At 54.5% G+C, this 280442-nt stretch overlaps 5 protein-coding genes across 12 annotated transcripts; 4 read left to right on the plus strand and 1 right to left on the minus strand.

The window, feature by feature from the left end:
• Window positions 1–7092: 7092 nt before the first annotated feature.
• PRKAG2 (protein kinase AMP-activated non-catalytic subunit gamma 2) lies at window positions 7093–174327 on the plus strand (the record flags this gene model as incomplete). Of its 6 annotated transcripts, none has more annotated exons than XM_081147785.1 (16): window positions 7093–7697; window positions 54655–54726; window positions 56490–56766; window positions 110186–110403; window positions 129309–129375; window positions 148211–148314; window positions 157265–157346; window positions 158353–158411; window positions 160425–160470; window positions 162305–162359; window positions 163321–163447; window positions 166558–166723; window positions 167279–167316; window positions 168406–168552; window positions 170123–170216; window positions 173166–174327. In XM_081147785.1, 16 exons carry the CDS (start codon window positions 7584–7586, stop codon window positions 173195–173197), a joined length of 1698 nt encoding a protein of 565 aa, XP_081003911.1. In that variant the 3' UTR covers window positions 173198–174327. The 6 variants fall into 6 exon arrangements, with proteins under 6 accessions (XP_081003911.1, XP_081003910.1, XP_081003913.1 ...); XM_081147784.1 differs by having other exon boundaries at window positions 7100–7697; window positions 148208–148314; XM_081147787.1 differs by lacking the exon at window positions 7093–7697 and adding an exon at window positions 37795–38213.
• A 5630-nt stretch (window positions 174328–179957) lies between these two features.
• Window positions 179958–213606, plus strand: RHEB (Ras homolog, mTORC1 binding). Its single transcript, XM_081147790.1, has 8 exons — window positions 179958–180197; window positions 198048–198119; window positions 202921–202988; window positions 208696–208778; window positions 209290–209346; window positions 209450–209497; window positions 210336–210417; window positions 213099–213606. The coding sequence occupies exons 1-8, from the start codon at window positions 180146–180148 to the stop codon at window positions 213189–213191; spliced, it is 555 nt and encodes a 184-aa protein (XP_081003916.1). The 5' UTR covers window positions 179958–180145; the 3' UTR covers window positions 213192–213606.
• Window positions 213607–220775: 7169 nt separating this feature from the next.
• On the plus strand, window positions 220776–221941 carry CRYGN (crystallin gamma N; the record flags this gene model as incomplete). Its single annotated transcript, XM_081147704.1, is given in 3 exon segments — window positions 220776–220802; window positions 221619–221829; window positions 221832–221941. Coding segments are annotated over 3 exon segments (348 nt in total).
• Window positions 221942–233614: 11673 nt separating this feature from the next.
• Window positions 233615–247372, plus strand: WDR86 (WD repeat domain 86). Of its 3 annotated transcripts, none has more exons than XM_081146939.1 (7): window positions 233615–233801; window positions 234617–234900; window positions 238891–239032; window positions 241793–242213; window positions 243411–243546; window positions 246401–246504; window positions 246816–247082. In XM_081146939.1, exons 2-7 carry the CDS (start codon window positions 234738–234740, stop codon window positions 246987–246989), a joined length of 1140 nt encoding a protein of 379 aa, XP_081003065.1. In that variant the 5' UTR covers window positions 233615–233801; window positions 234617–234737; the 3' UTR covers window positions 246990–247082. The 3 variants fall into 3 exon arrangements, with proteins under 3 accessions (XP_081003065.1, XP_081003064.1, XP_081003066.1); XM_081146938.1 differs by lacking the exon at window positions 233615–233801 and adding an exon at window positions 234235–234418 and having other exon boundaries at window positions 243389–243546; window positions 246816–247372; XM_081146940.1 differs by lacking the exon at window positions 233615–233801 and adding an exon at window positions 234238–234418.
• Window positions 247373–249927: 2555 nt separating this feature from the next.
• On the minus strand, window positions 249928–266838 carry NUB1 (negative regulator of ubiquitin like proteins 1; the record flags this gene model as incomplete). The annotated part of the gene is given in 16 exon segments (XM_081147911.1): window positions 249928–251242; window positions 251412–251586; window positions 252134–252226; window positions 252645–252791; window positions 254115–254267; window positions 255230–255337; window positions 255942–256128; window positions 256245–256351; window positions 257812–257900; window positions 258260–258442; window positions 259129–259199; window positions 260175–260233; window positions 260356–260523; window positions 263267–263384; window positions 266769–266790; window positions 266793–266838. Coding segments are annotated over 16 exon segments (1905 nt in total). The 3' UTR covers window positions 249928–251063.
• Between the last annotated feature and the right edge of the window lie 13604 nt (window positions 266839–280442).

Raw genomic sequence — 280442 nt, forward strand, 5'->3', positions numbered from 1 at the left:
TCTCTCCTCAAGCCTCCCACATCTCGGGGCACCGTTTCCTAGTCACGAGGAAAGAGCCCCCCATGCCCCCTGTCCGCGCCTGCATGTGCCCCCCCCATCCCACGATGGGCTGTCCCCACGTCTCATGTCAGGCTGGCCACTCCGCTGGCACATCTCGCCCCTCCTGCCGACGTTACCGCCCAAGGCCTCGGTGCCAGACGCACACAGAGCGGAGGCCGTGCCGAGGGACACGGGTCTTACTGGGAGCGGTCAGAATGACATCACGCTCCAGCTGTATCTGTTCCCGCTGATCAAATGACATCAGGCTCTTAAAACCTGCGAAGATAAAGACTTGGAGCCGACGATCCCACGGAGATGCGGACTCTCCTCGAAGCTCCACTGGAAACAGCTTTGCTCCCTGTATGTGCCCTGACCGCAAGGTTTAGGGACCCGGGTGAACCCCGGAGTCGCAGCCAGTGCTGCGGACCAGCCGGGAGCCCACACCGCCTCCCTGCCCTACACGCGGGCGCCTTTGGTTGCCCAGAGAATCGCCGGCATCCATCCCCATAAGAGGCTGGGGGTCCCTGGAGTCCACAGGAAGACGCTCCCTTGGGCGAGTCAAAGATCAACGCACTTTGTAATTGTTTTATTTTTTCACCTAGAGGGTTAAAAGCCACCATGAGCGGGGCTGGGGAAAACAGGGCTAGGCCTTTAGCACAGTGGTGCTACGGGGAGGGCGGGTGTTGCAATGCTCTGAACCGGCCTTACGCAAAGGCCCATGCGCAGAGCTGTGCTCAGAACATCTCTCTCCCCCGAGGCCTCACGCAACTCTGAGGAGTTATATTTAGGAACATTTTACGAGATACCTTTTGGCCCACGTGGCACAAGGAGGGTCGTGAAGCGCCGCTGTGTCCTTGAGGGCCTCCCTGGAGGTCCAGAGTCCTTGACCCGAGTCTCCTGTGGGGCCGTCTGTGTACCAAACGGCATTTGCTGATTAGGGTGTAAAGGGTGAAGGTACAAGGACAGGGACAGACGCCAGCAAGGCCGTGCACACGTCGAACTCTGGGTGCGGCTGGGCCCCTCCGGGCGGGAGGCAGCTTCTCTGAGAGCCGGGAGCCGATGGGGCCTCGGCAAGGCGGCTGGAGGTCAGCAGGTCTAAGTCTGTACGCACCTGAGGACCCCAGGTGCGGCCTGCGCTCTGCGCTCCTAATGCTGCCATCGCGGGGCATCCTCAATAGACGTCTTTCCGGAGGCCTGGTGAGGAGCCGTAGCTGGCATCCTGGAGGCCAGGTCTAGGGAAGTTGTGCTCGGGTGTGTGCTGCACCACGTGAATTGTGGGGCCGGTGTAATTACCAAAGTGATTTTGTTTGTTTGGGAAATTATCACAATCAACTTGTATTATTTATTATTATTATTTTTAATCCTCCCCCAAGGGTATTTGTTCCATTGCTTTTTAGAGAGAGCGGAAGAGAGAGAGAGAGAGAAATGTTGATGTGAGGGAGACAAATCGATTGGTTGCCTCCCACACTCACCCTGACTGGGGCCGGGGATCCAGCCTGCAACCCAGGTACATGCCCTTGGCTGGAATCGAACCCGGGACCCTTCAGTCCGTGGGCCGACGCTCTAACCACTGAGCCAAACCAGCCAGGGCTTATTACTATTATTATTTTTATTGATCTCAGGTTGAGGAAGGGAGAGGGAGAGAGAGAGAAACATCAATGACGAGAATCATTGATCGGCTGCCCCCTGCATGCCCCTTGCTGGGGATCGAGCCCGTAACCCGGGCCTGTGCCCTGACCGGGGATCGAACTGTGGTCTCCTGGTTCACGGGGTTGACGCTGAACCGCTGAGCCACGCCGGCCGGGCAACTTGCATTATTTAATCATGTCCCAAATATACGGGGGAGCAAGAGGTCAGCAGTGAGTCCCGAGTCCTGTTGGGGCCGCGGTGGTGTTAGAAATGCCCCGGGTTCACCTGTGTGCTTAGAAACGCGTGGAGGGCCCACACACGCAGGCCTTCAGGTGAAAGTCCGCACCTTAGGGGGCCTGAACCCCTAACCGGAGGGGGGGTGATGCCAGATCACCAGGACAAAGGTCACACGGGAGGCTGTCAATCATGCAGGCTGCTGTCGGCAGAACCGGAGGCTGTCGCGGTGACTAGGGAGTTACCTTCAGTCAAGGGAGGGGGCATATTGCTGGGGTTGCCTCTTTTGTTCGGCAAACAGACACCCCCCTCGCCCCCACGGCACAGCGTCCTGTGGTCCCACGCGTCCTGCCTGCCGAGTCTGTCACTCTGCAGACCAGCTGGGTGTGCGTTGAGCACAGAGCTGGTCAACACACTGGGCTGTCCTCTAGAGAAAAGATGTCAACAGCAGGCCTGTCCCTTGGGAGGTTATTGCCAGAGTTACCTTTTCCTTAATCCAGAGCACTTCTTGGAGGCCATGACCAGGACGCCTACGGTTAACAGGCGTTACGGGTAAGGAACAGTCTGAAACACAGACAGGGGAGGTGGCTGGCGCGGTCCCCCAGAAAATCCAAAGGGACCTGGGGGAGAACTGTTAAGACCGCGCTGTCCCCGCCGGTGCCCTCCCCGCCGGTCCTGACCGCCTGCCTCTGCGTCTCCCCTGGGATCGATGGTACTCATTCCGTGTGCACCGGGGAGCAAACGCCCCACGAGGTTACACAACCCATGCCCAACTTAGAGGAAAATAAAAACTGGAATGTGACTCTTAGTCCTGGTTTTCACGATTAGATAACACTCCCTTTGCTTGGCAACCAGGCATCCAGCGCGCTAGCCAAGCGTCGGCTGAGCCCTCAGTCCAGACTCTCATTGTTTCATTTTTCCAAGAGCTGCTTTTTGCACAGAACTCAGTCGCTCGTTTCCTGACCGTGCAGATCGTTGCTCTCCCCCAGCTCCATGTCACAGGCAGGGACCAAGGCAGCCAGGATGCTGAATAATTTGTCCAAGGTCACCCTAAAGGAGTTTCCTAAACAGTGTTGTTAGCCTTGTGCAAAGCTTGTACGGATGGGGGGGAGGGACCCATTTTAAAATGTCTTTCCAGGGGGTGCAGTGAATTAAGATCAATGGACAGAAGTTAAATGGATATTAATAAACTCTAACAGCTGGGTCTCAGTTTTCCCCATCTGTAAAATGTGCATGGTAGCTCTCTTAGGGGATTTGCATAGAAATTAGGTAAGATAATTCATATAAATGACCTAATATGATGCCTGGCATTTCATCACTGTCAGTGTAGACAAACAATGCCCCAAATGGAATCATCTTTCTCTGAGAAGCACCATCCCAAACCACCCCTGGTGGAGGCCGGGGAATCTTTGGTTTGCTTGTGTGTTTTAAATTTTCAACTCACAGACTTTTTAAAGTTCAGTACAGAAGGGATTACTAGCCCTGGCCAGTGTTGCTCAGTGGTTCGAGCGTCGGCCAGCACACTGAGGGGCTGCGGGTTCGATTCCCGGTCGAGGGCGCACGCCTGGGGTGCAGGTTCAATTCCCGGCCCTGGTCAGGGCGCATGCAGGAGGCAACCACTTGATGTGTCTCTCTCACATCGATGTTTCTCTCTCTCTCTCTCCCTCTCCCCGCCTCCCTCTAAAAATCAATGGAAAAAAACATCCTCCGATTAGGATTAACAACAACAGCAAAAAAAGCAATAAAATGAACGAAGACATACTAAATAGAACCAGGACAAAACACATCCCCCATTACACGGGCCTTGGAAATTAAAGGCCATCTCACTCCTCTTACAGACAGGAAAACAAAGTGACTTGCTCACGGTCCCACGGCAGGCTGGTGGCAGTGCCAGGGTGGGACTCAAGTCACACTTCTAAAGTATGCCAGCTGGCTCCCAGGACGGCCCACAGTCCCGGCCCACCTGCGTTCCTCACCCTCCCAGAGCCGCACACCAGGGCGAGGCAAGTGAGGCACCGGCCCTGGGTGTGAATTTAAGGGAGGGCCAGAAATCTCAGGCATCAAGATAAGCACTATCTGATAGGCAAGGTTTTGCCGTAATAAATAATTATCGAAATCTCAGCGGCGTAGCCCAACCCAGGTCCAACGCCACGTGAGTTGCCCTGCACGCTCTCACCGAATGCCACGCGGGACACGTGGCCTCCGAGACTGTGGCGGCGGAGCAGGGCCAGGTGAGGAGACATGCGGGTTCTTCACGGCGCCGCCCAGAAGCAATAACGCGCTGAGTCTACTTACATCCCAGTCGCCGGAATTAATTGTTTATTCCTATCGGCCAGGGCACTGGGAAACGGAGGGGGTCACGTAGATATCTGGCGACCACTAAGAGCCTCTGCTTTATTCTTGGGGGGAAAACAAATATTTGCATATTAACTTTACACTCCCCCAAATCAGATTTTTATTTTTTTTCATAAAAACAGGATCAGTAACAATGTTGAGCTGAGCAATACGGGAGCCTGAGGCAAGAGTCAAAATCAGTAATGCTGTCTTTATCTGACACTCAGACATTCGTCCCGCGTAGATTTTATTGCATTATTTTTTGAGAAGGAAGTCGCAGGTCAGGGCGCTCTTTAACAATGGTGGGGGTGATTGCTACTGGCTAAAATAGCAGTGGGGGGGCCCGGCCGGGCGTGGCTCAGCGGTTAAGTGTGGACCTAGGATCCAGGCGATGGGGGTTCAGTTCCCGGTCAGGGCACATGCCCGGGTTGCGGCCTCGATCTCCAGTCGGGGGCGTGCAGGAGGCAGCCGATCAATGACTCTCATCCTTGATGTTTCTATCTCCCTCCTTCTCCCTTCCTCTCTCTGAAATCAGTAAAGATATATTTAAAAAAAAAAAAAAGCAGTGTGGGCCTCAAGGTGGAGGTGAGGGTGGGGTTCAGAGGGAACCCCCAAAGCAAGACAATCACTGTGCCCCTCCCTTGTAAGACTCCACTGATTGGGAAGATATATGATCCGTGTGTTCATTTCTTTCAGAAAGAAAAAAAAAGAAAAAGGCTGGTCAGCGTCCTTGGGCAACATGTATAAGCAACACCCACATTTCAGAAATATAGGTTATCTCAGAAATACACGCACACATACTTGGAATAATGATAAATAGGCAGTGTTTATTAAAATACCTCTCGTTTCCAAAATTGAGCTGTCAGCTGTTAAAGGGTGATATGTTTTTTTGGGGGGGGAGGACATCCTGTATTAACAGGTGGAAACAAACAAACAGAAAGACTTAAAATGCAGGCAATTTGGAGAAAGGTTTTGGCTTAGGGTTCCCAGGCACTAAAACCAGCACCCCAACATAATACACTCAGAGAACAGGCCAGTTTATTACCGAATGCTCGGGCATGTGGACACCAGCCGGCGGACCAAAGTCCATATTCTAACAGCCCATCGCCCAGGACCCAGGACCCACAGGCCCCAGCCGGGCCCCAGGCCAAGCGCTTTGTAGGGGAAATAATAGGGTGGCTTCCTCTGGATGCCCCCGGGGTGGGGTGGGGGGACCCCCTTCCTGAATTCCTGCATCTTTCCCCCTCCCCCCTTTCAAAACCAGTTCTCATCACGCGGAGTGAGTTGCACACCCCGGCTCCTGGTCTCCGGGACTCAAGCGCAATGGATGGAACTGGAACGGGGGCCTGGGGAGCCGTCTTGAGTGGGGCGGGCAGGGTGGGCTCTGCCCCCCTTTCCACCCCGCGGCACGGCTGGGGGCCAGCCCCCCTCTCCTCCTGCCAGGGTTTCCAGCATCTAATGGGATCACGGGGGATCCAGCTCCCTCCACGCGGCCAGCAGTCAGAAAAAAAACAAAAAACAAAACCCAAAAGCAAGACCCCCCCCCCCCGCAGCTGTGGCCCCGCGCAGCCCCCACCCCCGGCTCCGAGCCCCCGCCGTCCAGGCCGCGCCCGCCTCCCAGCCCCGCCTCCTTCTGGGCCCCAGGGGGGCAGCGGGAGGGGCCCCCACACACCTGAGGCCGCCCCGGGAGCCGAGGGGCCGCGCAGACTGCAGGGGCCTCCACGCGGGACGAGGGGACCTGAGCTGGAAGGGGGGGCGGGACCGATGGCTGACACAGGGGTGCTCCTGGCTGCGTGGGAGGCGCCACCTAAAGGGGTCCCTGGAGCGGCCTAACCCTCCTCCTCCCCCGAGGACACTCTGCGGACCATCCCCTCACCGGCCCCCCGCGCGTTCCCAAAGCGACCTGTGCCGCGTTTTCTCCGGGTGGCCTCCCCGCGTTACTGATTACGGGGCGCAGCGGGCTGACGTCAGCACTCAGGGCGCTCGAGTGACTTTGGGGGCCACGGCCCAGCGCTCACCCTACCTCCAGCCGGCGCCAAGGTCGCAGCGTCCTGGGGGGCCGCCCGCCACCCCAGGGGACACCCCCCCCCCGGCCCTGGCCCAACGGCGGGGCGGTGGCTCGCCAAGCCCGCGGCGGCACGCGGAGGCCTCTCCGCACCCACTTCTCGCCGCAGTCTGGGGCACCCCGCGTTTCCCGGGGCCCCGGGTGGCGGCGCGGCACCGGGACACTCACCGCGGATCCGCCGCGCAGCTCCTGGCGAGCCCGAGAGAGCGCGCGGGGCGGGGCGGGGCGGGGCGGGCCGTGGAAAGCCGCAGCCCCCGGCCACCCCCGCAGCGCCCCGCGACCCCCGCAGCCCACGCGCGCCTGCGGTCGGCCGCCTGCAGCGCGGCGCGCAGCCCGTGCGGGTCAGTGCGCATCGCCCCGAAAGCCAGCGCTTCCGCCGCGGCCGGGTCTGCGGGGCGCGTGGCGCGTGGGCGCGTTTCAGGGGCTCCGGCGCGCACAGAGACGCGAGGGACCGCGCCCCACGGGTCAGGGAGCGGCCGGAGCCGGCCCCGCGCCGCCGCGGCCGCAGGAGGGGGACCCCCGCCCGCCCGGCACGCGCCCGGCCCCCTGCGCGCACTTCCTGTTGGGCGCGTGTGGCCTCCGCCGCCTCCCGCCCGCGTCCGCGCCGCCCCCTCCGTCCCCGGGACCGCGGCGGGTGGTGGGATGGGGGGGACAGGGGGCGGGGTCCCCGTCCCCGCGGGGCCGCGCCCGCCGGGCTGCACCTTGTGCTCGCAGCGAGCCCGCGCCCCACGCGAGGAGCCGCGTGGCGCCGCCTCCCCGCCCCCCCTCCTCCCTCCCCCCGCCCAGCGCCGGGAGGCCGCCCCGTTCCGGGCTCTGCTGGCGGCCTCGGCGTGGGGCCCCCATCCCCGCACCCCGCTGGCGGGCACGGCGTCTCCCTGCGCCTGGGCGCGCGCCAGGAGGCCGGCTCCCGGCCCGGGCTCCCCGCACCTGCCCCGGCACCGCCTCTGGGGATCAGGGAGGGGAGGAGCCCAGCGGGTGGAAATGTCGCTTCGCTTTGCAAAAGGAAGGAAACTTTGCCACCCAGCTGGAGACGTCTGCCACGCGTGACCCGGAGGGAGACCAGACCCGGGACAGCCTGTGGCTTTGATTTGGCATCTGACGGGCCCGTAGGAGGAAGAGGAACCGAGCTCGGCGCTCACGCCGCCCGGTCGTCCCCTCCCGGGGCGCGGGCGGCCGCCGGGGTACCTGCTGCAGCCCGCGGTCCCGCGCGCGGGTCCCCACGCGGAAGGAGGGGACCGCGTTCCAGGCGCGAGTCACCCGGAATTAACTTCTGGTTAAAGTTATGGGAAGCGCGGCCATGGACACTAAGAAGAAGAGAGATGTCTCCAGCCCCGGCGGGGGCAGCGGCAGGAAAAACCCCAACCAGAAGAGGCTGTCGCTGCGAGTGCTCATCCCGGTGAGTCCCCGCGCCGCGCCCCGGGTCCCCGCCCCCGCGCGGCCGCCCGCCCGGCGCCGAGGCGGTTAACGCGGGGCGCCCCGCGCGCGCGCCGTGCGTGCCCCTCCTGCCCCTTGGGGCGGCCGGCGGGGAGCGTGGAGGCGCAGGGCCCCCGAGCCCCGCGCCCCGGCTCCATCGCTCTCCCCACCCGCCTGCGCCCGGGCTGGGCGTTGTCCCTCCCGGTGCAGGGTGCGGGGTGGGGGGGCGGGGGGCGGTGCGTAGTGTTGTTTTGCTGGAAAAGCACCGTGTGGACTACGCTCCGGGAGGTGGAGCCGCGCGGCCGCCGGGGACAGAGGGGAGGGGCAGTGGGTGGGGACAGCGGAGGAGGGGGTGGCTGTGTAGCCGCGCCCGCACGCGGACCTCTTTTCTCCCCCATTTCCCTCTGGGTGTCTCTGGGCCTGGGGCGGGGGCCTTCTCTGCGGCCGTTCCCTTTGCCAGCCCTTCCCCCCCCCCCCCCCAGTACATTTTGGACGTTTGGGAGGTTCCCGGATCCCTAAAAGCGTGCACTTCAGCCCCAACCACGTGGGCAGCCTGGCCCCGGACTTTGGCGACATCGATCGGTCTGCGGCTTGACTTTGTCCAGCTGGAGGGAAGGCGGTTGGGGTGTGTGCCCCGCCCTGCCCCGCCCCCCAGGAGGTTTGCCTGCCCAGGTAGCCTGTGGCCACTGGTCCTTCCCCCGACCCCCGAAGCCCTCCCTGGCCTCCCCGGAGGGGACCCAGGGGTGGGATGTGCCGGGCAATCCATATCTTCACCCAAGGAAACCCCCAACTGGGCCACATCCCTGGCCTCCACCAACCAAGAAAATGTTTGTTCACAGACACACGCACACACACACACACATGCACACACGCATAAGGCTCCAGGGAGAATGTGACTTTGTTTTCTCCGGAGTGACCTGTCCTGGGCACAGGGTGAGAGTGCGCCCCGACCTGCCTCTGACGTCTCCTTAACGACAGCGACAGGGTGGGGCTGGGGCGAGGGGGGCGGCTGGCCATCCACTTTCCCAGGCCAACCCCCCTTAGGCACGTCCCCCCGTTTGTTGAGCACAGCCCCTCCTTTCCCATCCCTGTGTGCCTAAGGCTTGGATGAGGGAAGGTAGAGTCCAGGGGCGGTGACCCCAGACATTGGAGGGGGGCCTGGGGAGCAGCTTGAAGTTGAGGCGCTGCGGTGGCCAGCCCTCCCTGGCAGGGGGACGCTCCCAGAGCAGGAGGCTGGACCCCAACTAGGCAGACATAAGCCTTCCTTTGAATGAACGTTCTACCTGAAAATGAAACGTCGTGTTTACATTTGAACCGCATTTGTAAATGGAAAGTTAGACATTAGTGCTACAAACCTCCCCCAGGTGTCATCCAGTGTCAAGCTGAGGTGTTCATTCTTGGCCTACTTCACAGGGGTGTTTGGGTGAAATAATTCACCGGGAAGCTCGCACCACTTCCAAGGGCTGTGTAAACGTATGGCCGTCGGACCTACCTCCCAGCACTGGACCTGAGCCGGGGCGGGGGGAGGAGAACGGACGCTGTCCAGCGTCCAGGCCGCGTTGCGTTGAGGCTGCCGGGAGCCCTGTCCCAGGTGCGGCGTGGAGCGTGTGTGGGGGGCACTGGCAGGTGCTGGTGGCACCGGTACAGGGCAGGACCCAGACCCGGGAAAGGACTGAGAGGCTAGACCGTGACCGTGGAAAAGCCACCATGTAGTTGGGATACTCTGACCGCCCTTCCTGCCACGGGCAATGACTTCGGCTGCTTTAGACGGTATTCTTGACTCGAGCCGGCCCCGACCTAAAGTACTGTCCACTCAGTTATTCCGTGACACATGTCCAGGGCTCTGGTGGGGTGAGATTCAGGGGTGAGCGAGGGTGTTCTGTCTCCACCCTCACGGGGCCTGCATTTGCTGGTAGGACCACGGGGGTCCTGATACTTGTGCTGGGCTAGGTGAGAGTTACCGTCTCACTGGGAAAATAAGACAGGTGCTAGCAGGTGACCCAAGGGCATAAGATGACAGGTGCAGGGGAGAGAGAGGTGACAGACATCAGACCCAGAGATGGTGGGCAGGCGAGACATGAGAGACGCCAGGGGCTACTCCTGGCAGGGGAACAGCTCAAGCCCCTCCCATGGACTCGGGGGTTGGCTGACTGCTTCTGGGTACAGTGAGGAGCCCCTTCTCGTGGAGGAAAGGGTTTCAGATTCAGAGAAGTCAGAAAGGGCCTGAGGCCAGATCAAGGAGGGCCTTGAAGTGGGGTTGCCGGGTTTAGCAAATAAAAATGCAAAGTGCCCAGTTAAATTAGAATTTTGGATACACAACAAACAACTTTTCAGTAGATGAATGATCTGTGCACCATTTGGGATCAACTTATACTAGAAAGCCTGTCCAGCCCTAGCTGGGTTTGCTCAGTGGTTAGAGCACTGACCCGCAGACTGAAGGGTGCTGGGTTTGATTTGGCCAAAGGGCATGTACCTCGGTTGCAGGTTCTGTCCCCAGTCCGTTTGGGGCACGTGCAGGAGGCAACGCATCGATGTGTGTCTCTCACATAGATGCTTCTCTGTCTGTTTCTCTCTCCCTTCCACTCTTTCTAAAAAGCATTGGAAAAAATATCCTTGGGTGAGGGTAATAATAATAATATAAATAAATAAAATTTAAAAATATATACTCCTGTCCATTGCTAACTGACATCCTGCTTTACCTGGGCATCCTGCAGCCCCACCTGGAAGGCAGCCCGGGGTGAGGACTTTCTCCCGCGGGGGCCGAGGAGCTGTGGCGTCGCTGCGGATGCCCGTCTCGTGGGGCCATGGCCCACCCGGAGCCCACTGCGGCCTTGCTGGACAGCTCCACGCCACGCCACGGCCTCTCCCTGAGTCTTTCTGGGTCCGGGTCCTGAAGGGCGCCTCCTGGGTGGTGCAGGCTGGGCTGGGCCTGCTGGGGTCGGGGTTATGCTCTAAGGGGTGGCCCTCAGCCAAGGAGGGATGCAGGTGCTCCGTGGGAGGCCCAGAGGGTCCCCGCAGGCACAGCCCGGTTGCCCGCTGTGACGGTCCGGTCTGGTGTCCTTGCTGGCTTGTCCGGCTTCCCTGCTCACTTCCCCCAGCCCCTGGGATAAATTAATGAACCTTAGACGTCTTGTTGCCTGTTTTGGGGGGAATCTTAACTAAGAAGCAATTAAAGGTGATAAATAACGTGCTTTACGAGAGTGAGCCTGATAGCAGCGTGCAAAGTGGAGACGTGGAAGGAGGGGCGGGTGTCAGGTAAACGGAGGCAAACGTTCCCGTAAACATCAGAGATAAGGCTCTGAGGGGCTGAATGACAGTGAGGACAGGAGGGACCAAGTAGAGGGGGGGTGTGAGATGTTAGAAGGAAGTCTGGGTGAGCCGCAGAGTCTGGCGGGGGGACGGGAATCGGGTTGACCTTGGGTTTGACATTGGGTTTCAGGGTATTTGGTAGAAGGAGCCGGTTCTGGGTGGGAAATGATGAGCTCAGTCGCAGCCACGGTGGACTGGAGCTGACAGCAGCGAATTGAAGGGGAGTCACCTCCGCTTCCTCAGTCCCCGGCGCCAGGTGACCGCTGGGGCCCAGAGAATGCCGTTTCCAAGGGCGTTTGGGGTTCTCAGGAGTGGCTCCTGAAGGGCAGTGTGGCTTTGGCAGTCCCGTGGGTGGCGTCATCTGGTCACGTCCAGTGGCACTCCTAGTGGCCAGGCCTTCCGGGGCCTCCAGTGTCCAAGCAGCTTGTCCCTTCACTGAATTGGATTGAGTCCCTTTTGGACACAGTCGGCCTCAGCCTGCACCCTCCTGTCCCACGCACGAACACGGGCATGGCCTGAGGGGTTGGAGGGGCATCCCCGCCGACCTCCCACCCGGGCCCTGACTGTCTTTCACCATCTCACCCTGCCTCCTACGGGCAGAGACACCAGGAGGGAGGAGTTCATTTCAGGAGATGCCCTCAGGCCTACGGGTTATAATGGGTAATGGAGACCTGGAATCGCTAAGTAAAGTAATTCATAGGTTAAATTCGATTGATGGGAGAAGGGCCCTCGGCCTAATGGGAGACGTAGCCTGTGCTTGATTCTAGCCTCTGTCGTAGGCCGTTTGGATCACCTTTCGGGGGAAATCCTCTGGGACCTTGTCAGGGGAAAGAGAAGATGCGAGAGAGAGAGGAGAGGCAGGGGGAAGGCTGAGCGCAGATTTTTGGGGGGCCATGGTGGGCCTTTAAAAGTAGCAAGGTGGCCCAGCCAGCGTGGCTCAGTGGTTGAGCTTCGAACCAGGGCCAGGGCGCAGGCCTGGGGTGCAGGCTCCACCCCCCCGTAGGGGGCGTGCAGGAGGCAGCCAGTCAGTGACCCTCATCATTGATGTTTCTGCCTCTCTCTCCTTCTCTGAAATCAATAAAGACATATTTAAAAAATAAAATAAAAAAGTAGCAAGGTTGGTGCGGCGTTTAGGGAGCCCGGGTGCGCGGAGCTGGCGCCTTGCCTCAGCTCCCCTCCCTGCGCCTTCGTTGCTCACGTAAAGTAGGGACAGTAATGAGGTGGACGGGAGGGCTTTGGAAAATAACTCATTAGGAGCCTGGCTGTGCGTGGCATCCGGCCAGGAACCTGCAGGAGAAGCTGTTGCTGGGAACAGATCTGCTGGTGTCTCCCTTTCCGTCCGAGGAAAAGCTGCTTCCCTGTGGATGCTGAACTCCACGTATCGCAGACGTATTTTAATTGACGGCCCGCGGCCTGCCTGGCGTGGGTCCTTGGAGCTGTGTGCAAGCCAGTGACAGGGCAGGTGACAACGGGGGAAGAGAGGGAGGGCTTCAGAGAGAAGGGACCCACCCAGGAGCCTGTGGGGGGACGGAGCCCGTGGCCCAGTATTTTCTGCTGACATTATTATGGCACATGTCCCCGGGCCTCTTGGGAGGGGCGCTGGAGAAATCCTTCACAGTCGCTGGAGACAGACTAAAAATAGAGCAAGGACAGCTGGCTGGTCACAGAAGGTTGTGGAGATGAGGCCGGGCGTGGGTGGGCCTGTGCCAAGTGATGCCTGTGGTGCGTCCAGAGGGAAGCCTCACGCATTCTGCATTGGTGACGGGCCTTTGACCCGCGGCCTCCCTCCAACCGCATCTGCTAGAGCAGGGGGTGTGGCCCGGAGGTGGGTGGCAACGGGACCTGCCCTTCCATTCCCAAGGCTGGGGGACCAAGTGCCCATCCCACCACCCACCCAGACACCCTGGGCTGAGGCCTCTGGCAAGGGAAATGGGACCCCGTGCAGCACAGGGAGTGGGCCAGGTTTGACCTTGGCCTTGCCCTTGGTCGGTGTGTACCACCTTGGCGAGATTTGTTGGGTTAGGGTTTAGGGCAGTATTTTTCCAACTGTGGTTCCTGGACCGGCGTAAGCAGAACCATGTTTAAAATAGAAAAACCCCAGGTCTCAGCCCGGACCTCCTGAGTCAGAATCTCTGAGGAGAGGAGCCTGTGGTTCTGTGTTTCTACAAGTTCTGCAGGTGATCGGTTCTTAAGCCTGCGGGGTTTAAAAACAATTGGTTTCCAGCTTCCGTAGTGTAATACTGATCTGTTTCTTCTGCCCCCATGAGTCTTTCCCTCCCTCCCCCCCTCCCTCCCTCCCTCCCTCCCCTCCTTCCTTTCTTTTTTCCCCTGTCTATCCATCCATCTACCTATGTATCTACCTGTCTGTCCATCCGTCCATCCATCCATCCACCCACCCACCCGCCCACCTATGTATCTACCTGTCTGTCCATCCGTCCACCCACCCACCCGCCCACCTATGTGTCTACTTGTCTGTCCACCCATCTACCTGCCTGTCATCTGTACTTTATTAGCTGTCAGTGAGAAGAGATCTCCTCCACTAGTGCTGTTCAGCCTGGGTAGGATAGCTCTTGCTTTTGAGTAAAGGCAGACCCCCAGATCCGCCCCAGCCAGAGAGCCCAGGGTGGCCAGTCTGCCCATCCACACTGGAATATTTCTGGATTTGGCATCTCCGTGGCTTAGTGCGTCTCGGGTGCCCTGAGCATAGGCTCTTACAGGGCCCAGAGTATGATATCAGGACCTTCAGCAGTCAGGCTACTCGGTGTTGGAGCCCCCAGCGCTGTCCCGTGGCTCCAGGGCGCATACTCGAGGCCGGGGTGCCCCCCCACAGCTCGCAGGGGGTGCCCGTGGCCAGCAGGAGAGGAGAGCGGGCTCCCATTGCCCGCTGGCTGAATGCCGCTTAAGCAGAGCCCGGCGCTGGGCCTCTGGAAGGACTGGGCAGGCGGAGAATGGGATTAGGAAGACTCTACCCCGCGGGGCCGACTCCGAATACTGCATAGTGGTCGAGTGATAAATGCAGCTATTGACAGTCTGGATGATTCTCTCGCCAAAGGACGTCTCTCGAACGAAGAAACAGACGGCAGCGGCAGCCCAGTGTGGTTTGTGGGTTCGGCCTTGCGTCTTGCACACGTCACCAACTCGTCGGGGTTCCCGGTGCTTGGCAGGTCTCTCCCTCCGCTTGTTTTCTCTGAGCCGGCCTCGCCCAGCGGCGCCTGGGACACTGTCTCCTATTGCTGTGGCCACCCGGAGTTGCACGTGGACCTTGCTCAACACAAGGTGGGCCAAAGAAAGAGCCCGCCGGGAGCGCTTTTCCCTTGTCAGGGCCGTCTCGCCTGCCCCGGTGGCTCCGCGCCCGCCCAGACCGCCCCCCCCCCCCCCCCCCGGCCTTCTAGACCCGCCTGCACCCTCCGGAGCCATGACAGACGTGCCCTTAAACGGTGCAGCTTCTTGCCTGTTTGCTTTCTTTTACTTTTCCTGTTTTGATGGACTCAGCTCGCTGCCAGTGACGGCCTGTTCCTGGGCACCGTGGCGCTTCTGTGGTCACCGAGCAGGCTGCAGGCACTCTCCTGGGTTGGGTTAGGATCCGGTCCCTTTCCCCCGTTCACCTCCATCCACCCTCCCTGGGACCCGGAGCCCTGAGTGTGGGCGCTGGTGAAATGCCCGCGTCTCCCACTTCTTGCAGGATGGTGGCCCCAGCCGATAACCCAGGACACAGAATCACATGTCAAAATGTCATCAGCATCTTTTATTTATTTACTTGTTCATCTTCACCTGAGGATATTTTTTTCCCCCATTGATTTTTAGAGAGAGTGGAAGGGAGGGAGGGGGAGAGAGAGAGAAACATCGATGTGAGAGAGACACGTCAATTGGTTGCCTCCCGTACTCGGCCCCCCGACCAGGGCCTGGGACCGACCTGCATCCCAGGTACGTGCCCTTGACCGGGAATCTAACACGTGACCCTTCGGTGCGTGGGTTGACTCTCTAACCACTGAGCAGGGCTGTCAGCATCTTTTAAAATGTGGAACAAACAGCCCGGCTGGCGCGGCTCAGTGGTCGAGCGTTGACCCACGAGCCAGGAGGTCACAGTTCGAGTCCCGGTCAGGGCACAGGCCCGGGTTGTGGGCTCGATCCCCAGCAGGGGGCGTGCAGGAGGCAGCCAATCAACGACTCTCATCATTGATGTTTCTGTCTCTCTCTTCAATCAATGAAAACATATTTTTTAAAATGTGGAGCACACAAAAGCCAATGAAGTGAGTGGCCCAGTTGAAGCAGAGCCTTCCATTTGCTTGGCTCATTCGCCGTGGCCTCATGGAAAGACGGCAGAGGAACCGTGCGGGAGTGAGGCTGCGGCCCTGCGTTGGCCGCAGGGAATCCTTGGAGACTGTGCAGCTGGACCGGAGGAAACGGTGGCCCCCCACCGGCCGTGCTCCCCCCTGTAGAAGAACTCGCCTCCCCTGCCATTGCTCCGGCCCTGCACTGGAACAGTTAACCCACATCTCTCATCGCTCCTGTCCTACGCGCTTTGAAAATAATATGACCCCATCCTTTCCTTCCTGTGGACAGGAAGCCCTTCTCTGCCAACTCCTGCCTTGTCCCAGACCAATCAGATACCCTCCTGGCTTCTGCCAGGGCCTCTGTGTTTTGATATTCCCTGACCTGGCACAGGGTCGCTGAGGAGTGTTCAACAAAGACCAATTTGCTCCTGGGAACCCCGGGAGTCCAGCCTTTGATCCCCGAGGCAGAGGCCGGGAGCCCGCTGCGGGTAGCCCTGCGGCTCTGCCAGCCCCCGGTGGGAGTGGGAGTGCGGAGGGGACTCGCCCCCCCTGGTGCTGAGTGTGGCTCGGGGCACCGCTGAAGTGACCTCCACTTGTTCTGGGAAAGGCCGGGGCAGGAGAAAGGATGCAGCAGGGCCAGGGGAGAACTTTAGGAAGCGAGGCACCGCCCTGGCCTGTGTGCTAAGCGGTTAGAGCGTCAGCCTGCGCCCCATGGGGTGGCGGGTTCGATTCCCAGTCAAGGGCATGTACCCGGGTCACAGGTTCGATCCCCAGCCCCGGTTGGGGCACGTGCGGGAGGTGACTGATTGATGTGTCACTCACATCGATGTTTCTCTCTCTCCCTCCCTCCCTCCTTTCCACTTTCTCTAAAAGTCAATGGAAAAAAATATCCTTAGGTGAAGATGAACAAAAATTAAAATAGAAAGCGATGCACCGATTTCTCAGTCCGTAAAGAAATGGAGAGCTGGCCCTCGCCGGTTTGGCTCTGGTCAGAGCATCCACCCGCAGACTGAAGGGTCTGGGGTTCGATTCTGGTCAAGGGCACGTACCCGGGTTGCGGGCTCGATCCCTGGCCTGGTAGAGGCGCATATGGAAAGCAACCAACCGGTGTCTCTCATTTCTCTCTCTCCCTCTCCCCCTTCCTCCCACTCTCTCTGAAAAGCAATGGAAAAAATATCCTTGGGTGAAGATTTAAAAAAAAAAGTTTTTTTAAAAAGCACCCCAGAGAACTGTCTTCCTCCTCGAAACGTAGGCGCCGCTCAGTGGGTGTTCTGCTTATGGTGGCCGTGACTGATCAATATTAGTGATCATCCTATATCGCCTGGGATGGCACGGTTGTCAGCAGACTTAGCTAACGCTGACGGAGCACTTGCTGTGTGCCAGGCACCTGCGTTCACATCAGCCGTCTGCTCTATCTGTAAATAACCCTGTGAGGTGGCGTTGCTGTGGTCATCAGTGTGATCCTTACCGTGGAGGAACAGTGTCGGCTCTTCACGGCTCACGGCCATTCCAGCCCAGCCGCCAGCAAAACTCTGTTGTGTTTCGAAACCCTTAATTGGGTTTTTGATGGCTCCAATCGGCTCAGCCCCAGCCCCAGCCCCAGCCCAGCCCAGCCCCGCCCAGCCCCAGCCCAGCCCCAGCCCAGCCCCAGCCCAGCCCCAGCCCCAGCCCCAGCCCAGCCCCAGCCCAGCCCCAGCCCCAGGCTTTTGATGCCCTGTGACTGGTCCAGGCACCTGAGGATGGGAGCAGAACTGCTGGGTAGGCAGTTCCCACCCACAGGAGGGGCACACGGAGGGTGAAATATGTGGCCTGGCAAGCTGTTTGCCCTTGGGGATGACCAGGTCCAGTGCTTTGCCCTTGAGGTTGACCAGTTCTCTGGACTCTTTACTTGTTTGGTTTGTTTTTTTTTTAGATGAAGGTCATTAAAGGCTATTCTTTAATCTTTCATCTCAAAAGTACATAACTTACCTTCTATAATTTCACAGGCCTTAGTCTCTGATTCTTTATAATTTTTTGGTTTTTTAAATAACAATATTAGGATAAACACTGAACTAGGAATTGGAAAATCTCATGCTGGTGCTTTCTTACCGAGTTAGTGAACAGTTACCGAAAGCCTATTGTGTGCCCGGCACCGGGCAAAACTCAGAGGGTGTAACTGTGGCCGAGACTGGCATGGCCCCGGCCCTCACAAGGCTTAGAGTCTCCAGGGGGACCTTGGGCACGTGACACATATCACTTTTGCTGCTATCGAAACATCCCAAAGGTAGTTAAACAACAAACATTTATTCTTTCTCAAGTATATATGGAATATATAATAATTGATATATGACAATATCATACATGATAATTAATACGTTAATTACATTACTATGTAATTGTATTAATATGTAATATTAATGTGTAGTTATAACCTATTAATATATCATCATAATCTAGATTTGTAATCTATAAATACATAATTATAATCCATATTACTCAATGATAATATGATAATATATTAAGGTCACAAACACGTTAATCTGTTATGTAATTAATACTATTTAATAGTTAATATATTCTCTAATTCTATAATTAATATGTAGCAGTCTGTACTATTTGCAATATTTTTATATTTTTACATGCACACATATATATGAGGATGCTCTCTGAGGTCTCCAGCAAGCACCTGACTGTGGAAGCGGCGCCTTCCCAGGGACAGGTGGGCTCCCAGGGCCTGCGAGTGAGGGTGAGGGGCGAAGTGTGCGGACGCCCCGTGGAGCTGGTCCTCCCGCGCCGGGCATTCGATAGCCCCCGACCTGCACCGTCTCCCCCCGACGGTGAGTGTCCCAGGAGCCCTTTGGCCCTGGAGAGAGGCCAGAGTCAGAAAAGAGGTGACTTCCCTTCACTGCTCCTCTCTGCTTGTTCGGGTGTCCTTTGAGATTTCCGAAATGACCTTGGGCCACAGGTAACAGAATAGTCTCAGCTCAAAGGCAGGAAAATGCTGGGCCGCGGGGCCAAATGGGCCTAAGGGAGGCGCTCGGCCAGGCGGCCTCCCCGCCAGGTGCGGAGGCGGCCTGGAGCGCGGAGGCCGGACGGAGGCTGCTCCCGGGGCCACTTCGCGTGGGGACACAGCCCGAGAGGCTCGGCAGCCTGCCCGGGGTCCCATGTTTGGCCGGTGGCAAAGCGGGGAGGAAACCTCGGGGCTTCTCCTCGAGGAGTGTTGGGAGTGGGGGGCCCCCTCTGGCGCGGGCATCCGTGGTCTCAGGTGGGGGGAAGCTTGGCACAGCCGCCGCCCCCCCGGCCCTCTGCCAGGGGTACCCGCTCCCCCGCTCAGGCGGGAAGACGACTTCAAAGCACGTCTGTTTTCCGCCGGCTCAGAAGCCAGGCCCACGGGCGGCTTGGGAGCGTCCGGCCTTCTGCACGCAGAGCCAGGCTGCAGGCTTGCGCCGTCCGTCTGTCTCTCCTGCGTGCATCTCTCTCCTCCTCTGCACAGGGCGACGTCAGACTCCAAGCAGAGTTCTGCGGGCCTGCGGTTTACGATATAAAGCGACGAAAGTGAGGTGGACATATCTGGTCATAGTCCTAGTTTAATAATGAACGAAGGGCCCCGGGCAGTGCGGTCCAGCGGTTAGAGCGTCAGCCTGAGCACCGGAGGGTCCCGGGTTCAATGAGTTCCCGGTCAAGGGCAGGTACCTGGGTTGCAGGTTCGATCGCCGGCGCTGGTCAGGGCGTGTGGGCGAGGCAACCACGCGGTGTGTCTCTCTCACATCGATGTCTCTCTCTCTCTCTCTCTCTCCCTCCCTTCCACTCTCTCTAAAAAGCAATGGAAAAAATATCCTCGGGTGAGAATTAATAACAAAATAACCTGGGCCAATGATTCTGTGCCTGCAGTTTCGGCCCCTGAGCCGCGGGGGAAGGAAGGTGAGCCGGATGGGGCAGAGGGAGAGGGGGGACCCCGCAGTCACAGCAGAGGTCCCGCTGACCCCCTGGAACATTCCGGAGCCGGGGTGGCCCTTCCGAGTCGTCTCCCGAATTAGCCTGAACACCCCTCTGCCGACGGACGAGACGCACGCAGCTCCTCACGTCCCAGCCCCCAGGAGACCGCCTCCCCAGCGCCAACCGGATCATGGATGCTGACGCTGATAGCGAGCGAAGCAGAAGCCAGGCGGCCTCGTGGGAAGGAAGGGAAACGCGGGGCCTTCGGGAATCCAAGTGCTCAGTTCACTCTGTGAGCTGATTCCGAGAAACCCGAGCGGATCCATTATATGGGCAGATCTTGCGGGAGCCGCCGACGGCCGAGGGACAATTTTCAGGCAGACCGTGCGGTCCGTTGGGGCCACTTTTTTAGGAACGTTGTTGTGTTTGTTGCTTTTTACTCCTGCATCTCCTACCTGGGAAAGTTATTTCGGCTTTTTGCTTAGACTCATTGGCTGGTAAGAGCCTCACAGAGATGGCAGGAGATAGTAAAAATTTTTCTTTAAAAATATGTCTTTATTGATTTCAGAGAGAGGAAGGGAGAGGGAGAGAGAGCGAAACATCAATGATGAGAGTCATTGATGGGCTGCCTCCTGCCCGCCCCCTGCTGGTGGGGATCCAGCCCGCAACCCGGGCCTGTGTCCCGACCGGGAATTGAACCGTAACTTCTTGGTTCATGGGTCCAACGCTCAACCACGGAGCCACGCTGGCCGGGCAGGTGGGGATCTCGGCAGGCTCCAAGCCCCAGCTGTCTAGCAACTGACCCCCCCCCCCCGCACCAAACCACGGAGCCCTATAGCCCGAAGGACATGCGTGGAAGGGGCGAGGGTGTCTACCTCCAACCACTGGTCCGGGCTGATTACAGATCCTTACGTCTGAAGTCCAGCTGCTGATGGCTCTCCCTTGGGCACAGCCGCCTGGCGCCAGGCGGACCTCCCCCGCCTAGCTCTGTGTGCCTCGGGGGTCCATGTGGCAAGAGAAGGAAGGTCCCGAGTGTCACCAGGACCCTGACTCACCTTCACAGCCCTCCGTTCCCAGCAGACGTTCCTTAACAGCAGTGATCAGTCCTTGGCTAATGGGGAACTGACGGGCCTTATGAGTTTTTTTAATGCCCCTTTCCAAAAATTGTACTGGTTTGTCTTCAGATCCCTAACGGAATACCAGCTTATGCAGAAAGCCGAAATAAAAAGACAACCGCAAGCCAGTAGCTTCTCTTGTCATCCACTTTTCCTGTCCCTGCCCTGTATCTCTTCCCGTCCTTTGTTTCCTTACAGCTAGATTTCACCGAGCTTGAAAAACCTGCCTTCTGACCCAGTTCTGTTCCCCGTGGTTGCCACACAGGCCAGGAGGCCCTGGCAGGGCGAGTTCCCGTGGGGACGCTGTCCCTGGTGCTCGGGGCTGATCCACTCCTTTCTCAGACTATTATTAGGTCACCTCTGAGCGAAGTCGTGAAATACTCTGTTATCGGGCACTGTGCTCGGTGCTCGGCACCGCGACAGCCCCTTTCACATACTTTGCCATTTAACTCTTTTTATTTTTACATTTTTTTTGGTTAACCTTCACCTAAGGATATTTTTTCCATTGATTTTTAGAGCGAGTGGAAGGGAGAGGGGGGGGAGAGAAAGAGACAGAGAGAAACATGGATGTGAGAGAGACACATTGATTGGCTGCCTCCTGCACACGCCCCAACCAGGGCTGGGGGTCAAACCTAGACCCCAGGTATGTGCCCTTGACTGGAATTGAACCCTCCAGCCTGCGGTGTATGGGCCGACGCTCTAACCACTGAGCCACACCAGCCAGGGCTTGTCATTTAACTCTTGCCCCACTCTGCCTGGTTCCTATGATCGGCCCCACGTTTACAGTTGGGGAAACCGAGGCTCAGGCAGACTGAGTCTCTCACGAGGGGCCGGGCCCGCGTTTGAAGCAGGCGAGGTCGTCTCCCAAGTCCGTGCTCTTTCCCTGGCGAGATTCCTTCTCACTCTCCCCTCGAATCCGGATGGGGTGCTGGGACCGCCGCAGGACGGGTGTGGCCTGTCACCCACGTGTGCACCCCCGAGGACCCTTCATTGTAAAGACCCTGAGGATGATGGGGGGGGGGGCTTTGGGGACCTGGGTTTCCCCGCCTGCGGCGTCCCTAACCAGCCGAGCTCCTCGGCATCGCTGAGCCCAAGTCGCCTCATTCGTAAACGCGCAATGAGAATAGCTACCCGAGGGCTGGCAGGAGGCGGAAATGGCATCGGGCGAGGGGCCGGCATGTAGCAAACTTGAGCATGTAGCAAACTTGAGTGAGGCGTAATTACTAAAGTGTCAACGCCTTCCGTGCTTGGCTACAATGTTGCAGGAGCGCCGAGAGCAGGGGCGTAGGACGGGGCTGCGGCTCCAGGGTTGTCCTGCCGCCGTGCCCTCCCTGCAGTGCGTTTTCCCTTAGTGCCGCGTCCTCTGTAAGGAACACGGTGTGAGTTAGGCAGGCGGACCGGCAGGTCTCCTCGGTCCGTGGGGTGGGGGCGTGGAGCTGGGCTCCGTTCCCGGCCTCTTCTGCCCTCACTTTTCCCGCCCCTCCTCCCTCCCCCGTCCCTGCTGGCGCATCCCACGCGCACCTGATCCCCCGGCTGCCTCAGTCGGGGTGCGCGGTGGGCTGTGGAGGGCGGGGCGGGGTGTGGGCAGCAGGTGTGAGGACAGTGGGATGCAGACGGTGGGTGCGGACAGAGGGGTGTGCGTGGTGGGGTGGCTGGGATCCTGGAGCTCAGCCCCAGCCCTGGAGGAGCGGGGTCACGAGCGGCGCAGGGAAGCTGTCCCTGCCCGGAATCTGGGCCCCTGCGTGTCCCTGGCTCTGGGGGCTCCTGTGCTCTCATCTCTTTCTTGAGGCAGGTTTGGGAATCCGAGGAGGTGGCACAGAGGACAGGGACCCTGGTTCCTGGCGGTCCTCGTGGACTGAGTGCAAGGGAGCCAGGAGAGCCGCGTCTAGTCCCAGCTCAGCTGTGCAAACTGGGGCGGGGTCACCCAGCCCCGTGGCCTCATCTAGCAGGACTTTAAGGCCCCCTGAAATGTGAGGCGGTTGCCTTTCATCCCCTGGCAGAGGCCAGATCCCCCTGGCCCGACCCTTGCCGGGCTGGGGGCTACACAGTTATCACGCGGTTCTTCCTCCCAGGGGACCGGAATCTGTCTCCAGGTGTCCATGATGTGCCAGGCGACACCCACGGGTGCTCGAGGGGGGCTGCCCTTTGGTCTGGGGATCTGGGCCAGGCCTCCCATGGGGCCCCCGATGGAGTTGGTGACCACACCACCCAGGCCCCTGGGAGTACGTGCTGCTTAAGCACTAGAGGTTACATGCATGAGTGTGTGTGCATGTGTGTGTACACGTGTGTGTCTGTGCATGCGTGTGCATGTGCATGTATGTAGAGAGAGGGACTGAGAGAGAGAGAGAGAGAGACTAGGAAATGACAAATGCACTTGGTTCAGTTTTCTAGAATTTCCCTTCCTTTCCTCCCCTCCCCCTTCCCGGGTGGTGCATCCCACCATCAATTTTCTAGAATTTGCACCTTGAACCAAGCTCCTCGGAGGTTCGTTTTTCATGTGATCTGTAGAAAAGTGAGTGGCAGTGGCCGGGGGCCAGGAGGGCTCTTCCTTATGGTCCCAGCGGGCATCATGGTGATGTCGTGGGATGAAAAGCCAACCTGGGTAAAAACAAGTGGGTTTTGGCTTTGGGTTTGGGGCTCATCCCCGGTGTCCTCAGGCAGGCCACTGGCCTGGCGGGGAGGCCCCCGTTTCTGCGTCTGTGACGTGAGGGGGGCTGTGGTTTGGGGGCAAGAAGCGTCCGTCTCAGTTTGTCACATTCATTGTCCCTCTGCTTGCGTCCCGTTTCCTCAGCAGCAAAACGCAGCTGGTAATATTAGGTTAAACCGTAGGAAATACCCAGTATTTTCCCATTTTCTTAACCTAAAAAAAAAAAAAAAAAATTAATCTTACAGAATTCAACCTAAAGTCTGACCCATTCACCATATGAAATTGCCGAAATCATCCTATAAAAATGTATCTAAGAACAGCCACGTTTCAAAGATGCAAATTATTTTAAACAGCCACGTTTCAAAGATGCAAATTATTTTATTGTCAATCTGTGGGTTTGACCTCCCTCTGCTAAAAAAAAAAAAAAATTTAATAATCTTACAGAGTTCAACCTAAAGTCTGACCCATTCACCATATGAAATTGCCAAAATCATCCTATAAAAATGTATCTAAGAACAGCCACGTTTCAAAGATGCAAATTATTTTATTGTCAATCTGTGGGTTTGACCCCCCTCTGCTGAAACCAAGCGCCTCTTCCCTTCTCCCGACTCCTGCTCCTCAGTGAGCGACACTTACAGCCAGTGTGCTCTCGGCTGGTATTCGAGACCCGGGGCGGGGATGGGGGGGGCGGCCAGGCCTCACCTCTCCTTTTCGATCTCGCTCTCCATGGGGCTCGTTGAAGCTGCCTCTGCCGCCTCCTGCCCTCCAGCCAAGGGGAGCATAGGGGAGCCCCTCATCTGCGCAGAGACAGGGCACGGCCTCTGCTCCCCTTCTCGTCTGTGCCCCGGGGCAGCACGGGCTTGGCGGTGCCCTCAGGTCACAGGAGATGACAACACAGAGTAAGACATGCGGCCGGGTGGGGTGGAAACGTTCGCTCTGGTCCTCCTGGCCCGGGAGAGCCCCCAGGCCGTGTCCTCTAGGGCCCCGCAGGACGTCAGGGGTTAACGGTTCTCGGTTTGACAGTGAACGGCAGGAAACCAGAAGCCTGTCATTTTTGCTGGACAGGGGAATACAGACATTTCTCTGTGCACCGAGCCCCGGAGAGAAACCTAACGGTGTCAGAAAGCAGCGTGCCCACAGCGGAGCTCGGAGCCCGGGTCTCAGAGCCCAGGACTGAGGTTGCTGGAGCAGCTTCACTGGCCGAGGCGGGGACAGCAGGGCAGGGGTGGGGTGGGGTGGGGGTGGGGGTCCAACAGGTTCCAGAAAAGGGGAAGCTGCCGGTCAAAAGCAGAAGCGCCTTGTGCCAGAGGCCCCAACCCGAGGGCCTCACGGTGGTGGTGGTGGGGGGGGGGAGAAACTAGCTCTTAGCAAACTGCCCAAGGGCGGTGCAGGAGCCGGAAAACTCTCTCCAGCTCCGGAAAGCTGTGGGTTTGGCTTTTTGCAGGATGAGGCCCCAGCTATGGTCATAACCAGGCTGGACTCTGATATGCGCCAAGTTCCTTGGCTTTGTGTTTTTCAGTATTTCCTTACCGGGCCGTTAAAATCTGGTAGCCCTGGCTGGTGTGGCTCAGTCAGTTGGGCATCGCCCTGTGCACCAAAAGGTCGCCCGCTCGATGCCCGGTCAGGGCACACGCCCAGGTTGCAGGCTCAGTCCCCATAGGGGGCGTGCAGGAGGCACTGATTGAGGTCTCGCTCTCCCATAGGTGTTTTTCTCTTTCTCTCCCTCCCTCTCTCTCTAAAAATCAATAAAAATGAGGGGGGGGAATCTGGTGGATGAGAGTTGTCTCAGGAGGGAAGAAGTAAGCCACCAACTCGTTTTTCAGAGAAGACAGCGCTGAACAGAATTTGCTGGAGGGGACACTCACTTCTGGGGGAAGCAGGTGGGGGTCATGGCCTTGGGGGCTGAGAAGCTGGCCTGAGGTCGTAGGGTGCAGCTCACCGAGGCCCCCTGATTCTCTGCTCTCATACCCGGCTTCCAGTAAGACCGTCAGCAGCTGGGCGGGAGGGTCGGACCTCGGGCATCTTTCCTTTTCTCTTGGGCACCAAAGTAGACACGGGGTGAAACTCCTGGTTGACCTTCCCTCTGCGCTTGGCTGGCAGACGACCAGGCGAGGCTGATGGTGGGGAACAGTGGGGGCCGGTGGGTCTGAGGAGCTCGGGAAACCTAGGGGTCCTGGGATCCGACCGCCGAGTTCAAGTCCAGGCTCAGGCGCCTCCGCTGACCGAGCTCCGACTGGTCTACCTGGCCAGGCCGACTGCGCCTCTGAGCGTCCGTTTCCCACTGTTTCGGTTCCTCTGGGGTCAGGCACAGCACAAGTGACCTTTTGTCTTTCTTTCTAAGATGAAGTGATTTTGTGTTCGCGGATGAGTTCCTCTGCCGTTTTAATAATCAGGCAGATCTGATCCCTCCTTCCAGGAGAAAGTTTGGGAGGGGCAGTTTCAATGAAATACTCAGGGAACTCCCCAGGCAGGGGGTCTGGCTTGTCCCGGGCCTGCCTGGCTTACACCCATCGTCTCGGGGGAACAATTCAGAATAGGTAACGATCGCCAGGCCTGGACCATCTGTGGCACAGGTCCCGGTGCCTCTCCTGCCCACTCTGCAGCCACTGGCCGCCAGCACCCAGGCCCCCTTGGCCTGTGGGGACAGGGTTCTCAGCTCCGTGGGCACCGCCGCCTGGGGCCTGCCCCTGCCCTGCGGCCCAGCGGTGCCCCTCTCTGTGACAGCTACGCTCTCCTCTAGAAAATGACAGCCTGCTGGGGGACGGGGCAGGGACTCACTCAGCAATAGTGGAGGTGAGGGGCTGAATTGTGCCCCCCAGAATGTGTCCGAGTTTAACCCCCGGTAACGGGGATGGAATTGGCTAAGATGAGGTCATAGAACAGAGTGGACCCTGGTCTAATATGACTGCGTCCTTACAAGGAGAGACGCAGACGCAGACACAGGCCACGTGGGGACAGAGGCAGAGGCCACAGAGGTTCTGCCACAATTCCGGGGTGACCTGCACCCACCGGACGCTGGAAAAATGAGAGAGGCTCCTCCTTCCAGGTTTCAGACGGAGCCCTGCCGACGCCTTTATTTCGGACGTTTAGACTCCAGAACCAGGAGAGAATACATTTCTGTATTTGGCCCTGGCCAGTTTGGCTCAGGGTCCCGGGTTTGATTCCGGCCAAGGGCATGTGCCTCAGTTGCAGGCTCGATCCCCGGCCTGGTCCGGGCTGTGTGGGAGGCAACCAATGGATGTGTCTCTCTCACATCGATGTTTCTCTCTCTCTCTCCCCCTTCCACTCTCTCTGAAAAGCAATGAAAAAATATCCTCAAGTGAGGGTTAAAAAAATATATTTTTTTTCCCCTGTGGTTTGAAGCCACCCAGTTTGTGTTCTTTGTTACGGCAGCCGGGAAGCGAATATTACAGGTTTTGTGTGTGTGTGTTTGTTTGTTTTATTTTTACCCTCTGTCTTTTTGCCCTCCTGGCCTTCTAGACAGAGACAAATAGAGACAGGGAGAAACTGAGGCACAGAGAGCCTTGACCACAAACTTCCCCACCAGGCTCCTGGTATCCGGAGATCCCTGGGACTCTGGCCACAGCAGGGGCCACATGCAGGGACGCGGGTGGTTGCCAGCACTGCCTGAGTCTGTGTGGGAGAGAGCGGAGCACTGGGCAGCCAGGAGCTTTCTCCAGGAAACCTTCTCCCTGGGCAGCTGTGCCTCCGTCTCCGGGCCTGAGCGCGCCAGGGGGGCGGGGTGTGCCCGAGCCTGCTCCTTCCTCCAGCACGGCTACACCTCTCCTTCCCATCACAGCTCACAGACAGCTTCCTAAACAGTAATTAATTTTTATTCAGAGCTGTGCAGCCACTGCTGGGAAGAGGCCCGTGGGAGCAGGAAGCCTGGGCCAGGACCTGCCTGGGCCAGCTCCGTGCTCCACCAGCCCCACCCCCTTCCTTCCTCACCTGCCCCAGGATGGGCAGGTCCTCGCCGGCTGTGAAGGTCAAACCAGAAGATGTGTGCAAACTGAACTGGAACAGGCTCTTTAAAGCTATTAATTGTCTTTAATTTTGTTTTCTTTCGTGTTGAGATGGATCAGGAAATGTCAGGTGTTTGTCTGAGGTTGGATCTGACCAGTCAGTGCACAGATACTACCTTCCTCAGCCTGCCCTTTGCAGTTTGGTTCTACAGCCTGGGATGGGGCACAGGGTGAACCCCACACAGCCTGGTCTAAGGGCTGCTGGGCTGCAGGCACTGGGCTAGTGGCAAAGAGATAACAACTGTCTATAAAAGCAGCTGTGAGTTGTGATGCTTGCCAATGGCGGTGGTGTAAATACTCCTCCCACGGCAGTTGTCACTCAGTGGAGCTGGGAAGAGATGCTCCCAGTGCACTCCAGGAGCCTGCATGAGCCCCTTCCACGTGCCGGCATCACAGGGGTGCACCTCCTTGTCTCTTGACCTGGATCCCCAGAGGATGGAGGCGTGTAGAATACAGAGCCAGGAGGACATGCTCAGCTGGGAGCGGAGAGCAGGCCGGCCCAGCCCTCACGAAGCATGTGGGCACCTTGCCACTTGTGTTTACCAGATGGCCCTGTATCGCTCTGGAAGATAAAGGGATGTGAGTCTGCGAGGCCCCAGCGCGGGGATGGAGAGGGGAGGCACCAGTGTGGGGGCAAAGCCTGGCAGAGTGCTCCGCTGGGGCCTCAGGCTTCAGGCGCCCGTGGGAAGGAGCAGTTCCTAGACAGAGAGGCTGGGAGAAGCATCTGAGAGGCTGTGGTCCCTTGAGGATGTGGCTTGAAGAAAGGAACAGAGCTGATAATGGGAGGGAGAGTCACCTAACACCTACTAGCCTAATTCCCATCTTTACCTGTAGCTCCCCTCCCTTCCCCAGCCAGTTAACCACACCTCTCCCCTGGCCGGAGGGATGTTACCAGCAGCCCAGGGCCTCCCTTTGGGGACTTTGCCAAGAAGGAACGTTTCTGCCAGGCCTGCTCAGCTGCAGAGCGAGGCTGGTGTCTGGAGCGTGGTGCTGCTGTGTGCCCAGCGTGACACCTGAGGTACAAGGGCCCCCGCTCGGGGCTGCGGTCTTCCTGCACAGCGCCCGTGGTTTCACTGGGGAGTCCCGTATCCATTTCTCCCTCACAGGTGTCCCCGCAGGCACAGGCTCTGCACGGTCAGCCTCATCGGCAGCCTTTCACCCCCACGCCCACGTTGATTATAAGAGCCTTGGTGGTTTTGCTGAGAGCAATTGAATAAACAGGTGGGGACGCACAGTCATGTCACTAAAACACAGATCCCCTTGCAGACCACCTGGGTCCCATTCCCAGCTGTGAGCTCGGGTGGGCCTCCCTCACCTGTGACCTGCTTTATGAAACAGTTGTGGAAACATCCGAGGGCCACATTTGTTACATGTTCACATCCTAAGTGTAAATATGTAGCAAGTAGCACGTGCTATTTATTGAATCCTGGGGTGATCGTAAGACGATTCATAGCTCACTTAGCTACACACATACACGTATACACAAGTACACACATTTGCATATATGTACACACACACATACATGTGTGTACACATACACATATACATGTGTGCATTTGCACGTGGACTGAAATGTGGGATGCATAGGGTAACCCCAAATTCAACCATTCACACCTGCGCAATTTTTATCCCAAGTACTACTTTTTAACCCAAATCTATTCTTCGAAACATCCTAAGACTGGCAGATGTCAAAAACAGACGTGGCTCAGTAGGAACTGTAGAAGCAGATACAACACTGGGGGAGTCGTGTCCATCAGGGAGCCACCTGAACTCACCTCCGTGACCCAAGGGGCGGGGCTTCTCTCCAGAGCCTGCTGCCGGCCCTCTGACAGGATGACCACTGACTTCCTTGCTCTGGTGGCCACACACGTGGCTGTGGGAGAATCTGGCCCCAGGATGAAGGGACAGGGGCCCTGAGCAGTAGACTCTGGGGGTGCTGGGGGTTCCCAGGAGCAGGAGAGCTTGGGGCCCTGACATTGGGGTTTTGGAAGGACTCTGGCCTCTTAGGTGGGCCCTTGTTCCCACAGCAGTGATTTTTTGGCAAATGCCTCCGCCACCGCCTCCCGCCCTTGGTGTCTGGTCACTTGGCACCCTCCAGGGCGTGGGCACCTTGGGTCAGGACTCCTCCCCCGATGGGAGATGGGAAGAGGGTGAGTTCCCATCTGCTCCTAACCAGAGTGTCGGCTTCGGCCCAGATGTTTGAACGGGGTCCAGGTCTTCCTGACCTTGAGCCTGCCGACTCCCAGTGAGTTTATTTTGTGGGTTTGTTTGGCAATCAGTGGTCTCCAGCTCCAGTCCGAGCCTCCGTGGGAGGCCCGCCCCAGCGTGAATGGAGAGAGGCCGCGCGGTTCTCAATCTGAAGGAGAAAAGATGCAGAAACACGCTCGTTCTCTTTGGAAGCACCCCAGTAAGACAGCTCTTCAGCTCTGCTCCAGAAAGTAGTATTTTGGGGGCGACATGAGTTATTAAACTTTTGGGAAAACAGCAAGAGGGCCACGCATTCCAGAAACATAGCAGCAGCTACAGCCGTGTGATGGCTCGGCCTGTTCAAGGCCACAGACCCCGGGCCGGCCGGCCAGCGGCTCCCTTCGGAAACCACAGGCCAGGAGCACGGTGCTCAGAACATACGCAATCAAACACGGCCCTGCTGCTGGCTTCCGTCTGCTTTTAAAAAAAAATTTTTTTTTTTTAAATATATCTTTATTGATTTCAGAGAGAGGAAAGGAGAGGGAGAGAGAGAGAGAGAAACATCAATGATGAGAGAGTCATTGATCGAGCCCGCAACCCGGGCATGTGCCCTGACTGGGAATCGAACCCCGATCATCTGGATCCTAGGTCGACAGTTAACCGCTGAGCCACGCCCAGCCGGGCTGCTTTTAAAAAGTTTTTTAAGTAATGATATATTTTATTGAAAATAAGAAGAAAGAAGAAAACCACCACATCGAGCAACGATTAATGTAGGTTTTAATCACAATTAGAAATAAAATTTGAGTAAACAGTTATATGGTGCCTTGGATATTTGAACTATGTAAGTCATGTGCTATAAAATCGGATCTCTGATAGTAACCAGATAATATCTTTCCTGTTGCATTTCATTTAATTTATAATTTTTTTAAAAAGGTACGTTGCCGTTGAGCGTCAACCTAAGATCCAGGAGATCGTGGTCCGATTCCCGGTCAGGGCACAGGCCCGGGCTGCAGGCTCGATCCCCAGTTGGGGGGGTGCAGGAGGCAGCCGATCAATGACTCTCATCAATGATGTTTCTCTCTCTCCCTCTCTCTGAAATCAATACAGACATACTAAAAAAATAAAAATAAAAAAGGTAGGTGCCTAACAAAGCAGGTTATCTTTGTGCGCTTTTAATCACTCAGCCATTTGGCTTTATATGCCCACGTTACGACTTATTCCAAACATGCGGCTCATTGGTTCCGCCTGCGCGCTGCGCCTGTGCGTGGCCTGCGTGGAAACATGTAGGCGTTGCACACTTACCTCCCTGCACACGAGCCTGTGCCCCCTCGAAGGAACAGACACGTGTGTGTTCGCGTGAATGTGCAAACCCTGGCCCACGCGTGTGTACGTATTTTCCATGCCCGCCGCGTGGGCCCGTCGACCTGCACCCAGACTTGTAAACCGAGGTGGGGCCAGTTCAGCAGCCGCCTCAAGACCTTGGAGGCCGCCCCACCCGTGACCTGTTCTCTGTCGTGACGACACGCTCCCCCGGGATCCTTAGGATCAGGGAGTCACTGAAGAGGGAAATTGCAGCCATGGCCGGTGTGGCTCAATGGTTAGAGCGTTGGCCTGCGCACCGAAGGGTCACGGGTTCGGTTGCCGGTCAAGGGCACGTACCTGGGTTGCAGGCTCCATCCCTGGCCCCCGTCAGCGTGGAGGCAGCCAATCCATGTGTCTCTCACATCAGTGTTCCTCTCTCTCTCTCTCTAACATTGATGTTTCTCTCTCTCCCCCCCTCCACTCTCTCTAAAAATCAATGGAAAAAATATCCTCAGGTAAGGAGTAACCAAAAATAAAGGGAGGGAGGAGAAGAGGGAAATTGCACACGGAGCGCTGGAAGTGAGCTGTAGGCATGCTTCAGGGTAGCAGGGGCAGGCTGCCCTTCGTCTTTGCTCTTCCCCCAGCCCACCCCGCACCCCCTGCCGGTGGTTCATCACCCCGCGCTCCTGTGCATCCCCCTATTCTCGGGGTTCAGGGGCCATGCTCCCGGCTCTGCCCTGAAATCTCTCAACCACCCGGCAGTCGCTGTGCATTTACTCGGCACCTCCCACTCTCCCACTAACTAACTATTCACATTTGACATGAGGGGAACCTGATGCTCGGAGAGAGGGTGGGCGTCCAGCCTCCACAGGCCTCATTAGGGGGAAGCCAAGTCTCCCTCTTGAGCCCCCCCGCCCCCAATCGTGCAAGAATCCTCAGGCCCAGAGCTCCAGGGAGCACCCCACACAGCCCCCTCTGTTGTGGCTTTCTGGGCCACAGGGTGTCACCAGGGAGGGAGTCACCAGCCGGGTCCCTGTGGGGATCTCCCTGGAGGCCCAGCGACTCCCCCGTTCTCAGCGGCCTTGCAGGTGTGGCCCTTGGGGCTCAGCGCCCTGGGGGCCGGGACGGAGCCCTGCGGGGGTGCCTGTCAGACCACCGCCTTCCCTCCCTGGTGGTTACCAGGCAGGAGGCAGCAGGCCTTTCCGCGTTTCCCTGGTGGAAGGGAAACAGCGTGTGGGCGGAGGGCTCGGTTAACCACGAAGTGGGGTTAAAACGTAACACGTGAGCGAGGCGTGTCGAAGCGTCCCAAGTTGCAAACGCGGTTGTCTTACGCGCACCAGGTACCGAGTGCGAGACGCTGAGAGAAAAGTGCGGAGTGTCAGGCTCATCACTTTCTAGTTGGGGAAACTGAGGCCCCAAGGAGCAGGGGAGGCAGGGGACTTGGGCACAGGGCTGCGGACGGCTCCTGAGCTGCAGACCAGCAGGAGAATTCCCACCCGATGGCGTCTCCGGGCCGCACCGCCTGTCGCGTGTCGTCCGGTTTCGTGTTTCTTTATGCTGTGCTGTTCTTTCCCCTCCTTCGTCCCTTTATTTGGCTCATGGCTGGAAAAAAAATATCACTACATCTGTTTATTCTTTTTAAAAAAATATATGTTGCCCGGCCGGGCGTGGCTGAGCGGTTGAGCGTCGACCTAGGATCCAGGCGATCAGGGTTCGATTCCCGGTCAGGGCACATGCCCGGGTTGCGGGCTCGATCAATGACTCTCTCATCATTGATGTTTCTATCTCCCTCTCTCCCTCTCCTTTCCTCTCTCTGAAATCAATAGATATATTTAATTAAAAAAATAATAAAAAAATAAAGTATAAAAGATAGTTTAAAAAAAATATATGTTTTTATTGATTTTTTTAGAGAGAGAAAAAGGGAGAGGGAAAGAGAAACATCAATGATGAGAGTCATTGATCGGCAGCCTCCTGCACGCCCCCTGCTGGGGATCGAGCCCACAACCCGGGCCTGTGCCCTGATCGGGAAGCCAACTGTGACTTCTAGGTTCATAGGTCAACACTCAACCACTGAGCCACACCGGCCAGGGATGCATTTGTTTATTTTTTTTTTAATTATTTTTCTAGGTAGGTTTTTCCCCAGTGGTCACCAGGGGCTGGGGGCTAGGGGGTGGCATTTAAGCACATGTTCACTCCCGGAAGGTTAGGAAATGACCTGGTTAACATATTTGGCGGCTGCAAGTCTACAGGCCTGGTACCGGGAAAACTGTTTCCCGAAGACCAGGATGACGGCCTCAGGCTGCCCAGGCAGGTGGGCTCAAGGGGACAGACCGAGGCCAGAGGGCCGAGCCGGGCAGAGTTGCTGTGTTGCCCGAGCGCGGGGCCCTCTGCAGTCTAGGAAACGCCGCTTCTGGGGTTGTGCAATGTGGTGGCCCCGCTGACCCCCGCCCAGCTCGCCTTCCTCTCCCAGGGCTGGGTCTCCTGTGTCACCACAGTTGCTTCTAGAAATAGAGGAACCGCCTGGAGAGAGAGGGCAGGGAAGAGAAAATTCATTTTCTAGTGTTTCCTGGGGCTCGTGCCCTCCCCTGGGCCCGCAGGTATGCCCAGAGTCCCAGGCTCCGCAGCACCCCCGTTCCTACTCCTGCACTGCTCTCCTGAGTGTCTCTCTTCTCCCAAATCCACTCTGCCAGAGGAGCTCGCCATGCGCACCGTTAAGCGCCCTGTGGTTTTGTTTTGGGGGGTGGGGAACCAAGGGCTTGGGGTTCACATGAGCCCACACCCCTGCTCCCCTAGTCCAGAAAAATATTCCTCCTTGCCCAGGCCCCCTGGGGGGCGGGCGAGGGGGCGCGGAGACAGACCTTGGACCTTTCAAAGTCAGGCGGACAGGCCCATAAAGGAACTTTAGCTGGACATAGCGACTAATGATCATTAGCATCGTAAAGAGAAACCGGGAAGGTGTTAAAGCTCAAAAGCTCTCTGGCAGCTGAGGAGGTGGGATTGCCGGTCAGCCCTTGGGACCTTCTAAGCAATCGTTCCTCTTTCCCCCTCAACTTTACGGTCCCCCCTTTCCCAGCACGGCTTCTTATCTTTAAAAAATATTTACTTTATTTCTATGCATGTCCGTTCGATATGGGGTGTTTGTGTATAATTATTGACCACTGCTCTGCCTCTCTTCTGAGGCCCAGTAGATCTTTGGGGAAACTTTTGGGGTGCAGGTGACATGTGGCTGTCGGGGGCATCCCTGGGGTCTGTCGGCCACCCCTACGAGCTGCCAATTTTCTTTTTTTTGCACCCACAGAAAAGTAGCCTCGGTTTAAAAGGACGAGTGAAGACCCTTCTCTTTCGCTTCAGTGTTGTTATAGATGGCAGTCTGGAGGGAGAATCGCCCGGTACCCTGTGTGATCTGTGTTGGTTTCAATTAAATCGGGAAGGCTGGTGCGTGTTAAGCAGCAGCCTGGGCTCCTGCCACCTGGGTGGCCCAGAACCTTCTTCTCGGCGGTGCCTTTGAGGCGGTTTTAGGTCACAGACGGTCGGAACTGAAGCACCTGCTTGAGACTGGCCAGGCTCAGCCCCTCGGCACTCGGCTATGGGTGAGCCAAGCCTGGCGTGTGGCTTAAATGGAAGATTGAGTGCTCTGAGCCTTCTAGAGCCTTCCAGGGCCCTCATGGCCTGTCCAGGGACCAGAGTTCAAGGACCCTTCCAGCCAGCGCCAAGGCGGCCGCAGAAGGGGAGCATGGTGTTAAGGGAGCGGCCTGTCTTGTTTTTAATGACGATGTCGACTTCCCAAGTGCCAAACGCTTCCCGCTGGAGGTAGGGACACTGGCTTCCCAGAAGGCAGGCTCCTCCCTCTCTGTCCCAGGAGCTTTCTCCCCGATTGGCCTGTGAGCTCGGATGAGACATTCGGTGAGACCCCGGGCAGCATTCAGTACATCGCGCGCTCCACCGAGCCATGGGGCGGCCCTAAGGGTCAGCAGGATGGGTTTGTGCTGGATTCCTGGGATGCTGAGAACTGCAGCCCAGGTCTGTTACATGGGTGCAGGGGGTGGGGTCCCCTTTCACGCTTGTGTGACTTGTGCTTCTAGTCTCCTGTGTCACATGCACAGCCGAGGTGACACTGTGCCACAATTCCCAGGTCACCTGCAGTTCTTTGAAGTCACTGCCTGGTTGGCCGTGGTTCCCAAGACCACCACGCGGGGCTCCATCGGAGCGTAGTCGGCAACACTCCCATTGGGCCCCCCGGGTGCCGTCTGGTCCTTCCCCAGGGCTGCAGGGGGCTCTTTGTGCAAAACCTTACCCATTTCTCTGGTGCAGGTCGAGATAGCTTATGTCAACACCCAGCGCTAAAAATACACTAAAAAAATCAATTTCAGCCCTGCTGGCATGGCTCAGTGATTGATCGTTGACCCATGAACCAGGAGGTCAGGGTTCGATTCCCGGTCAGGGCCCAGGCCCAGGTTGCAGGCTCGATCCCCAATCGGGGGGCGTGCAGGAGGCGGCTGATCGGTGATTCTCTCTCATCACTGATGTTTCTCTCTCTCCCTCTCCTTTCCTCTCTCTGAAATCAATAAAAACTTAAAAAAGTCAATTCCAGGGCAGAGGTAGGGTAATCACCAGCAGATGCCAGGGAAGCTGATCGGAGGTGGAGGGGGCCCCGCGAGGACTCCGGGCCGCAGCTTTGTGCAAGCAGGAGAGGTCAGAAGGTCAGGTGGCCGAGGCCAGGCCCTCTGGGCGTGGTGTACGCCCTGCAGAGCCTGGGTGTGTCCCGTAGGTAGCACCGAGCTGGTGTTTTGGTGGTTGTCTCATTTTGGCTTTGCTTTGTCTTTCCTGGTCTGCCGAGAGTGCGGAGAGGAATGCGCTTGGAAAACAGTGTTTAGGAACATTAATTAATGTGCGTGGGAGGAGGGTGACTCAGAGGCACGCGCCTCAGGCAGGAATGTCCCCGAGACCTGCGAGTTAGGCCAGCAGTGGCCCGGCTTTCCTAACGTCTTTGATTCATAAGGGTTTCTCCTTCAAGTGGGCTGACCTTGCCCGGCTGGTGTGGCTCAGTGGTTACGCATCAGGGTTTAATTCCTAGTTTGGGCACATGCCCGGGTTTCAGGCTCAGTCCCCAGTCGGGGGCGTGCAGGAGGCAGCTGATCAATGACTCTCTCATCATTGATGTTTCTCTCTCTCCCTCTCCCTTTCCCTCTAAAAAAAATAAAAATTAAAAATAAAATCATTTTAGAATAGAAAAGAGGGCTTCTGCCCGCCACTCTCCAAAATGGGCGGGTGGAACAGCCCTGAGCCTGAAGATGAAGCGGGCCCGTGGGGAGCTTGGAGGCGAGAGTACACGCCGGTGAAACAATAGCCATATCTGTGGCCTGGAGCTTGCAGGCCGGAGCAGAGCTGTTCATGCTGCCGAGGCTCCGACGGGTGCTACCAGGCACCCGAGACGTGAGCTCGCGGGCGCTCAGCCCCGGGAAGCCGCTCTCACCCCCTGGCTCGTTTCCAGGCGCTGGTCCCCTCCTCGAGTCTGAGCCTCGGAGCGCTTTGGACGGTGCGGCCCATTGTCCTGGCGTCCCGGCCGATCCGCCCGCTCGTCTGTGTGCTTTGGAAGGAAGGGCACGTTACTAACACAAGCCCGGCTAAGCCAGCGAGGTGAGTGCCAGGGCCAGCCGGAGAAAATATTTTCCTTGGCCGGGTCTCTGGCGGATGCCCGCAGGAGCTGCCCGGGGGTGGCGCCCCCTCGCTCATCCCTAACCGGCGCCGCTCTCGGCTACGCCGTGAGTTGACGCCAGCGCTGGCCCTGGCTGTAGAGTCATCTCACAGGTCGCAGGCGGGTGCCTATTGTCGTCCAAATGCTTGCTTGTCTGACGTCCCTGCGACATGTACAGAGCAAGTGGTCTCACTCCGATTCTTGTCTCAAAGGAGCTACCAAGGCTCCGAGAAATGACGGAGCCGGGACTTGGGCCCAGGCTGTTGTCAGGGAACGTTCATGTTTAGGTCTGAGAGGACCCGGAGTTGCTTCAGGTGACACATGGCTCTTCGACAGCCAAGACAACGGCATTCCAGCTTAAGGTGACTTTCTCAGGCCATCAGCTGATCGGAGCCAGAACCTGGCGCCCAGAGAGACGTTGCCACCCTGCCCTGCCTCTGCTCCCTCCTGCCTCAGAATCAGCCTTTGGAGGGACAGGGACTGCCCCCCGACCCTTCAGTCCACGGGCCAGCGCTCTAACCACTGGGCAGCGCCGGCCAGGGCAGGTCACTCGGTGTCTTTGGAAGCAACTCCTCATTGCTAAAAAGACAGAGTTATTAGCCAGTTCTGTTTCGGGGTGGACGTCGCAGGATTCTGAAAGGGGACCCTCACCGTTGTCTCCTAACGACTCGAATCCGCTTTGTTCCCGGCCGGCTCGCACACCCCGTAGGGCAGGGTGTTAAGGGCTTACCCGGGATTCGTTTTAATCAGATGTGGTGAGACACCCAGACACTAGAATGCCTGTCCTAAGAAAGGAGCTCATTGTACTCACAGACCCCCAGAAACAGGCTCAGCAGGCCGCCGAAGGCCACACGGAGCAGCACCGGGGTGGGTCAGGAGGCAGGGTGACCAGGGGGAGATGCGTGCGGGGCCTTTCCTGTGGTTCCCTCGGGAAGGACCAGGTGCAGCTGGGTGAGCGGGCTCAGGACTGGCAAGTATGAAAAATTTCTGGGGTGGTCTGGGTGCAGGGACCACCCCTGGTTGTCCAGGATCAGCCCTGAGGTGATTAGGGCAGGGGGATCGCGGCCCAGGGAGTGAGAGCTGATGGAGGAGGTGAGGGGCGTGGGCTCTAGGTCGGCCGGTTTGCACATGGGGGGGGGTCCCAGGTGAGCACTTGACTCTCTCCAGGGACTGGCTGACCCTGGGAGGGGTGGGCAGTCCCTCCAGAGTCCTCAGGGCCCCGGATGCCAGAGCTTCAGAGTTACAGGGGATAGGACATGTCGCCTTCCAGATGTTTATAGGTTGTCCAGGTGGGGTTGGGGGACCAGGTTTCAAATGGAGATTTCACTCGCAGAACCTCTTGGAAGGACCTTAGCCACCATCCTTGGCAGAGAGAGAACTTCTTTCTCTCTAGGCCGAGGTCAGGGAGCTGCAGGGAGTGTCCGGGTTTCCTCCAAAGCTAACCGGCCTTTGCCCGACGGGACCTGGGGACAGCGCAGGGGGCTGTGCCGCCGGAGGGCCTGGAGCCCAGATGCCAGCAGCTGCCCCCTCACCCTCCTCTCCTGCCTTCCCTCGCCTCACTGCCTGTCTTTTTAAAAGACCGGGCTCGGCCCTCCCTCCTGCAGACCTGCCTGTGGAGTAAGGAGGTGCCTCCCGGCAGCCGGCCGCAGATGGTAATGACAGAGCGCGGCCCATCCACGGGCGCTCCTGCCGGGGCTCTGCCTGCCTAGGAGCCCTCGCTCGCCCCAGCCGGCGGGACCGTCGCCCGCGCGCTCAGGCCAGCTCCTGCTGTCTGCCCGCCGGCCGCGTGTCGCTCGGCTCCGGGAGCTGGGAACGTGCCCAGCCTGGTCCCCATCTGTTGCAGACGGAGCAGCGGCGGCCGGGAGAGCAGCTGAGCCCCAGCGTTGGCTGGGCCGACGGCCGGACGGGCCCCGCCGGGGCTCATGGGCCTCGGAGCTCGGCGGCGGGGTCCTGGGCGCTGGGAGCGCTGTCTCGCGGGGGGCACGCGGCCCCGCACTGCCGCTGAGCGCCTGGGAGAGGACCGCTCGGGCTGAGTAAGCAGACCCTCCGAGCTGGGTGTCGCGTGCGTGGGGACTGGCGCCCGCCCGTGTGCGCGCGTGAGGCGTTTTCCTGTCCGTGGCTCTGTCCCCTCCGTGGGCGCGACCGGTGATGGCGGCTTGCCGTGTGGGCCTGCGGGGGCCACTTATTCGATGAAGCACCCCCAGAGGCGCCGCGTGTTCCCTTGCTGCCTCGGAGCCCTGGTTTTCTCCTTACGTAACTTTTCCTGGTGGCTCACGGAGCGTGACTGGGGAAGGCGCGGGTGTGCGTGCGTGTGTGCCCGCGTCCGTGGGCGTGCTCGCCTCTGCTCCCGCTCCCAGTCCTGTCCCTCCTTCCCCGCCAGCTGCAGGAGGGGGCGGGGGGGCCGGGGCTGCAGCTCCTGCAGGTGGGGTGGCCCCACCCCGAGACCCCGGCGTCAGGCCCCCTCGCGGAGTCTTAGCGGAGGCGACGGGCTCTGCCTTTCCCCTCCCGGCCCGAGTCGTGGTGTATGAAACGGGACCCGAACGAAAAGCACTGGGATCATGGAGGAGCCTTGGGACCTGGCCCGTGCTGTCCCCTGGGAGGCTCCTGACCACACCCAGGAGTCCGCCGGCCTCCTGCCGGAGCAGGGCCAGCTCTAGGAAGCGTACTTGCTGCTTTTATGGGGATGCACTGAAGAAATGGGGGGGGCCAAGGGTGGGAGATGGCCTCGCGTGGGAGCCGCCACTTGTCTGTCCTCGGGCGGGCGGAGACCAGCAGCCCGAACTCTTGACGAGCCTGGACAGGGCTGGACTCAGACAGCGGGCTCTGCCTCGCCCCCGCCGACACGGAGCAAGCCACGTAGTCTTGGTTTTGGGGGGGTTGCCCTCCAATCCCTTTCATAAGCCGGAGGCTAAGTGAGGGGAACTGGGGCTTGGAGTCCTTGATAGCTGGTGTTTGAGTCCTGGTGATTGGAGGCACCCAGGGGTGGGGATTATAATGGAAGAGAGGCTTGATTTTTGTGCTTCTGAACTTCCCCCCCAGGGGGCAGCTGGAGGAAAGGGGGCATTGGACAACGCGAGGCTCGTGGCCGTAGAGGGTCAAGCACCAGACTGTGGCAGCCGGGGACCTGGAGCTGCTGGGAGAGGGCTCCTCAGGGGCGGGGGCTCCACAGGCCATCCCCCTGCACCTTGGGACAGCGGGACATGGTCAGAATGGTGCCGCCAGGAGCCTTATGCCTGAGGGCAGGGGGACCCCACAACACACGTGGAGGGGACTTTCAGTGCTGTTAGGGGGACTGGGTCAGAGAAGTGTGGGCGCAGAGGGGAGGGCGGTGGAGGGTTGAGCCCACAAATCTTCCTCAGAAACTGAACCAGGGCCCATGGGCTCCGTGGGCTCCGTGGGCTCCGTGGGCTCCGTGGATTCCGTGGACTGTGGGCTCCGTGGGCTCCGTGGGCCCCATGGGCTCCGGGCCAGGCTGCCTTCTTATCAGAACAGCCCGGCTCGCGCACTGACCCTCGAGGCAGGTAACACGGCCACTTAGGTCCGGGGCTTCTCGCCTTTCCGGCTGCTTCCCCAGTTTGCATGGTCAGTCCCGAGGGCCAGGTACATCTAAAGTGGGGTTTTTGAGTTTGTTTGTTTGTTTTTGTTTGTTTAGCCCAACATTAGGCCCATGAGACAGGTGCAAACTCCTTTTTATAGAAGAGGAAACCAAAGATTTAATTCTTTCAGCAAAGATCATTGATAATCTAGGCTATTGAAGGCCGGTCATGTTCCTGCCTCCCCTGCGGTCCCAGGGCTGCAGTGGGACGAAGCGAGGGGTGGGGAGGAGGGCGGGGCAGGCTGAGGGCCGTGGGGTGGGCCCCAGGACGGCATTAAAACCAAGTCTTTACTGCAACAGACTCTTGAGTCCCGTGTGCCGGGCACTGGCCGTTCCAAGGTTAGTAAGACGCTTGGTCTTGACCTCAACGCCCGATGCTGCTGGGTAGCCGGGGCCCCCCCGCCGTGGAGGTGCTAATGTGGGGTCCCTGTGCCCGCTCAGCTGTTAACTAGTGGAATCCTTCTTGGGTTTTCACCAACCCTGTTGCTGCTCCACTTCTTGCCCACCCCTTCCCGTGTTCCCTCGCGCTCGGCCCGTGGGCTCATGTACCTTTGTTCCGTGTACTGTTCTCTGTCCGGTTATGTTCAGTTAGTTCCTGTCCATTGATTCCGTTGGTAGCTCCCTGTGGGCGGCCAGCGGGGTTTTCGTTTCTTAGGATTTGTCTCCAGATCCCCTCTTAGGACGCCGCCAGCCGTTGGTGTTTCGGTAAATGTTTACTGATGTATGAGGCAGCATGTCTGACATTTTCATGGACATTCACTATTTTCATGCCCGTGACAACCCTGGGGGGGGGGCTCATTTTACACACGAGGAGCTGGAGGCTCTGAGAACTTGAATCATTGACTGAGGCTGCGCAGACAGGAAATGGCAGACGGGGGTCCAGTCTCGCGCCCTGAGTTTCAGTCGCCTGCCCCCCCCCCCACTGCACCCTTCGGACAAGTGACGAACCTCTGGCGGTGGACACTGGCACCCCCCCGGCCCACAGTCTCAGCACCCCGACACCTGGGGTGGACAGACAGTGTGCACCCGTGGACTCTGCGGGCTCCCCAGCAAACCTGCGTCTGCCTGGGAGAAACCTCTCCCATGAGCACGGCTTAAACCTTAGAGCCCTAAAGTGGTTTAATGACAGACTACAGGGCCCTGACCTCAATTACTAAAATCTGAGTTATGAGAAGAGTGTAAGCCCGTCGCCTGGAAGCCCAGGTGCCCAGGAAGCCTGCGACATCCCCCCCTCGAGCCTCAGAGACCCTCTGCCCTGGGCGTGGGTGTTGGACTTGAGTTTGAGTCTCTGTCTTACTCACTACTGTGCGGGGACCACGGGCAAATTGTGTCATCTTTCTGAGCCTGGTTTTTTTTTCTCCTAAAGATGCAGCGATAACAGTGAGGCCTCACAGGGTTGGGGTGGAGACCAGTGGACCAAGGGCCAGGTCCCGGCACATAATAGATGCTCAGTAAAAGGCCCGTCCCTTTAGGCGAGCGGTCAGTTGGTGGGGCGCCCCCGGGGGAGCCCAGGAGAATGCCTCTCACAGCTGTGCTGGACTCGGCTGTTTTCTGATGGGATCCCCTGGGTCTTAGTACTTTGATTATTTGCTGGGAAATCGAGGCAGGAGGGCTTGGGCTTCTGTGGGGTTCACAGAGTTCCGTTGCCGCTCTCGCCCGCCGGTTTTCTCTCTGTCCTTGGTGACAGTCAAGCCACCCCCTCCCCCGCCCACCTGTCGTCGCAGTCCCTTTCCCGATCGCCTTTGGCACCCTTCACCCCGAGACAGGGCGTGGGGGGGGGGGGCGGGAGGGAGTAGAGGAAAAGCAGAGCCGGCCTCGGGTTCTGTTTTGATTTCACTTTGCGGTGGCATTGCGCGGTTTAATGTCTGCCTTGAAGGGAGCCTCCATCTGCCCGGTAGTAACGGCTCCAGCTCCTCAGTCACCGCGAGGCAGAGCTGCTCCGTGCGGATTCAGTGCATCAGGGAGCAGGCCCCGCCTCCGAGGCCCCACGGCCTGGGGGGCTGCCGCCGTGGTGGGGGCCCGGCCCAGGCGGCCACGCTGGGGGAGCACATTCTCTCCCTGCTGGTCTCCCTTCAGGGGGCGCGGGGCCGCCGTGGTCTGGAGCTGCTCACGCAGGGTTGCACGGCGCCTTGGAGAGGGAACCAGGTGCGGGTCAGGCGTGGAGCCCGGGCACATGCCACGCCAGGCCCCGGAGACTTTGTGAGCCTTTTGTTTCCTTGTAGCCCGAACAGCTCCTGTGTTTTGACCTTGCAGTCAGACTCGCTGCTTGGTTTGCAGGCTGAGTGGGCTGAGTCACGTTTCCATGACGGTGGGGGGGGGGGGGTGTAAAAGTGGGGCTGATGCTGGTGAGCATTTGGGGTGTCCCGAGGCCTCCAAGGGGAAGGGTGACCTGTGTTCGGGAAAAGGTCAGGAGGAAACAGCACGTGACACTCGCTTAGTGTGGGGACAGGTGCTCAGCCCTCCGATGACCAGGACCAACGAGCGGGATCTTCCATGAACCATATTGGGCATGAGATGTCCTTTCTCAGGAAGGAAAAAGGTGACAGAACATGCAGGATAATGGATCAGGGCGAAGGCTTCTTTGGGTGAGGGTGACAGCGGCCCTGGGACACCGCCCTGCAGCTCCGGGGCGGCTGAGGTTGAGACCCTGGTCCCACGTGCTGCTTGTCCACGTTGGGAGACGCATGAGGACATCGTTAGAAATATTTTCGCCCGGAAGGATCGGGCCCAGTCGGGGTGGCTCAGCAGCTGGGCATCGACCTGTGAACCGGGAGGTCGAGGTTCGATTCCCAGGCAGGGCGCAGGCCCGTTTGCAGGCCCGGTCACCAGTAGGGGGCGGGCAGGAGGCGGCCCACTGATGATGCTTCTCTCTCATCGATGTGTCTCACTCTCTCTCCCTCTCTCTGAAATAAAAACATTTTAAAAAAAAAAAATCAAGCTAACTATACCCCTTCCCACCAGCCTGGGCAGGAAATCTGTGTTTCTACAAAGGCTGGTTTTCTGGATAACGCCCCCCTCACCCCCCAGAAGGGGTACCAGGCGGCTCAGCAGCCAGGTGAGCTTCCCTACTTCAGGGTCAGGAGTGAGCTGGATGTGTCCTTGGGGGAGCATCTGCTTTTTTGGGGGGAGCAGAAATAAGATGCTTCGGTGATGAGAGGAAAGAAGAAGCTTCCGGGGCCAGATGCTGGGGAGCCTGGCACAGCCCCGCGCAGCCCCCTCCAGCCCCGGGCAGGGCAGCACCCCTCCGTATAGGGGAGGCTGGTGACACTCCTGCCACTAGTGCCAGGGCTTCCTGGTGACCCCGCTGCTGGTACTGGGCTGTCATGAGGCTGGAAGGGGTGGAGCGTGGGGGGGGGGGCTGTGCTGGAGATTCTTCTGTTTTGGACAGATTTCTGCTCAGGTTCACAGAGCCCTCTGCCCCCTGGAGGGATTTGTCCTTCATGTTAGGCCAAGACCCCAGCCAGGTGTCTACCCAGAACCGCCAGGCCTGGCTCGGAGCTGGCGGCAGGCATCTGTCACCACCCACTCGCTCTGAGTCATCCCACACTTATCTGCTCGAATCACAGAGCCTTGAAATCCAACACAGACCCAGGGGGACACTTGGAAAGGAGGGTGGGTCCTGGGCCAGGCGGAGGGACACGTTCCAATCAGGCCTGGGGGTGGGGAAAGGGGCTTTGAGTACCTGGCTTGGGGGCCTGGGAACCCCTTTGTTCTTGGTCCCTTGGGATAGTGTCAGGACGCCCCCCCACCCCAGGCCTTGCCAGACCCCTGGTGATCTCACTAGTGGCCACCTTGTGGCTGTCCCCAGGAAGACGTCTCCTCCTCCAGGCTGCCTGGAGAGAGGGCCCTGGGGAGTCACGGGGCTGCAATGCAAACGTTGTCTATTCTTCATGTTTCTGGGGTACGGTCCCCGAGGGGCCATGGCTGCTCAAGGGCAAAGCGGTTATGATTCCTGACGGACGTTGTCACATGGCCTCCTCGGGACGGGACCTGTGGGGTTGGCTCTCTTTCTTCTCCAGGGACCTCCCCGGGGACGTGCTGGTCTCCCAGGTCCGAGTAGAACGGGTCTTTGGGGAATGTCAGCCCCACGGTGGTCCTCGAAGGTCAGAGTCCACTCACTCTGGGTGCAAGGACCTGAGACCTGGAGCCTCATGTTTTGCGAGTTGGGGGAGGTGTCCCCAGGACCTTGTAGGTGCAAAGGGCAGAGGTATGTGGTCTGGAGGCTTCCAGGACACGTGTGATCAAGAATGGGGAAGAAAGGGCTGGAGGTACCAGGGGATGGACAATCCCCAGGGTCCCCTGGCTCTAGGAATGTCCCCCCAGGAACTGGCCCCGAACCTTCTGGGCTTTTTCAGCAAAAAAATAAAGGTCCCAGAGGAAGTAGATGAGAAATGCTGAGGTCTGACTGGCTCAGGGAGAAGTTTCCCCCTGGCCTCATCCTGGCCCAAAGGGAGGCACGTGGCCTGGGCCACGTCCTGCCCACGAGGACATCTCAGTGCCCAGGGCCTCCTGAGAGGGGATGGCTTCTAACCCAGTTCCTAGGGTGTGAGAAACAGGCCTTTATTTTCCCTGCCTGGGAAAACAACCCCTGCGTCTTGTACCTGACTCCCCGCCGTGGCAGCCGCTGGTCTAGAAGTTTCTGCTGTCCTGGCTCTGGCCTCACGTGCACCATGTTTCTCCCCTCCCCTCCTTATATAACGAGCCCCCCTTTCCCCAGAATGGAATGGATTTGTTGGCGGTTAAAAAACAAACAACAAAAGCCTAGCAGATTCCTCGTTTGGAGTCGTTAGTGCCGTGGTTTGTGGATTTGTGTCCCCACTGACCGTGGGTGTGTCCACTGCTCCAGACAGGCCGAAGCTGCCAGGGGCCTGCGGTTGGCACCTGCTTCCACCTGGAGCAAGGAGGCCGCAGCCCTGGGTCCAGGGCCCACACCGGCCACTGGGCCTGGGCTCTCAGGCCTCCCGGGGCCGCCTGCCGCCCCCGCGAGCTGCACTGGCCCGGAGACCTCCTGCCTGAAGGCCGGGCCTCAGGTAAGGTCCCCGCGGCTCAGGGCCCTGAGTCTGGGCTTCGGCGGTGCACCGCTCCTCTGCCTTCTGGAAGGACTCAGAGCCGTGGACATGGGATAAGTGGCTGCTCCAGCTCCTGTCCCCAGGGGGACCACGGGTCACCACAGGTCTCTCGGGGGGGCTTTGGGCAGGCCCTGCAGCCACATTGCAGGCTCCTGGTGCATCCCTGCTCTCCCCTCGTGGGGCTGCCCGAACTTGCCCGGCGTGGCCCTCGGCGGGCCCTGCCCTGGAAAGAAGGGGAAATGAACAGGTGCCGTCTCACAAATGACAAAGAAGGGAGATTTGGACCAAGAGCTTTGCTGTTTGGAGGAAAGATGCAAAGACGCCAACTAGAACAGCCTCGTATATTAAGTGTGAGTGACATTCAGCGTACCCAGCACCGCCGGCCTGTGCCGGGGTCCACCTGCACTGGGGCTCTGTAAGACAGTGGTCATCTTATGTCATAGAAACGTGCACTAGAGAGTTGAAACCGGCTAGAAAGAGCACTGTGGGAGAGAAGCTGCGAGAAGCAGCAAGACCAGGATTGGGTCCGGCTGGGTGGTGACTCTACCACGTGGCTCTGACCAGCTCGCTCGAATCTCCCTGGACATCCGTTAACCCCAGTCACACACACACCCCCCCCCCGGAATAGAAGGGGGTTGATTTGGAAGATTTCTGAGCTCTTCCCACCGTAACATCCGGTGGCTGCATTATTTCCCTGGGTTTGGGTGTCAGGAGACCAAGGGGCTGCAGCTGGCCTGGGTCAGGGGGGTCCAGGTGCTGACAGACACCACTCTGCAGGGCCCTGGGGGGGTGATCCCCCCCCACCCCATGCCCAGGGTGTAACTGCTGGTAGCCCCGGGGCTGCTGAGATTGGCCGGGACAGCAGTGCCCAGAGGACCAGGGAGGGACAGGTGGGGTGGGGTGACCAGGGGGGAGGTAAGGAGTTGCCCACCTCCCCATGACGGTGCAGAGACGGGACTCTCTCTCTCCATTTCCTGCCTATTTCTGGGCACGAAGTACAAAGAGGGGTCAGAGGGCTCCCGCCAGGCCAGAGGGAAACAGATGGGGCTCATCACTGTCCCCTCTCGGGACATCTGGAGGGACAGATGTCAGCTCACCTCAGGTCACCTGCACCGCTGCAAAGCCCACCCGGGGCAGCACTGTCCCGACAGGTACGTCCTTTTATTCCACGTCCACATGCGTGGGCGCGCGTCACCCAAACAAAAACTTCACGACACCCCGAGAGGCACCCTTATTTTACTCTAATTCATACTTTTTTGGGGCTGCGTCACCCACTCAGTCATGATCCACTGGTGGGTGGGGGCTGTTTGTTCAAAACACGGTTGGCCCAGCGCGTCTGGGGCAGCCAGCTCGCTGAGGGACGAACGCGCCTGGGCGGCAGGTGATGGCTCTGCTCTTTGTGACGCGTTGTTGGCTCAGCCCCGGCACGATTTCAGAGCCCTGGTGTCGCTGCTTCCTCTGAACTCCGTGTATTCCTCAGCCTATCCTGTCTGTGCTGGGACAGAGCAGGGCGGGGGGGGGGTCAGCAGGTACGGATGGAAGGCCCGTCCGGCACCTGTTAGGAAGAATCTTCCCATATATGGTTTTATAAACATGGACACTGGATATTCTGAAATTCTGAGCCGAAAGCTGTTGTGGGCTTCGGCTCCCGGGCCCAGTCCCGAGCCAGCCGGGGTAGGCGGATAGGAGCCGGACGAGGCCTCCAAGCCCTGACTCACGCAAGAGCCTCCTGCATGGGGGAGGGTGTGTCTCGGAGCCCTGTGGCCTTATGAACGCGTCCCCTGGGTGCCAATGTAATCTTCATTTGTGGGTTCCCTTCTGCAGTTTGTCTTCAAACACAGACCAAAACCACTTGATCCCCCCCGCCCCCCGTGGTGCCCACGCTGCCTGCGGGGCTCCAGGCAGGGCAGACAGGGAGGCCGGCTATCAGGGGGGGGCCTCAGGTCTGACCCAGGGCCACTGGGTTCGTGGGACAGACCCACAGAGGGGCCAGTCCCAAGGCTACCACAGTCTCGTTGGCGGTTTGGCATTTTCTTTCCCAGTAAATAAACCCTCTCCGGAGACACAGAGCTGGTCTTTTCAGGCCCCGTCGTAACGTAAGGTTTGTCTCAGCAAAACCACAGAGCGTCAGAGCTGCAAACAGCCCGAGGGAGGAAGGGCCGGCCCCCGTCTCAAGGATGGCCCGTGTTCAGCCTGTCCTTGCCTTCAGAGGCCGGAGTGACCGAGATACCCAGCGTCAATGCCATTCTCTTATCGCTGGGCCTCGCTCTTTGCCGCACTCAGACCCATCCCCAGTTATTCATACATCAGGACGAGTGAGCTCGTTAGCACCTTTCCCAGGATCAGTGTTGTTCAGGGACAGACAGTCTGTCATTTGAGTGCCGCCATGTGCCCGGGACTGTGGAGGAGCCAGTCACTCCGGTGAGTGGGACAGGGCCTGGCCGGCGTGCCGAGGGGAAGGGCGCTTACTTCCAACTCAGCCCATGGATGTCTGGCGGAAACGCACGCGCTTACCCCGTGAGTGATGTCACGGTGACGTCACAGTGACCGCCCCGGGTTCCCAGGTGAGGCTGTGGGACTTCTCTACACCTGCTGTCCTCCGTGCCTAGTGTCCTTCCGCGGCGGTGAAAATGGGCCTGTTGGGGCTGTGTCCTGTTTTTCCCCAAGTGCCGGGATGGGCTGCCTTCCTCACTCCCGTCGCTGTCCTCTCGTCCAGCTGTTTGCTTTGGGGGTTTCTCACGGCCCTTGGCAGAGTGAAGGGCCTGTTCTGTGTACAGAGACCCCCCCTGGTGACCGAGTGGGCCCACTCACCTTCTTGGGGACAGCCTCCCGGCCTCCCACCTGAGGTCAGCACCCACTGGCTCTGGGTGAGGGGTCCAGGGTTCTACCAGTCAGGGCTCACCCGAGAAACAGAACCGAGAGAAGAGAGATCACCCATATATAGCCTTAATATACGGGCATTAATATGAATATACATGTTATAGACCCTAAGCACCCATACATTAATACCAATGTGCAATAATATATGTATAGGGCGTCCCCAAAAATGTATGCACACTTTTAACAGCTGATAGCTCAATTTTGAAAATGAAATGTATTTTAATGAACTGCCTTTATAATTCTTCAGGGTGTGTGTATACATTTTTGGGGAACCCCCTATATATATATATATTACGTATACTTTAGACATATGTATCTTAATGTGTGTGTGACTACAAGTTAATGTAGTAAGTATACATAGCATATAATTAGTGTATAAATACATTGTTATATAATGTGTCTATATATTGAGGGATTTAAGTGACAAGTCCTCACTGATGGGACAGGCCAGCGGTGGACACTCAGGCGGGAGTCGGTGCTGGCTTCTGGCGTGGGATTCTCCTTCTTTGGGAAAGCTCCCTTTTCGCCGTGAGGCCCGCAGCCGATTGGGGGAACCCCTGCACCTTATGGGGGGCCGTCCGCTTTACTGAAGGGCAGTGAGCACAGACCCTGACCTCACCTACAGATGCCGGCACCGCGGCCTCTGGGGTTGGGCTCGGTTAAAGTGCGGGTGCCGCGGCCGGGCCAAGGGGAACAGGACTTAACCGTCACAGACTCGATGGCGGCTCCGGTCAGGGGCGCCCAGAGCTCCCTCGTCTGTAACGTCTCCCTCCTCCCATCACCGACATGGGCCTGACTCCCACCTGCCGTGGGAGCTGGACAGACACCTGTGGGTGGCCTGTGGGGGGGTGGCTGCCGCAGACGGTGCAGGGTGGCTCCCGCCTGTGTCTTCTGGGGCCTCCCCAGGTACTTGCCTCGCTCCTGGCTGGGAGCTGACCCAGTCCCCTGTCGCCTCCACCCGACTCCCTTCCCGCAGGAGGAACTGGGGCTGGAAGAAGACAGGGCGCTGGGTAGAATCCGGTTCCTAAGCTTCGCGGTTAGCAGGGGCTGGGCTTAGCCTGCCTGAGGCAGTCGCCTTAAGGGGTCGCTTTGGGGGCCTGAGCGAGGACGGGATTTAGAGAGAGCCCCCCACGGCGACCTTCTGAGGTTTCCTTTAGCTCTGGTCGAGCCCAGGCTGCCCACAGGCGGGGCAGGCCCAGCTGCCCCTTCACAGGGAGACAGTGGCGTCTCCAGAGCAGCCGTCTCTCCGGAATAGCCGTGCTCGGGCCGTGAGTCACCCTGCCTCCCGCCGGGGAGGGGATGGAGGCCGCTCTGAGTCTCAGGAGGCAGCTCACGTCCCTGCAGAACCTTTCCAGCCAAATTTCAGCCGGAGTCGGTTGACCCGGGACTCAGGGCAGTGCCCTGGGTGACACCCCGTGTCCCCCTCCACAGCCTTGATTTTGGCGAGCGTGTCCTTGACGGTGGCCTTCACGACCCCTGCGGTGCGAGGACCCTCACTGTGGAGGGGCCTCGGTGTGTATCAGCCGGCCTGGTTTTCACGACCCTCCACCCTACGGCACCGTGGGCCCATTTAGCAGATTGGAAACCTGAGGCCCTTGGATGCTAAGGTGACTTGTTGCGCGCAGGAGAGCGGAGGGGACAGTGGAGGCCTCTGGACCTCTCTGGTCTAGGAATTCTGTGGCTACTTGGTTCTGAGAGAAGAGCTTACTGTCCATTTGGAGCCAGCCCAGCCCCCTAGTGAGGGTCAGGGATAGTGACGGGACAGGGGAGGGCCGGTTGCATGGCCCAGGGCTTCTTTCTCTGAAGAAGGGCCAGCTCATTGCCCGGCGGAAGACCCAGGTCATCGGCCGGGGGACAGGCCGAGGAGGCGAGCCAGCCGTGTGGACCAGTCAGGACCACCAGGCGGAGGGAGGTGGGGGGGGTGGCGCCGGAGTGAAAAATCGTGGTTTTCTTTTCTTTCCTACATCAGGAAGCCTCTCCGACTGCAGTCAGGAGCCACGATGTCCTCTGTGGAAAACAGAATGCTGGCACCTCTCCGAGAGTTAAGTTTAGGCCTTCCCCTCGTTTGGCTCCGGTCCCACCCCCATTGCCGAGTTCCAGGGATTCAGGGTTGGTTCCTTATTTTTTTCTGAGAGCGGTTATATAACGTGAGTGTTTTTCAAAGGCTCCAGTTGACCTCGGCTCTGGTCACCGCCCCCCCGCCGTGGTACCAGGAATTGTCCGTGTGGCGGAGTCGAGGTTTTGTGCAGCCAGTCCACCTGGAGACACCTCCCTGTGCCCCCCCCCAAGGTCTCGCCAAGGCCCTCGCCACCGAGACGCCAGCTTCAAGCCATGGTCCCAACAGGCCAGACGCAGACATGGCTGAGCTATGTGGGCAGCTCCCTCCGTGTCGGACAGGGAGTGGGCGAGCAGGGGAGATGGGCAGGGCAGGGGGTTCCGCGTGGGAACCTGAGTGACCCACAGTTCAGGGGATGCCACTCATGGCTTTCCTGGAATCACACCGAGCGCCTGCTAGGACCCCCCTGCATCTGTCCTGACCACCCAGATGCTTAAGATTGAGGGATTTTAGCCCGGCGGGCGCAGCTCAGTGGTTAGAGCATCGGCCCGGGCGCCAAGAGGTCGCTGTGCGATTCCCGGTCAGGGCGCGTGCCCGGGTCGCGGGCTCGATCCCCAGCAAGGGGCGTGCAGGAGGCAGCCGATCGGTGTTTCTCCCTCATCGATGCCTCTGTCCCTCCCTCTCCCTTCCTCTTCTCTCTCAAATCAATAAAAATGCATTTTTAAAAAAAATTTGAGGGGCCTTAGAAATGGATCGAGAACCGAGAGCTCAGCACTCGGAAGCTGATCAAGACGTACGTCAGGGGGAAAGTGACAAATGCCGCTGGGTCGTAACCACCTCTGTGAAGCATCACCAGGGGCTCGAAGGGCACGGCCTTCTCCTGCCCTTGGTGTCGCCTGAGTTCATGAAGACTCGGCCCGAAGGCCCCGAGCGCCGAGGGCCAGGGAGAGGATTTGAAGGCTCGGGAGCAGAAAAGCTTATTTTCCTGACTGGCCGTAGAGGGGAGAGTGCGTTTTATTCTCGACGGGGGAGCACCCCTCTAAAGGACTCCAGACCCCACCTGCTGTTTAGCTCAACAGATAAGAACAGAGGACCTGGGAGCTTAAAGGCATTTTCTGAAATTACCCGGCTAAACCCTCTCATTTGACAGATGTGAGACTGAATCTGGACGTGCCCGGGGACCCCCGGGGCAAACAGCAGGGGCTGGTGCCCGGCCTCTGTCTCGCTGCTCTGAGCAGGTCGTGTCCCTACCTGCCGAGGGACCCGGGACTGGGGTGTGCCCGGGTGGCTGGCTGGCTGGCTCCAGATGTCCCCGGCACGCGGCATCCTCGGGTCTGCTCAGCATGGCGCGGAGCGAAAACCTCGCTCCATGTGTTCCTTCCTCGGCGGGAATCAAACGGCCGGTCGTTTTGCAGGAATGTTCGATCGTGACCCCGACATCTGAACCGCCCCCCCCCCCCTTGGCCCTCGGGTGCCGGCTGTGCCCCTGACATTGGCAGCCGCTCTGTTTGTCCTTCATTTGCGCGCTCGGCGGGCTGCTTTCTGGGGTACCCCAGCTGCATCAACAAAGAGGTTTCGTAAGGCCGAGCGTCGGAAACGCTGACCGGGCAGGACCGCGTCGGACCCGCCGGCATCTTCGGCCGAGGCCGAGGCGCGAGTGAGGCAGCCCCGTCCTGCGGGGACCCACGCATCCCTCGGCTGTAACAGGACAGAGCCGTTACCTTAGGGAGAAACGCGGGCTGAATATCAGGGGTGCAGGGAGCTGTAAGCAACAAGCCCCAACTCTACAGAGTGTAGCCGTGCCCGCCGGGCGGTGGGACGCTCCACACTCCCTGTCCTTGGCAACATCTGCGTCTGAATTGTTTCTAATTAAAAAGTAACCCTTCGCCCGGCCGGCGTGGCTTAGCGGTTGAGCGTCGACCTGGGATCCAGGCGATCGGGGTTCGATTCCCGGTCGGGGCACATGCCCGGGTTGCAGGCTCGATCCCCAGTCGGGGGCCTGCAGGAGGCGGCCGATTGATGACTCTCATCATTGATGTTTCTCTCTCTCTCCCTCTCCTTTCCTCTCTCTGAAATCAATAAAGATACATTTTTCTAAAAAAATTAAAAAGAAAAAAAGTAACCCTTGGAGAGAAAGTTAGTATCGCCGCTGCCTCGGGAGGAAGTGACTCACTGAGCTGTGCAAACCCTCACCCACCTTCCCCTTCCCCCGAGGCCTCGCCGTGCCGGGGATTCTCGTTTTTCACGGAAGAGCCCTCGGTCTTCGCAGCCTCGGACGCCGAGCGGGTGTTTGTTCCTGGCGCCGGGCCACCCCGGGGAGGTGGCGGAGTTGAGCAGAAAGAGCTCTGAGCTGGGAGTGGGTGGACCCGGGTCGCAGGGCCTGCTTGCCGCGGTCTGCTTGTCTGGCTTTGAGCAAGAGGCCTAAGTAGCCTCCCCGACCCTCAGTGTCTTCATCTGCACGCTGGGAGGATACCACCGGCCTTTCCTAGTTGCAGGGGCTGCTCTAAGTGAGGCGACAATGGGACGATTTAAGGACACGCCGGTGGCAGATGAGTGACGGCCCCGCCATCGACGCCTTGCTTTTTTGCGAGCGACTTCTGACTTCTGTCTGGATTTCTGTAGAGGGGTAGGGATGGGGGGGGGGGGGTAAATGATCCGCTTTCAAGGTCAGATCGCATCTCGGGAATTTTCCCAAACGTGGGGCTTTTCTCTTTCGTCCGGTGCTTCCCCGACAGGTGACATCATCAGCCCCAATCCTGATGATTCACGTCCCCAAACACCCTCCTACATGCTCCTCTCCAGGGCATGTGGCCACGGTCTGACAAGCCCAGAGTATAAAGCTGTCTCTTGGTGCCTCAACATCGCCCAATAAAATGCCCACCCAGCACCCAGGGAGGCCGACGGGACCGTGGAGGGGGGCAAGGGGCAGATGAAGCAGCGAGGAGAGCGTGAGGCTCTGGTGGGAGTTTAAAGTCACGAAATCATGCCGACAGGATGAGCTCCGCCGCCCGGGCCCTCTGGAACGTCAGCCGGCCCGAGAGGCCAGGTCCCCGTCACTGGGCCAGCAGATGGCCCCGTGGCCCTCACTGGAGATTTTCCCCCACCGGCCTCCTAGGTGCGCCATTTCCTGGTGAGCTCCGGGAGATTCAGATCGCGGAATGCGGGGCGGGGGAGACTTCCAGCACAGGCCACCACTCGTGCCAAGGGACTTGCCCGTGGGGACGCTTGGCTGGGCAAACACGCAGCGCCAGGCAGCGGGCGGGCGGTGGGCTGGACACTCTCGCTCGGGTTGGAAACAGCTGCGTGGGGCCGCCCCAGGCCGCCAGTGACAGGAGCCGGGCCGCGTCCCGGTCTCGGCTCTTTCAGGACCATCTTGACATGAGCCGGTGAACCACCGGGGCCCCGGCAGCCGGTCCTTAGGGGAGGAACATTAGAGCATCTATAAAAGGGCTTCCGCGTGTGGAAACCGACGTGCTGAACAGACGTCCAAGGGTGATGATTATCGGAGGCTGGAGGGGAATGTTCTCGTTAGAAAGGGAGATAAGCGCCCCACGCCTGGCTGCCCCTCGCTCCCCGGGAACGGAGCCGCGTGGCGCCTGCTTGATTGCGGGGCCGTCAGTGCGCCCGGCGCGCCTCTCATGCTGGGGCCGGGGGCGGGGGGTGCCTTTTTCAGGAGTTAATTCAAACGCTTTTGCACACCTGCTGTATGCCAGGCAGACCAGCCGGGAATAGCAAGATGAATAGCTCCTCCTGCCCTTGGTGTAGGGTCTTGTTAGAGAAACAGACTGATAGGTGGTGGAATGCAGCCCGTGGCCCTGCAGCCGATGGCCCTGCAGGTACGACCGAAGGGCTGTGGGAACACAGATAAGAGAAGAATTGATTCTGCCCGAGGATGGGGACCAGCCAGGGATAATATTTGAACTGGGCTTTGCAGGATGTGTAGGAGTTCGCTCTGAACCAGGATTTGGGGGCTGGGCGTGGAGGGCCGGAGGAGCAGCACAGCACAGAGGGGGGAAGGGCTCGGGGTGGTTGGAGGGTGGCAGCCAGCCGCTGGTCATGCACAGCCCTGGGCCAGGCTCCGTGCCGAGGCTGGGGCTGTCGGGGGGCGGGGGGTGTTCTGGGAAGGAGTCGAGTGGCCTTGAACTGAGGTGTCTGAGCAGTTAAGGAGAGTGTTCCAGACGAGCCGTGTTTGGAAAAACCACAAAAGGTCGTCCTGGGCTGTTGCTAAAAGAAGGAGCCGGGGCGCAGAGCATGTGAAAAAGTAAGGCTGTGGGATCAGCAAGTCCACGGGGCCTGGACTGGAGCCTGCAGGGCGAGGCCGGGTGGCTCATCCCGACAGTCCCTGTGGGACGCGGGTGGCTGTCCACCTGGGCTGCCGGCTGGGTCACTGGGATGCCTGCACCACACCGTAGACCAGTCAGCTCGCGTCCCCCTGAGACCCAAGCCCCGCGGGAGATTTCAGGGCGCAGCCAGGCCTGAGCTCAGTGCTGTCCGTCGCCGGTGCCCCAAAGATGGGCCTTTTCCCTCCACTCCCGCTCCCCGCTGGCTCCTCCCCACCTGCCCGAGTCCCCGCCTCTTCTTTCTTGCTCCTTCCCCCTGGGTGACAGGTGACCTGGTGACAGGCGACCGGGCAGCCACTTCCTGTTCTGGAAGCCACGTGGACCGTGGTCAGGATCTCCGGGGGGGTGTTAGGGTGTCGTCACCCCTGTTCTTCCACCGGCTCGCCATCCAGGTCCCTCCCTAATGGTTGATTTTCGAGGACGACCAGGAAGGGAGGGGAGGACACACACGTGGAGCCAGGTGCAGCCCCTGGATGGGGCAGGTGGGCACCTGAGGGCCACTGCCATTGACCACGTGCTCCGCTTCCATCCTAGGACCTGAGCTCCTTTGCCATGCCCTTCCTGGATGGAGACCTGGACAGTTCGGAAAAGCACTCTTCTCGTAAGGTAAGGTCACCTTTCTCGCAGCTCACCCGAGGTGCCACCGAGGCAGGACTTCCTCAGCAGGGGCCCCACACACACTTCTACCTGCACCCCCCTGCTCCCACCTGTGCTCCCACCTGCATTCCCACCTGTGCTCCCACCTGCAGGCCCGCCCTACAGCTGTTCCCAGCATCGGGTGGCCTCCTGGTACAGCCTGGAGGCAGGGCCTGGGGTGAAAGGTGTCTGTGTGGGTGGCAGGCGGAGGGCTGGAGGGAGGAGGACTGTGGACTCCGTCGCCCAGGCCCTTTCCTCGGCCCCCGCCCTCCCGCCCATGCCGCGTCCCCCGAGAGCAGGCACGGCCCCCCCCCGACTCTAGAGCCTCGGCAGGTCTGCTTCCCACGAGCCTCCGGGGACCTCGAGTTACCTGTGGGCCAGGACTGTGCCAGCTGCGTCCCTTTAGCGTGTCCTGTCACCTTTACACCCCTGCTTCGGCCGAGTGTCCTCGCTGGATAGAGGACACCGAAGCTTAGGCCACCTGTCACCCTGCTGGACGCCGAGCCGGGATCACACCCCAGCCTCTGCCTCTGGAACCCTTGCTCGTACCACCTGCCGCGGGGTCCTCTCCGTTCCCCCTGCCCCGCCACGGCCGCGGGCCCACGCCGCCCGCCACGCAGAGCCCCTCATCAGTTATCCTAAGGATTCAGAAAAGCCTCCGACAGCCCGAGCCCCGCCAGCAGGCGGTGAAGCTGGAGGCAGACGGAGAATCTGGGTGCAGCTCGCGCTGACCGGTTAGGGAAGGAAGGCCCGGCCCTCCCCGAGGCCGCGGGCTTGAGCTCTGCGGTTCCCGTCGGCACGGCCTCGGCCTCCGCCTCTCCCCTGGCCACCCTGGTCCTTCAGCGCAGGGCGGGGAGCGGCAGAGAGGTGGGCCCGAGGCTGGGGTCACTGAGGGTGGCGTCCCCACGGGCATCGCATCCTGTAAGGAGCCTCGCTCGAGCCCAGTTTGGGGCGCCCTCTGGTGGTGGAGGAACTCACAGGGGTCATGTGTCCAACGGGCACCCCAAGTGGGCAGAGGCCCAGCGGGCACAGTCCACCCACCTTCCCGGCACACCTGTGGTCACCGGGGTCTCAGCGAGCTGGGGGTTTCCCCGCCAGGCCTGGTCCTTGCCCAGGGAACCCTGTGACAAGTGACCGATGCAGCGAGCCCCAGAGGCTTTCGGCCTTGTCACTTTCTTCCTGACTGTCATCCAGCAATCACAGCAGCTAGAGGTGATACATGCATCCCTTCCCCGCACCGGGGCCCTTGGGACAGAGCCCCAGGCCCACTGTGTGCGGACAGTAGAGGCTCATTCCCTCCTTTCAAGGGGGCAGGAGAACACTGTCCCTGGGTGGCCAGACCTCGAGGACAACAAACGCGAGGTCTGGAGACGTAGAGGCCAGAAGACAGACCCACGAGCAGGTTAAAGGGCAAAGATACATCATTTCGAGCCAGGTTCTCTGCCTGCCTGTCCCCTCCTCCAGGAAGCCCTTCTGAGAGCTGGACAGAGGCCGGTGGGCCTCTGGGTGATGCTGACCGGCCCATGGACGGGCTGTTCTGGGGTCAGGTGCTTTTCCCAGGTCACCACTGTTTGTAGAAGAGCTTGGGGTTGTTTCTCAGACGGGGTGCTGTGGAGGAGCAGCTCGGTGACAGAAGATCCCGGAGGGGCAGGGGTGACAGGGACAGGCCCAGGGCAGGGCCGAGGTCTGAGTGCCTGAGTCCCCGTGGCTCATCCGTGCGCCTGTCTCCGCAGGTGGACAGCCCCTTCAGCTCGGGCAGCCCCTCCAAAGGTTTCTTCTCCAGGGGCCCCCAGCCCCGACCCTCCAGCCCCGTGTCTGCGCCCGTGAGGCCCAAGACCAGCCCCGGCTCTCCCAAGACCGTGTTCCCGTTCTACCAGGAGTCCCCACCGCGCTCGCCCCGGCGCATGAGCTTCAGCGGCATCTTCCGCTCCTCGTCCAAGGAGTCGTCCCCCTCGTCCAGCTCCTCCACCTCGCCGGGGGGCATCCGCTTCTTTTCCCGCTCCAGAAAAAGTAAGACACTCATGCTCTGTTTCAGGTGCGTGCCCGGCCACCGGGGACCTCCCTCCGGCCACGTGGCCAGGGTGCCACCTGCAGGTGCAGCAGAGCCGGCTGGGTGGCTCCCGTTGGTGCTGAGCGCCTACATCAGTGTCTGTCTGTCCCCGGGAGCAGGTGCCTACACCTGTGTCTGTCCCTGGGAGCAGATCTCTCTCCAGAACAATGTCGGTTTGTGCCTGTGGGCTCCTCCCTGCGCCAGTCCATTCGGTGTGGCCCAGCCTGTGGGCCGACCTATAAGATGCTCAGTGAGGCCTTGGCCTCCAGCCTTTTCTGAGAAACAGTTGTGGCGTGAAGCTAAGGTTTGCCCCCTGCCCGGGGCCAGGGGCTCAGCCCTTGCTCCGGTCTGCCCAGGGCCCCGGTTCCTGTGGTCCGGTATTGGGAGATCCGAGCGTCTCTCTTTCTGACAGATGGAGTGTGTTTGAGAGCGAGTTCTTTAGGATGGATCCTAAATATTTGTGATCTGAGTGCAGAACACTCTCAAGGGCACATACCTGGGTTGCAGGTCCCTGCGAGAGGCAACCAACTGATGTGTCTCTTTCACATCGATGTTTCTCTCTCTCTCGCCCCCCCTTCCACTCTCTCTAAAAAAAAAAAAAAAATTCAATGGAAAAAAATATCCTTAGGTGAAGATTAACAACAAATAAGATATGTCGAAGTCCTATCCCCCAGCGTCTCCGAGGGTGATGTGACCTGGAAGTGAAGCCATTGCCGATGTAATTGGTTGAGATAAAGTCAAACCGGGGCGGGGTTCGGGCCTGATGGGGTGTGACTGGTGTTTAATAAGAAGACGGCACTGTAAAGACAGACACGCAGGGAGAATGCCGTGTGACAACAAAGGTGGGGATTAGAGTGATGCGTCTACAAGCCAAGGGACGCCAGGGGGTGCCAGCAGCCACCAAAAGCTAGGAGAGACCAGGACCGACTCGCCTGCAGGTGCCACAGGGGGCAGGGCCGCCGGGCTCAGCAAACCTCCGGTTTTCTCTGGTGTTGTGGCTGAGTGACCGCTAGGGGGCGGCATAGCCTCACTGCTGAGCCTAACGCTGGCCACAGGCTGGCCCTGCCCAGGGGACAAAGGTGACCGTCACCGTCCCTGGATAGTTCCTCCCGCTGGGGATGTTTGCCTTCAAGTGCAAACAGGAGAAAGCTGATGCCACAGAGGGGACATGTCCACCTCACACCTGACCGGCCTGCCGAGGCCTTTCCAAGGGGAGTCACCGCACATTGAATCCATTCAGATGTCCCGGGTGCCAGGCTCTGGGGGCACATCAGCCGGCCAGCGAGTCCCTGTCCTGAGCAGGGACACCCCTGGGCCTGAAGGGGGCAGGTCAGGGGGGTGCCGGGGGGCCTCGCAGGCCAGGGCAGGGCTCTGTGTTTTCATGGAGTGATCGGGAAGCCATGGGATGGTGTTACTGAGGGAGGGACTTGCACCCAGAGGGCTTGGTGTGGCCACTGCGCAGCGCCAGGTGGTGGGATGGAGGGAGGGGGGAACCATCGGGGGCCCCCGGAGGGACCTGGAGGTCAACCGTGATGGTCTGCAGCCTCCTGTGAGACCTCCTTGCGCCCCGCCTTCTCCAGGGAGCCTTCCCTGGTTATACCTGCCGTGAGCCGTCCGCCCGAGCTCTGAAATATGGCTGTTATTTTAAGCATCTGTGCAGTTTGTGTGTCCCCCGCCTCCCCCCCGTGACATGCTTCTGTTCCTTCTGTCTTTTGCAAGCTGGTGTCCCTAAGGTTTCATGGGCCTGCCCCTTGCCCCCCCAAGCGCTCCGAGGTCCTCCGCAGTGCCAGCCAGAGCCCCACACAACACAAGCCCGAGGCCTGAGTGTGGCCCTTCGGTGGGGGAGCCCCGGGGTCTGGGCGGAGGTGCGTCTGGAGGTGCGTGTGTGTCTAGATGAAGATGACAGCGATTGGAACTTGTGAAGAAAGGGCTGGGCCTCGTCACCCCCATTGTAACAGGGGCGGAGCCTCCCTCCTGTGGGCTCCTGGCTCTGAGAGCTGCAGCCCCCTCACCTTGCTCCCTCCCCTCTCAGACCAACACCCGCGTCCGGGGAAGGTGCTCAGAGGTATTCAAACTGAGATGTGCTGATGGAAGGTCAAGGCCGCACACTCGGGGTGTAGATGACACATTCGTAACTGAGAAGGGGCTTCTAGCATCAAAACTAGATGTGATAGGCCTGCCCGTGTGGCTCAGTGGCTGAGTCCCACCATCCAAAAGGTCACCAGTTCAATTCCTTGTCAGGTTTTCGGCTCGATCCCCAGTAGGGGGTGTGCAGGAGGCAGCCAATCGATGATTCTCTCTTATGGATGTTTCGATCTCTCTCTAAAATTAATAATAATAATAAAAACCTTGATGAGACGGCCCTGGCTGGGTGGCCTGGTTGGTTGGTCAGGACACGTACCCAGGTTGCGGGTTCGATCCTTGGTCAGGGCACGTGCCAGAGGCAACTGATTGATGTTTCCCTCCCACATCGATGTTTCTCTCCCTCTCTCTCTCTTCCTCTCTCTAAAATCAATAAAAACATATTCTCAGGTTAGAAAAACAAAACTAGATGGGACAGAGACTTTTTGGAAGCAGTTTTCTTCCCAGAACCCCGCGGGCCTGTGGCGATGGCTCTGAGGGGCCGAGACAAGGTGGCGTTTTGCCAGTTGGCCTCCCACTGAGCAAGAAGGGGCATCACACCTTGGCGGTGTTTCTCAGTGGTTAGGGCATTGCCCCATTAGCTGAAGGGTCGAGGGTTCGATTCCTGGTCAAGGGCATGTATCTGGGTTGCTGGTTCAGTCCCCAGCCCTGGTCGTGTTGCGTGTGGGAGGCAGCCGATCGATGGGTCTCTCAGTCCACCCTGAGAGATGGCTACGGACAGAAGTCGGCCCCACTGGGCACGGGGACATCATCTGTGTCCCACGAGGCAAAGGGCATTGAAAATTGCTGACCCGGGCAGCCAGCTACTCTGATTACACCGCGGGGACTCAAGGTCACGGCCACGGTACCTGTGGGACAGGCAGGAAGGGAAAGGTGACGACCCGCCCTGGGGCCCAGGGAGGCCCCGTCAGCCAGCTGAGCACAGCTGCAGTTTGGGACGTTTTTGACTGCGGCCCCCAGTGGGAAATTACAACTTATGTCGGAATCCATCCCACGCGCGGGAACGAAAGCCATTTCCCTTGGAACAGTATTTGCCCCGGCCCGGCTTTCTGTTTCCCACTGGCCTCCGGTTCGTTTTCAGGGCCCGGCCCCCGACCCGCGCAGTTGGGTTCTCCACGGGGCAGGGGGACGGTCGCATGTAGGAAACGCAGCCCTGCGTGGCCCTGAGCGGCAGGATGGGTGGGAAAGGCTGGGAGCGGGCCGGGCCCAGGGAGCCGGGCGGGAGGAAGTGTCGGGGTTTGGCCGGCGACGTGGGATGGCAGGCGCTGGAAGGACCGGTTTCTAAGAGCAGCTCACAGCCATGACCGAGGTCAGGGGCGCGGTGGACGCCCAAGTAGATTTCATTTTCTGTCCGTGGTTAAATTAGGATAGAAAGACTCCCCGTGGGTGGCTGTGCTCCTGGAGTGGGTCAGCTGCACCTCAGCTCTTAAATATTTTTTTAAAATATATTTTTATTGATTTCAGAGAGAGGAAGGGAGAGGGAGAGAGAGAGACAGAAACATCAATGATGAGAGAGTCATTGATCGGCTGCCCCCTGCACGCCCCCGACTGAGGATCGAGCCCACAACCCGGGCCTGTGCCCTGACCGGGAATCGAACCCCGATCTCCTGGATCATAAGTCGATGCTCAACCGCTGAGCCACACCGGCCGGGCCCTCGGCTCTTTAAACCCAGCTCCTGTCTGTGGCTCTGCCTCCGAGGGCGTCGTGAGGACCCTTGGAATGAGCTCTCCAGAGAAATGTGTTTAACTTGTAACGCGTCCGGCCCTTTCGCCCACCCCTGTGTTGGATCGTAGACAAACGGCTCTTCCTTTCTCTCCCGAGTTTATTTTTCAAATAAGAGTCTGTTTTCCCACAAAATGCCAAAGGTTTTATACTGTGTGTGGAGGAGTGAACTCGGGCTTTGAAAACTTTAATTTGGAGCCTCCAGGGCTCTGCTCCACCTGCCAGGGGCTCCTGGTGCGGGAACCTCCTGCCTCCTCCTGCCCACAGCCAGCCGGCTCGTGAGTGCCACGGCCTCTTTGCTCAAAGGCAGAGCAGGGTCACACTCGGGCGGTTTCAGTCCCCCAGGGTTTGGGGCTGGCACCCTGCCCTGTCTTCTTTCAAGGAACCCATTTACCTTACATGCCAGTCAGGGTCCCACCTGTGGTTAAAACAGACCGTGGCTGGCCCGGCCGGCGTGGCTCAGTGGTTGAGTGCTGACCTATGAACCTGGAGGTCATGGTTTGATTCCCCGTCAGGGCACATGCCCAGGTTGCAGGCTCGATCCCCAGCAGGGGCATGCAGGGGGCAGCCGATCAATGACTCTCATCATTGATGTTTCTCTCTCTCTCCCTCTCCCTTCCTCTCTCTGAAATCAGTAAAGACATACTTTTAAAAAAAAACACAAAAAAACAAAAAACAGACCTTGTCTGTAAAGGTGAGGGAGGAGCCGAGAAGCCAGCCAGAGATTAGTGACGAAGCTTCTACCTCCCTGGGAGGGGGCAAGGAGGGGGTGGCAGCCACGCAGGAGTCATGACCTGGCAGAGGCTGGAATTGGTCCGTGTGGCAAGATCCAGAGACGGAGGGGCCGCAGCTGCAGCCCGAGATGCCGCCCGAGGCCTCTCCCTCCCCCAGGCTGCGAGCCAGCCGGGAAAGGGAGCCTGGAGGCCGTGGCTGCAAGGTTAGCCCCTGGCGCCGAGCAGAGCGGCTCTGAGGGGAGGGACCTCCCGGCTCCGGAACTTTCCGTAAGGGTCCCGTGGAGCCTGCTTGCCTCTCAGCTTGGCCCCGAGCCCCACCCGGCCTCCTTCCTTCCCTTGTCTCCAGGGCTGATCTCAAGAGCATTCCTCACACGTGCCCTGAACGTCAGCTTACACCTCAGAGTCTGCCCCTCGGGGGACCTGTGACCCTTCTTCAGGCCAGCGGGTGCCCCTCACTCACTCAGTCCTCTGGTCCAGTGTCCCGAGGTCAGAGGGACCGATGAGGGAAGGAAGGAAGGAAGGAAGGAGGGAGGGAGGGAGGGAGGGAGGGAGGGAGGGAGGGAGGGAGGGAGGGAGGGAGGGGGTGAATGAATGAATGAGGCAGGATTAAGCCAGGCCTGAGCACTGGTTGGCACTAGTTAGGTCTGGGGAGGGACACTTCGCCCTGCTCGTGGGACGTTGTCCCAGTGCCCTGGGTTTGTCCCCACATGTCAGAATCCAGAGTTATGTGACTTCTACCCGGTGCCTGGATTTCCCCTGGCTCGGCTGTGCTCCGTGGCTCGGTCCCGGAGCCGAGAGCGTGCCCCACCATCCGCAGACGCTCCCCGAGCCGCCCCGGCTCAGCCGCAGCTGGGGCCTTGGGCCCTGCGCTCGCCCGCCGTGACTGGAGCCTTCTGGATCCCGGCAGCTGGTGAGGTCTGACTCCTGGGGCCCCGAGCAGACTTCAGAAAAACGTGACTCATCTTGCCTGCCCACAAAGAAAGGAAAAGCATGCATGGCATCTGAGTTTCCTGAAAAGTCCAGCCAACACTCGGCAGAGCTATGTGGCCTGGCACCCGGCGCGGGCCCCTGGGGGAGCGCCCTCTGGCGGCTGACACGCAGCCGTCCCTGAAAGGGGCCGCACGCAGGACACGGTCGGGGGGAGACGCTGACCGACGCTGCGTTCTTGCCCTGCCCACTTTATCTCTTAATTCCTTTTTTAAAAAAATCACATTTTATGTTGACAATTTTAAACCTACAGAAATGTTGCCAAAAAATAGTGCAAAGAATTCCCATACGCCTTTCATCCAGGTTTCCCAGCGTTTGCGTTTGACCGCATTTGCTTCCGGACTCTCTCTCCCTTCGTTCATCTGCCCCCGAGGATATTTTTTCCATTGCTTTTCAGAGGGAGTGGGAGGGAGGGAGAGAGAAACATCGATAAGAGAGACACTCGCGTGGTTGCCTCCCACACCAGTCCCTACTGGGAGCGAACCCATAACCCAGGTACATGCTCTTGACCGGGATTCACACCCAAAACCCTGGGGTGCTCAGGCCAATGCTCTCACCGCTGAGCCACACCAGCCAGGGCCCTCGCTCGCCCTCAATACAAACGTCTGTGTGTGCAAATAGGAAATCCAGACCATCAAGAGTAAGTTGCCGGCATAATGTTCCTCTATTCCTAAATCCCTTCCGTGTATGTATTTCATGCAAACTGGGACACTCTCCTCCCCGCGGTTTAATTATCAATCCCAGGAAATTAACGTCAGCGTGAGGTGTGCGCCACGCCCCAGGATTGATCTGCATTTCACAGATCGCCTGGGGAGCTCTTTTCCCCGGAGGGAGTGACCCCTGGTCCTGCGTGGCACTGGGAGGTCTCGCTCCTCAGTCCCCCTCAATCCTGAACAGCCCCTGGTTCCCCTCATGACCTGGACATTTTTCTAGACCCCACGGGCAGTTACCGCACAGCCCGACCTTCACTCCGGGTTAGCCCGACACTTCCTCCTGATTAGATTCAGGTTTGCTGGCCTGGGGGCAGTGCCACAGGCCGGGCGCCCTGTCCCGGCGTCACCGCGGGGAGCACGTGCCGTCCCCAGGGCCGTTCCCGGCGACAACTAACCCGGGGCTTGGTTAAGGGAGGCGTCGGCCACGGGAACGTTCTCCAGGCCGAGAAAGGTGTCACTTTCCCCTTGGTGAGGAGCAGTCGTTTGTGGGCACCGCCCGAGCTGGGGCGGCTCAGTGGTTAGAGCGCCAGCCCATGCACTGAAGGGCTGCGGGTTCGATTCCCGGGCAAAGGCACATAACCTGGGTTACAGGTTCGACCGATGTGTCTCTCTCACATCGATGTTTCTCTCCCTCTCTCTCTCTCCCCACCCTCCCTTCCACTCTCTCTCAAAAGCAATGGAAAAAATATCCTTGGGTAAGGATTACCAAAAAGAAAAGATTATATATATATATAATATTATTATATGTATATTTATATATATATATTTAATTTTTTCTTAATACATATAATAATATATATTATTATATATATATTTATATATATATATTTGATCTTTTCTTTTTGGTAATCCTTACCCAAGGATATTTATGTGTGTGTGTGTGTGTATATATATATATATATATATATGTATATGTGTATATATATATATTTTTTTTTTTCATGGCACCAACTTGTGTATTGTGTAAATTTCTTCTTTCTTGCCGGGCTTTCCCGTGGTCCTTTTAGCATCGGTCAGTTCGTCTGCCTGAACTGTGAGTATGGGGGCAGCCACACGCTGATATTTTTCCTGATTTCTGTCCTTAATTCTACACGGATTCGTGGCATTCTACCTGCTAAGGAGGCATGGCCCCTCCTCCGTGTCACATACAGGCTCGGGATTCCCGCGTGACTCAGTGGCCTCCGCCTGTCGCTTTCATACTTCGCTGCACCAGCTGCGCGCCTGGCGGGCAGGAGCCCTCCGGGGGCCCCGGGGGCGCGGCGGGCTCTCGCCGCGGTTCCTTCGCCGTTGGCTGACGACGGGGCGTCTTTCACGCGCTTGTTGGCCGCCTGGGCACCTCCTCTGGAGGGACGTCTGTTCGCTGCTTAACCGGGTCTTTTTGTCATCGAGTTGCAGGAATTCCCTGTGCGCTCAGGACGCGAGACGCTTGTCGGGTGCGTGATGCTCGGGTCTCATCCCCCTTTCTGTGGGTTACCGTCTCGGGCTCTGAACAGCGTCCTCTCGGGGACAAAGGTTCCCATGACAAAGATACCTGAAGGTGCTGCTCCCTTGAGGGGCCCACGGAGACACCTAGACTTGCCGATGGGAAGGGCAGGAGGTGGGGAGGTGGATACTGGGGACCCCAGTCCATTGATTCTGAGCAAGGGCGCCTCAGAAGACGGGACGCCGGGACAGGCGGACGGGCGCGGGGACTGCCTCATTCCCCTTGTGCGAAATCAGACCCGACGAAATGGTATATTCCGCGCGGCAGGAGGCGCCCGCCCCCCTCCAGCAAAACCCCAATGGGGCCTTTTTAAAATATTCACACATTCGGCTGCTTTACGGCCTATCGGCGTTAAACCTCGCCTGTTGTCTAATTATGACCCACGACGTGTCCTCGCTTCCCGCGCCTTCCATGGTTTCCCTTCTGCCCTCTCTTTACGAATTAACCTTTTCTTCTCGTAAACAGCCTTTTTAGGCATTTTTTTTCTAATCGCTCCCTTGCAATTTTAATCAAAACGGGTGTCCTATATATGATCTATATGCCGTGTGTGTATCTGTGTTTCGCATTTTAAAAGGGCCGGTTTCACCCCCTTAGGGGCAATATCGCCCCCCCAAGAATGATGCCCTTAAACAGGAAAGAATTTGAGGTGAGGAATGTCAGCGAGAATAGTAACACTGATTTAGTGAACAATCTGAGCTATAGAGTATATTTTTCTTTTAAATTGATTTTAGAGAGAGGGGAAGGGAGAGGGAGAGAGAAATAGACACATCAATGAGGGGAACATCGGCTGCCTCGTGCACGCCCCCGACTGGGGATTGAGCCCAAAACCCGGGCCTGTGCCCTGACCAGGAATCGAACCCCGATCGCTTGAATCCTAGGTCAACACTCAACCACTGAGCCACCCTGGCCAGGCTAGAATATCTTTTTTTTTTTTTTTTAAATATATCTTCATTGATTTCAGAGAGGGGAAAGGAGAGAGAGAGAAACATCAATGATGAGAGTCATTGATCGGTGGCCTCCCGCATGCCCCCGACTGGGGATTGAGCCCAAAACCCGGGAATGCGCCCTGACCGGGAATTGAACCCCGATCGCCTGGATCCTAGGTCGACGCTCAACCCCTGAGCCACCCCGGCCTGCCTAGAATATCTTTTTCATCTGCTGTCAGCCTCCGGGAATGAGCCGGCCACGCATCTGAACTTTCTACATGTCTGCAACTTACGCCACTTGGCCCCCACTTACATGCATTAGACGCTTTGCAGTTTTCTTGCTGGAAAGATACCAAATATAATTTCACCCTTTATAGATGCTATAGGGTCCTAACTAGTTTGCCGTGTGACAGCCATCGGCATATCCAGTCACCACTGAGCTACAAAGACCAAATTCAGGACTTAAGGACCCCGACACCCCCTTCTGCTCCTGTCCCGTTCTGTGCGGAGACCTTCTCTTGGACATCAGTGCTCTTGCCTTGAGCAGCACCCTCCCCTCCCCACATCACTACTAAAAAAAAACAGTGTTCTTTGTGCGTGTGGCTACGAAGGGTAAATTATTAGTAGGAGAGGCCCTGGGCTCCTCATTCAAGAAATAAAAGGTTGGGGCTGGAGGACTTTGGCTGGTGAGCAGGGTTTTGCCTGTTGACTCCTGACTTCTTGGATCTGGGGTCTGGAGCAGGGGGGTCGGTGGAGCTCCCGGTGCAAGTCCAGGCGCCCAGCCGGCCAGCCTGGGGCAGCCACGCAAGTGTCCGGAACTGAGGCTTCCCTCTGGCTTCCCCTGAGGTGTCTCTCGGGACACACGACATCATCCCATGTAAAATACTCTGCGGCTCACAGGGTAATTTTGTTATTTTATCTCGCGTGATTTCCTTACCCCCCCCGAGAAATGGACTCGGGCTGTGTTCTGGTCTCTTTTATGGGAGAAACGTGGACACATAAAGTAAATGGCTCCAAGCCGCATGCCCGAGACGTGAGCCTGAATGGCTTTAAGGTGCTGAACTTGACCTAAGTATTTTAAACGCCACTGTTATCATTGTGTTCGATGCTGTGTTTTACTAGTCAGAAGAAACGGGTCAACGGCAAAGGTCAGCTCAGGCCTCAGAGTCTAAGCCAGCTGTTTGCAGATGAAAGCAGCTGGGGTCCCCCCCACCACCACCAGGAGCCCTGGACGCGGGAGACGGGAGCCGGCCGAGCTAGGTTGCTGGGAGGCGAGGGCCCGGGTGGGCCGCACTCCGGCTTCCTGCTGAGCAGGTGACTTGTCACGGCCTTGACCTTTGCCAAGGGTTCTGCATTTTCCTGTATCACTTGATCTTTCCAAGACACAACTTAGAGAACAAAACAAGGGAATCCAGGTGCTTGGCCTCCAGACCCTTTGGCGCCTTCGAAATCCTCTGCTGTGTGAGTCCTGAGTCCAGGTCTCACCTGGGGGCCGCTCGGAAGCCGCAGTTAGTGGCAGGTCCTTGTCTTTGGAGCCCTTGGCCTGGCCTAGAGACCCCCAGGGACTGCAGGCCCAGGTGGAGGGGTTAAATAGGACCCCCGCTGAGCCCTTCCATGGGCCTATGGTGCCCATCAGATGGGAAGGATATTTCTTTGGGATTTCACATTTATGGGGGGAGAAGGGGGCCTGCACTTTGCTAAAAACAACTACTGCCATGGTTTTTCACTTTTTCTATATTCTTAAAATGAAGGCACCCCTGTTGTCCCCGGGTTTGGATGTCACTCGTATGAGCTTGTAAGTTGAGCTATTTTGTCTTTGCCCCCCCAAAACCACCCTCTTGTCACTCAGAGAGTCTCTACACTCCAGCTCCCGGGGGAACCACGAGGCTGTGTGTCACCATGAGCGTGTCAGGTGACGTGGAAAGTGCCAGTGGACGTGGGTGCCTGAGTCAGGGCCGGGGGGCGCCGTCCAGAGCCACAAGCTCAGAAACCGCTCTGGCAAAGGGACTTGGAAGGCCCCAAGGAGGCGACACGGCGTCTCACTCAGAGTCAAGTGCCGCCCCGACCTTTAGAACTTTCCATGAAACCCGACACGGGGTTTTGCAACCGGCAGGAGAGCCAGCAAATATGTGCTAACGAGTGTCACCACCGGGCGGGCGGGCGCCCCCCGCTGCCCTCTTGCGTAACGGGCTGTGTTTGGCCCGCGGCCGGCCCTGCGGGGATCTGGGTGCTTTTCAGGTACGGTCACGTGACCCTCAAAGGGTTCCGCCGACGTGTCTTCGTTTCCTCTGTCAGCTTCCCAGCCGAGAGGAGGCAGCCTGGTCCTGGGCGCCCCCGCCTGCGGGACGGTGGGCCTGGGATCTCACCCGCCTCTCCCACTGGGGACCTTGGCCAAATTGCTTTCTTTCTCTGAACCTCTATTTTTATTTCTTTTTTTTTATTTTGAAGATATGTTTTTTACTGATTTCAGAGAGAGGAAGGGAGAGGGAGAGAGAGAGAGAAACATCGATGATGAGAGTCATTGACCGGCTGCCTCCTGCTCGCCCCCGACTGGGGATCGAGCCCACAACCCGGGCATGTGCCCTGACCAGGACTCGAACCCTGACCTCCAGGTTCATGGGCCAATGCTCAACCGCTGAGCCACACCAGCCAGGGCCTGTGTTCCTTTTTTTTTCTCAAGTTGAGCAGCGATGACTGGCCTCCCTGCCGCTCCGCTGGGCACAGGAGGAGGGAGGACAGTGCTCGGGGAAAGTCTGTGAGCTGGCACAAGCCAAGGCACCGTGAGCTTGCGCTGCTCCGAGGCCGCCCAGCTCCGCTTTGCTGGCTGCGCCCGTCTGTACGTCTGCACGGGGCTCCCGGCAGCTCTGCCCATAACATGACACCCAGAGCAGCTTCAAGGGTAAGAAAGGTTGGGGGCCTTTCACACTTTTTCCTTTGCTATAATTGGCATTGGAGGCAGCCTGGGCGCCCGGGGGGCGCTGCTTCCGGGGGCAGTCCATGCTCGGACGGGCTGGGCGGCCGACGGGAGAGGGTGGCACTGTCTCGTGACCCGCGTGGCCCCGTGAGGGCTCCCTCGCTAGTGGGCCTCCTGCAGCTGACAGGTGGGTGTACACGGTGGGGTGACAGATGGACGCTGGGCCACAGAGATGGCAAGTCCTGGTTGGGGCTACAGCCGGAAGCCTGGAATTAGAATCCGGTGACCAGGGCACCACACGCCCGTATCTTAGGCTGCGGGACAGGCCTCCTGGGTCACCCCTGAGGAATCCCAACAATTGACCCGGTTCACCCGTGTTTTGGGGTCACCAGGGTCTCATGCCAGAGCCGTAACGGCTCCTTATGCCCAGAGCACAGAGGTGCAACCTGCTGCTCACGGAGGGAGGCAGCTTCCCACGCCCGGGCATCGCGAGCGCCCCCTCCCAGCCCGTCGGCAGCCCCCGACCTCCCTCCTCCTCTGCCTCTCCCACCCCGGCCCTGCCCTTTGTCCCCTCTGCACTCTGACCGCTGAGTGGTTTGTGTATCCAGATGTGCGGGGGCCACCACCTCGTAAAATGCAAGCATCAGGGTCCCCGGACCCATCGCCCTGTCCTGCCCTGGGCCTGCGCTCGGCGGGCCTGCCTTGGGGTAAGTGCAGAGCTGTGGCTGAAGCAGTGGGAGCCCCCGCAGAGGGCAGCAAGGGGTCCAGGGTGGCGGGCCCATGTGCCCCAGGACAGGATATGCTGCCCCCAAGGTGACCGAGCGCAGAGCACAGCCTGCTCCTGGTCCTGTCCCGCCTCTGCGCTCGGAGCCACGGCGGGAACCGGCTCCCCGAGGGCCAGTCCCCACTCGGCGGGAGCTGTCCACCTGCCTGGGGACAGAGACACACACGGGACAGAATAACAGTGCGAGGTCCCGCGTGAAACGTCTCCAGAAAGGACATCCCGATGCCACTTTGTTTTTCTAACTGTCAGTTGTAGGTTTATAGTAAAAAAAAAACACCTAGAAAAGCTACAGCAACAAAAACAAACAACACAGGCTGCAGATCAAATGACCTGGAGTCCGCCCCTCCCGGACCTGGTAGAACCAGTCAGAGCGGCGATGGGGCTGCCCCTCGGCCCCCGGGGGTGGGGGGGGGGCACACTAAGGCAGGAGAGCCTCTGCTGCCCCAAGGACCTGGTCCTGTTCCAACCGGGAGAGCTGTAGGGCCTGATCCAGAAAGGCCCTGGGCCTTTGAAAGACACTTGCAAATACAGTTCCGTCTTGGGAGCCACTGGTTCCTCCTTTTTAAACCCTTCAAAAAAAATCCCCGAGTGCGAAGAGCGCCCCACTGGAACCCAGCCCCCAGCCGGCGAGTCACAGCCGGGCGGAGGCCCCTCCCTCGCATTCACCCGGGACCATCCGCTGGTGGAAACGGTGAAGACGGGAAGGGTTCGGCCCCCGTGGCTCGCTTGTCCTGCCGTGTGAGTGTCACCGCCCCCCCTCCCCCGTGCCTCAGCATCAGGTCTCCGGTGGAATGAAGAGCGGGCGTCGGGGACATCCCCAAGCTAGGGCACCCCGGGTGTGCGTGAGTCGGGCGGGAGCGCCAGTGGCGAGAGCGCCCATGGTAACATTTTCAGGGACTCTGCAAGCCCGTCCCTGCTGCGTCGGACCCAGGAGTGGGCCACGGTTGGAGCGTCTGCACCCCGGAGGGTGGCAGGGCCGCGAGCCAGGCCTCCCGGGGAGCAGCTGCCCCTGAGCTTCCCAGCACGTGACCCCGTCTGCCGGTCCCAGCCAGGTCGCCCAGCCTGTTTTCCCCTCGTGGGCGACGCCGACCCCCCGGGGGGAACATCCTGAGTGAGGTCAAAAGTACACGCTGGGGTCTCCTTGGGGTTGCGTCCGCTCTCAAGGCTGTCACTCTGGTCACCTAGCTTTTCTCAAAGCAGCCGCCCTTCCCACCGCTCCCGGGTCCTCCGGCCGAGAGCTTGTCCCCGCTGTTCCCGTGGGCAGCAGCGAACGGTGTGGCCCAGACACGGTGCCCCTGAGGCAGGCCGGTGCCGCCTTCTCTTTTCTGGATGTTCTGTTCCCCACCCGGCCTGGTGTGGCTCAGCGGTCAGAGCGTCGGCCCATTAACCGAAGGGTCTCGGGTTCGACTCCCGGTCCAGGGCACTCACCTGGGCCGCAGGTTCCATCCGTGGCCCCGGTCGGGTCGCGTGCAGGAGGCGGCCGATCAGTGCGTCTCTCTCACATCGATGCTTCTCTCTGCCTGTCCGTCTGTCTGTCTCCCTCCCTCCCACGCTGTCTAAAATAATCAATGGAGAAACAGCCTCAGGTGGTCCTCAGGCGACGATTAACAGCAACAAGGAATCAACCAACGAATGACAAGTTCATGGAACAACAAATGGATGTTTCTCTCCCCCTCTCCCCCTCCCTCCCTCTCTCAGATCAACCCATAAATGTATTTTTTAAAAATTACAAGTGGGAGTGGAGAGAGAGGAACTTTCCAAATCACTCCAGCCCCCGTGGCCCCCTGACGAACGTCCTTCAGGGTTCACCCCAGGGCACTGCCCAGGTTCGTGCCTCGCTGTTGGTGGATTTTTCTAAGCTCGTGTGTGGGAAAGTGGGGGGGGGGGGAGATGTGAACTCGGGGATCGGCTAAGTAAGAGTCAAGTCCGCGTTCTCCCACTTGCTAGGCGTGTGACCCCGGTCAGGCCGCTTCCCTGACTCGTCTTTAAATAAAATGGGGTTACTGGTACCCGCCCCCCGGGTTGTAGGGAGTATGAGAGAATAATTGTGAGGGGACCAGCGCTCCAACTGGCCCGTGGTAGGCGCTCAGCAGATGGGGGTTATTCTTTTTAGTAATTAAAATGGAGTTTCTTAGAGGACACGAAGGCCTTCGCATTATTCATGACGCTAATCCCCTCTGTCATCCAGCGCCCTGTACCTCCTGGGCAGGGTTAATAACCGCGCGATGAGTGAGTGGCCGCGTGAGCCTGGCACAGGGCACCGGGCGTGACCACCCGGCCGGCCGCTTGGCTGAGCGTCGCTGTGCTCGGGGGCGTTCCTCTTGCCCCACGCGTCACCACCTGGGGCGAGAATATTACGTTGGCTTAGACAAAAACTGCTCATTTCCCTTTCAATCAGCCGTTTTCCCGTTTAATACACCATATTTTAAAAATTTTTTTATTGCCTAAGATGCGCTCCCCAGGCTAAGGGGTACGTGACTGTATTTTTTCATATTTTAATATGTTTTTATTGATTTCAGAGGGAGGCAAAGAGAGAAAGAGAAACATCCATGATGAGAGAGAAACTTGGATCGGCCGCCTCCTGCACGCCCCCTGCTGGAGGTCAGAGCCAGCCCCCTGGGCGTGTGCCCTGAGCGGGAATCGAACCCGCAACCTCCTGGGGTACGGGGCGACACTCGACCAACTGAGCCACACTGGCCGGGCAAGCCCCTTCTTTTTCTGGCTTGGACATCTGTTGAGTGGTCCTTTCCTAAGGAAGTTTGGCTTTATTTTTATTTTTTTTTTATTTTTATTTTTTAAAAAATATATCTTAATTGATTTCAGAGAGAGGAAAGGAGAGGCAGAGAGAGAGAGAGAAACATCAATGATGAGAGAGTCATTGATCGGCGGCCTCCTGCACGCCCCCGACTGGGGATCGAGCCCACAACCCGGGCCTGTGCCCTGACCGGGAATCGAACCCCGATCGCCTGGATCCTAGGTCGACGCTCAACCGCTGAGCCACGCCGGCCGGGCTGGCTTTATTTTTAAATCAAACATTCAATTTCCATGAAGAGCTGAAGTGTTTTTTTGTTTTTTTTAAAGGAAATCTCAATGTGGAACTCCAAAACCGACCTACGTGGTCTTTTTCAGAGTTTATCACCGTAAGTTTGGGCTGAGACATTTAACCACAGGGATAACCCACTAGTGTACTGGAGGCCCAGCTGGAAGTGGGGTTTACAGCTTATTTGAGGAGGTCCGGCTCCTCCGCAGGTGGGGTTGGCCTGGCGGGTCTCCCCACTTTTCTCCAGACCCCCCCAACCCTCAAGGCCCACTCACTCCCCGCTCTCCACGCCAGGCCAGGGGACCGCCCCTCTGTCTGTCTGTGCTGACGACACGCGTCCATCCTGGCCACTGGACGCCCGTCGCCTACGGCGTCTTTATGGGTTGGTGTCGTTTAACAGTTCGCCTTTGTCCCTCCAAGTCGCTGAGCGACTCCTTGAGGGCGACGCCTATTTGGGGTGTCGGTTCCGGCGTCCTTGCTGCTAACATCGGACCAGCGACCTGCCCGTCGGTCCCAGCGGGAGAGGAAGGGCCGGGACACTGAATGGCCACCAGAAGCTGGGACCCTGAGACGTCAGACTAGATCCTAATACGCCCAGGTTGCGTCTTGGTCGGCAGAAGGGGAAACGGAGGCCCGTGGGTGGGAAGAGATGGCCCCAAGGTCATGCACCTAGTCGGCGGATCCCCGGTCTTCCCTGTAGTCCAGTGAGGAGATCAGGAAACAGAAAGAGGAAACTGTTTCCCGGCCTTGTGGGTTTACACTTCGTTTCATGGCTGCAGAACACAACCTGGAAGTGTTTCGGTTTGTTCCATTAGGGGTTTGTTAGTCCTGGTTCCGAGGTTACCTGACAGTCGCATCCCCTTCCCAGGCCTCAGTTTCCCCATCCGCACTGGAAGGGGGTTGGACCAGACCCTCTCTGAAATCTCTTGGGGGTCCTGTCACCCTACCGTTCGTAGCCAGTCCAGGGCTCGGGTTTGCCTTTGCCGATCCTTCCGGTGAATCCCAGGGGACCCCACGCGCCCCGCCCCCCCCTTACAGGTGGTTCGGTTTCCTCCTCGAGGAGCCCGGAGCTCAAGTGGGTGCGGTGGTTTCCAGGGACGTGTGACTTCTCCTCTGGGAAGCCGCCGGCGCCTTCTGGCCCCTGGAACCCATGAATCAAAATAGCTGTGTGATGTCATGTCATAATGGGAGTGCGCTCCGGCCAATTGGTGCCAAGGATTGTCTGCCCGGCCCGGCTTCCTTTTACAGTCTTTTTAAAGAGACATCTGCAGACCCGCACATGACCGGGCCTCGGCTCCGCTCGCCTGTTTGGCCTTCCCTCCCTTTTTAAGGCCAAGCCGGGGGGGGAAAAACCCTGGGGCGCCTGAGTTCGGGGCTGACCGTAACTCCATAAACAAACCCACGGGCGAGGCTCAGCCGCAGGGCTGCCCCAGCCGCTGGGCCGGAGCTGGCTGGAGGAACGGCTGCAGGGGGATCCCCACTCTGCGTGCCCCGAGGCTGCTGGCCCCGAGCGTGACCCGTCCTGCCTCAGCCTCAGGGCCCCCCGGGGGCTTCGCCCAGACCCCCAGGCCGGGCCTCTGAGCTCCCGGGGGCCCCGGCTGCCGGGCCCCCCGCACCTGCTGGCCGATGCTGCGCCTCTCCTGGCTCCCTGCCGCCCGGGGCTGACGGCGGGGCCGAGGGTTCTGGTATGGTCACCTGTCGCCCCTCCTGCGGCCACAGCTCCTGATGAAGCGCTTTGGCAGCCTCAGGGGGAAGAAGAAACACAAGGAGACGCACCGGAGCACCGAGAGGCGCCAGTCGGAGCCCCATGGCCTTTTCGGTAGGACACTGCCTGTGCCCGCTCTCTGCTGGCTGAGCCGGGGGAGGGGGCCCAGGGCCTGCATGTGCATGTGCGTGTGTGCGCGTGTGTGTGCGCGTGTATGTGAGCGTGCGTGTGCGTGTGCATGTGTGTGCGTGTGTGCATGTGCGTGTGTGTGCATGTGTGCGTGTGCGTGTGCGTGTGTGCGTGCGTGTGCATGCGTGCGCGTGCGTGTGCGTGTGCGCGTGCGTGCGTGTGTGTGCGTGTGCATGCGTGTGTGTGCGTGTGTGTGCGTGTGTGTGCGTGTGTGTGCGGATTCCTGAGCGAGAGCGGGTGCAGCCGCTCCCTGTAACTGGGCCGCGGCGAGAGGAGCAGATGGGTGTGTTTGGGGTGTTTCCTGATGGGTGGCGGTGCCGCTGTGGCGAGCTGCCCGAGGTGCCTTTCTCTGCAGCCACTTCCTCCCTCTTACCCACCTGTCCTGCTGAGGTTCGCGATCCGTGGCACTGTCATTCATTCGGGCGAACCCAGCAGCTGGGGGAAAGTAAGAACGGAGGGGAAGCATTGTTTCCGGCCACTGGAAGTGAAGTGTGCGTGTGCAGAGGAGCCTAGCGTTAGGGGCCAGGGAGACGCGGTTCCGCGGCGGCCTCCACCCCGTGGCTGAGCAGCTGGGCTCCTGTGAGAGGGACCCACACCTGCCTGACTTGTGTCCTTGGCGGAGAAGCTTGCTTGGTGGTCTCCCTGGCTTGTGGGACCCCCTCCAGCTTCTCCACGTGCAGGGGGTTGGGGCCAGTGTGGCTGGCACGGGGCAAGGGGACCCGAAGCATCCTTAGCGTCCCGGGGCCTGGAGACCCGCCCACTCGAATTAGACCAGAGCCTTCGTCTTGTGGGAATGGGAGCCGCCCGCTCCGGCCACGCTGCTGGTGGGACACAGATATTTCCGAGGTCCCCGCTGTCTGGTGGGCCAGGCTCACACGCCCGGGGGTGGGAGAGATGGGAACGGCGAGCCGAGGGGTGCGTCAAATCTGGTGTCCTTGGAGTAGAATGTGATTTAATATAGATGTTGTAAAGGAAATGACTTTGGCAAAATGTCTGGGTGGGGCATTGAAAGTAGGATAGTACTACGGAAAAAAGGTAATTAGCTTGGCCGGTGTGGCTCAGCGATTGAGCGTTGACCCGTGAACCTGGAGGTCGCTGGTTCGATGCCCGGTCAGGGCACATGCCCGGGTTGTGGGCTCGATCCCCAGTGGGGGGCTTGCAGGAGGCAGCCGATCAATGACTCTCATCATTGATGTTTCTGCCTCTCTCTCTCTCCCTCTCCCTTCCTCTCTGTCTAAAAAAAAAATCAATTAAAAATATTTTTAAAGAAAAAGGTAATTAGAAAACTTGCCAGTTTTTCCAGTTACTTCCATTCAGTGGGCCCTGTGGGATGCTGGGGGGCCCGGGCAGCTCTGGAACTCAGGGAGTTCTCAGTTTGGCGGGGACTAGAGAATATTCCTAAGTAGATACAAAGGCGAATTTTCATAGGAACACGGCCTGTGCCTCGCCCTGACCGGGGCGGGGAAGGAATCACAGCCGTCCCCGACTGCATTCATAAATGTGGTTTAAAAAAGAAGACTTACCTTAGATAATAAAGTAATAAACCCTCATTTACTCCAGAATTCCACCTGGACCTGCTGTTTAACTAAACGCCGGGTTTTGCTCATGGGGACGGCCGGGCCCATTATTAAAATCGTCTTCGTTCTTGCCAGACGGCGGTCTCTCCCCCTGCGTGTTACATCTGGCTGTCATCCAGTCTCCTACACGTCTGAGAGCAAAAATAATATTTGCGTGTCGACTAAGTTTTGCAAGTCCTCACATGCAAATGCCAGCACCGGCCGCAGGGCCAGGGAAATCAGGGCTCCCTCCGGAACCTGCCTCCGGGATTCAGGAAGCAGGCTGAGGCCACCTGAGGTCACCGGGCCCGGGGATCCAGGTGTGGTCCTGCTTTTCCCGGGTCTCAGCGTGAGTGGAGCCGGGAGCCAGGCCAGGTGGCCGGTGTTGGCCCCTCTGACAGTGCCCCCCGTGGATACACCGAGTGAAGGGACAAAGGAGACCGTGGACCGAGCGCTCCCTCCGGCTCCCTGCCTCTCCAAACCTCGCCCACCTTCCAAGACCCAGTTTACCCATCCCTGCCCGACGCCATCCCCATCGCCCGTGCCGGGGCCTCCTGGCCTGTCGGGGACCATGCCCCCGAAGGAGTGTTTCACCGTCATTCTGATCCCAACGCCTTGTAGCATCACAGGCTGTCACAGGAACAATCGCTGGTTAGGGGACAGGTGTAAAAGGGGCCGCTCCGAGGTCACCCGCTTCTCGAGTAAGCACCGCTCCGGGGGTTTGCGGTTTTAATTCCCTTCCAGCCCCTCCCTCTCCCTCCTGCAGTCATTTCTGTAGCCGAAGGAACTGCAGAGGAGGCCTCTTCCTGCCCCTAAGATGCTTCCAGGAGGGTCGAGAAAGTGCCTGTCTTCCCCATGTCCTCCATTTGCCCCAAACCAGGGGTGCTTGGGTGGTCAGCGAGGGTTCCTGGGGCCCTTTCGCTCTTTCTGTGGCTGGTTCGGTCTCTTCCAGGGGCCAGTCCCCGGCTCCTCGGCTCTAACGGGAGGCAGGCCCTTCCTCGGGGGACAAGATGTACCCTTCGCTTCCCCGGGGGGTTCCCTGCAGCTCCTCAGACCAGGAGACGCATCCTCTTTGAGCAGCTTCTAGGTCCATTTGTACTCGCCCGTGGGTGGCATTTTCATGCGGCAGTGCCTGCTTCAGAGGAGGCCGGGGGTCCGGGGACGAGCACTGATGGGCTGTGGGGCCCTGGTGCAGTGAGGGGGGCGCTGGGCACCCCGTCCTCTCTGCCGAGTGTCTGCTCACACAGGCGACTCTGGAGGTGCTGCGTCTCGTTGACAAGGATGGGGCTTTGGGGGGCAGACTCTGTAACAGTCATGGTGGGTGTTTGGGACCAGCATGGGAGGGTTCCCCAGTGCTCCGAGGGGCAGCACAGGATTTAGGACCACTGGTCTCAGCTGGAAATCACAGGAGGCCCGTCTGTCCCCCTGAGCCCCACCAGTCCCCCCTGAGCCCCATCTGCCCCCCCCCCCCGAGCTCTGTCTGTCCCCCCTGAGCCCAGTCTGTTCCCCTGAGCCCCATCTGTCCCCCCCGAGCTCTGTCTGTCCCCCCTGACCCCATCTGCCCCCCTGAGCCCTGACTGCCCCTCCTGAGCCCCTTCTGTCTCTTGAGCTCTGTCTGTCCCCCTGAGTCCCATCTATCTCCCCTGATTCTCTTCTGTCCCCCCTGAGCCCTGTCTGTCCCCCCTGAGCCCCTTCTGTCCCCTCAAGCCCCATCTGTCCCCCCGAACCCTGTCTGTCCCCCTTGAGCCCTGTCTGTCCCCTCTGAGCTGTGCTGGAAGAGCTCATGGTCCCTCTGCCCTGTTTCCTCTATGGCCACGCTGTGTGGTGGCCCCTGGACAAGGGCCTCTCGTAGACAACAGGTGGAAGCGTGGCGGGGACAAGGCCTCCTGGGAACCTCTCAGTTAAGCACTCCTGACTTACACTGTCCCCAAGGACTCTCCGCGTCACTCAGCAAGTCCAGCCATCAGCTCCTGACGGGCGGGAGGAGGCAGAGCAGCTTGGGGTGCGCTTCCTCAGGAAGTTTGCTCCCTGCTCGGTGTCTCGGTTTCCCACCTGTGCACCGACACCCCGTGGCCCAGGCCTTGGCCCTGGCACCGTCGACCTCCACAGGTACCCGTGACAGCGGTGGCCCAGGGCATAGGCCCCGGGAGAGAGGGCAGGAGGGAGCGTGTCCCCTCCCGGCTAGGTCCCTGCTCGGACCTTGGGTCGGCCTACAAGGTCCAGGTGGGTGGTGGCAGCTTCTCCCCACACCTCCTGCCACTGCCGGTGGCAGCCCCGTCACTCTCACTCCTGTGCAGATGTCCCCCAGTGCCGGCCACGTGTGGGGCCCATGTCACCAGCCCTGAGAGGCAGACACGAGAGGTGGGAGCCGACCAGGACCAGGAGAGCGTCACTGGCGAGCCGAGGCGGCCAGCGTGGGAAGGGGAGGGACCTCGGGCACTGGCCTGGTGGTTGGGACGTCACCGTTAGTCATCACTAATGATGTCCCCGGCGTGGCTGCTGCTGTGTTTTACATTCGATGATTCTGTTAAGGCAGGTAGAGCAGGCGCGGGGGTGGTGGCCCCTTTGTACAGAGAGGGAAGCTGAGGCCCAGAGAGGCCAGGAGACGGGTCAGGGACACGTGGCACCTGCTAAGGAAGAGCCCTGGCATCGGCCCCTGTCCCGGGTGGCACCGGGCCCGCTGCTCTCTCCCGGGGCGAGGCGGACCACGCTCACTCCCTTTCCTGCGGCCACAGGAAACTGTCACTCCTCTGCCACATTCTTCCCCACGCCCCGCTGCTGCCCCGGGCTGGCCGTGAGTCACGGGATACTGAGTCCGAGGTCCCCTCGGTCCTCCTGCTTCCCATTCCTGGTGACTCAGCCCAGACAGCAGAGGTGGCTGTGGCCTGGAGGTGACCTCTGAGCAGCTGTGCCCATGACTCCGAGGAGCAGCCCAGATGGCACATTGCTGTGCCTTCAGGCCGGCGCCTGTGGGCCGGCCTCCCACCCCCCAAGCACGCTTAAGCCTCGGGGGTCACCCCTCACCTTCCACAGCCCCTCCAGGGTCCCCTTCTCAGGGGTCTCTGCTCCACCAGCTTCTCTTCTCCAGAGTCACCCCACAGCTGGGGTCCCCAAGCTAGGGTGGGTCTCTCAGAATCCACTGTGCTGATGACCAGGCCTGGGCCCCTCTGCCTCTGGACTCGCTGCAGCCACGTGGGGTTCGGGTCCACTCCTCCCGGGACGTCCCAATGCATCGTGAACAGACTACTTTGAACTAACTCTCCCAGCATCCAATGCCTTTGACGTTGGCTTAACCACGCAGAGCTAACATTTTTTTAATCCTTACCCAAGGACGTGTTTTTTATTGATTTTAGAGAGAGAGGAAGGGGGGAAGAGAGAGAGAGAAACATCAGTTGCCTCCCACGTGCACCCAGACTGGGGATCGAACCCGCAACCTTTTTGGTGAACGGGGCGACACTCCAACCCACGGAGCCACCCGGCCAGGACTGTAGCGCTAACTTTTAAAACCTCGTTCGTGTGCATTTTACTGAGCAGGTGCTCACAGAAACGCGCGCCACAGGTGGTGAATTTGCACGACGCGGACTCGCTCTCGTAACCGCCACGCAGAGAGGAAGCCGAGTGTCTCCCGCACAGACGCCCCCCACTCCCCCTTCCAGGCACTTCCCCCAGGTCAGCCTCGTCTGGCCTTGCACGCCACAGGGTGGGTCCCTGCGAGATTTATTGTTGTCTGGCTTCTTTCACTTGAACTTTGGGACCTGCAGCCGGGCCGAGGCGGTGGCAGGAGTCCGCTCACGTGGTTGCTGGTGACGCGGGCTCCGCCGTCTGCAGGGACCACAGCTCCGTCCGTCCCCCGCTGGACTCTGGTTTCCAGGCGGGGGCTCTGACCGCTCTGGGGACGTCCCTGTGCCCGTGGAGGCATTTCTGTCGGACACGTGTGAGGGCTGCTGGCTGCAGGTGCACAGACGTGCCCCCCGGGGAGATATTTCGGCGTCGGGGTGCCGCACGCGTCCCCGCTGGGCCGTGAGCGGGTGCAACCTCCTGCCGGGCATCCAGCGCCCAGCGGGCGCAGGTGCTTCCCCACCTGGGAGCTGGGGCGTTAGCGTCAGTCCCCGGGGCTCCCCTGAGTGGCGGCGTCCGGCGTCCCCGGGCCTGTTGATTGCACACCCTGCGGACAGCTGGCGGGGACCCCGGCGGGCAGGGGGGCGGAGAGGAGCTCCCGTCTCCCAGGCGGCATCTCCCTGGGCTTGGGCATTTGGGGCTTATTTATGACTGGGAACTGTAGCTGGACCTGGTTTGTAACCACCAGCTGTCGCTATAGCAACTCCTCTCACACCAGCCTCTGCGCTAAAAATAGATCACCTTCATCCCCCCGACAGAAAAAATCAGAGAAATCTCGGTGGGGGAGGGCTGGGGCCACCCAGCTGCAAGCCCCAGGTGCATTTCCAGGTGTCACCACGAAGCTGCTCCGGCCCTTTTTACCCCCCCCCCCCAAAAGCAGACAGGGCCGGGCGGGGGGCCACCCCGGGCTGCAGGGACGCTGAAGTGTCCCCTGGCCTTGAACCTCCGCTGTCTTCTCCGCTATAGTCCGAACCCTCAAATTTAATACCTCGTTATAAACAGCCTTAATGCGTTTGGACCTTACTCAATTTCTTCGTCTTTCATCTTAATTCTTCTGCGAGATGGTCGGTGTTTTTCAAGGTCAAGGACTTAATCAGGGTGGTAGGAGAACAAATCCCGGCCTATGAAGAGGAGTTGAAAGAACTGGAGACCCGGGCGGGGACGGGAGCGAGCTCAGACTTGACGGGCTGCCCTGCCCCAAAGCGAAGGGGAAGTCGCCCCCCGCCCCCAAAATATATGTGTTTATTTTCAATGCATGCCACTGCCTTTTTAAAATCGTAAAGTAAAATGAGGTGCCGAAATGTTTGAAAGCTGTAAAAAGTCGCCTAGAGCCCTGGCTGGCGTGGCCCAGGGGTTAGAGCGCCAGCGTGCGCACGGTGAAGGGTCGTGGGTTCGATTCCCGGCCAAGGGCAAGTACCTGGGTGGCGGGTTCAATCCCCGGCCCCGGTTGGAGCATGTGTGGGAGGCGACCGGTAGATGTGTCTCCCTCACGTCGACGTTTCTCTCTGTGTCTCTCTCTCCCCCTCCCTCCCTTCTACTCTCTCTAAAAAGAAATGGAGAAAAATATCCTCAGGTGAGGATTAAAAGAAAAAAAAGAGTCACGGGGCCCACGCCCCCCTGATATCTCTGTGAACCTCTGAAGGGGTGCCTTGCGGGGAAGGGCAGGGCCTCTGCGTCCGCTGAGCGGGGCTGGGGCGGGTCCTCCAAAGGCGGCTGTGAAGCGACGCCCTGAGCTCCTGGCCCTGCACCCAGTAGGCCCTCGGGGGTGTTATCACGGCCGAGGGTGAGTTTGTGAGCATCAGGTGGTAGGTTTCCTGTGCCTGTGAGGTCCCGGCTCTGAGGCTCAGGCCCGAGGAGGACACAGGTGTGGGTTAGGGTGAGAAAGGAGCTTGGCATGGCCGCGGTCGGAGCCAGGGGCCTAGGACGCAGCCCTCTGAGCCCGGCCGCGGGCAGGCAGGGGTCTCCGGGGTCCTTGGATTCGGCCCGTCCTTGGGAGCCCCCCTCTCCGCCCCAGCGGAGCCCTCGCTGCCCGTGGGTCACAGGCGGCGGCCGTTAGTGACACGCCCACCCTTTTTATTTTTTGCGTTAATTATGGTAGAATATACACAACATAAAATGTACCGTTTAACCAGAAGGGTCAGTCCAGCGGCTCTGAGCACGTTCATGTTGCTGCGTAACCATCGCCGGCGTCCGTTCGTTCATCTTCCCAAACCGACACTCTGCGCCCATTAAATGCCGCCTCCCCACCCCCTCCCCAAGCCCCTGGCACCCGCGGCCCCACTTTCTGCCCCTATGAACGTGGCAGGCCTAGGACCGAATGTAAGAGGAATCACACAGTGCTTGTCTTTTTCTGTCTGGCGTCTTTCGCTTAGTGTCTTGTCCTTAGGGTTTGTTCTTTATGTTTTTCATTTTTTCATTTTTAGAGAGAGAGGAAGGGAGAGAGATAAAGCTGAGAGAGAAACAGCATCCGTCGGCTGCCTCCCGCACGCCCCCTCCTGGGGGTCGAACCCCCAACCAGGCATGTGCCCCGACCGGGAATCAAACCAGGAATCTTGGTTCGTGGGCCGATGCTCAACCACTGAGCCGCACCTGCCGGGCAGGGTTCGTTCTCGTCGGAGCGAGTGTCAGGGTTTCCTTCCTCCCTGGGGCAGAACACTACCCGCTGTGTGTAGGCCCCGCACCTACTCACCCAGCCATTCGTGGGTGGACGCGGTCAGCCCGCCACCTGGACCGCAAGCGCCTCGGGCAGGGCTGGACCTCACCCGCGGCGCCCACCTCGTGCCGGTCAAACGAGTGGCCCCGCTGCTTCCCGGGCGACTCTGTGCGCCCGTGGGCCGGGGTGGCCTCGGGATGCCCGTTGCTGTGCTAAGGAGAAGGTGCTATGAGCCCCGAGCCCCGAGCCCCGCTCCGTCCCGATTGCCAGCGCATTAGGCCCGGCGGGAATCTGAGGTCGCAGCCACCTGCAGTGTGATTGCGGGGCACAGTGAGCACCCCCAAGTCCCCACAGTCTGAGTTTTCTAAAGATGCACAGCTCGGGTGGCGTGTCCTGAAGTCCCGGCACCGTCCCCTGCTGCACTGTCCCTCGCAGGGGCCCCTGTACCTCTCTAAGACTATAGGACTCGGCACTTCACAGCTAAGCTCGACAGCCTGTGACACGGAGCGGGGGGCCGGGAATGAGAGGACTAGTGACTGTGGGTGAGATGTGTGGGGCTGGAGCACCGGGCTTTGACTGGGGCGGTGGCCTGGGGCGGTGGCCAGGGGCGGTGTCCTTAGAAGAGTCTGTGGAGAGGGCCCAGGAAGCCCTGAACTTGGAGGCTTGCCTGGCATTTGTCACAGGTGAGTGAGGACCAGCCCTGCCTTCTGAGAGTCACCTGCTTCCTTGGGTCCGATGCCCAGGGGAGGGGCAGAGCTGACTCCCTGCGGAGACGCTCGCTCCTGGGCTCGCCAAGAAGGGCTCTGGGGGCCGGAAGGGCCCTGGAGTTTGTTCGGTGTGTTTGGCTGACACATGGCCCCAAAGGTGGCCTGCACGGAAGGGAGTCGATGTGCCAGGCCTGCCTTGGGACACTCCGAGGGAGGTGTCCCAAAGCTTAGGGAGGTTGGAATGTGGGCATCGATTACCGTGGAAGGTCTGCTCACCCGCCCCCACCCAGGAGGGTCCAGGGAACACATTGATGAGACCGTGACAAATAGTTTGTAAGGGAGACCCCAGCCTCCTTGTAGCGCTGGGGTCACTCTTCTCTGTAGGGCAGAAATGCCTGGGGCTGCTGGCCCTGAACTGAAATCCTGACTTTGACAGGGATCATTGGATCCAGGTGGCAGGGGCCAAGTGCCAACACGTCATCACCTGAGATGAGGTGGGCGAGGGACGGCAGGGTCAGAGCAGCGGGGCGAACAGTCAGACCTGCGGCGTCGGCTGCCTGACTGAGCGGACTCAATTCTTCCGCGATCCGTGTGCGCAGAAACGTTCCAGGGCAGGTGAACCAAAGTCTAATTGGATCCAAAAACAGAGTCATGCCCTGGCCGGTGTGGCTCAGTGGTTACAGCTTCAGCCTTCAGACCAGAGTCCCAGGTTCGATTCCTGGTCAAGGGCACATGCCTGGGTTGCAGGTTCGATCCCTGGCCCTGTCGGGGTGCATGTGGGAGGCAACCAATCTGTGTGTGTCTCTCACATCGATGTTTCTCTCTCTCTCTCTCTCCGCCCCTTCCTCTCTCTCTAAAAATCAATGAAAAAAATATCCTTAGGGGAGAATTAACAAAAGGAAAACCAAGAGTTGTGTCCCCTCGATGCCCAGACTCGAGCCATTTACAGACCCAGAGCCCCCAAGTGAAGAGAAGGCCGGGTCCCCCGAGGAGGGACCCTGTTCCCTGCCAACAACGTAACCCTCTAGTCTTTCTCCTGCCCTTCCCCAGGGGGAGCTGCGGCCTTTCCCAGGGTGACTGCATGGGGGGGGGGGGTAATAATTAGACTCTCAGAGATTCCTGACACTAGTCTCAGGAGACCCAGCACCTGGCTGTGGTCCACCGTCCAGCAGGAGCTTATGGAGGGAGAGAGCCGGTGAGTCCCGCACGGAGTCTCTCCAGCTCCAGTCCAGTTTCCCTGTTTCTGGAGGCAGAGACCTCAGGGGGGAGGAGAGGGCGGGCGAGGGTGTGGGGCTGATAGAGGCTCGGATGTGGGGAGCCAGGGAGAAGATACCAAGGCCTCGGGGGAAGTGAGGAATGTCACTGAATGAAAACCTGCCAGCGGCTTCTATCTAATCGGGGTGGTGTGTGTTAGCAGCACATCCATAATAAGAAAGTGCCGGGTGACAGGCCACCCTGTGAGCGGGGACTGGTGTTGAGCTGTTGGCTGACAAGGCAGAAGCGCCCTCTCGAGTCCAGGGTCGAGCCCCGGAGCGTCAGGGCCGCCGGCTCCGTTTGTCCTGCCAGGACCTTGCAGGATTCAGGCCTGGCCCCGGCTCCGCGCCTGGGAGTGACCAGCTTTCCTGGATCAAAGCAAAGCCTTCCTTCCCGGAGAGAGATAAGCCCCAGGAGGAGCCCCGGGGCAGGCAGAAGGTACAAGTGACTGAGAGCAGATCCCTTTCCTGGGGCAGGTTTAGTGCCAAGGGGAGGAGAGGAAGCCAAGGGCAGTGTGTCCTTGTGTCAGGGGAGGGAAGGATTGGCGGGGCGGGCGGGGCAGAGGGTGAAGGAAGGAGCTTTCAGACCGTCCTCCGCCCTTCGCAGCATCGCCCAGCCCGGTCATTCGGGGCCCACAAGCTGCAAGGGAGTCAGTAGTATTTAGCTTTGCTCAAAGAGAATCATGCCCAGGGCAGTCCTGGGGAGGTCCCTTCCCTAGGATTCACCATCTCCGTGCTCCATCCACAGGGGATCATATCTTAGAGTGAAAGGATCTAAAAGGCCCTGTCCCAGCCTCCTGCGTTCACGAAGGTGAAATATCCCTGCACCTGTTCACCAACGAGGCACCTGGGGCTCAGATTAAGTGGTTTACACAACAGCCCATAGCTGCCTGTGCTAGAAGCTCACAGATCAGCTCCAATCCCGGAATAATACTGTTTCGTTTAAATACATACACAACTGCGTAGGTGATGCACGTGCCTGTTAAAACGTTCGAAATGTACACCGTAAGACATTTTTCCACCTGGGCCCCGGGCCTCCTTTCTCGGTAACACTTATCTCATATCCTTCCAAAGATATTCTTTGCATTTCCAAGCTCTTTTTTGTACAAATGGTGGCATACTGTTCTACTACTTGCTCTGTAACCCCTTAACTGTGCTGGCAGGCGTTCTTTTTCATGGCTGTATAGTACTCCGTTCTATGGAGAGCCCAGGAATAACCGAACCCGTCCTCTATGGATGGAGCCATTCTCAGTTCTTTGCTCTAAAAAAAAAAAAATGCACCTGCTCCTGTGCAGTGGAAGCTGAGTCTGGCCCAGGACGTCCACCGGTCAGTCCAGGGCCCGTGGTGACATGCTGCACAGCAGTGGAGCTGGAAAGAGTCTTGAGGGAATCCCCCACATTGGAGCCGCCTCTCTCCCACTGTCGAGGCCAGGCATAGGGGATGCAAAGATGCTGGTGGGCTCACGGAATGACAGACGTCCTCTCAACATAGGGACTGTGACTTCGAGGGAGGTCCTGGCACAAGGTTGAAACCAGTTACCAAGAGGCCTCTCCTACGTGGTGACACTTCCCAAGCCTCAGGATAGGTCACCAGCTTTGTAGGCTCAAAAACGCCCATTCTTGCCCCGCCGATGTGGCTCAGTGGTTGAGCATCGACCCAGTTCAGTTCCCGGTCAGGGCACATGCCTGGGCTTCGGGCTCGATCCCCAGTAAGGGGCGTACCGGAGGCCGCCGATGGGTGATGTTTCTCTCTCATCGATGTTTCTGTTTCTCCCTCTCCCTTCCTCTCTCTAAATATCAATAAAAACATCTTTAAAAACAACAAAAACCTCACCCTTTTCGACACGCCAAGAACAGAGCTCTTTCTCGGTCCATAGAAACTATCCACATCTAGCATTTTCTCATCTAAGCGGCACCGACGGTGTGCGCACGTGGGGACCAGCCTGCACACACTGGCACCCTGCGGCTGAGCGCCACCGGGAGCCAGACCAACAGCCGCTGTGATCAGGAGTGTGACCTGGGCCGGGGCTGGCGCTCGGCCACCCTCCCCTTGGACCGTGTGTCGAAGGGCCCTGGAGCTTCCTGTTCTGTGCCCTTAAATGACCATCCGCCCACTGTTCTGCTCTTGGAGTTTCTCCAGAAAGTGTCTGCTTACAAAATGAGAGTAAAATATTATTTCTGCCTCCCTGCAGGTGACCCAGGTCACCCTGAGTGGAGTGATGGGTGTTCCCAAATTCTTTAGCTATATAATCACCATCTCTTGGGTAACTCTCATCGATGGCTAATAATGTCTTTTTTTTTTTTTTTTTTTAATGTGTGTTTTTCAAAACCTGACTTTATAAGGGCAACCTCTTTCCTCCCTTTGTTCTTCCAGATTCTTATGGGGCACATTTCTGCTCCCCTTGCCGCTGCCAACACTCATTTCTCTAACAAGTTATAGAAGCTGAAGGTGAGACAGGGGTCCCTTCCCCCAGGGCTGTGTGTTCTAGAAACTGTTTTCCTTGGAGGAATTTGAACCACTACCTGAAAGAACTGTGTTAATCCCTATGCTTTACGCAATGAATGTCTGTGGAGCCATTGTCTCAGCCTCAGTTTTCACATCAACAGAATGGGGAGACATGTTCTCCATCTGACTTGTGTTTATTATGCACCTATTATGTGCAAGACTGGGCCGAGCTCCCTGGGCCCCAAACACTGCAACAAGGTGCGTGACTTGGGGGGCTCCGGCGGTTAGGGCCCTGAGCGGCTGTGACCAGGAGGGAGGGGCGGATTCAGTCCCCGCCTGGACGAGGTGGGCTTGCCGCGCCCCTCCCCCACCCCTGCTCTTTCGTGAACCCCCACGACCACAGAGGGGGCAGAATGACAGGATAGAAGCCTCCATCCACTTCCTTGGCGACACACTCACATTTCATTGTAAGAGCCCCACGCTCATCCTCTGATACCTGACCCGGGGGGGGCTGGGCGCTAATATCAACGCCTCGTTGACGTAAGAAACATCGGCACCTGTAGAGAATTTTTATGAGTTTTTTTGAGCCAAGCAGGCTCTCAGATGCTCCGGAAAATGATAGTTTGGGTAATAACAGCTGGAAGTTTCTCTTATGCGCTTGGAATGAAGGCGGGTGAGAGGAAGGGGAGGCGGAGGTGGGAGAAAGCAAGGTGGGGGTGGAACTACAGGACGGGGAACGAGGCTACGGGCTCCCCGAGGTGATCGGGCGTCGGGCGTCTGGGAAAGAGGCATCTGGAAGGCGTGTGACCCTCGGTGCCCCAGAACCGTGCACAGGGCCGGTTAAGTCAAGGCAGAGGTAGCCTTTTCTAAAGACGGCGGGGGCCGGGGGCCGACTACGCACCGCGACCTGCCCAGCCGGGCACTGCCCATCAGCTCACCCCTGAGGGTACGGGGGCCCCATTTATCCGCAGAGCCCCTTTCGGTCCCCGATGCAAACTCCCCGCCTGTGCGTTGTTTTTCCCCCTGTTGGTCCCAAACAGAAGCGCGGGCGCTGGGCCTGCGCCGCACAGATGGCGGGGCTCCCGGGTCTGGACGGAGGCGCGCCCTCTGGAAGCCACCTCGGAAGCCGGGTCCCGGGGGGCGTTTTCCTGAGAGCCTGGAAGCCAGTCCCAGGGGAGCCGGCGAGTGACAGCACTGGGTGTGTCATGAGCTGTGTCCGGCTCTTATTTTAAACAAATACGTTTTGTTTTGTTTTAATATTCACGTGAGGATATTTTTTCCATTGCTCTTTAGAGAGAGTGAGAATGAGAGAGAGAGAGAGAAACATCGATGTGAGAGAGACACATCCATCGGCTGCCTCCAGCACACACCCTGACCAGGGCCGGGGATCCAGCCCTGCAACTGAGGCATGTGGCCTTGGCCGAGATCGAACCCGGGACCTTTCATTCCGTGGGCCGAAGCCCTAACCACTGAGAAAAACTGTCTAGGGCTAAAAATATGTTTATTGATTTTAGAGAGAGAGGGAAACATCGATGGGCCGCCTCCCGCACGCCCCCTACTGGAGATCAGCCCGAACCCCGGGCATGCGCCCTGACCGGGAATCGAACCAGGACCTCTGGGTGCCTGGGTCGATGCTTAACCGGCTGAGCCACACTGGCCAGGCCTGGCCAGCACTTTTCTTGCACCATCTCCTTTCTCCCTCACAACGAGCCTGTGACATCTGTACTCAGACGGAGGTGTCGCTAAGAAAACATAAGACGCTTGTTCGCGTTACCCAGCTGGTAAATGGACCCAAGCCTGGGGTCCTGCCCCCACCGTAACCCCGCACACACTGCCTGTGAGAGTCCTTGGGGGCGGGGGTTATGGGAAAAGCGCACACTCTGGGACATTGCCCCCTAAATTGTGATATGTTGGTCTGGGGCGGGGGGTCCAGGGGTCTGCGCCTTTCGCGGGACTCCTGAGTGGCGCGCTGGCTTCGTGAGCCGGTGGCTGTGGAAGCCGGGCGCTGGGGAAGTGGAGGTGCGGGAACCTGTTCGACTTCGACACGCGGTCAGACGTATCCATACTGAAAAGCGAAAAAAGCAGCCCTGCAGCCCCACGTGTAGGAGGCCTGGCACCGCGTCCTGTGTAGAAACCGCTGACTCACAGCCTGGCCGGCCCTCGAGGGCGTGTCTGGAAACCGCAGTGAAACGCAGAGTCTTCCTCGGAGGCGAGGGATCAGCAGGAAAGATAACAAATGTGGGCGTCCCTGCGCTCCCCAAGACAGACGGGCGGGGGTCTGTGGAGAGCCTATGGGGGTTCTGGGGTTCTGAGCCCTTAGGCTCCGCTCTCTCCTCCCTGACCTCCTCCCCTCCTGGGACTCGCTCGCCAATGGGCCTGCAACGGATTCTGATTCTGCCGTCCAGCCTCATTTAATTATTCAGACCAGGGAAAGGAATTGGGGAACTGCCTCAGCTCCCAAGGGAGGGCCACCAGCAGGGCGAAGAGTGTTTGCAGAGGGAGCAGGGAGGACACCCCAGGCCAGCTGGCACCCCTCTCCTCCGCGGCTCGGCCACCTGCCCCACGTCCACAGGGGCGCCCCCTAAACATGATTTGCTTTGGGTGCTGGGAGTCTTCTCAAAATACCCTGGACTCCCCGTGAGTGATGGGAAGTGTGGGTGCCCGTCGCGTGGATTTGCGTGACTAGGGGCCATTTCCCTCCTCTCAAAGGTCAGGATACGTAAATCTCCATGAAAGATAAAGTCTCCCCGTCTCCCCTCGGCAAATGGGGCCCCGGCGACTGAGCTCTGAGTCGTAAACCCAGAATCAACTCCCTTTTTTGGTGGCAGGAGCCCAGTTTTGCCCGACTGCCCCCCTGCAGCCGGCAGCCCTGGGAACTGTCTCCTGGCCAGGCCAGCAGGACCCCCACCCCCGCACCAGGGTTGGTTCCAGGTGGGTGTCGGGGCGTCAGAGCCGAGAGGAGCTGCTTGTTTGGTTTCACCAGTGGGGACAGGGGCTCGCTCTCTCCCTCCCAGTGGCCCAGAATAAGGGACCTGGCAGGGCCATCCCTGTGGTGGCCTTTTGAGGACTCTGGGGCCTGAGAACAGTTATTACCAGGGAGTGACATCCCGATGTGGCCGCCTCTGGTCCCTGGAGCCGGCTCACAGGGTCCCGGCCCCTTCCTGTCCATTCACGGCAGAGCTGGCAGAGCAGGGGGCCATGGGGGGCACCTGAGGGTGAGGGGGTCACGGGGCTGCCCAGTCCTATTGCACCATGTGACAGGCCGGCTGCGGGAGGAAGGCTAGGTCCCAGGTGGCCAGTCACGCCCTGACACTGGATCTTCCTGGCTGCTTGTCACCTGAGAGGTGGCCCAGCCACCAGGGGCGAATGTCACCCCAGAGGCAGCACCAGGAAGTCTCAAGGCTGCTGCCAGGCCTGGGTCCCCTCGGGGAAGGTGGGGCCCCTGGGCTGATGCTGCGAAACCCGGCCCGAGGCTCCCCACCAGCACCTGGCCCGCATCCCATAGCCGCTGTGTCACCGCTGGGCTAAGGGCGGAAGAGTCCTTGGGCCTGAGGATTCCCGAGTGTAGGAGAATTCACAGACAGGCCGTGGCTCTGACGAAAACGGCATCTGACGTTCTAGCCTCTTCTCAGCCACCCTAACAGGTAGTCCCGGGTTTCTGTTTAAACACTTTTCGCCCAGCTGGTGTGGCTCAGTGGTTGAGCGTCAACCCAGGCACCAAGAAGTCACGGGTTCGATTTCCCATTGGGGCCCATGCCCAGGGTTTCCAGCTCAATCCCAGGGAGGGGGCAGGCAGGACGCAGCCGATCGATGATGTTTCTCTGTCGTTGATGTTTCTGTCTCGCTACCCCTCTCCCTTCCTCTCTCTCTCTAAAATCAACAAAAACGTATTTTTATTAAAAAGCTTTAAACATTTCTCATGATGGGTAAGTGGTTCACTTACTCGTTCATCCCACAAGGTTGGATTTTCTATCTGTGGGTGACTCACCCTTCCTGTGCCTCAGTTTCATCATCTATAAAATGGGGATCATAACATCTGCCCCATCACTTTAGAAGGTTAACCAAATAGACTTAAAGTGTTTAAACGTATTAACCCACTGAGTGAACGCAGATATTTTCTGAAGTTTCGTATACTCACGTGATCAATAATTTCTAACTGGGAAATGGATGTTAATCGCTTTTACTTCTCAAAGCTGCTCTGACGTGTGAAGTGGCCGCCGCGTCCCCCGCACACTCAGCGTCCCGCGCCCCAGTCCCCGGCGCCCGGGATTGAGTGTAGCTGCGGGGAGCTCTCCTCTTGGGCGCTTGGTTTAATCAGCGTACCCCAGGGCTGCCCTGGCACCTCGGGGAGCTCATCGCTGAGGACTTCCCATGGTGTGGCTACCAGCTTCGCTGTCCTGTACTTGGCCAGTTACTTTATTTTTATTTTTATTTATTTTGTTGTTGTTAATCGTTACCCAAGGATATTTTTTCCATTGACTTTTAGAGAGAGTGGAAGGGAGGGAGGGAGAGAGAGAGAATCATGGACGTGAGAGGGACAGGTCACTTGGCTTCCTCCCACACGCGCCCCGACCTGGGCTGGGGATCTTACCTGCCACCCAGGGACGTGCCCTTGACCGGGAATCGAACCCGAGACCCTTCAGTGGCCAGTTCCTTTTTTGCGTTCAAGTTCCCTGTAGAACTCGCCAGGGTGCCTGGACAGTGCGCCATCTCCCAGTCACTGCCGGCGTGACCCAAGCGACAGCCGGTGTCAAAGAAGAGAGCGGAGTCAGCACGAACGGAGTCTTCCTCCTAACGGCCGTCAGCCAGAGCTGCCTGAACGTGACATCGGGGCCACAGTGAGCCCCCTGCCAAGGTCCTCCGACGACTCACCGCCTTAGCGCCCGTCATTACAATGCACCCTTCGCTCAAGGAGAGGGTGACGGAATTCAAACGCCGCCCGCGGTCCTTACAGAAGAGGCTCCGCTCCTGCGCCCCGCAGTGGCAGGGAGGTCGCCATTGACACCGAACGCCCGCCGTTCTGAGCCCTGTGATGAGGCCTCTCCGAGCCCAGGGAGGGAGGGGAGGAGGGAAGGAAAGGATCGTCATGTTTTTCCTTCACCCTGTTGAACAGCAGCGCCTGCTGGGAGAGTTTGAGATGAACCGTTTAGGCTTTGCAGCCAGACAGTCCTGGGTTCGAGTCCTGCTCAGCCAAGTGACCTCGGGCAGGTGACACCGCCTCCTGCTGCTTGGGCTTCTGCGCTTTGCCATGGAGGCAGCACCCGCCCCGTGCTGAGTGGTGGCCGCAGCCCGGCGGGTCCTGTTTAACTCGGCTCTGGGTCAGGCTCGGTCCTTGGCGTGTCCCGCGTTTGCTCTGCAGGGGAGCGTGACCTGCTCCGGGGCCTGGCCCCCAGGGCTCCTTTCACGGAGCTGGATGACTGGATTAGGTGGGGTGGTTGAGTGATCGGCTCACCTTCTCGGTGTCCCCGCAGAGGACAGACAGTTATTTCGGGAAGAGAGCCTTTGGCCTTTGAATTTTCATTCCTCCCCCCAGAGGCAACACCGATCCCCTGAACTGAGAGGTCCCGGGGAAGCTGACACACCGGCTAAAGGGCATGGGAGTTTCTCTGGAGGACCCTCAAGGGTCCATAAAGCAGCAGAGGCCTCTGAAGCCCTGGTTAGTGGGCGGAGGGACCCCAAAAATGGAGCAGCTGCACCTCAGTGGCTCTGCCCTGCAGCTCTGTGCGGCCACCTGTGAGGATCTGCCTCGGCAGGGTCCCCAGCCTGGCTGTCAAATGGGCGCACAGAGCGTTAGGTCTCGGGCGGCAAAGTGCTGTCTCTCCCGGACAGAGACTCCTCAAGTTTGGGAAGCACCTGAGAGGCAGGATTGGGTGTTAGCGACATGAGCGAGTTGTTCCCAGGTGTGCGAGCTTGTCCTGCAAGCAGGTGCTACAGGGCCTGGGGTTTGGGGTAAGTCTGGAGCTCCCCGATCCTCCGCCGATGGAGGGACCGCCCCTGTGCGTCCTGAGGCAGGTGGAACTCATCCACCGAACAGGTGCTACAACGCAGGCCCCTTTGGGCCGGCTTTCCCTGTGACGAGTGTGTCTGCCCTGCTGGGTCACACGAAGCATATAAATCATCGGTATCTAACTGCTCACCTCGGGGAATGATGCCACTATTTCCGCCCTGCCCGCTGTGGACAAGGCAGGTCCACACACCCCGATAAGCGAGACTAGGAACACTCGGGCTGCAGGCTTGAAACCCTGCAGTTAGGGGGGCGAGGTCATGGAGCTGGTGTGGGACATAGCAAGGAAAAGGTGACAGGTAGAGAGGTGTTGGTCAGCCCTGGCGAGTGTGGTTCACTGGTTAGAGCGTCAGCCTGGGCACCAAGGGGCCTCGGGTTTGATTCCCGGTCAAGGGCATGTACCTGGGTTGCAGGTTCCTTCCCCGGCCATGGTCAGGGCACGTGAGGGAGGCAACCAGTTGATGCGTTTCTCTCACATCAATGTTTGTGTGTCCCCCCCTTCTCTCTCCTTCCCTCCCTTCCACTCTCTCTCAAAATCAATGGAGAAACTATGCTCGGGTAAAGATCAACAAAACCAAAATAAAGAGGTGTTGGCTGAGAAGGGCCAGTCTGAGGCCGGCCCTTGTGCCTGAGGCTCCCACGTGCACCGGGAGAAAAGGCAGACCTGCGGCTGCTGCTTTAACTTAAGGGGGGGGCACGGTCTGGGCGCTCGGCAGAGAGACTGAAATGCATTTAAATCCTAGATGGCAGCTCCACAAGGCAGTTAGGGTGCTGATCGGTTGGACGAAAAGGATTGTTTTCTTTCTGGGCCTTGGTGAGCACCAAGTGTACTGACTCTCAGGTTCCCTTCTCTCCAGAAAGTCCAAGTTTCCCTTATCGCTGCCCAGTTGGCCAGACACGGCCACCTCCTATGTCCCCTTACGTAAGAAAGCAAATCTGCCCGGCCGGTGTGGCTCAGTTGGTTGAGCGTCACCCATGCACCCAGAGGTCCCAGGTTTGATTCCGGTTGGGACAGGCCTGCTTTGCAGGCTTGATCCCCAGTAGCGGGCGTGCAGGAGGCAGCCAATTCATGTTTCACTCTCACACTGATGTTTCTCTCGCTCTCCCTCCCTCCCTCTCCCTTCCCCTCTCTCTCTAAAATCAGTTAACACATGTTTAAAAAAAAAAGAAAGAAAGCTCATCAGGAGTCAGCCTGACGGGGACACGTGGCTCCTAAACCAGGCTTCCCGATGGGCTGCGTGTAGGAGTCATCACAGCTCCCCCAGGCCCCGCTGCACGGAGACACCGCCCTGCCCGATGGTGGCACCACACGGACAGCTGAAAAACAGTCCCGCGTGTGTTCCTAACATTTATTCCGTCCCGACGCGTGCAGACACGCAGGGGCCGCCGTCTGCCTCCCTCAGGCGTGTCTGTCACAGGCAGCTGGGCTGCAGTGGTCCCCGAGGCCGGCTCTGTGTGAGGGGCCGATGGGACAGGCGGATGTTGGCTGTGTTCAGCCTTCTGGGGTAATCCTGTTTGGGGCTTAGCGCTCGCTGACCAACTTTCCCAGCAGGATTAATTTCCGATTCGCGTGTGTGTGTGTGCATGTGCGTGTAAGGTAACAAACTCGACAATTCTCCACTTTCTTGGTGCTGCTCAGAGGCAGAACGCTTTTCTCTTATCAGCAGGAATGAAAGGGAAACCTGACCTCAGCCAACTCTGATACCAGAGGGGTTTCCAGAGCAGCTCATAATAGCACGTTTCAGCGTGGGTTTCAGACGCCAGCACCTCCAGCCAGGGCAGTGCCACCCCATTGCCTTTGCACTGTATCAGGACGTTGCAAAAGTTTCGTTAACCCGCGGATGGTCACCACTGTGCTCAGCATCTGGCTGCTCCGTACACCGCTGTGTCTTACAGTTTCAGACCCACCAAGAAACCTCAGTCCACTCAGGGCTTCCTGTGGCCTGTGGCCAAGGCTGCCCGGGGTAGAACTGCTGGGCACTAGCATTTGGGGGCCTGCTCTGTCCACTAAATCGTAGGTTGAGGGTTGTTCAGATTTGAGTCCATCACTTCCCAGCCTTACCCCTATTGTGCGTCCCTAAGCAATACAATTCCTCTCTCTCCCTCTCTCCCTTTCCCCCCCACCCCGTCTTCACATCCCAGATACAGAGGGATAAATACTACCTTATAGGTGGTACATGGTTCCATCCGATGAGACCTGTAGGCCCAGCACCCTGTTGATGTCCACGAATCACCCAACCTTAGGCCTCTCCCCAGAGATTTTTGTGTTGACTAAATATGTCAAAGCAAGCAGGACCCCCAGAGAACACTGACATGCCTCTTGGTGAAGGCATGCATGCAGTGTCAGGCGGCATCGTTGGTAACAGCCCCGGTGCAGAGACCACCCAGATGCCATCCTCGCTGGAAATGACCAGGCACCATGGTAAAGGTGTCTCCGGCAGCTGAACCTCACACACAGTATGAGCAGGATACACAGTATCTGGTTCCACTGGTGTGGCACAAAACAGGCAGAACTCGCAGGTGGTGGTAGAACCATGATGGAGTCTGCGTACACTGGGAATGTGCGCGCTTTTCCCCCATAAAACATTCTTACAAACCTGAGCGGCAAGAAGACGTGGGGGAGGGGCGCGATTAGAGTCATTGTATCAATAATGGAAACAGGATCCGGCAGAAACGGGGGCCAGAGCTGAGAGCGGAATTGCTGCCATCCAGGCGGGAGACGCTAGTGGGCGTGAAACACCGGTTTATTTGCCCTTTGGTAGAGTAAATTGGAGACACCCTGGAACACCAGCCAGAGGAGTTCTGCAAACATGTTTTCTTGTGTGGAGCAGCTGCCATCTCTTTGCAGAGCTTATTCATTATGGTGGCAAAGGGCCGACTTTCTTTTTCCCTTCTTTGCCTCTGGCTCCGCCAATGAGTAAGTCCGAGGACGCGAAGTGGCATTAAAGAAAGATGAGCCTTGCTCAGCAGCAGATGATTCAAAAGGCTGGAGGGAGGGCGGGATGGGGTGACTTTCTGCCAGGCTTCCCTTTTCTCCTGGGTGCGCTGGTGTGTGCTGTGCCTGGCGAACGGAAGGGAACGGTCCAGGGAGAGCTAAGTAACAAGGATGGGAGGAATGCTCAGAGGCAAACGGGTGCCATTGACAGTTCAGTGTCAACCGGGTTTTGTTTTAGTTCTCAGGCTGTTGCCTGCAGCTCTGGCCTCGGGGGCGTGCATGCAGTCCTGAACTTGGGACCCTCCTGGGAGACCTCTGGACTCTGGTCCCCACTCCTTGCCATCACCCCACAACCCCAGTCAACTCTGCTGTCCTCGGGGGCCGAGCTACTCCTGCCTTCCTATGATCATTAATTCATGCTACAGTCTGATTCGATAATTTGGATTTGTTAACTTGAGATTCTAGGGACTGCGAGTGCGTCATCCTAAGGAATAAATTATTAACGGGAGTGTCAGACTTCAAAGCGGCATATGTCTATGCACACAGCGGCGAGGCTGGGCCCCTGACAGGCTTACTGGCAGGTGAGGAGAGAAGACAGATAAGAGATAAGTCAGACAGCAGATGGGGACACTCCTGGAAGGACTGCAGGCGTGGGCTCCTGCTGGGGACTGGGTCTTGGTTCCAAGTGGACCCACACCCCAGCTGTTTGCTGTCAGCATAGATGAGGACTCTGACCTAAATGTCAAGGTTACTTTCTGGTGTTGGGGAGGAGAGCCCATCAGGGCCTTTGATCTCTCTATGACAGTGAGGGTGTCTCTCCCTTTTGAAGGCCAGGGACGAGGGACATGGAAAACATAGAGGATGAGATTGGGCTGACCCAACAGAATTCGTTTCTTTCTGAAAATTCGACTGTTCATCTCTGCTTCTTTCTTAGAAGGGCGGACTGTGAGACAGCACTGTCCAGAACTGGGTGTAGAGATGGCAGTGTCCTCTGTGCTGTCCCCTAGGGTGTCCGCTAGCCACATATGGCTACCGTGCACCAGAACTATGGACAGTGCACCTGCGTTGGTTACTGGGCACCACCAGTCAGGTGGCTGGTAACAGCAGAAAGTTCTGCCTTGCAGTTCTGGAGGCTGGGGGTCTAAAATCAAGGTGTCACCCTGGCCAGTGTGACCGAGTGGTTCGAGCTTCTATCCACACACCACAGGGTCGGGGGCTCAATTCCTGGTCAAGGGCATGTACCTGGGTTGCAGGTTTGATCCTTGGCTCTGGTCGGGGCATGTGCGGGAGGCAACCAGTCAATGTGTCTCTCACATCAGTGTTTCTTTCTCTCTCTCTCTCTCTCTCTCCCCTCCCCCCCCTTCCTTCCACTCTCTCTAAAAAGAAATGGAAAAAATATCCTCAGGAGAGGATTAACAAAAAAAATAATAATAAAGTAAAATAAAATAATAAAATAAAATAAAATAATAAAATAAAATATAAAATAAAATAAAATAAAATAAAATAAAATAAAATAAAATAAAATAAAATAAAATAAGGGTTGGTTCCTACTGGGGGCTCCAAGGGAGAACTTTCCCAGGCCTGTCTCCCAGCTTCTGGTGGTTGCTGGCCATGCTTGGCTTATAGATACATCACTTCCATCTCTGCCTCCGTCCTCACATGGCATTTTCCCCTGTGTCCGAATTTCCCTCTTTGTATAAGGACACGGTCATTTTGGATGAGGCCTACCCTAATGACCTCATATAACTGGATTACCTCTGTAAAGACCCTATTTCCAAATAAAGTTACATTCACAGGGGTTTTGGGGGGGTAGGGTTTCAACATTATCCTTTTGGGGAGCACAATTCACCCCGTAACAACGAGGAACTGAAGTTTTATTTTATTATATCTTAAATAGAAATGGCCACACGTAGCTAGTAACTGGCTCCTCGACTGCACAGCTGCAGACAGTGCAGGGAAATTTTGGATAATTCAGTGTTTTGGGGCCCTGACCAGGCAGCTCAGTTGGTAAGAGCATCAAGGTACGCCAAGGTGGCAGGCTCAATCCCCAGTCAGGACACATAAGAATCAACCAGTGAGTTTGTAAATAAGTGTAACAACAAATTGAACTTTCTCTCCCACCCACTCTCACCCCCTTTCTCTCCCTCCCTCCCTCTCTCTCTAAATTCAATTGGGGGGGAAAATTCAGTGTTTTGGTTCAGAGCCACCCTGGGCCCAGTGACTGTTCCCAGCAGGTGTCACCTGCTTGCAGCCCTTAGGGACTGGGAGGCAGGAGGGGACACCACTAACCTCTGACAGGTGAGGGAGAGAAGGACTGGCGCTCTGATGAGTGATTGTACATGTACTTCGTGACTTAGTTGACACAGCAAGGCTGCGTCTTAATTCCCTGTCGCCTCGTCTGCGTGGAACGTGGGGCCTCCTGCATGACCCTCCTCAGATTCCCAGGCAGGCTGATTGGGTTCTGTGGGGATGTTTGCTCTGTAAGTGGGCAGGACGTGTGCTGAGGATCGGCTGGAGCTGGGCACAAACCAAACTGCTCCTGGATGGAGGGAAAAGGTGTGGAGAGCGAGGGACGGGATCCTGGCCACACTGGGAAGCCAGCATCAGGCCTCGGCTCAGGCATGGGGCCAGGATAGTCCAGGCTCCCCTGAACCCAGGCAGCTGGCTCTCACAGTGGGTCCCAGACCAGCTTACCCCCTGGGGATCGTTAGAAATGCGGGGTACCAGGCCTCTGCCCCAGCTACCACACCCCCTCTGGGGGTGAGGCCCAGGGCCCTCCAGGTGATCTCAGGCCTGCTCTCGCTCTGCACGGCTGGCCCGGAGCCGGTTCTCACTCTAACCTGCGTGAGAGCCACCGAAGGACCAATACAGAGTCCGTGGGTCTGCGTGGAACCTGGGTGTCCACCTGTCCAGCAAGCTCCTAGGGACTCCAGGCTGCTGGTCCTCTGCCCACTTGAGTGGCCAGGGTCTAAAAACATAGCTCCCTGAGGGCTGGGCCTCTTCTCTGTTTCCAGCACCCAGAACAGAGCCTCGCAAATAATATGCCCCATTCATTCCACGTGAAATATTCGGGTGCCGCAGAGGGGGCTGCCGAGCGTCACCTCCCATCCCCTTTGGGGGGGGGGGAGAAAACATTAGCGATGACTTATTCAGCGACCTCCTACCAAACATTAAGACAAAAGCCGCAGTGCTCAGGGGGCTGTGTCATTCATCTCGGATGCGGCCAAGGTTGGCAGGCGTAGCCGTCTCCGACCGAGGAGCACTCTTTTCTGAATTTGGGGGCACTGATTTGGGACCGTCTGTGGCAGCAGGCCCCTGCCCCCCGCCACCCCCTGGCTTCCCTACCCCTAGCTCCCCGGTTTATGTACTTCTGCCCACTCTCAGGGGCCTCCACCGAAGCCTGCGCACTTCGCTCTCCCGCGTCCCGGCTCCTGATCCTCCGGGCGCTCATTTATTTATGAACAGCTTTTCTTTCCGAAAAGGATTTCTGCGCACTTCACCACAGCTCCCCTGCACGGAGGCGTAAAGGGTTCATGTACCTCTCTCTGTCTGTCTCCTTGCCCATCCTGATCTCCTCTGTCCCCAGCACAGGGTCTGTGTCTTGTGCCTTTTTTTAAAAAAATCCTCACCCGAGGATATTGTTTCCATTGCTTCTCAGAGAGAGTGGAAGGGGGAGAGAGAGAGAAACATCGATGTGAGAGAGACACATCGATCGGTTGCCTCCTGCACGTGCCCTTGACCGGGAATCGAACCCGGGACCCTTCAGTCCTCGGGCCAACGCGCCAACCACTGAGCCACGCTGGCCAGGGCTCATGTCTGTTTATAGCCCCTCCAAACACTTCAGCGTGCAGTGGGCACCCAGGAAATACCCACTGTCCCGCTCATTGATTCTTTCAAAGCAAAAACGCTCTCAAAAGCCCCTTCGCCGTTTCTTAATCAAGAAATAAACATGTCCAGTGGGAAGGGAGCTCCCGTGAATCTGGGGCACTGCCGGCCCCACCCCGGGTCCCCTTGGTGACCCCAGCTCCTCTCTCTGAGCAGGGGGCTGAGACCATCACCTTGACCGTAACCACCGAGGCGTCTGGCCAGCCGGGCGGCATCTCCCCGTAGGGACTGGGCCTGTAGAGTAGGTGACCACACCGTGCCCAGCTTTGTCCCCCCAAACCCCCCGCTTTTCCACCTACCCCAGGCCACCAGAGCAACCCCTGAGCGAGCTCATTGTGAACAAGCCCACAGACGGCCTGTCGCAGGCGCCTGCTGTGAGGGGCTTGTCCCCTCTGGGAGCCCCTCGCAGTAACTCAGGACGGGGCGCTGGCCTGCACCCCCCCAGGGAGCAGATAGGTGTTTGCTCAGCGACTTTTGTGGGGGGAGGAAGGCCAGAGGGTGGCGGCGGGGCTGACCAGCTTCGTGACGCTGGGCTCACGTCAGAGGGAGCAGGTTGAGCGGAGACGCAGAGGGACAGGTGACTGTGGCTTTCATTTACACAACACCGAGTCATCCGACTGTGCCCAGCTGCAGGCCTTGTGCCCAGGGGACACACCCCCGGTTATGTCACCGCCGGCAGCCTCACCGGGTGTCATGCAAATGTCACATTCCCCTTGACAGGGCTTCTCAGATAGCCTGTCGGAAACTTGGCTTCAGGAAGGCAAGGAATTTGGGACACCTCCCAGACTCCCTGCCCACGGGAGGCCTGGGGACCCATCCAGGGGCCTGTGACAGTGGCTCGGCATCCCACACCCGCCCAGAGCCTGGGAGAAGGGACAGCAGTGGCTCGAGCTAAGGAGGATGGGTTCTGGCCAAGAGGGACAGCGGGTGTCCCCGGGAGCCTTTGAAGCGGGGTGTGCACCCAGCACCTGGCTCCGTGTCCTGGGCGCGTGGGAGCCAGGCCAAGGGGCTGCGGGGAAGGGCAGTTGAGGGGACACAGCCGCCGCAAAGCTGGGAGGGAGTTTTAAACGAAAGCTGTGTGGTGCATTCATACAACGGGGTACCATGCAGCCTCGGGAGGAATAAATTTTGATAGAAGTTATAGCGTGGATGAGCCTGGAGGGCATCGTGCCGAGAGAAATAACGGACACAAAAGGACGGACGCGGTGTGATCCCACTTACCCGAGGTCCCTACGGTCCTCAGATTCTCAGAGGCAGACGTGGGACGCTGGGGGCAGGCTGGGGGGGGGAGGGGACAGCTTCGGCTTAGGGAGATGAAAAATTCTGGAGATGGCGGTGGTGGCTGCACCGCAGTGTGTGCGCATTTAATGGCGCTGAATTGTGCGCCTAAAATGCTTAGGATGGCGAAATTTATGTTCTAGGCATTTTACCACAATTAAAAAAAATTTTTTTAGAAAAATAGAACCTGTTCAGTGTAGCTCAGTGGTTAGAGCGCCAGCCAAGCACCGAAGGGGCTCGAGTTTGATTCCCAGTCAAGGGCTCGTACCTGGGTTGCAGCTCCGATCCTCAGTCCCGTTCGGGGAGCGCGTGGGAGGCAACCCATCAATGTGATGCGTCTCTGACATCGATGTCTCTCTCTCCCTCCCTTCCACTCTCTCTCAAAATCAATGGAAAAAATATCCTCGGGTGACGGTTAACAAAAAAAATAAAAAGAGAGACAGTTCTGATCAGCCAGTCGCGGGTTATTCAGAAATTTTAACTAACGTATTTCTCGGATATTCATGAGCAGTCAGCGTATAGTTTTTTTCTAAAACAAATGCCATATTTTGCCACAATGTGTTAAAACGGAGAAGGCACTGCCCCTGAGCAGTGGCACAGACTCCTCTGCGGGGCCTGGGCGGCTTCAGGGACAGAGCAGGCCAAGGAGGGCGCCAGGGAAGGGAGCCTGGGGGCAGGGGCAGGCATTGTCCCCCCTGCAGAGCTGCTCTGGGACAGCGGCCACTCGGGGGGGGCCTTGCCCTCACTCCTTTGCTCTGGAACCCCCGTGCACCCCGAGGAGAGTCCATGATCTCCTGGTAGCCTGGGCCTGGGCCCCTGCCCTGCCCCTGGGCAGCCGGACATGGTGGGGCCTTCCTGTGCTCACACCTGTGCCAGGAGCCTGTGGAGAAGACAGGACAAGGCCAGGGGTTGGTGACCCTGTCCGGGGGCCTCCCTGCACCTGTTCCTTTGGCCCACTCTGCAGGGACCTGCTTCCTTTCCCCAGCCTGGCCTTCCAACTCCCTCCAACCCTCTCCCTTCCCAGCGGCCCGGAGGGCACAGGCTGCCTGTCTTCAGGGCAGGAGGAGGGTGCCTGAGCCTCAGAGGCCCCCGGAGCCAAGGCCTCCCTCCTCCCTGGTCAGCAGTGGTGGCTCCATCCTGTCGCCTGAGATGACCTTGGGGCCAGAGGGTAGGGATGCCAGTTGCTATTTTTAATTGAGCAAGTTTAGGGCCCCAAAGCCCAGGAGTCAGAGTCTCAAGGCCCCGCCCTGCCCCTCCCTCCATCCCCAAGGCCCAGGGGACACATACCAGGCTGGTTAGGGCCACATGGACAGTCCCAGACTCACCTTCGAGCAGTTTCTGGAAAGTCAAGGTTATTGGCACAGAGTTCATATGCTGTAAGGTTCACCTGTTTTAGCGTCTGGTTCTGTAAGGTGTTTTTTTTTAAAAATAATAATAATAATAATTACTATTGCAGCTGCTATTTAAGAGCAGTTTATATATTCTCCTTGCTGCATACCATTTTTTTAAATTTTTTTTTTGTTTGTTTATTGATTTTTAAAAGGGGGGAAGGGAGAGGGAGAGCGGGAGAGAAATGTCGATGTGAGAGCACATCATCAATTAGCTGCCTCCTGCATGCCCCACCCCCTGCTGGAGATCAGGCCCACAACCTGGGCACGTGCCTTTAACTGGAAGTCAGACAGACAACTCTTTGGTTCCCGGGATGCCACCCAAGGAACTGAGCCACACGGGCCAGGGCTGGTTCTGTGAGTTTTGACAAACGTACCCATCATCCCCCCCAAATTTCCTTCATGCCCTTTCACAATCAACCTCTCCCTCAATCCTCGGCCCCTGGCAACCTATAACTTTTCTCTCCCCTATCATTTTGCTTTTCCCAGAGTGTCCTATACATGGACAAATACCATAGATAGCCTTTCGGGTCTGGCTTCTTTCACTCAGCACAGTGCCTTTGAGATTCACCCGCATTGCTGCGTCTTCAGTTTTTCCCTCTTCCTTACTGAGCAGTTCCTGACCGGACGGACGTACTAGTTTGCTTATTAACTCACCAGCCCATGGACACTTGGGTCATTTCCAGTTTGGGGGCAACTATGAATGAAGCTGCTATAAACATTTGCACCAGGCATTTCTGGGAAGGTACGTTTCCTTTCCCTTCCGAGCGGCATTGCCAGGGAATGTACGTTTACCTTCAGAGGAAACTCTCAAAACTATTTTCCAAACCTGTTATTCCTTCTGTGTTTCCAACAGCAGCGTATGAGAGTTTCTGCTGCTCTGCATCCTTGCCAACACTTGCTATTGTCGGTTTTTAAATTTTAGTTGGTCTCATCCCTGCCAACACTTGGTATTGTCAGTTTTAAAATTTTAGCTGGTCTAACGGGTGGGCGTGGTGTCTCACCGCAGTTTGGATTCCGCTTCCCTCATGACTGACGGGTGGAGCGTCTTCTAATTGCACTTGTCATCGGCACATCTACTTCGGTGACGTCTCCGCTTCATCTTCTGTTCATTTGTTGTATTGAATTACCTGTTCTCTCATTGCTGAGTGTTGAAAATTGTGTATAAATTCCGGCTACCCGTCCTGTATCACGCAGTTGTTCTGCAAATATTTTCTCCCTGTCGCTTGTCATTTTTCATTTTCTTAACAGTATCATTTGAAGACCTTACGTGTTCAGTTTTGATGGAATCCGATTTTTCCATTTGTTCTTTTGTGGACGGTGCTTGTTGGGCAGTTGTTGAACAAAGGTGTGTGCCTCGTAAGCGCGGTGCCTCGAATACGCTCGGGTGGGTGCTGGGCGCCGGGCGGGAAGTGGGACCCACCGCAGCTCATGCTCACGGAGGAGACCGGACCTGTAATAAAGAAGCGGTTGCAGATGCTGTAACTATATCGTATCCAATGTACCAGGCCCGGGCAGAGCAGGAATCATTAGCTGTAGAAACCAGAGCAGACTTTACAAAAGATGAACTTGGCCAACAATAAATGCCAAAGGGGTGGGGCGACCAGAGGCAAATGGGAAGAAGCCTGCCCCCCTGAGCACAGCATCCTGGAAACCCAGTGAGGGAGACCAGAGAGAAAGTTAAATTCTCTGGGGGCAGAGGGTGCTGACTGCGTACTGCTGAGTTCGGGATCCCGCCCCCGTCCTTCCTCCCCAGTGACGGTCCCTCCGCGGTGTCACGTGCGGGGACCTGTTGTCGCGACCAGCCTGCAGCAGGTTGGCAAGGTGACTGGGGCATGGGGCCTTTCAGGTAACACTGTGTGGAAAGGGGAGACAGGGTCACCAAAGAGACTGATCCGGCAGGTGAGGGGCTTGGAAGGGGCAGGGGGCTCTCCAGACCCTAAAATTATGCTAATAGGGGGCTGCCTCCTCCCTGAGCATAAAATAAGCTCAGGTGGTGGGTGCTGTAGGTCAGACCCTGGAGGGTAAGGGATGCTAAGCTCCCCAGAAAGACGGTTCTATCCCCAGTCCCCTCTCCCCAAAGCACAACAAAATGTCCAGGTATGAGCCTGTCATCTCTTACTATTCTCTGGGAGGTGAGGGAGGAGAACAGCCCCGTAGGAACCAGCGCTGGGGCAGAGGCCCAGCCTCCGGGGCACCTCACACCCAGAGCGCCTGGCTGGAGGGGGGGATGTCAGGTGATGTGTTGAGTCAACAGACCCACAGGACAGCCCTGGTCGGAGTCCCGTGGCAGCTGGCTGCAGCCGGCGCCCTGGGCAGGGAATGCCCGGGACTGGCTGCCAGCCACCACCTGGCCGGCGGGGACCCAGCGGGAAGGCGGGCGCCGGGTGCGGGTGGGGATCATAGTCACCGCAGGCCGTCTCCCAGCCCTGCCTCCCCCTCCGGCTTCCCAAGTGGAGGTTTGGAAACTGCTCCCGGAGCCCACGTGCCTGGTGGAATCATGGATCCTGACGGGCCAGGGACCCTCACGCTCGGAAGGACCCGGGGCCCAGCTCAGGGAGGGGACAGAGGCTCAGAGTCCTTCCTGGAGGGTGGCAGGGCTCTCGGTGATTCGAGTAGCCCCCCTTTGCAGGAATATAGCAAAAACTCAAGGCACAGCTTCGGGTCTGAGAAAGCGTGTGAGCCGGGGTCCGGCCCCTGGGCCTCACTGCCTTCCCTCTCTTTACTTTTTTTTCTTGTTAAGCCTCACTGGAGGATATTTTTTCCATTGATCTTTAGAGAGAGTGGAAGGGGGAGAGAGAGAGAAACATCGATGTGAGAGAGAGACATTGATCGGTTGCCTCCTGCAGGGGCCCCGACTGAGGCCAGGGATGGAACCTGCAACCGAGGTACGTGGCCTTGACCGGGAATGGGACCTGCCACCCTTCGGTACTCAGGCTGACACTCTAACCACTGAGCCACGCCAGCCGGGGCCTCGTTGCCTTCTCTTGTGCGAAGGCCCGTTTGCTGGAGCCAGCCGCGTAATGACTAGCCACAGAGAGCCCTATGAAAAGGTGTTTTTGCCTGGATTCCTTCTAGAAGACTAAAGACCTTAGAAAATACCCGAAAAGAAGTTTGGTTTGCTTTTTAATAGACTTTTCTCACCCACCGCATTCCCACAAGACTGAGAAGACTCTGGACCTCCTCCAACATAGTCTGAATAGTTTAAATTCTAAAAGATCATAAAGCAGATTGTGAAAAGGAGTCCACAAGCTACACTCGTAGCCCGGAAGCCTTGCTCCAAGTTCATGTGTGAATCGGGAGTAATCTCAGGCGTTGGCCACAGCTCGTGCCGTTGGATTGTAAGGTCGCCCAGGCCAGTCCTGAGGCAGGAGGCAAGAAGCTCCACCCCTGAGAGCGAGGGGGCCTGGTGGGGTAGGCGGGGTGGGGGGACCCCAGGACAGCGTCGTTCAGGAGATGGGTGGTTCTGGGGCTTTTGGAACAAAGTCTCTGAGCTGTGGGGACCCCCTACCACCCACGGCTGCATGAACCCTGGTGTCCAGGGACCCAGCTCAATGCAGGGAGGAGCAGCATTAGCACGGGGAAGCTGAGAAAGAAGAGGTTACTAGCCCTGGCCAGTGTGGCCCAGTGGTTAGAGCGTCGGCCCACAGACTGAAGGGTCTCGGGGTGACTGCTGGTCAAGGGCACATACCTGGGATGCAGGTTCGATCTCCGGCTCCAGTCGGGGGGTGTGGGGGAGGCAACCAATCGATGTCTCTCTCTCTCTGTCTCTCTCTGTCTCTCTGTCTCCCTTCCCCTCTCTTTGAAAAGCAATGGAAAAAACATCCTTGGGTGAGGATTTTTTGTTAAAAAAAGGTTACAAACTGAAGCAGGGAATTACTCCTTGGGAAAGTGCATCCTCAGCAGAACAGCGCGTGGCGGGCGGGTCGGCCTCCCACCCCTGCCCCACGTGGACGCTCCAAACTGTCTCTTGCGTTGCCCGGGCTTTCTGTCCCTTCTGAGGTCCTCCTTTAGGCCATGGCTCCTTAGCAGCAGGACCCTGCCGCCCCCTGGCTGTGTGCTTTTGTCTGACCCCCCCCCCCCCCGGTGCCACCATCCCCTCTGCCCATTGTCACCATCCCTCCAAAGCTAGGACCAGCACAGGCCCCCTTGTGTCCTGAACCAGCAGTTGTTTTAAAAAATATATATATATAAAAAAGCAAACCCCTCATCCCTTGGAAACTGAAAATGTGCCTTTCTCACCCCGCGCCTCCTGGAACAACGGTCTGCAAGGATGTTTTAAAAATTTTTATTTTTAAAATAAAATAATTTAGAATAGAATAGAATAGAATAGAATAGAATAGAATAGAATAGAATAGAATAGAATAGAATAGAATAATAAAATATTGTTGACAATCTCCCCTTTAATCCCTCCTCCCAGCCCCTGCCCCACCCCCCAGCCTTCACCGCACTATGGTCTGTGTCTGCTGGTTGTGCATCTGTGCATATAAGACATTTTGAGATCAGAAACAGAATGAACCCGTCCTTCCCTCTTGTAGCTTTAGACCAAACGCTTGAACAGGCTGGCGCTGCCCAGGTGGGCGGGGAGAGGAGGGACCTGAGCAAGTGCCCCACACGGCCGCCTGGTCTACCCGGTGGTTTCACCAAGGCGCGGGGCTGGCTCGCTCAGGGCCATGGCTCCTAGTGGTGGAACGCCAGCCACTGCGCATGGTCCTCCCGCAGCTCCCGCGGCCCCTCCCGGCCCCTCCCCAGGCGCGGGTCACGCCGGCACGGCCCGCCCGCCCTGTGAAGTCGCCGGCTCCTGGCTCCCTGGTGTCTGGGGCCACTTGCCTGGTGTCTTGTGTGGCTGCCAGGAGCTGGTCCTGTTCCCTCACTGGGGCCTATTCACTTGTCCTGGCCGCTGCCCGGGAAGAATCAGAGGCATTGTCCCTCTCGGAGGCGACGGCCGCCCTGGACAAAGTCTGTAAGAAGCAGAGGAGGGAGGGGAGGCCTCCTCGGGAGAACACAGCGGGACCTGCCGGTCCTCGGGGGCGGGAAGGCCCCTACCTGGGGCGGACGCTCCCTGCTCCCTGAAGCGGAGGCCCGGGGCCTCCCCGCGTCTCGGTCCCCGGGGCTTTCCCGCCCGCGGCTGCAGAGCTCGGCTCGCCTCCGAGCGCCTCCCGCCTGCGGCTCCGCGCACGCGACTCGCGACGCTTATTGCAAGGTTTCCTCGACTGGGGGTTCGGGTTCTGTTTTTGTCCTGTTTTCCGCAACCCGATCATAACGTGGGGCTCTCTGCACCATCGTAACATGCTCCCCGCTCGACACCTGTGCTTGCTGATCAGACAACACGGGTAGAAAGAAATTGGTCTACTTGAAAGCAGTGGGGGCCCTGGCGGGGTGCCTCAGTGGTTAGAGCGTCGGCCCATGCACCAGGAGGTTGTGGGTTCAATTCCCGGTCGAGGCCCATACGGGAGGCAACCGATCGATGTTTCTCTCTCATGTCTCTGTCTCTGGCTCTGTCTCTGTCTCTCTCTCCCTCTCAAATCAATAAAAACATATACTCGGGTGAGAATTTTTTAAAAAAGTACTGGGGTATTGTGTCTGCACTGTCCTATTTCCCTCTTCATTTGTGAATTATGACACCAATAACTTAAAAAAGAGTAAGTGATATTCTTACCTGCCCCACTTCCTTTCATAAGACAACATCCCCCCCCCCCACACACACACACACACTGTAAATTAGCCTAAATGTGGCTACCACTGACAATCCATTCCTGGGCCTGGTCTGAGCCAGAAAGTGAGGCGACAGGCACAGGGGAGGGGCTGGTTTAGACTGTGCCCTAAGTAAGGACAGAGAGGGTGCTTTTCGCTGTCACCAAGGGGTGCTAGAGATCACGGGGCCAGGCCCCCCTTTACATGAAGAGCCGAGGCCCCCAGGCGTGCTCTGCCCAGGGGGCTCTTGCAGGCTCTTAGGATGTGATTGCCCCTAAACTGGCCCCACCCACCCCTCCGTGATCTCTAACCCCCTCTGGAATGCTGAGCAGGCCCCAGGAGAGGCTGTGTCCAGGGGCCGGAGCCAGGGCTGGGAGCGTGAACCACGAAATTTTTCGCTGGACTGTGACGCTGGGAACTAGCCCGTCCTGGGCGTCACCGTGAGGAGCCCGGCTGGTGCCCCAGCGGAGGACCCTCCCACTGGAAGGATCACGGACAGATGTGCCCCAGTGAGGTGCCAGGCCCCACAAACAGCACAGCACAGGGGTTCCTTCCCCCGGTCCCAGCACAGCCCTCTGGCAGCCCGGCCACCCCCCAAACCTGGCTGCCATCCTCGCCCCTCTCTCTGCTGTGGGCATCTCTGGGCAGCACTGGTGCCACGAAGCCGGGGCCTGGCCGGTGGGGGGAGGACTGGGACCTGGGCCAGGTGCCTCCTCTGTCACCCTGCCTGCCAGACGCCAGCTCCCCCTGAATAGCTGCTAAGCCGGCAGCTTTCTTCCTGCTCTTGGGCCCCAGCCCCAGCCCCACCTCCAAGCCGACCTCGCTTCTCAAGACCTTTGGGGGGAACTTCTGTCTTCAAAGCTTTCGGGGCTTTGCGGGTGGAGGCCTGAGCCTGAAGTTCTGTGACCCACGGACACATGGCGTGTAGGGGCTCCCTGGGAATGACACTCCTTCACTGGCTGCTTCTGGAACTGCCACCCTGGAAACACACAGCCCCCACCCTCCAGGCACCGAGGGAGAGAAGGCGGGAACTGAGCCTGAGCCTCACCCCTCTCTCTCCCTCCTGTCTCCTGGCCCCGTTGGCTGGTGGGCATTTACCCAGCGTCTTCCCCTGGCCCCGGGCAGCACTGGGGACCCGGAGGGCGGGGGCGGCATCCCTGCCCCAAAGCCCAGGGGTAGATTTGGTTGGGAGAGGAGATGCACATCCTTTAAACCTATTTATTTATTTTTAATTGATTTTGGAGAGAGGAAGGGAGAGGGAGAGAGAGAAACATCGATAAGATAGAGTCATTCATTGATGGGCCGCCTCCTGCACGCCCTCTGCCGGGGATCGAGCCCGCAACCCGGGCCTGTGCCCTGACCAGGAATCGAACCGCGACCTCCCGGTTCATAGGTCAACGCTCTAACCATTGAGCCACGCCAGCCTGGCAAGACCTACGTCCTCACATTTGGTGTCAGTGTTGGCTCATCGGTGACAGGTGGCGTGCAGTGCAGGGGAAACGTGCTCTGTGACTTCCAGAGAGGGCGGGCTCGCAGGCCCGAGGGCAGGAGAGGGGGCGGAGGAAGTCATGCCTGAGTGGGAGGCGGCTGTGGGCGTGAGAACAGGAGGAGAGGGGACACCTGTGCGCACAAGGCCTAGGGACGGGAGTCAGGAACGTGGGACGGAGGAGCACAGTGAGGGAGACCCGCTGCGGCCTAGCGGGCTGACTAGTCTGGGTCTAGGTCAGAAGCAGCAAGTGGGTGGCCTTGGCCGTGTCCGCTGGCATCTTTGCTCTGACTCACGTACTTTAAGTATTTCCAGTAGCACATTTAAAATAAAAAATTTCACCTGGCTGGCGTGGCTCAGTGGATTGAGCTCCGTCCCAGGCACCAAGAGGTCACCCGTTCGATTCCCGGTCAGGGCACACGTGTGGGTTGTGGGCTCGATCCCCAGTAGGGGGCGTGCAGGAGGCAGCCGATGGATGTTTCTATCTCTCTCCCCCTCTCCCTTCCTTTCTCTAAAAAAAATTCATACATAAAACAAAAACATATTTAAAAATAAAATTAAAATGTCGTTCAGTTACCTAGATGAGACCAGACCCAAATCCCAATTCTGCTTCTGTCAGAAAACAAATCAGTATTAGGCAGCATTACTGTGTATTAGTGTCCGGGGGCTGCTGTGCCCGAGCACCGCGCGCTGGTGGCTTGACGGCAGGCGTTTGCTCCCCCAGCTCTGGGGGTGGACTCTGGCCCTGAGGTGCCTGCAGGGCCCCCTCCCCGTGAGGCTCCGGGCGCGCTCCCGGCGCAGGGCTTCGTGGGGCGGACAGGGGTCGAACGGTATTTGACCGAATGGGAGGAAACGGTGTCTGACGGGCACACGGGAGAAACCGTCCACCCAGACGACTCCTGAACTGCCCGAGACCCCCCTCACCGCAGGGGGACCCCGCCCGCAGCTCGGGCTGGGTGCCGAGGGGATTTCTGGACTCGGCCCACGCTAAGGGATTAGACAGCGGTTTATAAAGGCCTGTCCCAGTGTTCAGAGTTTAATCCTTTGATTGCTGCTATTTGAGATTTCGGCCCTTGGAAGTGGGGGAGCCTCGACACCCCCCCCCAGCCTCCTAACAGCTGTGGTTTCCCCCTCAGCCTCCGGCCTCTCCTCCTCGCCGTCCACGCCCACCCCGGTGGCCAAGCAGCACTCCTTCCCCCTGGAAGCCTACAAGCAGGAGCCCGAGCGGCTGGAGAACCGCATCTATGCCTCCTCTTCGCCTGTGGATGCGGGACAGAGGTTCTGCCCCTCCGCCTTCCAGGGCCCCGCCAGGCCTCCAGCAGCGTCCCCCACGTACCTCGCTCCCTCTAGAACCGTAAGTCGGGGCACTGACCTGGGGGCCTTGACCTGGGGGCCTTGACCTGGGAGCCTTGACCTGGGGGCCCTGACCTGGGGGCCTTGACCTGGGGGCCCTGACCTGGGAGCCTTGACCTGGGAGCCTTGACTTGGGGGCCTTGACTTGGGAGCCTTGACCTGGGGGCCTTGACCTGGGGGCCCTGACCTGGGGGCCTTGACCTGGGGGCCTTGACCTGGGGGCCCTGACCTGGGGGCCGCCACCAGGCGTCGAGGGCAGGCCGGGTCTGATTGTGTTCCCTCAAAGCTGAGGCTGTCCACTCCTGACGTGCATGGGATATTTTATCGGGAATCTCGGGCTTCGAGAGAAAGTGGGAGGGCCCGGTGGGCAGGTGGAAATCCCATGGCAAGTGCTAACACCTGGAACACGACCAGAAACAGGTTTTTGTTCCCTCAGCTTCTACTGAAAAAAATCAGTCATTAAAAGTTTTGTTTGAATTTGTCTTGAGTGGGAGACTAAAGGAACAGGTCACAGGCAAAACAAAACAAAAAGAAAGAAAGGAAAACAGCTTTTTAAAAATAGGAATTTGATTCTAGAGTTTTCCGATTTGAAGCTTGGCATCGGTTGAGTTGGGAAGCGTCCTGGAGGAGGGGGCCTTGCGGTGGAGGGGGTGGGGTAGCTGTCCTTGCTCCTTCCGAGGACTGGGGAGGGTTCACGGGGGAAGCCGGCCACTGTTCCGTGCGGTGGGCCCTACGCGTGGACGTGTGGACACGTGGACCCGTGGACTCTATCCCTCATTGCCCGCCTGGCCCGTGTTCTGTACGGCGCGCAGATCCTTGGTATTAGGTCCGTGCCCAGCAAGGACATAAGACATATCGCCCAGAGTGATCGATGTGCATGTAGCTACTTGATTCCACTGTTCCCATTTCCTGGGGCTGGCGGAACAGAGTGGCACCAACTGGGGGCCTTAGAGCAGCAGGGAGCCGCGTCTCTCAGCTCTGAGATCGGGGCGCTGGCAGGACTGAGCGCCCTCCGAAGTCTCCGGGGGAGGGACCCTTCCTTGTCTCCTCCGGCTCCCGGGGCCCCCAGGCTGTCCTTGGCTCGGGGCTGCATCGCTCCCGCCTCTGCCTCCCTCTCCCGTGTGTCTTCCCTGTGTGTCTGTCTGTGTCTGGATTTCCCTCTTCTTATCAGGACGCCAGTCCCCCTGGGTTTGGGCCCAGCCCGGTCCAGAGTGACCTCATCTTAACCTGATGACATCTCCAAAGACTTGATTTCCAAATACGGTCACATTCACAGGTGTCGGAGGTTAGGACTTGAGCGTCATTTTGTGGGGGGGGAGGGGGGACAGTCCAACCAGAACAGTTGTTATTTTGGGGGGAAAGAAGATGTGCTTGTCATTTGTCATGCAGAGAACATCCTATGACCCTTCTTGCCCCCTCGGTGGTGACTGTGTCAGCTGCATGCTTCGCAGAGTGTTGTTTGTTTAAAGTGCTGAGGGATGGCCCAGCCAGTGTGGCTCAGTGGTTGAGCATCGACCTATGAACCAGGAGAGATCATGGTTCGATCCCCGGTCAGGGCACGTGCCCGGGTTTACAGAGACAGATAGCAGGATGGTGGGTGCCAGGGGCTGGGTGGGGAGGAATGGGGGTTATTGTTTAATAGGGATAGAGTTTCAGTTTTGCAAGATTTTCAAAAGTTCTGGAGGTGATGGTGGTGATGGTTATACAACGTGAGTGTACTTAATGCCACTGAGTTTTCCTCTTTAAAAAAAAATGGTTAGAATGGTAACTTATTTATATTTTACCACAATTTTTTAAATGGTCAAAGCTACAATGTTCATATAGTCTGGGCATCAGATAATCCTTAGGTTGTGAAATTATATGCTTCAAAATTGGAAGACAGTGTTGCCACTGGCTCCCTGACATGAAACAAGGCCTTAATCCCATTTGTAAATTTTATCACCCAAGGCCTCCGGGGGCTGCCTTCTCCCTTCCTTCTCGATAGTTTCAAGATCACATAAAGTGGTTTTCTTAATAATTGCATCATGTTGAACGTCTTTAATTTATGCGCTACGTTTCTTAAGAGCTTGGTTGATTTAATTCATTTGGCTACCGGCGTAATCTTCATGGAGGAATGTCAGTTGCTTACAGGCATCCGTCAGCCACACAATATTTCAATATCATGTATCCCTGCCTTTTGGAATCAAAAAATACTTTCCGTAAACATTGACCATGAAGATCATGCTCATAAAACTTGTTCCCATGAATGTTGTTCTAAAATTGGAAAAGGGGTGAGAGTAATTCATTAGTATGTAACAGACAGCTCTCATTTTATCATTTATTTGCCAGAGCCAGTGCTAGGAAAGGGTGATGGGTGACAAATGAATCACCCGCGTGAGGCAGGGACGGTGTCCATTCTATCCACTCGGTTAGCACCACGTTGTACATGGGAGGGTTTCGAGAAAGAGCTAATAGCTAATTGAACAAAGGGAGCTCTTGTCCATTGGGAGGAACAGACAGGTGAGTAAGTCCAGTGGGGCTTTATGGAACCCGTGTCGTTATCATGGGAGAAAATGCCCAGCCTGGTCTCCGTGAGGGGAGGAGCCAACCGCAGAGGAAGGATGTGGAATTTTTTTCCCAGCAGCAGCAGCAGCAGGGAGCAATAATCAGCTTTGCATGTTAGGATGATCCCTCAGGGGCTGGGCATGGAAATCGGATGGCATTTGGGAGCTCAGTGAGAGGCGGCGTGAAATGATGCGGGTCTGGTGGCAGCTGAAGGGGGAAGGAGCGGCCTGGTGTTCGCAAGTAAAGAGCCATTCGAGAGGTTGCGTGGAAAGGACCTGGAAGGTAGTGACTGACCAGTTGCAGGGGAAAGAGCAGAATCAGAGGAGGGCTCCAGAGGCCTTGCCTTGGGAGCTAGACGGATGTCATTGCATTTCCTGGGATAAGGAGCGGGCTGTGCACATGTGCATGTGCATGTGTGTTGCATGGGTTGGTGTGTTATACATTTATGTGTATGCATGTGTGTGTGCGTGTGTTTATGTGTGCCTGTGTGTGTGCATGTGTTTATGTGTGCATGTGTTTATGTGTGCCTGTGTGTATCGAACATGTGTGGAGTGCATGTGTGTGTTGTACATGTGTGTGGGTGCATATGTGTGTGCATGTACATATGTGTGCGGACGCTTCCATGTGTGTACTTGTGTGTGTGCATGTGAGCTTGAGCGTGTGTGTGTGGCTGTACATATGTGTAGGAGGTGATGGTGCACTAAGGTGTCTGTGGGACATCCAAGCAGAAGTGTCCAAAGAGCAAACACCACGGGCCAGGTGTTTATTTCTCATGGGCCTGGAGGCTGGAAGTCCAAGCCCAAGGTGCTGGCAGGCTCGGTTTCTGCTGAGGCCGCTCTCCTGGGCCGCAGGCGGCCGTCTCTCCCCGTGTCCCCACCCATCCCCGGTGTCCCTTCCGCCTCTTACTAGGACGCCAGCCCTGTTGGCTTAGGGCCCCCCTCATGACCTCATTTAACCTCAGTAACTTCTTTACTCCAAATATAGTCCCGTTGGGGGTTCAGGCTTCAACATATAAATTTGGGGGAAGGATCCAATTCAGCCCATAATAGATTATAAATTATTATTGTCATCTTAAGTTTTGGGGTGATTTGTGATGTATCAAAAAATAACTAACACTTGCCCTGGCTGTTGTGGCTCAGTTGTTGGAGCATCGCCCCCTATACGCCAAAAGGTGGTGGTTTCAATTCCCGGTCGGTCAGGGCACACGCCCAGGTTGCAGGCTCGACCCCCCGTAGGGAGCATGCGGGGGGCAGCCGATCGATGACGTTTCTCTCTCGTCATCGGATGTTTCTATTTCTCTCTTCCTCTCCCTTCCTCTCTCTCTCAAAACCAATAAAAACATATATTTTTAAAAACCTGTAAAAAATAATAATAGTAACTAACACTTGTTTCATCACGTATGTGGGGAGGTAACGTAACTCGGTAAATTCATGAACTTTGGTTTTTCCTTAAACCTGACTCCGCCTCCGAGACTCCGAGGCTTCCTCGTATGACTATTTGGAAGGAAATCACTAATCAATCTTTCCAGATTGTTATTAGGAATAATTTTTACCTTTTTATAAACACAGGAAAGCACTTTAAACGTCGAAACATATTTCAGGCTGCTTGACGTGAAGGAGCAGCTGACGCTCTCACACGCACGACTGTGTTTTTGTGTTTCCATCTCGGCGTCTTAAACATCGAGTCACAACCTAATAAGGTCTCGACGCTCGCACCGTCTGCCCAGAAATGGCAAAGTAACAGTCCCATACCCTGTTCCTCGCCGCAGATTAGATATTTTAAAAATAGTTTGGGGGGTGAGATTCGCATTGGGCCCGGGAGTGGGAGCGGCGGGGCTTGGTTATCGTGACAGCCGGGCGCAGACAAGTGCTCCCCGCGCGTGGAGGAGGCGGGCGGGGAGGCTCCGCGCTCCTCGCTGTCAGGAAGACGGATGACATTTGGCATTTCTCCGGTGTTGCTGCCCTGCTGGAGGAGACACTCGGTGGCCGAGAGAAGGCAGAGCCCAAATCAAGAGGCGTCCTGGCCTGAGAGCTGGGCCTGTGTCCTTTCAGGCCTCTTGTTTATTCAGCTCCCTGGGGTAGCTGAGCTCCAGGGAAAGGGGATTGGGTCTTTTTGCCTCAAGATTTTTGTTTTGTTTTCTTTTAAAAAAATACATTTTTACTGATCTTAGAGAGAGGGAGAGAGAGACAGAAGCATCGATGATGCGCCTCCTGCACGGCCCCTGCTGGGGATCGAGCCCACCACCCGGGCATGTGCCCCGACCGGGAATCGAACCGGGAACCTCTTGGTAAATGGGTTGACACTCAATCACTGAACCACACTGGCCAGGGCTCAAGATTTTATTTTTTTTTAACTTGTTGTTTTTTTTTAAATATATCTTTATTGATTTCAGAGAGAGGAAAGGAGAGGGAGAGAGAGAGAGAGAAACATCAATGATGGGAGAGTCATTGATCGAGCCCACAACCCGGGCATATGCCCTGACCGGGAATCGAACCCCGATCGCCCGGATCCTAGGTCAACGCTCAACCGCTGAGCCACGCCTGGCCGGGCTTTTTTTTTAACTTGTTAAATGCCCTGCCTCTGTCCCCTCCCGGGAAATCAGTCGTTCAGCAGTTTCCTAAGACCCTGTCGTGTGCCTGGCACTGTCCAGGCCCTCGGTAGTCAGGATTGGGATAATCCCCCCCCCCCGAGAGCCCCCCAGGACCCAGAGTTTACGTGGCAAGGTGCACTGTCCGCCTTGTCACTTCTAGATCCCACCCTGACAGACGGGGGACCCGCTTCTGAAGGTCTGCAGGTCCCAGGGCCATGTGCTCAGCATTGCTGGGATCACAGGGACACAAACTCCAGGAAAAACCTCGGTTTCCGGTGCTGTCCCGGGTGACGGAGCCACTGCTTCTCGCGGTTGAATCTGCCGTCAGGACAGTGGCCACGTCAGGGTTCACCTGAATGTTTTCCCCCGAGGGGAGCAGCCCTGCCTTCACCTGGGAGAGGCCGTGGTTAAAGTATTGGTGTGAGCCCTGGCCGGCGCGGCCCAGGTTAGAGCGTCGGCCTGTGCGCGGACGGCCGTGGGTTCCATTCCCGGGCAAGGTCACCGACCTGGGTGGCAGGTTCCCTCCCCGCCCCCAGTCGGGGCACATGCAGGAGGCAGCCAATCAATGTGTCTCTCTCACATCGATGTTTCTCTCTCTCTCTGGCCCCCTCCCTCCCTTCCGCTCTCTCTAAAAAAATCAATGGAAAAAATATCCTCGGGTGAAGCTTAACAGGAAAAAAAAAATGCTGGTGTCCCCTGGCCTTGGGATGGTCACGGGAGTTGGTCCCGGTGGGAGGCGGGACTCACCGCGGGGATCCCTTCCCCCCGCCTGGGCAGGCGGCGGGGGTGTGAATGATGTCATTAGGCATGTCACGGGCCGAAGGCGTCTCTGTCCCAGGAAGCGAGCGTGACTTGGATAAGCGGGGGCAGAAGCCGGCTTGCGGAAGCCGCCGCGGGGGTGCGAGGTGAGGTGTGGACGGGACAGCTTCACCAGGAGGCCGGGCGCGAGGCGGGCCGCGAGGCCCTGCAGAGGGCGCGTCTGTTAGAGGATGGGCCCGGCGTGAGCCTGGCGATGTGGCCCGTGGCAGGGGGACTCTAGGGTGGCCCACCCGTTTCGGGTGCAAAAGGATGGATGGCAGTGTCACTAGGTTAGGGAGGGGCCGTAGATCTGGGGACGACAGGTAAGTTCCATCTGGGGCACACTTTCTTCGGTTCTCTCCGGACATCGAACAGGGACTTACGGGGCCCGGATACGTCAGCCCGGAGTGGAAAAGCTGACAGAATAAGAATTCTCTGCCCATTTTAATTTTTTTTGGTATTGATTTGAAAGCGAGAGGAAGAGAGGAACGTTATTTGCTGCCCACTTATTTATGATCCATCGGTTGCTTCTTGTGTGGGCCCTGACCAGGGATGGAGCCCACAGCCTTGGCGGATCGGGGGCGACGCTCTAACCGACGGAGCCACCGGGCAGGGCCTCTCTGCCCAGTGCACTGACCACATATTAAGTCAAAGAAATCAAGACTCTGAGCACCTTCACCTGTGTCCCTGCGGGCGCAGGGACGGGAAAAGCCTGGTTTACCTCATAAGGAATATTTACCCACCAACACAGTTGTACGAAAGTGCACCTGGGGGGCCGGGGGGGCGGCCGTTGGAGGGTGGAAAAATCACTGTACCTACTCATGCGTTTGTTCTGGCCTGGCTGGTCCTGATTTGCATTTAGATGGAAATTCCTTCGGCTCCAAACCGGGACTCCCCCTCACTCACGGCCCTTAGAAAAGCATTAACCGGAGCTCGTGGGTATCGCCGGTACAAGTGCGACACACACCCTAACAGCGGCGTTAACAGCGCCGCCTTAACGACGCGGCAGGAATGAGCCGTGGGAGCCGTGGAAAAGTTTAGAACCAGCCCGCTCGGGGGCGGCCTGGGAACAGCTGCCTGACCTGTTAATGAGTGACCGCCGGCCGGCTTCTCGGGCGGCCCGGGCGCCTGTTTCCAGGGCCCGCGAGGGGTTATGCGCTTTCCCCGCTATTTCGGAGGCTTGGCGCGGACCCCGAGACCGATGTGATTTGGGGTCCTGAGTTTGTTTGTTTGTTTTTAGTATTCTTATTGATTTCAGAACGAGGAAGGGAGAGGGAGAGAGAGAAACATCAGCGGTGACAGAGTCACGGATCGGCTGCCTCCTGCACGCCCCCTGCTGGGGATCAAGCCCACAACCCGGGCCTGTGCCCCGACCGGGAATCAAACCCTGACCTCCAGGTTCCCAGGTGGACTATCAACCACTGAGCCACGCCGGCCGGCTGGGTCCTGAGTTTTAAGAACGGCACCTGGTGATCTTGGGCACGGTTGAAGAAGAGGTGTATTTTATTCAGAAAAGGGAATTTGAGGCAGGCGGCTCTAGGGACCCACACAGAGGACACGGTTTCTGTGCCCGTTGCTTGTAACGGGCGCGTTCACAAGCCGGGCGGCCCGCTCCGCTCTCTCGGTCTAGCCTGACGAAGCCGCCCCGCTTACCGCCTTTGCATTTATTTGATTTTAAAAATTAGGTTCACCTGGAGAGATGTTCGATCCCCCCTCCTTTAAAGACAGCGTCTCTCTAAGACGAGAGCGTCTTGGAAACCGGTGGCGGGACAGCGTGAATGCGCGGGCTTCCACTGACCTGCGCGTGGGTGGCGAAGAAGGTAAATTAGCCCCGGCCGGGTGGCCCCGTTGGCTGGAGCCTCACCCTGGGTCCCCAAAGGTCGCGGGTTTGATTCCCATCAGGGCACGTGCCTAGGTTGTGGGTTCAGCCCTTGGTGGATGCTTCTCTCTCACATCAATGTTTCTCTCTCTCTCTCTCTCTCCCTTCCTCTCTCTCAAATCAATAAAATAAAATAAAAAAGGGAGAGCTTTTAAAAATATATATTCTTGTGACATGCCCCTCGCCGATGTGTCTGGGACAGTCCTGTTTGACACTGTTCCTGTGTCTGCTCTCAGCCCAGTACTGACTTAGATCGGGTACATTTGGTGCCAGGTAACTTATGAAAATGTCATCGCCAGTCTTAAAATGACCTTCAGTGGACTCGGAGAAGGCGGTGGACAATAGGCTTCGGGGTCTGTGGAACAAACCTGTCCACCATTCTTTGAATAGAAGATAGTCATTTTTTCCCTACCAGGAAGAACAAGCTTTCGGCACTTTTCGTTTCCTGCAGCAATCGCGGGTTCTTGGACATCCTGTCCTCCCGAGAGGAGGCTGCCAGTCTCTCCTGCCTCGCTGCCAAGTGATGAAATTAGGGACTCGATTAAAACTCTTTGGGTTGAGCCCTGGCCGGTGTGGCCCGGTGGTTAGAGCATCGTTCCATGCGCCGAGGGGTCACAGGTCCGGTTCCCAGTCAGGGCGCCTACCCGAGTTGTGGGTTCGATCCCCAGAATACTGGTTTCTCTCTCGCATCGATGTTTCTCTCTTAATTTGCCTGCCAGGCCTGCACAGGAGATGTTATTATCTCTGTTTTGCTGGTTAAGAATCCAGGTTTAGAGACACTTGCTTGTGTGCTGGAGGCTATGGCTGGTAAAAGGCACACACATGATTCGAAGGCCTACCTTTGAACCCCGAGTTCTTTCCATGTTGCCGAAGGGCAGCCCCCACGTCGAGAGCGGCGATGGTTTATGGGCACCAGGCCTGAGCAGGGGACGGTGCCAGGCGCCCAGCACACACGGGCATGAGGCTCAGAGGCCACGTGCTCGGCGCACAGCCCCGTGTGGCCGAGCTGGACTCAGAACCGGGACCGTCGAGGGCGGAAGGGTCTGAGCCACGAGGTCAGAACAGGCCCTGTTCTCAGCGGCACTGTTGGTTTTTTTCCGTTTTTTTCTGTGCTCCAGTCACACGTGTTGACTTTGAGATTACGCTCCGAGATCTTAATAAAAAGAGGGAGCAGCTGCCCTGGCCAGTGATCTCCGTGGTTAGAGCGTCGGCCTGCACCCTGAAGGGTTGTGGGTTCGATCCCTGACCCTGGTCTGGGCACGTGCAGGAGGCAAACAGTCAATGTGTCTCTCTCTCCCCCTCCCTCCCTTCCACTCTCTCTCTAAAAAAATCAATGGAGCCCGGCCGGGCGTGGCTCAGCGGCTGAGCATCGACCTAGGATCCAGGCGATTGGGGTTCGATTCCCGGTCAGGGCACATGCCCGGGTTGTGGGCTCGATCAATGACTCTCTCATCACTGGTGTTTCTATCTCTCTCTCTCCCCCTCCTTTCCTCTCTGTGAAATCAATAAAGATATATTTTTAAAAATAATAATAAAATAATAAAATTAAAAAATCAATGGAAAAAAATATCCTCAGGTGAGAATTAACCAAAAAAAAAAAAAAAAACCCCAACAAAAAAAGTAGCAACTGATGACACCCCTTTGAGATTTTGACCCCTGTAGGCTTTTTAATTCCGTGATGTCACTTGAATCAAAGCACAATCCTCCAGTACAATCGAGCCACCGGCCCTTCCTCAGTCAGGAAGAAAAGACCGACACTGGCCTTGTTCCCAGGTGCTGCCCCAGACACTGGCCTCTGCTCAGACCCTATAAATGGATCCTACAGAAATCGATGCCGAGCAAAATGCACTGTTGGACTAAGATTCTTGCCCAGGAAATGAACTGTGGTCTTGCGTAGCTTGTGTTTCAACGTGGGGTTATTTCCAGTTTTTCTTGACTCACCGGACGACCCATTGGTATTTCTCTGTGGAGCCGTGGGAAACCGCGTGCTTGTAACTTTTTTAATTTAACCGCAGCCGTGTGGTGCTGCTGAGGCGACAGGTTTAGATGACGTTTCCAGTTGTTGTGGCTTCTTCACGGACAGAATTGCCCAAGGAAACAACAGATCGGCAGGCAAGTAAACCTCCCGGCTCACTGTCTGGCCAGTGTGGCTCAGCGGGTGAGCATTGGCCCACGCACCTAAAGGTTGCTGGTTCAGTCCCCGGTCAGGGCGCATGCCGGGGTTGTGGGCTGGGTCCCCAGTAGGGGGCGTGCAGGAGGCAGCCGATCGATGTTTCTCTCTCGACATTGATGTTTCTCTCTCTCCCTCTCTTTAAAATAAATAAAGCCCAGCCGGGCGTGGCTCAGCGGTTGAGCATCGACCTAGGATCCAGGAGATCGGGGTTCGATTCCCCGTCGGGGCACATGCCCGGGTTGCGGGCTGCAGCCGATCAATGACTCTCTCATCATTGATGTTTCTCTCTCTCTCTCCCTCTCCTTTCCTCTCTCTGAAATCAATAAAGATATATATTTAAAAAAATAAATAAATAAAAATAAAATAAAAAGTATATTTTAAAATAAATTCTTATAATTGATTGTTTAAAACAAAACAAAACTTTATACACTATTTAGAACCGCCACAGGAAAGCCGTACTGATCTAAACTTGATTTTCCAGTTGTGTTCATGTCAGGAGAGTTATGAAACGTACTAGTCTGCTAAGACCGAGCCACCGTTTTTGAAGCCGGGGCAATAAAAAGGTGTTGGCAGAGGCCTTCGAGAAATGAGCGGTAACTTCAAGGAGCTCTCGGGTGACACTTCAGCCGCACTGCGCAGCTTTTGTGATCCCACCCGTTTCCCTTTATTGGCTTTTCTTTGCTTCCACAAAGTCTTCCTTGCTGTAGTTAAAGGCTCCTTTGATGCGTCTGTTTCTAATTATTACTCTCGTTTCTTTTCTATATGTTTCTTTTTTTTAATATATATATTTATTGCTTTCAGAGAGAGGAGGGAGAGGGAGAGAGAGAGAGAAACATCAGTGATGAGAGTCATCGATCGGCTGCCTCCTGCAGGCCCCCAACTGGGGATCGAGCCTGAGACCCGGGCATGTGCCCTGACCGGGAATCGAACCCCAATCTCCTGCATCACAGGTCAATGCTCACCCACTGAGCCACGCCGGCCAGGCTCTAACTATCTTTCTTTAACTTCTCCCCAGGAACACTCCACTCCGCCCTGGCTGGGCAGAATGTTTCTCTCTCTCTCTAAAAGTTGATCAATAAATAAAAATTTTAAAAATCAAATAAACCCACCGCGCTCTCGGATAAAGACCATGCAGACACCTTTGCCTCCGGCGCCCTTCCTCTGCCCTCGCCATCACCGAAACGCTTCCTTCCCTCCCTTCCTTCAGGATCAGCCTCGTCGCGTCTCCTACGGGAGCGTCCCTCTGAGGGTCCCTTAGCATCGAGTCCACTGTGCAGTTGCTACAGTTGCTGTTCACTTAAACCTTGTAACTTTTTGCATTGTGACATGTGCAGCAATATCCCCAATTAGAATATGGCCTTCGTCTACTTAGAATATCACCTCCTGCGTCTAATATTAATGCCCAAATATCACTTGGGATGTTTTTGGCTGCAAACTAACAGGAAACTCCCAACTACAAGTGGCTCAAAGACAGGTATTGTCTCACATCACAGGTCCAGAGGTAGGACGGGCCCCAGGCCTGGTCAGTGATGTCAGCGAGGACCCCAGTTCTCTCTGTCTCTCTCTACACTGGCTTCGTCTGGGAGCTGGTCCTCACTAGCAGGGACCCGTGTTGTCCATGGCAGGAACAGAGGATGGGGAGGGGACGTGCACACAGGCGTGTGGGCGCTGGCTCTCTCCAACCAGAGTCCTCCTCTTTAATCCTGGATAGCTTGACAATGATTGTCCCCCTCATGACTCACGTAAGGAAAGGGTGTACACTGCGACAAAATTAGGGGGTTATTCTAGGAAAGAAGGTGGGGGGGCCACCGACAGTATCCCCAACAACTGAGTACAACGTGACACACCCAGAGGGGACCACGTTGCTGATAAGGGCATGCAATTCAGTCTAAATACCTGCAAAAGTAGAAAAAGCGTGTGGGTTAGAGGAGGGATTAACCGGGTAAGTTGTGGGAAGAGGCCGAGCATCGGGAAGACCGAGCCTTCTTTGTAAGACTCATTCTGTTGTTGCTAATTCTCACCAGAGGATATTTTTTCCCATTGATTTTTAGAGAGAGTGGGAGGGAGGGGGAGAGACACATGGATGTGAGGGAGACACATGGATGGGTCACCTCCCCGCACGTGCCCCAACCGGGGCCGGGGATCGAACCTGCAACCCAGGTGCGTGCCTTTGACTGGGAATCGAACCCACGACCCTCTGGTGTGTGGGCAGCAGCTCTAACCACTGGGCCACACCGGCCCGGGTGTAAGGCTCCTTAAGGAGCGAACAGGAACCAGCCGAGCGTGGGGGGCAGTGGGGAGACAGGCCAGAGTGTTGGAAGCCCTGAGCGCAGTGAGCAGGGACCACCCTGAGGCTCAAGTGCAGGGCACACAGAGCGGGGAGAAGGTGGGGACTGGAAATGCTCCAGCCCGGCCGAGCCGGGGGCTGGCCCGACACCCCTGCAGGCTCCTGAGAGCCGTCGGGAGGTTGCACGTGGGGAGAAGCAAGAATGAGCCTGTGTTTCTAAAAGGTCACCCTGGCTCCAGGGTGGAAAAGGGCGAGACAGGGCTCGGAGCTGATGCAGCAACCCAAGCATGAGATGGGGGGAGCCTCCCGGAGGAGCTGTGGTGGAGGCGCAGACACAGGGCCTGCCTCAGGGGACACTCAGGTGACAAAGTGAGAGGACGCGGGGACTGAGATAGGTGGATGAGCCTGAAGGGTCTGTAGAAAGCTCATGGCGATGACCAGCAGATGGCCTTAGATCAAGAGAGCTGTCAGCTTGACATTGAGGCTTGGGCGTGGTCGGCAAAGGGGGCGTGGTCGGGGCAGGGGTGGGCGTGGCCGGCACAGAAGTGGGCGTGGTTGTCACAGAGTGGGCGTGTCTGACCCAGAGGTGGGCGTGGCCGGCCCAAGCTGGGGGTGAGAGCTGCTTAGAGAGCACTCAGCTCCTGCCCTCGCCCTGGTGGCAGGTCCCCAGCCTGCCTTCACCTCACAGAGGACGTCTTAGCAGAGCCAGAGCTCAGAGACAGCGGGGGAAGCATCAAAGCTGTGGGTTCCAATCCCTAAATTATTCAGGAGCCGCCCATCCAGTATTTAAAGTTGAATCCAGTGGCACCTCGGTTTTCGAACGTGATCTGTGCAGGGAGACCGTTCGAGCTCTGAAACGCTGGAAAACCCGAGGGATCCACAGCTGACAGCTAGGCCTCAGGATCTTGCCCTCAGCGGAAGCGGTGGGGTATGTTTGACTTCCGAGGCGTGTTCGAAAACCGAAGCATTTGCTTTCCTGGTTTACGGTGTTGGTAACCGAAATGTGCAGCAAAGGAGACGTTCAAAAACCAAGGTACCACTGTATTTCTTTTTTTTTAAATTTATCTTTATTGTTGAAAGAATTACAGAAGCCTCCTTTTTTCTCCATTAACCCCTTTTAAAAGTTGAATATTTCTTGCAATAGCTATTTAAAATTTTTTTTTTACAAAAGGCCAAGTGAACTCATATGCGACCCCAGTGCACAAAGGAACAAAGAAAAGCTTTTGTGGTGGTGTTTTGTGATGAAGTTTTCAGACTGAACTTTTCCCTCCCAAGAGGCCTTCAAAATACCGTGCTTTGTGGCACCCGGGCACAGTGGCGTGAGACAGACCGTAATCACGTAGCATTTTCACCAACCAGAAGGTCACAGTTGCAATGGCTCCATGTTTCTCAGGCATTCTCTCAATAAAGTTCAACTCAGAACCCATGGAGTACCCGAGACACCCGAGGTAGGCATCACACATGCAGAACAGGCCCCTCCCTTCCCTGGCCTCTCCTGGCCTGCCCCCTACCTGAAGGAGCTAAAATTAAGAGAGGCATAGAGGTCTGCTGAGACTTCAAGAAAACATCCCCATGAAAGGGCAACAGACGACCACCACCGACTTTAAATGGTTTGCACTAAGCAATCCGTCACTCCCGCGACCCTGTCAGCATTTGTGTGCGCAACTTTAAGCTTTGCGGGCCTCAGATTCCCGCAACGGACCTCGTGGGTTATGGAGAAGTTCCTTCTGCCCTTTTCTAGTGTCCTGGGCTGTGCTCCTTTCTAAGGAAGATGACATGAGATTTCTAAGTGAAAACAACCCAGGGACATAAATTCGGCCTCAGTAGCATGACATAGAAACGTTTTTATCTTAGCCTCCTGTGCGCCTGTTATCAAGTGAAATCAAACCAAAGAGACTAACCTGATTTTGTTTCCTTTTTTTTTTTTTAATGTTTTTATTGATTTCAGAGAGAGGAAGGGAGAGGGAGATGGAAACATCATTGATGAGAGAGTCATTGATTGGCTGCCTCCTGCAGGCCCCCAAGTGGGGATCCAGCGGGAAACCCGGGCGTGTGCCCTGATGGGGAGTCGAACCATGACCTCCTGGGCTCGTTTCCATTTCTATTCACTACCAACTTCTGCAATAATGGAAATGGGACTTTTTAGTCTGAGGACCACTTTTGCAGACTTGGCAGCCTCCCTAAATACACACGCCTGACTGCAGCCGGTTTCTGCTCCCAAAATCCAGCTCATCAGGATTGCACGTGAACTGGATGGTGCTATGAATAGACAGCAATGGGGAATTTCTTTTTAAAATTATACTAAAATTACTGCAAGGAATTAAAAATGTAGACTTTTCAAAAATGAAAATGATTGACACTTCCACTGTGTACCACCATATTTTTTAAAAATTAAACAACAAAAAAGTTGAAAATCTTAAATAGAAAACAACCTACTGTAAGGATATAAAGGAAAAAATATTTTTGTACAGCTGTACAATATGTTTGTGTTTTAAGCTAAGTGTTATTTCAAGAGTCAAAAAGTCTTAAAAATTTTTTATTAAGTAAAAAAAGCTACAGTAAACTAAGGTTAATTTGTTATGGAAGAAAGAAAAAAATATTATTTTATAAGTTTAGTGTAGCCTAAGTTACAATGTTTATAAAGTCTACAGTAGTGGACAGTAATGTCCTAGGCCTTCACATTCACTCACCACTCACTCCCTGACACCTAGAGCAGCTTTCAAAAATGTATGCTCCAGCCCAGCCAGCGTGGCTCAGTGGTTGAGTTTCAGCCCACAAACCAGGAGGTCAGGGTTCGATTCCCGGTCAAGGCACATGCCTGGGTTTCGGGCTCGATCCCCAGAAAGGGGTGTGCGGGAGGCAGCCGATCAATGATTCTCTCAGTATTGATGTTTCTATCTCTCTTTTCCTCTCCCTTCCTCTCTCCGAAATCAATAAAATCATATTTTTTTTAAAAACAAATGTTAAGCTCCATTCATGCTAAGTGCCCTATACAAGTGTCCCATGTTTTACCTTTCGTGCCATATTTTTACTACACCTTTTCTATGTTTAGATACACAAATACTTACAGTATTCAGTACAGCAACCTACTGTACAGGCGTGTCGCTCAGGGGCAAAAGGCTGTACCGTATAGCCTCGGCGCGTAGTAGGCGACACCATCTAGGTCTGTGTAAGCGGCCACTACGATGTTCACGCAACGATGAAATCGCCTTAGAACACATCTCTCAAAGCACATCCCCACGGTTAAGCGGAGCATGACTGTGGTTTGTTTCATCAGTGACCCGCTGAATGACATCTGTCACTTCCAGTTTGGGCTGTTACAAATGAAACTCCCGTGAACATTCGTACGCAGGTTTTCGAGTAAACGTAGTTTTCATTTATCTGGGATAAATGCCCAAGAGTGCGGTTGCTGTGTCATGGGGCAGTTGCAAGCGTCGTTTTTTAAGAAACTGGGGACTTGTTTTCCAGAGCGGCGGTACGATTTTGCGTCCCCACAGCGGTGCAGAATTCATTGTTTTCCTTCATCCTCGCCAGCATTTGCTGTTTGTAGTTTGGCCATTCTCACAGGTGTACAGTGACCGCTTTGTGTGACTTTAACTTGCATGTCCCCGCTGGCTAAGGATGCTGAGCATCTTTGCAGGTGCTTGTTTGCTATCTATACACCTTTTTTTTCAGTGAAACGTCTCTTCATACCTTTTGCCTGCATTCCAGCTGGATCTTCTTTTTTCTACTCTTGAGTTTTGAGAGTTCTTTAGTGATTCCAGATACTAGCCTTTGCCGACTATGTGGTTTGCAAGTATTTCCTTGCACTCGGTAGCTTATCTTTTCATCCTGAACGGTGTCTGTCACAGAACAAACATTTTAATATTAATGAGGCCCAATTTATTTATTTTTCCTTTTATGGGTCATGCTTTTGAGGTCAGGTTTAACCCTTTCCTAACAATAGGTCCTGAAGATTTTATCCTTTTTTTTTTCCCCCCTAAAAGCTTCATGTATTACATTTTAAGTCCATGATCCAACTTGAGCTCGTTTGTATGGGGTGTGAGGCTAACTTTTTGCCTATCCATGTCCAGTTGCTGGGGCACCATTGCTTTTGCACCTTTATCAAACATCAGTTTGACACATTTATGTGGGTCAGAGTCTCTTTCTATTGATTATGCATCTGTCCCTCTGCCTCCAATACTACAGTCCTTTTTAAAAAAAAAAAAAAATTTCAATTACAGTTGACATTCAGTATTACTTTGTATTAGTTTCAGGTGTACAGCATAGTGGTTAGACAATCATATACTTTACAAAGTGTTCCCAGTACCCACCTGGCAGCATACATAGTTGTTATAATATTTCCAGTACCTACCTGGAAGCATCCATAGTTGTTACAATATTTCCAGTACCCACCTGGCAGCATACATAGTTGTTACAATATTACTGACTGCATTCCCTATGCTCTGTTTTACATCCCCATGACTACTTTGTAACTACCAATCTGTACTTCTTAATCCCTTCACCTTTTTCACCCAGCCCCCCAGTCCCCCTCCCCTGGGTACTGGAATTTTTATAGGAATTGCATTAAACCTCCAGATCAGTTTGGTGGAGATCTGACATCTCTTTACTATGTTGGTTCTTCCAGTCCACAAACACGGGATGCCTCTCCACTTATTTAGGTTTCCTCCCATCTCATCCACATTTTGTAATTTTCAGCATACAGATCTTGTCTGTTTCCTTAGGTGAATACCTAAGTATTTCATTGCCTCTAGAGTGATTGTAAATAGTGTTTTGAATGTCAGTTTCTACATGTTCATTGTTAGTATATAGAAATGAGGTTGATATTTGCCTGTCGATCTTATACCCTATGACTTTGCTGAACTCACTAGTTCTAGTGTGTGTTTTTTTGGGGGGGGGGGTGATTGTTCCTTTGTTTTCAGATTCCTTGGGACTTTCCATGCAGACAAGCATGTCATCTGCAAACAGGGATGGGTTTTGTGTCTTTCTTTGCAATTTTGTATGCTTTTTAATAATTTTTCTTGCCTTATTGCAGTGGCTGGAACTTTCAGTAATGTGTTGAATAAGAATAGTGTGGCCCTAGCCGGTTTTGCTCAGTAGTTAGAGCATCGGCCCTCAGGTTTGATTCCAGTCAAGGGAATGTACCTCATTCGCAGGCTTGGGAGCAACCAATTGATGTGTCTCTCTCACACTGATGTGTGTGTGTGTGTGTGTGTCTCTCTCTCTCTCTCTGTCTCCCCCCCCCATTCCTCTCTCTCTGAAAAAGCAATGGGAACAATATCCTCCGGTGACGATTTAAAAAAAAAGAAAAAGAATAGTGTGAAAGTAGGCATCCTTGCTTTGTTCCTGAACTTCGGGGAACACATTTAGTCTTCCGCTGTTAAGCATGACACAGCTGCAGTGTTTTACTCCCGATCCTCTTACAAAATGTATTTTGTCTTTTTTTCCCCTCCCCCTCCCCCCCCCTTTTTTGAGAAAAAGCTTAAGACTTAGGGACTGGCCCAGCTGAGATGACAGAGCAAAAAGAAAGCGCAAAGGAGATTTCAGTACTTCCTCCTAGAGGCGAAGCTCCCAAGCGTGATAAAACCCAGAGGCTGGGGCCCCTCTGCAGCCCTAACCAGCGCTGCAGGGCTGAGCTCATCATCAGGGCCCTGGCACTTGGGGAGTGAGCTAAGGGGCCCCCTGCAGATGGTGCAGAAACTGGCTGTCGCACCGGGGAGCCTCCCGGAGCGCGGCGCCTGCACCCTCCCCGGCTGCGGCCGCGCTGCTCTGAGCTGCCAGCCGCGCCGCCTGCCAACCCGAGTTGGCGATAGGAGAGTCTCAGATGCCCAGATCCAGGGCGACGGAGCGGCCAGGGCCAGGTTTAGATTTGTGTGAGCTTTTGGCAGCGGCTCGCCCGAAGAAGGGAAATCGTGGGTGAAGAGAGGAAGCGAGTGAAGTCTTCCGTGGCTGGGGGAAAGCGACAGCCACCCCGTGCAGGCGCAAAACGTGTGACCCCAGGAACCATTCTCTTTAACGCGGGAGGGGGAGGGGCAGTTCAACCTAAAATTTAAGAAATGCAGTCCCCCTGGCCCAGGGTGGCGTCTCCGCTGGGCCCCACCCCCGGGCTGGCTCAGACCACACCTGCGCAGGTTACCCCGCGGGAACGCGCGGGCCGTGGGTGCAGGGGAGGCGCGCGCGGGGCGGGGCGAGGGCGCGGCGGCGATGGGCACGCGGGCCTCCTCCGCTAGTGGCCGCCAGCGGCCCGGCGGGGACCGGGCACCAGGCCGGAGGGGGGCGCGCCGGCCGCTGGCGCCCCGGGGCCCTTATCCCACGCGCTTTCTCCGCCGGCCCGTACCAAAGCCGCCGGCGGGGGGGAGGGCGGAGCGTTCCACTCGGGGAGGCGCGCGGGGCCGGCGCGGGGCGGGGGCGGGGGCGGGCCGGGGGCTGGGCCGCGCCGCGTTCCGTTCCGTCGGGTGTGCGCGCCGAGGCCCCTCCTCCCGGCGGCGGCGCGGAGCGAGGCCCCTGCGCTTGGCTCGGCGGGGCCGCGGAGCCCAGCCCCGTCCCCGCCCCGGCTCCCGCGTCCCCGCGCCCCCGCCCCGCGCGGGGACGAGCGCCGCCGAGCGCATGCTGATCCCTGTCCTCCTGCTCCTCAGGCGGCGCTGGCGGCGGCCCCGGGACCCGCGGAAGCCGGCATGCTGGAGAAATTCGAGTTGGAAGAAGGTGAGTGCCCCCCGCTGGGACGCGCCTCCGCCCAGGCGCCCCGGGGTACCCGCAGCCGGGTCCCCGCGCCCCGGAGGCCGCGCAGCCCCGCCGCGCGCCCGGCTCCCCGGCTCCCCGGCTGCCCGGCTCCCCGGCTGCCCGGCTCCCCGGCTGCCCGGCTGCCCGGCTCCCCGGCTCCCCGGCTGCCCGGCTGCCCGGCTGCCCGGCTGCCCGGCGGCGGGCGCTGGGGCGCGGGGCCAGCGGAGCGCGTCTGCAGCGGCCCCGCGGAGCCTCCGCCGGGGAAGCCGAGCCGGGGCCGAGGCCGGTCCCTCCTTTTGTCCGAACCGGCCGAGCCCGCAGGAGCGCGGGGGTCGGGCAGAGGCGGCTGCGGGCCACGCCGCGCGCGCGGGGGTAACCCCCCAACTGTGCGTCTGTCCATCCCTGTGAATAGCGCAGACGGTCCCCTTATTTGTATTTGTGAAAATAACCACCGCCAGGGTGTGTCTTCTCGTCGTAAATAGGGAAAGTTAAATGGGAAGAGCGGCCGGCGGAGCGCATCGGTGGGGAGTTCAGGTGACTGTCGCTCCGTCGTGCCTGTCGCCTCTTGTCCTCTCACTTGGGGTGCCCCCCCCCCGCTCTGTTTTTCCCTTCCTTACCTGGATCTTATTTTAAAGCTGTTAAGACGTGAAGGGAATGAGTTTGTTCTTCAGCCCAATTGACGTTTGAAATGGGATGCGATGGGTCGTCTTTGGAAACTGTTAAAACGTGAAGGGGGAGTAGCTTGGTTTGGGGGCAGAATTAGTATTTTAAACGGCATATAATGAGCTCACAGTGGGGAAAGAACTCGGTCTAAGACGCTGGACAGTTTGAGGAATTGGAAAGCCCTGCGCACTGCCCGGCGGACCTGCATGATTTATTCAGCGACTTCTCTTTTTTCCCCCGAGAGTATTGATCGAGTGAGGCTCCCGGAACAAAGAATGTGCCGGGTGGGTGCTGCACCTTGCGCCAAGTTTGCTTCAATATACTTCTGTTCACTCGCAGCCAGGCCGTTCCTTAAGTGACACACAGGCACAGCCCAGGTGTGAGAATGTCCCCTGGTCGTACCCGGGCCAATGGCCTGCGTCTGCCGTGTGGCTTAGGGTTTCTGCAGCATTTCACAAACATCATTAAAACAGCTACCAGATAATGCGTTCACAGTAACGACCATTAAAAGTCCGCATCCACATTTATTACTAACGTGCAGTTACGGGATGCATTTCAGAATTTTTTACTGGGACTTCCTTTGCATTTTACCCTGGTGAAGGAATCTACAATATTCTTGGGTTTTATTATATCACCAGTCGGGTTCTGGCCACTGGCCACAGGGCAGTATGGTGGGCCCCCCCCTTCCCATTAAGACTCCGAATGTCTGAATTCTAGGGGCTTTCTTTGTCCCTGATATTGGTAATGACAGTCCACTGGCTTGAGACTTTTTGCAGATTCACCCCGGGGGCAAGAGGAGAGTGGAGGGCAGATGCCCTTAGAGAGGTACCATGGTTACGGTCAAGCACACAGGCACAGCCTCAGATCTTAGCTCCACTTTTGATTGAGCTGTGTGACCTTGGGCAAGTAACTTAACCTCTCTGTGCCTTAGTTTCCCATTTATAAGATGGAGCTAACATCAGGGAATTTTGAGGATTAAATGAATTAGTCCATGCCTTGGTAGTTGGTACAGTGTAAACCCAGAGGAAAGACATAGTTAATAACATTGTTAACTAATAGTCAACGTTAATAATAATGTTAATTAAAAATCTCTTAAGTGCCATTAACCGCGGTACTGAATTCGTGGACTTCCCTACGGCCCTTATCAATGAACCTTAACATAGAGATTCTTCTCAACGCCAGTCTGATGGGTTCTTTTCTTATCTGAGATTTATTGATTTAATTATGTTTCATTTCTCAGAGCAGACATACAAGCCCTATTTCCTTTGCGTTGTTTCTGCCCATGGAATGCATGTAAACTATGAAACCTAAGCACCTAAGGAGAGGAGTTTCCCATTTTCGCTCACCTATTTTTATCTGGATTGCTCGCGCTAGGTTCGAGCGCGCCGAGTCCCACAAATAACCCTGTCAAACGTCTCTAGATCTCTAAGGAGGCAGAATGTTAAGCAGTTGCTCGGAAGCCTTTAGCTGAGCTAGAAGGAGTGGTGTTGGCGTGCCGTCTAAAATGCTGCTTTGGTTTTTTGTCGGGTTTTTTTTTGTTTTGTTTTAACTTTAAATTGCTTATTTATCCAAAAAATGGAAAAACTGAATATCAAGCCAGAATCATGCATTTATTTTTCGGGGGGAGGGAATTCCTCCCGTAAGACATTACACCCCTAAATATCCTGTGAACTGATGTGTTAGCAGCCTGCATAATAGCTGATGAGTGAGCCGCGTTTCATCTTGAAACTTCCTCCCTCTCCAGCTAATGTCATAATTTATGTATCGCGGTCCGGAAGCATTACTTAGATGGAGATACATTTGGTGTACAGGGAAACACATGATTACTAACATTCTGTTACTAAGTATTTTTCTGTTTCCTAATAAATTATAACTGATGCTATATTTGTCAGAAGCAGGTCGGAGGCACTGGCGAAATGGGAGTAATCCCTCAGAATGTCATTTTCAGCTGGGAAGGAAGAAGACCCCGCGTCACCCGGCTCTTTGCCTGGGTTCTGACACCCGCTGCCCACCTGCTTTCTGCTGTCAGCTCCTCCGACCGTCACACGCTGACGGGGGGACCTGTCTGGCGCGTGGACTGATGGCACCCCTCCTTTATGGGGAAACCTTGACCGCTTTCCTCCGACTATATATAGGACTGGTGCATGTCCTTCACCTGCAGCCTCACCTCCTCCCAGCCACACACGCCAGTGACAGGAGAGCTTTCTGGGCCCGAGAGTCGCCAGAGATGTTTTTAGGAGGCAGGTTCTAGTTCCGTGAGTCTGCGATGGGGCCCAAGCATCTGCATTTTTCTGCCAAACCCCCAGGTGCCCCTGGCTCACAGACCCCTCTCTGAGTAACAGGCCCTAGAGCAGGCGGCCCCCAGCTTCTGGGAAGGGCCAGCCGGCCTCCCTCTCCGCGGCGACCACTGGACTTGGCTGCCCCGCGGCGCGGCGGGAGGCGGCCGGCGGCCAAGGCCGTCCAGCGGGCGGCTGTTCCAGAAGCTGTATTTACAAAAACGGGCCGGATTAGGCCCACGGGCGTGGTTTGCTCTGTGTGTCCCTCACGGTCTTGGTGTGTCCCTCACGGTCTCAGTGGGGCCCTCGTGTCTCTGTGCCTTCAGATGTCACATCCTTTGAGGGTAAGACCTTCTCTGTTCCCTTCCTGCACCCTGCCAGTCTTACCAGCACATCATGGCTCAACCCAGTCTCTCTCTGCCTGAAGCCGGGCCCCAAATCCCTCCTGTTCTTCTCTAACAATTCATCTTTCGCTTCCCAACGTCTGATGTGGCTGGCACATAGTAGGTGCTCAGTGCATACAGTGGAGGTTTATACATTCGTCCCTCATCCGCAGGGAATACGTTCCAAGACACACACACCCCCGGTGGATGCCTGAGACCGTGGACAGGCCCGGGCCCTGTGTGTGCTGTTTTTTCCTGTTTTTCTTTTCAGTTAAAAGAAGCACTTTTTCGGATCTTTGGCGGATCCGAATTGCTTGCACTTTGGGGTCATTATGAAGTGAAGTGAGGGTGACTGGAACCCGAGCGCTGTGACCCCGCCCCAGTGAACCTGATAACGGAGGCGTCTAAGTGACTGACGGGCGGGAGCGTCCGGGGAAGGGGGACACTGGCCGGGGAGGGGCCCCATCCCGGGCAGGACGGGGCAGGACGCGCGAGGCTCCGCCACACTCTCTGCTTGGGGTGACGCGCAGGTTAAAAACGTGCGAGTTATTTAGCTCAGGGATTTTCCATTTCGTATTTTCGGGCCGCAGTTGACCGCGGGTGACTGAAACCGCGGAAAGCAGACCCACGGATGGGGGGGACAGCTGTGGTTACCCTGGGAGAACGTTGGGTTCGCGACATGCACAGTGGCCAGAACAGTGCCCATGGTTGTGTGTTTGCTTTTCAAGTCTTTTCGGGTCCGGCCGGTCACATCTGTGTGTGTGTGTGTCAGGACGGAGTGTCTGGAACGTACTTAGCGGCAGGACCGGGCGCGAGCACTTCTGTTGCCGAAACACGACCCATGCACGCTCCTTGAAGGAGGTGAGGCCTCGGCAGGTCCTCGTGATGAATACTCTGTCATCCCGGCACTTGGAGAATCTCCTCTGTTGTGGGCCCTGGCTGCCCTCCTGCTGTGTCAGCCGGCAGGGACTCCGGCGAGCAGGTTTTCCCTGCCGCGCTGTGGTCAGTTCGGCTTCCCGCCCCGCCAGCGGCCTTCCTTCCCCCCAGGCGGCGGGTCCCTCTGTCCCGGCTGTTCCTCCGCCACCTGCAGGACATTTTCCCAGGCGTAGCCTGTTCAGAACATGCCACCAAACTCAGATTCATAGCGCGACTGGTCAGCCTGGTCATTCAGAGGGGTCTGTGGCCGTCCAGAGGGCCACGGGACGCGGACAGGTAGGCGGTATACATACAGGGCGTCCCCCAAAAATGTACACGCACTTTCACAGCTGGTAACTCACTTAATTTTCACTCCTTTTCAGGTTTAACTGATTCGAAAGAATGGGTGAAACCAGACTAAGCTCTGAACAAAGAAAACTTATCCTAAAGGGCCACTAGACTTTTTTTTAATGGGGACACGTAAAAGATAAAGTTCACGGTGCAAACCCAGCAACAGTCGAGGCATCGAGGGCCCACAAATACAGCACAAAATGATCTTGATGTTTGCGAGTCCACTGCTTCCCGTGACCAGCAGGGCCTGCACCGGAACGGTCTTCAGTTTGAAAACAGGCGCTGACCAAAAAAAAAATCATTCATTTCTGTAGATTCTTTTGAATTTTGAAATTGAGCTGTATGTCAATAAACACGGACTTTATGACCGTTCAAAGCACATATACATTTTGGGGGACACCCTGTGTGTCTGTGGTTTTAGCTTCACGGGGATAGGACAGTTAAGGGGAAGTGTATAAAAAGAGGGGAGATGGGCAGTGACAAGAAGGTTGAGAAACGCTACTCGGACTTGCTTAAGGGCGAATTATCTCTGCCCGTTTGTGGTGACCCGAGAAAGGATCCCTGTCCCTGAGCTCGGAGCAGCTGCTCGGAGGCTCCCGAGTGCACTTGGAGGCTTCTTGACGATAGTGTGACAGGTGCTGACCTCTGGTGGCAGAGACGTCAAGTGTCAGGTTTGCGGGGACAGCACAGCTGGGGGGCTCCTCGGCCACGTGACGGAGCAGAGGCCGCTCTGGTCGTCTGTCCCCGGCCTCCACCTTCCCGTCTGAGTTGGGCCGCTCTCATCGTCTGTCCCCGGCCTCCACCTTCCCGTCTGAGTTCGCACACTCCCCTTACACAGGAGACATTGTTTCCGATTGTAGACATTGTTGCAGTTTTACCAAACGTTTCTAACGAACTGTTTCTCCTCTAGCTTACCACATGCAGTCATTTTCCAGGTGCACTTTCCCTGTCTCTGAAGTCAGGACCCAGCTGCGCATTGATGAGCTTACGTCCGACAGGAGTTGTCTTGTGGACCCCGGGGGTTCAGACGCCTGTCCAGTGGCCTGGGTGGTCCCCGCCTGCAACTCTGTGCAGGGCGGGCAAACCCTGGAAGGTTGTTAAACCAACGCCCCTGTAACTTCCCATCTTCCCTGTGAATTTTATTTTATTTTATTTATTATTATTATTTTTTTAATATATCTCCATTGATTTCAGTGAGAGGAAAGGAGAGGGAGAGAGAGATAGAAACATCAATGATGAGTCACTGATCGAGCCCGCAACCCGGGCATGTGGCCCGACCGGGAATCGAACCCCAATCACCTGGATCCTAGGTCGACGCTCAACCGCTGAGCCACGCCCGGCCGGGCTTACCTGTGAATTTTAAAGTCGGAAAACAGTTGGTGCTACAAAGCATTTGGCGTTTACTTGGAAAAAAATTGGAGGATTTTTATATTTTTTATGATGATGGTAATAGCTGGCCCTGTTCCAAGCCCCTTACGTGTATCTCCTCTAATCCTCAGGACAGCCTTAAGGGGGACGTATGTTTAGCGTCCCCCGTTTTATAGAAGAAGAAGTCATGAAAGTGAGAGGTTAGCCCGGCCAGTGTGGCTCAGCGGTTGAGCGTCGACCCCATGAACCAGGAGGTCGAGGTTCGATCCAGGTCGGGGCAGGTGCCCGGGTCGCAGGCTCGATCCCCAGCAGGGGCCGTGCAGGGGGCAGCCGGTCGATGTTTCTCTGTCATTGATGTTTCTGTCCGTCTCTCCCTCTCCCTTCCTCTCTCTGAAATCAATAAAAATTTGTTTTTTTAAAAACACGCTTTAAAAAAAAAAAGAAGAGGTTAAATAAATTACTTCGGGGGAACATGGGGGGGGCAGGTTACAAGCACAGACTTTGCAAGTCCGAGCCCCGAGCCTGTCTGCATAACCGATAGGAAATAATCCTTTACTGGGAAGCCCTCGTTCTGTCTTCTCCCCTCTTCTTTCCTTGGCCCATTTTCACGGCTCCGCCCAAGCTCCCCGAGGTGCTCGCCCGTGGCTCCTTTTTGCAGACTCCAGGGGACACGCCCCAGGCCTCTGAGTAACAGTCCGCAGAAATGTCTGTCCCTTCTCCCACACAGCATTCCTCCGACGTGTCTGCCTGTTTCTTACTTTTTTTTCCCCGGTTTGGTAACAGGCTTGGTGAGGTCATTGCGTACCTCACCGTCGCTCTTCTTTCTCGAGCATCAGACGCTGGGCGTCCTCGCGGCCCTGTCCTAGGTCCCTTCTCTTTCCACACCCTCATCCGAGACCCTCCGATGTCCTTCCCGGGCTCCGGTTACCATGACACCTGTTGCCCAGTGTCTTAATCCCATGGATTTAGTTACCCCGATGCTTTAGTAACGGGCGATCCCAGGTAGATCCCTGCAGCCAGGCCTCACCTGCGGATTTGGTTACCTGCTCGCGTCTCTGCCTGGTGCACGTCACAGCCTGTCTGCTCCAGCCTCCTGCCCCCCCCCCTTTTTTTTAAAGTGAGCCCGAGTCAGTAAGTGGCACCCCATCCGCTGAGTGTGTTTTCTGTTAACAGGCATGGTGCTTAGCCGTGGCTCCCTCGCTCTCCCACACCCAAGCTACCAGGTCCTCCCAATTTTCCTGCCTAAATATTGCGCTCCCTGGACATCTGACCGTCTCGCAGGGCCTCACGATGCCCCACAGTCGATCTGGGCTGGGAGGGAGACACGCGTTACCCACGTTTCTTTGCCATTGATTTGTAAGCTCCAGGAGGGCAGGGACCGACAACTTAATATTTACCCGCTCTCGGAGATCCTGTGATGAGCGGGACTTAGTTTCTAGTAAATGTTTGGAGTATGTGTGTACATGTATATGTGAGCTTTAACTTTTACTCTGCCAGTTAGACTTAGTGCACTTCGAGGGGTCCGGGTCATGCCTTAAGAAGAATTAAGGCCTTTGCCCGGCCGGCGTGGCTCAGCGGTCGAGGGTCGACCCAGGAACCAAGAGGTCAGGGTTCGATTCCCGGCCAGGGCACAGGCCCGGGTTGCGGGCTCCGTCCCCAGTCGGAGGCAGCCGATGGATGTTTCTCTCTCAATGCTGTTTCTGTCTCTCTCTCCCTGTCCCTTCCTCTCTCTCTAAAAATCAATGAAAACATATTAATTATAATTAAAAAAAGAAGGACTTTCTGTCGGAGGCGCTGGGAGGACATCCATTCGCCGAGTTACCGTGTCGTAATCACAGAGCAGTGTCTCTGTGGAGGGACTGAGGGAAGGACAATGGCTCGTGTGTCTCCTACCTAAATATATATATATTTATATACATATTATATATAAAATATATATATATATATATATCCCATAAATAGGAGTCCGAATATGTTTATTGCTCCCAGGAGGGGACACCTGAAAGGCAGGAACAGCGGGGGAAGCGTGTCGAGTGGCCTAGGTAACCTGGGACCCCAGGGAAGCCTTGGGTCTCCCTCCTCTGGTTGCGTTCATGCCGATGTTGGGGGGAGAGAACGTAACGTGCCTCCGATAATAAGGGGGGGGGAGCCTTTTGGGGGAGGAAACTGACTTGGGAGCCCTTGGGTTAAATTTGGTCACTTCTTTCGTCTGTTTAATCGGCCTCTCTGCCGCTCTGAGCTGTTTCCCGGGTACCTGAACCCGGGTAGGGTCGCGGAGTTCCCGCAGGCCTGGCTCCATGTGCGCGCCTGGCCCTTTGTAACTTTGTAACAAACAGGAGGCTGCTACCAGGAAACTGTTATCTTGTAGATCACAGGCTGGTTTTCCTTGAAATGCAGTGTTTACTCAGGCCACTGGCCCGTCAGCCACGCCCACGCCCGCGTCCCGGGGCGCCGGCTTATGCCCTCTGAGTGGCTGTCGGCTGTCGCTTTCCACCTTGACGTCTCCAACTTTGGGGCGCGCCCCCCTCCACCCCCCCTTTAAGTCGCGTATATAATTAGAGCCATCGTGAGTCAGACCCAGGCCGGAGTCCCGTTGCTTCCAATTAAAAGCTGTGAGAGCCCTGGCGGGTTTTGCTCAGAGGCTAGAGCGTTGGCCCACGGATTGTGGGGTCCCGGGTTCGATTCAGGCCAAGGGCACGTGCCTCAGTTGCAGGCTCAAGCCCCCGGCCCTGGTCAGGGTGCATGCAGGAGGCAACCGATCGACGCGTCTCTCACATGGATGTTTCTCTCTCTCTCTCTCCATTCCACTCTCTCTGAAAAACAATGGGAAAAATATCCTTGGGAGAGGATTTTTAAAAAAATCAACGTCACCATTAGTGCACCCGTCGGGCGACAGCCGCCCATCCGGGGGTAGGTTCCCCGTCTGTACGGCTGGACTTGCCCACGTGAGCATCGGGCGCCCGGGCCAGTCGGCAGCATTTGTGATGAGCTGTTTATCGGTCCCTGTTCCTCGGCATCACCTGCAGGAAAGATGGTGTTATCCCCACTTGACAAATGCGTTTCAGGCTCCAAGGGGTTACGTAACCGGCTCACGGTCACAGAAGGCGGTGGCGGCTCTGATGCAGGTCCGGTCTAGATCTGCTTGTTTTCCTTCTGCACTCGCTCCCCCGGGAACCTGGATGCCCGAGTCCCCGCCGGAGGGGCCTGGCTCCTGCCTGCAGCCCGAGGAAAGGACCCGAGGCCCTCGGGCGGAAAGGAAGCTCCAGTCGTCGGTGCCTTATACTCTGCAGGCCCTTTTATCATAATTTGACTTGATATTATATTTCTTTTTTTCATGTTTTTATTGATTTTTTGAGGGGGGGGGGGGGAGAGACGTCCGGCGAGAAGGAAGCGTCGGTCAGCTGCCTCCTGCATGCACCCGACCGGGGAGCAAGCCCGCGATGGGGACGTGGGAATCGAACCGCGTCTCCTGGATCCTAGGTCGACGCTCAACCGACTGAGCCGCCCTGGCCAGGCTCAAATCGTCATTCCTCACGTCATGCGTGCCCGTATTGGAGGGCCGTGACGTGCTGTGTTTTGGGTAGCCAGGGGCCCACAGCCGAAGGGTTTTATCATATCGCTAAGCCCCAAAGATGCGCAGGCGATGACGGGGCTGAGTTTAGGCTCTGGTCACCTGTGATGCGTCCGTCTGAGGGAGCGAGCGTGTCCCGTCGGGATCCGAAGGCGCAATAGGGGCTTGGGTGGTGCCCCCGGCGGCTGCCCACTGTGGGCCGCCCCACGTGTGACTCAGGATGGTTTGCTGAATATATCAGTTTCTTTCCCTTCCCTCCCCAAGTCCTACTGACCTGACGGCAGCCAGTGAAACCAAATCCAGGCGTACTCCCGCTCAACGGAAACGGGAGGTTCGTTCTCGGGAAAGACCAGGACAGCGGATAAACCGCGGCCGGGCCTGCTCGCGTTAAAATGCGACACGTTCGAAATAAGGGGCTTCTTCATCGCAAGTGTGGAGATGTAGAAAATAACATTGAAAGAAACCTGTATGTATCAAACTTGACCAATAAATTTTAAAATCGCTTTTTTTCCTTCAATCACTTTTGAATAAATATTATTAAATTTTTTTTCTCTCGTTAGTGGATTATCTCTTTGGTCAATCAGCATAAAAGGAATTTAAAAAGTGTTTAATTGAATTGTACACTTGAAATGGGTGAACGGTATGGATGTGACTCTATCTCAATAAAAGTAGTTTCATGTACTGATTTGAGGGGTGGGACAGAGAGAAACCTGGATTTCTTGTTCCACTTAGTGATGCTTCTTGCCTGCGCCCTGACCGGGGATCAATCCTGCGACCTTGGCGCATCGGGACGACTCTGACCAGCTGAGCTGCCCGGCCAGGGCCAATAAAGCTGCTTTTTACCAAAAGTAATTCAAAGGCCTCCCCCAGCCCTGGCGGGTGGCTCGGGTGTTCAGAGCATCGCCCCATGTACCAAAAGGTCGCGGGTTTGATTCCCAGCCGGGGCCCTTACGCAGGTTGCGGGTTTGATCCCCAGATGGCGCATAGACAGGAGGCAACCGATCGACGTTTTTCTCTCTCTCCCGCTCTCCTTTCCTCTCCCTCTAACCTCAATAAGAACACATCCTCAGATGAGAATTTTTAAAAATAAAAATAATAAGAAGTCCTCACCCTTGCTCCGCCTGCGCAGAGGCCTGGTTCTCAGCCGGTTGGTGGGCGAGTCCTCTCAGCCCTTCGAGGAACGGTCACTGCGGCCGTGGCTTGGATTGCTTTAGGGCGCGGGAGAGGATGGAGCTTCCCAGCGCCTCCCGCGAGGCTGGCTTGACCCCGACATCAGAACCAGATGACAGCGCCCAGAGAGGAAAACAAATGATCAACCTGGCGTTTGAAATAATGGGCCGGGCTCCTACGTAAACATCAGCGCCGTGAGTCATGGGCCGCGAGCAAGCCAGGCTCGCCCTGGAAGCGCAAGAAGACTGCATTGTGCCCGGGCGCCCACCGAGGACGTAATGCCAGCGGGTGAGAGGAGAGAAACCTGCGGGCATCCCAGGAGATGTTGGAACAGCAATTGATAAAATTCAGCGCACGCTCCCTTAACACAGTCCATCAGCTGGCGAGAGGGGGCGGCTTCTTCCCGACGCCGAAAGCCCGTTGGGTGTGCCGGGCGGGGCGGGCGGTTCCGGGCATTGTCCGGGTCCAGGTGCTGGTTACTCTCCTGACCTGTCGGGTGCTGGGAGCTCCATCCCCGTGGGCTGACCTTGTCCTCACTGTTGTTGCAGCTCAGTGATTGGGTCTGTTTCCTGAAAAAGAGGAAACAGGCTGGGATAGATGCTTCAGTGCCGTGGTTCCTAGAATTCCACACGAAGCCATTTTGTTTATTTTTTATATATATGTCTTTTATTGGTTTGAGAGAGAGAGGAAGGGAGAGGGAGAGAGAGAGAGAAACATCCCCGGGCTGCCTCCTGCACGCCCCCCCCAGGGATGGAGCCCGCAGCCTGGGCACGCCCCCCGACCCTGCCCCCCGACCCTGCGCCCCGACCGGGAATCGAGCCGGTGACCTCCTGGTTCTTGGGGTGAGGCTCCGTCGCTGAGCCACTCCGGCCGGGCCCCACGAAGCCATCTGAAACCTCTGACGGGAGTCACGTACAGTTTCAAGGTCACTGCTTTGTCCTTCTGAGACATTCCCTGAGCGTTTGTTGGAGCTCCTCGAAGAACCTGATCAGGGAAACTGTGCCTTTACGCGCCTACAGGTTCCTTCTTTCCTCACAGCTCTTCTCCCCTAATCTAGAAAAGTACACGCATTGCCCTCTTCAGTGGACGCTTGGCCCCCAGCACACACGAAACCAAACGCAAAAAGCACAGAAAGGGGAAAAAAATCTAATTCATTTCATTTATTCTGCTACCTGATAAGTCCTTTAAAATTATATCTGAGCTTTGACTTTGTTCATATTCCTGTTTCTAAGCATTTGAGGGAAATTTACATGAGTTTAATCTTGTCTGTATGCTTTTGACATCCGTGTCCCCCCTTTTTTGCCTATTTCTTGCTCGACTCTCTGAAATGGTTTTCTAAAGAGAAGAGATACCATAGGCGTGTAGTAAACTTGAGTTTCTAAACGTGGGAAGAAATATAAAAGATAAATTTAAAAATAACTAACATTGATCATCGTAAACATTTTTTAACTTTAAAATTAAACCCTGTGGCCCTGGCCAGTGTGGCTCGGTTGGTTGGGTGTCATCCTGGCACCAAGAGGTCGCCGGTTCGATTCCCGGTCAGGGCACGCGCCTGGTTGCTGGCTCGGTCCCCAGCAGGGGGCGTGCGGGAGGCGGCCGATCGGCGTTTCACTCTCACATCAGTGTTTCTCTCTCTCTCCTTCCTCTCTCCATCAAAATAAACTATAAAAAAAAAAAAAAGAAATTTAGGCCCCGCGGCGAGCCGGTGTTTCTAGTTGTGGATTTAGCAACAGCAGCAGAGCGACAGGAGCTGGTCACAGTGAGCAGTTACGGTTCCGTACTCAAAGGCTTTCGTTATGTTCTTTGACTCGAAGTCTCCGGGGTCCGAGCAGTTCACTGGAGCGTGTGGCCCAGAGCGAGCGGAATTAATTCTCTGTGCTGCCCAAGGTTTGGCGATACCGTTCCCGCCCGAGTCAAGTTCATTGAAACCGGCCTTTGATATTTTTTGTCACCTCCCTTGGGTGAGTTGTGTTCCTCGGCGTCCTGGGGGACACTTGCCTCGGCCGGTGCTTGGGGGCGGCACCCGCCGTCACCTCCTCCTCTCGTCCTCTCTGTCCCCTCCCTCGGCCTCGTCTTTCTCAGGCGAACAAATGACCGATGACAGTGCAGTCTGTTCATTTTCATACAGTTGAGGCTGGAAATGCCATAAATTCACACCATCGTAGGATACGCTTTTTTACACATTCTAAATTAAAATCCTGTGTAAATAGTTTTGAGAAAAAGTCGTTTATGACTGTAAAGTTGTTTTGCTGTATTTTGGGGTTTTTTTTAAATGTTTACGATACTGTGAACGTTTTCAGGGCTTCAGCAGTTTTACTCAATTCTATTGCTTTTTTTTTTGTCCAATACACATAGAAAATAGCTTCAGTGTAAAATATCCCTGCAAACACTTTTAAAGCTTTAGATCAACGCTGTTTTGCTTAAAAAAAAGTTCCATGGGGCATTTCCATAGGTGCGTTATTTCTGCGACCGAAAACATCCCTTTTCAACCCCTCGATCTTATAAAGGCCTGTAAATCAAGTTACCTTACTGATCACTAAATCTGGAATCATCAGTTTTCTTTTAAACTCACGTATGTTGTTGGTTTTCTCTCTGAGGTTAGAAATGTCACGTCGTAACCTCAGACTCCTACTTGGTCGTCTGCGTTTTACTGGTGTGTCTGCCGGTGACATGTAATTCAGCAGGCCCGAGGCCTGTCCTGACACCCAGAGGAACTTGCTGGGTGCGTGTCCACGGCCTCAGAAAGCTACGGTCTAAGGGAAATGCAGACGCCTAACGGTGCAAGGCGTGCAGCTCCAAAAGCGAGTGACCGCCCTGGCCAGTTGGTTCAGCGGTTAGCGTGTTGGCGGAGGCCTGAAGGATCCCGGGTTCGATTCCAGCCAAGGGCACGTCCCTGGGTTGCAGGCTCGACCCCCGGTTGGGGCGCGTGCAGGAGGCAACCAATCAGTGTGTCTCCTGCAGATCCATGTTTCTCTCACCTCCCCCCCGCCCTCTTCCAGTCTCTCTCTGAAAAACAATGGAAAAAATATCCTCTGATACTTAAAAAATATTTTAATTTCTCTGAGGATTAAAAAAAAAAAAAGTGACAAAACTCGAATGGGAGTGTCGAAGCTGGAGCGATTCCTTCTGACTTGAGGGTCTTTGGGAAGGTGTTACGGGCCTTTGAACTGAACTTTGAAGGTGCCTTCGTTTCCTGAGGCCTCCGTGGCACATTGTCTCACACACTTGGTGCCTTAGAACGACGGAGCTTTGTTCTCTCGCAGCCTGGAGGCCCCAAGTCTGAAATCCAGGTGTCGGCAGGGCTGGCTCCTTCTGGAGGCTCTGAGGGAGAGTCTCCCCCAGGCCCCTCGCCCTCAGCGTTCGTGGTTTGCCGCCGCCCTTGGTGTCCTGGGCTTGTGGCTGCGTCGCTCTGATCTCTGCCTCCGTCTTCCCGTGGTCATCTATGTGTCTCCAATTCTCTCTCCTGGTCATTGGATTGAGGGCCCACCGTAATCCAGGATGATCTCATCTCAAGATCCTTCCTTTCATTACATCAGAGAAGACCTTTATTCCAAATAAGGTCTCCTTCCATTGTGCCAGGAAGGGATATCTTTGGGGGGCCCCGCTATTCAACCCGTTACAGAAAGGGAGGGGCGATGGGAAGGCACCATTTGGAACAGAGAACATGCACAGAGAAGACGCGGAAACAAGGATCACGTTCCCAAAGGAAGCATCGGTGGGACCCTCGAGTGTAAGGTCCCTAGGGAATGTGGCGAGCTAGAGTCCTATGGCTAGAAATGTGGAAAGATGGGGGGTGGTGTAGTAGTGAGGACGTATTGAGCCAAGGGTGGTATGTAGTCAGATCTTTTATTTTTTTATTTATTTGAACTCTCACCGGAGGGTATTTTTCCATGGCTTTTCGGAAAGAGTGGGAGGGAGAGAGAAACATCAGTGTGTGAGAGACATCCGTTGGTTGCCTCCCGCTCGTACCCCAACCGACCTGGCCGGGTATCGAGCCCGCAACCGAGGCACGTGCCCTTGGCCCGAATCAGCCTGGGACCCTTCAGTCCAAAGGCTGACACTCTAACCACGGAGCCAGACTGGCTAGAACTGTAGTCAGACCTTTTAGGAAGAGAAACGCTTGCTTCCTCGGGTTTCCTGGTTGGTGTGTATGATCGCTTCCCTTTGAAACGTAGATGCAGCGTTTTCAAATTGTTTCGTTGACCGTCGCAAATTAAACACTTGACCGTGTGCTTTCTGCTTCCCGGCAGCACTCCGGCAACTCCCTGGGACGACAATGCTGGGTTAGCGTATCCCTGGGAGGGCGCTGAGGTTTCCCGTCCGTCCACAAACGGCCTCCTCTGGTAGAGCAGTAGCTCGGGTGCCAGTGTAACACTGTAACTATGCGGCTACGCAGGGAGATACAAAATAACAAAAGAATGGAACACTGCGATACTATCTAACCCCAGCTACCTGGGCGGTAATGAGAGTTTGAACCTCATGCCTGCTCAGGAATTTTAATAATGCATTCCAAGCACCCTGTTAGTGTCGGGTGGTTTTGTTGTTTTTTGTGGGTTTTTTTTTTTTTCTTTTGGGTTTAACTCCAGATCGCTCTAGTTTTCTCTGTTTTGGTTTCATCTTAATGTCAGTAACGCAGGTGAGGCCACCTGACGTCAGGAAGCTTTACCCTGCGTGTGGAGAAGCGATGACATTTTAGAACATTTTACTTTCTTTTCCTAACTTAAGTGCAGACACTTGCATTGTTGATGTTATTTTATTCCATCAATAGTCATCTGTTTCTACGGCGAACCAAAATAAATTTTGTCACAATTTGTTTGCTTTGTTGGGTCAGGCTTTTTACATTTAAAAAAAAAAAAAAAAGTATTGTCTAGCCCTGGCTGGTTTGGCTTGGTGGTTAGAGCATCGGCCTGCGTGGACTAAAGGGCCCCCCAGGTTCAATTCTGGCCAAGGGGGGTGCACCTCGGTTGCAGGCTCGATCCCTGGCCCCAGTTGGGGTGCGTGCAGGAGGCAACCAGTCGATGTGTCTCTTTCACATCGGTGTTTCTCTCTCCCTCTCTTTCTCTCTCTCTTTTCCACTCTCTCTCAAAAGCAATGGAAAAAATATCCTCAGATGAGAATTTAAAAAAAAAAAGTATTCTCTATCTTCCTCAAACCCCAGTCTAATCAGGAGAAAAACATCAGACATTCCAGTCAAGGGGCGTCCCCCCAGGTACCTGCCCAGCCCTCTTCAGAACGACCCAGGCCACCACAACCAGGACCGTCTGAGAAACCGTCCCGCCCACGAGGAGCTGCTCAGGGGAGACGTGGTCGAACTTAACGCACTATCCTGGAGAGAGAAAAACTAAGGGAATCTGAGTAACCCATGGATTTCTGTGAATAATTTGTTCATTATCATTTTTTCGGTCCATTGGTTGTAACACGTGTACAATGCGAGTCGTCAGTGATGGAGGGAACCCGGCTGTCGTTGTCCGGGGGGGCTGGCAGGTGCTCCGGAAAGAACCCAGGGAGCCCCACAGCGCCCTCACTGTCACTGCCTCCTGAGGACACGCACACAGAGGACCCCAGAGGCCCATCCAGCTCCCCTCAGGTCCCCGCCGATGTGGAGGCTGCAGGTGTGAGCGGGGGAGTCCGGGGAGGAGTCAGGGTCAGGGCAGACTTGAGGGACCTTGGAGTGTGCTCCACACTTACACCCAGACCCTTCACGGCGGGGAGCACCCTGCCGGCCCGGGCACAAGCTCTGACCAGTCCTAACATAGCATTGGAGTGGAACTCCGAGTATGACGTAGACATCCGGAGTCCGTACTGAGAGAGACAGACAGACAGACAGCTCTCCCGTTCCGAATTCTTCCGTCGCTGCTCCGCCCTCGAGGAGGTGGAGCGTCACTCCGGACCCTTCGGCGTGGACCCCACGGGGTGACCTCCTCGAGAAGGAGGGAGAGAGTACAGTGGGGCAACTGACAGCTGCCCCCTGGGCCAGGTGAGCCAGAAGGTACCCTCGATGTGGTGGGACGAGGCCGCGTCTTACCTTACGGTCTTCCTCCCGGAACACAGCCCCAAGGTTAAGATCACGAGAGAAACATCATACAAATCTGAGCTGAGAGCCATTCTACAGGCTGCCTGCCCAGCACCCCCTCTAATCGGTCAAGGTCATCAAAAACAAGGTCCAACAGCCCTGGCTGGTGTGGCTCAGTTGGTTCCAGTCCCATGCACTAAAAGGTTGACAGTTCAACTCCGGGTCAGGGCCCATGCCCGGGTTTGGGCTCAATCCCCAGTCAGGAGGCAGCCAGTCAGTGACCTCTCATCATTGATGTTTCTCTCTCCCTCTCCCTCCCTTTCACTCTTATCTAAAATCAATGGGAAAATATCCTCAGGGGAAGATTAAGATTAAAAAAGGCATCTGGGTTCAAATTCTTGGTTCCACAACTTCTCAGTCACGTCCATGAGCTGGCCTAGCGAAGGAGGGAGGAATTAACTGGGCCAGGAAGAGATGGAGAAGGTATTCCAGGCCGAGGACCCAGCCGTCGAAGGCTCTGTGGGAAGAGAGACCGTAGCATTTCGGAGGGACTAAGAGAAGACGTGGTGACTGGAGGAAGCCCCGGGGAGGCCAGAGGGGGAACCAGACCTTTCAAGGCAGGGTCAAGGATTTTGTCATTTTTTTCTTTTCTAAAGTCCTTAGAAGCCATTGAGTGTTGGCTGCAGAGGGGTGACGTGGTTAGATTTATGTCTGGCAACACCATTCTGGATGCCACGTGGGCAGCTGGAAAGGGAACAGGGTGGGAAGCAAGAGGCCAGTTAGGAAGTCAGGGTGCTTATTAGATCGCGGGCGGTGACCCCGGAGGCAGAGGGGAACGGATGGGTTTAAGAGAGAATTGGGTGTAAACTCAATAGCGCGTTGTGATAAATTGGTTAGGACGAAGGAGGTGACGTGACAAGGAGGATTCCTGGATTTCTGTATCAGTGGTCGGACGGTGGTGCCACTCAGCCTACTAGTAAACGTGCTCCAAACCCCCACTGTGCACTTTCAGTTAATTGTCAGTTTTGCCAATTGTCAGTTAATTCTTACAGAGATTTAAACGATCAGAAAGACGTACATTTGTCCACGTGGTTACCGTTTGGGTGTGCTTTTGTGTAGGTCCATATTTCCGAAAGATATTTATGTAAACGGTGCTGGAACCGGGCACAGCGGGTCCAGGCTGCCTGTCGCTGCTTCAGCCAATTAAGCAGAGAAAAGGTTGAATCATATATGAGCGTTTATTGCAATAATGCCGGCAACATGGGAGAGCAGCAGGATTTGTCCACATAAAATCAGCTCTACCGCCCCCCCCCATAAGCCCGTTGCTTATCCTGGGTAGAAGGGGGCAAAAAGGAATAAGCACGGATAGAATGGTTTACAGGTTACAGGAAACGCAGGCTGGGGGTTTGCAAAAGGGCGGGGGGCCCCTGGTAACCCCTTTGTTTTGGGAACAAGTGTGTTATCTTTCCATGATAAAGAGAATGGACCGAGCTCCAAGGTCAACTCCCATGTCCCGGGGAGTACAACTCCCAGCCAGGTTAGAAAGCGATTTTTCTAATGAGAACAGAACAGTCACAGTTAACAGAACATGATCACTATTTCTTCTAACTAGCTAACAATCACAGGTCAACAGAACGTGATCGGCGTCTCTGCTCCCAACAAAACCTTCATGTTAAAAAAAATTTTACCGCCCGGTTGTTCATGGACAGTGTATAGAGATACAGTAGCATGTTTTTAGTTTATTAACTCTGCCTTCTGTGACCTTGCTAACCTTTTTTTTTTTTTTAGATCTGGAAACTTTTTTGTAGATCCTTTGGTATTTTCTATGTAGAAAATCATGTAGTCTGCAGATACAAAGTTTTGCTTTTTCTTTTTCAACCTGTCTGCTTCATTTTTTTTTCTTGCCTTATTGCACCAGCGACGACCTGTAGCCCAGTGTTGCGTTAGCAAGAGTAGATGCCTGTGTCTTCTCCTCGCGCGTGCAGGGAAAACATTTCATATTTTCGGTTAAGTCCGTCGGCGGTAGGTTTTTCATACGTATACTTCAGTTGAGGGAGTTCTCCGTTATTACTGATATTTCCTTTTTTTTTTCTTTCCTTCTTAGCAGAAGACTCAGAAAGTGGCGTTTACATGCGATTCATGAGGTCACACAAGTGTTACGACATCGTGCCAACCAGCTCCAAGCTTGTCGTCTTCGATACAACATTACAAGTAAGCGTGCCTGGTTCTTGTGTATCGTCGGTGTGTTATTTGGATGGCTACCTGGCGAGGTCAGACCTGTCCGGAAATACCAGCGGACGCGTATCGGGGCCTGTCCACGCAGCAGGCACTGCGCCGAGGTCTTGTCCGAATTCATGATCTTTGTGGCAGCCTATGGGGAACGTGCTATCCCTGTCCTCTTTCTACAGATAAAAAAACTCAACGCCTAGTGTTAAGGAGCTTAAATCACGGAGCCGAAACCACAGATTCTAGAACTTAAGGTCTTAATCCACAGAGTGGGTGAGAGGTGGGGTGCAGACCGAAGTCTGAGCTATTAACGTGAAACTGCTCCCTCCCTCAGCGGGTCCTGCTGTTTTGTTTTGTTTTTTTTATTTAGTAGAATATGTCATAAACTAATCTGAAATAACACCGGTTAAAAAGGAAAAAAAAAAAAATTACTACGGTGGATAATCTCTTGAGAGAACTTTATTGATCTTAAATTTTAGCAGAAAATTTGAACCTGACCCTTTTGGGATTAAACCCGTGCTTACTGCAGCTCATTTTATACCGATATGACTTATAATTATATGTGAAAAGTGCTAAATAACACATTCAGTGTGACAGCAAATGTCACCCGTATGTGCGTGTCTGCGTTTAGCGTCTTATACATAAGTCTTCGCCAAGCAGGATTGTCCTCAGTTGTGTTCTCCCCAGAAGTAGTGGCAGAGCCAGGTATTTATGGGAATCAGCACTTTCTTAGGGTCGTTCCCAGGAGAACCCCTGAGGGACTGGGAGGGACTCAGAAGGGCAGGAGCCCTGCGGGTTCGGATCTGAGCAAGGCCCACGGAGGGCGGCTGTGCCCATCGCTCCGCAGAAGGTGAAGGGTGGGGGTCAGGTGCCCTCAGCCACCCTGGGAGAGGTGCCCCGGCCCTGCCAGCCCTGCCCAGTGCTCTGGGACCGTTCCCCACCCTCTCCCAGCCTGGCCTGTGTCGCTCCCAGCAGCCTGCCCCGCCCCATAGCTCTTCGGAGGATGACACCTGGGCCCTGAGGGCCACTCTGCCTGCATTTCTCAGGAATGTAAAAACAAGTCTTGTTCATTTCCAGTCTTATTGTCCAGTGTTTCGTTAGCGTGCAGAAAATACAGCTGGCCTGGCCGGTGTGCCTTCGTGGTTAGAGCGTCGGCCTCCACCCCAGAGGGTTGCGGGTTCAGTTCCGGTCAGCGGCACGTACCTGGGTTGCAGGTTCAATTCCCGGCTCTGATCGGGGTGCATGCGGGAGGCAGCCAGTCAGTGTGTCTCTCACATCAATGTTTCTCTCTCCCTCCCCCTCTCCCTCTCTCCCTTTCCTCCCTCCCTTCCACTTCCTCTAAAAATCAATGGGAAAAAAATATCCTCACTCCTTGGGTGACGATTAAAAAAAAGAAGAAAAGAGATACAGCTGGGTTTTGCAGGTTATTTGTATCTTAGAGCTTTGCTAAATTCACTCCGGACCAGGTACCCTTCAAGGTCCCTCTGAAACCCGAGGAGTCTCTGGTCCTTCGACACAGAGGAGAGGGAAGCCTCCGAATACAATGTTGCAGTAGGAAGGTGACAGATAGTAACACTAAGAGATGCAGCCTTTGCCACTGTAACTACAGATTTCGGTAGTGAAACAACTAGAAAGCACGGCCGGCGTGGCTCGGTGGTTGGGCCTTGACCAGCGAACCAGGAGGTCAGGGTTCGATTCCCGGTCGGGCACATGCCCGGGTTGCGGGCTCGATCCCCAGCAGGGGGCGGGCAGGAGGCAGCCAATCAGTGACTCTCATCATTGGTGTTTCTCTCTTTCTCTCTGAAATCAATAAAAACATATTTTTTAAGAAAGAACTAGAAAGTCTGAATTCCCCGAAAGTGCTGCTGGGCCCGGCCTACCTCCCCGCAGCCCCCCCCCCCCCCCCAGAGGCTCACTTCCCCAAGAACCCGGCACCCTGGCCGCCGGCTTCCCACCCCCGGGAGGGACAGCTGCTGCCACCCGTGTCTCCCTCTCTCGGCTTCTCCTCCGCCAGGAAATGGATTTTCTCCTGAATTTAGAATTTAGCCGGAGTGAGTAATACGTGAAAAATGCGGGGCCAGCCTGCCCCGAGGAATGTCTGCACAGCAAGCCCCGTGTTCCCTTGCTGGTCAGCGGGTCACAGGCGTGCCCCCCGCCCAGGCGGTGGGTGTGGGCAGGACAGGAGGTGGCGCCGGCCGCAGGCCCGGGAGGTGTTGCTGGGGCAGTGTCCCTCCTCCCCGGGCCTGCGCCAGCTCTGCCCGTCCCTGGCACCGTGGGCCCCGGACCATGCGGCTGTGGTGGTGCCCAGCCGTTCGGCTTCGGGGGCCAGGTCACACCCCATTTACGGGGACTCCAGCCACACGGTCACTTGGCATCTCCCCGTCAGTCGTTCAGTCTCTGCCAGGGCCCAGTGGGAAACCAGGAACTGTATCTCGGAAAATAGTAACCTGGCCCTGGCCGGTGTGGTTCAGTGGTTAGAGTGTCGGCCCATGTACCAAAGGGTCTTGAGTTCGATTCCCGGTCAGGGCACGTGCCTGGGTTGAGGGCCTGATCCCCAGCGGGGGGCGTGCAGGAGGCGGACGGTCCGTGATGTCTCTCATTGATGTTTCTGTCCGTCCCTCTCCCTTCCTCCCTCTCTCTTTCTCTAAAAATCAATAAAAACATTTTAAAATTTTTTTTAAATATAGGATTGTTTGCTGTGCCAGTGAAAGGGAGCACAGGCACCTATCCAAATAAGGGCCTGTTTGCCAAGCACAGGGATTTGGAGAAAATGTAGAAAATGTAGATGGGGAGCAGAGTCCAGAGTGAGCTCAGAGAAGGGCTGACCCGGGCGCGGGGCGCCGGTGACCTCGCTTGGGATTGGATAAGGCCCGCTGGGCGGGGCGGGGCCTGCGGCTCGGGATTCTCCCTGCAGGCGCTGACCAGGGGGCACTGACCCTCTGCAGCTCCCTCTCAAGACGAATGGTCTTCAACGTGGACAAAGCACCTAAGTGTCGATTTGAGGGAGTGAAAGCCCGAGATGGGTGGCGACCCCAGGAGGCCCCCTGCACTGAATCAGGTTCCCCTGAGTATAATGGGGCGGGTCGCCAGGCTCCTAGGTGTTGGAGCAGTTGCGGAGAAAGGTCCGGTGCCCAAGGCAGCAGGCGGGAAAGGTGGCATCCGGCCAGGTACGGTATTTGAATGAATTATTAACAAAAAAAAATAAGAGAAGCGGTCATCTCTCGGAACGTATCGCAAAGGGACCGAAAATGAAAGTCAGGGGAGGTGCACCCTGGACGCCAGGCCAGGCGTGTCTGGGTGCCAGCTAGACGGTTGGCAGAGCCTGCGCGATGGCCTGGTGGGTAGGATACGGAGTGCCCGGCCCAGTGAGGGAATTACCGCTCATCTGGACCCGAAGAGAAGGGCGATTAAACCTCGGTCAGCCTGGATCGAGGTTGCTGGTCGGGTCGGATGCCTCTTGTGGGCATTTCCCGTCACCCGGCCCTGTAGCCACCGCGGCCTCAGCGCAGCACGGGCGCCTCCGGCTTCCTTAACCAGCGGAGGGCGCAGGCGGGTGGGCAGCCCTGGGAGATCCGAGTGGAGTGCGTCCGTCCCACTGCACCTGCGGCCAGCTCGGTCACCCCCCTCACCCGGGCACCTGCGGCGGGTCAGCCCTTCCGCCCTCCAGGCCCGCTCCTGGGATCAGGTTCCCAAGGAGCCGTGCGCAGGCCAGGCGCGGCCTCCCGGGGGCTCCAGCTGAGACGCACGTCGGACGCCACAGGGTCTTTCACTGTCAGGTCATCTAATTAACAGGCGACTTGAAACCAGGAGAGAAAGCTGATGATAATCGATATCCAGAGAGATTCCCCCACAAGCTAAATCGTTCTTAGGACCAATTAATAAGTAGATGAAATGACAGCCTCTCAGTATTCCAAAAAATGAAATAAAACTGGGCCCTGGAGGGTGTGGTTCAGTGGTTGGAGCGGCGGCCCCAGCGCAGAAGGTTCGTGGGTTCGATTCCTGGTCAAGGGCACCTGTCTGGGTTGCAGGTTCGATCCCTGTGGAAGGCAACCAAGCGATGTCTCTCTCTCTCTCCCCTCCTCCCTCCCTCCCATTCTCTCTAAAAAGCAATGGAAAAAATATCCGGTGAAGATTTGAAAAAAAAATTAAAAATAGATAAAATGATAACCTCTCAATATTCCAGAAAAGTCTAAAACTGGGGGCGAAGACGCTGGGGCTGAACCCCTGGCCTTATACCCCGTGTAGACGCTGCCGTAATGAAAGTCACTTTCATTTGGAATTTTGAAGGCATCTTGCCAACCGGAGCTGGGGATCGGGCCTGCAACCAAGGTGCATGCCCTTGGCTGGAATCGAACCCGGGACCCTTCAGCCCGCCGGCCGATGCTCTAACCGCTGAGCCAAACCGGCCAGGGCTTCAGTCCTTTGATGAATCCTGTCCATGGGTGAATTGTAACAGCCCGGGCCTTCTGTAGCTGTGAAGAGCTCTGTAATTATAGCTTTAAATTGCTCCTCAAACAACTCCATGCAAGTGTTTAAAAAGCCAGGGGTGGCTTCCTTGTTGCAAAGAAGGGCCAGGCCGCCAAAGCGGGCAGCTGGTTCTTGAGCCTGGACGGTGCGCGTGTGTCGCATCCACTGTGGAATATCCCGGTAGGTCTTTCGCGGGCGGAGTCGTGACTCCCTCTGTGCTGTGTGTTCGCGTCTGCGCCGCGTGCGGGGGAAATTAAAGCGGTCAATCTTCCCCCGCCTGCTCCCGGTTGCGTCGGCACAGGGCGGAAAATGAGAGCATTCATCCTCTGTGCCTCCGAGTGCCGACACCTCGCTGCGCGTCTCCTCGCCCAAGCCCGCCGGTCCCGTTGCATCCCTCAGAACGTCGAGGCCCGGAGGGGGTTAGAGCCTGAGCCAGGGAGAGCCCCCAGGCGTCCTCCTTGGCGTTGGCTTGTTTTACCTTTTCCTGCCCAAGCGAGGGCACGTCTCGCCTTAAATGCTTGCAGGTCCCTGGCCTTCCGACGGCCCCTCCCCGGGGGGCTTCTGTCTCGGAAATAACCCGGCAGCGCTCGCGATCGGCGCCTAACACCCAGGTTACCGGCCCGAGTGCCCGCAGCGGGTGCCTCTGCCTCAGTGAGAACCTTGGCTTCGTGTCTCGTACCCTGGCCGTGGGACTCATGAGTGCAGCGTTTTACAGAGCAGATTAGAGACGTGCTTGCGGGGAAGCAGGATTTTTTTTTTTTTTTTTTTTTTTTTTGGTTTCTGAAAAAACAGTCATTTATTTTTTATTTTTTTATGAGAGAGAGACATCAATTTATTGTTCCCCTTATTTATAAATTCACTGGTTGATTCTTGCATGTGCCCTGACCGGGGATCGAACCTGCAGCCTCGGCGTATGGGGGTGATGCCCCGACCAGCCGAGCGGCGTGGCCAGGGCCGAACGGTCGTCGTATTTGAACGTGAACACGAGCCCCCTGCTTCCGCTGGGGCCCCTGCCGGTCCCGTGGCTGCCCCTTGGAGAGCTGATGTCTTTTCCCCTCCGGCTGATCCTCTCTTGGGCTCCGGTTTCCAGCATCTGGTCCGGGCCGTGCGGAGGCGCGGTTTGCTTTGTGTTTATCCGGCCTTGGCCTCGGCTCCTTTTGATAGGTCCCGGTTTTCGGTTGGCCTCCGCCTATTGGAAGACGGTTTGGAGAATTACTCAGAAAAAAAAACCCACAGCCCCTGTGGCGCTCGAGTCATTTTTTTAATTTTTCTCTCAAGAGTGGAAGCTCCTTGACCCTGCCTGTGCCGTGCGTGCGGTGCTTTCAGGCAGTGACTCGCGCGTCTCGCCCGCCTTGGGTCGTGGTTTTTCCTGGTGGCCGACGTCGGGCTTCAGAGCCCGCAGGGGGCGGCCTCTCCGCAGCTTTGGGCACGGCAGGAGCTTTCACGGGTGATTCCGATGGATGATGGTTTTAATGCTGGTTTCCTCTGCTAGAAGATGCCCCTACCCCCTTCCTACTCCAGCCAGTTTAGAAAGACCAGCTCAGTAGATATTTCATGTGTTTTATTTTTTATTTTATTTTTATAACCCTCACCTGAGGATATTTTTTCCATTGCTTTTCAGAGAGAGAGAGTGTTGGGGGGGCAGAGAGAGAACCATGGATGTGAGAGAGACGCATGGACTGGTTGCCGCCCCCACGAGCCCTGACCTGGCCAGGACCGAACCTGCAACCCAGGTACATGCCCTTGACCGGGAATTGAACCCATGACCCTTCGGTTCAAGGGCAGACGCTCTAACCACTGAGCCACACCGGCCAGGACTGTCTCGTGTGTTTTAAAACTTCTCCGCTGTGTATATTTTTCTTATACTTCCTAGGACCACAATCAAGGGTCCCCAGAGTAGCATCCAGGTAGAAATAGCAGCCCGGTGCCCTGGCCGGGTAGCTCAGTTGGTTAGAATGTCGTCCAATATGCCAAGGTTGCGGGTTCTATCCCTGGTCGGGGCACATGCAAGAATCAGCCAATGAATCATCAATACGTGGAGCAACAAATCGACGACTCTGTCTCTCTCTGTGTCTCTCTGTGTCTCTCTCTGTCTATCTCTGTCTCTGTCTCTCTCTCCACCTCTGTCTCCCTTCCTCTCTCTAAAATCAATAAATAAAAATAAAAAAAGTAGCAGCCCACTCGAACTGGCACGCTGTCCCCGGGTGCCGTAACTGCTGGTTACACAAGCAAGATGGATATTTTTGCAGCTCTCGATGCCGGCCGCGGTTCCCAGCGATGCCGTCAGTTTCCGGCGCCACTCAGTCCCGTTTCTGTCCAGGGTACGGATGGGCTCTGAGTCCCGCCCGCTCCCCGGGTCCCTGCCAGTGCGCTCAGCTGATAGATGGGCCGGTGCCGGCCGGGCGGAGGCGAGTTAATGAGGTTCCCGAACCCGCCGGGCGCCTGTATGAGTCACTCGGGGCCGGGGCAGAATCTGTCACGTTAAAGGTACAGAGAGGCTCTGATTCGAAGCTGCAGGTTCCTGTAATTCGCTCATTTCTTTTTGTCATTAAGTTAACAGGGGTTTTAGAAAACAGCGAGGGAGAAAAAGACTCATTTTTTTAATTAAAAAGAAAACCGTAAAGAACTTTTTAAAGGAATATTCTTCCCTGCCCCAGCTCCTTGATACAGAAGTTTATTTTTTCGCTTATTTCTCTTTGATCTTTTCCATTTCAACATGTATTTTATATGATTATAATATATAGTCTGCATTTTTTCACTGCCATAAACCTTTCTTTTTACTGCAACGTAGCTTTCATCATCATAGTGCTGGGCACTCGCTGGTAAAAGTATTAAACAAGTTAGCTTTCGTGGGGGATGGAGATTTTCAGTTTTCAGTATTAGGAATAATGCCGCATCGAGCATCTGTTTTGGGGTTTTTTTTACAAATTTAATATTTTGTTTTATTTATTTTATTATTTTATTTCATTTTTATTTTTTTATTATTTTATTTTATTTATTTTATATTTTGTTAATCTTCACCCAAGGATATTTTTCCCATTGACTTTTTCTTTTAGAGGGAGCGGGGAAAGAGGGAAGGGGTGGGGGGGGAGAAACATGGATGTGAGGGAGACACATCGATTGGTTGCCTCCTGCACAGGCCCCAACCGGGCCCGGGGATAAAACCTGCAACCCAGGTCTTGTGCCCTTGACCAGGAATTGAACCCGCGACCCTCCGGTGCCCAGGCCCACGCTCTAACCACTGAACAGCACCGGCCAGGGCCACATTAACATCTTGGATTCAGGAACCCTACTCCTAAAATTTTAGTCCGCGTAAATAACTCAGCAGAGGGAAAGCAAGCGTTCAGTAGGAAAATCTCAGTGATCCCTGATACAGGCTGTGGCTCAAAAAAAAAACCAAACCTAACGAATTTTGGCGCCACCGGTAGTTTTACAGCTGCACTTGGATGAGGAGCTCTGACTAAAAGGCATTGGCTTGTTTAGCAGCTCTGAGTGATCCTTCAACTTGCTTTCATTTCATTTTTGGTTTTTCGGCAATTAATGAAGTTGAACCATTTTTCCGGTTTGCTGAATGTATTTACAGGATCATTTGCAGCCCTGGACTTTTGCCTTTTTTTGGGTTTTTTTAAATATGTTTTTATTGCGTAGAGAGAGGAAGGGAGAGGGAGAGAGAGAAACATCGATGAGAGAGAAACATCCATCGGCTGCCTCCCGCCCGCCCCCGACTAGGGATCCGGCCCAGCACCCGGGCCTGTGCCCTGACCGGGATTCGAACCAGGGACCTCTGGGTCATAGGCCGATGCTCAGCCACTGAGCCACACCGGCTGGACTTTTGGCTTTTCATAAACCATCACCTCTCGTGCCTTCTTCACCCGCCCTGGTTCCCAAGGGTGTCGTCGTGAGGATTCGGCGAGATACGACGTGGGAGTGTAGCCTGAACAGGGGCCGACCCACAGCGGGCACAGGGACGCTGTGTCCCTAAAAGATACAAAAGCGCCAACAAATTCCGTTGGTCAGACCTTTTCTTTCTCACCCTCAGGGACCCGAGAACATGTGCTTGTTTGTTTTATTACTGAACACACAGAAAAATTTTCATTTCAAGGAATTCGATGTAACGTCAGTGTTTGCAAATAAACCAAGAACCAGATCTAGGAGGAATTAAACTCTGCGGTTTAAATCTTTTCTGTGGTTTTAATTACTATATAAAGTCCCTGTATGCAAGAGCCTTTCGATGCATTAAGAAAAATTGTTTTTGAAGTTCATTGTATTGTTTCAAAAAATAATCTCCAACCCCGATGTGCCTTTAAATATAACACAAAATCGGTTTTGCTGATGTTGGTTAATTCAGTTGTTTTTTTCATTTTTCAAGCTTAGAAAACCTAACGGCGCCGGTGACCGGTGCGCTCCGGTTGGGTGTTTCTGGTGAAGTGTTTCTCCTCTGACTCTTGTCTCTCCCGCTTTCGCTCAGGTTAAAAAGGCCTTCTTCGCCCTAGTAGCCAATGGTGTGCGAGCGGCGCCGCTGTGGGAGAGTAAAAAACAAAGTTTTGTAGGTAAGCAGGGCCGGGCCCGGGAGAACCTGCGGTGGGGACCCTCACACGGAGGCCCGCGGCGTTTCCAGAGGTGCCGGCGGAGTGCACCCTGTAAACGCCAGCAAATGGAAGGGCTTCCTCGCTTTGACATCCGCTCGTAAATTCACAGTCGCTCGCCTGCTTTTACTGCGTTTCCCTTGATTCAGCACCTGGTGTGTCTGGAGGATCCGAGGTGCCTGGTCCCTTGGGCCCGGGGACAGGGCCTGAGGGGCAGGCTGTGGGCAGACGACTGTCTGTCCGCCACCCGGGCTCAGGTTTCCAGGCCTGCGGCCCCTCCCAGCTTCCTCGCGGGGCTGGGGGGGGGGGGCACCTTTACAGGGCAAACGAAACCATATAAAAGTGATCAGGGCCTTTGCTGAATCACTGTTATCCTATTAACACCTCGTGTCACTTACAATATCTAGACTCCGTAAGTCACATCCTGGAGGTCAGAGCAGACCCTGGGCGTGGCCCCCGCCGGAGCCCGACTCACTGCTGTGAAGAGGTTACCGGTTCCTCTTGCGGTCCTGGCACCTGGCCCATAGTAGGCACTTTCCACATACCGGACGGATAAAACCACTGTTTCCAGGATGCTTCTCAGGAAACCATCTAAGTGCCCCCAGAAGCATCATGTCTCTAGAGCTCTGCAATACCTGATCTTATGCTAAAGTGTTTTAAATTATTTACGTGGAGCAGCAAGCCGTCTGTGATGTTTTATCGCAGTCGTCGAGTTTTCTCTCGTGGACTTGCCAAGTACTGCGATTCATTCCCGCGACCAATTTCGGGTTCAATTTCGGCTAAATTTGGGTATCTCGGCTTGCTGTGGACAATTAACGGATTAATAGCTGGAAATAACACGTTAAACTGTGCTTGCTATATATACTTTAGAAGCTGTCTGAGTCGCTCTTCCAGGTTTGCCTGTCATTTGAAATTTTTCTCTTTATGTTTTCAGAGTTCCCTGTGTAACATGCATAATTCTCTGTTGCAGGAATGCTCACAATTACAGATTTCATAAATATACTACATAGATACTATAAATCGCCCATGGTAAGTACCAGAAACCGTTACGTCCGTGACTGGGGCCGTGTACTATGTACGTGTACAGGGGTTGTGTGTGTGCATTTTAAGATCGTCTGAGAGGTTGTTTTTTTGGGTACAGGGGCCCTGCTGGCGGTTGAATTTTCGAAATATATACAATGTGCAGGGAACCTCTGTGTGAATCGCTCTTATGTTTGAAGCTTCAAGGCGGCCTCGGGAGAGATGAGAAGCAGTAGCTTCTGTATTCGGCTTCGGGAACCCCCGGGCCGTGGCGTTCGTGTCCCTACTTACTGCCTAGACGTCCGTAGGTGTCACTAAGCGCATGACCTTGAACAGCTCGTTCCTGTGCTGAGGCCCCTCCCACCACGCGTGTCCTTGGTCCCCACATCCCCGGCTCCTGTCCCCTTTCCGTGCTCCGGGTCGCGAGGAAGCCTTATCGCCCTCCGATCTTCGCCGAGCGTCCGTTTCTGTGAAACCCGCCCGTCACGTGGGGTCTGGCTGGAATCCGGGCCCACGGGTTCCTTACCTGGCCTCTGTTCCCCTCGGCTCTCTCTGCAGCCCCGTACTGAGCCTTTTATTTTTTATTTTTTTTAATGTTTTCATTGATTCCAAAGAGAGGAAGGGAGACGGAGAGAGAGAGATAGAAACACCAATGATGACAGTTATTGATCGGCTGCCTTCTGCACGCCCCCTCCTGGGGATCGAGCCCACAACCCGGGCCTGTGCCCTGACCGGAAATCGAACCCTGACCTCCTGGTTCATAGGTTGATGCTGAACCACTGAGCCACACTGGCCGGGCCATACTGAGCCTCTTAAGTGTGACCTGATATATAGGGTGTCCCCCCAAAAACGTATACACACACTTCGAATAATTATTAAAGGCAGTGTTTATGCAAGTATATTTCATTTTCAAAATTGAGCTCTCAGCTGTTCAAGTGTGTATGCATTTTTGGGGGACACCCCGTATATTCTTTCTTCGGTCAGTGGCACTTCTCTATAGGACTATTGGCCGCCCACTAGGTTGGAGGCTTCAGGAAGAGGCCAGGTTCCTACTGCAGGCGCCCCCACAGCCCCCATAGGGTGCTGGGTGAGGCCTGGTCGTCTTGTCCAAGGCTGAGCCGGACGGGGCCGCGGAAGCGTCGAGGAGCGGGCCCGCTCCCGAGGTCTCGGACGCTGACTCTGGGAGGCGTCTCCGGCCGGCTGCTCAGGAGGGGAAGCGCATTCGCAGAGGTCGCATAGTGGGGCCCGGAACAGCCGCTCGACGTGGTAAGGCAGACGGGGATCTGAAACAGAGCCGGGGGCTCCGGGGTGACTGCAGCCTGCCCTTGAGGCCCCGGCCCCGCACCCTCGGCCTTCGCCAGGGTGGCCCGAGGTGGCCACACAGCAGCCGATCTCACAGCGACGCCTCAGCTCAGGATCTAACCAGTCGAGTGAGAGATGCTAGGGACCTCCCGCAGCCTCAGAAAGAAGGAACGAGTGTGCCTGGCCATGTGTGTGAAAGCGTGCCAGAAATGTTTAATGAAAATATATGAGGCTGGTTTGTTGCGTTTAAAATTGATGGAATATTTCTCTTCGAAGAAATATTAGCGCGTCCTGTTTCGCATTTATATTTCCAATACTGCCCTGCCTGTGTGGCTCAGTGGTTAGAGCGTCGGCCCGCGTACCGAAGGGCCTCTGGTTCGGTTCCGGTCAAGGGCACGTCCCCGGGTTGCAGGCTTGATCCTGGCCCTGGTTGGGGTGCGTGTGGGAGGCAGCCAATCGATGTCTGTCTCTCACGTCGATGTTTCTCTCTCTCCCCCCTCCCCCCTTCCACTCTCTCTAAAAACCAATGAAAAAAATATCCTCAGGTGAGCATTAACATACATACACGTGTGAGTGTGCGTGTGCGTGTGTGTAAATGTCCAGTGTTGAAATATCTTGATTGTTTGCATCCGCTGAATTGTAGGAGTCAGCAGGAGCAACAAAATAGTTCTTCTCCTGTTGTATTAACATTTGTAAATCAGAATTTTTTCTGACTTTCAGGTACAGATTTATGAATTAGAGGAACATAAGATTGAAACGTGGAGGGGTAAGTCCTCTTGGGCGTTTAAAATTTTCTAACATGAGAAGAAAAGTTAAACTTAGCGTACGAAATACGTTTTCATTTCAGAGACCCTTCCCTCTCCGCGTAATGACAAAGCACATTGATTAAAACGTTTGTTTCCGTCTTCGTTTTGATAGTATGCCGCCCGGCTGTGCGGATTACCCGTTTTGTTTAATGGAAACGCACCGAGAACCGGTAGAGGCGGGGAATGCGAGGGAGTAAGGCGGCCAGCGCCCAGGGCTCTGCCCCCAGGGAGCCCGGAGCCCCTGCTTCAGTATGAAGTGTTGCCCCCCAAAAAATTTGCCTTTGTATAGAAGATGCACCAGAGACGTGCCTAAGACTAGCAAAAGCAAGGCCCTGTTCTTATTTAAAGTTAATAATTATTTCTTTACCTATTGTGGAGAAACATAGAACAAGCGAACCTTGAATGAGATGTCTGGGATCAGATAACATGAAATTAATGTCAGCGTTGCTCCCTTTTGTTGGTAACAGTAAAGTTCCCCCTTTATAGTCGCGGTAGCCTTTCTGAAATGGAGCCTTTTTTTATTTTATTTTATTTTATTTTATTTATCTTTTTTTAATTTTATTTTTTATTTTATTTTATTTTATTTGTATTTAATTTTTATTTTTCCGAGAGATAAACATGAAACCAATGCATTTTATTGGAGCCGTGTTTTTTTTTAATTCACGTTGCTCGATTGCGAAACGGTTGTGTTGATGAGCTGCATCCACCGTCCTGGGTTGGGGGGCGGGAGGGGCAGGGACTGTCAGCAGGAACCCGCACACACAGGCCTGGCGGGCTTCACGGCGGAGGGGGCCTTTGCAGGTGTTGGGAGGGGGAGCTGGAGAGAAACGGAGGGACCAGCTAAAGGAAGATTTTGAATTTAAAATCGAAGTTTAACTTTGTACTTCCCGTAATCCGCTTGGTGAGATAAGCAGCCTTTGCGACTGCCGGTGAAACCTGAACCTCCATTAGAATTCCCTCAAGGGCTAGGGGACCGTTCATTCAGTGTGATCTAGAAGTTTCGTGGGGCCATAGACTTGATTTACGATGGCTTTGTCAGTTCAAACTAAACAGTGGGCATGGGGTCAGTATCTGAGCCCTGCCCATTGGGACGTGAAAATACGTGTAAATTAACAACAAGACATTTACCCCTTACCAACTTCTGCTGTATAAGTGTCGTTAGACCAGGTTTAAGTGTATTTACATTTTGGCATCACGTGGTTGTTCAGTAGTAATAATACTACTAACGTCAGCACACCCTTGAATGCCTCCTGTAGGGAAACGTCATCAGTAAATCAATTAGTGGACCTGTATACAAAGATAATTTCCACATACTAGAAAGATTCCCCAGGATACGGCGACTTTTGAGCATTGGTTTGGTAAAATCAAACGTAAGAACATTTCAAGAACAAAGTTGGTTACAACTTTTATTTCTTTTAACTTATAAAAATTAGTTTCCAAGGGCTTCATTAATGCTCCCTCTCCTGAGGGTGGTAGTAATGTGGTGGCACCTAGCGCCCTCTGCTGGCGGGCGTTGCTGCTTTTTATCAGATTCCCTGGCTTCTCGTTTTTACGGTGTCTCTTGCAATACTATTTTTAAATATTTCACTTTTCCACAAAGGCGACATCCTGAGAGCAGTTTGGGAGTTGTTTAAAATAGCCATAACTGTCATGAACAAGATAGGTTTCAGTAGGTTAAATTCGATTTGGGTTTTTTAATCCAATTATCTATAAACTGAAGCGTATTTTAATTTAAGTAATAATTGCAAACAGCAAATGTGTTACTAATTACATCTTTTCTTTCCATAACCACAGAGCTTTATTTACAAGAAACATTTAAGCCTTTAGTGAATATCTCTCCAGACGCAAGGTAAACTGGGGCCCTTTCTCTCCTTTGAAACATTTGTTCAGATTCTTCTGTTTCGTTAGCATGATTGATTGGTTGATAGATTTTTTTTTTTTGTAAACTAGATAAGGGCCAGCCTCCTTAATTCCAGATATTAAATTCAGTAAGTGTAGAGACAATAGAAAGCACAGCCGTTGTTGGTGCAGGGGGTTGATAGTGGACTGGGAAGATGGTCATCCGAAGCAGTTTTGAAATCCAGATCACCTATTGCAGAAACCATCGAGGGAGCTCCTTAGAGCTACATATTCCTGGGCTCTCCCCGACCTGTGAAATCTCTGTGGAGAGTAATGCCCAGGAATGTGCATTCGAACAGCTCCCCCAGCGGTTCCCATGTACCCTGAAGTTGAAGAATCCACCTCTATTAGCCGTTGGCTCTGGGGCTTTTCCACGTTTGCATGAAAGCATTCTTAGCTCTAGAACCCCAGCGAGAAAAAGTGGAATATTGATTTTTTTAGTATTTGATTTCCAAGTCCCAACAAACAGATACACCCACCACGCCCCCTGGTTGGTGGTCACAGGAGAGGCCAGAGAGGCCCAGAAGTGGCCGGCCCAGCAAGGGAGCAGCCAGGGGCCAGTCGGGGTGTCCGCCCCCCCCCCCCCCCCCCCCCGCACATAGCTGCCTCTGCCCCTGGTGGTGCCGCCCATTAGCTTTCCTAGGAGTTGACGTCTGTCATTTCTAAAATAAAAGCATTAAATGTGCCACTACAGAACCTCCAGAGATGTGTAGCTCACACTTGCGTTTGAGATTTAGTAACACAGATTGTGGGGGGGGGAATCTGAATATTTACTGAGTTCTCCGATTTAAAACTTTTCCAAGGCCCTGTTTTAAGTCGATCAGCCTCTTAGGATTTGAAAGCAGGGGTGGTCCAGAGCTTTCTAATTTGTCCTGAAAGCCTCCTAACAACTTCACTGGCTTTTCCCGCAGCCTCTTCGATGCTGTAAACTCGTTGATCAAAAATAAAATCCACAGATTGCCCGTTATTGACCCTCTCAGCGGGAATGCACTTTATATCCTTACGCACAAAAGAATCCTCAAGTTCCTCCAGCTTTTTGTAAGTAGTTTTTAGTGTTTCTAAACACATAGTTGCATCTGCTTTCTCAACGAATTTATTTCAAGTGAACGGGGTCCTGTTTCCCTCCGTCGCAGAAATCATTAGTGTTGAGGCCTCCGTGGCTAAGCTTCAGTTCCCTCCGCTTAACTGCTGTTTGTACTTTCTCGAAAGTTGATTCTGATTAAAAAGCAGTTGCCTTTCGGGGCAAAAATAATAATTATTTTATTATCATCAAAATAATGAAAACACTTGGAATTCTCTATTTAAATTAGAATATTTTACCGCCTAAAATATTCTAATTTGCGAGTCAGTCTAATTAAGGAACTGCTGCTACGCAAGATAAATGGAGCCAGTCGTTACAGCAAATTGCCTTGCGATGCTTTATGGGGATCATGGGTTTGGAAACATATCTTCAAAAAAGATATGTTTTAAAAAACATATATGTTCAAAAACATATCTTCATTACTATAAGAATTAACTTCTTATAGTAATGGCGACTGTGAGAGGAAAACCCAAAGCAGGTAAAATTTGGGCAAGAGAGTACCATGTTGGTCCAAATTATGGCTGTGTCATCTGTCAGGTTTCTCAGCGGCATTTGAAAGGAGATGATTTCATAATTGAAAAACTTAGACCCTTTTGGTCGGCAGGTTTCAAAGAGGCTCAGAGGGACTGGAGTGTCCACAAGAGGGCTTGAATTTGTGCTTTTAATGGCAGGCACTGAATTGGATTTTTTTCTTTTAAGGGCATGCACTGAATTTGAGGTTCCAGGTAATTGGTCAGCTAGGACCAGTAGGTGGCCTCACTCATGGTTCAGAAGACACCATTTGAAGAGTTGTGGGGTTTTTTAAAGAAGATACTAGACATTAAAAATGTGCGTCAGGCCCAGCCGATGTGGCTCAGTTGGTTGAGCATCAATCAACCCGTGCACCAGGAGGTCACCCGTTCAATTCCCGGTCGGGGCATGTGCCCTGGTTTGCGGGCTTGACCCCCAATAGGGCGCATGCAGGAGGCAGCCGATGGATGTTTCTGTCTCTCTCCCTCTCCCTTCCTCTCTCGGAAATCAATAAAAATGTTTTTTTTAAATGTGCATCAGATCAGCTCTCCCATTGCCTACCCCACAGCCTCAAATAAGGCGATGAAATGGCATTCTGGTCACGGAGGGTTTCGTTACAGGGAGAAACCCGTCCCTCAAACCAGTCCCATATTTTAATAGTTTGCGTGGAAAAATAACAGTCTTCGTGTTAAAATTCATGCTAAGGAAGTAGGTAGGAAAGAGAAGAGACGTTTACAAAAAGGCATGAGGTTTGGTAGAAGAGCAGTCCAGGGAAGAATTAGGGACATGGGGCTGTTGTTGGTCACGCCTGACATCGCTCGGGCTGGGAACACAGTCGCCTTAGCACTGAGCTTTCACGGGACGGGGCGGGGTGGGCATGCAGGGCCCACGGGGCCAGGCTCGAACCCGTTAAGCCTCAGAGACAGCGTTTTAAAGTAACACTCATCACGACAGCTAAATACTATGAAGCATTTACAGTAAGCCAGGCGCTGTCCTGAGCACTTCCCATGATAAATCTACCCTCTCAGGTAGGTGTTTTTATTAATCCCGTTTTATAAATGATGAAACCGGGCGAGGCTGAGTGACTGCCACAGTCACTGCTGGCAGGCTGGCCAGCGGCCTCCCTTCGCCCCACCCCGTCCCCACTGTGTGCGGAGGCCCGTGGCTCGAGGCCGAGCTCGCCCCCCTCCCAGGTGCGCGGTGGTCGGGCCCAGCGCCTCCCCGCGGCCCCGGCCCCGGCCCAGGGAGAGGAAGCAGCAGTTGGAGACGGGCCTTTGGTGGTTTTCTCTCCTGTAAGAAGTAGAGGAGGTTGCCCCCTATTTGGGCCAATACGGTGATTAGAATCATGCTAGTAGGATGGCTGAATGGCTAGAGCTTTTCAGATCAAAATCCAGAATTTCAAAGAAGTTTCAGAACCTGATTTTTACCAAACTGTGAGCTCATTTGCTGAGAAAAGGGAGCGTTCCCCGTGGGGGACAGTGGACAGTTAGCCTGGGCGCACGGTGTGGATTTATCCTGCATGGCCACGGGCTAGATCACCTAATAGGTCTCTCTTTTTTTTTTTTCTCTCTCTCTCTAAATTTCTAGAGAAATTCATGGTTTGAATATTGATGAACTCTTTGACTTGAACATTTTGTTTCTCCTAATTGTTCATCTTTTCCTGATAAGTATAAGTTACACCAGGAGGAGGGAATCAGCTGCACCCTTTATAAAAGGTGGATTTTTGAAACCGTAGACCCTATTTCATGTGTTAGACAAACATCAATCCTAGACTGACCTCTTCCGACTCTCCCTCCTCCTCTGAAACAGCCGTGGGAAGAAAAAAAAAAAAAGAAGTTAACTTTTAAAGGTTCTTTTAATTCTGTTCAATTGGCTTGTCCGTGATTCCTAGTGGGCAGAAATTGTCCAGAGGAGAGTTCAGGGCGTGAACGGAGGCGGGATGGCGTGAGGACGAGCTTAGAGGCTCCGACAGCCACCGTCAAACACGGGGGTGTGGAAATGTGCGGGGTCTTGATGAGAATTCCCTGGCAAGGGCCGAGGGAGCAGGGAGTTCACGGGAATACTTAAGAGTGAAGGTTTCTTGGTGGCTTCTGGGTCTTAATTTCCAAACAGACCTGTGTTCCCTTCTATTCTGTCAGCAGGCAAAGAGAAGGGGGAAGCGATACATTGTTAATGCTTTGCAATAACTTACTAAGTAGTTAAATACATTGTTAATGCTTTGCAATATCTTACTAAGGAGTTAAATACATTGTTAACGCTTTGCAATAACTTACTAAGTAGTTAAATACATTGTTAACGCTTTGCAATAACTTACTAAGTAGTTAAATACATTGTTAATGCTTTGCAATACCTTACTAAGGAGTTAAATACATTGTTAACGCTTTGCAATATCTTACTAAGGAGTTAAATACACTAGACCCGTAAACTGGTTTGAACAAAAGACGTTTCATTGTTTGTGTTAATTCGGACACCCGGGTAGACTGTCAGAAAAGACCCGCTTGAATCTGTCCGCTCGCTTTTTGCGCGGGCCCTAGAGCGTTTGCGCTGTCCCCCGCAGATGTCCGACATGCCAAAGCCCGCCTTCATGAAGCAGAACCTGGACGCGCTGGGAATCGGGACCTACCACAACATCGCCTTCATCCACCCGGACACGCCCATCATCAAGGCCCTGAACGTCTTTGTGGAGAGACGGGTGTCCGCCTTGCCTGTCGTGGACGAGTCGGGTGCGTGTTTGGCCCTAAACTGAAACACGTGTCCCCGTAACGTTCCTACCAAATAGCCTTGCGCGGGAGATGAGTGGGGGAAGTGAACATTCAGACCCCACGAATAAATTCAGCCCCGAGGAGCACTCTGGATAATAAGAATCTTAAATTGGCTTCATTTTCACATATTCCGCTAAGATACAATTTCATGTTCATTTAAAAATAGACACCTGTAGCCCTGGCCTGTGTGGCTGAGTGGTTTAGAGCATCAGCCCTCGCACGGAGGCGCCTCGGGTTTGATTTCCCATCAAAGGCACATACCGGGGTTGCAGGTTCGATCCCGGGGGCGCATGCAGGAGGCAGCCAATGGCTGTGTCCCTCCCTCCCTTCCACTCTCTCTGAAAAGACGCGTGTATTTTATTTAGCAATATATAATTCTTTAACTATGGCCTAGTTCAGATTCATTTTATTTATTTATTTATTTTATTTTTTTATATGGAAATTTCAGATTCATTTTAAATGTTTTTTTTTGTTTTGTTCCTAAGACACTTTTCTAACATATGTTTTCGTTTTTAGGGAAAGTTGTAGATATTTATTCCAAGTTTGATGTAATTGTAAGTATTTTTCAATTTCATTAAACCCACCATCTAGACTGCATTTAATACGTAGTAAATAACGTGCTTTTGTGGTTTTCCGTCGCTTAATGCGTGTCTAGCTTTTCGGAGTGTAAAGATCTTACCAGGGAATCCCGTAGACTCCCTGTAGTAATTGTGCTTTCACTGTTCACTAGTTTAGCAATGGGTAGCGCATTAGTAGCATTTCTTGTCCCTTTTCAGCACATGTGCGGTTTATGCATCGCTACAGCATGTGCGTGTATTTTAAACGGCCCTGGTTCCATGTGGGGACATTAGTCCAACAGACACACGCTCAGCGCACATCAACTTGCGGTCATGTGCATCCCGTTGTTGGATGACCGGGGACAACTGTTCTAAAGAAGACAGCAAGGGGACCGAATAGTCTCATCAAGTCCCACTTGCATCCCTGGTTTAAATCTGCTGGGTTGACTTCGGTGCTACATCTTTCCCCTCGATGCTTTTCTTCCTCACTCATTTTTCATTAAACGCACGTCCTTAAAGCCTTCCGCCGCTGCTGAGAAAGGGAACTGCAACTTGGGTGGCCCCACGCGGGCACACCGTTCGGGGGCCATCACGTTGACCCCAGCGTTGAATGCTCTGGGCAGCTGTCTCAAGGCCTTCTGTCCGCCCTGCCCCGGTTAGCATACTACACACCAAAAAATGGGCTCGTTGGCATGCAGTTGAGTGGGACCTGCTAAGATTAATGAGAACCCCAAGACGGGTTCCCAGGAAGGGCCTATCAACACTTCTCACCCTAGGTTAGTCTACCTCTCAAAAGGCTGTTTATGCAGGTAGGGAGCCTTGAACGTGAGGATGGGTGGGACGGGGAGGGGTCCTTAGAAGGACGCCCCGTCGCATTAACAAGGCTGCTCCCCGATTAAGGTCCCACCCTGTGAGTTCTCATTATCCCCGAGATGACGACGACAGCAGGTCTGACGGCACATTGCGGGCTGGTGTGCTGGCGCTGAATAAGCCGTGTGTTTAAAATCAGGTGGCTTTAGACTTACTAATTTGGGGCATTGGTGTGAACTGAAGTGAAAGTTAATTCATTGTGTGACTTTATTACAGAACCTTGCTGCTGAAAAAACATACAATAACCTAGATATCACGGTGACCCAGGCACTCCAGCACCGCTCCCAGTATTTCGAGGGCGTCGTCAAGTGCAGTAAGCTGGAAATACTGGAGACCATTGTGGACAGGATCGTAAGAGCGGAGGTGAGAGGGCTGTTCCAGATTCATTCATCCCCCCCACACCCACACCCCTACCTCCACCCCGACCTCAGGCCATACAAGCACCAACCAGTGAACGGTCCTCGGGAATCGGGAATCTCAGGACCCAGGCCTTGGGGTCACCTTCAAGTTCAGTCCCTGTTCCAGAACCTAGCATGTTCCCTGGCACATAGTAGGGCATCTGTAAATGTTCATTGAACGGAATTTATAAGTCCCTATATCATAGTTGAATCAAGCGAACTGGTAAGATACTCCCACGGTTTAAAAAAAGACATTCAGCCCTGGCCAGTTTCTCAGTGGTTGAGCATCGACCTCTGAACCAGGAGGTCAGGGTTTGATTCCCGGGCAGGGCACATACCCAGGTTGTGGGTTCGATCCCCATTTTGTACCCGTGGGGGTGGGGGTGTTAAACTGTTGGATGTGGAGAACAGGAGGAGCCCCAAGGTAACTGACCAGCAGTAAGTTGAAAGTTTTTTAAGTCTGACAAGTTTTTAAGTCTGCCTTAAGGATGCTTCATTGAAGTCATACCTCAGAACGTTCCCCACGCGTTTATAAAAGACTTTCAAGGAGAAGGAGAGGCATGACTAACCTATTTCGCTTTATTGTCGTTCATTTGTCCTCTGAATATTATTAATCATCTACAAACTTCATAGAGAAAAGACACGGTAAAAAAATAAAAAACAGTCCAAGGGCAGTGACCTCTTGGTTTCAGTGCTCATTTGGACTTTTCCCCACATAAAACAGAATCTGATAGTTATTAGAAACTGAGATACTTTTAAAAATTAAAAACTGTTGCCTGGCCGGGCGTGGCTCAGCGGTTGAGCATTGACCTAGGATCCGGGAGATCGGGGTTCGATCCCGATCAGGGCACAGGCCCGGGTTGCGGGCTGCAGCCGATCAATGACTCTCTCATCATTGATGTTTCTATTTCTCTCTCTCCCTCTCCTTTCCTCTCTCTGAAATCAATAAAGATATATTTTTTAAAAAAACAAAAAAACTGTTTAAGAGAATCTGAAAGTACCCGAGGACTGAAAGGTCCTGGGTTCAGTTCTGGCCGAGGGCACGCACCTCGGTTGCAGGCTCAGTCCCCCGCCCTGGCCGGCACTCGAGGGGGAGGCAACCAATCAACGTTTCTCTCTCTCTCCCTCCCCCTTTCTCTCTCTCACTTCTACTCTCTCTGAAAAGCAATGGAAATAATACCCCCTGCTGGTTCAGTTCCCGGTCAGGGCACATGCCTGGGTTTCCAGGCTCGCTCCCCAGTAGGGGCCGTGGGTGTTATGCTCTCACATTGTTGTTTCTCTTTCCCACTCTCCCTTCCTCTCTCTCTAAAAATCAATAAAAATTTTAAAATCTTTAAAAAAAAGTCATCGAGCAAATCAGCATCGCGTTTGACCGTTAGAGCCAGAGACCTTTCTGTGGCCTGTACACTGTTCCTGCCTCTCATTTGTGGGACGGGTTCATGGTGGAGTCTGTGAGAGAGAGTGTTTTTCTCCTACTTTCCACTTTAAAACGTTTGCTTTAAACTTGCTCAGCGGCCTGCTTTTCTCGTTCGCAGGTGCATCGGCTGGTGGTGGTGAACGAGGCGGATAGTATCGTGGGGATCATCTCCCTGTCGGATATCCTGCAGGCCCTGATCCTCACGCCCCCGGGTACGAAGCGCCGGGAGACGGAGGGGCGGGCGCGGGCCCTGCTGCTCCCCCCGCGTGGCTTTCTGTTCGTTCCTCTGTAAACCATTCTCACTTCCTTTGTGGTTATGAAGTCGCACTCCTCTCCTTGGGGTGAGAGAGAAAAGTTTATAGAAATCGTCCTGACTTAGCCTCTCTCTGCCCAGCGGCGCCCGAATAATAGACTCATTGCCAAGTTCATCACAACCTTTCTGTTAAAAAAAAAATCTAAGACCTGCCCTAGCCCGATTGGCTCAGTGGTTAGAGCGTTGGCCTGCGGACTGGAGGGTCGCAGGTTCAATTCCCGGTCAAGGGCACCTACTTTGGTGGCAGGTTAGATCCCCAGCCCCTGGTGGGGCGCGTGCGCGAGGCAGCCCGTCGCTGTGTGTCTCTCACACCGATGTTTCTCCCTCCCTCCCACTCTTTCTGAAGCAATGGGAAAAATATCCTCGAATGAGGATGGGTGGGGGGGAGCTAAGACCTCTTCAGTTTTGCTTTATGTTTCGGATTACTAACTGGAAAAACAGGAGGGAAATTCTTTGGGTTCTAACTATTGAAACCTCCATCTACACTTCAAAAAGAAAATAACTATCTAGCGCGTTGAGTCTATAAAACAGAAGGCGTAAGCGCAGACATTTTTCCGTGAGGGGGGTGTGGAAATCACGTTAGCGAGCAGACGGCACGGCCGCAGAACCTCATTTTGCCAGATTCACGCTGAGCCAGCCCTCGGGTCACAGCCGGGAGCGTGCAGGGGGAGGGGCCTCGGGGAAGAGTCGGGGGGCCTCCTGTGTCCCACCGTCAATAGGGGGGTGGGCTGAAGACATCCTAAAAGCGCCAGCCCCCCCTTCTCCTTTCCTCTCCTCCCCTCCCTGCCCCCAGTAAATACAAACAACCCGGCCTTGGGCTGCGCAGGCCAAGTCCAAGATCTGGGCCAAGACAGAGGCCAAGCGACGTGCACTTTGAACTCCTGCGAGTTACACATTAAAGTGCGAGTACTACGGTATTGATTTCTCTTTGGTCCAGAAATCAAACTAGCCGAGACTCGTTTTTTTGCAATTGACCCTTCACCTAAAGGTGCCCGCCCTTCAGGAATCCCTGCCACCCGTGAGAAGGCGTCGCACTCACCGAGGGGGACCCCAAGGCTGTGATTCCAGTCGAGCAGGGACACCCAGGGGCCCAGCAGCAGCACCTGGGACTCCTCAGAAACGTGCACCCAGGGCCCCGCCCGCATCTCCTGAATCAGAAACTCTAGACATGGGGCCTGGCGCGGTCGCTTTCAATTTTCAGATATTAGAACCCCGGCTGGTTTGGCTCAGTGGTTGGTTAGAGCGTACGCCTGAGAACCAAGGGTCACGGGTTCGATTGCCAGTCAAGGGCGCGTACCTGAGTTGCAGGCTTGATCCCCGGGCCCCAATAGGGTGCACGTGGGAGGCAGCCAGTCGACATGTGTCTCACACGTCAATGTTTCTCTCCCTCCCTCTGTCTCTCACTCTCTCTCCCTTTCCCTTACACTCTCTCTAAAAATCAATGGAAAAAATATCCTTGGGTGAAGATTTTTTTTTTAATTTTTTCAGATATTAGAGAATGTGAAACTGTAATTTTTATTTTTTAAATATATCTTTATTGATTTCAGAGAAAGGAAAGGAGAGGGAGAGAGGCAGATAGAAACATCAAAGATGGGAGAGTCATTGATCGGCTGCCTCCTGCATCCCCTGACTGGGGATCGAGCCCGCAACCCGGGCCTGTGCCCTGACTGGGAACTGAACCCTGATCGCCTGGATCCTAGGTCCACGCTCAACCGCTGAGCCACGCCCGGCCGGGCACGGTAATCTTTATAATCATGAAAGGCTGATAAAAGGACCAGTGAATGTGAGATTGGTCCTGGCATTTGTAATAACCTAAAACTGGAAAACAACCCAGGTATCCTTGAGCAGAAGAATGGAGAGATTTCTTCTGTTCATCCCATGGGATGCCACAGGCATTAACGATGAACCACAGCTCTGTGGACATGGACCACCCCCCCAGACAGCGTCCAGCCGAGGAGCAGGACCCACCCAGAGGGTGGTTACAGCCCTTCCTGCGTAGGGAAGAGGCCTCCTCTCCCGGCAGAGTCAGCCACGCGGGCACGTAACCTGGCACCTTCAGAGAAAGACTCGCTCCTCCAGGCACTGGCCCTGCGCCAAGGCCCACAGTTTCCCCAGTGGGGTCAGGCTCCCGGCTGTCCCTGTGGCCGAGATTCTTTGTACGTCACAAACTCAGAGTAAACAGTCAAGTTCCTTTTTTAAAAAAATATGTCTTTATTGATTTCAGATAGAGGAAGGGAGAGGGAGAGAGAGAGAGAGAAACATCAATGGTGAGAGTCATTGATCGGCTGCCTCCTGCACACCCCCGACTGGGGATGGAGCCCGCAACCCGGGCCTGTGCCCTGACCGGGAATCGAACCACAGTCTCCTGGATCCTAGGTGGATGCTCAACTGCTGAGCCTCGCTGGCCGGGCCCACCAACCCTTTTTGAAATATCCTGGCCAGTTCAAGTTGGTGTTACGTGCAATTATCCTTAAACGTGTTTAAGACTTTTTTTAAAACACTTTTATGTGCACAGTGGAAGTGCTTTGCACCATCACTGAAACGTAAACACTCGTTTCTTTTTAAATTCTTTAGCAGCGGAACCCCTTTCTTTTCCGAATTAAATCTGGCGTGTTTAGATTTACAATATGTGATACAGATTAAAAGCCTGCTGCAGTTGTGGGGGGTGGGAGTGGGGAGCCTGGGGCCCCCCTGCTCGGCCCCCTGCAGCCTCGAACCTGCCCCCGAGGCGGCACTGCGAGTCCGCAGGGACCTCCGACGTGGAGGACCGCGCGCTGTCGGGGAGGGCACGCTCGGCTGCCACGGATTTCGATGTCCCTCTGAAACTTCATTTTCCCTCTACTGACAGGTGCCAAACAGAAGGAGCCGGAGACGGAATGACCGCCGCGAACGGAGCCCTTGAGGACTTGAACTAAGACTCTGGGTCACGCTTTGCCTCATGAACACTGACCGCCATGGAAGAGACGAAAACGGCCAAGGATGTCTATCAGGGTTTAGCGACGGGTGTGTTTTTTTCCAGCGATGTTGAAACGACGCGTTGAACAAAAAAAAGAGAAAGACTTGACGTGCGTTCGAAGAGCCAGGCTTGGGCTGAGAGGCTGTTTTCAGACTCTGTCTGAGAGATTCCCGATGCTGTCTGTCATTAAAGTGCACTGTGTCCTGAAAAGTTTATTATTTTTCATTTCAAAGCATTCACTGGTGTGGCGCAGGTCACGGGACGTAAGGCGGGTGTGTGGCACTCTCAGACCTAGTGCCTTATGTCGACCCCGGCGGGCGGCCGCGGGCCGTCGCGGCTGCTGGAGGCGGCCGGAGCAGGGACGTGTGTGAGGTGACACCGCCGGAGAGTGAGTCTTTGAACCTTCTTACCAAATCAGCTTGTTTTCCTTAGATTTGTCGGACGGCTGTAATCTGAACCTAAATAACCCTCCGACTTTAAGGGCACGCCCGTGTGCAAGCGTTCCAAACTATCGCGCAAGCCAGACTACTTACAACAGCTCTATTTATTTTTCCTTTCCTGCGATTTTTTTACACCTCTCTTTGGCGGGTAAACGTCACCGCCGTGCCCATCGATGCACCGCCGGTGGTCATGTTTAAACGGCAGATTTCTCGTGAAGCGTGGGTCCGGAAAGCGACGCGGCTTCTCCAGCAGCCGCCGTCGGGTTTTAAAAGCCCAAGTGCTAAAAGCACGCGTGGGAGCCCGCTCCGCGGACCGCAGACGGGCACCGTTTCTGGGGACGTGAGCGAAGAGCCGGGGAGGCGTCCGTTTTTGCCTTGTTGCGTGGAAATGTGAAATCGCGCTGTCCGGGTGACGGCCGAGGCCGCTGTTTGTGTAAATCTCACTGTGGCACCTGCGGTATTGCCATGCGATGGAAGAGAAACACGGTTTCCTGGTGTAAGTGCGCTGAACATGTTGACACTGTACATATGAGTGTAGTTTGTTTTTTTTTTGGGGGGTTTGTCTGTTGTTGTTTTTTCAGATTGAAAAATGAAAATAAATCTTAACTATCTACCGTTTTGTTAAAGGAGTTCTTTAAAATATGGGGGGTTTCAGCACATAGTAATTAAAATTCTGTTTGCAGTCTCCCAGTCGGATATTTCTCCCCAAATAAAGGAGAACATGAATTTCCGTACCCTTTTTCGATCGTCAGAAAAATACCCGTAACGATTCGATTCCTCAACTTTACGTTGCTCCGTTATTAAACAGAAGATACTTGATTTTAAACTGCCGGGCAGGTTTTCTTGTGCTTAGCTGTCAGTTTTTCCATTCCTAGTCGTCACATATGCATAAAGCCAGTGGACTCCACACAAAAAAACACACTAAAACTAATGAGTTTAGCAAAGTTTAAGAATAAGAGGTCATCAGAAATCAATTGTATTTCTATATGCTAATAAGCAACCAAAAATAAAAGAATGGTAAGCCCAGCCGGCGTGGCTCAGTAGTTCGTTGACGCATGAATGAACCAGGAGGTCACGGTTGGATTCCCGGTGAGGGCACAGGCCCGGGTTGTGGGCTCGATCGCCAATAGGGGGCGTGCGAGAGGCAGCCGATCCATGACTCTCTCAGCGTTGATGTTTCTCTCTCCCTCTCCCCCTCTCTGAAATCAATGAAGATACATTAAAAAAAAAAAAAAAAAAAATCCCAGCAGGCTTTTTTGTAGAAAGTGACAAGCAGATTCTAAAATTCGAATGAAAATGCAAAGGACTTAGATTCTCTGTGACTCTGAAAAAGAACCAGGTTGGAGGGATAAAACTACCTGGTTTCATGACGTATTCTATATAAAGCTACAGTAATCATGATGGTATACTGTTGATGTAAAAACAGACAACTACATCAAGGAACCAGACAAGTGTCCAGAAATAGGCCCACCCGTATATGGGCAACTGAATTTGGGCAAACATGCAAAGGCAATTCAGTGGAGAAAGGATCTTTTCAACAAATGGTGCTGGAACAATTGGAGACAGCAGGTCCTCAAATAACATCGTTTCATTATAACATTGATGGGGTGGGGGGGATTCCTGGCCGTGGCAACTGTCTGTGTGGAGTTGGCATGTTCTTATATCTGCATGGGTTTTTTTCTGGGGATTCTGTTTTTTTCCCACATCCTAAAGGTGTGCAGCAAGGTGAACTTTTGTGTCTGAACAGCGACCCAGTCTGAGTATGTGTGTGCACACACACGTATGCATGTGCACCACTACAGTCACGTCACTCACTGAGTCACCAAAACTTGGGTAAATACTGTAATTATCTTGTTTTTATTCATCTCTCTTGAATGTATGCATAGCTCACGTTTATTTTAATGTTCAACATTAGAAGTGTTTTGGGTCTTTATGTTTTTGTTTGGGTGATGTGTTTACGACCAGAAATATGCCCCAGGAACTTAACTCTTGTTTATGTCAATTAGCCTAGGGTAAAATTGAGTTCATTATACGTCATTTTGCTTAAAGTCGCAGTTCCCAAGAACCTATCAGGGACATTAAGTGAGGACTTAACTGTATTCATATGCAGAAGAAGAACTTTGATACATACGTTTAACCACATACAAATATTAAAACAGAGCTCACCAATTTTCAGAAGGTACATCATCCAGGATTTTTATAACATACCCATAATTAGTCCACTATAAAGTACTAGATGTGAAACGAAACAAAAATATATTACCTATAATCAAGAGAAAAATCATTCAATAAAAGCAGACCTATGAATGATCCAGATGTTACCATTGGTACAAAAAAGATTTAAAAATAACTATGATAAGAATGTTAAAGAGCCTACAGAAAACATGGGTGTGTTGGATAGAGATGGGAGAATTTCAGGAGAGAGATGGAAACTAAAAGGGAACCAAATAGAAATCCTAGAACTATAAAATATGTTACCCTTTTTTTAAAAAAAAAAAATCATGAAACTAGAGAGGGGAAAACAGAGACAAGAATAAACAAAGGCTTTTTTGGTATAAAGCTATCAAACCAATTAATATATGTGAAATTGGAGTCCCAGAATGAGTGGAGAGAGGAAAACACTTAAAGAAATACTGGTTGGGAACTTTTCCAAACTGGGTAAAAAAAAAAACAGTAACTCACAAATCTAAGAAACTCAGTAAACCTTAAACAGCATAAAAGCAAAGAAAACTACCCACACAAACACATCATAGTCAGACTCTGAACACCAAATATGAAATCTGAAAGCAGACAGAGCAGGGAATATATTTCATAAGGGAAACAATAACAGGATAGCTGATTTCTCATCAGAAATAAACAGAGGTCAGAAGAAAGTGGAACATCTTTATGGACTAAAATACACAGTCTACCTAAAATCCTATATCCAGCAAAAACAAATTTTTCAAAAATGAGAAATAAAAAGGTAGCATGAGAGAGATCTTTTTGGTGAAGGAACAGATCTGTTTTGATTGTGGTTTTAGTTACACAGTTCTACACACGTCATAAAATTGAGTAGAGTCACACACGAATGCATGTAAAACGTGCAATCTGAGCAAGCTCTGTGGGTAATACTAATTTCAGTCTCTTGGTTTTGATACTGTGCTGTATTTAGGTAAGATGTTACCATCCAGAGAACAGTACATGGGAACTCTACTATTTCTGAATACCTGCTAATCTATAATTACTTCAAAATAAAAAGCAGAGACATAAAGACAATTTTCAGATAAATCTATTGTAAATTTGTTGCCAGGAGACTGCAAGAAAGGTTCCAGCACCCTGGCCAGTTTCGCTTAGTGGTTAGAGCGTCAGTCCATGGGCCAAAGGGTTGCAGGTTCAATTCCCAGCCAAGGGCACATACCTGGGTTGCAGGTTCGATCCCCAGCCCTGTGAGAGGAAACCAATTGATGTGTGTGTCTCTCTCACATTGATGTTTCTCTCTTACTCTCTCTCTCCCCCCTCCCTTCCACTCTCTAAAAATTCAGTGGAAGAAAATATCGTGCAGGCATGAGGGTGCCATGGTCAATCCATACACAGCATATTGCCAAAGCTCAATTCTCTGATTTTTGAAATTAAAATGTTCTAAAAATAGAAGTTCTATTTTTTTCTGCACACCAGTAGAAGAAACTCCAACACTGACAACTCTTCACACGGGGAGGGACCAATAGTGAATACGTCCCTCAAATGGTAATTACATCTGTCGGTGGTTTATGAATATTGTGACTAAATGCCACATCTGAAGGCCGTATGTCATCCAAGCCTTACTGGCACAAGCCACCACCTGTTTTATTGCAAGGAATCAGCCACCTGCCTCTTCCTGAGCATCCCCCAGGTGTGTCACAGGCTCTCAGGAGCAGGTTTTCTGCTCCAGCCCTCTGTGGGCCAACGCTCCTGTCAGGAGCACTCTGGCCTGGGGGCTTGGGGAGAAGGCCAATGTCACCCACAGCCCAGCAGAAACTAGACTTGTACTCTTAATGAAACTTTATTGATGATTTTATAGTTGATACATTAGTTTCCTGAGACCACTGTAACAAAATAACACAAAATGGGGACTTAATACAACATACATTTATTGTCTCACAGCTCTAGAGGCCAGAAGTTCAAAATCAAGGAGTCAGCAAGGCCGTGCTCCCTCTGAAGTCTCTAGGAAAGAATCTTTCCTGCCTATTCCAGCTTCTGGTGGGCTCAAGTGTTCCTTGGCTTGTGGCCACATCCCCCTGATCTCTGCCTCTGTCATCACGTGGCTTGCCTCTTACCTTCCCTCTGTGTCTGGGTGCCTGAGTCCCTTCTTTTCTTATGAGGACACCAGTCATATAGGATCAGGGCCCAGTCTACTCCAGTAGGACCCCATCTTAACCAATGACCTCTGCAACAGCCCTATTTCCAAATAAGATCACATTCTGAGTGGGATAGTACTTCAATATATCTTGGGGGGGGGGGGGACATTCAACCCTAACAGTTAAGAACAATTTACGACGACTGCATAGGCCCAGACCTGTCCAGAGAGCTCCTTGCTGAACTTTCCTCCTCCCTCACGGGTGGCTTACATCCATGGACTTAGAGCTGGCTTACTCCAATCCGCTCTTCTGGGAGCATTCCGTGCAACTCCATCCCTCAGGGTTCAGGCCACACTGATCCCTGGCTTCCGAGAGGATTTTCTTTCATCCCAGTGTAAGTTGGGGACTTGCCTTCCCCAGGATGGCCTCATGCTAGGATGCTGAGGGCAGGCCCATTAAGATCCTGCTAAGAAAACTAAGCCCCCATCCACGAGAGCAGAACCTGTCCCCTTGGCTCCAGCAAGATAACCACACAATGAAACGACCTTGGCACGTTTCCCCAACCCGCATCCTTTGGTTTGAACAATACCCTACGTGACGCATAACAGATCCGTCTGATCTGGCTTGTGCCAAGATTAAGGGGAGTCTGGTTCTCCTCCAGTCTTCATCACATGTTTATTTATTTACTTATTTTAATATGTTCTTATTGATTTCAGAAAGTGGAAGGGAGCGGCAGAGAGAAGCATCAATAATGAGAGAGTCATTGATCGGCTGTCTCCCGCACGCCCCCGACTGGGGATGGAGCCCGCAACCCCAGCACGTGCCCTGACCAGGAATCAAAACATGCCCGGGTTGTGGGCTCGATCCCCAGTAGGGGGCGTGCAGGAGGCAGCGGATCAATGACTCATCATTGATGTTTCAATCTCTCCCTTCCTCTCTCTGAAATCAATAAAGATATATATTTAAAAAAGAAAAAAAATTAGCCAGGCAAGTGTTGAAAACTAAAGATGTGTTGCTCAGTGAGGTGGGCGGGGGTCCGCATGCCTCCGAGTTGAGACCAGACTGATGGGGCGCCAACTTTTTGAATGAAATGCAAATCCTTTGGAATTAACGCAGATTTTATTCTTCCCACGGCCCTTCGCTGCGGATGTCTCTTTTTTTTTTTAATTTTATTTTTTACATCACTAGCGGATGACGTTTAATCCCCAACTACATCCTCAAACCCAGACTTACACCGATACAGCAAAGGGGCTAAAAAAGGAAAACCCAGGAAACCAAAGGCCAGCAGGCAGCGACCACGCGCCTCCCGTCTGGCGCCTTTTAAGGGCTCGGCCGCGGGGGCCAGTCTGCCAATCGCTCAGCGTCTGGCCAATGACCGCGCCCGCCACAGTTTTCCCCGCCCCACACCCTGCACTAACCAATCACGGAGAAGCTAGCTCCCTTTTTTTTTTTTTTTTTTTTTTTTCCTCCCGCCCCCCCGCCCCAGCCCTCCACCCCCCATCGCGCGAGGTTCCGAGCTTTCAAATCTCACTGGCGCAGAGCCGCGCGGTCCAAGCCCGTTTTTATTTTTAGATTTCGGACTCGCAGCCCCGCCCTCCGGCTCAGCCTCACCGCCCAATAGGAGCCGGAGTTTCCGTCGCGTCATCGCGCGGGCGGGCAGGCGTCGCCCAATCAGCGTAACCGGGAGAGCTGGCGTCATTTAAACGCGGCGGAAGGCGGTGGGCGGGTCATGACGCAGCGAGTTTCAGTCGTGACTTGACCCGAGGCCCGGCCGCGTCCCCTCTTTTCCCGTTTCAAGTCCAACGTCGTCCGACCCACCCCACCCCCCGCGCGGTCCGGGGGCGGGAGCGGCCGCCGCGGCGGGGAGGGCGGCGCTGACGCGGGCGGCGCGCGGGGGGCCGGCGGCCGCGGGCGGTCACGTGGGCGTGTTTGGGGGCGGGGCCGCGCGGCGGTTCCGGGCGGTTGGGCGCGCGAGCGAGGAGCGGAGGCAGCCGCGCCCGCCCGCCCCGCCCCTGGATGCCGCTCTGCCCCGGCGCCGCCGCCGCCGCCGATCGCCGCACACGAGCCGCGCCGCCGCCGCGGTTGATGTGGTTGGCCTGGGGCTGAGGAGGCCGCCAAGATGCCGCAGTCCAAGTCCCGGAAGATCGCCATCCTGGGCTACCGGTCTGTGGGTGAGTGACGGGCGCCGCGCGGCCTCCTGGCGCCCCGGCCCGGCCTGGCCTCGCCCGGGCGCCGGGACTCGGCGGGCCCGGCCAAGTTTGGGGCCGGCGCGGCCATGTGGCGGCCGCGCGTTTCGTAACCACCCAGCCGGCCGCCGCCGCCGCCATATCCATTTTTGAGCGGAGGCGGCGGCGCGACCGGGAGGCCTCGGGCGCCGGGGGAGTCGGGTTCGCCCGGGCCCGGGGTGGCGCCCGGAGGGGTCCGCTGCCGCCCGGCCGCCGCGGGCACCCCCGGGGCTGGGGGCGGGAGTCGCACCTGTCTCCCCGCCTTTCCGCGGCGCGCGGTGGCGGTCGCTGCCAGCCGCCTCTCCGCCCCCCGTGAAATCAGGGCCGTGGGGTTTTAACAAAGGAAACGGCACCTCGGGGCGGCCCTGCCTGGGCCGGAGTGGAGGACACCCGGGCGCTCGGAGGACGTTTCCCTCCCGCGGAGGACGCCTGAGCGCGGCTGGCGCCGCCCGCGACCCCGGCGGGGAGGCCGGGGAGCGAGTGCCGAGCGCTCGGCGCCCTAGTTTCCTCCTGGAATAAAGGTCAGGTGCCCGCGAGCGCGCCGTCCGAGCGCCTCGGAAGTTTGCTTTGTTTTCCCCCGAGAGAGGTTGGTGTCTGTGTGAAACTTCCTAGCAGTTGGGGGGTGGTCCGTGGGGGGGGGAGCGAGGGGGGGCAGGGTACCCCCCTCTTCCCCCCCCCAAAAAAAAAGTGAGGAAGCAGAGCCGTCGGACGGAACCGCGCTTCGGGGCGAGGCCCTGGTTGTCGTCTCTCCGGCGGCCAGAGGCCGGGAGGCAGGAGGGCGGCTCTCCGGGCTGCTCCCGAGGAGCGACTGTCTGCGGGGCTGGGCGCGCTCGGCCGCCGGGGGGGGGGGGGGCGGCCCGCAGCGCCCCGGGAGAGCGCACGGCCCCGCTTTCCGCCGCGGGCGCCGGGACCTGTGCTCTTCGCCCGGGCCGGGCCGCGGCTGCTCGCTCTTCTCCATCGCCCCCGAGCCGGCCGGGGGGGAGGCGCTTCCAGGGGTCCTAGGGGCGCCGGAGCCCAGGTGAGCGCGGGGGGGGAGGGCGCAGCTCCCCGGGGGCCCGCGTGCAGCCCGAGCCCCCGCCCTCGCCCTCCCCGGCTCCGCTCCCCCGGCCCTGCGGGAGCCCAGCTCTAGCCCGCAGGCAGCGCCCACCCGCTGAAGGGGGGGGGTGTCTCTGAGCAGTCGGCTCACAGGTGCCGGGCACCTGGGGCCCCTGATTGCAACTTCAGAGGATGCCCGCAAAGATCCCGGCTCACTTTACCCCGCGAGGTTCTGGAGATGGTGGTTCTGGGCTTCAGTAAGCAAGTCGAGGGTTTTGCCTCTTTTGCTAAAGAAGTTCCTGACGTTCGGCGGAGATCCTTGTCTTCCTTCTAGTCATCCCCCTCTCGTAGGCCCAGATGACACCCCCTTATTAGCCTTCTCTTCGCATTTATAATAAACTGCTGTTAGGATAAACTTACTCGGTGCCTCCAGTGGGACACAGACTTAAGTTCTAGTCTTATTTTTTATGCCCTTGATAGCATGTTATTACTGTACCCTCCATTTCCTCCACGTTTGTTTTCATGTGGAGTGGTGGTTGAAGTAAAGGTATTTTGGAGAGGTTAAATCACCCCCACCCACCCCCCATCCCCCCACCCCGTCTTTGCATTTGATTTTGAAGTTGTTGACCTTTGTTATGAGCCAGGACACTGTAGTTTGTGGGGTCTTCTGTGTGGTTTGCCAGCACCAGAAAGGAAGTAATTCCCTGACTCGGTGTCCTGGCCACTCTTCCCAGAACGATTCAGTGTTCAGACTCCAGGAGTTTACTGGCATGTTTGCCAGATGGTGCCATACTAGAGAAATTTGAGTATTGTGTTTCTAGAGTGTGTTACTTTGTGATGTTAAGCTGCTGTGTCGTATTGTCGGGTAGAGGGGTAGGAAAAGACCCAACTAGAAACCATACCTTTTTTAGAATGTTCTCTTGATTAAATATCTTACGCCATTTTGACTACTGAATACTTGTCATGCCACAGACTTTATTTTAAAATTTGCCTTCAGATAAAACTACTGAATGTCATGATTGTTTTACTACTTGGCTTTCAAATTATGTGGGGGGTTTTTTAAACACTGATGAAACTACCAGTAAGGAAAAGACAATTCTCAGGTAATTTATACAACTTTTTTCCCCCTGAAGTACTTTTCCTGTTGTTTACAATGTTAAGCGTTTAAGGACACGTCACCTATAGCACAGGCTGGCTTTCAGAGAGTGCTTTGTGTTAATTGTTTCAGGGGTGGCCAAGTGTCCCAGCTCCCTTACACCCATTGTTGCTAATGCAAACAAGTAGTCCAGGAGGTAACTCGGCTTAATTAAGTTAAAATTGTAGTGTCGGGTAACTATCTTCAAATAAAATCTGGTGCCTCTTTCACTGGAATTTTCTACAGGGGCTTTGATAATTTGGCTTACTATCAGAGCATAATCAAAAGGTGTTGCCATGTGTGAGCCTCTGAGGTTAAGGAGAGATGGGATCACAGGAATGTGGACAATCATACGAGAGAAAATGAAACAACTCTGGTTTGATAAAAGGCAATTGGGAAAGTAACTCCAGCTCCTGCCTTGTCAGCTGTTTCAGGTAGTAGGGAGATGTGCCCTTTGGTTTGCATACTTCATAAAGAAACCATCAAATTTGTTTCAGATACAATACAAGCCAATTGTGTTCTCATTGACTATTTTTAAATTATCCTTTTCAGACACATTTTATTTAAAAATTTAAAGGTAAAACATTGACATGTAGAAAATCTATTAGTATGTGAAATTGTATGTTCAAGTACTTAATAACATTTTGAGGTTGTGTACTTGTTGGGGGGGAGAGGTATTCCTGTAGTGGTCACCTTGTGTCCAAGCTTGAAATAAACTTTTGGGGGGGGATCACTCACTGTTCCGCACGAAAGAATAACCAGAGCTTTCATTCACGGTTACGACTTCTCAGTGCCGAATGTTGCTGAATGTCCGTCCGCGTAGGATATGCTTCTCTATACTCGCCCTCATCGCCCCAAAAAGAAACTGCCCATTAGCAGCCACTCCCCATCCTCTCCTCAGCCCCTGGAATCCACTAATCTACTTCCCATTTCTGTGAATTTACCTGTTCTGGCCATTTCATAGAGGTGGAATCATACGCACACAGTCTTTTGTGGCTGGCATCTTTCATTTGACGCAAGTATTTTCAAGGTTCACCCATGTTGTAGCATTTATCAGTAATTCATTCCTTTTTGTTGCCAAGTAATAGTCCTTTATTTGAATATAACGTTTTATTTCAACGTTCATCAACTAATGGACATGTAGGTTGTTTCTACATTTTGGCTGCTGTGAATAATGCTGTTGTGAACATTCCTGTACACATTTTTGTGTTAAACGTGTGTTTTCGCCTGTCTTGGGTGTATTTCTAGGAGTGGACTTGATGGGACACGAAGTAACTTGATGTGGAACGTTTTGAGGAGCTGTTGAATTGTTTCCCAAAGCAGTGTACCATTTTTATATTCCCATCAACAATTGAAACCGCTTTCGATTTCTCCACATCCTCTCCACCTGTTTTATTCTAGCCATCCTATGGGTGCAAAGTGGTCCCATACACGACCTGCAAATATTTTTTCTTTTGTGCTTTTGGTGTCATATCTAAGAAACCATTGCTTTATCCAAGGCCCTGTGATTTTACTACTGCGTTTTCTCCTCAGTGTTTTATACTTTTAGCTCTTACGTTTGGGTTTATGATAATTCAGAGTTAATTTTTGTATATGATGGAAAATAGGGATACAGCCTCATTCTTTTGCATGTGGATTTCAAGTTGTCCCAGCCCCTTTTGTTAAAGACTATTCTTCCTTCACTGAATTGGCTTGACATCCTTGTCAGAAACTGAGTGAGCAGAAATGTGAGGGTACATTTACTTCTGTACGCTATTCCTGTGGTCTGATGTCTGTCCATATGCCAGTATCACACTGTCTTGATTACTGTAGTTTTGTGGTAAGCTCCAGAATAGAGAAGTGTGCGCCCTCTAACTTTATTCTTTTTCAAGATGGTTTTGGCTCTTCTGAGGCCCTTGTGTTTCCATATGGATTAAAGTTCCTAAAGGACTAGCTTATCAATTTCTACAAAAAAGCAACTGGGATTTTTATAAGGTGTTTTACAGATTTGCAAGTATCTTTAAATGTATGGTTTTAAAAAATGGTTGGATTCTCATATCTGCTCTGAGTTCATTTCATTGCAGTGTGGTACTCTAATGAAGTATATGGAGAGAGTCTAGCCTTGCACGGGTACATGGTTGGGAAGGGGGGAGTACTTTAAAGCTTTCTTGGATCATTGTGGATGTTCTTTGATACTCACCAAAACTCCATAGGTGGTCATTTCTTAGAGGTTAGTCGTAGTGTGCAGTCTGCGATCATATGGATGAATTTTCTGCCGTTACATTGAACTCTGTTGGTTTGTTTTGCATCTTCAGTGGATCTTCTGCCCTTACCTGATTTTTGTCACATCATACATTGGTCATTTGGAAAATATTGGTCCACTGTTATGTAGTATTCAGTATGTAAATATTTTTAAAGTCACATTTTTTAATATCGCTACCAGTCTCAGAAAAATCTAGATATTGGGCAGCTGTTCGACTCACTGTGAGTAATGCAAGTTTTCCAAACCTAATTTCCTCTTGGGAGTTCCATTTTAACTTGGTAAAGTGCAAACAGTTTTACTTGGAGTGACAGTCTCGTTTCTTTCATTTTCAAGAAAATGTCTGCCTGATACCCACATTTGAAATAATGATCGTTTGTTGGTCAGTCTTGAAAGTAAAAGTGGTGTTCTGTAATCACGGTGGCTGCTTCAGATTGCTTCCCAGCCCGCGCTTCACACGGAGACAACCATCACCCTCAGCATGCAGAGGGCTCTCCATGCACACGTCCCGTTTTGCCGTGCAGAATACTAAAAAGAGAGGCTCTTAAGGGTCAAGATTTAATAAAACTAACAATTTTGCTGCTTCCTCAAGGACACTGTTAAGTGAAAGTGGCTTTTTTTTTTTTTAATGTGGGTACATGGTAGTGAGGAATACAGCGACTTTCTACAGTTTGTTCTCAGTGTCCCGATTTGTGCTGAGTGCTACCAAGCTAGCAGTGTTACCGCCATTGCTTTTGTACCATTAATGCAAATATGAACATAGTGAGAAAAGCAGGTAATATCTTGGCATTTTTATGAAAATAGCTTTGACCTCATGAGCCCCCCCAAAAGGTCTCGGACACCCCCCCAGAGTTTTGCAGACTGCCTTTGAGAGCCATTGAACTAGGGAGTGCTGGATCCTGCCGACTGCTCGCTGATGTGCAGTCGGATCAAGACCTGCATCCTAGCTGCTGCGCGGGCCAGAGACGAGGTGGGAGGCAGGCAGGACTTGCCTCGCGTGAGCACGGAAGGAAGCGGGGGTGGCTCGAGCATAATGAGGTGGGAGTAGGACTTGGAGTTGGAAAGGTAGTGAGGAGCTGGATTTGCAAGGCCTGGCAGGAACGTAAAGGAATCATTCTGAGCAGTAAGCAGGGAGTTACTAAGGCCTGGCCTGGGGAGAGTTAGGGTATCTTAGGACCAGCTGTCTTGGCCTCCGATTGTGGTGCAATATGGGGTGTGTTTTTGACCTAGGAAAGGCGAGGCTTCCCCCAAAATAATAAAAATCACCAAAGGTAGCAGCGTACCCAGGGCCTGTATACTAACACTAACATCATTAAAATACCGGTATCAGGGTGAAATTAAAAATAGCCACTATCACAGAATGAGAAACAGCCGTCTCGGCCTATGATTATGAAGTCAGAATGCACACCACCTCCCTTAATGTAGGTTTAGAATAGGAGCGAGTGATTTTAATATTGTTCATGAGTAGGTTGTACTTTGTTATTGGACTAAATCAGAATTGAACTTGGACATGATTGTGCAAGTTAAAGCGTTATGAAATCTGTAGTGATCACACTTGAGAGAACTTTTATTCTCATTTCTGGTTTATCCTGAGGCACCAAATTACGTCTTAACAGTTGCTGGAGAACTCTCTGTCTTCAACTCAAACTGCTGAAAACCTTCAACGTGAACTGTTTGATTTAGAAATATGACTTAATATCTCAAAGCACAGAGGCCTTGGAATACTATTTGAGTCTTTTAATATTCTCAAATGTATATTGGGCTCCTGATAAAAAGGAGAGCTCCATGGAGGATGTGGGAATGTGAAGTCTAAGTTGGTGCTGGCTTAGCCAAAATGTGCTAGCAACCTTGCCTCGGGCTCGTGGACAAGCGGAAGTAGGCGATTTAAGGATCCTGACAAAGTTCACTGCTACCTGTCCTTGGTTGGTGTTGGAACTTATATAATTGACTTCCCCGCCGCCCCCATTTCTCTTGTTGTGCCTACTTGCTTGCAGAAAGACTTGGGGGAGTGGATTTTTAAACAAACTGGTATTTTTTTAACAAGATGTGTGATCTTGCTTTTAGCAAGATTAAAAGTAACTTTGTGGTGGCACAGTAAATAATTTGTGAACACAGGAACACAGATACTGGCACTTATAGTTAATAGTTTTCTGAAATGGAAATGTTTTTCTAAGACTTGTGCCAAATATAAATGCATCTGGCTGATCGTTTGCTTTTCTTCAAACCTCAATCACATTCTGAATGTATTTTAAAAGAATGTTTTAAAATACAGGTTCTCATTCTTGTTCACAACTTGTATGAGTGACTGAATAAAACATAAATGGCAAGATTCAACCATGGTGCCTTAACAGCAAGCAGGAAGAGGGTGCAGAATGGCCTTGGCAGACTGGGCGCACCACAGTCAAATATGACTCCCTGCATGAGCGGAAGTGGGGACACACTATGGTTTTCTGGTCTGTCTGCGGGAAAGTACTTCGATGCGGGATGGTGAATCTCCCACCTGGTTTGTGTGGCCTTGAGCACACCAGGGGGCAGGAGTGCCTGACCCTGAGATACTGAGCTTGCTGCTGGCAGGCAGGAGGACCACAAACAGGCAGGCCTCAGATGTAAAGCCTGTTTGCATTTCCGAAGAAATCGGTGTGCACACAGGCTGAGTCCTGGGTGAGGTTTCTGAGCATTTTTGCTGGCTGTGCTTTCACTGTGGACACTGACCCACTGGCAGCGCGTTCTCTCATCTGGTGGCGCGTGCTGAGGGCAGTGCCAGCTCAAAGTCGTTTCTCTGCTGGCAGTTCACGGGCTTCCCTGAGATATGTGTGTGTTTTCTGGGAAAGAGTCCAGGGCTTTTATCATCATCTATCCAGAGGATTTCAGTCCCCAAAACGCTGGATTGCTAAAATGACTGGTTGAAGAGGACAGTGTGTGGATTGAATGTCACATGTTATTCAATTACTGTGTTCATTACTGTGCACCAGGCCCTGTGTGCTTAGTCACAAAAGCCAGGACCGACTGACTGATCCATGTCTTCAGGGAGCTTTGGTCTGTGCGGAGCCACTGTAAACAGTTACTGCTAATAATAATAATGATAATGGTGGGTGTTTTTAAAGTATTTACTGATGTGGGGCAACCTTGAGCTCTGTGAGGCAGGTACTGTTATTATGCCTGTTTTGCAGATCTGGAAACTGAGCTACAGAAAGGTGAAATGATTGGCCAAGGTCAGTTATCAAGTGGCTGAGCCAGGATTTGAATTTAAGCAGTGTGGGTCCAGAGCCAGCACTCTTTAAATAATAACACAAACTATTATTTTAGAACAATCAGGATAAATGCTTTGAGAGAAATAATTCAGGGAGAGCTAACATAACCATAGGTGGGGTGGGAGAATTGCCCTGAGCAAACTGCCCTTAAAGCTGGAGCTAGCTGGGCAGTGGGCGAGGAGCTTGGGGCAGCAGAAGGGCAGAACCTTCCAGTAGAAAGAACAGCACGTGCAGACCTCCTGGGGTTGAGAAAGAGTTTGGCACTAGGGAAGAGTAAAGAGCAGGCCACGTGTTCACTGGTGAATGAGAAGAGTAAGATGGGAGTGGCGCGGAGGTCACGCAGGACTAACCTGTGTGCCAGCAGCCTTGTAGGCCCTGTCGAAAGTTTTAGACTTTTCTTTAGAAACAGTGGAGAGTCACTGACAGGTTGTAAGCAACAATAAGGTGGTCGTCTATACCAGGATTGGCAAACGTTTTCTGTAAAAAGCCAAATGGTAAATATGTCAGGCTTTGTGGCCGCATAGCCTCTGTCGCAACTACTCCCTTCTGCCTTTTGTAGCACATAGCAGTTGCAGACAATACATAAATAAATGGACATGGCTGTGTGCCCATAAAACTTTATTTATGGACACTGATGTTTGAATTTCATCTAATTTTCACATGATGTGAAATATTATTGACTCTTTTCAGCTATTTAAAGACGTAAAAACCATTCTTATTCTTAGTGCATAGGATGTGCAAATTTGGCCCCTGGCCTGTATTTTGCTGATCCTGTTTTATATCCTCAAGAGGATGGCTCCCACAGCTCTGGGGGGGATGGGGACAGTCGGAATGGAAGTGGGAAGGCAGCCGCATATTGAAGTTCACCATCAGGGTGTCGTGGACTGGTGGAGTGCGGGTGAGATAAAGAGGAGGAGACAGGCTGAGATGGAACTAGAGGAAGAATCCGACTTTGTGATGTGGGAGATGTTGAGGATCACCTTTAGGTGGTTAGCACAAGTGCCTGCATGGGTAATGGTGCCACTGGCTGAAATGAGAAATGGTAGGAAAGGACCAGGATTTTGGGGGATGGTCCACACACTTGCCTTGCCATTCCGTGGTCCTAGAGACAGGTGGCTGTTCCTGCACCTGGGTTCGGGGTGGGGGGCTGCCCCCCAGGTTCTCAGGCTGCCTGAGAATCTGCCCCAAAATACCTCATACTGCAGGGTTGTTTCCCGGTTGCCTTGGAAACAAAGGAGGTTGCAAGACCTACTTGGCCCCACACACAGTGCTCCCTGAGCCAGGAAGGGCTGCTGAGGATTCCTGTCCAACTACAGGATGTTTCCGTTTCCTGCTGGGGGAGGGGGAAGTGGGGCTCCATGTCTGCACCTTTTCATTCTGCTACCAAAATGTGTGATTATATTTAATGAAGTAAATTTTCTTACTCTGACCATGTTTCTGGATGAGCATTATCCTAAGAAACTGGACAAAATGGACATACCTTCCATTTCTTAGGCCTCTGTGGAAGTCTCTCTCGTAGGCAGCTAAGTTTATACAAGTAGTTTGTTCCTGTTTCCTTCAGCTGTGGTATAGAGCGGCACTGTCCAGTAGAAATAGAACGCAGGCCACGTGTGGTATTTAAAGTGTTCCAGCAACCACATTAAACAAGTAAAAAGAAACAGGAGAGATTAACTTAATGATATAATTTAGCCCAACATATCCAAAATATTACTTCAATATGTAATGGATATTGATACTTTTACATTTTTATGCTGAGTTTCGAGTCTTATATATATTTTACACTGTGACGCATCTCAAGTGTTTGCTCTCCACATGTGGCTGGTGGGCAGCCCAAGTGCAGTGAGGAGTGCCGGGTGTTAGTAAGAGGGCTCGACGCAGATTTGGAAGATCTCTTGAGGAAATAATCTTTATAAATAACCATTCGTGCTGGCTAATGCATATGCATTATTTTATCACTTTATTGTCCTAATTTTTTGTTATTGCTAGTTTTGATCAGTCTTAAACTTCATCCTCTGTAATATGTTAAAGATTGTGTAAAAATTTGAGTATTTATCTCTTGTTTGCTTTTCTCCAACTCTTTCCCACCCTAACCCCCAACCTTCTCCCCAGTTTTGGCCCCAATCTAGCAAAATTCATTCTTTTTTTAAAATATGTTCTTATTGATTTCAGAGAGAGGAAGGGAGAGGGAGAAAGAAACATCAGTGATGAGTCATTGATCGGCTGCCTCCTGAACGCCCCCGACTGGGAATCGAGCCCACAACCCGGGCCTGTGCCCTGACCAGGAATCGAACCACAGCCTCCTAGATCCTGTTGATGCTCAACCGCTGAGCCACGCTGGCCGGGCACAAAATTCATTCTTTATTGGTGCCAAATATTTAATTTCCTGTAGGTTTCCAGGCCTGTCCCCTTGCTTTCCAACTCAGCTTTATCTCTTACATCCTGTAGATGTGTACAGTGGTCCCTCGGTTTTCTAATGTGATCCGTTCCAGAGACCATCTGATCTCTGACACGTTCCAAAACCGAGGGATCCACAGCCGACAGCTGGGCCTCAGGACCTTGCCCTCAGCGGGAGCCTTGGGGCATGTTCGCCTCCAAGGCGAGTTCGAAAGTGGAAGCGTTGACTTTGGGTTTATGGCGTTCGTAACCCGAAATGTTCGTCCATGGAGACGTTCAAAAACTGAGGCACCACTGTAGTCTATTTTAATCGTCTTTGGGAAAAGAGTTTCGCGGCCTTTCTTGGCGTCACGTTTTTCCTTTTAGTTTAATAACCCTGACAGTAAATTTTTTTATTTGTATAGCTCAGATCTTCGCGCTATAAACTTATGTCTCCTTCCCAGTAGGATATGTCTGGGAGCATAGTGCTTGGTGTAATAATTAGTAAGCTCCCAGCGAGTATTTGAGTGAGTAATAATTTTATGAGCCAGTTTTACTTGGTTATTCTCTGTCTTGTCTTTGTCATAATAATTGCACCTTAGTTTTTTTTCCTCTCCTAGCATCTATTTTTAAAAAGTTGGGAAGGGGGTGTGAAAAAGAATGAGATGATGTCAGCCCTGCTTCCCTCATAGGCACAGGTGAGATAACTCCTGCGGAAGTGATTTGTAAACTCTTAAAACAGTGTCTCGCTTGTAGGTTGTGGTGAACAGTTACAATTTGGATCACCTGCCTCAAGTGCCCTCACCTGACCCTGTATGTGGTGGAGATGCGGGTGGGTCTGCGTATTAGAATGGGGGGGGGGACGACACGCTGTTGGAGAGCACACAGGAACTCCTTGTGCACGCACACACCCCTTTTTTTAATCCTCACCTAGGGCATGTTCCTCATTAATTCTAGGGAGGGGCGGGGGCATTGATTGGCTCCTTCCACTCATGCTTCCTGACCAGGAATCGAACCCTTAACCCTTTGGTACATGGGACGGTGCTCCAACCACTGAGCCACACTGGCCAGGGCTGCACCCCTTTTATATAAGAATGCTGAGGTGAGTGTGTGTTTTGAAAGGCTCCGTGGTGACTGGTGTATGTCCTTGTGTGTCCATAGCACCCCGCCCCTCACAGAAGCAGCAGCCACTGATGCTGTCGACAGCGCACACGCTTTCGCTGGAGTGGAGGCAGCCCTTGGCCCGCGTGTGGTCGGTGTTGCTGCCACGTACGGGACGCATTGGGAGACCTTCGTGCAGCTCAGTGTTACTCTGCCTCTTTATCAGTGATGATATATTCAGGGCGCAGTCCACGTAGAACCCAGGCAGTGCTGCAGTCTGTCTGCTGTTCGCAAACCTGGTCCATTGATCCATGTCCCTTCTGTTGGTGGCTCCCAGAGAAGCGCCTTCCTGCACTCGTGCCAGCCCTTGGTACGCCCGGACTGCAGCATGCTGCAGGGCTCATGCCGGTGCCAGGCTGCTCTCTGTACAGTCGGCAGCTTCCGCTTTTGTGTTGTCTGGAGCCCCCAGTGACATGCGGGAGAAACCTTGGGAGAGGACCCTGGGAAGGGAGAAGGCCCAGCTGGCCCAGCTGTCTCGCCCTGGCCACCATCAGCCAAGGCTGCCGAGGAGTGACTGTGAGAGCAGCTGGCCCAGCCGAGCGCAGCCCTGGCTGTAGAATCGTGAACAGGTGAAGAGGCTGTTGGTCTCAGCCCGAGTCTGGGGCGGTTTGTTACACATCAGTGGAGAAACTGACACTGTGATTTTCTGCTGGGAGTTGTGTTTTTATATTTATTGATTTTTGTATTTTGAGACTTAAGCTGAAGGAGTTGTTACTGTATGTCCTTTTCTTAGATTTCAGATTAGTTTATTAGGTATAATTATTAGGATGCATTTTTCTCCTTAGCAGATTATATTTGTTTTAAGAGCATTACTAATAATGATATTTATTGAGGACTTATTACATACCAGATATTCTACATGTATTTTCATTTAATCCTCACAACCACCTATAAGGTAGATGCCATCATTACCTCCATTTTCCAAGTGAGGAAACAGACTCAAAACTGCCTGCAGTCACCTAGCTAACTAATCATCACCGACCTGTTCTGCTTAGTAAAAAGTGGTAAATGTCTAGTCTTCCTTTTTTATACTTCTTTATTGAGGTATAATTTACATATAGTGAAGCTTGAGTTTTCACGAGTTCCTTTTTCCCTGTTAATGTGACAGGGTCCCTCTAGGTGGCATTTGGGTGTATTGTGCTGACGTCTCTTTCAGAATCATCCATGGAGAAGGATTTCGGTCGGCGTCTGTGGACTCGGTGAACTGTGTGGATCATGATTTGGGAAAAGCTTTATTGACTTGGGAATGCAGTCCTAGAGTTTAATAACCATTTGGTGAGCACGTGATAGGTGCCAGGTGCTGTGCCTTATTTTATGGTTCCATTTAGTCGTCATCAAGTCAGAATTACTGGGGTGAGACACAGGCAGTGGTTTTGGGAATTTTCTAGGTGATACCAGAGTGCAGCTGAATTTGAGAACCAGCACTGGGGAGCTTGGTCGAAATGGAAAATCCTGCACCCTGTACTTACCTGACATTTCCTTGAAGGCTCCTCAAACCAGAGTCTGCACACTTTTCATGTGTAATGGTCTGAGTACTGTGGGCCACATGGGTCAGATACGTCTTTGTGGGAGCGTTTAACTTGGGTTAGTAGACTGGAGCTTTAAGTGACTGAGATCATTTCTGTCAAGCCCACTCACTCACGTTCATGGTCAAGCATGGAACCCAGCAGCTGCAGCACCTAGTGAGACCTGTCTGTAGTGCAGAGAGCAGAGGAGGAAGGGAAGTCAGTATATCCACCTTGGACTTTGAAGCTATTTAACTATTTCAGAGGCGCTGTTAGCAAAGCACAATGAATGGGGTAAACCAATGGGGAAACTGTGTTCATAACTATTTCATGTGGCCGGAGGGTTTAGAGGAGACTGGGAGGGAATGGAGATCTCTAGGACATGGGGCTAGAGCAGCTTTTGTGGGAAGATGGGTGTGCTGACCTCTTCCTTTGACACTTGGGATTGTGGGAAGAGGACCAGCCCGAGGGAGCTGCACTACACACCCAGGGACGCTGACATTGCCTGATCTGCAAGGAGACCGGACAAGGGTGCGAGGGAGGTAGAGGTGGTCACAGCAGGTGACCTCTGAGGTTGGGCACCGTTCCTTAATCATGGCTGCATCCTAGTTTCTGGCCCAGATGAGCTGTTCTTTCACTGCTTATGGTCTGAGCTGCTGGGAGGAACTGGAGGATTTGGGATCACCCTGGAGGCTGGAGAGGTTAGGCTGATCGCTAAATTTGAACGTTTGCTTGAGGGCAGTGGATCTTAAACTTTAGTGTGCAGCAGAATGGGTGGAGGGTGGTTATTACTCCCCTCCTGTAGGTTTGGGTGAGACTCAAGAATCTGTAATAAGTTACCCTGTGACTCTGCTGGGGCACTTTACTGCTGTTGGAGGAAAGGAAGCACAGAGAGGATGCCTGAGGAGACAGGCCAGGTGAGGGTGTCAGCACGCACCATAGCTCGAGCATGGTCGCCAACCCACATGGTTGGTTGTAGGACTGGCCTGCAGCTGAGCCCAGCCGGCTTGCCAAAGCAAGTGGCTAGATTAAACCACAGGATTTACTGGGGTCCAGAGAGAGGAAATGGGAGGGTTCTGACGAAGGGCTGCCGTCAGGATGCTGCCCTGCTTACTGATTGGTGCAGATATCAGAGGTGGCATCACCTGGGTGGTCACCACGTGATGGTGTGCTCCTGAGGTGGCGCTGAGACAGTTAGTGGTGGCAAGACCAGTGAGCTTTGAAGCTGAACTGTTCAGACAGCTTGCCCGTCGGACATGAGAATTCTCTAAGATCACGTGAAGAATGTGAGGTGAACATGAAACAGCCCTTGGAATGCGCTGTGTCCCAGATACATCACATGGTCCTCCTGGACCCTCCTGCCCAGTGACCTCATGGACTAGTTGCTAGGTTGAAACCTGCTCCTCCCCATTATATCGCAGTGAGCAGGGAACGTGTGGGCTGTTCCCGGGAGTGTGGGTTTGAGAGGGAGGGACAGTAATGTACAAGTCATTTTTCTTTTTTTTAAGAGCATAAGCATGAAAACTAGTTCAGAATTCATCTGAAAACTATTAAGTGTTTTATATAAACAGTACCTATTTTGCAATGGTCATGAAGTAAGATTTAGTCAACAACCTTGACAGTCTGTAGAGAAAAACTGACTGTGCCTTATGGTCATTGTGAAATATGTGTAACATGCACTTTTTACCTGGGAAAAGTTTAGGTGGAGCTTTTTACAAATAGTTTTTATGATTTTTTTTAAATCGAGGTGTTTTTAGTTTGGAGGAAGAATATTGGGAAGTTAATGTGGGCTGCTGGATGTATTCTTTTCAAACCTTGCATAGCAATGTGTCCTGTCGTCAGATGAGCGGCCTCTCTGTTGATGCACACAGCCGGGGTGTGCTGCCGTCCGTTTACTTCAGCTCCTCAGTGTTGCTCTCACAACGTTTCTCCAAGAGCTGGTCAGGAGTTGAGATTCTCCCGTGTCACACAAACCTGCGGGCCTCCAAGAGCATGATCAGAGCTGAAACATCTTCAGGAAATAACTGGTGTCCAGAATGAGAATTGGACAAGGACAAGGGCCCACGTCAATGTAGGAGGTTATCATGAGGGGGGAAGGTAACAGGAGATCAAGTCAAAAATATAATTTGCTGTAGATTAACCAGGGCTTTTGTTGCTGCAGGCAGACTGCATTGGAAAACTTGGCAGAGGAGCCGAGTTACTGCTTCAGAGGACAGTGACGTCCCTTAAAAACAGAAATTACTAGGACTAGGGCCGAGAGCACTGAGCAGTGGGATTCATTTACTAAGATTAATTATCATTTAGTGCTGACTTGTAAAGATTTCAACACCAGTTGCCTAATAATTCTATGTTTAATGGAAACAGCAGAAAACTGCTGTCATGTCAGCAAATGTAGCCTTCCTGTCCCTGCTTAATTTAAATAATTAATGATCTCCCTGTAGGGGAGAGTCCAGTGGAAGAGACCCAAGGGAGACCTTGCTTTTCCTCAGTCCCACTTCTGCTAATGAATTAGCGCTTTCTCCCAGGACCGTCTGATTGAGAAATCCAGCTGCTCCCTGAGGCCCGAGGTTTTGCTTCTGGTGTCCCAGTTGCTGGGGAGGAGACTTTGCTGTACCCTCCATTGTGATTCGGTTGGATTACATTGTCTGCTTTTGCCAGAATGATTGCCTATGTTTTCAAGTTAAATGTGAAGTTAACCCGTCAAATAACTTCTGCCCTTCATGATACAAATGAACAATAATTGTATTTATGAAATGTGGTCCACTTGTTAGCTATAACCATTTATCTCATGCTGGTTTTTTAATGTGTACAACTTTCTCTCCAATTTGGCTGTGGCTTCTTAATTTTTGTGGGCTAACTCCTGGGGCTGTTCTCCCCTCTCTTACCCCTGCAGGTAAGGCTGTTGAGACTCACCTGGGGCCAGTGCAGAGAACCGTCTAGTCCGGTGTTTCCTACTGATTTCCCTCCTCTTTGGGGGAGTTTACCACATACATCATACTTAACCCCTTCTTTTACTAGTGTCAGTCCAGTTCTGCTTCCAAAAAAGTTATAAAATCTTTTTAATCCCTTTTTACCTTTGTAACTCTTGCCCATTTATCTTTAGGAAAAAAATGTTCCTCCTTCTTTTCATTTGTAAGCACCCCCCCAGGGACAAAAACAAAAAACTCTTATCCTATCTCAGGGAATTGAAAGCCTAAAGAAAGTTCTTTTCTTCCTAATTAAACATTTTGCTTCAAGCAATTGCATTCAATGTAAATAAGAATTTTCTTAGTCTTTACAATTTTTTCAGTTTTGCTAACATAAAAAAGGATTTTTTTATTGCTGTTTTCATCACATAAAAGTTTTCTGTATTTTGAGTTCAATGCCTCTATGAGCTGGCTTATATAACATGTTTCTTTTGAGCAGGATTCTTTTGAAATGCACACAGTTTCTGGACAACTGCTGTATCCGGTGTCACAGGCAGGCCCATGCTTGGCCACCAATCAGTACTAAACAGTTGTTTCTTAATTTCAATTGAACTGTTTCCTAGTCACATTTATAAAATTGAGATCTTATGTGGTATATGAATGTATGAGTGCCACCTTTGGGGTTTGAGTTTGAATTTCATTCATTTGTTCAGTCTGCAGGGCCTCCAAAGACTAATTAATGAAGGTAATTTCAGATAACTTCAAGCACTAAAAGAAATAAAACAGGATGGTGTGATCCAGTGACGTCAGGGAGTAGGTGCCACCTTAGATGGGGTGGTGTTAGCAGTGGCTTCTCTGAAGAAGGGACATTTGAGCACAGACCAGAATAATGACAAAAGTGACTCATACCTTCAGAGATCTGGGGACGGTTAGAACAAAGTCACTAAAGCAGTAGGAACTTGGCTGGGACAGAAGGCTGTGACGGGAGCCTGGGAGGAGCCTGTGGGGAAGTGGGAGCAGATAAGGTTAGGGAGGTGGTGGGTGAGAGGGGCCTGCTATTGCAGGCCACAGTTCCGAGTTGGGAATTCATCCTAAATCACAGTGAGGATTTTAAGCAGGGAAGTAATGTGTGATTTACCAAAGCTCTTAGAGGCTGCTTGGTGGAGAGTGATCTCAGTTGTCAGTAATTCTGGAGACACCGTGAACTTGGTGTTAGCTGCTCTGAGGAGTAAATAATCCTGCCAACTGGGGCATCTTCTAATTGTCTCCCAGCAGCGCCCATTTTTAAGCCAGCTTATTAACTGATACATTTCTAAGTATAAGGGGACTGTCTTTAGTGTGAAAGCCTTGTGCCCCCTGTGAACTGCGCGTCTCTGTGGTTTTGGGGACACATGTGGGCCGGAAACCCAGGACTCTAGGACTCCAACCACTCTCCCCGGCTCTGAGATGGGAGGCATGTCTGAGGGTGGACTAGAGAGGGAAGGACTTGGGGTGGAATTAGGGAGGAACCGCTTCCTAGTGACAAAATAGTCTGGACCGTGTTCTTGCCCTATTTCTTCCCAAGGAGCCAGGCTCCGATGTCCTGCAATAGACATTTTACGTGACACAGCAGGGTGAGAACGTAAGGCTCGGTCCTTAGTAGCACACAGGCTCCATTCTCACAGTGATTTTGTGAGTCCGGGACATTTCCTAGCTGTCTCTGTGCAGGACACTGCGAGGCCTTTGACACGGGGTTTCTGCCTTCACTGAGTTTTTAAAATAAAGACTTTGTTATTTTTTCAGATTACTCTCTCTAAACAGCCATATGTGAAAATACCCAAAGAAACTAATCATGTTTTGATAATTTCCATATTAATAGCCAGATTTCAAGGGCTCCAGAGGAATTGGCTTAGCTTAGACCTTATTTAAGAGTTGTTTACCTTTAACAGAACGTGCGATGTGCTTGCGGTTCAGTATATTTGTTAATGTCACAAAAGCATTTGATTCATAATAGCTTATTTGCTTAAATTCCCGCCATATTTTGACAGGAATTTTGAAATTGCCTAAATGCTAATTAAAGGAGTGTTTTCTGATCCCAATACCCTCAGTTTCTTCATGTGTTACAGTGGGGATTTTTTTTGTAAAATAATAGAATTATAACTTTTCACCTTGATAATGCCGATGCATTCTGAGTTCTTGCTTTCTTTTACAGGGAAATCCTCGTTGACGATTCAGTTTGTTGAAGGCCAATTTGTTGACTCCTACGACCCAACTATAGAGAACAGTGAGTATTGTTTTCAAGGATTTATAAACTGAGGAGCCTGCCTCCTGCATACAAGCAGCCATTGTGTGTGTGGAGGCTCTGATTGCAGGGTATTTGGTTAGACCTATGGATCACTAACGGGTCCAGAACAGCTTCCAAAACTGTGACCCACTTTCGTGAGTGGTTTTTTTATGCCGCATCCAGATCCTGCCGTTAGAAATTGTTCAACTCTGTAGGAATCAGAGTCCTGTGTTGGAACCCGTTTTCCAGACCCTGCTTTAGGAAGACAGAAAGAGAGAGTTCTTTTTTTCTTTCTCCTTCTCTCAACAGTAGCCCTTTTTAGGGATTCTAAGCTGGAAGAGGAAAGATGCAAACACTCCTGGTACCTTGTACCTTCCTCTTGTGGAATCACCAGCCACCTGACCCTTCAGTCATGAGGACTAAGGAGGGAAGGCAAGGAAAAGTGAGCTGTTCTGGGGTCGGACTGAGCAGCTGCAGCCTTAGAACAAGGCCTGTTGGCCTATTGGGCCGTGTGCAGCAAAAGCACCAAAGACCAGACCGGCCACGACCTTTACCTTGTCCAGTTTCAGTACAGGTTTCAGAATCTCCCTGAAGGATTCTAGGACCCTGAGCCATGTCTCGATTCTGGGGATCATGGGGAGAATCTGAGGCACTTCAATCCAGGGAAGTTGCTTATTAGAAGCTGGTCTTGTTTCACGCCATCAAACCCCAACTCACCTGGAACTAGTCTTCTCAGACTGTTGACACCAGGGCTTACCCGGGATTTGTCACCAGGAACATCCAAATTTAAACACAGGATTCATCAAAACCTGATCGGCACATTAGACAGGAAGCCTGCCTAACAGCCAGGCTCACAAGCTTGAACAGCTAGATTCATAGGCTTCACCTGCCCTAAGCTTGTAAGAAAGACTTAAAAAGTTTCAACATGGCTGTTGACAAATTTCGGCCCACAGGCCAAATCAGCCTATGAGCTAAGGATGGTTTTTACATTTTTAATATTTGAAAAGAGTCAAAAGAAGAAGAGTGTTTGTGACATGTGAAAGTTATATGAAATTCAAATTTCAGCCTCCATAAATAAAGTTTTATTGGAACACGGCCATACTTGTTCATGGACATACTGGCTGCGGCTGCCTCTACAACAGCAGAGTTGATGGACAGTTGCAGCAGAGACCATATGGCCCATAGAGCCTAAAATATTTACTGTCTGGCCCTTTCCAGGAAAAGTTTGCTGACCTCTGGCTTAAAATATCCAGCTGTCCTTTGTGCCCCGTATGCTGGTAGCAGGAAAGGAAACATGTTGGTTGCAAAACTAAGTGGGAAGACACGTGTTTGAAAGTAACCTCTGCCTTATCTGGAAGGAGGAGCGCTGATGGCATCCTGTTGATTTCCTTAGCTTTCCCGGGCAGTGTGCATGTGAGGGCAGATCTACTTGAGTGCTAAGCGAACAAGTTCAAGTATCGTTGGAATAGGAACAAGGAAACCGTGCTCTTGGCCTCGGTGTTCGCTGTGCACAGCAATTTCGAATGTGGTGTCCTCAAGGAGATCAGGCTCGTTGGGGATTTTATTGATAGAACAGTAGAAGATAGTTCTCGTGGTAAGCTCTGCTGGTAAAAGTGGTCTTTATAATTGTGCATCTTTGTGCCATTTAAAACTGAGTGGGAAGGAAGTCATGGTGTTACATATAAGTGCATTTTCTTTATATGTAAGTAATGGATCAGACAAAAGTCCAACCACCTCACCTTGATACTGTCTCAGAAACAGAATGAAATCACCCAGCTTTGAAGGCTGTTGACATCAGCTTTAGTAGTGCTTTTTAATGTTTTCCTATCTAATACTTAGTGTTTAATAACACTTTTTTTCAGTCTCAGAAGTGAATTCATTTAAAGTCTTCAGGCACGAGCAGAAATGAGTATCAAAGTATACGAATCCCTTAAAAGTTCATGAGCGCATCCAGACATCCGATTCTGTTTCTCGTGCTTCTGACAGCAACACAGGGCAGAAGCCCTTCCTCCACCCTTCCCACTGTTTAGTAGAAAAACATTGCTTGGTGATGATAGAGAATCAGAGGAACGGAATGGTCGTCATAAAGCTGTTGCTAGAGACATAAATGAATGGATGGTTTTATGGATCCAGAAAACACAGTACTCTAAGTCTGGAAATGATCCAGTGATTACTTTATACTTAACTCTAATGTAGAACAGGGCGTTTGTAGCAAACATTCAGTGGTGACACATTTATATGCAGTATCACTGCAGAAGCAAAAACTCTGGGACTGTGTCATTATCTTTTAAAACGTATAGGAGAAAACATCAATAAAAACACATATTTTTGTGTTTGGGACACATTTGGACCATAATACTGCCTGGCAAGTGTGCTTTCTTATGTACTGTCATGTGACCTAACTCACACTAGAGTGGCACAGTGACATGGGTGGTAGCTTATCATTTGAAGAGGAATCGCAGCGGCTCGCAGCTCTGCCATCTCAGGGTAGGACTGGTGATGAATTCATGAAGCTGCTTGGCAGCTTGGGAAGTGGGAATCGAGTTTCACCAGGCATTGCATGGTGGGCGAAGAGTTGGCCGGACGCATTAGTAACTCGGATCTCATTTCATGGACGCCAAATCTAAGAAGCCTTCCATCTGAACCTTGCTTATTAGATTTTACTAGTAAGTAGCGATTAGCCTGCTTAGAGGAATTTCAGGATTTTAAGCTGGAAATTGGATTAATTTCTCCAGGGATTGGAAAAGGGAGGGAGAAAAGGGTACAGGGAAAGTGGTGTCAGGAGAAGGCCAGAATCCCTCTCCTCCGTGAGGTGGTGGAGGAGTTTTACCCCGTCTGTGGGACCGACAGGCTGGTCTCTTGGGACACTTCCCTTTTCCTGTGGTGGCAGCAGGAGGCACTTCTCCCAGGACAGATGGGAGATCCTCAGTTCCGTCTTCCTGCTTTGTGTGGGAGGGTTTACACCCTTTTCGTGTGAAGGATATGCTAAACGGTTGTTAATGTTTTATTTCTTCTCTGCCTTATGTATAATTCTATCTCCTGCCTTTTTACTCCTACCTCCCCAACCAGTACATCCCAGTCTCCGTGGCCGGATCTCCCCAAGTTTGTTTTTTTTTAATATATCTTTATTGATGTCAGAGAGAGGAAGGGAGAGGGGGAGAGAGAGAAACATCCATGATGAGAGTCATTGATCGGCTGCCTCCTGCACGCCCCCGACTGGGGATCCAGCCCGCAACCCGGGCATGTGCCCTGACCGGGAATCGAACCGCCATCTCCTGGATCCCAGGTCGATGCTCAGCCGCTGCGCCACGCCCGGCCAGGCTCTCCCCCAGTTTCTGACCTGGCAGCACGGGGTGCCCATGTGTGCGTGTCGGGCTCAGGCGCTGCGTGCCCTTGCTCTCCAGTCACCTTCCCTCGAGAATTTAGCTGTCTTCCCGCACCCCGCCCCAACCTCCCCCTGAACCCTGGGCTTTTTCATTGAGCTGCCTCGTGTCCCCCCGGCTATTGAACAGGCTTCTCAGACTGAGCATGCCTAAACCAGCCCTTCAGTCACTCCTCTGCTGTCCCGGGGCCCCTCTCGCAGGCTTTCCTGTGTTGGTAAATGGCACCTCATGCCTCCAGTTGCTCAGGCCAGAAACTTTGGAGTCTAACTGCCTGTCCACTGTTCACACCCTAGCTCAGTCAGTGGGAAAATCCTTTGGCTCCACCTTCGAAGTCTGTCCAGGATTCCAGCATGTCCCACTCCTCCGTCGCTGCCCCCTGCCCACTCTGTGTGGACTCCCGCTGTCAAGTGAGGCAGCCGCCTTCGCAGTGCGGTCTGACTTCCCACGCACTGCTCCGCTGGCACCAGGAGAGCTGGGTGCTAGTGTGGTTCCCCGGGATCTCTGCTCCTCTCCTCTCCAGCACTTACAGTTTCTCCCAGAACTGTCACCTGTCTGTTTTTTTTCCCTTTTGGCTGAGGGCCAGAGGTGCGTGGGGTAGACTCTGCGGGGCCGCTCTGATCAAGTCCAACGGGCAGCCAGGAGACGTAGGCTCCTCGGGAGCCAAGAAGGCTGGACGGGCGCAGCGACCTGTTCCGTTTGGTTGTCAGGGTTCCAGATGGTTCTTTGTAATAGTCAGTTGCTATTAATAGCCTTTCCTCTTTTGTCTGTATTTGCTTGAAGTCTGTCTCCTTAAAATTCTGAATTGACTTTTCCAGAAGTTATTTGAGTCTGATTTCTCCCCCCTCAGTAGGGAAAAGAAGTTGTGACAAATTGCTTGGAACCTTAAGCTGAGTGGGGCTGATGGCTTCACACAGAACATCTGTTCCATTGCTGTTCTGTCTGCCAGTGAGGTGGCGATGTTTTTACGTTCTGGGGGTTCGGAGCATTTCAGTTAACACTCGCTCTGTGTGCTCCCCCCCTCTTCCCCCCCAGGCTTCCTGTAGACGAGTGGCAGGTTTGTGCTTTGCTTTATTCTGGACATTGAGTTTGATGTAATTTATTTCACTTTCTCCCATGAGAAGAAACTCCACAGGCAGAGCATCAAATTACTTTGACAGGATATGAATTACTGTCCAATCCCAATTTCTTTGAAAAAGTTCAAGGTTTGCCCAATGCTGATTTTAGTCAGATGGTGATTTTTAGTTAAATGATGGAAGTAGGGGAGAGTCTGCACTCAAGAGATTTGTCTTTTTTGTTTCATGGAACCTTTTTAGGAGATTATTGGGGACTCTGCTTACTTGGTTGTCATTGCTCAAGCTTTAAGTGACCTAAAGTTAATTGTTTAGCTAACTAATAGTTACTTCCCTTTTCCCTTATAGCTTTCACAAAATTGATCACAGTAAATGGACAAGAATATCATCTTCAACTTGTAGACACAGCTGGACAAGTAAGTATCTCTCCTCCTTGGCTCTCCTACGGTGCGTGTGACAGTCCCCGTCCTGGCACTGATGCTCCTCAGCAGCAAGGCCAGGGAGATCCCTCGTGACTTCTGTGTCATCAAATACGACAGGCCATCTGCTTGGTATTTTCTAAGTCACGGCAGTTTTTCAAAGAATCAGCTTGGTTTTCTACTTTAGAATAGTTTTAAATACATTCATAACATTGTGAGATTCATGTTTATTACAGGAGAGGGTTTTCTATCTTCTAAACTTTTTATATCAGACTCATGTTAGTTCATCTCCCTCTGTGGTGTGTGTTCCCAACATTAAAAACAGAAGTGAGTCTTTCTAGGGGAAAGGTATAAGAGGTACGGGGCAGACAAGCTGGTCACAGATCGATGATATGATTACTAAATCAAGGGGTGTCCATGTGATTTGCTGAACAGTAGGTAGTTGCCAAAGGTTAAGTCACAAAAAACTGATGTTCACAGGTTAATGTGGGGACTGAATTGCCCAGGGAACAGATTGGAAGCAAGGGTGAGAGAAATGAAGAGAACTTGAAGGGAACAAAGAAGCCCCTTTTTGTTGCTTAATTTCCCCCTTCCCAGGGCACCCGGTCCAGCTTCCAGAAACCATCCCGTAGGCTGAGGTTATTACAGTTCACTGCAGGGCGGGAGTGGGAAGGGCCTGCAATGCAGGTCTCTAACTCCTCACCTGGCATCTTAACCACGAAGGACCGGTTGGGGGGGGGGGGGGGCAGTGTGATCTGCTCTGCTGTGCTGAGGGAGCCTTTTTCCTGGAACCTGCGGAATGGACCATCCTGTCAGGTTTGGAATAAACTCCCTCTGCTTTATGTTTTGAAGTGAACACGGAAGGAAAGCGTAGCCCCGAGTGAGGCAGGAAGAGAGCGGTCTTAGCCGTTTTGGCACAAGAGAGCCCTGAGGCTTCAGTTCCGGAAGCTTTGAATAGAATAATTCAGGCGTGTGTCACAGCTGTGACATGTGACCCTCGTTCCCCCCGCACGCTCCGCCTGCTGGAGGAATGAGAGGCTCGCAGCGTTAGAGCTCATGATTTTCTAGAGCAGAGCCATCCTTGGCCTACTGTGCAAGGTCCATCCACAGGCAGAATGGGTGTCTGGGGGTTCTTGGAAATGGGGGGAGCAAGGAAGTCACCATGAGGGGGGGTGGCCCCGGGGACACAGCTCATCCTGGAAACTAGTATAGAGGAGCCTCTGGTGGGACCTGGAGTGGGATTCTTAGGGTTTGTATCTCTTACAGTGAAGGTGACTGTGTAATTATTGCCTAAAATGACACACATTTAAGAATGAAGGACACTGGTGTTATTATTGCTGGGGCAACAGGCATAACTGAGGGTCTTGGGCAAAGAAAAGTGGCCATGCTGTTTATAGTGGAGCTGACATTATCAAGATTTCAGTTTGCCTTTATATATTTTTTTTTAATCCTCACCTGAGGATATATCTTTATTGATTTTTTTAGAGACAGAGAAACGGGGGTCGGGGGAGAGAGATGTGAGAGAGAAACATTAATTGGTTGCTTTCCATATGCCCCCCAACCAGGGATCGAACCCATGACCTAGGTATGTGCCCTGGCCAGGAATCAAACCGGAACCTTTTGGTGTACGGGACAGCACTCCACCAACTGAGCCGCCTGGCCAGGGCTGCCTTTATCTCTGCTTTGGATATTCATTAAGCTCATGGGAAGTGGGGTGAGGGCGTGAATTGATCAGTCACATCCCTGTAACGTTACTGTGAGAGCACATTTCGTAGTTGGCCAGGAGAACCAACCCTGCAGGGTTGGAGGTGGACTCTGCAGTCACAGTGCCTGGGTTCAGCCCTCGCTGTTCTTACTAACTAGTGACCTTGAGAAAGTTCTTGGCCATCACTGGGCCTCAGATTTTTCACCTGTAAGATGGTGACAATTGTGGTGCCTTCCCCGTGTCGTCGTGGGGTTTAGAGTAGATTGTGAGCTTGAAGGAGATTTGAGCCTTATTTGTGGATCTTGGATGCTACTGAGTCTAGAGCCACGGCCCCGAGTTGCAGCCCGGTTGACGTTAGCAGCCGGAGTTGAGAGATGCAGGAGTCTTGTGCTTGGAGGAGAGCTGTTCCTTGGAAACATTTGCCTGGAGAGAACGTTTCTTTATATTGACTCTCCTGACCACCAAGGAAGGTGTGTTCTCTGAGGTTCTGTTTTGCTCTAAAACATAAGTGTACACTTGGCCAGTCACACTTCTGTGACTGTCGTAATGAATAGAATATTACAAAGAATAACCCCAGAAGGATCCAAGATCTCAGGGAGTGAGTTGTAGAAGTGAGGGAGGCCGAGTGAGGTCCATTTCCAGCTCTGCTTGGCTTGCTGTTTTTGGGTTCTGTTACTGCCAGATAAGAATATTCAGAGAATTTTGCACAAAATATATCCAAATTTAGCTACTTGGAATAATTCTCACTGCATCTAACAGTTCTTAAAGGATATATTCAGTTAGGAGACCAGAAAATAAAAGGCCATTCTGGTATTTACCACTCATGATGGTGACTCGGGCGTTTCTTTCTGTGTGGTCCACCCTGGTTCTGTAAAACTGATGGGACGACACAGATTACTGCTCCAGGGGCTGTGTTTAACTTGGATTCATGTGGGGTTAAGACTGCCAGTAGTAGGGAAAGGTGAGTGGGGGGCAAATTCTTTAAAAGCAACCTAGTCAGTCCTAGCCGGTTTGGCTCAGTGGTTAGAGTGTCACCCTGCAGACTGAAGGGTCACAGGTTCATTTCCGACCAAGGACACGCACCTCGGTTGCAGGCTTGGTCCCCAGCCCCAGTCGGGGCGCGTGCAGGAGGCAACCAGTTGATGTGTCTGTCTCACATTGCTGTTTCTCTCTCTCCCCTTCCCCCCTCCCCCTTCCACTCTCTCTGAAAAGCAGTGGAAAAAATACTCTCGGGTGAGGGTTAAAAATAATAATAATGGAAATAAATCACTGAAAGCACCCTAGTCTGGTTACTAGCTTGTACATTTTAGGACGAAAATTAATTACACATAATGAATTGCTGTGTAGCAATATATGACAGCAAGTGCTGTTTACTAATAGTCTGTGCTGTAGCTGGTGTCACTGTCCCCAGGGGTGATGATGAGCGTAGTTCATAGAAATTGGTTACTTTTAGTTTGCATGAATATTTTGTTTTGGTCTAATTTCAATAAACTTGATGACAAGTGAGTCAGTGACACTCAGTTTATAATGTCAGATTCCCCTTCAAAAAAGTATTACTTAAGTTTATTTTTTTTAAATAGTAATACATGCCTATGTTACAGAAATAAAGCGGCACAAAAAGGCAAATAGTAAAAGTTAAATCTTTCCCACTCCAGCCAGCTTAGCTCCCCACCCAGCAGCAGCCCCCATTGGCAGTTTCTAGTATATGCTTCCGAGATACTTTGTACAGGAACACACAGATGTGGCTTTAAGGTTTGTTTTTACCCAAAAAGTAACATAGCTCTGTGTCTCCAGTTTGATTCCACATCAGTGCGTGTGGCCTCTTTTTTCTCCCCGGCTGCATAATGGGCGCTCTCATCTGCAGTTAGGTTGTCTCCAGTGTCTCCCACCGTCAGTGCCGCCGTAGACCCTGTGCCATTTCAGACAGATGGTGCATGCGAGCGCCTGGGTGCGGGGTGCTGGCCGCGGGGCACGGTTTACATTCCCACCAGCAGCGAGTCACCAACACAGCGTGTCTCCAGATTTTATATCCATCCATCTGCCAGGTGAGAATTAGTATCTGCCGTTCTAATCGGTGGCTTTCTTATGAAGGAGTTTGATCATGGTGTCCCGTGTTTGAGGACATCGCCCCTTTCTGTGAACGGCCCCGTCTTCATGTACTTCCCTCTTTCTATTAGATGATGGAAGAAAACCGGTTGGAAGAAAACTCTTGTGTTTGAGCTGAGCGGCAAGGTTTTATTTTCCCTTTAAATTCTCCCCCAGTTTCAGTTTTCACCTTTCAGTCTGATTCCTCCAGAACGTTTGCTGAGGTGTGAGCTAGCGCCCGGCCCAGCCGTTCGCGCAGATGGCTCGCTCTCGCTCCGCGCGTTCCCTCCTGTCCCTGCTGCCTTGAAATGCCAGCATTACCATGTACCTAATTCCCATGTCTGCTTGACGCTTTGTAGAATTCCAGTCAGCTCCATTCATGAGCCAGTACTGCACTGTTTTAATTACTGAGGCGCTCTGGTTCCCACCCACCTGCCTCCGCAGTTGATTTTCTTTGTCAGAAAGAGTGCTTTTTACCCAGAATCTTTTTACATTTATGTGTTAACTTAGGGTTAATCAGTGGATATCTTATGATTCTGCATATTCTTGGTAAAGACTGCCGCGCTGTTCCATTTAAGTCTTTTATCTCTTGGGAGTATTTTAAGACTTTCTTCAAATGAATTGTGTATTTTTGTTTCCCTCAGTTTATTACTGGGAATTTTGTCTTTTTGGTCGCTGCAACAGCTGAAGGTCTTTTTCCTCCATTATGCTTTCTTAATAGTTGTTACTTGTACCCTGCTTCTTACGTACGATTACTCTTTATTTCCACATGTTCCCTTCAGGGGAAACATAGTTTGAACTTTGGAGCGACTGTAGCTGAGCTGGTGACTAAAATCGTTTGGAATTTTGTTTTTAATCTGGGTAGAAATATCTGTCATTCCATTGACAATTTGTTTTTAAAAATCAACACTAAAATGAAGTCAGCTTAATAAAAGTTGTACTAATAACAAAAACAAAGCTCTGTGATATAGAAATGCTATTTTCTGATGAATGACCACTGTGATGTCAAAGAGTTGATAGGAAACCTAAATGTTTCTTTTTGTTTTTAAAAGACACTTTACCATAGGACAGAATTCAAGGTCATCATGAACACTAGTTATAACCATGCTATGGAACTGCAACATTAACAGAGGCGGTTACCTTATATAATAGTGACTCGCCATGATTTTTCCGTGACAGCGCTGGGCATGTGCGGGGTTGGACCGCCCTGTTTCAGCTGAGAGGAAGCGTTTGTTCCAGGCAGGGCTGTGCACTGGTGAAACTGCTCTGACATTGGACCCTCTGTTTTGATGATTCCAGATCTAAAGCAGAGTTTCGTAAAGCCTCATAGAACTGGGTGCAGTACACTGCTGCATGCTGTGTACCTTTGCTTTCATTCCTGGGCCTGGGCACTCACCCCGATTGAGTAGAGGGTCTCGGTTCTCTTCCTCCTCTTACCCTCTCTCGAGTGCTGGTGGTCACCCGCCAACGGCTGTAGACTGGTGCTCAGGCCACGACTCACGTGCAGGAAGCAGGTCAGGTGATAATATGACAGTTTTACATAGGAGAGTACAGGTGTATGGAGTAAACCAGTGCACTTGTGAATTTTCTGTGAGGTCTAAGAGATTCTAGACTTTTCATCCGTAACAGAGATCACGAACCAGCTGCTTCTCATTCCTTCCCTCCTCCCGTCCCGGCATTTACAGAGGTCATTGGCCTTTTCAGAGTCTTAGAACAGCCGGAATCATTTCTGAATTTGGCTTAAAGCACATTATCACCCCCAGATCAGCCGTAAATAAATCTGTGTGGGCTATGTTTCTAGAATAACGTTATCATCCACTTTTTGTTTGCTTTGATTTCTTTGGCCAGGAAATATGTGGAGGACTTGGGTGAAGGTCGCTTGTTTTGCCAAATGTGATCCTTTTGCTTCCACAGGATGAATATTCCATCTTCCCGCAGACGTACTCCATAGACATTAATGGTTATATCCTTGTGTATTCTGTTACATCAATCAAAAGGTAAGACAGCTCCTCTTCCTTGCGTGAGTTTATTTTCCGCCCAGAGATGCATTGATCCTCATAAAGGACTGTGCTGGGATCGGTGGTAGCTACCATTAGCCTTAATTACTAAGCTAAGTGTTCTGTGGGGCGCACAGGTGGTTAAGGGGGAAACACCCTGATAGATGCTCTAGATAGACGGCGCCTGAATGTAGGCGGAGCCTGTCCCCTCACGAAGCGGGGAGCGTACACGCCGGGCCCTCCTCCTGCGGTCCCACCGTGTTGCTGTGGCGCTCGGGCTCTTCTCGTTACGTGTCAGACCGTGTCATTTTGAACGTTCTCGGGGTCACTGAGTCAGGCACATGTGCGTGGGAACTGTTGATGGGAAAATGAAGGAATTCTGTGTGTTCCGTTTACTTTATTAAAATGGTGAACCTCTGACATTTTCTACTTTTCTCACCAAAACTTCACATAATAAACATTTAAAACATGAACGCAGGATTGACATCTGATTTCGTACTTTCTCTTACAGCTTTGAGGTGATTAAAGTTATCCACGGCAAGCTGCTGGACATGGTGGGGAAAGTACAGTGAGTAGGAGCGTTTTGTTTCTTTTTGGCTGCGCTCGTTCCAGCAGCGCCTGGGGACAGCCGCGTCCAGCACTGACAAATTCTCCCTTTTTTGTGTTAACAGGATACCCATTATGTTGGTCGGAAATAAGAAGGACCTGCACATGGAAAGGTGTGTGGCTGCCGTGTGACGGCGGGCTTCTTTACAGAGCTGAGCCTGCGTTGCATTAGTCACCAACGTTCCCGGTGCCGTTGTCCGACGGCGGGAGTGGTCAGCTGTCGTGTGTCTGAGTTTCTCTTCAGAAATGCAGCCGCACTGCTGCTTGGCAGGAGCGAACTCTCACCTGCCTTGAAAAATGTGTCCTCTAGAAAAGAGAGCAACGCTTCAGAGAATTATCTTTAGTTCCTTCTACCATTTTGTGCAAAGTAGACTCCAAAAAAGACAGGGGTGGCACATTTAGTCAGCGGGTTAGGATTAGGGCAATGCCCCATCCCCGGCGGGAGGAGACACTGGCCGATGCCAGCAGCCTGTGCACAGCATTGAACTGGGGACCTTTGGGGGTTCACCCCTGTTCTCGGGTGCATTCAGCGTGTGTTGGGTGTTGGGAAATGCAGTCCTGCTCTCTGAGCTGTGAGGGCTGCGGAGTGTGGGTCACCCCATAAGGCAGTGTGTGCTCTGTTCCCCAGCTCGGCATGAGTGGAGCATGGTCGTGATTTATGTGGGGCCCTTCTGTGTGGGCCTCTCATAGTGGACCCATGCCAGAGTAAAGTGAGCCTCGAACCATTGCCCAGCCTCCTTACCTGTGGGCTGTGAGCACTGAAGGGGCTTGTACAGTGTAAAAAAATAAAATACAGCGCTCTCTGTGTGACCCAAGGCTGATGACACTGAGCGGGGCAAGTGTCTCCATGAGAAAAACTTCATAAAATAACGGAGCCTGTCTCAGAAATCCACGCAGATGTTTTATGTCATGAAGAGCAAGGCTCTGTAAGTCGAATGCTTTTTCCCTTAGGGTGATCAGTTACGAAGAAGGGAAGGCGTTGGCCGAATCTTGGAATGCAGCGTTTTTGGAATCTTCTGCTAAAGAGAATCAAGTAGGTCTTTATAAACTCACTTTGCTCTGCGTCCCATCAGTCACAGGCCTGTGTTTCTTAGTCCACAGTTCAACACTGTCTGTGTCACTCCTATCCAGTCTCGAACCTTCCCCCGTTCCTTACGCCAGCCTCTGGGTTGCCTCAGGAAGGCAGCATCTGTGTTTTAATGCAGCCAGTGTTCTGCTTGTGCTGGGACCTGGAACGTTTGTAGGATAATTGTAAAGGAAGCACTACCTTTGTGAACATACGTTATCGTATTTGTTTTACATGAAAGGCTGGTACAGAGGTAAGTCCAGGCTTACGTGGGTGGGAAGAGGGGCCGCGTGATGACCACAGTGTAGTGGAGACTCGAGTCTGCGTAGGGGAGACAGACTGTTCTAGGTGAGAGGCTGAGGACCTGATTGGAATCCGGTTCTAAAGTCCCTCGTGTCCGAGATAGTCTCGGTTAGCTGGGGGCACCTGACTGTGTTTTGGATATAGTAGGGAAATGGTGTTAATTCTGTTAGGAGCTGTGATGGTATTGGGCTGATAGAAAAAGTATCCTGTTCCTAGAAATGCAAACCAAAGTGTTCAGGGGTCAAGTTCCATAATGTCGGCAGCTTGCTTTCAAATGAGATGGGTGGGGTGGACAGACGGACAGACAGAAAAAAGAGAACAGAGCACAAGGGCAGTAAAGACGCTGGCACTTGCTGGATCCAGACTTGGGGCTGGGTGATTATTGTACAGGCCTTTCTGTTCTCCTTTATGCTTGAAAATTTGCATAATAAAAATTCGAGGTGGAGGAGTGCAGCTGAGTGGCTGCCCCAAGCTGCCTTTGCTCCTGTTTGCTGGCTTCACTGTGTTTTTCTCTGGTGAAAACCTGAGGGTCTTACCTCCTAGTTAATGGGCATCGGCCACATGTTGACTGTTCGTGTGGGTCTGGCAGTTACTGTTCCCTGCAGGACCTCGGAGGTGCGGGTACCTTGGCCCCCACCTCCAGCACGTTAAGAGGGATTGCTGAGCAGGGAGCATTGCCCGGGTTAGCTTATGTTTCTGAGAGTGGCCTACGGTGGTTTGCGGTTTGGGTTTATTTACTGTGGAGCCTTCAGCTTCGTTTCAGTGATTCGATGAGAGAGAACGTACTTTGACAGATCACACAGGTTACTAAGGAGGGTGCTAAGACGTACCTCCAAATAGAAAGCCAGGTCCCAGGCATGTTTTCTTGGTAAGAGTTTGGTACGTGTCACTCCAAACATTTTTCTGTGCATTATTTTTAGGATGAAATAAGTAACTTGTTTGTGTAGCCCTGGGACAAGAGAGGGATTAGCAGAGTATAAAGAGGGAAAGATTGCAGAACGTAACCTCGATAGAGGAGGCTGGGCCTGGGCTGGCTTTGGCTGGGTTAGGGGTGGTCCTCAGACCAGCTGGAGAGCAGTCACCAGAGTATACGAGCCAGGCTCGGGCAGGGTTGATTTGGGGGACGGAGCATGGCCTTGAATGTTGATCCTGTTTTCCTGGTGCAATGTCAACACAGTGACCAGCTGAGCGTGAGGATTGGGGAGGCTTTAGAAAGTCTGGTGAAAGGAAAGGGCATGGAACTTTCGTGAGGGAATAACTGGACATGGGAAGTGGAGCTGGGCTGTGGGTGGCACCAGGCGTTCACTCGTTCAGGGTCCTGGAGGTGAGGTGAGAGCCGTCGCAGCGTCCCCTGGCTGCAGCGGCTATATGGGGGAGTTAAAAACATGTGACTGCGATGGTGGGCCCTGGGATCTCTGCTGGCCCAGGAGGAAAGTGAACAAGGAGTGGTTGAGGGACAGGGAACAGTGGTCAGATTGAGGAGGCAGGTCCCTGTGGGGCTGAGGACTGTCCAATTGGGCTGTTGAACGAGATGAGGGAAGGAAGGTGGGGGTTGGGGGGAGACTTGGCATCGAGTGGCTATTGGTGATGACAGGATCTAGGACTGCCTGTGAGGCGCTGGAGAGCAGGGGTGACCTTCTGTTATCACAATGAGCACATCTAAAGGACAGACTGACGATTGTAACCCTTGTTCAGCTTAAGAGAGTGCTTCTCCTGTGAAGGCCAGCAGGGCTGCCCGTGGGGGGCGCTGAGAGGCCAGGGCGCTGGGTGCTGCAGAGATGCCGCTCCAACTCCCGAAGGAAGGGGAAAGGGAGAGGGACTCGGTCTGTGTGGGGCTCGAAGGTGACATGTATCTGCTCATCGCATAAGCAGCAAAACCAAGAGTTTTAAGGGAGTGCGAGGAAAATGGGTAGGAGGAGGGGTGATGAGAGTAAGAGCCTGCCCTGCCCTAGGCCCCACTGTGCGGGGTAGCAGAAGGGAGTGTGGCCCCCAGGAAGGGGTGTTCTGAGGGAAATGAGAGCCCTCAGGTGAGGGGGTTGTGCTTATACTGAGAATCCAGAGGCTCGGTGGGAGTGGAGGGAGCAGGACTCCGTGGGCTCCCTGTGGTGACTGAAAGGAGATCAGGAGCTTGATAGGTTGGTTCTGGCTCAGGTCGGGTGGTGGTGGAGGGGGCGGGAGTGGGGAGGGAGGAAGGCCAGTCTCCGTGGCTCTGGGTTGACTTTGGCCTCTGCACCTGCACCTGCGGGGCAGGCGGCTGCTCTCTCCAGTCCCGCAGCCAGTGGTGAGCATGGTTCTCAGGCTTCCACCGTGAAGCCAACACAGTCACGGGTTCCTTTCTTTTTCAGACTGCTGTGGATGTTTTCAGGAGGATAATTTTGGAGGCAGAAAAAATTGATGGGGCCTCTTCACAAGGAAAGTCATCTTGCTCAGTGATGTGATTCCCTGCAGGACCCAAGGACACTGGGGCCCGTCTGCCTGAGGACACAGACTACCCGTCACCCTTGAAGATAAACTGCTTCGTTTCTCTTCTGTTAACCTGAACGATTTCATTTGGGTCAGAGCTTTTTCCCGCCCGCACCTTTTCAGATTATGTTGAACTCTGACTCTGCCTACCTGAGTTCACTTCCACTTTCAATTTTAAGCAATCATATTTTCAATTTATATATTGTATTTCTTAATAATATTATGACCAAGAATTTTATCGGCATTAATTTTTAAGTGTAGTCTGTTGTTTAAAATAATGTAATCATCAAAAGATGCATATTGTTACACTATTAACTAGGCTTCCATATATCAGTGTTTATTTCATTGTGTTAAATGTATACTTGTAAATAAAATAGTTGCAAACCTTAACCCCTCGCGCTCGCTACTCCGTGGCTTTTAGAGAAGGAAACCTTGTCTGCCGAGGGTGCTCCCCGGCCCTCAGGAAGGCTCGGGTTGGGCCCCAGGAGCTGGTGGAGGGTGTGGCCCCAGGCAGAGGCAAGCAGGGCCCCTGGACCACCTCCGGGGCCCACCAAGGTGGCAGTGGCAGTGGGGGGTAGAGGGCCAGAATTGGGGGGCATCTCTGCTCACTAAAGCTGAGTGGCCTTGGGGGGGGTGAGGGAGTCACTCCCAATAATGACTGTTCTCTCCACCCTCAGAGCCCCGCTTCACCTGGACTGCTTCATGCAGGCGGGGTGCGGGTTACCAGGAGAACCTCCCCATCGCCCTCCTGCTTGTCTGCTCAGCGCTTGGAGGAAAGAGATGTTGAGACACCTACTGTCCCTCTTTGTGCTTGGCTTGATGTCCATGGCAGACAGGATCTGATTTCTGTTTAAATCACTTTTATTTTTCAATTACAGGTGACGTACGTTATTACGTTTGAGGTGTGCACCATGATGACTGCCCATTACACTGCTTACTGAGCGATCATCCCGATAAATCTTGTACCCATCTGACACCGTACGTGGTCATTAGACTATTATTGGCTGTATTCCTGTGCTGTACTTGGCATCCCGTGGCAGACAGGATCTGATTTAGAACATAGACCTGCCTGTCACCATCCCCAAAGCTCCAGTAGTTTAAAAGATGGAGACTGTTGGATTAGGGTTAGAAATAAGTGTACTTACTCTTGAACACCCGTCCTGGGCTCAACAAGGAAGGCGATACTGGGTGCCCCCTGCCCTTACCACTGCCAACTGCCTGGGACTCAGCAACAATGCTCAGTTACCAGAATGTGCCGCCACCCCCCATATTGTCGTCTAAATGGAAACAGGCTTAACAATTCTTGGACGGGGCTGGGCTCCCATGAAAATGCCTGAAGAGTGCAGGCGGCCGCCTTGCTCCCTGCCCCCATCGGGACTGCCCGCAGCTTCCAGGAGCCGTGGGAGCTTGCAGAGGCCGTGGCTGCCGTGGTGACCCCAGCTGAGGCTGCCACCAGGCCGGACCAGCAGGAAACCACGGCGCCTTCCCAGGCGTTGCTCTGAAAGTTCCAGCCCCACTCTCGCTCCTTCACCTCCCCCAGGAAAGGAAATTCTACATTAAGCAAAAAAAGTTTACATTGAGCAAAGTTTCTGTGACCCATCCTAGGGTGACCAGGGGACATCTGCACCAGAGTTAGAACTGGGAAGAAGCTGAGAGTGGACGTCATGTCCCTGTTCTCAGGGGAAGGACCTGAGGCCAGAGAGATCTACCAACTCTTAGCCTGTTGTTTACACCATGTGCGAACACAACCCATGAGCCGGACACCCTGGTATCCACAGGGAACCCCGAATAAATGGAGCCTCGGATTAAGACTCAGAACATAAGCCCTGGCCAGTGTGGCTCAGTGGTTGGAGCATTGACACAGGCACTGGAGGGTCACATGTTTGATTCCTGGTCAAGGGCACGTACCTGGGTTGCAGGTTCAATCCCTGGTCCCGGTTGGGGCACATGCTGAAGGCAACCAATCTATGTGTCTCCCTCACATCGATGTTTCCTTCCCTCCCTCCCTTCCACTCTCTCTAAAGATCAGTAGAAACACTATCCTTGGGGAAAACACCAAAAAAAAAGACCCAGAACATAGCCGCTGTGGCCCCAGCTCTGCAGCTAATGTGTGTCTTGGGGCAACTCCCTTGGACTCGGGTCTGGCTTCCGTGCCTGAGATCCCTGTGCCAGGGGTGGTTGTAACAGCCACAAGCATGACAGCCTTGCCCGTCCCCAGAGCCCTGTAAACTGCAGGGTCTCTGCCGCTTCCTGGAGCTGCCGGAGTGAACCTCCCACAGTGTGTCCCCAGCTGCCGCTGGAATTCCCGCGGTGCCACCGTGTTATTCCTGGGCCACACCTCCAAGGGGCGAGATGGAGACGCAAGAATTCCTTCTCCGGCCTGGCTGCCACGGCTCAGCGTTTGAGCATCGACCTAGGAACTGAGAAGTCACAGCTTGATTCCGGGTCAGGGCACACGCCCGGGTTGCAGGCTCGGTCCCCAGTAGGGGGCGGGCAGGGGGCAGCCAGTCAGTGATGTTTCTCTAATGGATGTTTCTATTTCTCTACCCCTCTCCTTTACTGTTTCTCTAAAATTCAAGAAAAACATATTCAAGAATTACCCCTCCGAGCAAGTTTACCAAACCCGAAAAAAATATTTCATTCTGTCATGATGATCTGCCGTGATAGTAAAAAATGCAGGTCTGCCACAGTCACACACCAGATGCTCCGAAGGTCACGGCCGGGCCCCCGGAGCTCAGTCCCACACCTGCTCATCAAGCCCCGCTGCAGAGCAGGGGAGTGCGCCCAGGCCCGGGGACAGACGGCCTGTTCCCCCAGACTCCAAGCAGGGACCGCAGTCCTTCATCTGAGGACGTCACCCGACTCTGACAGTCCCTCCAGCTTCCACTCTATCACAACGTAGGAAACAGCCTTGGCTGCTGCTTTTTTTTTAATGTTTTTTAATTTTTTTTAAATATATTTTTATTGATTTCAGAGAGAGGAAGGGAGAGGGGGAGAGTCAGTCATGGATCGGCTGCCTCCTGCAGGCCCCCCCCGGGGATGGAGCCCGCAACCCGGGCCTGTGCCCCGATCGGGAATCGAACCCCGATCTGGTTCATGGGTCGATGCTTAACCACTTAGCCACGCCAGCCGGGCAGCTTCTACTTTTAAGGTGTGAAGTTTCTCAAGAACTTGCAGAGGATTCTGGAAACTTTATGGCCTCAGCAATTGAGACCTTTCACCCAGTTTTTCCTGCTGCCCAAGGAAAGGGGGGGAGCCCCCCCTTGATTTATTACCGACCAAAACAAAACAACCCGCAGGCTGGCCGCTCCACGGAGCCGCCGTGCCAGCCAAGGCTTCCCGGGTGTCACTTTATCATTACACCCCCCTCCTGACCCCACCATTACCCACTCTGACTTCCATGTGTGTCTCGGCTGTGGGTGATGTGTCCTGAACTTTACCCTAAAAGGTGTAAGCGGCCCGCCTGGCGCCCGCCGCGGGAGCGAGAGGCTGGACGGGCCCCTCTCCCCGCCCTGACGTGCGGGGTCATCACCCCACCGCGGGCATCACTCCCACGGCCACCTTTTCTGTGCCCGTAACCAGAGCCTTGTGTGAACTGGGGGAGGAGGGGGGTCATCGCTGAGTCAGCTCCTGACCCCCTGTGGTTCGGGGACCACATCTGAGAACCAGACTCTGGCACTAAACTGAGAATGAGGGGCGCTGCGGGGCCCGCGACAACTATGGGAGGGTGGCACCGCCCTGCTTGCCTGGGACTGAGCGGCCTTCCAGGTTGAACTGTGTTTTCCAAAATGCTGTGTGGAAGCCTTAGTCCCCAGTGCCTGCGAAGTCGCCTCATTTGGAAACGGGGTCTCTGCAGATGTGATTGAGTTAAGATGAGGTCATACTGGGGTCAGATGAGCCCCCATCCAGTGACCTGCCCTCTCAAGAAGAGGAAACTGGGACCCAGAGAGACTGCTGCACCCGGGGAGGCCATGTGGCGCTGGAGGCAGAGATTGGAGTGACCCACTACGCGCCCAGGAACACCAAGGACTGACAGCAACCCCAGAAGCCAGGAGAGGCACAGGGCAGATCCTCCCTGCGAGCCCCCAAAGGAGCCAGCGGAGCCTGGCAGCACCTGGGCTTCGGACTCGGGCCTCCCCGAAACGTGGATGGTGGTGACAGGAAGCACATGCAAGGAGGTCCTGCAGTGTGGGACTTCCACTCTTAAAACCGGGACAGTGCCTGACAAGCCGGAAGGCGCTGGTCATCCTAAGTGACCCGCGGCCAGCACTCTCGCGTTTACGGGAGAGGAGCCCAGCGCTCAGAGAAGCTGTGACCCGCTGTCTCAGGACCACGGGCTGGGCGGCTTACAGCGAGAGGAAGTTACTTCTCACAGTCCGAGGCTGGAAGTCCAAGGTCAAGGCGGCGGCAGATTCAGTGTCTGGTGAGGTCCTGCTTCCTGCGTCATAGACACGGTCCTCACATCGCGGAGAGGCCGAGGGAAATCTCGGGGGGTCCTTTATAAGGGCACTAATTTCGTTCATCAGGGCTCCATCCTGATGACCTAAGCCACCCCCAAAGGTCCCACCACCTCGTGATACTACATTGGAGGAGGGGATTTCAACAATACGAACTTGGGGCGCACAAACATTCAGTCTATGGCAACTGCCAAGGGCCACCTAGCGAGTTGTGGGGTTTTTTTAAATATATCTTTATTGATTTCAGAGAGAGGAAAAGAGAGAAACATCAATGATGAGAGAGTTATTGATCGGCTGCCTCCTGCACGCCCCCGACTGGGGGTTGAGCCCACAGCCCAGGCATGTGCCCTGACCGGGAATCGAACCCCGATCGCCTGGATCCCAGGTTGACGCTCAACCGCTGAGCCAGGCCCGGCCGGGCTGGCGGGTTTATGTGAGACCAAGAGTAAGATCCACTTTCTACGAGCTGACCATGACCCCCCAGGTGATTTGCACACATGTGAATGCAGACACGTGTGCACACTTGTATGCACGTGGGAGCGGCCCTCCAACCCGGAGGGGGCCACTTAGTGCAGAGTCAGGCTCAGCCTGTCTGGGCCACACAGATCCTAGAATTTGCATTTCTGACAAGTGCAAGCTGATGCCAGTGCTGCTGGATGGGGGGCACTCCGCCTCGATTATGTGACCCCCTCCAAAGATGCAGCCCCTGGAATAAATAAGAAGAGATCTTGGGCTGACTGCTGGGGAGGACGGGGCCATGTTCTCACCCTTGCCCTGCCACGGGGTCCACAGTCGCAATTCTGGGTTCACCTTTGTTTTCCATCGACAAAATAAAAGAGCATTTGAACTAAATTGGTTGTTCCCAATTATGCATGTTTCTCAAGCTGGATTAAGGTGCTCCAATGCAAAAATTTTAATTTCCCAATTTTTACACCCTCCCCCTCAATTTTTTTTTTCCAATTTTAGGGTTCTTTCCCCCCACCATTTTTCTTAAAGGTGTAGCACTTGCAGCCCCGTCAGTGCGATTTAACCCTGAGTTGTACGCCCTTTTTATGTTCAACGTCACCTTGTTGAAGTAACACTGCCTGAGGGAGTTTAGAGCCGCGGGGACCTTATGCTCAGACCCACCAGGTTTGCTCTGTCGCCCCCTAGAGTCCGAGAAAGGCACTAATATCTGTTCCAATTTTCTTTTTCCACTGTTTTTTTTTTAACTCTCACCCAAGAATATTTTTTTTCATTGCATGTGGGCTCCCGAGGTGCTTGCAGGAAGGCCCCTGGGGTCACTCCTGCTGAACAGGGCTCTCTCTCCTTTGATCTCAGAGCTGGCCCCAGCCCCAGGCAAACAACGGAGCCACTGTTTTGTGTGTACACATCTCATCTCCCCACAGTTTGGGGCTGTACATCTTGCGGCCTCAATGTTGACTGTTCACTCCACAAACAATCTTTGAGCCTCGGTTATGTGCCAAGAACTGCCGTGCCCTGAGAAAGTCTCACTCTGGAGTGGGGGGTGTGTTCCCCTGAACCCGTCGTGGTCATCAACCAGGGTGGTCTGGGTGCAGAGTGCTGTGGCCCACCAGGAGGGTGTCCTGGTCAGAGGCCGGTGACACCAAAACTGGTCAGGGGTGAGCACTGACCCCTGGGGAGGAGGGGAGAGGGACAGGAATGGCTTTCTGCAGGATCAGACCTGGCAGGTGAGGGCAACCTGGCAAGAGATGTGGGGGTCGTCTAGTTGTCAGGAGCTGTAGGAGCGAAAAATTAAAGGTGGGGCTGGGAGCTAAGATTAGAGCAGCGGGCAGGGGCGACCAAGGGCAGTTTTCTTTGCCCTCAGGGTAAACAGGTGAGAAAGGGGGGAGGTCTGGGCCGGCTTTGTGGAGGGGGAGGGGGAGCCCTCTGGGAAAAGGGAGGGCTAGGGACCCCCCACCCCAGGGCAGAGGGGCCGAGTGGCCCTGAGTGTGAGGTCCTGACGCAGCAGGGTCAGCAGCAGCAGGCTGGGCTCAGAGAGAGAGAGGAGGCCTTGGGGGGGGGGGGCTCCCCAGCGCAGTGACCTCCGTGAGCACCGGACTGACTCCAGGCCTGGGCTCGGAGTGGAGAGTTGGACCCCAGGCTGGGTGGCCCCCCTCCAGCTCACGCCAGAAAGCTCTAATGCGCTGGCCACGCAAACCTTCTGCTGGGGAGCGCTGACCCTGCAGGGCGCCGCCTGCTGCATCTGGAGGGCCGGGGGCAGGGGCAGGAATGGGCCAGCCACCAAGGCACAGTGCTGGGGAAGGTGAGTGCAACCCGAATAACTGAGGGGCGCAGAGGGGAGGCCTGGATTCCCCCCTCCGTCCCCACTGCTCTTTGTACTCAGACGTTGGGGGCAGAGGTGAAGGGTGGAGGCAAAATGTTGTTTGAGGCACTCTCTGCGTCTGACAAACCCCAGCAAAGTTGGCTAAATTTCTTAACAAAAGGGGCTACCTGGCCCTGGCTGGGGGCCTGTCTGGGGTGGGAGGTGGGAGGGTCTCCGCCCCCAGCCCCTCCTGCGCTGGCTCTGGGGCCCCATCCCCACCCCACAAGTCAAGAGCTGGGAGGGTGGTCAGGCCTGAGAGGGGCCTTGGTTGGGGTGGGGGAGACGACTAGTCCTGCAGCCCTGGGCCCTGCTTCCCTGCCTGAGGCTGGGCTGTGTAGCTGCTCCTACTTGGTTATCTGCAAAATGTTGAGATTCGAGGGACCTCTGAGGCCTGTGGGTGACCAGTTCTCCCTGACTATCTATGGGAAGCCCTTGACCAGACCTGTCTTGTGCAGGAAGGTGGCAAATTTGGATCCCTGCCCCCTCTCTAGCTCCCCATCCTAGCTAAACTGACGCAGCCTTTGGTGGCCAGGGGCTACATTCGAGGTTGCCGCATCAGTCTGCATGGGCTAGGCTGTGCTTCAGTGACAAACAGCCCCAAGAGCCCACACCCACCATGGCCTGCATGCCCTGTGTCCCTAGGGAGAGCTGGGAAACGGGGCCCTGGCTCTCAAAGCTTCCACGCCCACCTCATCCCTTTGGTGGAAGCGTATGGCCTCACCTAACTCCAGGGGTGCAGAAGGACAGTGCTACCATGGGTGATGGGTAACGGCACCATGTCTGCAACGGTTATGGGGCCCCAAGTAACATCACGTGTCCATTGCCAGGGCCCTTCTAGGAGCACAGTCTTCGAAACCCAAGGAGTTATTAAATGGTTGGAATTTTCAGTTCTGCGCAGAAAGTGAGTTTGGGGGTTGAGAGGGTTCATGTTTAGTTTGAGGACAAGAAGAACTCGTCACGGCTACATTGCCATAGGACACCGTGTCTGCACTGCCTGCTCGGCTGGCGAGGCTCCGACACACGCCTGTCATCCAAAGGAGTGGCCTGGTGAGCACAGGGACAGTTACACTGAAAAGCCCTTTCGAGCCATTAATCCCGAGTCAGGCTCTACCTTGGCGCCTGGGGTTCAGTCTCTCCAGGGAAGGTGCCCCCAGAACCTGACTTTCTGAATACCGAATGCTGGGTTATGATGGTGGGTTATGATGGTGGGTTATGGGGGAAGTGTCCGCTTTTGAAAACATTTCCTTGGATGCGATGTTTTAATAATAAACAAAAATTGAGTTTAAGAAATGCAGTGGGAGTTTGGGAAGAGTCCATTTTCAACCAGGCCCCTGGGCAAAGGGAAATCCCTACCCCGGGTACCTTCTGGAATTTGCTCAACATGAGCTCCTGGACCAGGAGGCAGGGGCGCTGGGTCTGACCAGACCATCCATCCATGCATCCTTCACCCAGCCAGCAAACGGAGCTGAGCACCTACTGTGAGCAGCAGGTCTGGGCTTGAGCGGCCCGGGAGCCAGGGTTCAGTCGAGGGTGCTGGGTTCCAGGTGACTGCTCCCCACACTGAACGGTAGAGAAGCTGGTGACCCACGCTCTTCCCCCCCCCCCCCCAGCCTTTCTAGATCACTCTCTACAAGGGCCAGCACTTCACAGGGTGGACACTGGAGGTCCTTGGGGCCTGCGACAACTTCCAGGACCGAGGCTTCATGAACCGGGGAAACTCCATCCGCTTGGAGAGCCGAGCCTGGGTCTGCTTCGCCCACCCCGACTTCCAGGGCCAGCAGTTTGTCCTGGAGCGCGGGGACTACCCGGATTTCCTCCGCTGGAGTGGCCACACGACCACCTGGGCTCCTGCCGGCCGGTGGGGATGGTGAGTGGGCCACTCCACCCGGGGCGTGGCCCGACCTGGGGCAGTAATGAGGGCGCATGGCCCTGTCAGCTTTAAGAGCTGAGGAGGCCGTGGGCTCTTCAAGGCAGAGAGATGTCCCACACAGACCCAGCCTCTCCCGTGTGCGTGAGATGCGTGGGGACCCAGTGGGACAGCCCCTGGACCTTTTTATACCTGTATTTTCAAGCGTGTTTCAGGAAAACGCTTCCAATTTCTGACCCCAAAATCTTGCTTGAATTTTCCACTTAAATTGCTGCTGGAAATACTAGAAATTTGGCTTTGCCACCAGATGGGGGAGCTCTGAGCTATAAAGTGAGGCTGCGGTGGGCCTGGTGTGTCCATCAGGCAAATCCCGTTGTGAACAGCATTTTCCAGGACCCTTGGGTGCTGGGTGGTGGGAAAGAGGGTGGGGGTGCTCCATCCCTGGCCAGTAAGCGGGAACTTGGGGGCAGGAGCCTACAGGTGGCTGCGGTCGCACAGTGTGGCCCGGTGTGTGCAGGGAGCAAATGAGGATCGTCACTCCCCATGACGAAGGACTGCGTGTGTCTAGTTGTCCCCACCGTGGGATTTGTGGACTGGGTGCTCCTTTTCTTTAGGATTCTCCCAAATCCCAGTTCTCAAACGTCCTGCTGGGAGTTTCCCGGTCGCCCTGTGGGAAATGGCTGATTCCTGAGACCAGAGTGAGCAGCCTGCGGGGCCGGGGGTGCTGGTGGACATCTGAGGAACCCAGGGAAGGGGCCTCCTGTGTGGAGTTCCCCCCTCTTTTTAAAAATATGTTTTTATTGATTATAGAGAGAGAGGAAGGAAGAGGGAGAGATAGAAACATCCATCGGCTGCCTCCTGCACGCCCCCTACTGGGTGGGGATGGAACCCGCAACCCAGGCCTGTGCCCCGACTGGGAAGTGAACGGGTCACCTCTTAGTTCCTGGACCCACGCTCAGCCACTGAGCCACACCAGCCGGGCTCCCTCTCTTTTCTACACAGTTGCAAAACCAGCTGGGCTCTGGCAGCTGACCCTGTAAGGAGGCTTTTCAGTATTAGCACCAGGCCATGGGCGTGGGGGAGAAGGAGTTCACACGGTTGGCCCTGGAGCTCCGGTGATGCTATTTGTATGCGAAACATCTTAGGTATCTTTCCAACGATCTTCTCCTGAGAGCTGTCCTGGGGCAGCTGTGCCGCAGACCCAGCCCTGCCAATCAGGAGCTGGCCCGCCTCTGTCTCTCAGAAACGGGGGTACCCTTAGAAGGGACCCGGCAGGCATCTCGGCAGAGTGTGTTTGCTTCACACTCCTGACTTCATGTTTTAACCAAAGGTTCTACGGTGGCGCCTCGGTTTTCGAATGTGATCCGTTCCGGGAGACGGTTCGAGCTCTGAAACGCTGGAAAACCCAGGGATCCGCAGCCCACAGCTGGGCCTCAGGGCCTGGCCCTCAGCGGGAGCCACGGGGCATGTTCGACTCCTGAGGCGAGTTCCAGAACCGAAGCGTTTCCTTCCTGGGTTTACAGCCTTCGTAACCCAAAATGTTCCTCCACGGAGACATTGGAAAACCGAGGTACCACTGTATTATAGTTTGTAAAATGTTATCGTTTGAAGGCTTGCTAGAGGCCTATGGCCCAGGGCGGGGGTGAGGGACAGAGGAATGTGTCCGTGTGGCTGGGGCAGGAGTCCCCCAGCCTGAGCACCAGGAGGAACCAGTGCCCCTGGCCATGGTCACAGTCCCCTAGGGGGTCTGGCCCCTCTCCACCTCTGGCTGTAGGCAGAGGAGACAGGACTGGTTCAGGGGCTCTGTGGCTTTTTAAAGGAACAGACCCCTTTCCTCCAACCAAATCTCATGCGCAAGAACAAGAGAAGTGCTGGGTTGCCTGGTCAGTGTGGCTCAGTGGTTGAGCGTCAGCCTATGAACCAGGAGGTCAGGGTTCGATTCCCGGTCAGGGCACAGCCCGGGTTGCAGCTCGAGCCCCAGCAGGGGGCGCTCAGGAGGCAGCTGATCAGTGACTCTCACTGATGTTTCTCTCTCTCTCCCCTTCCTCTCCCTGAAATCAATAAAGATATTTTTTTTAAAAAAAAGCGACCACTGGATCTGGGTTCTGACTGGACCTTGGACACGCTGCTCTGTGCCTCAGTTTCCCCAGCTGTACAGTGGAGATAACAGCAGCACTCCCTCCTTGGGGATTAAATGAGAACTGTGGCTAAAGGCAGCCCTCCCACTGGCCAGGGAGCTCCTCCGGCGGTAGCCAGGGGAGGAGCCAGGCTCCCGGCCCTGCGGAGCATTCCAGAGGTTTCCCTGAACTTGTCCTCCAGCGCCCAGGGCTGAGCAGAGCGGCACCTCATTAAGCCCTGATTTAATGCTCCACCGATAGGTTTGTGCTCCCATGACCTCCCTGTCACCCCAGCCCCCGGCTCCCTAATCTGTCAGCAAATCTGCTTTTGTCTGAAAGAAGGCAAACAAGATTCCCACCAGAATGCTTGTGGGCAGCCTGTAATTTGTCTGAAGTCTGTCCAGGGGGTCGGAGACCCAGGGCCAGGCCCTCCGAGGAGTCACATGCTCCACATATTTGTCTACGCTCTGTGGTTTGGGAAGCTGGGCTCTCACAGAGCCGGGTCCTCAGCCCCCGGTTCCCCTGCCCGCTGGGCATCTGCTGACCAAGGCCCCCGTGTGTGATTTTATCAGGCCCAGCCTGACCACAGGAAAAACATCCCCCTGGTACCCCCAGAGGTTCCCCGGGCAGCAGAGGGCTGGCCCAGAAATGTTCTGCTCCCCTCCCCCACTCCAGGTGAGCCCAGCTGGCCCCCTGCTCCCCGGGGGGCTCCCCACATTTTCTTCTGGAGGCCTCCTGTCTCCACTTTCACTCCACCAGGTGAAAGCTCTTGGAAGTCCGACATATCTTTGTTCCCCTGAAGGAACCACATGGATTTTCAGTGAAAACCTGATGAATGAGAGAGTTTTAAAAATTTTGCTCTAGAGTTTCACTTTGGAAAGATGAGAAACTTCTGGGAGTGACAGTTGGACAACAGTGTGAATGGCCCAGATGGCAAATCTATGTTCTGCGTGCCTGGCCGGTGTGGCTCAGTGGTTGAGCGGCAACCCATGAACCAGGAGGTCACCGGTTCAATTCCCAGTCGGGTTGTGGGCTCCATCCCCAGTAGGGGGCGTGCAGGAGGCAGCTGATAGATTACCTGCGCCTCCCCTTACCTGAAGAACCTGTCACCTTTTTACTGACCTCATTTGGTTCCCCCATCGAATGCCATGAGGTGACAACTGAGGAAATTGCAAGTGCACAGGGTGACATCCTTCTGCAGGGTGGCTCAGGGAGCTGGGGTAAGGACCTGGCTGAACCCCAGTTTCCTGAGCCCCACACCCTGCTCAGCCACACAGATGTCTGGGGGCAGCCTGGTGACACGGGAAGGAGTGACCACATCGCAGGTGTGAGGCCTGGACCTGTAAGACCAGCATCTTTGTAAACAGGCTGTGGCCTCCCTGCTGCCATAGAGAAGCCCCAGTTAGGAATCAGTGATTGAAAACACCCCGCAGAGTCCAGCTAACACGGCTTCTTGGTGTGAGCTCTGCCTGGGAGGGGCCAGGCCGCCGGCTGTGTGTCCCTGGAGGGGTTTCTCTGGAACTGAGACCAGCCCCTGACTCAGCATGTGGGGGTGCAGGCTGAGCGGTCAGAGGTGACACCCCTGCTCCTGGTCCTTAGGTGCCCAGGACCCCCAGGACTGAACACCCTTGGGGGGAGCAGGAGTGGGGAGCCATCGACCATTCGGGAGGGTCCATATTCAACCGGAGAGGGATCGGCGATTGCGTAGGACTGCTCAGGTCGGTGGATCAGAGTTAGGACAGTGAGCGGGAAGGCCGAACAACACCCTCTGCACGCACACTGCCTGGCCCCCAGCACCCGCAGTTGGGGCTGAGATGGTTGTCTCCTGGGTCCCTCTCCCACAGAAGATAGGGGAGGCTGCCCCTGGGTTTCAGACACTGGGAGCAGGGAAGGTGCGTTCATTTCACAACTGGGCCCAGGCTACCCTGGCCCCCGGGAGTCCTGAACCATAACGGGAATGGGCCGCCACCGGCGATGTGGCACTGCTGCGGGGGAATCCTTTCCTGAGGAGTCTCCAGAGATGGCAGCAGCCCTCCACGCAGAGAGGGGGCGCTCAAGTGCCACTTTATGCCTCATGGAGGGGCTGGATGCCAAGGCCAGGGAGGGTATCCTTCTTACTCAAAAAACAAGGTAGAGCCCTGGCCTGTGTGGCTCAGTTGGTTGAGCGGCATCCCAGGCACCGTAAAGGTCACCTGTTCAATCCCTGGTCAGGGCCCATACACAGGAGGCAACTGATTGATGTTTCTCTCTCTCCCCCCGCCCTTCCTCTCTCTGGAAAAAGAAAAACAGAAAAAGAACAGGATAGAGAAGGTATGTGAAGAAATCTTTGAAAAAGGTAAAAGAAAAAACAGTGAAGCCGGGGTAAGGTTAGTATCCCCAATATTATACGCAGCACCAAGGCCTGGATCTTTGCTAGCATGGGACCCCTAGCAGGGAAACAGAGTCGGTTCCATGATGCAGAGCCCACAAGATAAAAAGAAACCAGTTTCCCAAGAGGAGCACTGCAATTCCTGGGACTCGGGCCAGAGAACTTCTTTGCGCCCTCAGGACCCCTGCTGAATTTCACGAGCTGCGTCCTCAACGGATCCCTCCCGCGGAGAAAGTCACGGGCTTCCTGGGAATTTTGTTAATAACATCCCGTAGGGCCAGGCTGATGGCCTTACGCCAAGGTAAACTTTCTGTGGAGAGGATTGAACATCCCTTGTTTACAGAGGAACATTTAGCTAATTCTAAGCAAAGCTAATTGGGCTGTCAAAGCAGGACCTGGCCGTAGTTGGTCGTCAGTAAATACAAACAGCAACAGCAACGCAGCCAACGTTCACTGAACAGTCACTGTGCCCCAAACACGGTGTTAAACCACTTTTACAGACGATGGGGGGGTGTTACTCCCTCTCTTTGACAGTTGAAGAAATAGACTTAAAAGGTTATTGTAGATGCCCTGGCTGGTGCACTCAGTGGTTAGAGCCTCGGCCCGCACACGGAAGGGTCGTGGGTTCGATTCTGGTAAAGGGCGTGGACCTGGGTTGCAGGTTCAATCCCCAGCTGCGGTCGGGGCTTGTGTGGGAGGCAACCAATCGAAGTGTCTCTCTCACATCCATGTTTCTCTCTCTCTCTTTCTCTCCCCACCCCACGCTCTCTCTAAAAAAAAAACCAATGGAAAAAACATCCCGATCCTGGAAAGGTTATTATATAACTTCAAATACCTTCAATGTGGCTCCTCGTGGGGAAAAAATGGGAAAGGCTTCCAAAGCTAAGGCAAAATGAGTCCATGGAAACTACCGAGGCACCTCAGCTGCTTAGATGAGAGAGGACAGGCGCAGGGCGTCCAGCGGCGACACACCCAGGTGTCAGGAGGGCAGGACAAGGGTTGTGGTTCGCAGGTGACACATCAAGACACTGAGGCCCCGAGAGATGAAGGGGTTCGCTTGTGGTTACTCGTCCGTTCCGTCTCCAAGGCTGAGGGCAGCCCTTGTTCGCTCAGAGCCCCTTTCTTTGGGGAACTGCCTTTGGGAATGGAGCGGTGCACCGGCAGCCCCGGGACCAGGGAGCTGTGGGAGCTGTAGCCACGGAAAGGGGGCGACTGTGCGTGGGCCCTGGGGAGCCAGAGGGCGGCCGGCAGTGAGCGACATCCACCGTGATGACTGTGACTGTGACGAGTCCGCGACAGGGTCCTGCTCCCAACCAAATTAAACTCAAAGCAGAGCAATTAAATTCTCTCTCCTTGCAATTAAATCTGGTGCCACATTACACCCAAGAGAGGGTGGCTGGAGCCAGGTCAGCTCATAGCATCCTAGAGACAGCTTCCACCAGTTCTGGCTGCTGAGGCCCCTGGCCTTTCCCTAGTTCCCATTCTGCTTTAAGCCTGGATGCTCATGTCTTCCTTTGGTTGATGTTCTTCCCAGGAATCCCCTTTTCTTTTAAAAAAATATTTGTATTGCCCTGGCTGGTGTGGTTCAGTTGGTTGAGCAACATCCATGCACCGAGAGGTCACCGGTGTGACTCCCGGTCAGGGCACTGGCCAGGGTTGTGGGCTGATACCCAGGGGGGGACATGCAGGAGGCAGCCAATCGATGTTTCTCTCTCTCTCAAATCAATAAAAACATATTTAAAAAATAATAATAAAATAAAGATATTTTAATTAATTTTTAGAGAGAAAGGGAGAGAGAGAAACATTGATGGGAGAGCAAAGCATCAAATGGTTGCCTCCTGCACTCCCCCTACCTGGGCCTGAGCCCCAAAACTGGGCATGTGCCTCCACTGGGAGTCGGGTTAGCAACCTTTCAGTGCACAGGACGACATCCAACCAACTCAGCCGCCCTGGCCAGGGCTAAATCCGCCCCCCCTTTTTATTTTATTTTTAATTATTGTTATTTTTTTAAATATATCTTTATTGATTTCAGAGAGAGGAAAGGAGGGGAGAGAGAGAGAGAGACAGAAACATCAATGATGAGAGAGTCATTGATCGAGCCCGCAACCCGGGCCTGTGCCCTGACCGGGAATCGAACCCTGATCGCCTGGATCCTAGGTCGACGCTCAACCGCTGAGCCACGCCCGGCCGGGCAAATCCCCTTTTCTTGATTAAACTCACCAAACTCACTTTCTTTTCCCCCCAACCGAAGATCCCCACTGACCCCGCTAACTGCCCTGTTCTGTTCCCAACAAAGTCAAGGCAGGTGTAGAGAGGGGCGCCGCGGGCCCCGGCTTCCCTTCGGAAGGACCTCGCCTCCTGTAAAATGCCCTGCGCGGGATTAACAGCCCCCCTACGAATTAAACTTGGCTTCAGGAGCCCCGCGGAGAGCGAGCGACTGCATCGCTTTGTGGGCAGCTGGAAATCTTCTAGAATGAGTGGAAACAGATGCTGCTACATCAGGCTCCCCGACGGTCCCGCCTCGCCCCCACCCCCCGCCAGGCACACGCACACCCGCAGGCATGCACGTGCACACGGGCACACATGCACCCCCCCGCGTGCCTCGCGGGGCCGGGCGAGAGTGAACACGGCTCCCGAGAGAGATGCGGACGTGCAGGCTGGCTGGGACCCCTGACGGGACAGCAGCCACCGAGAGACCGCCTGTCATTCCCGTGTCCCAGTCCTCAGGGAACCGCACTGAGGGGTGGCCCCTGCCTCCCTCCTCTTACAGTTCAGGGAGAGGCACTCTTGGAGACCTGTGCCCAGAATCTCTCTCTAGGAAAGTTCAGTGGGATTAGAGAAAAGGGAAGGACCGGAGCCTTCTGTGTCTCGGGCACGGAGACGTGGGCCTGCTCCCCTCACGCCGCAGTTCCCTGTCGTGTGGCAGAGCCTCATGCAGGCCTGGATGGGGATATACCTGAGCTCCCCCACTCACTAGCTGGGTGGCTTTGTGTACTTAACCTCTTTGGGCCTCAGTTTCCCCAGCAGTAAAATCAGGAAGATAATCTGTACCCTGAGAAGTCGTCACGAAAGTCAAAAGTTATTACATGCCCTGGCCGGTGTGGCTGAGTGGTTAGAGGGCCGTCCTTCGTCGCACCAAAGGGTCGCGGGTTCAATTCCCCGTCCAGGGCAGGTACCTGGGTTGCAGGTTCAATCCCCGGCCCCAGCGGGGGTGCCCGTGGGAGGCAACCAACGGATGTGTCTCTCTCATATCCGTGTTTCTCCCTCTCCCTCCCTCCCTCCCTCCTTCCCTTCCACGCTCTCTAAAAATCAGTGGGGAAAAAATATCCTCAGGTGAAGATTAACAAAAAAAATAAAAAATAAAAGTTATTACACAATGTGCTGACCACAGTGACTGTCTTATAGTTGTCAGCTGATTATCGTGAAATGATAAAAATAGTCCAGTGGCGTAGGCGTTTGGTTTGGTTTGGGTATGGGGCACAATATATGTAGAAAAGCTTCTGCCAGCCTTGTGACTCGCCGTGTTCCCATCAGGTAGCGGACGGGGACCCGGCTTTACCTCTCCACCGTCTGTCGCAGGCAGGATGCTGGTGACAGGTGCTCATGACGGCTTAGCTTCAGGTAATTACTTGTAAGAGGAGCTCGTGGGGTTGGCCTGAAACCATAAAGCAACCAGCGGAAAGTCGGGGGGCTTGGGCAGGTCTCTGCCCGGGTCTCCCTCCCGCGGCCTCAGAAAGGCTGGAATCTGGAATCTGGGAGACGGCTTGGTGGTTGTCCCGTCACGGCAGATGGGAGCTGAGTAATTAAGAGGAAATCAGAGCCCCGCGGCAGCCACCGGAGAAAGGTCTCCGCGGGCCACGTGGCCAATGCACCGCGCGGCCAGGCAGCTCCGAGGGGAGCGGCGGCTCGGCTGCACTCTCGGCAGGCCGCTTGGGCCGCTTCCAGCCTGTGACTATTGGAAATAAAACTGTTACGAAACTGCATGTGCAAGTCTTCATATGGACATATGCTTTCGGGTCTCTGGGGCGAAGAGGAATGGATGAGTCATCGGGTAGGTGTGCTGAAGTCTTTAGGAAACTGCCCAGCTGCTCTCCCCAGCGCCCGTGCCGCTTTATATTCTCATCGGCCCTACGTGGGAGCTCCAGCGGCTCGCGCTCCCTGCCAGCGCGAATTCCTGGGGCAGCCGGCCTCTCGGCTGCGCCCATCTCATAGGTGTGTCCGGTATCTCGGTGTGGTTTCAATTTGCTTTTCCCTCATGGCTAGTGATGCTGAGCATCTTTTCATGTGCTGATTGGTTATTTGTATGTCTTCTTTGGGGAAATGCCTATTCAAATCTCTTGCCCGTTTTTAAATTGGGTTATTTGTCTTTTTATTGTTAAGCTGGAAGAGTTTTGCGGTTTTTTTCTCAAGTCTATGCTGGCCCAGCCAGCGCGGCTCAGCGGCTGAGCGTCAGTCTATGAACCAGGAGGTCGGGGTTCGATTCCCCGACAGGGCACAGGCCCGGGTTGCAGGCTCAATCCCCAGTCGGGGGCGTGCGGGAGGCAGCCGGTCAATGTCTCTCATCATTGATGTTTCTCTCTCTCTCCCTCTCCCTTCCTCTTTCTAAAATCAATAAAAACGTATTTAAAAATAAAATAAAAAAATGAAGTATATTCTGGATATGAAACCCTTCTTATCAGGGATGTAATTTGCAAATATTTTCTCCCATTCAGACTGAGTTTTCACTTTCTTTTTTTTAAACTTCTCATAAGTTGTTTTTTAAAGGGAGAGGGAGGGATGAAAGAAGGGAGGGAGGGGGAGAGGGAAAGAAACACCAACGTGAGAGACACACATCAATTGTTTACCCAGGCTGGCGATTGAACCTGCAACCCAGGTACTTGCCCTTGACCGGGAATCGAACCCGTGACCCTTAGGTTCACAGGCCCACACTCCAACCACTGAGCCACGCCGCCCAGGGCGGGAATTGCTCTTCCAGTGCCTGACATCCATCGTCTAGTAAACTATTGTTTCGTATATTTTGTGTGTTGTGTTTTTTGTTTGTTTTTATAAATATGTCTTTATTGATTTGAGAGAGAGGAAGGGAGAGGGAGAGAAAGAGACAGAAACATCAGTGATAAGTCATCGATCAGCGGCCTCCTGCACGCCCCCTACCGGGGATTGAGCCCACAACCCCGGCATGTGCTCCGATCGATTGATCGATCGGGAATCAAACCTCGATCTCCTAGGGTCCTAGGTTGATGCTTAACCCCTGAGCCACGCCCGGCCAGGCTGTGCGTTGGTCTTTTTATTGCTTCAGGTAGGAAGCCGTAGGGGAAACCAAATCTGATGACTCCATCTTGGCCTGAGATGGGAGTCGAAGCTGGTGAATTCCGAACGCTGTTTCAAAACGCCTTCCCTTTGTCCAGTTAGCCTCTGACATTTCCCTGAGGCTGCCAGGAAGCGGCTGTGGGGGAGATAAAGTGAAAATCTGGGCGGATGGGACGCTTACCAGCTGGCTTGCACGCTACACATCTTTCCTGACACAGCCCTGGTCAGACACCCAGAAAAGGCCCACGCATTCCAGTCCCCAGTGTGGGGTGATCTTAGAGAGCCATCTGCATGTCCAGCTCCCCACTTCCCTCCGGGCCAGGCTCCGAGCAAACACCCTCCTGCTCAGGGGGCCTGACCTCTGACTCCCGAGGCCTGCGGCGAGAGGCAGACGCCAGCACAAGGCCTGTCTTGGCACGAGAGGGGGATTTGATTGTCAAGCCTGTTTCCTTTTTCATCTTGAAGCTGATTGGAATGGACAGTGACCCCTTGGAGCAGACTGAGTGTCACCCTGGGATTGCGGGGATGTGGGGAAGGGGGCCGACCTGAGCCCAGTGGCCCAGCTCAGCCGGGCTCTGGACCCTCACACAGGGACAAGGGGACTCTGGCGTCCAGTGCTGGTCCCATCCCTCTCTGGACCCTGGCAACACCGACAGTGTGGGACACGTGTATATACAGGGTTCTCAGGATATGTGGCCATGTATTATCCTCCCAACAATAATTTTAATTCTCTGATAATTGTCCACCAAACATTAATGATAGTACTAATAATATTGAAACTTCTTAATGCCTCCTTTTTTTTCTTTTTATTGATTTCAGAGAGAGGGAGATAGAGAGGAACATCCATCGGCTGCCTCAGACTCACCTCTTACTGGGGATGGAGCCTGCAACCCAGGCAAGTGCCCTGACCAGGAATCGAACCGCGATCTCCTGGATCCTAGGTCCATCGATGCTCAGCTGGGCTTCTTCTATTATTATTATTTTTTTAATGGCACAATATGTTTTGTGCTTTTGCCTGGTAAAAAAATATATATAGCACAGCCGGTGTGGCCCAGTGGTTGAGCATGGACCTAAGAACCAGGAGGTCAGGGCAGGTGCCCGGGTTGCAGGCTCCATCCCCAGTAGGGGGCGCGCAGGAGGCAGCCGATGGATGTTTCTCACCCATGTTTCTATCTATCCGTCTCTCTTCCTCTCTCTCTCTCTCTAAAAATCAATAAAAACATATTTTAAAAAAATACAGCCCGGTGGAGACTCGGAGTCTTCCCTTCCCCCCTGCACACGTCCAGTGTCTGGGGCCCACCGGTGGCATAGGCTCCGCTTTCTGCCTTCCTGTCTCCTGCCTCCGTTTAACTAACCCGCCTCCACCGGTGTCTTCAGCGAGTTCAAAGCCCACTGTCCCCACCCCCCCACCCCTACCCCCACCCCCCACCCTCTGCCCACAAAGTAGGGTCCTGCTCCTTAAGCGGAACTGCAAGCTGCTGATGCACAAGTCTGGGCGGCTCGGGCTGGGCCACTTGGGGAGCAAACCAAGTGGGACCCCATTATGGAGTTTCCTTTCGGAGCCTGGAGATGGTCAACCATTGGCAGAAGACGGTCCCCTGGTCGTGACGTGGGCTGGCCTTTTCCCAAAGCCACCCTGTTCACCAACCTCGACCCCCGCCCCCGACACACCACCCCAAAATGCGCCACCCGAGGTTTGCGCCCCGGGAGCTTCTCCGAAGAGCCCCGGAGGGTCCCGGGGAAATCCTGTTGCCTTTAGGACCTGGAGGATCCGAGTTGGGGGAATCACCCCTCCCCGCCCCCCGCGAAGCCGGCACCGGAACTGCTCTAATAGGAACCAGCAGCCGGACGCTCCGGGGTGGGGGTTCCTGCCGAGACCTCGGGGGACCCTCCGAGGCGTGCGCCCCAGCCAAGTGGGCGCGCGGGCGGGGCGGGTGCGGGTGGCCTCCGAGAGCCGCTGGCGAGGTGGGCGGGGCACAGGAGCGGCTGGAGCCCAGCGCCCAGGACCCACCCCCACCCCCACCTCGTGGCTGCTCCGGGGAGTGACCCCGACCTCTGCGGGAAGCACCCCCGCGCCGTCCACCGGTCCTCCCTCCCTCCCTCCGTCCCTCCCCTGCCCAGGCTGGACTTCTTTAGAACTGAGGTGCGTGTGACTTCCCAGGAGGGCGGGCTCGGGCGCCCTCCAACAAGGGGGCGCCCCAAGCGCGCTAGCGCCCCGCGGGCAGGGTCCTTCGGGCTGGGAGCCTGGGAGCGGCCAGCTCGCGGGTGGGGCGCGCAGCCGAGTCCCTGCCCCGGCGAGCTCCCGGGCGCGCGCCTCCCCGACCCGGGCTCTCCGTCTACCCCCCCCCCCCCGCGTCCCGGGCTTTGGTCCCCACGGGGGTGGCAGAGGGCGGGAGCCCAGAAGCACAGCGGGGCAGCCCGGAGGGTCGCACGTGGAGCGCTCCCCCCGGGTGCCGGGGCGGGGGCTGAGGTCGGTCCCGAGGGACCGGGGCGGGGGGTGGCGGCCGGAGCGCGGGCCCGAGAAGTGGGAGGGGACAGGTTGAGGGGTGGTCTCTGAGGAGGAGCCAGGCCCGACTGTATTGTTCCGCACGCCGCCGCCCCGAGCGCGCGGCGCCTGCCGGGGAGGGCGTGCGGGACGTGGGGCGCTCCCCTGCCCGGCGTTCCCGCCGCCGCCCGCGCCCCGCGAGGAGACCCGGGCTCCCCAGAGCCCCCGAGGCGCCTCTGCCCAGCTCGCCCGGGCAGGAGGAAGGGCCTGCTCAGGTGGGGCGCAGGTCTCCCCAGGGGGCGTGGAGAGGGGAGGCGCCCTGCGCCCGTGGGGCTGCCGCCGCCCCGTCGGGGGTCCCAGGTGGGCGGCCCACGCAGAGCCGCGCCCGCGGGGTCAGAGCTGGGAGCCGAGTGGGCGGCGCGGGAGCGAGGGTCCTCCTCTTACCTCGCCGCGCCCGGTGCCCCCCCCTGCAGGAGCCTGGACCCCCCCCCCCCCCCCGGGATGACCGCGGGACGAAGCCGCCCGGAGCGCGGATGCCGGGGCGCCCTTCCCTAGCGGGCGCTGCCTCCCCTCGCCCCCCGCCCGGCCGGCAGGATGGGGGGCGGCGGATCGGCCCTGAGGGTCTGCTCTGAGCACCGTGGGGGCATCAACTGGCTCAGCCTGAGCCCGGACGGGCAGCGCCTGCTGACGGGCAGCGAGGACGGCACGGCCCGGCTCTGGAGCACGGCGGACGGCCAGTGCTGCGCCCTCCTGCAAGGTACGCGCCGCGCCCTCCCGTCCGCTCGCCGGCCTCGGACCCGTCCCCGGAGCCCAGCCCCGACCCTCCCCGGGCGCTGCTGGAAGCGCGCCTGCCGGGCCACCGCCGGCCCGCCCGGGGCGCACGAGCGCTGGGGGTGCTGGGTGCGGTGGGCGCCAGCGCGGGCTGCGGCCCGGGGTCAGGAAGGGGCGCCCTCTGCGGGGCGAAGGCCCCTCTGCGGGAAATCATTTCCGTTCCAACAGTGAGCGAACAGAAAGAAATGGCACCTCCAGGCCTTCAGGTGAGCCGCGCTTCTCTGGCCTCTCCCTGGCCGGGCCACCTTTGGCTGGACATCTCCTCCCTCGGGCCATTAGGGTAGCAGCCGGGGCCTGGTGCTGAGCCCTGCAGGGGCGCAGCCCTCACGCTGCTGTTATCCCACTTCTGCAGACAGGGAAACTGAGGCACGAGTTAAGTAACAGCTGGTGGGGCATAGAGTTGAAGTCTGACCCCCCTGCCCGGCCCTCTGCTGCCCTATTTCATCTGCAGTTTAGGGTATTTGGAAACTGGATGAAACAGCAGGAATTTTATGAAAGTTTTACGCATACCTATTGGTTTCTAGTTGTGTCCTTACTCACCGGAGGTGGGTATAGTTCTTACCGTGGGTCCCTGTAGGGTCATATCAAGTCTAGGGGGACTCCCAGCTGTCCGAAGCCTGTGGGGTGGGGGGGTCATACAGAGAGCAGGCTGGAGAAGAGGTGTCCGGAGGGACAGACAGAAGACAGGCCTGGGACAGCACAGGGCAAGGAGGCACCACTCTTAATGCTGAGTCAAAGGTGTGTCCAGCTTGGCCCACTCTGGCCACCTGTCAACTGCAGACCCTCCACCGCCTGCATGGAGCCCCTCCTGTACGGGGTGGAGGGGGTGCACTTTGACCCCGACCTTGCAGCCAGTCCAAGGGCGCAGGGACAGGGAGGCGGGGAGGGCCATGACCTTGGCAGGAACCCCTGAGCCTCAGCATGTTCTTTTGAACATAATAACTGCATCTTATCTGCACTGTTCATCCCTTCAAAAATATTTTCAGTTTGGCTTTTTTTGCTTATTCTGCACAATTCCAGCAGCTGGCTGCCAAGGCGCTGTGGTCCCTGGAGACGTGATGGGCCCTCCCCCCCTTACCCTCCCTTACCCTCGCCCTCCCTCATCCATCCCCAGGGTGGGGCGAGGCCTTGCTCCCCTGGCGGCCCCCCGCAGGCCTTGGGGCAGTGGAGCCCCTGCCCCTGGTCTGTGGATCAGGGTCAGGGGTCAGGAACGCACTCTGCAGCCCCCAGAGCCCCTCTGCTGGCCGGGCTCCGAGCCAGGACTCAGCTGGCTTGTGTTTTCAGATTCGAGGTGGGTACTTGGTGCACAGAGGAAGGGGCTTGTCCGCTGGGGAGCCTTGACCTCCGCAGGGAGCCTCAGCCAGCTCAGGACCAGGTCCCTGAGAGGGCAGAGGGTCAGCCTGGCCCAGCTTCAGAGATGAGGTTTTTTTTTCACATTAAGGAAAACCTTTTTGTTGTTGTTAATTCTCACCAGAGAATTTTTTCCCCTTGATTTTTAGAGAGTGGAGGGGGAGGGGGGGAGAGAGACATTGATGTGAGAGAGACACATCCATTGGTTGCCTCCCCCATGCACCCTGATGGGGGCCTGGGATCAAACCTGCAACCCAGGTACATGCCCTTGTCAGAGAATTGAACCCGAGACCTTCTAGTGCTCAGCCAATGCTCTAACCACTGGGCCACACTGGCCAGAGCTGAAAAACTTATTTTGTTATCACCTCTTAAGTCTTCGTTTATGTGTCCTATTTTTATTGATTCTTAATCAACGTTTATATCTTTTTTTTGGCTTCTGTGTGTCATAAAAGTGGTCCCATATCTCTTGGTCTTCAGCATCCTGGGTTTCATGGCTACAAGTGACCTGGGGTATTAGTGTTTCTCAGTGTTTTTCTTGGCCTAATTTACACTTGTACTTGGCCTTTCTGTGAGATGGGAGGAAGCAGTCTGAATGGGGACAGTGCCCCCCCCCAATGTAGCCTGTCTGGGGCGGCCGGGGTGAGTCCACACGGGGTCCATGGAGGACTGCCGGGTGTGAGCCTGTGTGGGGCCAGCCTGGTGGCACCTACCTGCCTTCAGGACACCCAGCTGCCTTCCAGCCAGCCCCTCACACTGCTGAGCCCTCCAACCCATAGATCTGGTCTCAGGGAAAGTTTGTTGATAATCTTAACATATTTTATAAACTCTTTGGGGTTGGCAAAAAGCCGGGCTGTGTTTTGCCAAACACACTTTGCCCTCGACTTTTAAACTGACATGTTTTTTTAAGGGAAACATAATCTGCAGTTTCTTCGAGTGTTTATTTAATTCGCACAAACATTATTTTCTTAGAGGTCTATCCAAGAAGACTGAAAAACATTTCTTTCTTTTAAACATTTTAAAAAATTTGTTTGAGAGAGAGAGAGGAGCGGGGGTAGGAAAAGAGAGAAACAGTGATGTGAGAAACATTGATTGGCTGCCTCCTGACCAAGGATCAAACCCTCGACCTTAGCATTTCAGGACGACACTCTAACCAACTGAGCGACCCAGCCAGGGCTCTGGTTCCCCCCTTTTTTTTTTTTTTTTAATCCTCACATGAGGATATTTTCTCTATTGATTTTTAGAGAGAGTGGAAGGGGGGGAGAGAAACATTGATGTGAGAGAGAGACATCCATTGGTTGCCTCCTGCACATACCCTGACCAGGCCAGGGATCGAACCTGCAACCCAGGCACGTGCCCTTGACGGGGAATCAGCGCCCCGCCCCGCCGGTGTCCTCGCCGACACTCTGACCACCGGGCACGCCGGCGGGGCTCTGCCTCCGCCCTGTGGGGACACCTGTGGTTGCGTCTCGGTCCCGGCCCGATGACCCGGGATACTCCCCTCGACTCAAGACCCTTCACTTAACTGCGTCTGCAGATGTGCCTTTTTCCAAGGCAGGTAATGTTTCCAGCGCCCAGGACTTAGGACCTGGTGTCCCGCCACCCCCGTGTTTCTCCCCGAGCGTGGGGACAGCTAAACCCAGCGCTTTTTTCTGTCTGCACCACAGCCCCACGAGGTGGGCGCTGTTACCCTCCCCGCGTCAGACAGGGAAACCGAGGCAAGGAGAGGCGAGGTAACTGGCCAGTGGGCGGTCAGGAGCAGCTCCGGGGTGCTGGCCCCGAAGGTCATGCCCTTGGCCTCTCTGCTTCCTGGCCCCTTAACACCGGGTTTGTTGAATGACTGAGTAAATACCAACCGATAGCTGAAAAGTGTGTAAAAGACCGAAAGGTGGTGGTAAAGGGGGAATAAAAGGATTTGGGGGGCAGGGTAAGTGCCCCCTGAGCTCTCCTGGTACCCCACAGACTCTCCCAGACTTAACTTGTCATTTCTTTTTCTTTTTTTTTAACATATCTTTATTGATTTCAGACAGGAAAGGAGGGAAAGAGAGAAAGACAGAAACTTCAACCATGAGAAAGTCACTGATCGGCTGCCTAGCCGGCAACCCGGGCCTGTGCCCTGACGGGGAATCGAACCGCGATCTCCTGGATCCTAGGTCGATGCTCAGCCGCTGAGCCACGCCTGGCCGGGCAAAACTTGTCATTTCAAAGGGCTATTCAGGCCCGGCTGTCGTGGCTCTGGCTGAGCATCGACCTAGGATCCAGGAGATCGGGTTCGATTCCCCGTCAGGGCACATGCCCGGGTTGCAGGCTCGATCCCCAGTGGGGGGCCTGCAGGAGGCAGCCGGTCAGCGACTCTCATCATTGATGTTTCTCTCTCCTCCCCCCCTTCCTCTCTCTGAAATCAATAAAGACTTAGAACAAAGGGCTAGTCAGCCCTGGGCTTGTCTCCAACGCCCCCTGCCGGGCCCTGCTTTCCTCCCTCCCTCGCCGTCTGGAGCATCCTTCCCGGAGGAAAAGCCCCCGAGCTGCTGTGCCCCGTGGGCTCACGTCGGCCTCCCCTTGTCTGCAGGACACGAAAGCTACGTGACCTTCTGCCAGCTGGAGGACGAGGCGGCCTTCACGTGCAGCGCCGACCGCACCATCAGGAAGTGGGACGTGCTGACGGGGCAGTGCCTGCAGGTGTTCCGGGGACACACGTCCATTGTGAACAGGTCAGCGCGGCGAGGGGGCCCGGGCTGCGGGGCCCCAGCGGGCGGCGATGTGGGCCCTGCAGGAGCGTAGCTTCTCCCAGGAAGCCCACGCGTGGACGTGAGGCTTGGGCATCAGGAGCACACGGCAGCGGAAGGCTCAGGGCAGAAGTGTCCGCAGGTGTGACAAGTGCTGACCGCTCAGGGCTGCAGGTGGGGGTGGGGAGGCCCAGCTGGGGAAGGGAGGCACCAGCAGCAGGTTGACCTGGCTGCTTACTGCCCCCTGCTGGGCACGGGGAAAGCCATCGGAGCCCACAACTCCTAGGATGGAAGGGGTTCCAGAGGAAATGGCTTAATTGGCACCTGATGGTGGACCAGGGCCTTGCAGGAGCGGCCGTGGGGATGGCTCTGGAGATGGAGCCCAGGGTATTTTTAAACCTCTCCTTTCCATGTTGCACTTGAAACTCTCCTCCCCTCTTTACCATCACCCCCCCAGGCCTCGGTTCGAATTTTTCTGTATTGAATTTGGGTCTGAGCTGAGCCATGGAAATGCCTTTGCTGCTCAGATCAGTTTGACACTTTATGTAACTGCGGCCGTTTCAGACTCCTGAGGGACTGCCCCGAGTAAGCGGGAGTCTGGGCACCGGCCTCTGGCGTCCTGCTGCCTCGCTGACCAGGAGGCGCACCTGCCTGGGAGGTAAACTGTGTAAGGAAAGGCCCAGTGCAGGCGGGAGTTTGGGGGTTGGAGGGCTGGGCTGGTGAAGAAGAATGTTCCCAGCCAGAAGGGACGCTGCCAGCACGGGCTTACACATGCCAGGGTCATCCTTGGGTCGAGGTCCTGGTGACACCTGACTGGCCTAATGGTCAAGCGCCTGGAAATGGCCAGACTGACCATGAACTGACCGAGTGCCAGCTGCCTGCAGTCGGAACGGAGCACGCACCGGGCAGGGACTCAACGATACCCCGAAGCAGAAAGACAGTGAAGAGTTGTGTTGGCTTAGGGTGGTTCCGAGTGGAGACGCCAGGCCCCCCGCCTTCCAGTAGCCCAGCCCAGCCTTTGTCCCTCACCCTGAGGGAGAGCGGGCAGGGCCGGGAGACCTGGGAGGCCAGGGCCAAGCAGACAGGTGGTAGGGAAGGGGCTAGAATTAGGGCTCTGGACTCATGGCTCCATGGCTCCTGCTGGCCTCTGCCCAGCACTTTCTTTCTTTCCTTCTTTGTTTTTGTTTTGAGAGGGAGAGAGAGAGAAACATCTATTTGCTGTTCCACTCACTTATGATTCATTGGTTGATTCTTGTATGTGCCCTTTCTGGGGGTGGAACCCACAACCTTGGTGTGTCAGGGTGACGCTCTAACCACCTGAGTTCCCAGCCAGGGCCCAGCACACTTTCTTGAGAAAGACGTCTGTGATTGAGGTAAAGTGTGGGCCGGGGGAGTCTCCTTTTGTGAGGCTTGAGTGGCTGCAGGTGCTGACAGGTGGGAGGAGGCCACGCCTCAGGTGACCAACTTGCTCTCAGGTTGTGCCCGGAAACTATCAGCTGCGCCCCAAGAGGAAATCTGGGCAATTGGGCTAGAAATTAGGCTCTGCCAGGGCCAGACTTGCCCATGTGCACACACACACTCACTACTTTTAAGCCGTAGCTCTGGGAAGGTTTTGCATTACTAAGTAACGGTGCTCACAAATATTTGTCACCCCCCTAGGAAAGGATGTGGAATTCACCCCCCCCCCCTTTGCTTTCAGAGCCAGGCCAGGTGTGTGAGCTCCTAGGGGCACCAACCAGGCCTGGCTTCCCTGCCCTCTCATGCCAGGCCACACCTGGCAGCATGCAGGCCCCCAGAACGTCACCTGTGAGTGCCGCCTGGCAGCAGGTTGTCATTTTCCTTTGGAAATACACGCGCTGTGAGAACTGCCTCTGCCAGGGAAGGAGCCGGTCAGAAACAGTCCTTGTTTTAGTGGGTGTTTCCTTAGTTACTTCGGGAGGCGAGAACCGTGCTGGGGTGAGGGCCCTGGGCAGTGCAGGCAGATCTGTTCTCTCTAGCCGTCCATATCTCTTCCCACCCGCGCCAGCCTCCAGGCCAGAGGGAACACAAGGTGTCTCTGACGTGACCCTCTCGGTCCCCACACCGAGGACACGGCCACATTCCAACCTCAGCCTGGGCCTCTGCCCTTTGTGGTCTGCCCTCCAGGGGGCTCAGGCTTCTTAACAAGGGTGTGTAAACGGACTCCCCTTTTTTTTAAATCCTCACCTGAGAATATTTTTTTCCCCGTTGATCTGTAGAGGGAATGGAAGGGAGAGAGAGAGAAACATCGATGTGAGAGAGACACATTGACTGGTCGCCTCCCGCACGCGCCCCGACTGGGGCCGGGGTCGAACCTGCCACTGAGGTACGTGCCCTTGACTGGGAATCGAACCTGCCATCCTTCGGTCTGTGGGCTGACGCTCTAACCACTGAGCCGAACCGGCCAGGGCTAAACGGACCCTTTTAAGTCATATCCAAAGCTCTCTACTAAAGACAAATGTGTGTTTTTCTGGGGAGAAGTTCTTAGCATTTGTCAGAAGGAAGATAAGAATCGTAGGTATTTACTGTGGGGGGGCCTCTCTTCCCCATGGGGCCTTTGGCTCGAGTCTGGCCAGCAGATGTCAGCCCGTGGTTTTCTCCTGGAACACTTCACGCCTCCCATCGCCTGGGCTCCCTGAACACGAAGACACCAGCCAAAGGGATCCGGGGACAGCCTGCCGGGCCACCCTGCAGGTCTGACCCTTGACCTTTCCCTTCTGCCACCAGGATCCTGGTCACCAACAACCAGCTCTTCAGCAGCTCCTACGACCGGACGGCCCGTGCCTGGAGTGTGGACAAGGGGCAGGTGTCCCGGGAGTTCCGGGGCCACCGCAACTGCGTGCTGACGCTCGCCTACTCTGCCCCCTGGGACCTCCCTGGGGCGCCCTTTGAGGAGGAGGCTGTGGCCGGGGGGCTGCTGGTGACGGGCAGCACGGATGGAACGGCCAAGGTGTGGCAGGTGGCCAGCGGCTGCTGCCACCAGACACTGCGGGGCCACACAGGTGCCGTGCTGTGCCTGGTGCTGGACACGCCCAGCCACACGGCCTTCACGGGCAGCACAGACACCACCATCCGCGCCTGGGACATCCTGAGTGGGGAGCAGCTGCGGGTGTTTCGGGAGCACCAGGGCTCAGTCATCTGTCTGGAGGTGAGACCCGCCCAGCCCCCACCCGTCTGCCAGGAGGTCCCTGGGCCCTCCTTTGTGCAGCCCCGCCCCAGGGGACAGTCAGCTGGGCCGAGTGACAGAGTGCTGCAGGCGGGGGTGGGCTGGGGGTGAAACAGCAGAGATCCATCCTCTCACAGCTCTAGAGGCTCGAGTCCAAGAACAAGGTGTCTGCAGGGTTGGCTACTTCTGAGGCCTCTCTCCTCCCTCCGTGTCCACATTTCCTCTCCCTAGAACAGGGGTGGGGAACCTTTTTTCTGCCAAGGGCCATTTGGATATTTATAACATCATTCGCAGGCCATACAAAATGATCAACTTAAAAATTGGCTATGAAAAAAGCTCCTAGATTTATTGAATTTTGAGTCCCACCTGCGGTTGCCTTGGCAGGGTCAGACCAAATGATTTCATAGGCCAGGGCCCGATGGTCCCCACCGGACTCAGGAGGACACCGGTCCTACTGGATTGGGCAGTAATCACCCCATTGACACCGGGCAGTAGTAGTCGCTGTGCTCGTGAACATTGGTGGTCCTTGCTCTTCCGGTGCTGGCACCATAGGGGTCATATCTGTGACCCCCCAGGAGGGAGGAGGGGCTGGCACCATCCTTGTCTGCCGTGAAGCTACTGAGGGGTAGAGTCAGTGACTTGGCCAAGGGCAAAGTGACAGTCAAGACCTGAAACTGGGCCCTTGCCAGTCTGGATCCGTGGTTAGAGTGTCTGCCTGTGGACTGAAAGGTCCTGGGTTCGATTCTAGCTAAGAATTCGTACCTCAGTTGCAGACTTGATCCCTGGCCCCAGTTGGGCCACATGCGGGAGGCAACCAATCAATGAGTCTCTCTCACATCAGTGTTTCTCTCTCTCTTCTCACCCTTCCACTGTCTCTGAAAAGCAATGGGAAAATATCCTCAAGTGAGGATTTTTAAAAAAAGACCCAAATCTGGGCCTGCCTGAGCCTGCCTGCCTGCCGGTCCCCACACTCCTGGGGAGCAGGGAGGAGCAGCGAGATCCTGGGTGCCAGCGGTCGGGTGGGACCCACAGGCAGGGGCATTTCTTTCTGCACTGAGACCAGCCCGTGCCCCTCCCCTTCCACTCAGAGAGGCTGGGAGGGCCTCTGAGCCACCCTCTGCGGCCAGTGACACCTGTGTCCCTCCTGCGGCCAGCAGTACCCGTGTCCCTCCTCCTCAGCTCGCGAACCGGCACGTGTACTCGGGCAGCGCCGACAGGACCGTCAAGTGCTGGCTGGCGGACACGGGGGAGCGAGTGCGCACGTTCACGGCCCACAGACACAGCGTGAGCGCCCTGAAGTACCACGCGGGCACCCGTAAGTGACCCTCCCTGCCCCACCCCAGCTGCTGCGCCCGCCTTGTTACCTCCTGTCCCCGTGTCCCCATCACTCCTCGCCCCCACCAAGTCCTCCCTGCTCAGCGCCTCCTCTCTGCTTCTCTGCTTCTCCCTTGAGGTTCCCCCCTTGAGCCTCAGCTGCCATTCAGGATGGTCAGTGCCCAGGGACAGCAACCGGGCCACCTCCATGCACATGTCCCTCCAGCGTTATTTACAAAGAAAGCCCGAAGAAGGGGGGCCCTCCTCCCTAACTTTACCCACAAGAAGGTCCATCGACCTGAATGTTCAGAGGTCCTAGGGTCAAGAGCACGCCTCAAAGACACATTCTAATTCTCAAAGTGACACCACTTAGTCCAGCTGGGCTTGAGGGCCACCTGAGTTCAGCTTCACTTGGCATTTAGATCTGACTACAGATAAGAGAAAACCCAGAGAGCAATGGCTTAAATTAAATGAGACAGTGGTGTGTTTTTTTTCTCTCAGATAGAATAATTTTAGGGGCTGTCAATTTTATCAGCACCCCAATTCCTTCAGTCACTTCACTTCATCATCCTTAGCATCCGTAGTATCTTCTATCTTTAAGGGTCTTTAAGGGGGGCCTCGTGGTTCAAGGCAGCTGCTGAAGCTCCAGCCATCTCATCATGTTTTAGGCAGGCAGGGAGATGAGGGAAGTGCAAAAGAAATGTCTCCCAGCTGACTAGGCCCCTTCTAAAGCTCTCCCCTGGAAGCCCCACCCAAAGACTTGTGCGTACATTCCTTAGACCACTGCCTGCAGGAGAGGCTGAATACTGACATCTCCTATCTGGGGACATAGCTCCCAGGATTAATCAGGGTTATTTTGTAAAGGAAGAACAGCAGAATGGCTTATTGGGTAGGCTTATCCCACAGGTCTCAAATTGTCACATAGCTGGGCTTTGCTGGCTCTGTCCAACTGGCTTGCCGTGTGTTCACACCCCAGACACACCCAGAAGACAGACACTGTTCTGGGGAAGCAACCCCCCAACCTTACCACATCTACAGGGCAGGGGGGCTCCCAGGTTCCGAACGTCTCTCCCAAAGTGATCCCCAATGCTGTGTTTTGCCATTCCTGCCATGTACACACACACACACACACACACACACACACACACACACACACACGGCACTGAGCCTGAGTGGCATCTTCCCAGCACTGCAGTGACCGGGAGCAGACTGGGTGGGGGAAGAGTCACAGTGGAAAATCCACGTTGACTTCCCAGCATAGGTGTTAGATGAAGGCGGAATGCGGATCTCTAAAAATAGAGCCTGAGATGCCCTTGGGATTTAGGACACGGACAAGTTATTTTTTTTCTTCTTCCTGTGTCCAAACCTGTAAGTGCGATTATGGTCTGCTCCCAAGTCGTTACCTCTAATTTAAAAAGAATGTCACCTAGAGCGCCTCCCCCTGGCAGCAGCTGGGATGGAAGCTGCCACTGATCCCCAGGCGCCCTACCTGATGTTGCCAGTGGTTAAAGAACTTGGCCCTTGGTCTTTGCCAGCAGGCTTCAAGGTGATTAGACTTAATTCCTGACCCCCCCTCCCGCCCATGAGATGTGCAGCAGCCTGGCTGAGTTGGTGGGGAGGGGCCAGCAGGAAAGGAGATGAGAAGACCCAGATAGGAAACTACCCCTCCGGGGCCACGTTCACTGGTAGCTTTAGCAGCCAGGCTGGGAATAGGCAGGCAGTGCGGTAAGGAAGGGAGCCCCCTGGGGGTGCTTGCTGTGGCTCCCTCGCTGGGGCCGCAGGGTGGGTGTGGCGGCTATGTGGGTACCATGTTCAGCGGTGCTTCTTGCCGCAGCACCTGAAGTCCTCGGGCGCATATGTGTCCCTGTGAGGGGCAGGGCAGAGGAGGGCCGGGGGTGGACACCCACAGGAGAGGCCCTGGGCCGGTGACTAGTTGCTGAATAAATAGCCCAGCGTTGCTGCCCTCTGGTGGGACAGCTCTGACCTGCGGCCGGCACCTTCTCCCAGGGGCTCACGAGCCCACCTGTATGGACGTCTCCAGGCCTTTTTCTCTCCCACGTCCCGGAATGTCCTGCCAGATGATCTGTTGGCACTAAAATCCTGGTGTTGGGGGCGGCTTCTGGGCCAACCCAGGCTTGGACCATAAGTGCACCAGAGGGTCAGTGTGCTCAGTGTGGTCGCTGACCGGCAGTATCAGCACCACCTGGAACTGGTTAGAAATGCAAGTGGGCCGGGCAATCGGCTGCTTCACGAGACCAGCAGGTGATTCTAATGACACTGGGCTTTGAGTGTCCCTCTCTCCACGAAGGAAACTGGCTTCCCCCCTGCAAGAGGTCGGGCGGGGGCGCTCTAGGGAGCCCCTGAGGGTTGGGCTCTGCTGGGAAGGCCAAGGTCATTACCCAGGGCAGGCGCCTTGCTGGCTGGCCTGGCGCAGATGGTGCGGGAGGGGCTGATGCCCCCTGAGTCCGGGGCTTCAGAGCTGCGGGAACACTGGGCAGAGGAGCCAGGCTTCGCCAGCGGCCTGCACCCCAAGGCCTGGGTGGGCCCAGGTGCGCCGGGGGGGTGGAAGCCCCTGGAAGGGCCGCGCAGGCCGAGGGGAGCCCGAGGAAGCCGGCTCAGGAGCCACCGTCCTGCAGAGCCCGCCGCAGCCGGCAGAGGGCGCCTCCCGGGCCCTGGCGGCCCCGCCCCCCGTCGCTGGGGTGTAGTCAGATAACCGAGGTGCTGCCCCCTTCCTGCCACGGGGCGCCCTCTGTCCCCACGGTGGACCTTACGACGTGCTTGCGAGGCGGGCGGGCGGGGCGTGGGGAGGGGCAGGTGGTTCCCTGCGGGGGGCCCAGTGGCACGTGTGTCCACAGTGTTCACGGGCAGCGGGGACGCCCGCGCGCGCGCCTTCGACGCCCAGTCCGGGGCGCTGCAGAGGGTGTTCCGCGGCCACGCCTTCGTCATCAACTGCATCCAGGTAGGCGCCCCCGGGCCCCCGGCCCCGGCTCGACGGCGGAGCCAGGGCGCCCCTGCCCCGCGGGGGGCGGAGGGGGGGAGGGGAGGGAGCGCGCGTCCCCACGCCCCAGCAGGACCTCCTCCCCGGGCCGAGCCCCCCTGGGCTGGCAGGTCCGGTGGTTGACGGTCGCGCGGACGCCCGGGCCTGCGGGAGGGCAGGGCCTGTGCGTGGTGGGTCCGCAGCTGTCGCGGCTGCGGCGGTGACGCGCGGGGGCGGGGTAGCTGGCCATCCCGCAGCGCCCGCCCCACGCCACGCCCCCGCCGCGCCCGCAGGTGCACGGCCAGGTGCTGTACACCGCCTCGCACGACGGCGCGCTGCGCCTCTGGGACGTGCGTGGGCTCCCGCGCGCCCCGCCGCCGCGCCCCGCCGCCCCGCCGCGCAGCCTCTCCCGCCTCTTCAGCAACAAGGTGGGGTGCGCCGCCGCCGCGCCCCTGCAGCCCGCCTGAGCCCGCGGCCCCACCCAGGGGCCCACGGAGGGAGCGCGCCCGCCGCCCCGTGGCCGGAGGGGGCGAGGCGGCGGTTTTGCCTGAACTGCGTGTTCGTGGACGCTGCGGACCCGCCCACGGGAGGGGCTGTCCTCGCCCGCGGGGCCCCGGCCCCGCCCCTGCGCCCCAGGCCCGCCCCCGCACCGGCCCACCCGGGACCCTGCAGGGCCGCGGCCCCAGGGGGGAGGCCCCTGAGCCCCTGAGCCCCGGAGCCGAGCCTTCCCCGCCGAGAGGAACCGCCCGGCCGGCAGATCGTTACTATTTTTGCAAATTGTTTGTCCAGAGGAAACTGGTGAAAGAAGCGAAATAAACGCCCTTAAACGAGCCCTGGGGTTTCTTTTGTTCTGCAAACTGAGTCTCAGTTTCTGCTCTGAGGGATGAGGGGCGAGGGTGCCAGGGACCCGGGCCTCCCACGCCTGCCCTTCCCGGCGGGCGAAGTGAGGGGCTGCGGCCTGAGCACCCCTCCAGTGTCACTCGGTGCGGGGAGTGGCCGTGGGCGCAGCCAGGGAGCCTGGACTCTCCAGCCTGCTCCGTGACAGCGGGGACCCCTCACCCCTGCTGTGGAGCTCCATTTCTGCATGGATGGGGGAGGGCCTCTTATCTCGGCGGGGGAGGGAGCCCCCGGGCCCCACCACAGGTCCCAGCCCTGCCCTCCGCGTGGGCGAGGCGGGACGCCCACTCGGGAGCAGCCCGGGACTCCCAGCGGGAGGGGCTTCGTGGGGAAAGGGCGCTGGGCTCTGGAGAGGCTGGAAGGCCGCCTCCCCAGCAGCTCCTCCCATCACCGGAAGGTGGCGCTTTCTGCACCGGTGGTGCCCCGAGTGCCAGGGCCCTGGCCGGCGCCTGGTGCGGTGTCTGCCCTGGAGAGCTCAGCCTCTGGCCAAGGCCAAGCCTCCCCGCCCAGAGGCGGCCCTTGATGCAGAGACGTGGGAGCTCCGTAGTCTTAATGCAGGTGTTTCCTTAGCAAGATGCACTGCTGGACAGGCCTCACCTGCTCCCGGGTGCCCAGGTCCAGGCCGGATGAGCAGGGCGGTATTGGCACCACATGTGGTAGGAAGGGGTGCCGCTCCCCCAACGCTGGGAGCCCAGGGGCCTCCCCAGGAAAACAGGCTTGCAGGTGAGAACCTGCAGAAGCCACATCACACTCGGCATCCTGTGGGTGAGACTCAAACACAGGGTCCAGGTTGGGGTTCCCTAGGTGCCACCTGCTGTGTCTGGGCGTACCCCCCCAGGGGGCTTCCCAGGATGCCAGAGTTCCCGTCAGGGAGGGCAGGCGAGCACCACCTTGACTACCTGCCCCCATGTTTACCCACCTCCTCAGACTGCTTTGCAGAGGGGGACAGCTTGAGTACCAGACGCTGGGGACGCTACCAGCTGGTGCTGTGTTCCTGCCTCCCCAGCTCTTACGTCACCTTAGATCACCCATCACATCCACGCACAACAGAGAATAATCCACGCACAACACAGGCTACACATACCCTGGGGACACCCACGGGTGCAGGTCCTGTCGGGCTAGTGCATTGGCGTCTCCAGCCGCCCCTCCCAGAGCAAGGAGGGACCGGAAAACCGCACTTGGCCTGTATGTAGCCTAGCGCTGGGGAACCTGGCACCTCAGCATCACAAGGCCTTTGCTACAGGCTGAACATGTAAAGACCAGACAGCCAGACGCTGTTCCTTTGCCTTGGATAACATCTTCTTGCCTTTGATAAATATATTCAGTTGGGTAAGGGAACAGGGGCAGGAAGTAAAGGACATAGGCGCAGGGAAACAGGACAGGACATGGCAGTGTCACCAGAGCCAAGAGCAGACAGACTTCACACGAAAAGTGATGGGCATAAGGTCTGATGGAGTGGGCATGCCCGCCACAGCCTCCACAGCCTCCCACAGCCCTGCCACAGCCCCCCACAGCCCCCACAGCCTCTCACAGCCCCTCCACAGCCTCCCACAGCCTCATGCTGACCGACCCACCTTACAGACACCTGGGCCCTCCTGCTGGGAGTCCTGGGATGGCCCCCGTCTGCTGCCACTCAAATCTGAACCCCACCTGCCTTCCAGGGTGCTCTGTAGTGGGACTCAGCGACCCTTCCCACCGCGCTCTTCCCCCAACACGCACCCTCTGGTGGGTGTAGAACAGCCACACGACCCCCGAACATGGCACGCTCGGCCCACCCCCACTCTGACATTTGCCCCAGGTCTGGAATGTTCTTTCCTCCTATCCAAGGAGAGCCCCTCCAAGGCCATCTCCTCTGTGACCTCCAGGCTGCTCCCTCCTGTTTAACAGCATTTCCATCACAAACGTCCTTGGCCTCTTCCCTCGCCCACCAGAGCAGGACGTGGCATGCGGTCGCTGCCTGTCCAGCTTCACACAACCAGCCAGAGGCAGGACCAGAACCCCTCTCCCAGGTCACAGGGGTGGCAGCCCCTCGGGGGGACAGTGTAAACCTGGGACTGTCCCTCACTGGAGAACCGGCTTCGCTGTGTCTCTTCACAAGAAAGTGGAGCCAAGTCAGAGACCTGCTGGCGGCTCTGCTTCCCCCACCTTTCCCAGGGTCATTAACAAAGCACTGGGGAAGCTGCAGCCCTGCCCGCCCAAACCCCGGACAGCAGCCGGTCAGCCCAAAGCTGCAACTCAGGCCCAAGACCTGGCAGTCTGATGTCGCATCAGCTGTCTCCACCTGGCCGCCCGCACGGCCCCCTCTCCCCTCGCTTAGTCGTCCTCCCCACCGTCAGCCCCTGGCCTGCTCTTCACATCCAGCTTTTCATAACAGACACTGATGTTTTGATTTCCTACAGAACTCAGTGGAAGCAAAAGCCTAGAATGTAAATGTCGCTTGAGACCACCAGGGCGTTTTCAACACTCAGAACAGCTTAGGAGTTTGAGTAACTTACTGCAGTCAGCTGATGAGCTTTGAATATATTTTCCACCTTTTATTTCCTCTGTACCATCCATTTTAAAAGAATGACAAGAAAAGATCTCCACCCATTCCAACTGGACAACTGTCCAAGCTTTATGAGAACGGTGAGTGGGATGGCATTTCTGCCAGCCTCGAGACCGGACGTGGCAACGCTCACCTGCCACAGTCAGGGAGCTGCCGGCAACCTGGGGACACATCTGGCCATTGACTCAGTGCCCAGCCGCCGCCAGCTGTGTCCTGGTACTGGAATGAGTTTTCATTTACTGTCCACTTACAGAGGATCGCATGGCGCAATGAGAATGGTCATCTGAGCCGTAAGAGGCTATGTACCTTTCGATAGGCCTCTATAATAGATATCCCCCCAAATCCCGTGAGACCTGCAGAGATGTACCTTCATCTCTGCAGGTAACATAGCCAGCAGTGAGTTCAATGTGGCAGTGCAGGCTCCGAAAATGCTAATTAAAAATAAGTGGATTTTGTTAGCATTTAAGACTTTTCTATTTAATAAAAGATTTTGTTTTTGTAAAGGATTTTGAACACATATAAATTCTGAATTTCAGCCTTGAACTTTAAGAGCATATGTTACTAAACTAAGAGCATAAACACTGATGTTGCAGGCTGAAGGCGTCTGGCACAATTTGGGGTGGCTGCTAAAGCCGACACCTCATCTTTATGCCCCCAAAGCACTTGGAATGGTTGGAGATTAAAAGATATTCGGGGGGGAGGGGGGACAGAGAGGGTGAAGCAGGAAGGCAGAGCTGCATCATGGGAAGGAGGAGAGGAACAGCGGGCTTAGGAGGCAAGAGTAGGGCAAGTGAGGAGACAGGTGGAGCACCCCCCACCATCTCCTGAGACCATCCCCAGGGCACCCTATTCTAGTCCTGGGCGGAGAGAAACCCAGCAGGGAGCTCCTGCCCCAAGTCACCAGGAGGGACCAGCACCCCACCCCCACCCCAAGTCTCCTCTAACCTTACCCGTCCCTGTCCCCTGCCCACCCCCCTCCACCCAGTAGGAAGCACCAGGAGCAAATCAGATGGACAGTAAGAAGGAAAAAGGAAGGCCTGCGTTACACTTTCAGAATAGGGTTTATAAGCAGAAACTCAGTGCTGCCTTCTGTTCATTACTAGTTTCTCTTTGTGTCTGACTTTATGTTTTCTACATAGGATAAATACTTTGCAATAATAATTTCTTCGTCTTCCAGGGTTGAGTCCAGATAATCCTCTTCGTGTTCTGGAATGTCTTCCAGTATTTCATTGATGGCCTCTGTCTCCATATCTTCATCTGTGGAGACACTAGAGGTACCTGCAACAGTGACGTAGTGACAAGTGAGTCAAGGGAGAAAGACCCACAGAGACCACACTGATCCTCACCAGCCTCAGCCACACCGAGCCCCAGAGGATGTCCACGCCTATGGAAGTCACCCCCCCCCCCGGTCAGCTTCCTTCCTCAGTGTCCAAGGCCGCAGACCCACCTGCAGAATCGGAAGGGGACGTGGTTGGCGTCGGTGAGTCTTCTGCCGCGGGCTGCAGGTCAGGGGGGAGACTGCCTCCGTTGTGAGCAAGGGTCTGAGCTGCCAGCTGCACGTTTCCCTTAAACACTCTCAGGGCAGCTTCCGCTGCTACCATGTCAAAGCCCATGTACACCAGCTGGGGGAGAACACAGGGAGGTGGCGGCCACTGCAGAGGCCTGGGCTGCCGGAGCTGGCACACACTCCACACTCCTGTCCCCCCGTGAGCAGCAGGGACGCCTCGTCATCGAGGAAACATGTTTATAAAACCCCGCACTCATGTACCACTGGCCTCCTGTACACGCCACTGGCCAACACCAATGTGCAGATGACTAGCCTGGGAAGCACGGAGGAAGGCTGGCACCAATGTGCCAGTGCCCTGTCATCTCAGAAAGGGACAGGCTCCTGGGCTCAGCAAAGTGCTCTCCCAACCTCGTTACCAGAGCCACTGACCACACGGCCACAAGGTACTAGGTGTCCTCATGTGAAGGGAACAAATGTGGACCAAGAAGCTCCAGTGCTTTGTTCCTCCTGCTCCCCTTCCACCTTCAGCAACTGCTGGTGTGTGGCTGGGCCCTGGGACGGGCCTACGTCACACCAGGAGCCCAGGGAGCCAAGATGGACTCAGCCCCGCCCATCCCACCCAAGGCCGGACAGGTGGAAGGGGACAGATGACTCTCACTCACTTGGTCAATGTTTTCCTGGGAAGGGCTTTCTTGATGGTTGTGGGTTTCAGGATCGGAGTGACTAAGCCACACGTGAGGGTTACTGAAAAGAATCTAAAGCACATCGGGAACAGCCCTGAGTCAGCGCGGACTCCTGCGCACTGATGCAGCCCGAGCGGCTATTCCGCGGGGCTCACACACACGGGGGATGTTGTGTGAACTATGCAAAGGTACTGTGGAAGCAGAGAAAGGGACCCAATCCGGGCTGGGCTGGGCTGGGCAGGCAGGAGTTCAAAGGCATCCTGCCAAAGGTAGGGAAGAGGTAAGGCCTCTCATGCCATCTGTCTCGGGTTTGAGAACAAGAGTGCTGACCCTCAAATCCAAACAGGATGAGGGGCCCACAGGAGGGAGCTCCGTGCAGGGGGAAGGACACTGGAGAGGAGCCCAAATGGAAAAGTAGAGGAAGCGGTGCCTGGGCCAAGTATCTCGCTGCTGGGGCAGGCCATGGGGCCGGCGGGGTGGGAGGTGTCACCTTCAGGGCCGAGTCTAGGTCCCCGCTGGCCTGATGGAGGGCCTGCTTGGCTGCGTGCGTGGAGAAGCCCATTCCTTTCAAAGAGTTGATATTCTCCAGGCGGCGTCTTTTCTTGTCTTTTTCCTCTCTCCTTATCTGGGCCAGTTCCTTTAGGAAAACAGCAGAATCTCTCTGAGTTGGGGATTGAGGTGTTGTAGAAGCCTTCTCAGTCTATACTCTGCAGGGTCTGTGGGACTGACGGGCAGGTGACCCTCTGCAGGTCTCAGAGGGTCAACAGCATGAGGGCTCCAGGGCAGAGACCATGAAGGGGCTCCTGGTGCAGCCAGCAGGAGCTAGAGACCTCAGTCTCGGGGGGGAGGGAGCACCCACAGTTACCACCAGAACTGGCCATGCAGAACCAGCAAGCTCACTGCTGGGTGCCAGAGAGGTAGATGGACTCCCTTCTAGGGAGGAGCTGGAAGAACATTCTGCATGGGGGATAGGGGAGTGCTCAGTTTTGATGAATCACTAGCTCCTAGTAAAATGTGGATTCTGAAGGGGGAGGGGGTCGTGGGTGACACCAGAGCTGCTGACTCCCCTACTACACTCTGGGTATATAAGGTGTGAAGAACAGTGAGAATTACTTTTCAAATGATCTCATTAAAACATTGGCTTTCCAAATGCTAATAAATCTTACAGATAATCAAGTAACAGTACAGTAATAAAGACAGCATCTGCGGGGTTTGCTTTCCATTAGTACTGAACTAGACTGCGTAAAGTGCGCAGACACAGAGCCGGGCTCTTCAGAGTCTCCACCATCACCTAGAGGCTTCTGTGGTTGGGGGTAGAGCTAGGAACGACCTAAGATCATCTGCGCCAACTTCATGATTTAGAGAGAAGGCCCCACTTCTTACTGACCCATCATCAGCTCTCTGGACCTCAGCTCCTTTACTGTGAAACTAGCTTATCAGACGTGCAATGTTCCTTCCGACCCAAAGTCCTGCAGTTCTTTTACTGTGCTTATTTCTACCCATTTTAAGTGATTATAATTTTGTGCCTTGGCTTTCACAGCATAGTACTGATTATTCCTATGATCTGACTCATGTTTCTAGGCAGTAATGCCACCTCGAGCCACAGCAATGGCCCTATGGCAAAATACGACCCCCTTACAATGGTTTCCAGAAGTATACTATGATAAAAATAAGAGAGAGAGAAGGTTGTTTGGATAACTGTCCCTATGAGCCACCTGCCACCACAGCTGGGAATAATAAGGACACCACTGTCTGAAACGGAAAGCAGGTAAAAGACAAGCTCCTCAGACTCCAGCCTACAGTGGCGGAGGTTCCTTGTTCATGTCTACTGGGGAATTATCTCTTCCTGCTCTTTCAATCCGAGAGCTACGGCACTTCAGCAGTGAGCTGGCTATGCCTCAGGCTTCACACCTAACAGGCACAGGTGGCGACCCAGGGTCCCGACACCACGGGCAGGTACCTCTCTGCGGCTGGTAATGTGGATGGCTGCGTGGTCCACGTTCCCGTCGCTGGCCCTGAGGCCAAGCCGGGCTTCCTGGGCAGTGAACCCCAACTGCAGCAAATTGTGAACTTTTGATGGATCAATAGAGAGCTCTTTAAAGAGCTGATGAGCCTAGAGACAGGAAAATAGAAGAGTCATGTAACCAACACAACATTAATGCTCAACACAGAGCTAAGCCAGGAGGAGATTAGACTGCGAATTAGGGTGTGTTGGGTTTTAGATTAAAACTCTCGACCTGTTATTAACTACACAAATACAGACAGACAACAAACACTCTGCTCACAAGACTTATCCATAACATGAGAAAATAGGACGAGTAGTGTGGGAGGGGCATTTTACTCCACAAGGGTAAAATGGAATTACTAAAATCCTCTCCTTTTTGCAATAAATCCCTGAATCTGGGCTGTGCACAGGTATTTCTCACCCTCTCCTGAGCTGGGGGTAGTAGCCACCAGGTTAAGTCCAGGCCATAGCATGCAGCAGAATTGAGGGGCACAACTTCTGATCCTCTCTAAAGACTCTCTTGCCCCCTCTGCTGGCTGGAAGAGGCACTGCAGGGAGCAGCCTTGGACGCCACAGCAGGGCCTGCCTGCCCTAGCCTGCTCACCTCCAGGCGACTGGATGCTGCACAGAAACTTCTAGCCAATGAAAGTCAGCGCCTTTTAAAGGTTTCCTTATTGTGACATCTGACCTGAGCCCTAACAAATACAAATATGTTTATGGTATATGTGAGACGGGGGGTGGGGGAGAGAAAGATGATCCTCACAAGTCACAAACTACTGAGTTTACAAAATACTTAATTTCTAGGGATTTTAAAAAAAATGTAGGTGGCCCTGGCTCAGTTGGTTGGACTGTCGTCCAGACACCAAGAGGTTGTGGGTTCGATTCCTAATCAGGGCGCATACCTAGGTTGTGGGTTTAACCCCAGTTGGGGCACCGGGACACGTATGGGAGGTGATTGATCAATGTTTCCCTCCCTTCCTCTCTCTCTAAAATCAAAGAAAGCCCGTCCTCGGGTGAGGGTCTAAAAAAAGTAAGTGAAATGGTTACAACCTGGAGGTTCATTTTCTTACCTTATTGAGATACTCACGAGCCTCTTCGCCGTTTCCACTGTGATAATTTCGGACACCTTGAAGCAAGTAGAGTCGTAAAAACAACACCTTCTCTTTCCCACAGTTTCCCTAAAATTATTGGGGGGAAAGATAAAACTGTCTTATTTCTAATTACAGGTCAGGGTTAGTCACATGTGACCCCTCCATCTCCACAGGGGTAATACAGAATTACTAAAATGCCTGCATCTTCACTATTGCTGATGGCCGAGGTAAAGACCCCAGAGGACAGTGACACCCTCTGTCCCACAAAAATGGTGTCAGGACACCTGTCTCCAGCTCTCCAGGGCATGGCCCCTCTGGGCAGTGGGAAGTACACAAAACCCGAGCCAGGAATATCTGACGCTGCCCTGTCAGCCCCAAACGGAGTTCAAAAATCCTTATTCAAGTCATAGCACTTGAGCCGTGACTCACTCTTAGGAACTTTTAGTCTTCAAAACGTCTATTTTCTGCATTTTAATCTCCCAGGAGACTAGAATGAATAGTCACCTGCCCCTAGGTCAGGTGATCAGTGGGTTCTACGACTAGGTAACCATGTTCCTCTGGGCTAGACGCTGGACAGACCAAAGTAACAGCCAATCGCCTTTGGGGAGCAGCCTAAACACTGTAACAGGAGTGAACTCTTGAGTTCTAGGACAGGGCTCAATAACACCTCTAACAAGTTACAGTAACATACTTTTATGTGAACCAGTCTCTGATGATTTTCTCCGTAGCAATTTTTAAAGCATTTCTGGGCCAGGTTTAGTTTTTTTTCTGCATCTTCGAGGCAGTCCAGCTGCCCCAAGTGGTAGTAACACCACACTATGTCCAGCTGGAGCACAGCATAGTTGTCCACCGTGTCCAGCAGCTCTCTGCAGCACTCACTGGGGAGAGACACATCAAATGTGTTAAAATCTGTAAGTTCATATATTGATAGTTAAAAAAAAGGGGGGGGGAATCTTCCTTAAACCTGATGTTCACCAAATGCAAAGATACCTACCAGAAATATCTGTCGGCATCCAGAAGACAAGGCAAGGCTATTTCGTATTCTTTTCTTTTCAGGAAAGCTCTGCCCTTCTCATGATACCCCATAGCTAACATAAGGGCCTAGGAAAGAAATAGGGACTTAAAAACATCACTTTATACTATAATAAAATATTATATTAAAAGCACATTAAGTCTAAAGAAATCAAAGTAGGAAAAAAAAGATCACTACTAATTTAAAAGCCCAAATTAAGGAAAATATAATTAAAGCTTTATTTCATTTAAACTCTGAAACCAAGTACTCAATTTAATGTGGCTGATATGGTCACAACTGGCACCTGTCCCCCTTTGTTTTCATCAGTTTATTTTAGTACCTGCTGACCTAGATCCATTTCTAGTGTCCTCTAAGACTCAAGATACAAAAAAGTAGCCATAATCCTCGTGCCCTTTGTAGCTTTTTAAAAAAGGAGCATTCAACTTCTATGCAGATATGCACAGCCCATGGACACAGAAATAGTGTGGTGAAGGCCTGGGAGTGATGGGGGGTGCAGGGTGGAGGGGATCAATGGGGGGAAAAAGGGGGGCATCTGTAATACTTTCCACTATAAAGATCCATTTAAAAAAATAAAAAATAAAGTAAAATGAGGAAACACCGAAAAGAAAAAAATAAAAATAAAAAGGAACACTCATTTTACTTTCTATTCTTTATCAAGTTTTTTCTGAAGTATCTGTCAACTCTAACATTTCCAATTTTTAAAAGATGATCCAAAAATTTTTAAAGTTCACTAATATTTTTAGGTCTGAATTTTTATATAATTCAGTCTTGCAAAGGTTTTCCAAAATGACCTGGATGTCATCATTTACTATAAGAGAGCACTGGACAAATAATTCGAACATTAAAAAACAAAAACAAAGCAAACATCAATCCACTGGCAACTACATAGTTCTCTTATAAGGCTTAACTTTAATCCTCAATTTTAACAGAAGAATTTATATCATGAACCTACTCAAAACTGTCCTTTAAAGATAGAAAAGTTAAAATTATCTGGACCCACAGTCACCAGAGCTCTTTGCTGTAAAAAGCTACTGCACTCCAGCTCAGAGGCTGGCTCAGGGTCCAGGTTGCACAGCACCGCTACACAGAGAACCCCTTGGACCTGTCCCAAGGTAAAACCACCTCCTACCTATTCCAAATTCTAGAACAGGGAATCCCCTGTCATTCTTTTCCCAAACTACACAGTTCCCCCAGCCCCCATTCTGAGACATCCCTTAGGGGACATGGCCCTCTAGTAAAATAAACTACACTGAACAACCAATGCCAAAGGCAGGGCGTCCCATTCCTCAGGAATGTTCGCAGTCCCTGCTGCAGGACAGTGAGGCCATGCTGTTTGCAGCACTGCCCTGGAATCACAGGGTGAGCCTGCTCTATGCACCGTGCATTGTGTGGTTACAGCCTCTGTTTAGAAGCTGGAGACAGAAAACTGTTTCTGATCCTTTGTAGCATTCCAAGATAAATGACTGGGAAACCAGCTCTGTTTCGACAGCAAATCCAAGAACAAGCTGTAAATTTCTCAAGTACTCACTTTTCGTTCCGCTGGAGGAATTTTGATGGATCTGCCTGTCTGGTTAGCTATATCTAGGTATGGTGTGGTTTCTGAATCCATCATCTCACCTGCAAGAAGGCCAAAGGGAACTTTATGAAATCAGTGTTAAAGAGCAATGACCGTGACATTTACAATGCTAGACTGTTGGGAAGAAGGGCCAATGAGAGCCTTGGCCAATGTGGCTCAGGAGGTTGGGTGTCATCCCCAGCATTGAAAGGCTGCAGGTTCAATTCCCAGTCAGGATACATGGCCCAGTTGTGGGCTCAATGTTTCTCTCTCTCTCTCCCTTCCTCTCTTTCTAAAAATCAATAAAAATATTTTTAGCAAGAAAGGAAGGGAGGAAGGAGGGAGGGAGGGAGGGAGGGGAAGAGAGGGAGATAAGAGCCAGTGAGAAAGGCGATGCTCCGCAGGGAAGCCGAACCCGCACCTCTCTCGGCCAGGATCTCCAGGCCCCTCTTGGTCCTCTGGATCTTCTTCTCCTTCTGGTCGGCCTCACTCTGCTCTTCCTCCTCGACCTGGAAGCTCCTCCGGGCGTCCTCCTCTGACTGCTTCAGCTCCAGCACCATGGCTTTCACGTTGTGCGTCACCCCCTGCTCTTCCAGGGTCTTCCCTGCGTGAGTGGGAAGGGCTGTGGAAGGAGCCCTCCCCGGGGTAATGGCCCCCTCGGCACCTGCCAGCCCCAGGCCCACCCAGGTGCAGGGCAGGGGTCAGGGGTCGATCAACCCCTGAGAACAGCTAACGCATCCTTCCCATGGTCTTTACTCTCCTTGTGAGATCGAGCGGAAGCCACACATACCCGAGGCCACCAAGGGAGCGCACTACGCGAGGCAGCAGAAAGGAAAGCGGAAAGCGTGACACAGGGGTTTGCCTGGCCCTGGCAGGGGAGTGACCCCGATTCCTGGCCGGGCCAAGGCACGCGCTGTTGCGGTTAAGGGCGGAGACCTTGGCTTCTGTCCCCCCCCTAACTCGGAGGCCCTGAGGAAGCTACTTATCTGCTAGGACCCAGGTTCCTCCCACGTAAGCCGGCTCTATGAAAATTAATCAAATATACAAATCTAACAAAGACTAAGTCACAGATGCCAATAAACCACCACCACAGGGCAGACAATAAGCATTTACTAGAAAAGCTGCCTGCTGCTGCACCTTTTTATCTTAGTAAACTCTAAAATAATTGGTTCTGAGTCATACCCAATAAAATCACTAGAAATTTGTGAACAGGGAAAGACAACAAAGATGAAAGTCACTATTTCCATACTGACTTGATTTTGAAATTCTGCTTTCTCTGCCGTAACATACCTAGTTGAAGTTGTTTCTTATTTATGACAATTTTGATATAATTTTCTTGAAATCCAAACGTTTCCGCTATTCTGTAAAATAAAGCAGTGAAAACTGTAAGTAATCAAACTGGTTATTTTCCATTAAATTGAGTTTAACCATGGTGGCTATTTTATACATTTGACTTGGAAACACCCAGTATTACAATCTACTGACTCACAAACATCGCTTCACAGTGTGTAACAGACAACGTCCCTTTTTAAACTAGCTGTCTTGCTACTTGTTTCCAAATGAAGTGGAGGCCTCTGGGGCGGGAGAGCCGTGTGTGCGGGGCCCCAGCTGCGCATCAGGAGAAAATCCGCTCATTCTACCTCCCGGGCCTCCTGGAGGAGCCGCAATGGGGGCTGCTCCACACACTCTCCTGCCCTGTGTGCTGAACGAGTGGTGCCTCCTGAACCCGTCCCTAAAGCCCTGCTGCAGACCAAAGAAGACAATGAGGAAAATCAGCTCCAGAAACAGGGCCGGCCGGCCCTGGAGGTGCTCAAAACACCTACCACTCAAAACACAGCAATGAATGGAACAACCGGCCAGCCTCCGAAGTTAGGGCTTCACTAGTATGGGACAGGCAGGTGTTTTTCCTTTTTACAGATGGGCCAACGACCTGAAATCGGCTAGAACACTTTGCTGAACGTCTCAGCACGTTATCAGTGCACTAACGAACAAAACTCAAAGCCAGTGACCTGGTGACCACCAGGCTGTCTCCCATTTCTATCATTCATTCATTGATTCACACATGTACCAGGTAACTGTTAGGTGGTGGACCTGGAGTTCCCACCTGAGCTCAAGTTTGACCAGGAATGAAGGAGAGTAATGCGAGTGGAGTTCTCACTTGTCCTTCACTACCAGTGTGAGCCTGAATAAGGCCTGCAGGCTCAGAGCCTGTTTCCCCTTCCATAAAGTGAGGAGACTAAGACCTGCCTGCTCTCTCTTCCAGGATGGCCACCAGACTCCAATGACACGACGCAGAAGGGCTGGGGGCACAGGGCACCAGGCTCCCTGATACTTACTTAGACCTCAGTTCTCTGCCAGTGATGTGCAATCGGGTTTCCAAGAGGTTCTTCCTGTCCTATTTAAAAATCAGACAGTGAAAATAACTTTGGATTAGAGCTTTTAAAAAAAATAAATAATTTATTTGATCACCTAAGCTAACTATGCATTAGTACATCTGTAAATGAGGAAATTACTCACTTTTCTTTGTCGTGCAGGTAGAAACACCTCAATCGTGGCAATCCCCGTTGTCCTGTATTTTTCATTTCCTGTGCCACGCTCGATTGCTTTGCAACGTATTTCTTCTATTATCTTCTCTATTTCATTTTCACAACACTCCAGCTTGTTGGAGTACTTCTTAGCAAGGTCCTACGAAGCGAAACCAGAGAACACAGATCCATGTAGTAGCAACCCCAAACAAGGCAGGGAGGGGTCAAAATGCGGAACAGCACATGCAGGACTCTAAGGCAAAAATCTCTGAGAGGTGGTCATCCCACGATAGTGAAATCCAGGCCGGCCTGCTATCTTGAGAGGTACAGAAACAAATAAAGGAGAGGAAAACAGATCCAACAGAAAAAGTGAAAATAATTCAGATTATTCTAGGGAGCAAAGACAAGTGGACTATAACTTATGTGACTATAATATATAAAAATTATTTTAAGCAATGGCCCTGGTCGGGTAGCTCAGTTGGTTGGAGTGTCATCCCCATACGCCAAGGTTCGGGTTCGATCCTCGATCAGGGCACATACAAGAAGCAACCAATGAATCATAAATAAGTGTAACAGCAAATTAATGTTTCTCTCTCTCTCTCCCTCTCCCTCTCTGAAATCAATAAATAAAAAGTTTAAAAAAAAGAAAAGAAATAGTAAACTGATCAACTCCACTGGAGGGGGAAAAAGAAAAACACAGAAAACACTCTAAGTTTCTAACTTGTGAGAACGAGTCAGGGTAGACATAAATGACTTTCTTAATGGAAAATTCTCAATCAGCCTAAGCCGGTTGGGCTCAGTGATTAAAGCGTCGGCCCGGGGACCGAAGAGTCCCAGGTTCGATTCCGGCCAAGGGCATATACCTTGGTTGCAGGCTCGATCCCTGGCCCTGGTTGAAGCTTGTGCAGGAGGCAACCAATCGATGTGTCTCTTTCACATCAATGTTTCTCTCTCTCCCTCCCCCTTCCACTCTCCCCGAAAATCAATGGAAAAAATATCCTCAGGTGGGGATAAAAAAAAAAAAAAAATTCTGAATCACTGGAACTGCTTGTAAAATAATCATTTGTTAGAATGTCTCAACAGAACTCAAGGAAATGCTCCACTTACTTTTATGGTTTATTATGAAGGAAACAAGTGAACATCTAGATAAAGAGGAACATAGGCAGAGTCTGAAAGGGTCTGGGGTGCAGCACGTAGATAGGCTTGCCAATCTGGAAGCTCCCCAAAACCCATCATTTAAGGGTTTTTATGGAGGTTCCATTATGTGGGCAGGATTGATTAAATCACTGGCCACTCCGTGATTAACTGGCTCTCCAACTCTCTCCCCTCCTCTCTTCCCAGAGGTTGTAGGGTGGGGCTAGGAGTCCCAAGCTTCTAATCAGTTTGGACTTTTGGTGACCAGCCCCATTCTGAAGCTGTTGCCAAGAGCTGCCTCCTTAGAACAAAAGATGTTCCTATGGCCCTCACCACAGGGGAAATTCCCAGGGCTTTAGGAGTTCTGTGCCAGGAACTGAATAGCTTTCTTATGACGCCACACCTAACTTCGGAGCCAAGAGATTATAATCAGCAAATGCAGAAAAAAAGTCAGAAGGTGACTGCAAAAAAAAAGAAAAACAGTCAGGCCTGTCAGAAACAAGAGACAGGGAAACTCTACTTTGGTCCCTGATACAGTTGTCACCTCCCAAGTGCAACAGTGTCACAACACGGGACAGTCTCACGCCCTCATGACAATCTTTGGTCCCTGATAAATGTTAATCATTTATCTCAAGATACTCACGCTGAGAAAGCAGAAAGCATGTGTGTGCTGGACATTCCAATAGAAGAGATACCTATCAAAAGTTATTAACTTAGAAAAACAGAAAATTTTCAATTTCTAGAGACTTCACTTATATAAAATAAGGCCATTTCTGCTGCCATGAAAAACTGAGGCATAATTATTAGAAACACAGCAGTTTGGAAAAATGAACAGAGCCATAGTGTAAAAAAAAAAAACAAAAAAAAAAAAAACTGGGACAGGGGAACAAGTGTTTTCTAGCAGACAATGCTAGGAAGGAAGCTAAGGCCCACCCAAGACACTCACCCTGCACACATGAGACACTCACGGGCACTGGTACTGCCACATTAGCAGGTCAAAGGTAGTCTCCAGATTAGTAACTTCAGGTTAACGCCATGAAGGTATTAAAAATAGTATATGCCCCAGAAATCAGGTAACATTCTCATATGAATAAAATCTCATGAAACAAAAGCAAGCTTGTCAACTCCTGGTAAGAAGTGGGCACCTGCTTATCACTAGGACTTTTGGTTATGCCCAAAGTTTACAAACATGGTTGTGCCTGGCAATTTCTGGTGACTTCAGAAATTCTACTTACCAATGTGGACGAAAAAGGGACTTTGTAAAAAATTTAACCAAAAGTAACCTCACAGGGTGATCTGATCATAAATTCCTAACTGGACAGGTCATGTTGAGTAGTCACGCCCCAGGCATAAAATGTCTTTACTGAAAGGTTCCCTTTGCCTTCCGCCAGCCTCGTCCATTGTTTCTATGCATCTAGGTTAACACACCTTTTGAAATGCCCCTTTCAGGCTCCTCAGAAGAGAGCATGCAACCACCCTCAAGGGAGCACATACTCTTGTTAACTACCCATTAATTCCATCCCCACCTGCTTTCTCCCTGGATTTCATGTAATCTTCCTTAAATTCCCTCCTTAATTCCAAATGTGCATAAGAAACCGCAAACTGTCCTTCTGAAAAGCCTTTTTCTCAGTCGGTTGAGATCTTGCTTCCAGGCTTGTCCTCTGTTTGGCTCAAATAAACTCTAATTTTCTACAGGTTTGGACGTTTGTATGTCGATACCAAGGAGACTTATAACACTGCTAATTATCTATGTCTTAAAAGAAAAATACCTTCAATGCCAAACCAACTTCTTTATTGTCATCTGTATATGGAGGTTTCCAAAGCTGAATTTTGTCTTCCCTTAAAAACTGGGTCAGTTTTGCTTGGAGATACTTCTTTTGCGCCATCCTTGAAAGCAAAACAGTACGGCAATGATACCCCACACCACATCTCAAGAGTTTTATAACCACCTAATGTGCTGATGTGTTTTGTAGCACAAGGGTAGCTCCTCTCCACTTTCCCCAATCCAGTTTAATCTAAATTACTTTTAGGTTTTAATTAGCTCCAGACTTCTCTTAAAAACAACAACAGTATCCATATATTCACATATAGTTATATATATTATATAGTCAATTATATATTATGTATTACATTAAAATATGTATTTCAAAGATGCTAATATGTAGCAAGGTTTATTACACTTTTCTATTTCTTAACCTATTATTCTCTGATCCACGAAAAAAGATAAGAGAAAGATGAATCCCAAGGTAGTGAACTTTTCTAAGAAACTCAACACTGAACTTAAAAGACACTTGTATTTTGGCTAGTTTAACACGAAACAAATACCAACTACCCTGGTAGGTAAACATAAAGAAAAATTAGCTTGGCCTGGCTGGGCGTGGCTCAGTGGTTGAGCATCGACCTAGGATCCAGGCGATCGGGGTTCTATTCTCGGTCAGGGCACATGCCCAGGTTGTGGGCTCAATCCCGTCGGGGGCATGCAGGAGGCAGCCCATCAGTGACTCTCTCATTATTGATGTTTCTCTCTCTCTCTCTCTCTCCCTCTCCTTTCCTCTCTCTGAACATGCCCAGGTTGCGGGCTCAATCCCGTCGGGGGCGTGCAGGAGGCAGCCCATCAGTGACTCTCTCATTATTGATGTTTCTCTCTCTCTCTCTCTCTCTCCCTCTCCTTTCCTCTCTCTGAAATCAATGAAGATATAAAAAAATTTTTTTTAAAAAAGGTTAATTTTAGGGAAAAAAAAAAGAAAAATTAGCTTGAATTGTGAACTATCAATAATAAATATTCTCTATATCTGAATTAAAAATTAAAAATTCAGTACTTACAATACTGGAAAAGCAAGGCACGATATTTTGTGACAACACAACAGCAGATCTACACAGTCAACACCGACTGGTTGGGCCACCATTTTACAACTGAGAAAACCCAGGCCCCAGGTCTGTAAAACAGCCCAGCCAACGCCACAAAACTAGGCAGCACAGCTGGCACCGGGACTTCTGCCTACATCGGGCAGATCCCTTGCTGCTTCTCTGTCCTGTGTACGAACCTGCTCTCTCCCAAAGCACCTGCCAGCAAGGGAGCTGGCTCCTGGGACCTCAGGAACAAGGCAGTTCAGAGGGTGGGCAAGGCTGCCGGGGCTGAGAGACAGCTGAAAGGGGTGGTGCAGCCAGGTAAGAAAAGCAGTGAGGAAACTAGAAAGCTATTAGGTACTGAGGATGAAGACTAATTCCACAGAGTGAAAAAATAGGAGTTAATGTAACCTAGATAAATAACTTTTTTTTCCTGTTCACGGCCCGTATCCCACACTCCCCAAAGCCCAATTCACCTGATTTTTTCTTTTTTTTTAAGTTTACTGATTTTTAGAGAAGGAGGGAGAAAAAGAGAAACACTGATGTGAGAGCGGAACATCAGCAGCTGCCCCCTCCGCACCCCCTACTGGGGGTCAGCCTGCAATCTGGGCACCTGGCCTGGCGGAACCAGCAGCTTCTCCTTTTCCTCGCTCCATGCACAGGGCCAGGGCCAGGGCCAGGGCCAGGACCAGGACCGGGACCAGGACCAGGGCCAGGGCCAGGGCCAGGGCAAGGACCAGGGCCAGGGCCAGGGCCAGGGCCAGGGCCAGGCCCAGCCAACTGAGCCACACAGGCCAGGGTTGATTTCTTTTTTTTTAATTTAACCCTTACCCAACGATTTGTTTTGTCGACTTTAGAGAGGGGAGAAGGGGGAGCGAGAGGAAGTGGAAGGGAGGGGCAGGGTGGAAGGGAGAGAGAAACCTCAGTCCGTGGCCTCAGAACCCGGATGGAGCCCACGGCCTAGGCGCGTGGGAATCGACCCCGCCACCTTTTGGTGCACAGGGCGACACTCCAACCCACTGAGCCACACCGGCCAGGGCCCCAATGTGCCTGATTTTTACAATCAGGTTTGATTTTTAAGCGTATCCCATAAACAAGTATTTTCAAAGAAATGGCAAATGGGCTTTGTATCAGTTCTGAGGCGAGAAGGAGGGTGGTCAGCACAGGGAGGAGGCAGGTGAGCCGGGAGCCGACAGGTCCCCGGGGTGGCCCTGTGGGGCCCAGCGAGGTGACCTGGAGAGGACCCCAGGTCTCCCGCACCACGGAAGCAGCGTGCATTAGCACCCACGTGTGCATTCGCTTTACAAATGCCAACGACTTACCCAAGAGCCAGCTCCCTACCTCGAAACACTTTCAGAAACTCAGGGACTAACATGCCGCCGGGGAGGGGTCATCCCGCGGGCTGCTCGCTGGAGCCCGGCCGCCCCCTGCCCTCCGGAAGGCACTGAACGCCGGGCCCAGGGCCACCCCACCCAGGTCACCGCCTGCCTGACCCAAAGCCCAAGGCCTCTCCCTTCCCGCACCCCACCCACGAGCAAACACGCAGCCAGGGACTGCCCAGGCCGCCCCCCGTCGAAGTTCAGGGGAAGAGGAAACCGCTTGGTGGAGCTTCAGCCAAGCTTCCGTTACACGCGAGGGCGCAGGGCTCAAGCCCGGCCCGGGGAGGGGGCTCCGAGACAGCCCCTCCCGGCCCCGGGCGCTGCGGGCGCCGAGCGAGGTCCCCCGCTGCGGCCCCCGCCCCCCGAAAGCAGAGGCCCGTTCGCGGGGCGGCTCAAAAACGAAAGCGAAACGCCGGGAAACTCCCTTAAAATTTCCACTTTCGCTTTTCACCTGCGCAACTTTTGAGCCTCTCAGACACACACACGCGTCTATGTATCTCTGTAATAATAACAGTAACAACTCCTGGTACTTAACAGGAGCGAGGTGAAGGCCGGAGGACACCGGCCGCGCCCCCCGTCAGCTAGCGAAGGACACCTGGCTCCGGCTGCAGGTAAATCCCAAACGGCGCCCGGGAGCGCCAGCCAGGGGCCTCGAGCTCCTTCAGGCTTCAGTCAGATGAATTTCACGTGGATCCGTATCGCCCCGTCACCCCGCCCCCGGCAGCGCTCCATCTTTTTTAAACGCCCCGCCGCCCCGCCCAGCGCCGCGCAAACCCGGGGCCCCCGCGAGCGGCGGGAGCGCCCGGAGCCCCAGCCGCCGCCCGGCCCCCGGCCCCCGGCCCCCGCCTCCCGGCTCCCGGCCCCGGCCCCCGGCCCCCGGCCCCCGGCTCCCGGCCCGGCCTCCCCCCAGGACGCGCGGCGCCCGCCGCGGAGGCCGCGCCCGACGCGGGCGGGGGAGGCGCCGGGGTCGCCCAGCGGACGGGGGCGCCGGGCGGCGGCGCTGAGGAAGGGTCCGGGCCCGGCCGCTCGGCCGCGGTCTCCTCACCTGCGCCACCGCTGCGCCACCGCGACCCGCCGAGTCCCCGGATGCGGCGGCGGCCGCCGTTGGTTTTCATTCCGGGTGAGGCCGGCCCGCCCCGCGGAGCCAGGAAGGAGGGTGTGGGCGGGGCTAACGTGGGCGGGACTTAGGCGGAGAGAGAGAAGGCGGACTCGTGATAGGCTGTGGTGTGGGCGGGGCTCATACGGGGCGGGGCTGGAAGAGCTCGTGGGCGGGGACTAGTGCGGAAAGGGGAGGTGTGGGCGGGCCTTAGGCGGGGGAGAAGGCGGATTCGTGAGTAGGATGTGGGCGGGGCTGGAAGGGTGTGTGGGCGGGGCCTAGGCGAGGATAGGGGCGGGGCCGGGGCGGGAAGCCGGCCGCGTGCCGGGCAATGCAGACCCGGGACCGCGCCCCTGGGAACCGGGCGGGGAAACCTTTGTCTCGACCCAATTTGTCCGACTTAGAGGAACCTGAACCTGGCTTCGTTCTCCCAAAAGCCTTGAAAGAGGCCGGAGCACCTTGCAGGAAGACCAGGAGGGATGCCCGGCCCTCCCGCAGCCCCCTCGCCCGCCCTAAGCCTCCGGCGCCGCCCGCTCGGGGTGCGGTCCCGCTGCCCGCGGCCGGCCCCGCTGACCTTGTCTTTCCCACGCTCTCGGCGACAAGGTCGACGGACACCCGCCAGCCTCCGGAGCGCTCCGCCCCGGCTGCGGTAAATGCCAACCATGCTGCGTCCTGGGCTGTGCCCGCGTGTCCGGGTGAGGAATCCGCCGTGTGCGGAACAGCTGCGGGCAGCTGGAGCGAGGCCCCGAGACCGGGCCGCGCCCGCGCGGTGGCGCACAGGTTCCGGCAGAACTTCGAGAGGTGGTTCGATCGGCCCCTGGCGGGCGGGCCGGACGTGGAAGGTAGAAGGAGCGCAGCCCAGACCCCCAGGGAGCTTGCTGGGACGGAGCCGTGGGCCGCTCCTTTCCAGGTGCCGAAGCCCATCCCTGGACCTGCTCTAGCACGGCCCAGGCCGGGCTGCAGGGGACAGGTGTGCGTGCAGGAGGGGGTGCCTGAGGTGTGCGTGCAGGAGGGGGTGCCTGAGGTGTGCGTGCAGGAGGGGGTGCCTGAGGTGTGCGTGCAGGAGAGGGTGCCTGAGGTGTGCGTGCAGGAGGAGGTGCCTGGGGAAGCCTCGCAGCAGGGGACAGGTGTGCGTGCAGGCTGCAGGCAGGAGGTACCTGGGGAAGCCTCGCAGCAGGGGACAGGTGCGTGCAGGAGGGGGTGCCTGGGGAAGCCTCGCAGCAGGGGACAGGTGCGTGCAGGCAGGGGGTACCTGGGGAAGCCTCGCAGCGCTCAGCCTCAACGGGGATCATTGTAAGACCACCCCCTGGGGCACGGTGGATAGAGCCTCGGGCTGAGGTCTGTCCCGGTCACTACAGCAGGACGGCCCACAGGATAGGATTAGCCCCAGCAGCACATTTCCAAAAATGGACTTATTGGGTCTAGATACGATTGGGTCTAGATACGTCCCTGCCCCACACTGTCCCAAAGGAGCTTTGCACCCTCTGACGCCACCCACCAGAGGAGAGGAGGCAGGACCCTGCCTGGTGCCCTTCCATTCTCCCTAGGAAGCCTTGGGGGGCATGTGCGCCTACCTCCACAAACGTGTTCCCTGCCCCTCACCGGGGAGACTCTGCACACAGGGCAGAGAGAATTTCAGTTCCCCTTATCCGGTGACCTTCAGGCAGAGCCCACCGACCTCGCAGTGCCCAGGAAGCTGGCAGATGCCTGCCTTTCCAAATAAGACTTTTCTGTCTCGGCAGCCTCCTCTGGGTACACACGTAATCTTTGAAATTAATTTGTTTTTACATTTGGCCCAAGGCAACTTCTGAGTCCAGGCAACAGACAAATGGCAAAATGGGGGGAAAATATTGGCAATTCGTATCAAAGGCAAATCTCTTTGGTATGTAAAGAGCTCTTGCAATTCAATAAGAAAGAGACCAAGATAGGAAAGTAGGTAAAGGCTAGGAAAATATGATTCACTAAAAAGGAATTAGGCCCTGTCAGCATGACTCAGCGGTTGAGGGTTGACCCATGAACCAGGAGGTCAGAGTTCAATTCCCGGTCAGGGCACATGCCCGGGTTGTGGGTTCGATCCCCAGCAGGGGGCGTGCAGGAGGCAGCCAATCAATGACTCTCTCATCATTGATGTTTCTCTCTCCCTCTCCGTTCCTCTCTCTGAAATCAATAAAAACTTTTTTTTATGCATAACCCATGGACACAGAAAACAACGCGGCGAAGGCCTGGGGTGGGGAGTGGGTGCAGGGTGGAAGGGGCCAATGGGGAAAAAAGGGGACATCTGTAATATTTTCAACAATAATAAAAAAAAAAGGCAGCTAAGTTCAGAGTTACCGATAAACATGAACAACTGTTGATCTGTTGATTGTTAAAGATCTAAACCTGAGGGATTCCAGCTTTCTTGGTGAGCTGAATATTAAGAAAAATAACAACCTATTTTGTCTCTTAAATTTGGATTAACACACATTTTTCAAGGTCTTGTGTTTTTTAAATAAGTTGTAGAAAAAACATATTAAAAAAAATGTTTAGAGGAATTAGAAATGGTTTCTAAATATAGGAAAAATTACTTAACTGCACTCATGATGAGATAAAACTACACCAAGATACCACTTTTTACCTACGAGACTGGGGGTGCGTGCGGGGAATGGTAACACACTCCGCTGGCGAGGCTGTGTGGGAACAGGCACCCTCATCTGTTACTTGTGGAAGTTAAATTGATACAACCCCGAGGAGGGAAGTCTGACGGGATCTATCAAAGTGCATATCCTCTTTGACGCAACAATTCTACTTTTATTATTCTTGCTGTACTGTATTAACCTGCCCCCGTCTGTTTTATCCCAATACTGACATTCTGGCTTCAGCTGCAGTTTCTTGAGACGAAGGAGTCTTCCTAATTCACGTTCGTGCTTTCGTTGCTGTGGGTTTTGCGGTGATCAAGAATTAAGGAACTTCTGCAGAACTGATTTTACTTCTGATGGAGTAACATCAGAAAACCTTTAAATATCCTTTGCGTCACGGTGAAACTTATCAATTCTTACTAGAAAAGTAAAAAGTAGCAGGAAGTCTGGGCTTTCCGACTTTATTTATAGTTGTTTTGGTCAGAACAATATGTATGCATTGGGTTAAGTTGTGCGGTAAGCTAACTTTTTAGAGATGGGGAAGTGGATTTAAAAGGAAACCAAGTCCATTCTTGATTTCTCTATTTATACACAGAAATTTCTGGGGAGTGGCTAGAAACTGGAATTTTCAGGGAATTTGAACGCTGACTCACACTTTCAGCCTGCTAGGCTTTCAGTTTCGCTGATAAAACCATATTTGGAGACACGGTCACTTTATTCGGCATCTTGGCTGGTCGAGAAGAACGTGGAAGGAACAGAGGAGACAAGCAGGTGGAGAGGGAAATCGGTTCCCACCTGATTGGAAATATACCATTTCCATCACCCTTGGAGATGATAGAAGCTGAAAGAAGTTATGAAAAGATCAGATAAGAGAGTTACTCTGGCCTGGCTGCTGTGGCTCAGTGGCTGAGCACCGAGGTATGAACCAGGAGGTCAGGGTTCGATTGCCGGTCAGGGCACAGGCCCGGGTTTTGGGCTCGATCCCCAGCAGGGGGCATGCAGGAGGCAGCCGATCAATGACTCTCTCATCATTGATGTTTCTCTCTCTCTCTCCCTTTCTCTCTCTGAAATCAATAAAACATATTAAAAAAATTTTTTTTTAAAAGAGAGAGTTACTCTGCTCAGGAAACGTGGGCCGCGAGGATGGATCTCAGGCACTATCAGAGAGGCACATCTGTGACTGCCCACCTGCGACTCAGGTCGAATCTCTCTGCAGGCATGTAGTCCTCAGATCCTGGACCCTGGTTTTGAATCTCTGACATATTCTGGCCCCGGAGGTTAAACCCAAGTGCCTCCATTTACCCGTCTCCCAATAGAAGGGTAGGTGATGTACTAACTCTGAAAAGATATGTAAGGCTAGAGATGATGAAGCTATCAAACCATGGTATCAGTGCTGTCGAATCCAGTTCAGGATAATCTGTGTTACGTTGTTTAACCCATATTTTTTGTGTTAAATGAATTTTATACACAATATTAGTTTTGCGATTCTAAGTTTAAGGGTGAATGAAAGCTAAGGTGAACATGCAGGCGAGAAAGCAGCTAATCATTGCTGTAGGCCTACGGTTTAAGAAACCTCTACGGAATGCTAGAATAATTTACTTATTGAGGCTTTTTTAATTCTCACCCAAGGATGTTTTTTCCATTGCTTTTCAGAGAGCGTGGAAGGGGGAGGAGAGAGGGAGAGAGAGAAACATTGATGTGAGAGAGACACGTCGATTGGTTGCTTCCCTCACGCACCATAACCGGGGCCAAGGGTGGAGCCCACAACCAAGGCGCATGCCCGTGACCAGAACTGAAGCTGGGACCCTTCAGTCCTAGGGCCATTGCTCCAACCACTGAGCCACACCGGCTAGGGCACAAGTGTCTTTTTGTATGCCAATGAGATGGGGGGGCTGGGGCTCCCTCGTAGCCTCAGGAGGGTGGCTGGCTGCCAGGGCCTGCCCACAGATGCAGAGCAGGGCCAGGAAGGGTTCAAAATGGGTCTGGGGTGGGGCTGTGGGGACACAGAGGGGAAAACCAGCCCTCAGGGTGCAGAAGTAAGTGTGAAACCTGCGAACTGTGGGACAGGGAGCTGAGGAGTTGCTCCCCTACATGCCCTCTGTGAAGGCGCGGGGAGCCTCAGCACGTAGATCTGGACCCCGCCAAGGCCGGAGGGCGCCCTGACTTCCCGGCCGCCTTGATGACGGCTGCGCCCACACATCTCGAGGGAGGTGCATGGAATACTAAAAAATTTAAATGCTGCAATCAGGACTCTGAAAGTAACGAAGCTGGAATTATTGAGGGAAATTTACAAGTTAAATAGCCTAAAAGGCTGCAAATGCAAATGACATTAAATTAGCAGGGACTTGGGGAGCACAAGAATGACACGTCCTTCCTAGGAAAGGAAGTGGTCAGAGGTCAACTCATAAGCCAGGAAGGAGGGGACCCCCTGAGCCCCATATTCCGGATGGAAGGTTCTATGTCCGTGGGCTACAGGGCACTTAGCATTCCATCCCCGCAAATGCTAGAAGCTCCCCAGTTCTCATGACAACCAAGAACACCCTCCCTGAGGCCAGCCAAGGCCTTCATTTCAGAGATGGGCGCCCAAGCCGCGGCAGCTGCTGAGGGACAGAGCTGGAAGGAGGCCCAGGCTGTCCAGGCCCTGGCCCGGGCGGCCCCACCAGCACGGTTTGTGTTGCATAGCGACTGAGCCAGCACCTCTGGTCTCTCCAGACACCCTTGTGCTGGGGACCCATGGGTGTGAGAGCTATGGTCCCACGTGCCATCCATGGGCCAGGGGGACCTGAGCTCAGGCTCAGTGGTGTCCCCCCCACTGATGGCTGGGCTGGCAACCAGCCATGAGAAGCTGACAGGCCCACAGACAGACCAGCCGGGCATGGCAGGCGAGTGGCAGAAAGGAGATGCTTTGGGCAACATGTCAGGACCACAAGCTTGAGTGGCTCACCATGCACCTGATGGCTGCAGGTGCCCAAGCCTCTCTGGAGTGACACGCTCAGGCTGAACAAGGAGGGCATTGTTTTCTCTGTGAGAAATCTCTCGTAAGGAGAAGGGCTGCACTGCAGCTGGGTCAGGACCCACCACGGTGATAGGGCCCCACCTCAGCTACAGAAAACCCTCACCTGTATACTCCTGCCAGCCGGCCTCCTGAGCCGGGGCCCAGTGCAAACACACACACCCCACAGGTTCAGGACAAGCCCGGTGTTTTTCCGATATGGACGGTCTAGCTCTCCTCTCTGTCCGCCCATCTCTAACAGCTCATTTCACCTCCTCCATGAAGCCTTCCTGGATACAACTTGATGCAGCCAAACGCTATCAATCTTGCCCCATTTTAGCCATAGCCCAGGCTGCGTGAAGATAAAGGCCTTGTCTGATATGAAACGTCTCAAAAGTTCGGCTCTCATGCATCCATTCTCAGGAAGCCAGTCTATTCAATCCAAATGGGAAAATAGACAGGACCCAGGGAACTGGGGCTGCCACTCAAAGGAGAGGTGGAGGGCACCTCCAGGCAGCCGGGTGGGCACCGGACACCGACACCAGCCCGTTCACATGGGAGCAGAGCCGAAGGGCGCTGGCAAGGGTCGTTCAAGGCACGAAAATTCATAGAGTATCCGCCACATTTGAATTGATCCAAGGGAGATTTACACAACTGGGGGAGGGTTTGGTGATAAAATAGTAAACGTGGGAAGAACTGAGCCAAAGAACGTGGGAGAGAATCGGTAAATGCAGAGTAAGTAAAACGCTGTGGCAGAAAGGAAGGCTGGTCCTCGTGTGTCGTTCACGGCCGTCTGCAAGTAGCAGTTACCTAACCTGTCAACATAAATGCTGAGAATTGATCTAACCCAAAATAAGACGGAACTGGGAGGCGGAGAGAGGGAAGTGATGGGGGGGGGCGATGCTGGGGGGCAGGAAGAGCTAAATCCTGGTTGTCCGTCCTCAGTAGAAAACACCTAAAATAGGAAAGCTGAGGCTGTAACTCTTTCGTTTAGAGAGATGGAGGTAAATAAAGAGTCGGCTGGAAGAGCTCAGAGTGGGGAGGTGGGAACTGCTTTTTCTTACGTCTCCTATTTCTACGTATATGGTTTTAAATTGTAATGTCGATAAAATTACAAAAGTGAGACCATAAAGAGTTGTTCGGTTGTGTCATGTGCGTGGGCCAGGCCTATTCCCCACCCTCGGGAGGTTACCTGGGGAGGGGGGGTGGCTGGTACCCCACATGGCCCAGCCCTGGCCTGTCATTCACACCCAAGACTGGAGGAGCCCCGCGGCCTCCACCGGGGAATGGGAAGTGAGGGTCAGAGGTGGGCCCAGAAAGAGCCCAGTTGGTCCGGGTGCTGAAGGGGGCCGGGGCAGCACCAGGTGGGCCCAGGCGTGGCATTTGGAGCATCCCATTTGCGGGGCGGGGGCTCCCCAGGGCCCAGAGAGCATCACATCACAGGGTGTCGTCCCCGAGATGGCCGCCAGGGGGCGCCAGAGCCCGCGCCAGCCCGCAGCCTGCGGGAGGGACTGCGGGAGCCTCCGGGTGCGGATCTCCGGTCCGCCCCCGCCTCTGCATCCCCAGCAGAAAATCGTTTTCAATGGAAGTTTTCAAATACATACAAAATCAGACCGAACAGTATAACGAAAAGGCTAGTTCAGTTTTCCTAATTGCTCCTAAATGCTGGATTTAATATGTGGTCCTTGGTAATGTTCGGGTTAAATCAGCCTCTCCCAGGCCCTCACCTTAGCCTGGCCACTCTCATTCCCGGCCCCTTTGCTCACTCATTCGTCCTCTTGACAAATATGTAGTGAGAGCCTACTGTGCGCTCTGTGCTAGGGGTGCCTCAGGGAGCCCTCCCCGAGCTGGGTTTCTGGAGAAGACACAATCCCACAGGACCATTCGGGTTTCAAGTGCACAGCTCAGGGTGTCACAGGAACCTGGTGTCGGCCTTTCAGACCAGCAGGGCTTTCCCAGGTGCACGAGCTGGCGTGTGGCCCCAAGGTGGGCTCACCTGGCCCGTTCAGTGCCAGCCAGAGGAACCTGTGTGTCCTTTCCTGACCCCCCCAAGCCACACCTCAGGGGAAAGGGCCCCCCTTTCCCAGCTCATTCCCTGACGCCCTGCTCAGCATGTGCGCCCTACACACCTTCCCCTCCCCCTGTTCCCGGCTCCTCTCTGCCCTGGGCCTCCCTGCTCTGTCTTCCCCAGTTTCTTCCAAGCCTCTGGCCCGCACAGTGGAAAACAGGGGCCCTGGGAACCTGAGGAGGCTTCTTGCAGATCAGTCACCTGGAGAGACACTGAGTCCATCAGAAGAACTCCAAGCCACTGCCCCGGACCAGTCAGGTATAGCCAATTGGGTCACATTATACCAAAGGCCACAGGGCCCAACCGGCAACTATAAGGACGGCGGAGGAAGTGGGGAGGCTCGCCCATCAGCTGACACCTCCTAGCCTCCAAAGGGCATTTTGTTTCCCCACCCAAAGGGGCCTCCTATACTTTTTGTAAATAGGGAAACTGAAGCTTAGGGAGGGGGTTAGTTTCCTGGGGCAGCTGTCAGACATTCCTCCAAACTTGGTGGCTTAGAAAAACAGAAACAAGCCCTGGCCGGTGTGGCTCAGTGGTGGGAGCATTGGCCTGCGCAGCACAGGGTCGCAGGTTCGACTCCCGGTCCAGGGCACGTGCCTGGGTTGCAGGTTTGATCCCAGGGCACATGCGGGAGGCAACCGATTAATGTGTCTCTCTTACATCAACATTGGTCTCTCTTTCTCTCTCCTTCCCTCCCTCCCTCCCTCTCTTCCATTCTTTCTAAAAAAATCAGTGGAGCCCAAGTGCTAAGCCGCTAATCAGTGGCTTATTGGTTGAACATCAACCTATGAACCAGGAGGTGACTGTTCAGTTCCTGGTCAGGGCACAGGCCCGGGTTGAGGGCTTGACCCCCATGCAGGAGGCAGCTGATCAATGACTCTCGAGCTCTCATCACTGATGTTTCTCTCTCTCTCTCTCCCTCTCCCTTCCTCTCTCTGAAGTCAATAAAAACATATTTTTTTTTAAAAATCAATGGAAAAAATATCCTTGGGTAAGGATTGACAAAACAAAACGAAAACAACAGAAACTTGCTCTCTCTCCATTCTGGGGACCAGAGGTTTGAAATCGAGATATCGGCAGGGCCATGCTCCCTCCAGAGGCTCTAGGGGATGGTCTGTTATTGACCTGCGGCCAAGCCACTCTGATCTTCAAGGCCAGCACCTGCAAGCGTCCCTCAGCCTCATCTCCACAGGCCCTTCTCCTCGGTGTGTGGGTCGTCTCCCTCGGCCTCCCTCTTATGAAGACATCTGTGACTACATTTAGGGCCACCCAGGTCATCCAGGATAGTGTCTCCGCCTCAAGGTCTTTAACTTGGTCACCTCTTCAAAGACCCTTTTCCAAAGAAGGTCACATTCACAGGTTCCACTGATCAGGGCCTGATACCTCTGGGGTCATTATCAGCCTCCCACGAGGAGATAAGTCCCTTGCTCGGTGTCACTCAGCTGATTAAGTGGTATTGATGTCTGAACTCTAATCTATCAGGCCGAGAAACCCACGCTCTTATTCCCTGTGCCCCGGAGTCTCTATTTGGGGGCCACCGTCAGAACAGTGTGTTCAGTTCTCTGCTCTGGTCAAGTGATCACAGGACCTGAGAGATGCTGGAAGGCGTTTCCCCCGGGGGCCCGTCCCAGCCCAGGTCAGGAATCCTCCCGAGAGCCCGGGTTACCTGCGGGGACAACCTGTGGAGCGACGGAAACCATCATCACCTCCATCCCTCCTGCCTTCGCACCACAGGTTTGTCATCACCTGTCAGGAGTGCCGGGCTCAGGGACCATCCAGACTGAACCCCATAAGGGGCAGGTCTGGGGAAACCACTGTGGAGTTTCGGGAGAGGACACCGAGGAACCTGCCTGCCCTTCTCCCGCAACCCCAAAACCAGACCGGAGAGAGGAACCAGTGTGGGATCAAACGCTGAGTGACTCGAGCTTTGATCAGCCGGTGCTGTTAATATCACCAGGAGAAAAGTCAGATCGCGTGCGCCTCCTAGTGGAGGAGCCCGGAATGCATCACAGCGGGGAGCCCGCAAGATCCAGGCTGGGGGCACCCTAAGGGGCAAACGCCACGGTGCCTCCACAGGCACCCGCGCACATACACATGCACCCGCGCAGGCAGGTGCACACATACTCATGTACACGCGCAGGCATGCGCACATGCGTGCACACAGGGCCAAGAAACCTACAGGGTAAAAGAGACTCAACCTGTGAACTTCATTTGCATTCAAACAAGCAAGATAGGTTTAAAATGACCTCAGTAAGACAATTAAATATTTAAAAACCAGACATCTGATGGAACTAAGAATGTATTCTTATTTTTTTGTATGTGATGATGGTGTTATGATTATGTTTTTAATAAAAAGTTAAATGTTTTATCTTTATATGTGTAGTTAAATATATTGTACATTTAAATATATTTTATAAAAATATTTTAAAGCTTAAAATATGTTTATATATTCTATCTTTCATATTTTAAATTATTTAAAAATATTTTACACACTGAAATATTTATAAATGAAATAATATTGTGCCAGGGGTTTTCTTTAAGATAATACAAGAAAGGAGGAGTGGGTAGAAACGTAGATGAGACAAGACTGGTGTGAGTTGTTGAAGTTGGGTGATGGGTGTACGGGGGTTCATTAGACTAGCCAGTCAGCTTGTGTATATGTTTAAATTCTTTTCATAAGAAAAAATTTTTAAAAATTTAAAAGACAAAAGACATAGGGCCCCCACGAGGCTGGCAACCACCAAAGAGATGTTTCCTGTTCAATTATTTTCCTGGAACTTGCCTGGGGCTGCCAGCGTCCCACTGATGAGTCATCTTCCCACAGAGCCCACTAGGGGGTGCTGTGCCCCCCTGAGCAAGGCTTGCTGAGGCTGAGCAGCCAGTGAACCCAAATCTTGCCGCCCAGTGGGTGTGCCCATCTACTTACTGAAAGGGTTTCTCCAGACTGAAGGGGCAGCAGGGGTGAGAAAGTCCCTCGTCTCTATCCGTCTACTAGCACACTCCACCCTGTTCCTTCGCAGCCTCCTTTGGCACCTTTCTGGTAGGATTCTTACAGTTGGAAGAGCAAAGAGCACCCCAATGCCAGGATGATTGATGTGTCACACCTCCCCCTGACAGCTTGGACCAGAGAGACTCCAGTGAGACCCAGCTCACTTCCACAGGTGATTCTGAGGTTGGAATTGGGGACTTCAACACATTCGCCAGAAGTTCCCTAAAATCAGAGATGCCAGGCTCAGGAGGGAAGGTGGTGATTTCCTTGGGATGCTGGGTATACATATGATTATGGGGAAGTCCCACAATCTACAAATGGCAAACTAGAGGCCCAGGAGAGCCCTTGGTGTAAGTCCCAGGCCAAGGGTGGAAGAAGACCCATGTACCAGCTCAAACAGGCAGGCAGAGAGCGAATTCTCCGTCACCCGCCTTTTTGTTTTACTCAGAGCTCTGTTGGGTTGGATGAGGCCCATCCACGTTGGGGAGGGCAATCTGCTTTATTCAATCTACTGATTCAAATGTTAATCTCATCCAGAACCACCCAGAAAATGTTTAACCAAATATATGGGTGCCCCATGACCCATTCAAGTGGGTACATAAAATTAACCATCCCAGGGGGTGATAGATACGTAATTTCATTATCTTGATTGTGGTGATGGTTTCACAACAAATATATGTATCCGTTTCCCCCAATGGTAACATCTTGCAAAACCCTAGTGCAATATACAGTTTTATTAGTTACCTGTGGCTACTGTAACAAATTACCTGCAACTGGGTGGTTTAAAAGAATGGAAATGTACTCCCACGGTTCTAGAGGCCAGAAGTGCTAAATCCAGGGGCTCCCCCTGCAGGCTCTAGGGACTCAGTGTCCCTCCCTCTTCCAGCTTCTGACGGCTCACCTGCTGGGTCTTTCTCTGCCGTCTTCACATCCCCTTCTCCTGTGTGCGCGTGTGTGCGCGTGTGTAATCTTTTTCTGCCTCTCACTTATAAAAACATTTGTGATGGCATTAAAAAAATTTTTTTTTTAAATTTTAAATTATCTTTATTGTTGAAAGTATTACAAATGTCCCCCCTCTCCCCCATTGATCCCCTCCACCCTGCACCCTTTACCCCTCCCAACCCCTCACCCCGTCCTCCAGCCCCTCCCCAGAAGCAATCTCCATCACCAATTTCTTTTATATCTTTCCAGGGGACTGTGAGTGTGTGTGAATGTGTGTGAGTGTGGGTGAGTGTGGGGGTGAGTGAATGTGGGTGTGAGGGAGTGTGAATGTGAGTGTGTGAGTGTGCATGAATGTGATTGTGTGTGTGAGTGTGGGTGTGAAGGAGTGTGAATGTGAATATGTGTGGGTGTGGGTGTGTGTGAGTGAAAGTGAGTGTGTGTGCATGTGTGTGTGAGTGTGAATGTGAGTGTGTGAATGTGAGTTTGTGTGTGAGTGTGTGCATGCGTGTGTGAGCTTGTGTGTGAGTGTGTGTGATTGGTATGTGTGAGTGTGAATGGGTGTGTGCACGCACACGTTAGCATGATTTACACTCTGCACACCTTGCTTTCCCCACACGCCTTATCTCTGAGACCCGCCTCTGTCAGTACCGAGAGCTCCGCCATCCTTTGGTAACACTCACCGAATGATGTATTTATCTTGTCATCTGTTTATCCTGCCTCCTGTCACCTGGTTACACTTGTCACACCATTTATTTAATCTGTCACCTGTTGATGACATTTAGGCTGTCCCAAATTCTTGCTGTGGAAGCGGTGATGCATGAACAACAACCTCGGGCCTCACCAGTGACTGAGTTTCCGCCCCTCACCTCTAGCCTGGTCTACCGCGCCCTCTGGCCCAGCCCTCCCCAGCCCCCTCCAAGCCCTCCCCAACCCCCCCCAGGCTCCCCAACCCCCCCCAGACCCCCAGCCCTCCCCAGCCACGGCCACCTGCCTGCATTCTCCAAACCCTTCCCGAGCCTTACTCTGTGCCAGGCTTGTTCTGGCCCCTGGGGCGTCCAGGCTGATAAGCCCCTGCCCCACCCTCCAGAGCTCGCTGTCCAGAGGGAAAGACTGACGAGGGAACAGTGACTTAAAGTCCAGGTGTTAAGTGCTGGCCCGGCCGGGCGTGGCTCAGCGGCTGAGTGGCGACCTAGGATCCAGGAGATCCTGGTTCGATTCCCGGTCAGGGCACAGGCCCCGGTTGCGGGCTCCATTCCCAGTTGAGCGCACGCAGGAGGCGGCCGGTCAATGACTCTCATCACTGACGTTTCTCTCTCTCCCTCTCCCTTCCTCTCTCTGGAATCAATAAAGATGTACTTTTTTAAAAAGGTGTTAAGCGCCGGGATAGAGGCATGCTGCCTGCCGGCCTGGGAAGTCCCCCACAGGGCTCGGGGCTTACTCCCCGATCATCTCACCCCGTCCAGGCCGCCTGGGGGAGGGGAGAGGGGCACAGGGTAGGGGTCAGAGTCGGGGGAGGCAGGACTGCCCACAGGGCTGCTCTGCCTGGGGGCCTGGGCCAGGCCTGGGCCAGCTCTTGGCCTGCCGCCTGCTGCTGCCCCACTTGTGTCCCAGCAGCCTGCTCTGCCTCCGGGGGCCTCTCCAATGACCCCCCCTTATGTCAGGGCCACCTCTGCTCACTTTCAAAGCTAACCACCCCTCCCGTAGGAAGGGCTCATTCCTGGAAGCTGATTCCACCACGTCAATAGCTGGTGATGGTGGGAAGGGAGGGACTGGGGGCGAGAGGGTGGATACTGTCAAAATAGACTCTTCTTGGCCCAGGGGAGCGAAGGCCAGCACTGACCTCGGGCACCAGGGCCCATGTCATGGGAAGCCATTCAAGCCCCTTCAAACGCCACTGTCCAGATGCTGTCCATCTGTCCCCCAGGTCACTCAGCAAAGCCATCCCCAGAGTCCCCAGTTCACAGGCCAGAGTTCCCAGGAAGGGCAGCATGGGCTCAGCCGCACTCATGTCCCCTCG

Source organism: Miniopterus schreibersii, assembly GCF_964146895.1.
Source record: "Miniopterus schreibersii genome assembly, chromosome: 9".
NCBI classification, from domain to species: domain Eukaryota; kingdom Metazoa; phylum Chordata; class Mammalia; order Chiroptera; family Miniopteridae; genus Miniopterus; species Miniopterus schreibersii.

Excerpts from the sequence above, each read along its gene's own strand:
- RHEB (XM_081147790.1), top strand. The coding sequence starts at position 180,146 with ATGCCGCAGTCCAAGTCCCGGAAGATCGCCATCCTGGGCTACCGGTCT. Across the intron at positions 208,779-209,289 it reads TCTGTTACATCAATCAAAAG|CTTTGAGGTGATTAAAGTTA; the intron begins GTAAGACAGCTC and ends TTTCTCTTACAG. Across the intron at positions 209,498-210,335 it reads AAGGACCTGCACATGGAAAG|GGTGATCAGTTACGAAGAAG; the intron begins GTGTGTGGCTGC and ends TTTTTCCCTTAG.
- WDR86 (XM_081146938.1), top strand. The coding sequence starts at position 234,738 with ATGGGGGGCGGCGGATCGGCCCTGAGGGTCTGCTCTGAGCACCGTGGG. Across the intron at positions 234,901-238,890 it reads GTGCTGCGCCCTCCTGCAAG|GACACGAAAGCTACGTGACC; the intron begins GTACGCGCCGCG and ends CCTTGTCTGCAG. Across the intron at positions 246,505-246,815 it reads TCGTCATCAACTGCATCCAG|GTGCACGGCCAGGTGCTGTA; the intron begins GTAGGCGCCCCC and ends CCGCGCCCGCAG.